The 288,358-nt window shown below is 39.0% G+C and overlaps 2 protein-coding genes and 1 pseudogene across 2 annotated transcripts; all 3 read left to right on the top strand.

Annotated features, from left to right (window-relative positions):
• The first annotated feature begins 12,134 nt into the window (after positions 1-12,134).
• LOC122476957 (protein SET-like) lies at positions 12,135-13,874 on the top strand. The gene is given in 2 exon segments (XM_043569886.1): positions 12,135-12,383; positions 12,385-13,874. Coding segments are annotated over 2 exon segments (870 nt in total). The 5' UTR covers positions 12,135-12,149; the 3' UTR covers positions 13,021-13,874.
• Positions 13,875-89,877: 76,003 nt separating this feature from the next.
• Positions 89,878-253,530, top strand: DGKK (diacylglycerol kinase kappa). Its single transcript, XM_043570257.1, has 28 exons — positions 89,878-90,468; positions 136,202-136,312; positions 138,027-138,107; positions 140,073-140,177; positions 174,646-174,781; positions 175,252-175,358; positions 175,683-175,805; positions 195,535-195,637; positions 209,265-209,448; positions 210,171-210,279; positions 211,049-211,188; positions 212,098-212,179; positions 214,115-214,206; positions 215,038-215,137; positions 231,598-231,817; positions 233,449-233,553; positions 233,992-234,088; positions 235,626-235,733; positions 240,620-240,716; positions 240,993-241,100; positions 241,731-241,844; positions 242,187-242,321; positions 243,479-243,639; positions 244,184-244,325; positions 246,260-246,346; positions 249,928-250,038; positions 251,430-251,557; positions 252,656-253,530. The coding sequence occupies exons 1-28, from the start codon at positions 89,878-89,880 to the stop codon at positions 252,726-252,728; spliced, it is 3,750 nt and encodes a 1,249-aa protein (XP_043426192.1). The 3' UTR covers positions 252,729-253,530.
• LOC122477700 lies at positions 91,795-112,349 on the top strand (annotated as a pseudogene).
• Positions 253,531-288,358: the final 34,828 nt, after the last annotated feature.

Below are 288,358 nucleotides of genomic sequence, written 5' to 3'. Positions count from 1 at the left end.
AAACAGATGGCTTCTTTTCTCACCTGGGCTCTCAGCACCACTCAGCTATCTCTTTACTTGTAAGATTTCCCTTTTATTTGTTCAGTACCTATTCAAATCTCCACCATACTCATCAAGCCCCTCCAAACCCTCTTCTTTTCAGCAATGAACTGAGAAATAACACCTTGCATATCTCCAGAGGCACTTTCTCATATAAGAATGGTCATCCTAGAATAAAACATAGAACATGGAAAAAATTATATCTCTAGTTGTGCTAGACTGCAGAGCTGAAAGGACTTTGAGTCCTACTTCAAAGGAAAATGAAGACAATGGAATGACAAGATAGGAAAATCACAGACCAATCTGTATAGCCAGTGAACATATCCTTCAGGAATGAAGCAGAAATCAAGACATTCTTGGATGAAAGAAAACTAAGAGAATGTTCCACCAGTGTATCTATGCTCTGTCTAAAGGAAGTTCTTGAAGCATAAAAGAAATGATGAGAAAGGAAACGTGAAACATCAGGAAGAAAGAACAATGAAAGAATAAAATTATAGGTAAATGCAATAGACTTTCTTTCTCTTGAGTTTTCTAAATTATGTTTCATGGTTGAAATAAAAATTATAATATTGTCTGATGTGATTCTCAATGTATATAGAGAAAATATTTGATAAAATTATATTGTAAATGGGGAAGGTGTAGGAATTTAAAAGGAAATAGTTTTCTGTAACTCATTTGAATAAAATATCTACACAACCTGTGGACTTTGATAAGTTATGTAAATATAATGTAATACCTATAGCAACCACTAAAAGTTCTATATAAAGAGATGTACTCAAAAATGCTAGATAAATCAAAATGGAATTCTAAAAAAATATTGAGATAACCCACAGGAAATCAGCAAAAATAAGACAGAAATGAAGAACAGAGGGAACAAAGAGAACACAAACACATACTCAAAATGAAGGACATCAGCCTTAACATATCAATAATTACATTAAATGTAAATGGTCTAAGGACTTTAATCCACAAGATGGCATAGGTCCATCTCTCCCTGCTTCTCCTTCCTAGCAGTTGTACTTAACTGTAACATAACACAAGAAACAACCAAAAGATGACACTGAATGGTACAGAGAAGAAAGTGGACTGGTTACAGATCCCAGTACTGAAGGAAAAATACAGCAACTGGGCAACTTACAACCCCTTACCCAGCAACAGAAAGTGGCCTAAGGCCTGGAATTTCTTGACCCTAACATATTAGATGAAGTTGACTCTGGTAGGCTCAGGCCTTCTCCAGATCCAACGGGAATCCTGCTGACAACTCCCTCTGGGCCCAGTGGAACGGCTGAGGGTGATCAAGTGAAACCTCCAGTGATAAGTGGCCAGGGAAACTACTCTTTTTTTCTGTGAGCCAGAAAGTTCCTTCCCTTACCCAGAGATGCCCAGTGGCCACAGTGGCACCAGTAGGGGGAATACCACCACAACAACATTCTAGAAAACATTCTTTGTATTCTCTGGTTGAAGACCCTTTTCAACCACCTAGAGACGCTGATAGTCCTGACAGCACTGGGAGTGGGGAATTCTACCACAAGTGGCCAAATACAGTAAGTACAGGCAGTATTTCCCTTTTTGTATAAAATATCCAGAAAGGGGCAAATTATTGGAGAAAAAAGGAGGTTGCCTGGGATTGGGGATGGGAGCAGAGAGTGACTAGAGATGGATTCAAAAACAGGTTTTGGGAGTGTTGGGAAATGTTCTAAAACTAGATTTGGTGATGGTTACGTGACTTTATAAATCTACTAAATATTATTGAAATGTATGCTTATAATAAGCAAATTTTGATGGTATATAAATTACACCTCAATAAAACTGTTTTTTAAAACTCACAGCTGAGAAGGAATTTCTTTAACCTCATAAAGTGCATCTATAGCTAAAATCATTCTTTTTTAAAATTTTTTTTAATGTTTATTTATTTTTTGAGAGAGGGAGAGAGGGAGAGATAGAGCACAAGCAGGGGAGGGGCAAAAGAGAGAGAGACAGAATCCGAAGCAGGCTTCAGGCTCTGAGCTGTCAGCACAGAGCCCGACGCAGGGCTCAAACTCACAGAGTGTGAGATCATGACCTGAGCCGAAGTCTGGCGCTTAACCAACTGAGCCACCCACGTGCCCCACTAAAATCATTCTTATAAAAAATTGAATACTTTGAACACCACAAAAAAGACAAGCATTCTTATTTTTACACTCCTATTTAACATCTTATCAGAAGTCCTAACTAGTGCAATAATGCAAGAAAAAGAAATAAAAGGCATACAGAATGTAAAGGAAGAAATAAAACTAAACTGTAATCATTAGAAAAACATCAGACAAATCTCAACTGAGGGACATTTTATAAAATATGTGACCAGTACTCCTCAAAATGGACATCATCAAAAACAAGGAAAATCTAAGAAACTATCAAAACCAGGAGGAAACTATGGAGACATGACGACTGAATAAAATGTATCCTAGATGGTATCTTGGAACCGAAGAAGACATTAGGCAAAAACTAAGGAAATCTGAATAAAGGACTTTGCTTAAAAATAATCTGTCACTTTTAAGTCATTAATTGTAACAAATGTACATTTCTAATGTAAGATGTCAATCATAGGGGAAACTAGGTGTGGGAGATATGGGAACCCTCCATATTACCTTGACAACTTTAAAAACAAATTCTTTTAATGTTTATTTATTTTTGAGAGAGAGACAGAGTGTGAGTGGGGGAGGGGCAGAGAGAAGGAGACACAGAAATTGAAGTAGGCTCCAGGCTCTGAGCTGTCAGTACAGATCCCTACAGGGTGCTCAAACTCAGGAACCAGGAGATCATGAACTGAGCTGAAGTTGGAGCCTTAACCGACTGAGCCACCCAGGTGCCCCTACCTTGGCAACCTTTCTATAAAGGTGCTCAGCAAAGTGAAAAAAAAATCTCAATACCAGTAGTCATTAGGGAAATGCAAATTAAAACCACTTTAAAATACCAACTACAGCTATTAGAATGGCTAATTTAAAAAAACTGATAATACCAAATAGTGCAAGGCTGCAGAGCAACCAGACTCTTACACATTGTTAGTGGGAATGAAAAAGTGATAGTTTTTTTAAGTTTATTTATTTACTTTGAGAGAGAGAGAGAGAGAGAGAGAGAGAGAAAGATCCCAAGCAAACTCCACACTGCCAGTGAGGAGGAACCCAATGTGGGGCTCAAAACTCCCAAACCATGAGATCATGACCTAAGCCAAAATTTAGAGTTGGACACCTAACTATCCATGCCCCCCAGGTGCCTTAAAAGTGATAGTCATTTTGAAAAACATTTTGGCAATTTCTTTTAAAGTCAAACATTCACTTACCACACAACCCAGCAATTCAACTTCTGGGTAATTGCCTAAGTGAAATGAAAGCCTATGGTCACACAAAAAACTGTATACAAGTGTGTATTGCAGATTTATTCTTAATTGCCCCAAGCTGAAAACAACCCAACTATATCTCAAGGTCTTAATGGATAAACAAACAGTGGTACATGCATATAAGGGAATATCACTCATCAATAAAAAAGAATAAACTATTAACACATAAAAGAAAACAGATTTAAAAAGCTACATACTGTACTATTCCACATATATAATGTTCTGAGAAAAGAATCATTGTAGGAATGGAGAATTGATTACTTAGTGATAGAGGTTAAATGTTGGGGAGGAAGTTGGAAATACAATAAAAGGCTCAAGGATTTTTGGGGGGTTCATGGAATTGTTCTGTATCTTCATTGTGGTGGTGGTTATACACTACACATTTGTTGAAATTCATAGAACTGTACACAATATAGTAATCTTTTATTGTATCTACATTAAAAATAACACCCACAAATCAATTAAATTTCTTTGTTTTATTTTTTTAGGTAGAGAGAGAGCAAGGAAGATGGGAAGAGGGAGAGAGAGAATCCCAAACAGCCTCCATGCTCAGCACAGAGCCCCTTGCAGGGCTCAAGCCCACGACCTTGGGATCATGACCTAAGCCAAAATCAATAGTTGGACATTAAGCCTACTGAGCCACCCAGGCACCCCTACATTTCTATATTCCATCAACAAAGAGTTAGAAAACAAAATTCTTAGAAGATACCTTTATGACAGCATCAAAAAATACTGAAAACATAGTAATCAACCTAACAAATGATATGTGGTAACACTTGAGGGAAAATTATGAAAATTAATTGGGAAGTATTGCTATGGACCTGAATGTGTTCCCCCAATATTTATATGTTGGAATCTAATCCATAGTGTGATGGTATTAGGAGGTGGGGCTTTTGGGAAATTATAAGATCATAAGGGTGGAGCCCTCATGAATGGAATTAATGCCTTATAAAAAGAAGCCCCAGAGGTCTCTCTAGCCCCTTCTGCCATGTGAGACCACAGAGAGTAGATAGCCATCTATGAACCAGGAAGTTATATCTCACTAGACACTGAATCTGCTACCACCTTGATCTTGGTCTTCCTAGACACCAGAACTATGAGAAATAAATTTCTGTTGTTTATAAGTCAAACAGCTTATGGTATTTTGTTATAGCAACCCCAATAGACCAAGACAGGAATAATAAAAACCCTTATGGGGGTGCCTGGGTGGCTCAGTCAATTAAGCATCCAACTCTTGATTTTGGCTCAGGTCAAGATCTCATGGTTTGTGACATGAAGCCCCGCATCAGGCTCCATGCTGACAGCATGGAACGTGCTTGATATTCTGTCTCCCTCTCTCTCTCTCTCTCTCTCTCTGCCGCTCTCTCTCTCTCTCAAAATAAATAAATAAACAAAAAATCATTATGAAGGAAAGATACACCATATTCATTAATTGCATCACTCGGTAAAGATGTCAATTCTCCCCAAATTGATCTATAGATGTACAGAAAATCCAATAAGAATCCCAACAGGATTCGTGGTGGGTGTGGTTGATATATTGACACCTTGATTCTAAAATATACATGGAAATGCAAAGGGACAAAAATATTCAAAGCACTCTTAACATAGAAGAGTGAAGTGGGAAGCCTTGTTTTTCCAGATACCAAGACTTGTTATAGAGCTATTGTCATTAAAGTAGTAGGTATTGACAAAGGGAGAGGAAGATGGCGGTGCAGGAGGATGCTGGGCTCACCCCGTCCTGCTGACCACTTAGATTCCACCCACATCTGCCTAAATAACCCAGAAAACTGCCAGAAGACTAGCAGAATGGACTCTGCAGAGCCAAGCATAGACGAGAGGCCCACAGAAGAGCGTAGGAAGGGCAGAGAGGCAGTGTGTGCAACATGGACTAGTGGGAGGAAGCCGGGGCAGTGGAGGGGCAGCCCGCCTGGCAATGCAGAGTCCCTGAGTCTGGCTTGCAAAAGTAGAGGGGCTGGACGGAGAGTGTTCTGACAGCCAGTGGGACTTAACATCTAGAATGTTATAAGTCACCAGCTCTGCTCCGAGAGTAGGAGGGCTAGAGGACAACGGGAGGGAGAGTTGTTGAGCCCCAGAGGACAGAGCTCAGCTTGGCAGGGAACAAAGGCACTCACCAGCACCATCTCCCTCTCACATCCCCCAGCCAAAATCCCAAAGAGAAACAGTTCCCCTCATGGAACTTGCTTGCACTGTGCAAACACCCAATGCTGTGCTTCTGCGGATCCATCCTTCCAACAGGTCTGCCTCCCTCCCAGTGCCACAGGGCCCTTCCCAAAGCAGACCACTGAAGGCAACGTGAGCTGAGCCTGCCCCTCCCACCGCTGTGCACCTTGCAGATACAACCCGGCTAATATGCCAGATCACATTGAAGCAGCACCACAAGCCTGGCAGTGTGCAATTAGCCCAGACAGGGGCCACACAACTCCACAGTGAGTCCTGCACCTGGGAGAGGGGAATATAAGGTACACACCAGTCTGACTATTGCCCCAGCGGTGGGCTGGGGGCAGACATCAAGTCTGACTGCGGCCCCACCTACTAACACAAGTTACTCCAGACAGCACAGAGGAAGAGCTCTGCCATTCCACACCACTCCAGGGACTATCCAAAATGATGAAACGGAAGAATTATCCTCAAAAGAAACTCCAGGAAGTAGTGAGAGCTAACAAACTGATCAAAAACGATTTAAGCAATGTAACAGAAAAGGAATTTAAAATAATAGTCATAAAATTAATCACTGGCTTGAAAAAAGTATAGAGAACAGCAGAGAATCTATTACTACAGAGATCAAGGGACTAAGAAACAGGAGGAGCTAAAAATGCTATAAATGAGCTGCAAAATAAAATGGAGGCCACCACAGCTCGGATTGAAGAGGCAGAGAGAATAGGTGAATTAGAAGATAAAATTATGGAAAAAGAGGAATCTGAGAAAAAGAGAGATAAAAAATCCAGTAGTATGAGGGGATAATTAGAGAAATAAGTGACACAATGTGTATGTGTAATAACATACACATAATTAGGATTCCAGAGGAGGAAGAGAGGGAAAGGTGCTGAAGGTGTACTTGAAGCAACCATGGCTGAGAACTTCCCTGATCTGGGAAAGGAAAAAGGCATTGAAATCCAAGAGGCACAGAGAACTCCCTTCAGATGTCACTTGAATCGATCTTCGGCACGACATATCATACTGAAACTGGCAAAATACAAGGATAAAGAGAAAATTCTGAAAACAGCTAGGGATAAGCGGGCCCCAACATACAAAAATAGACACATAAGGGTGGTAGCAGACCCAACTACTGAAACTTGGCAGGCCAGAAAGGAATGGCAGGAAATCTTCAATGTGTTGAACAGAAAAAATATGCAGCCTAGAATCCTTTACCCATCAAATCTGTCATTTAGGGGGCGCCTGGGTGGGGCAGTCGGTTAAGCGTCCGACTTCAGCCAGGTCACGATCTCGCGGTCTGTGAGTTCGAGCCCCACATCAGGCTCGGGGCTGATGGCTCAGAGCCTGGAGCCTGCTTCCAATTCTGTGTCTCCCTCTCTCTCTGTCCCTCCCCCGTTCATGCTCTGTCTCTCTCTGTCCCAAAAATAAATAAACGTTGAAAAAAAAATTAAAAAAAAAATCTGTCATTTAGAATAGAAGGAGAGATAAAGGTCTTCCCAAACAAACAAAAACTGAAGGAATTCATCACCACTAAACCAGCCCTACAAGAGATCCTAAGGGGAACTCTGTGAGAGAAATGTTGCAAGGACCATAAAGTACCAAAGACACCACTACAAACATGAAACCTGCAGATATCACAGTGATTCTAAACCCATATCTTTCTAAAATAACACTGAATGTAAATGGACTAAATGCTCCAACCAAAAGACATAGGGTATCAGAATGGATACAAAAACAAGACCCATCTATTTGCTGTCTACAAGAGACTCATTTTAGACCTGAGGACACCTTCAGATTAAAAGTGAGGGGATGGAGAACTATCTATCATGCTACTGGAAGTCAAAAGAAAGCTGGAGTAGCTGTACTTATACCAGACAAACCAGACTTTCAATTAAAAGTTGTAACAAGAGATGAGAAGGGCATTACATAATAATTACAGGGACTATCCATCAAGAAGAGCTACAATTATAAATGTCTATGGGCTGAATACGGGAGGCCCCAAATATATAAAACAATTAATCACAAACATAAGCAACCTTATTGATAAGAATGTGGCAATTGCAGGGGACTTTAATACTCCACTTACAACAATGGAGAGATCATCTAGACACAGGATCAATAAGGAAACAAGGGCCCTGAATAATACTTCGGATCAGATGGACTTGGCAGATATATTTAGAGCTCTGCATCCCAAAGCAACAGATTATACTTTCTTCTCGAGTGCACATGGAACATTCTCCAAGATGGATCACATTCTGGGTCACAAAACAGCCCTTAATAAGTATAAAAGAATTCAGATCATACCATGCACACTTTCAGACCACAATGCTATGAAACTTGAAATCAACCACAGGAAAAAGTCTGGAAAACCTCCAAAAGCATGGAGGTTAAAGAACACTCTATGTGTTCATAGGTGAATGGTTCAACCAAACAATTAGAGAAGAAATTTTTAAAAATATGGAAACAAATGAAAATGAAAATACAACAATCCAAACGCTTTGGGATGCAGCGAAGGCAGTCCTGAGAGGAAAATACATCGCCATCCAGGCCTATGTCAAGAAACAAGAAAAATCCCAAATACAAAATCTAACAGCACACCTAAAGGAAATAGAAGCAGAACAGCAAAGACAGCCTAAACCCAGCAGAAGAATAGAAATAATAAAGATCAGAGCAGAAATAAACAATATAGAATCTAAAAATACTGTAGAGCAGATCAATGAAACCAAGACTTGGTTTTTTGAAAAAATAAACAAAATTGATAAATCTCTAGCCAGGCTTCTGAAAAAGAATGAGATGACCCAAATAGATAAAATCATGAATGAAAATGGAATTATTACAACCAATCCCTCAGAAATACAAACAATTTTCAGGGAATACGATGAAAAATTATATGACAACACACTGGACAACCTGGAAGAAGTGGACAAATGCCTAAGCACAACACACTTTCAAAACTCAAACAGGAAGAAATAGAAAGCTTGAACAGACACATAACCAACAAAGAAATTGAATCAGTTATCAAAAGTCTCCAAACAAATAAGAATCCAGGACCAGATTGTTTCCCTGGGGAATTCCACCAGACTTTAAAGCAGAGATAATACCTATCCTTCTCAAGCTGTTCCAAGAAAATAGAAAGGGAAGAAAAACTTCCAGACTCATTCTATGAAGCCAGCATTACTTTGATTCCTAAACCAGACAAAGACCCAGTAAAAAAAGAGAGCTACAGGCCAATATCCCTGATGAATATGGATGCAAAAATTCTCAATAAGATACTAGCAAATTGAATTCAACAGCATATTAAAAGAATTATTCACCATGATCAAGTGGGATGCATGCCTGGGTTGCAGGGCTGGTTCAACATTCGCAAATCAATCAATGTGATAAATCACACTAATAAAAGTAATGATAAGAACCATATGATCCTGTCAATCGATGCAGAAAAAACATTTGACAAAACTCAGCATCCTTTCTTAATAAAAACCCTCGAGAAAGTCGGGATAGAAGCAACATACTTAAACATCATCAAAGCCATTTATGAAAAGCCCACAGCTAACATCATCCTCAACGGGGAAAAACTGAGAGCTTTTTCCTGAGATCAGGAACACGACAGGGATGCCCACTCTCACCGTTGTTGTTTCACATAGAAGTGTAAGTGCTAGCATCAGCAATCAGACAACAAAAATAAATCAAAGGCATCAAAATTGGCAAAGATGAAGTCAAGCTTTCACTTTTTGCAGATGACATGATATTATACGTGTAAAACCCGATAGACTCCACCAAAAGTCTGTTAGAAGTGATACATGAATTCAGCAAAGTAGCAGGATACAAAATCAATGTACAGAAATCAGTTGCATTCTTATACACTAATAGTGAAGCAACCAAAGACAAATAAAGAAACTGATCCCATTCACAATTGCACCAAGAAGCATAAAATACCCACTAATAAACTTAACCAAATATGTCAAAGATATGTATGCTGAAAACTATGGAAAGCTTATGAAAGAAATTGAAGAAGATATAAAGAAATGGAAAGACATTCCGTGCTCATGGATTGGAAGAATAAATATTGTTAACATGTCAACACTACCCAAAGCTATCTACACATTCAATGCAATCCCAATCAAAATTGCACCAGCATTCTTCTCAAAACTAGAACAAGCAATCCTAAAATTCATATGGAACCACAAAAGGCCCCGAATAGCCAAAGTAATTTTGAAGAAGAAGACCAAAGCGGGAGACATCACAATCCCAGACTTTAGCTGTATTACTACAAAGCTGTCATCATCAAGACAGCATGGTATTGGCACCAAAACAGACACATAGACCAATGGAATAGAATAGAAGCCCCAGAACTAGACCTACAAACATATGGCCAACTAATCTTTGACAAAGCAGGAAAGAATATCCAATGGAAAAAGACAGTCTCTTTAACAAATGGTGCTAGGAGAACTGGACACCAACATGCAGAAGGATGAAACTAGACCACTTTCTTACACCATTCACAAAAATAAACTCAAAATGGATAAAGGACCTGAATGTGAGGAAACCATCAAAACCCTAGAGGAGAAAGCAGGAAAAAACCTCTCTGACCTCAGCCGCAGCAATTTCTTACTTGACACATCCCCCAGGGCAAGGGAATTAAAAGCAAAAATGAACTATTGGGACCTCATCAAGATAAAAAGCTTCTGCTCTGCAAAGGAAACAATCAACAAAACTAAAAGGCAACCAACGGAATGGGAAAAGATATTTGCAAATGACATATCAGATAAGGGGCTAGTATCCAAAATCTATAAGGAGCTCACCAAACTCCACACCCAAAAAACAAATAATCCAGTGAAGAAATGGGCAGAAAACATGAATAGACACTTCTCTAAAGAAGACATCCGGATGGCCAACAGGCACATGAAAAGATGCTCAACATCGCTCCTCATCAGGGAAATACAAATCAAAACCACACTCAGATATCACCTCACGCCAGTCAGAGTGGCTAAAATGAACAAATCAGGAGGCTGTAGATGCTGGAGAGGATGTGGAGAAACGGGAACCCTCTTTCACTGTTGGTGGGAATGCAAACTGGTGCAGCCACTCTGGAAAACAGTGTGGAGGTTCCTCAGAAAATTAAAAATAGACCTACCCTATGACCCAGCAATAGCACTGCTAGGAATTTACCCAAGGGATACAAGGGAGTGCTGATGCATAGGGGCACTTGTACCCCAATGTTTATAGCAGCACTTTCAACAATAGCCAAATTATGGAAAGAGCCTAAATGTCCATCAACTGACAAATGGATAAAGAAATTGTGGTTTATATATACAATGGAATACTACTTGGCAATGAGAAAGAATGAAATATGGTCTTTTGTAGAAACGGGGATGAAACTGGAGAGTGTTATGCTAAGTGAAATAGGGAGAGAAAGACAGGTACCATATGTTTTCACTCCTATGTGGATCCTGAGAAGCTTAACAGAAGACCATGGGGGAGGGGAAGGAAAAGAAAAAGAAAAAAGAGGTTAGAGAGGGTGGGAGGGAAAACATAAGAGACTCTTAACAACTCAGAACAAACTGAGGTTTGATGGGGGGTGGGAGGGTGGGGAGGGTGGGTGAGTGGTATTGAGGAGGGTACCTGTTGAGATGAGCACTGGGTGTTGTATAGAAACCAATTTGACAATACTTTTCATATTAAAAAAAAATAATGAGGACAACAGGAAATCAAAAAAAGAGCAGATTAAGGAGTGTTATGTTAAGTGAAATAAGTCATACAGAGAAAGACAGATACCATATGTTTTCACTCTTATGTGGATCCTGAGAAACTTAACAGAAGTCAATGGGGGAGGGGACACAAAAAAAAGAGGTTAGAGAGGAAGAGAGCCAAAGCATAAGAGACTCTTAAAACCTTGGAACAAACTCAGGGTTGATCGGGGGTGGGAGGGAGGTGGGGGTGGTGGTTTCTCTGCTAAATTCAGGACTGGTCTCATGGGTATGAACCTTGTGCTGGTTCAGAGGGACCCATGTTTAGAAAGGCCTTGTGATTGTTTTAATTCTCTGCTGCCGCATCCTTAAAATTCTTAATAATTTTTGAACATGTGTCTTCACATTTTAATTTTGCACTACTTGCAAATTATGTAGCTAGTCCTGCCTAAGCTTCTGACATACATCCTACTGCCCATTGAACACCTCCATCTCTCTCTGTCCAAAGCTGCACTCAAATCTTTCTATCTCAATGTCCCTAATTTTCTGATATTCTATAAGAAATGGTAAGATCATGGTAAGATCTATCAGTCAATGGTAAGATCTGGTCACCCAACCCATAGCCATCCTTCATTTCACCTCCTCTCTACACTCAGGTCTGCCACCTAAACTTTCTACCATTTCCTTAAAATTATTTCCTTGAATTATTTTTTTATCTCCATTACTGTTGTTTGTTCAGATCCTCATTATCTTTTGTTTTTAATTTCACAATATTCCTCTTTAAAAGTTTGTCCTGACCTGGGGCTGCCTCAGTTCGTCAGAGCTTCTTCCAGAACGGTGTCTGCCCGGGTTTTGTGGACTTCCTTCACGGCATGGCCCCCAAATGCCAGTCTTCACTCCCACCCCAAACGAAGAAGCCGAGACCGCCTGCTGCCCCCAAGCCAGAGGAGACGTCCACCTCTCAGCACTTGCCGAAGGGAGAAAAAGAACAGCAAGAAGCAATTGAACATATTGATGAAGTACAAAATGAAATAGACAGACTTAATGAACAAGCCAGTGAGGAGATTTTGAAAGTAGAACAGAAATATAACAAACTCCGCCAACCGTTTTTTTCAGAAGAGGTCGGAATTGATCGCCAAAATCCCAAATTTTTGGGTAACAACATTTGTCAACCATCCGCAAGTGTCTGCACTGCTTGGGGAGGAGGATGAAGAGGCTCTGCATTATTTGACAAGAGTTGAAGTGACAGAATTTGAAGATATTAAATCAGGTTACAGAATAGATTTTTATTTTGATGAAAACCCTTACTTCGAAAATAAAGTTCTCTCCAAAGAATTTCATCTGAATGAGAGTGGTGATCCATCTTCAAAGTCCACTGAAATCAAATGGAAATCTGGAAAGGATTTGACGAAACGTTCAAGTCAAACGCAGAATAAAGCCAGCAGGAAGAGACAGCATGAGGAACCAGAGAGCTTTTTCACCTGGTTTACTGACCATTCTGATGCGGGTGCAGACGAGTTAGGAGAGGTCATCAAAGACGATATTTGGCCAAATCCTTTACAGTACTACTTGGTTCCTGATATGGATGATGAAGAAGGGGAAGGAGAAGAAGATGATGATGATGATGAAGAAGAAGAGGGATTGGAAGATATTGATGAAGAAGGAGATGAGGATGAAGGTGAAGAAGATGAAGATGATGATGAGGGGGAGGAAGGAGAGGAGGATGAAGGAGAAGACGACTGATGGATCCAAACCTTCCTTTTTTAATTTTCTCCAGTCCCTGGGAGCAACTTGCAGTCTTTTTTTTTTCCCCCTCCTCCTCTTGTGCTCATTCGCCCTGTTTTTTGAAGTCTCTTTTCTCTCCCTTTATACCATGGTTCTCAACTTATTTTGGGGGGAAATACCTTGAGCAGAATACAGTGGGAAAAGAATCTCTACCCCTTTCTGTTTCAAATTCATTTTTATCCCTTCCTGTCTCAACAAAAACTTTATGGAATCAACACCACCGTGCTCTGTGGGAAAAAAGAAAAACCTTCTGCTCCCTTAGCTCTGCTGGAAGCTGGAGGGTGCTAGGTCCCTGTGTAGTAGTGCATAGAATTCTAGCTTTTTTCCTCCTTTCTCTGTATATTGGGCTCAGAGATTACACTGTGTCTCTATGTGAATATGGACAGTTAGCATTTACCAACATGTATCTGTCTACTTTCTCTTGTTTAAAAAAAAGAAAAAAAACTTAAAAAAATGGGGTTATAGAAGGTCAGCAAAGGGTGGGTTTGAGATGTTTGGGTGGGTTAAGTGGGCATTTTGACAACATGGCTTCTCCTTTGGCATGTTTAATTGTGATGTTTAACGGACATCCTGGCAGTTGAAGATGACACTTTTAAAATAAAATTCTCTCCTAATGATGATTTGAGCCCTGCCACTCGATGGGAGAATCAGCAGAACCTGTAGGATCTTATCTGGAATTGACATTCTCTTGTAATTTTGTTCCTGTTTATTTTTAAATTTTCTTTTTGTTTCACTGGAAAGGAAAGATGCTCAGTTTTAAACGTTAAAAGTGTACAAGTTGCTTTGTTACAATAAAACTAAATGTGTACACACACAAAAAAAATAATAAAAAAATAAAAGTTTGTCCTCCTTCTAGTCTTACCCCTTTCAAACCCATCCTTCATAGTGGTGCAAAGCAAAGCTTCCACACTGCATAACTCCAAGTAACATTACTCCTAGGTTGCAATGTAGTGGGCTTAATAACAAGAATGATTTTTCTTAAATTCAAATATGGTTTCATGTTAATACCCTACTTAAAACTCTTCAATGGCACCCCATCATCTAAAGGATAAATTCGAAGCTCTTTATATTACATTCAAGTATGCCATGATCTAGGCCTCAACAACTCCTTTCCTTCATCTCATGTTCTATCAACAAAGACCTATGCTCAGAATTCCCTGTTCACACTATACTTTTTTCTCTGCATGTAATGTCCTCTCCTCAGCCTCTATTCCTTAATCCTTTTCATCTGTGTAATATCTATTTCTACTTCAGAACTCAGTTCAAGGAGTTGCTTCAGGAAGCTTACTCTTAACCTTGACCCTCAACCCCAGACTGGTCTAAGAATCCTTTCCTTGATTATAGCACTGATTATAACACTTTATGATCATTGTCTGTTTGCACATCAGTCTCCTCCACTAAGTACAAACTCCTTAAAGGCAGATATTCAGTGTCCTCAGCACCTAGCAAAGTGCCTGTCTGAGCTGACTTGACCTCAGCAAAGGACAAATTCTACCCTAACTTCAAGACAGGAAATGTTTTTTCAGAAATCCTCTTAAGACTGTTCATAGTACCAAACACTGTTTAATAAGTAGCACCAGCAGAGAGGAAGAAAATGATAAATATATCCAGGGCTTATATGAATCTGGCATACAGTATTGAAGCCATACTGACTGTAAAAATATTGAAACATTTTCATACCAGCCAGTAAATAGCTATTTAATATTGAAGCTCTCCTACTGCCTCCACTACCATCCTAAGGCCTCCTATATGTCTCTCCTAGACTCTGCTATGATACAGCTCAACAGGGGCTTCAGGAACCTTATTCTAGCACTAATATCTGTTCTAACTGATTAGTGCCCAGGCTAAACCAATTGTTACATATTTTGACAATTACCTCTGAATTTCCTCCTCCCCAGTTGTGCAAAATTTCCTCCAATAACATTTTCAGCTATTCTTAATGTTTCAAGGCCCTGGAGACCCAGGATGCTTGTCTTAGAACTTAAGCTGAACAACCAAACATTCACTGGGAAGAGTAAGCTAAGTCCAAATGGAGATTTAGCATCATCAGGATTGGTATTTTTCAAGATTTCTGTGGCATTGGATACCCCCGTTTTTTAAATGAAATGTTTATGTGTGTGGCAGGGTAATACTCTACTCAATGTCCTGCTACCTTGCTCATTATCTTTTCAGTAACCCCCCCCCCCCGAACTAAAACCCTAAGCCCTGAAAACCACTAAACTATTCCCAATTTCTATGATACATGATTTCTATGACACACTTCAAACATTTTAAATAACTGGAATCATACAGTATGTAACTTTGGTGGATTGGCTTTTTTTTTTCATTCAACATGATTACCTGCTGGCTTTTTTTCTATTAATATATTTTTAAGTTTTATTTAGACTCTTTTTTATAACTCTTATTTTTTTGCTGAGATTTTCTATTTTTGTCTTTTGTTTCTATCATGTTCATAATTGCTCACTGAAGCATTTTTATAATGGCTTCTTTAAAATCTTTGTCAGATAATTCACATGATTCATCTCAGTGTTGGCGTCATTTGATTGTCTTTTCCTCATTCGAGTTATTTTCCTGGTTCTTGGTATGACAGGTGATTTTTTAATGTATTCTGAATATTTTGGCTATTGTGTTAGGAAACTTTAGTTCTATATAAATCCTTTATTTTAGCAGGCAATCTTGGTTAGGTTTTGCACATAGATCCTGGCCTACTTTTATGTGTTGTGGTTTCAGTAACATTTTAATTTTCAGAGCCTTTGCTCTGCTTTGATATGCTTAGGCTATCTGGTGCTTCTGGGGATCCCACTGGTCTGTGCTGGTGGGCTGTGAAGGCAGGTGTTTCCTCAGGCTAGGTTGCGTGGTGCCTCTAGGTGGGGAAAGGGAGTTTCCATGAGAGAACCCGTTCTGCACTTGGTCACTTGTTGTGGCAGAATCCCTCCTCCCAGGGCAGCCTGGCCATTCTTGGGAGGAGGAGGAGAGAAGGGATTACTACACCATTGAACACAAAGAAACTTCCAGGATGGGTCATTTGTTCTGGAGGGATCCTACTTGCAGGACATTCCCTGGCTACCCAGTGCCTCTCAGTGGAGAACAGGGAGTCTCAAGGACCACAGGAATAAAGAGTTTCATTTCCATGATTTATACTTGTACCTAGTAAGTAGGAGTAGGGAGAATGACTCTATTCCATCTTATTTGGACCAGAAGACCTCTATATTCCCTTTTATGTTACTTAAGATGTCTTAGCATTGAACAAATCTCATGCCTCTCCTAAATTGTATATAACATTTTAGAAAATACTGTTCTTGCTTTCCAATTAAGAAACTTAATATTATCTCCAAATTCTATAGCCAGCTGGATTATTCACCAATAAGTTAACTGAGAGACACTGAGGTTTTGCTCAATATTATCATTTAAAAAAAGAAAAAAATTTTTCTTGAGGTATAACACACAGAAAAGTGAACGAATCTTAACACACCAGTAAATCATCACAAAATGAACATACTCAGACAGTATTTTGTTTGCTTAAAAAATGTGTCAGTGGGCAAGTTACCAAACCTTTCTGAGATTTAGTTTTTTCATCTGTCAAGTGGGAAAATTAATAGTACTACTTTCTATAGATCTGTAGATCTATTCCACAAAAGTGTGAATATACTTAATGGTAGTGAACTGTACACTTAAAAATGGTTAAGAAAGTAAATTTTATGTTATGTTCTTTTTACCAAATTAAAAAAAAACGTATGGGAGGAGACAAAACAACTAAATTATGAAAAATACCAACAATGCCTCCTGACTCACAGGCTAGCAGAAATCACTAGAGCAAATTCCTAGCATATAGACCCTATGTCTTTCGCTCCTTTTTCCTCCCACATACTTGGGAAAATAGTTCTTCATGGTTTTTTAGCTATAAAGAAAAAAAAAAAAAAGAAACGTGACACCCATTGTATCTTAAGTGTTGTGGAAAAAGCAAAGCATAGCTGCTCTAGTTGAATTCAAGGTAGTGTAGCAGCCCTGCCGTTTTCACTTGACTTTTCATCACACAGTCATCCTGTCATCAGGACTGTTGTGCAAATTGAGTGAAAATAAAATAGGTAAAAGTTCTGACACATAGCAGATGTTCTTTAAAAGTTTGTTGACTTTGGGATGAGCACTGGGTGTTGTATGGAAACCAATTTGACAATAAACTTCATATATTGAAAAAAAAAGTAAAAAAAGTTCGTTGAATGTGGAGATGGAATGAGAATAATACAGACCAGTTCATATTATAAACACATGCTGTTCTCTAAAGAGGAACCCAGGAAAGAACAAAGACCAGGACTTACTTTGTGTGCCAAACACCATGAAAAGTGATTTATAAATGAGATATAACAGCCATTTATGAAAATCCCACAGCTAATATCATCCTCAATGGGAAAAAACTGAGAGCTTTCCCCCTGAGATCAGGAAGATGACAGGGATGTCCACTCTCACTGCTATTGTTTCACATAGTGTTGGAAGTGTCAGCATAAGCAATCAGACAACAAAAGGAAATCAATGGCATCAAAATTGGCAAAGATGAAGTCAAGCTTTCACTTTTTGCAGATGACATGATATTATACATGGAAAACCTGATAGACTCCACCAAAAGTCTGCTAGAAGTGATACATGAATTCAGCAAAGTCGCAGGATACAAAATCATTGTACAGAAATCAGTTGCATTCTTATACACTAATAGTGAAGCAACAGAAAGACAAATAAAGAAGACGATCCCATTCAAAATTGCACCAAGAAGCATAAAATACCTACGAATAAACCTAACCAAAGATGTCAAAGATATGTATGCTGAAAACTATAGAAAGCTTATGAAGGAAATTGAAGAAGATATAAAGAAATAGAAAAACATTCCATGCTCATGGATTGGAAGAATATTGTTAACATGTCAATACTACTCAAAACAATCTACACATTCAATGCAATCCCAATCAAAATTGCACCAGTATTCTTCTTGAAGCTAGAACAAGCAATCCTAAAATTTGTATGGAACCACAAAAGGCCCCAAATAGCCAAAGTAATTTTGAAGAAGAAGACCAAAGTGGGAGGCATCACAATCCCAGACTTTAGCCTCTATTACAAAGCTGTAATCCTCAAGACAGCATAGTATTGGCACAAATAAAACAGACACATAGACAAATGGAATAGAATAGAGGCTCATATAGCCAACTAATCTTTGACAAAGCAGAAAAGAGTATCCAATGGAAAAAAGACAGCCTCTTTAACAAATGGTGCTGGGAGAACTGGACAGCAACATGCAGAAGAATGAAACAAGACCACTTTCTTACACCATTCACAAAAACAAACTCAAAATGGATAAAGGACCTGAATGTGAGACAGGAAACCATCAAAATCCTAGAGGAGAAAGCAAGGGAAAACCTGTCTGACCTCAGCTGCAGCAGTCTATTACTTGACACATCCCCAAAGGCAAGGGAATTAAAAGCAAAAATGAACTATTGGGACCTCATGAAGATAAAAGCCTTCTGCACTGCAAAGGAAACAATCAACAAATCTAAAAGGCAACGAATGGAATGGGAAAAGGTATTTGAAAGTGACATATCAGACAAAGGACTAGTATCCAAAATCTATAAAGAACTCACCAAACTCCACACCTGGAAAACAAATAATCCAGTGAAGAAATGGGCAGAAAACATGAATAGACACTCCTCTAAAGAAGACATCCAGGTGGCCAACAGGCACATGAAAAGATGCTCAAAGTCACTCCTCATCAGGGAAATACAAATCAAAACCACACTCAGATATCACTTCATGCCAGTCAGAGTGGCTAAAATGAACAAATCAGGAGGCTGTAGATGCTGGAGAGGATGTGGAGAAACGGGAACCTTCTTTCACTGTTGGTGGGAATGCAAACTGGTGCAGCCACTCTGGAAAACAGTGTGGAGGTTCCTCAAAAAAATAAAAATAGATCTACCTTATGACCCAGCAATAGCACTGCTTGGAATTTACCCAAGGGATACAGGAGTGTTGATGCATAGGGGTACTTGTACCCTAATGTTTACAGCAGCACTGTCAACAATAGCCAAATTATGGAAAGAGCCTAAATGTCCATCAGCTGATGAATGGATAAAGAAATTGTGGTTTATGTACACAATGGAATACTACTTGGCAATGAGAATGAATGAAATATGGTCTTTTGTAGAAACGTGGATGGAACTGGAGAGTGTTATGCTAAGTGAAATAAGTCATACGGAAAAAGACAGATAACCATATGCTTTCACTCTTATGTGGATCCTGAGAAACTTAACAGAACACCATGGGGGAGGGTAAGGAAAAAAAAGTTAGAGAGGGAAGTAGCCAAACCATAAGAGATTCTTAATACCTGAGAATAAATTGAGGGTTGATGGGGGGTGGGACAGAGGGAGGGTGGGCATTGAGGAGGGCACCTGTTGGGATGAGCACTGGGTGTTGTATGGAAACCAATTTGACAATAAATTTCATTTTAAAATAAATAGATAGATAGATAGATAGATATCACTTAACCTTCTACAGTTAATGATAAGAAAGTAGTACTATTAATTTTCCCACTTGACAGGTGAGAAAACTAAAGCTCAGAAAGGTTAGGTAACTTGCCCATTGACACATAGCATAAGAAAGAAAGAAAAGAAGAAAGAAAGAAAGAAAGAAAGAAAGAAAGAAAGAAAGAAAGAAGCTGAACTAGGATTTGAGTGTCTAACTTCTACCTCCCTCAACCAACCATTAGACATTTATACCCTACTGTTTCTAACATCTATGCTTTGTTCCTAGTGTCCTCAATTTGGCCCCCTCTTCCTCTCCCATTTACATGGCTAAGTCACCTCTTTTTGGAAATCTTCTCTGTCCATGTCTCCATAATCTGTGCACCCTTATGACTCCTACTTATTCCCTGTGCTTATTTATATTGAATTGTCAATGTATATTTACTTTTATGTGAACTCTTTGAAGGCAAGAACCATTTCTTATTCATCTATATTGTGACTAACATGATTCCTGGTACATACTTGTTATCCAGAAAATGCTTGTTGAATGAATAAATGATTGAGTGAATGAATGAATGATGCTAAGCAGTGTTTTTTCCTCTTCAACCATTCTCACCTCTCTTGTTCTGAATTTTAGAGACCTATTTTTGTGCCAATTGCCTTCACTGATTATTTAATATTTTTCTTTGACTCAAGTCACTTGCAATATTTTAAATCAATTTAGTCTTGTTCTAAATACTAGTCTAGTCTAGTCTAGAACTAGTCTAGTTCTATATACTATATACTATATATACTATGTATGCAATGTATACATAATATATATAATGTATACAATAATATATATGTATGTATACATACATATGTAGGTATATATGTATATAATAATATATGTATTAAGATAAATGCATAACTATTGAAATAAAAACATTCATCTGTTTACCACCTAAATAGCCTTGTGAACCTCCAGTGGTATATATACCATACATAAGGAAATAATTATCTAATGATACTGATGCTGTTGCATGAAGCCTGGATCTGATGGGCAGAGGAAGCAGGGAAGGGTGAATGGCAGTGGGATATCTTTGCGACAATTGCCACTAGAGCAGGTATTTGACTGAGACAGGAAGTCCCTAAACAGCAGCAGTTTCTCATGGTACTGCATGACCAGTCTTTGGAATATGGCATCCCAGACTTGAGCTCAGGATGCCTATGTGGTACAAGAGGCTCATCCCAAGCCACACCTGGCCCCATCACAATGCACCTGTTCTTTTAAAATTGAGTTTAACTCCAAGTCCAGAGTGCAAGCCTTTTCCTTGTGGCACCCAGTGTGTGGTACTGAATGCAAGGCAGTGTAGCCTAGTGCTGGTTCTTAACTGGGTGACCTGGTGCATATTTTCTGAACTTAATTGTTCTCATCTGTAAAATGTTTTTTATATATACCTTTCATACAGTGGTTCTCAACCCTGGTTATACATTATGATTATTTGTGGATATTAAAAAAACTTCTGCTAGAAATTCTGATTTAATTGGTACAGTGAAGGCTACACACTGATATTGTTTTTCAAGTTCCCCAATGTGTAGCTAAGTTTGAGAATTACTGAGTTCATTGGAGAATTAAATGAAAGCATGTATAAAGCACCTGGTACACAATAAATACACAAGAAATGTAAGCTATTATTAATATTATCATCATTACTATTAGACTTATTCATTGGTAACCTTTTCTAGTTGCCATTCTGGTAACCTATCCACAACCTCTTACTCTCACAAGCCCACGCATCTCTGGCCCCAAAGACCAGGCCAGCTGTCTGAATCATGTTTGCTGATAATGGTTTTGAACATCATCCTTTGCCCTCTTAGCAGAACCTCTGTGAATAGTCCCTGACACTGGGACCACACATATTCCATACACCCTGGGTTGAAACCACTCATGGTCAGGTTTGTGGGTGATTGCAAATAAGCCCTCATGCCCTGTTTCCCTCTGTGGAATCTGAGATGCAGTGGGTGGCCATGGCAATCACACGTTGCCTCTCTCCCCCTCCTTCTTATCCAGGACATCAGGTTACAAGAGAACAAGCTGTTCTTGTCTTAGTAATGGGCTGGGGGAAGGGGAAGAGACCAGCTGTATGCATATGAGTTGCATATGAGCTGCATATGAACCTCAGGTGAGTTTGTTATTATGGAGGGTGTTTTGCTTTTTATTTATACCATCAGCTACTAAAGCTGGTTTTGACCCCTTAGGCCTTCCTTAGAAGGCTGTTAATGTGGCTACTTGCTAATGATCACTCTAAAAACACTAGCTAATATTTATTGAATGTAATGTACTGTCTTAAAGCACTTATATATGGGTGATCTTGTTTAATTTCCAAAGCAACCTTTGGAGACAGGGTCTATTTTTATTATATTCATTTTTAAGGTAAGAAAACAAAGAGTCCAAGAAAGATAAAGTAACTTGTCTCAAAGTAGTAGGTAAAGGATCCTAAGAAATCTGGCTCCAGAGACTGCTTTATACCCAGATCTCTAGACTTTGTCATAGAGATGCAAAAGACCTGAGAAACCATCCATTCCAACCCTCTTATGTTATCAATGGGGGAAACTAAGACCCAGCTAAGGAAAGAAACACTTTTCTGAACCATGGGCATCTTTTAAGAAAATTCATTTAACAAATATTTATTGAGAACCTACTAATGCCAGGCCCTGTGCTAGGTGCTAGAAATATATAGTTAAAAAAAAAACAAAAATTCTTACCCTAATAAATCTTATTTTGTAGGGAAGAGATGGATTATAAACAAATTAATAAAATAAATAGAGTATACTAAACGTCAATAAGTACTCTAAGAAAAATAAAATAGATAAGAGAAAAAAAGAGTATGGGGTAGCTGCAACATTAAATAGAGAAGTCAGGGAAGATCTCACTGAAAGGGCATTATTTTTACTAATATATGAATGTGAAGGGGTTAATTATTTAAGTATTTGGGGGAAGATTTTTTCCAGGTAGAGAAAACAGCTGGTACAGAGCTCCTGTGGCAGGGGCAAGTTTGGTATGTCCAAGGACAATCAAGGAAGCCAAGATGGCTAGAACAGAGTGAGTGTGAGGCAAAATAGTAGGACTCAATGTTATAGAGCAAAAGATAATGCAGGGGTTTGTAAGCCCCTGTAAGGTCTTTGATTTTTACTCTGAATGAGATAACAAGTCATTGGAGGATTTTGAGCAGGGTGATATAATCTGACTTGAGAAATAAAAACATTCCTCTGACTACTGTAAGGAAAACAGATGGCAGAGGGGCAATGGTAGAAAGAGAGGGATGAATACAGAGGCTATAATGAGTGAACAGCAGCTTAGAACAAAGTGGTAGTAGTGAAAAGGATAAAAAAGTGATCAATTTATGAGAAAATTTGGAGGTAGAAAATTACCCAGTTGTAAGGGAAGCACAGTTGTGAGGTATGAGAGAGAGAGGAGTCAAGAATGTCTGGTTCACACTCCTCTAGCACACTCTCTGTTGGGCCCAAGAATTGTTTTGACCAAGCAACCGCCATTAATTTTCATCCTCTCTTATTGTCCCAGTTTTAATTCAATTCCATGGATCCTCTAGGGAGACTACTACCCTCTAGGGAATCATGGGAAAGAGCTAAAGCCAGTAGAATCAAGTCACTATACTGAAGGTGAGGCAACTTGGCCTCGTGTGGCCTATCCTAACCTGCATTACCAGGACCACTGCAAGAAAGGAGTATAGCCTGAAATTGGCAGCCACACATGCTCATTTGCCTCCTGGGTCAGGCAGCCATTATGGCCTGAGCAGGAAATAGTGTGGCTCTCCTGGAATCTCTTGCAGATGGTTATCAGAGACCTACCTGACAGCTTACAGACAAAATCTCAGAGGAAAGAATTCACCCTACTTCAGTTATAGGTCATCTTTAGGAAGTCCCTCAGATCCCTATGGCAGACATTTAGAACCTAGAAAAGAGAAAATATTTTGGTTTTCTATTTTAGGTGACAGCTGTACATTAAGATATTTGGAGACATGTGAAAAGTAAAAGGTTTTTCTCCTCCTCCTCTCCCTGAGTTTTGGTCCTGACTACTAGGATTTACAGTTTCAAGATTCTTGAGAATAGGACCTAATCCTAGTCATGTTTTCAATTATGAACCTCTAACAATTGCATTTCCAAGAAGATATCAGGCAGATTAACAATTTCCTTAGCAAATCCAAAAACTAAAATGACATTTCATTAGAGAGGAAAGGAGGTGTACTAGCAAATGGGGAGAAGCCAGAGTCCCAGCAAGATGCCCAGACCATGTGTTTCACAATTATTCACTGCTATCTTCCCAGAACTGGACTGATATTGATAAAAGAGACTGAGCAATGAAGACATCTCCAGAGTCTAGCAGTGAGCAATGGACCAATATCAATAAGAGAGTTAAGATATAGCCTCCTTCCCTTCTATCTGTCCTCATCCCAATGGTAGCACCCCAAAGGGATCACTACCTCTTAGGAATGGTGAGTACACATGTGGAAAAACTACCCTAACTCAAGCCAACTGAAAATCACCAGCAACCCAAGGCTATAGCATTCCCGATTGTCCACAAGCTATGAGGAGAAGAAATGATTTTTTTTATTTTTTTTATTTTTGAAAGAGAGAGCATGAGTGGGGGAGCAACCTGTTCCTCAAAGCAACTTTGCAGAATGGCACTGACATACCCATTGGAAAGGTTAGGAAATGGAGGCCACCACTGATTTTGTCCTATGTCACACCTAGAAAACTTATCTGAGGATTAACACAACAATCTGCACAACCTGAACCACAGAATTCAGCAGGTACGTGGAGCAGAGAGGTGAACTTGGGGAGAGAGAAACTGCGGAGGGCAGGGAGCCACTTTTGTGGGCAGAGAGAAGATGGAGATGGGGGACAGAATACACGCAAAGCACCCCTCCCCAAAAGCAACTGGAGAGAACATGGAAAGTTGGAAACAGCTGCAGGGACTAAACTAAAAAGGGAGAAAGGAGAAAGGAGAGGGTTTAAATTCCATTAAGACTGTAAACAAGGGGAGTGCAGAGTCTGCAACTTTGAAGCTCGATACCTGGCAGTGCTCTGGTGGGAAGGGCAAATCTTCAGGAGCAGAGTGGGGCCTGGGAGGTTCTCAGACCACACAGGGAAAAGCGGTTCCACTGCTGGAAGGACATTTGGTAGAGATTGTTGAAGCCACCTGGTCCCAGCAGACCCCAGAGAACGACCACATTTGCTGGTGCTGGAACAAAGTCATTAACGGTGAAGCCTGGTGCCAGATGCATGTTGTGATTTTCCATAATCCCTGAAACGCTGCTGCTACACTGTTTGGAGAACTTATTCTGGGGTGGGCTGGCACCTGGCCACAGTCTCAGAGCTCCGGCAGCAGCAGGGTGCAGCATTTCTCTGTGCACCCAAAATTCGGCCATTGTTCGGCCATTGCTCGGTGAGACCCTTCCACAGAGGGGCAGAACGGGTCAAAGCCACAGTCCTTTGGAAGTAATGGGCCGGGGATAACAGCCACATCTGATACAAAACTTGGGAGAGAGGTACTGCCAGGGGTCTGGTCATGGAGAGTGAAAAAGTGGGAGTGGACTAGAGCTGAAGACAGAGGACAGGTGCACGATTGCTGATCCAGAACAGACTGTAGCTAGGTGGCACCGTTTTCACCGCCCCGCACATGTACATAGGCACCTATGAGCACCACAACAATCCACTCCAGTAGGCTAGCAGCGCCATCTCGTGGAGAGCAGAGCTGTTACACTGAGCCCCACCCAACAGGGCCAACTTCACTCTTCAAAAACACAAGTCTCACCGCCGGCTTGCTTTATGGACTATAAAGAGAAACATAGACTGACTTCTAGCGGAAAACAAAGCAATTTCAGTCCTACTTCAATCTGTTAGCAGATTCATCTATTCAATTTACTTTCTTTCATTTTTCTTTTTCCTATTTCTCTTTTACAATTCTTTTCTTTTTCTTGAATACAGAAAGAGAAAAATTTATTTTTATTTTCAATTTTTATTAAAAATATCTGTTTTTAATTTTTATTACTATATTTTTTTACTTTTGTGTAAATTTTTTTCAAATTCTACTTTACTTCCAAGATTTTATTTTAGTCCTTCAGTGTACTCACCTTTTCAAATTTTCAAACAATTTCCTTTTTTTCTTTCTTTTTCTTTTTTCTCTTCTTCATTTCTTTTCTTTTTCTTGAATTCAGAAACAGAAAAACTTCATTTTTACTTTCAATTTCTATTAAAAATATTTTAATTTAATTTTTATTACTATATTTTTATGTAATTTTTCAAATTATATTCTACTTCCATCATTTTATTTTAGTCTACTACAGTGTATTCACTTTTTCAAATTTTCAAATGATTTCTTTTTTTCTTCTTTTCTTTTTTAAATCTTTTTTCTCTTTTTTGTTTCTTTTATTTTTTCCTAAATACAGAAAATGAAAAAATTCATATTTATTTTTAATTTTTATTAAAATATTTTTCTTTAATTGTTTTCTACCATATTCTTTACTTTTGCATATATTTTTTCAAATTCTATTTTGCCCCATTATCTCATTTTAGTCTACCTCAGTATATTCATTTTTTCAAATTCTCAAACGATTTCCTTTTTTTTCTCACTCCCCCTTTTTTTCTCTAATCTGTAAAGCCACTTTCAACACCCAGACCAAAACACACCTAGGATCTAGCATCATCTATTCGATTTGTGTGTGTGTGTGTGTGTGTGTTGAATTTTTAATTTTAATATTTTATTAGTTTCAATTTTTCTACCTCATTAATTCCTTTTCTCCCTTCAAAATTACAAAACGAGGAGTTGCGGCAAGATGGCGGCTTAGGAGGACACTGGGCTCACCGCACGTCCTGCTGATCACTTAGATTCCATCTACACCTGCCTAAATAACCCAGAAAACCGCCAGAGGATTAGCAGAACAGAGTCGCCGGAGCCAAACGCAGACAAGAGGCCCACGGAAGAGGGTAGGAAGGGCGGCGAGGCGGTGCGCGCTCCACGGACTGGCGGGAGGGAGCCGGGGCGGAGGGGCGGCTCGCCGGCCAAGCAGAGCCCCCGAGTCGGGCTTGCAAAAGCGGAGGGGCCGGGCGGACTGTGTTCCGACAGCAAGCGCGACTTAGCGTCTGGGAGGTCAGAAATTAACAGCTCTGCTCGGAAAGCGGGAAGGCTGGAGGACAAAGGGAGGGAGAGCTGCTGAGCCCCCTGACAACAGAGCTCAGTTTGGTGGGGAACAAAGGCGCTCGCCAGCGCCATTTCCCCCGCCCATCCCCCAGCCGAAATCCCAAAGGGAACCGGTTCCTGCCAGGGAACTTGCTCGCTCCGCCCAAACACCCAACTCTGCGCTTCTGCAGAGCCAAACCTCCGGCAGCGGATCTGACTCCCTCCCGCTGCCACAGGGCCCCTCCTGAAGTGGATCACCTAAGGAGAAGCGATCTAAGCCTGCCCCTCCTGCCCCCGAGCACCTTGCCTACCCACCCCAGCTAATACGCCAGATCCCCAGCATCACAAGCCTGGCAGGGTGCAAGTAGCCCAGACGAGCCACACCACCCCACAGTGAATCCCGCCCCTAGGAGAGGGGAAGAGAAGGCACACACCAGTCTGACTGTGGCCCCAGCGGTGGGCTGGGGGCAGACATCAGGTCTGACTGCGGCCCCGCCCACCAACTCCAGGTATACACCACAGCACAGGGGAAGTGCCCTGCAGGTCCTCACCACGCCAGGGACTATCCAAAATGACCAAGCGGAAGAACTCCCCTCAGAAGAATCTCCAGGAAATAACAACAGCTAATGAGCTGATCAAAAAGGATTTAAGTAATATAACAGAAAGTGAATTTAGAATAATAGTCATAAAATTAATCGCTGGGCTTGAAAACAGTATACAGGACAGCAGAGAATCTCTTGCTACAGAGATCAAGGGACTAAGGAACAGTCACGAGGAGCTGAAAAACGCTTTAAACGAAATGCATAACAAAATGGAAACCACCACAGCTCGGCTTGAAGAGGCAGAGGAGAGAATAGGTGAACTAGAAGATAAAGTTATGGAAAAAGAGGAAGCTGAGAAAAAGAGAGATAAAAAAATCCAGGAGTATGAGGGGAAAATTAGAGAATTAAGTGATACACTAAAAAGAAATAATATACGCATAATTGGTATCCCAGAGGAGGAAGAGAGAGGGAAAGGTGCTGAAGGGGTACTTGAAGAAATCATAGCTGAGAACTTCCCTGAACTGGGGAAGGAAAAAGGCATTGAAATCCAAGAGGCACAGAGAACTCCCTTCAGACGTAACTTGAATCGATCTTCTGCACGACATATCATAGTGAAACTGGCAAAATACAAGGATAAAGAGAAAATTCTGAAAGCAGCAAGGGGTAAACGTGCCCTCACATATAAAGGGAGACCTATAAGACTCGTGACTGATCTCTCTTTTGAAACTTGGCAGGCCAGAAAGAATTGGCACGAGATTTTCAGGGTGCTAGACAGAAAAAATATGCAGCCAAGAATCCTTTATCCAGCAAGTCTGTCATTTAGAATAGAAGGAGAGATAAAGGTCTTCCCAAACAAACAAAAACTGAAGGAATTTGTCACCACTAAACCAGCCCTACAAGAGATCCTAAGGGGGACCCTGTGAGACAAAGTCCCAGAGACATCACTATAAGCATAAAACATACAGACATCACAATGACTCTAAACCCGTATCTTTCTATAATAACACTGAATGTAAAAGGATTAAATGCGCCAACCAAAAGACATAGGGTATCAGAATGGATAAAAAAACAAGACCCATCTATTTGCTGTCTACAAGAGACTCATTTTAGACCTGAGGACACCTTTAGATTGAGAGTGAGGGGATGGAGAACTATTTATCATGCGACTGGAAGCCAAAAGAAAGCTGGAGTAGCCATACTTATATCAGACAAACTAGACTTTAAATTAAAGGCTGTAACAAGAGATGAAGAAGGACATTATATAATAGTTACAGGGTCTATCCATCAGGAAGAGCTAACAATTATAAATGTCTATGCACTGAATACCGGAGCCCCCAAATATATAAAACAATTACTCATAAACATAAGCAACCTTATTGATAAGAATGTGGTAATTGCAGGGGACTTTAATACACCACTTACAGAAATGGATAGATCATCTAGACACACGGTCAATAAAGAAACAAGGGCCCTGAATGAGACATTGGATGAGATGGACTTGACAGATCTATTTAGAACTCTGCATCCCAAAGCAACAGAATATACTTTCTTCTCGAGTGCACATGGAACATTCTCCAAGATAGATCATATACTGGGTCACAAAACAGCCCTTCATAAGTTTACAAGAATTGAAATTATACCATGCTTACTTTCAGACCACAATGCCATGAAGCTTGAAATCAACCACAGGAAAAAGTCTGGAAAACCTCCAAAAGCATGGAGGTTAAAGAACACCCTACTAACGAATGAGTGGGTCAACCAGGCAATTAGAGAAGAAATTAAAAAATATATGGAAACAAACGAAAATGAAAATACAACAATCCAAACGCTTTGGGACGCAGCAAAGGCAGTCCTGAGAGGAAAATACATTGCAATCCAGGCCTATCTCAAGAAACAAGAAAAATCCCAAATACAAAATCTAACAGCACACCTAAAGGAACTAGAAGCAGAACAGCAAAGGCAGCCTAAGCCCAGCAGAAGAAGAGAAATAATAAAGATCAGAGCAGAAATAAACAATATAGAATCTAAAAAAACTGTAGAGCAGATCAACGAAACCAAGAGTTGGTTTTTTGAAAAAATAAACAAAATTGACAAACCTCTAGCCAGGCTTCTCAAAAAGAAAAGGGAGATGACCCAAATAGATAAAATCATGAATGAAAATGGAATTATTACAACCAATCCCTCAGAGATACAAACAATTATCAGGGAATACTATGAAAACTTATATGCCAACAAATTGGACAACCTGGAAGAAATGGACGAATTCCTGAACACCCACACGCTTCCAAAACTCAATCAGGAGGAAATAGAAAGCTTGAACAGACCCATAACCAGCGAAGAAATTGAATCGGTTATCAAAAATCTCCCAACAAATAAGAGTCCAGGACCAGATGGCTTCCCAGGGGAGTTCTACCAGACGTTTAAAGCAGAGATAATACCTATCCTTCTCAAGCTATTCCAAGAAATAGAAAGGGAAGGAAAACTTCCAGACTCATTCTATGAAGCCAGTATTACTTTGATTCCTAAACCAGACAGAGACCCAGTAAAAAAAGAGAACTACAGGCCAATATCCCTGATGAATATGGATGCAAAAATTCTCAATAAGATACTAGCAAATCGAATTCAACGGCATATAAAAAGAATTATTCACCATGATCAAGTGGGATTCATTCCTGGGATGCAGGGCTGGTTCAACATTCGCAAATCAATCAACGTGATACATCACATTAACAAAAAAAGAGAGAAGAACCATATGATCCTGTCAATCGATGCAGAAAAGGCCTTCGACAAAATCCAGCACCCTTTCTTAATAAAAACCCTTGAGAAAGTCGGGATAGAAGGAACATACTTAAAGATCATAAAAGCCATTTATGAAAAGCCCACAGCTAACATCATCCTCAACGGGGAAAAACTGAGAGCTTTTTCCCTGAGATCAGGAACACGACAAGGATGCCCACTCTCACCGCTGCTGTTTAACATAGTGCTGGAAGTTCTAGCATCAGCAATCAGACAACAAAAGGAAATCAAAGGCATCAAAATTGGCAAAGATGAAGTCAAGCTTTCGCTTTTTGCAGATGACATGATATTATACATGGAAAATCCGATAGACTCCACCAAAAGTCTGCTAGAACTGATACAGGAATTCAGCAAAGTTGCAGGATACAAAATCAATGTACAGAAATCAGTTGCATTCTTATACACTAACAATGAAGCAACAGAAAGACAAATAAAGAAACTGATCCCATTCACAATTGCACCAAGAAGCATAAAATACCTAGGAATAAATCTAACCAAAGATGTAAAGGATCTGTATGCTGAAAACTATAGAAAGCTTCTGAAGGAAATTGAAGAAGATTTAAAGAAATGGAAAGACATTCCCTGCTCATGGATTGGAAAAATAAATATTGTCAAAATGTCAATACTACCCAAAGCTATCTACACATTCAATGCAATCCCAATCAAAATTGCACCAGCATTCTTCTCGAAACTAGAACAAGCAATCCTAAAATTCATATGGAACCACAAAAGGCCCCGAATAGCCAAAGGAATTTTGAAGAAGAAGACCAAAGCAGGAGGCATCACAATCCCAGACTTTAGCCTCTACTACAAAGCTGTCATCATCAAGACAGCATGGTATTGGCACCAAAACAGACACATAGACCAATGGAATAGAATAGAAACCCCAGAACTAGACCCACAAACGTATGGCCAACTCATCTTTGACAAAGCAGGAAAGAACATCCAATGGAAAAAAGACAGCCTCTTTAACAAATGGTGCTGGGAGAACTGGACAGCAACATGCAGAAGGTTGAAACTAGACCACTTTCTCACACCATTCACAAAAATAAACTCAAAATGGATAAAGGACCTAAATGTGAGACAGGAAACCATCAAAACCTTAGAGGAGAAAGCAGGAAAAGACCTCTCTGACCTCAGCCGTAGCAATCTCTTACTCGACACATCCCCAAAGGCAAGGGAATTAAAAGCAAAAGTGAATTACTGGGACCTTATGAAGATAAAAAGCTTCTGCACAGCAAAGGAAACAACCAACAAAACTAAAAGGCAACCAACGGAATGGGAAAAGATATTCGCAAATGACATATCGGACAAAGGGCTAGTATCCAAAATCTATAAAGAGCTCACCAAACTCCACACCCGAAAAACAAATAACCCAGTGAAGAAATGGGCAGAAAACATGAATAGACACTTCTCTAAAGAAGACATCCGGATGGCCAACAGGCACATGAAAAGATGTTCAGCGTCGCTCCTTATCAGGGAAATACAAATCAAAACCACACTCAGGTATCACCTCACGCCAGTCAGAGTGGCCAAAATGAACAAATCAGGAGACTATAGATGCTGGAGAGGATGTGGAGAAACGGGAACCCTCTTGCACTGTTGGTGGGAATGCAAATTGGTGCAGCCGCTCTGGAAAGCAGTGTGGAGGTTCCTCAGAAAATTAAAAATAGACCTACCCTATGACCCAGCAATAGCACTGCTAGGAATTTATCCAAGGGATACAGGAGCACTGATGCATAGGGCCACTTGTACCCCAATGTTCATAGCAGCACTCTCAACAATAGCCAAATTATGGAAAGAGCCTAAATGTCCATCAACTGATGAATGGATAAATAAATTGTGGTTTATATACACAATGGAATATTACATGGCAATGAGAAAAAATGAAATATGGCCTTTTGTAGCAACGTGGATGGAACTGGAGAGTGTGATGCTAAGTGAAATAAGCCATACAGAGAAGGACAGATACCATATGGTCTCACTCTTATGTGGATCCTGAGAAACTTAACAGGAACCCATGGGGGAGGGGAAGGAAAAAAAAAAAAAGAGGTTAGAATGGGAGAGAGCCAAAGCATAAGAGACTGTTAAAAACTGAGAACAAACTGAGGGTTGATGGGGGGTGGGAGGGAGGAGAGGGTGGGTGATGGGTATTGAGGAGGGCACCTTTTGGGATGAGCACTGGGTGTTGTATGGAAACCAATTTGTCAATAAATTTCAGGAAAAAAAAAAAGAAAGGAAAAAAAAAAAGAAAAAAAAAAAAAACAAAATTACAAAACGAAGGAATTCACCCCAAAAGAAAGAGCAGGAAGAAATGACAGCCAGGGATTTAACCAATACAGATACAAGCAAGATGTCTGAACCAGAATTTAGAATCACGATAATAAGAATACTAGCTGAAGTCAAAATTAGATTAGAATCCCTTCCTGTGGAGATAAAAGTAGTAAAAACTAGTCAGGATGAAATTTTAAAAATGTTATAATTGAGCTGCAATCACAGATGAATGCCACGGCAGCTAGGATGGATGAAGCAGAACAGAGAATCAGTGATATAGAGGACAACTTATTGAGAATAATGAAGCAGAAAAAAGAGGGAGATTAAGGCAAAAGAGCATGATTTAAGAATTAGAGAAATAAGTGACTCATTAAAAAGGAACGACATCAGAATCATAGGGGTCCCAGAAGAGGAAGAGAGAGAAATATGGGTAGAATGGTTATGTGAGCAAATCATAGCGGAAAACATTCCTAACCTGGGGAAAGACACAGACATCAACATCCAGGAAGCACAGAGGACTCCCATTAGACTCAACAAAAAAAAATAGATTCAGAGAAAGCATTTGACAAAATACAGCATCCTTTCTTGAAAAAAACCCTCAAGAAAGTAGGGGTAGAAGGAGCATACCTTGAGTTCATAAAAACCATATATGAATGACCCAACGCTAATATCATCCTCAATGGGGAAAAACTGAGAGCTTTGCCCCTAAGGTCAGGAACAAGACAGGGATGTCCACTCTTGCCACTGTTATTCCCCTTCATTTTTAAAAGATAGTTTTACTGTATATAATATTCTTGCTTGACAGTTTTTTTTTCTCCAGTCTGAAGATGCCATACCACTGCTTCCTACCTTCCATTGTTTCTGATGAGAAGCCACCTGTTAATCTATTGTGTCCCCCTTGTATATAATATGATTTTTCACTTTCTGACTTCATGATTTTCACTTTGTCTTTCAACATTTTGATATGTCTGTGTGTGGCTCTCCTTGAATTTATTCTTGGAGTTCATTGAGTATCTTGGATGTGTAGATTAATAGTTTTCATCAATTCAGGAAATTTCAGTCAGTATTTCTTTAAATACTTTTCTGCTCATTTCTCTTTCTCTTCTCTTTCTGGTATTCCTGCTATAAATATGTTGGTATACTTAATTATGTGCCATATTTATCTGAATCCCTACCCCTATATTTTATTTTTTCCTTTCTGTTCAGATTGCCTAATCTTTATTAATCTCTCTTCAAGTTCATTATTTTTTTTGCCATATCAAGCCTAGTTTTGAGTCCTTGTAGTAACTTTTTTTCCATTTTGTTTACTGTACTTTTTATCTCCAGAAATTATATTTGGTTCTTTTTATAATTGTTCTCTCTTTATTGATTATTTAATAAGATATTGTGATCATAGCTTATGTTAATTCTTTAAGCAAAGTTTCCATTACTTATTTGAACATATTTGTAATAGCTGCTTTGAAGTCTTTGTCTACTAAGTTAGGATCTGTGTTCCCTTAAAGCAGTTTCTATTGTATTTTTTCTGTATATGGGTCATAATTTTATGTTTCTTTTTACTTGTCTCAATTTTTTGTTGTTGTTGAAATGGACATTTTAGATAATATATTAAAACAACTCTGGTTACAGATTCTCCCTCTTCTAGGATTTTATTGGTTGGTTGGATGCTTGCTTGCTTGCTTATTTTGTGATTTGGCTGGACTATTTCAGTGAAGTCTATTTCCCCCTTGATGTAGAGTTTCTGTTGCTCCCCAGAGGATACAACCTTAGGCATGCACACAGTTTTCCTGACCATCATGCATGACCGTGGTTTTAGCCTGTCTCTCTTTGTGTCTTTCCTTGATGTGCTTGTTAAAATTCTGTCTGGTATGCTTCTATTAGTATTATACCTAGCTGTTAGTCTCTATTAATTGTTAGCTGATTGCTCTTTTATTTTCAACCTTGCTCTGCAGCATAAATTGCTCCACAGTCTGATCCAATTGTGGTTGGGTTCTTCAACAGGGACACAGTATTACCAGTCTTTTATGCTTTCGCATATCTGTCCTTAATAAGAATCTCTGAGTTATAAATCAGGAGCTGGAGGTTAGAGTAGGAATGGGAAATGTAAAACCCATTACTCACTAGATGTCCTATCTAGATCTCTTTGTAGCAAGTGATGTGTGTATGCACATTTGCATGTACAGGAGGCATTGATACCACTCCCAGCTTCTGACACTACTTACTATGGATCTTCTGCAGCTCATCAGTGGGAAGGATGGGATCTAAAATGTTTTCTGGCTACTGATTCTCCCTGGACTAGGTCTTATACTTTGGAAATTTTGGAAAGATGGAAACTACCACTAGACTGTAAAGTGCTTTGGAGCATTTCTCTCATAACACAGGACTGTACACAATCATGGGACTTTTTTGTTCACCAGATGCCCTGCCTGGATCCTGCCTACAAAGTAAGAGTTGAGGGGTGGAGAACAGGCACCTCCTGGCTACTGCCACCTACTCTATATAGGCCTTCTACATAACAGAGCTGTGGAAAACAGGACCTTATGATGTTTATCAACTGCCAAAAGCATACAAAATAGCTTTTCCATCCCAGGGGTCTGGGCAAATGAGATTTGCCACTTGACAGCTGAGCCTGATGAAATAGTTCTTCTGCATGGAAGATCTGTCAGGGATGGCTGCAGTCTCTAGCTCAAAGGCCATGTTTTCCTACTGTTTTTATTGAGTTTCTAAACATTTTAAAAATAAATGTATCTCAAGTCTTTTAATTCTGTTAATCAACTTCCACAGATTTTGTTAATTTTGATCAGCTTACTAGATGTTTTTCTGTGAGAGTTTTCTTGAGCTCCTTACTTGCCATTCTGGGAATTGGAACATCCTCCTTTTTCCTTTTATAGCCACTTTTGAAGAATGAGGTGTTTACACTCATTACTCATTACACTCATAGTCTCTCTACTCCTTTCTTTTATTTCTTTCTCAACCTATTGAAGTTTGGCTCCTGTCCCTACTATTCCCATGTGGTAAAACTCCTAATGACCTCTTATCTGCCAGTTCTAATTTTGTGAGAAACTCTGCAGAATTTGACATTGTGGACCAATCCCCTTTTGAAACTCTCAGTCTTGCTTTTCACGATGCCATTCTCTCCTGAGTGTCTTCCTACTTCTCAGACTATGCTTTGATATTCTATCTTTTAGACTCTTCTTTATCTACCTGCCTCTTAAATATTGGGTATTCCCAGACCTCCCTCCTTGTTGTTTCTTCCTCTATGAACTCTCCCTAGATAATCAAATTCACCCTCTTGTTGAAGTGCTATAAATATTAAAATGTCTTCCAAATTTACATCTATGTAACTTTGCCTAGAATTTGATACTTGTGTATCCAAAAGCTGCTGAAAATTTTCACACAGCTGTTTCTTGGGATTTTCAAATTTACTATCTACAAATCAGGTCTTATCATCTATACCCCCTCAATCCTGTTCCTTCTTTGTATTTTCATTTTCAATAGATTATGACAATTTCCACCTAACCCCCCAAAAGAGAAGCCTGTAAGTCATCCATAGTTGCTCTCCCTTATTACCCTCAATTCAATCGGGTCACCAAGTCCTATTGATTTTATTCCCCAACTATCTCTCAAATTCAACTTTTTATCTCTAGTCTTATTGCCCGTGCATTAACTTAGCAACCACCATGTCTGGCTTTGACCTAATGGTCTTCATGTTCTAGTCTAGCTCCATCCCCTCCCCATCCTTTACATAGCAGCCAGGATGATGTATTTATAACACACAAATGATGTTGTCATTACCTCTATGTAAACTTTATGACAGTTCCTCATCAGTAACAGAATACTATTCAAATTTCTTGTCCTTAAGGCCCTTCATGACCTGGTCCCTGACCACTTTCCTGGTTGCATTTTACCAATTTCTACCCTCCACCATCTTTTCCCTCATGTATTCAAAGCTACCCAGTACTGTTTTACTTTTTTTTCAACATATGAAGTTTATTTGTTTCCATACAACACCCAGTGCTCATCCCAAAGGGTGCCCTCCTCAATACCACTCACCCACCCTCCCACGCCCATCAACCCTCAGTTTGTTCTCAGTTTTTAAGAGTATCTTATGCTTTGGCTCTCTTCCACTCTAACCTCTTTTTTTTTCCTTCCCCTCCCCCATGGGTTCCTGATAAGTTTCTCAGGATCCACATAAGAGTGAAACCATATGGTATCTGTCCTTCTCTGTATGGCTTATATCACTTAGCATCACACTCTCCAGTTCCATCCATGTTGCTACAAAGGGCCATATTTCATTCTTTCTCAATGCCACATAGTACTCCATTGTGCATATAAACCACAATTATTTCATCCATTCATCACTTGATGGACATTTAGGCTCTTTCCATAATTTGGCTATTGTTGAGAATGCTGCTATACACATTGGGGTACAAGTGCCCCTATGCATCAGTACTCCTGTATCCCTTGGGTAAATTTCTAGCAGAGCTACTGCTATGTCATAGGGTAGGTCTATTTTTAATTTTTTGAGGAACCTCCACACTGTTTTCCAGAATGGCTGCACCAATTTGCATTCCCACCAAAAGTTCAAGAGGGTTCCCATTTCTCCACATCCTCTCCAGCATCTATAGTCTCCTGATTTGTTCATTTTGGCCATTCTGACTGGTGTGAGGTGATATCTGAGTGTGGTTTTGATTTGTATTTCCCTGATGAGGAGCGACGTTGAGCATCTTTTCATGTGCCTGTTGGCCATCTGGATGTCTTCTTTAGAGAAGTGTCTATTCATGTTTTCTGCCCATTTCTTCACTGGGTTATTTGTTTTTCGGGTGTGGAGTTTGGTGAGCTCTTTATAGATTTTGGATACTAGCCCTTTGTCCTATATGTCATTTGCAAATATCTTCTCCCATTCCGTTGGTTGCCTTTTAGTTTTGTTGGTTGTTTCCTTTGCTGTGCATAAGCTTTTTATCCTCATAAGGTCCCAGTGGTTCATTTTTGCTTTTAATTCCCTTGCCTTTGGGGATGTGTCAAGTAAGAAATTGCTGCGGCTGAGGTCAGAGAGGTCTTTTCCTGCTTTCTCCTCTAGGGTTTTGATGGTTTCCTGTCTCACATTCAGATCCTTTATCCATTTTGAGTTTATTTTTGTGAATGGTGTGAGAAAGTGGTCTAGTTCTCCCAGCACCATTTGTTAAAGAGACTTTTTTGCATTGGATATTCTTTCCGGCTTTGTCAAAGATTAGTTGGCCATATGTTTTTAGGTCTAGTTCTGGGGCTTCTATTCTATTCCATTGGTCTATGTGTCTGTTCTTGTGCCAATACCATGCTGTCTTGATGATGACAGCTTTGTAGTAGAGGCTAAAGTCTGGAATTGTGATGCCTCCTGCTTTGGTCTTCTTCTTCAAAATTACTTTGGCTATTTGGGGCCTTTTGTGGTTCCATATGAATTTTAGAATTGCTTGTTCTAGTTTCGAGAAGAATGCTGGTGCAATTTTGATTGGGATTGCATTGAATGTGTAGATAGCTTTGGGTAGTATTGGCATTTTGACAATATTCTTCCAATCCATGAGCACGGAATGTTTTTCCATTTCTTTATATCTTCTTCAATTTCCTTCATAAGCTTTCATAGTTTTCAGCACAGAGATCTTTTACATCTTTGTTTAGATTTATCCCTAGGTATTTTATGCTTCTTGGTGCAATTGTGAATGGGATCAGTTTCTTTATTTGTCTTTCTGTTGCTTCATTGTTAGTGTATAAGAATGCAACTGATTTCTGTACATTGATTTTGTATCCTGCAACTTTGCTGAAATCATGTATCAGTTCTAGCAGACTTCTGGTGGAGTCTATCGGATTTTCCATGTATAATACCATGTCATCTGCAAAAAGTGAAAGCTTAACTTCATCTTTTCCAATTTTCATGCCTTAGATTTCCTTTTGTTGTCTGATTGCTGATGCTAGAACTTCCAGCACTATGTGAAACAACAGCGGTGAGAGTGGACATCCCTGTCGTTGTTCCTGATCTCAGGGGAAAAGCTCTCAGTTTTTCCCCATTGAGGATGATGATAGCTGTGGGCTTTTCATGAATGGCTTTTATGATCTTTAAGTATGTTCCTTCTATCCCAACTTTCTCGAGGGTTTTTATTAACAAAGGTGCTGAATTTTGTCAAAGGCCTTTTCTGCATCGATTGACAGGATCATATGGTTCTTATCTCTTCTTTTATTAATGTGATGTATCATGTTGATTGATTTGCGAATGTTGAACCAGCCCTGCATCCATATTCATCAGGGATATTGGCCTGTAGTTCTCTTTTTTTACTGAGTCTCTGTCTGGTTTAGGAATCAAAGTAATACTGGCTTCATAGAATGAATCTGGAAGTTTTCCTTCCCTTTCTATTTCTTGGAATAGCTTGAGAAGGATAGGTATTATCTCTGCTTTAAACGTCTGGTAAAACTCCCCTGGGAAGCCATCTGGTTATGGGTCTGTTCAAGCTTTCTATTTCCTCCTGATTGAGTTTTGGAAGTGTGCGGGTGTTTAGGAATTTGTCCATTTCTTCCAGGTTGTCCAGTCTGTTGGCAAATAATTTTTCATAGTATTCCCTGATAACTGCTTGTATCTCTGAGGGATTGGTTGTAATAATTCCACTTTCATTCATGATTTCATCTGTTTGGGTCATCTCCCTTTTCTTTTTGAGAAGCCTGGCTAGAGGTTTATCAATTTTGTTTATTTTTTCAAAAAACCAACTCTTGGTTTTGTTGATCTGCTCTACAGTTTTTTAGATTCTATATTGTTTATTTCTGCTCTGATCTTTATTATTTCTCTTCTTCTGCTGGGTTTAGGCTGTCTTTGCTGTTCTACTTCTATTTCCTTTAGGTGTGCTGTTAGATTTTGTATTTGGGATTTTTCTTGTTTCTTGAGATAGGCCTGGATTGCAATGTATTTTCCTCTCAGGACTGCCTTCGCTGCATCCCAAAGCGTTTGGATTGTTGTATTTTCGTTTTCATTTGTTTCCATATATTTTTTAATTTCTTCTCTAATTGCCTGGTTGACCCATTCATTCTTTCGTAGGGTGTTCTTTAACCTCCATGCTTTTGGAGGTTTTCCAGACTTTTTCCTGTGGTTGATTTCAAGCTTCATAGCATTGTGGTCTGAAAGTGTGCATGGTATGATTTGAATTCTTGTATACTTATGAAGGGCTGTTTTGTGACCCAGTATGTGATCTATCTTGTAGAATGTTCCATGTGCACTCGAGAAGAAAGTATATTCTGTTGCTTTGGGATGCAGAGTTCTAAATAGATCTGTCAAGTCCATCTGATCCAATGTCTCATTCAGGGCCCTTGTTTCTTTATTGACCGTGTGTCTAGATGATCTATCCATTTCTGTATGTGGAGTGTTAAAGTCCCCTGCAATTACCACATTCTTATCAATAAGGTTGCTTATGTGTATGAGTAATTATTTTATGTATTTGGGGGCTCCTGTATTTGGTGCATAGACATTTATACTTGTTAGCTCTTCCTGATGGATAGACCCTGTGATTATTATATAATGCCCTTCTTCATCTCTTGTTACAGCCTTTAATTGAAAGTCTAGTTTGTCTGATAGAAGTATGGCTACTCCAGCTTTCTTTTGGCTTCCAGTCGCATGATAAATAGTTCTCCATCCCCTCACTCTCAATCTGAAGGTGTCCTTAGGTCTAAAATGAGTCTCTTGTAGACAGCAAATAGATGGGTCTTCTTTTTTATACATTCTGATACCCTAAGTCTTTTGGTTGGTGCACTTAGTCCATTTACATTCAGTGTTATTATAGAAAGATATGGGATTAGAGTCATTGTGATGTCTGTTTGTTTTATGCTTGTAGCGATGTCTCTGGTACTTTGTCTCACAGGATCCCCCTTAGGATCTCTTGTAAAGCTGGTTTAGTGGTGACGAATTCCTTCAGTTTTTGTTTGTTTGGGAAGACCTTTATCTCTCATTCTATTCTAAATGACAGACTTGCTGGATAAAGGATTCTCAGATGCATATGTTTTCTGTTCATCACATTGAAGATCTCCTGACATGCCTTTCTGGCCTGCCAAGTTTCAGTAGAGAGATCAGTCACGGAGTTATAGGTCTCTTTATATGTTAGAGCACCTTTATCTCTAGTTGCTTTCAGAATTTTCTCTTTATCCTAGTATTTTGCCAGTTTCACTATGATATGTCTTGCAGAAGATTGATTCAAGTTACGTCTGAAGGGAGTTCTCTGTGCCTCTTGGATTTCAATGCCTTTTTCCTTCCCCAGATCGGGGAAGTTCTCAGCTATTATTTCTTCAAGTACCCCTTCAGCACCTTTCTCTCTCTCTTCCTCCTCTGGAATACCAATTATGCGTATTTTATTTCTCTTTAGTGCATCACTTAGTTCTCTAATTTTCCCCTCATACTCCTGGATTTTTTTTATCTCTCTTTTTCTCAGCTTCCTCTTTTTCCATAATTTTATCTTCTAGTTCACCTATTCTCTCCTCTGCCTCTTCAATCCAAGCCGTCGTTGTCTCCATTTTGTTTTGCAACTCGTTGATAGCATTTTTTAGTTCCTCCTGGCTGTTCCTTATTCCCTTGATCTCTGTAGCAAGAGATTCTCTGCTGTCCTTTATACTGTTTTCACGCCCAGCAATTAATTTTATGACTATTATTCTAAATTCAATTTCTGTTATATTGTTCAAATCATTTTTGATCAGTTCGTTAGCTGTTGTTATTTCCTGGACGTTTTTCTGAGGGGAATTCTTCCATTTCGTCATTTTGGATAGTCCCTGGAGTGGTGGGGGACTGCGGGGCACTTCCCCTGTGCTGTCTTGAATAACTTGCATTGGTGGGCAAGGCCTCAGTCAGAGCTGTTGTCTGCCCCCAGCCCACCGCTGGGGCCACAGTCAGACTGGTGTGTGCCTTCTCTTCCCCTCTTCTAGGGGCGGGATTCACTGTGGGGTGGTGAGGCCCGTTTGGGCTACTTGCACACTGCCAGGCTTGTGGTGCTGGGGATCTGGCGTATTTGCTGGGGTGGATTGGCAAGGTGCACAGGGGTGGGAGGGGCAGGCTCAGCTTGCTTTTCCTTCAGAGATCCACTTCAGGAGGGGCCCTGCGGCACCAGCAGAGAGTCAGACCCGCTGGACGGATGGATCCGCAGAAGCAAAGCTTTGGGTGTTTGCACGGTGCAAGCAAGTTCCCTGGCAGGAACTGGTTCCCTTTGGGATTTTGGCTGGGGGATGGGCGAGGGAGATGGCGCTGGTGAGTGCCTTTGTTCCCTGCCAAGCTGAGCTCTGTCGTCCAGGGCTCAACAACTCTCCCTCGTGTTGTCCTCCAGCCCTCCCATTCTCTGAGCAGAGCTGTTAGCTTATAAGCTTCCAGATGTCAAGTCCCTCTTGCTGTCAGAACACACTCCCTCCAGCCCCTCTGCTTTTGCAAGCCAGACTCGGGGGCTCTGCTTGGCAGGCAGGCTGCCCCTCAGCCCCAGCTCCCTCCCACCAGTCCATGTAGAGCACGTACTGCCTTGCCGCCCTTCCTACCCTCTTCTGTGGGCCTCTCGTCTGTGCTTGGCTCCAGGGACTCCATTCTGCTAGTCTTCTGGTGGTTTTCTGGGTTATTTAGGCAGGTGTAGGTGGAATCTAAGTGATCAGCAGGATGCACAGTGAGCCCAGCTTCCTCCTAAGCCGCCATCTTCCCAGGTTCTCCATGTCTTATTTATCTTTATAGTTCCAGTGTGCCTAGTAGCATAGTGTTTGGCAAGGAATAAGTATCATAAATATCTATTTAATAAGAATCAGCTTCCAACTTAATCCACAATTTCACCTTGAAAATCAAACATAAACAGACATGAATCATGTTTATGGATGAAATTAGGCAAGGTAGTGTGGTTTGATCATGAATTCCATTAGTCATTAGTGACAGGGTGATGTCTGCATATTCTGGAACCTGAGATAAGCTTCTTTTTGTCCCCCTGTCTTTCTTTCATTACTCATTCATTCAACAAACTATAATAGAGTTAAAAGCATGCATACAGCGCTGAGGGAGCATAGAGAAAAGAACTAACTAAGGGGAGGGGTGGGCAGAGGGAGGGTGTTGGGGAAGGTTACTCAGAGAAGGTGGCATAGCCCCATTCAGCAGCGACTGCAGTACCATTTCAATAAGTGGATGCATAATAAATGGTAATAATAATACCATTACCTAAATAAATAATGGAAATGGAATAGAGTTGGCAGAGATCACTTGATTTTAGAATTCTTAGAGAAAGAAAGTTAGGGAAAGGATCTTGAGGCTTAAGGGCATGGAATTTGCCAGGGCTTAAAGCATAGGTTCTTAGTAGGTAAAAGATGGGGGTATAAAAAAAGATTCCCCAGGTATTCAATGCCTCTTAGGTACCAGATGTTTGATATATATTATTTCATTTAGTCCTCAAGTTATCATGTGAAAATGAGGTTTTCCTCCCAGTTTATTGTAACAATTCTGAAGACAGGAAGGTGAAGTGATTTATAAATGGTTAAGATCAGTTGCACTTGTTTTAGTGTTCTTTCATGAATATTGGTAACAAACTCTCATATAGAGTTTATTAATTACAAAACATGTTTTTTTTTTAATTTTTAATGTGTATTTATTTCTGAGAGAGAGAGAACAGGGGAGGGACAGAGAGAGAGAGGGAGACACAGAATCCGAAGCAGACTCCAGGCTCTGAGCTGTCAGCACAGAGCCCAACGCCGGGCTCCAGCCCAGAAAACTGTGAGATCACGACCTGGACTGAAGTTGAACGCTTAACTGACTAAGCCAATCAGGTGCCCCACAAAGCATATTTCTTAGGATATTACGTTTATTAAGTTATTTAATTCTCTCAATACTCCCAATGAGGTAGCCATTAATATTATCATATTATTTTACAGACAATGACAATGAGACACAAGGAAATTAAGCAATTTTCCCTAGATCATATAACAAAGAAAATGATGGAGCTAGAATTCAAACAAAAGTCATCTGTCTCTTAAATTATGTACATTAGGCTGCTTCCATTATGTTAGGCCTCGTTAGCTAGAATGAGGTATTTGCCTTCCCAATTCTACCAGGCCATTAGCACAAATTCTTCCTGTGAAGGTGACTGATTAGGGGAGGTGTGATAGAAAGTAGGAAAAGAGATTTGGTGTCAGCAGAAGAAATCAGCATTTCTTTCTTTCTCTTTTCTTCCTCTGCTTTACCCCAAAGTCAGAGAGGTGGGTGTGTGGCAGCCTAGGGGCATAGAGGTCACAAACCACTTCCTCACTCCTGTCCCTGAGTCTAAAAGATGGACAGAGTCAATCTTTTCAGAGATTCCCTCTGACTAAACTTCAGCCTCATCTTACAGAATTCACAATGATTGGTGTTAGAGCATTAAATTTCTTCTCAGTTTACCCTGTTTACCACCCAGGATAAGTACCATGGCAAAGAGAAATGCCAGAGCTAACTCATGATGGGGGTGTCCCCTTTAAGGAAGTCTGAACTTAGTTAGATTCCTGTTTCCTCTTTGTTAGGGGATAGAACACAGTCCAGGGGAGAGGAGGCATGACATTTTCTAGTTTTGAACTGCAGGGTTCCAAGGTAAGAAGTGTAAGAATATTCTAGACCTAAGCAAGCCCCATGAGAACTTGCTGTCCTTCCAGCAACAAACCTGTTGATTTGTCCTGTTATGGGCTGTCAAAATAAATGTTTCCCCTTACCCCTTACTGTCCAACTTACCTTTCACTTCACTTACCTTTTGTTGTCTTGTTTTTTTGACAAAGTAAGTGACTATTATGTCAACAACATTTGTCATGTCACTTTGGTGAATGAGTTTTAGTAATGTTGGTTTTAATGGATGGCCAAATAGAGCAGACAAGAATCTGTCCCAGACTCTGTCTCCTAAAGGCACTTCTATCTGACATGCCAATACCTCGCTGCATGCCACCCAAAGACATTCAACTTAAGTTCCCCACATATTTGGAACTGATTTTATCATGCCAGAGCCCCCTCTGAGCTGGCTGTGATACCTCTGCTTACATAAAGGCATATACTAATTGAATTGGGCACCCCCCCCCAGTCCTATCATGAATAAGAAATGAAACGTATACTTGATCCCCCCGCCCGAGTTTCCAATCTGCAAGACAGTACAGAGAGTGGTTTGTAACAAGCCAGAGAATTACCATTCTAAGTGTTTTCTGCAGCTTGACTTTATTGCACCTTTAATTAAGTCAATGTTTTGGCACCCACCCCCAGTAGAGATGATAAGGGGTAGTTAGCTCAGAGGATCTCTGAGGGAATAAAGGGCTTCTCCAACCAGTAGACAGAGAAAATTATTGGCTGAAACCAAGCCTGCAGCAACTGTTGTGGAAAAGAAAAGAGGGAAAAGGGAGAGGTAGAGGAAGGGAAATAAGAAGCACATAGGGAAGTATGAGAGTGAGTGGAATACTGGATAGCCAAGACCAGAGAGAAGGTGAAGGATGCAACAGCTGATGATCTAGCCCCATAGTACAGAGCTGAGATATTTGGAAAGTTTTTTTCCTCTGGGAAATAACCAGATCAGTGAGCATATTAAGAACCTCATTGAGCATAACTGTGGCTACAGCTGCTGGACCTATGGAGTGGGGGAGGGCAAGAGACAAGCTTCTGGATGTGGGAATGACTTCAAGGGGTTGGGGAAGAAGGAGGATCGAGGATGGAAGGGAAAAAATGCAACAATATGTAGAATAGGAAAAACATATTAAAGGTGGGACTCAGATTTTTACATTCTCTGTGCTGTTTAGTGTCAGAGTCTCATGGGAGAAGAAAGAATCGCACATTACTCAAGGTGAAAGGAAGACACGTGCAGAATCACTGAGGGGAAGAGAAAACATCAGTAAACCATTCAAATGATGATTTGTTGTCAGGATTAGATACCCAGTGATATAAGTAAATATTCACACAGAGACTGTGTGGTGGAAACATTAATAATTCATACATTGGGATGCTTCCCGAGGATCTATTTGCTCCTATACAAATCTGAGGCGTGACAGAATTTGATGTAAGTTGGAGGCCCCAGGGGCAGCTGCATATTGTGGGATTAGAAATAAAGCTTACAAAGGAGAGAATCAGATAAATTTTAGAACTAAGGAATCAGCTAACTGAATCCTCCCTTTGACAGGAACCTGTGCTCATCTCCATACAATTGGTCACTAGTGCCATCTGCATGGATCCAGAATTGAGGAGAATTGGGACAAAGAGACAATGGAACTAAATGCAATTCCTCACCCCACCCCCATCTCCAAGATTCACAAAGTAAATATATATTAAAATGGGTAATAAGAGAGAAAAATGCCTGTAAGAAAGTCTGGGCCATCATAGCAATAAAGAAATTGGCTCTTCATCTCATTATCTGAATTAATTAAATGGAAACAGCATCAAATAACTTGCAGCTAAAATGATGCTCTAGCATCATCTATAAATTGAAAAGTACATTTTGAGATGCTTCTATGTATTCCATAGTATGTAAGGCTGTGAGAGATTAGTGAGGATTGATTCTTAATTTTATTTCTCAAAGGAGACTTCCATTTGGGTGGAGAAAACAGCTCTAGCAAATGAATTTGGCTACCAAAAGCCCCGAATTTTTCAGGTCAGTTCTCATTTAAAATATTCAGGTCCATGATTCTCTTTGTATATTCATAGTTGTAAATCAACATCTTAAACTACTGGGTTTAGAAATTTTGGTCACTCATTCATTTAACATATACTTATTGGGTATCTACTGTGTGGCAAGCACTGCACAAGGTGTTAGGGATCCACTTATGAACAAAACACAATTGTTGGCTTCATGGAGCTCACAGACTGTTGAGAGACACAGACAACTAACTACAGTTACAGTCATGGGATAGGGTTATTATGGAGTGAAACATACAGTACTATAGGAACATAGAGGAGGGGACAATATTATGCCTCCTGGAGACTGAAAAGACTTCTGAGAGGAGGTGATGGCTAGGTAAGGATTGAAGGGCAAGTAGGAATTAACAAAGCAAAAAGAGACAGTGAGGAAGGGGACAGAAAGATATTCCTGTCAAAGGAAATAGCATGTGCAAGGTCCCCAAAGCAGGAAAACAAAACATGGAAGTTTTTTAATATCAACTATGTGTTAAATTGTGGGTTGCAAATATTAAGTATATTACAAGGTAAGAAGGGGAGGAAATTAAAGGCTTTTGTGGGGAATGGTAAGAGGGAACAAAGTCTGGAAGAAAATCCAAATACTTAAAGTATGCAAATAAAATTTTGACTTTAAAAAAAATGGAGAAAGAAGGATTCTGCAAAACTATTAGCCAGTGCGTTTGATGTTAATCCAGGTCCACATTTCAAAATGTATTGTTAAAGGACTGGTTTAAAAACACATTGTTTTAAAAAAGAAGGAAAAAACATAGCAGAACTCACCAAGTATTAGCCATGGCAGGCTATTTTTTTTTCCTATTTATGGGATTACTAACTCAGGGAAATGCTATAAGCAGGGCATGTCTGAGTGACAGGCAGTCTCTCCTGATATTTTTTCCACAACTGAAGAAATGAGGCTGGATGATAGAATTTGATGGATTTCCAACAGGGTGAATTACCATCCCCATGCATGCAAATGATAGGATATCAAATATGATGGAAAACAGAATAAGGAGCTACAAAAATCTTTTTTCTCAACCAGGTCAGAAATGCTGTCTAACAAGAATGACCACATAATTTATCCAAATTGGGACATTTTGAACAATTATGTCAGCAAACTATGCAAAATCAGGACTGTCCTGGGCAGACTAGGGTATATGGTCACTGATCTATATGTATTGAATGAATGAAATGAATGAGTGCACAGATGAATCTCCTCTAAGAACACCACTTCTCCTTAAATCCTTTTGAAGTGTGGCATAGTCACGAAACAGTATGACTGCAACAGCATAGTCATACAACAGTATCTCTAATTCTCCACTGTAGCTTCCAAAGAATCATTCCTCATGTAAAAATCCTCCTCTTCTGAGGTTCATATCTTCAGCACATGGTCAGTACCATGTAAAAACCTCTTGGTCATTCTTTCACATTCATTTGAAGACTTCAGAACCCTAACCTCTCCTTCTCTCACATAAGCCTCCCTGTCACCCTTGGAGGGCTTCAGTAGTCACTAAAGCATTCAACCTTGTGCTCTCACAGTTTCTTTCTCTCTTTAATTCTGGTTAACTTCTCTTTTCTCCTTCAACTATAACCACACCTTGGACTTTTTTAGCACTTAGAACTACTCCATTTCTGAAACTTTGAACTCAAATATCCTACTGTCTAATTATACCTTCCTATCCTTCTAAGTCTCTCACTCCCTTACTCCTAGGACATCATTTTTTAAATCTAATTGAGATATTAAGTTACTTTCTTTAACCAGCATAGATCCCCCCTAAGCAATAACTTCACCTCTTCACTATCCTGTCTCTGCACTCCCTTTCCATCTTGTCCTTCCACTGCACTCTAATAACCAAACTCTTATGTGGGTCACCTGCCCTTTTTTCACCTATCTTAGGCAAAGTATGACTAGAAAAAAAATCACAAGCATGTGCATAACTACCAGTATAATATCTTGATGTCCAACTTTAACTTGATCTTCAAGCAGTAAGATAATCCTCCTATGTGACCCTAATCAAGTTCCTTTCCCAATACACTCAGTGGCTATTTGAAATTTTCACCAAGCACCTCAAGTCCTCTACCCACCATATTTCCCAACACATACAGTAGATGAGCTTGCCTCTTATTTCATTAAGAAAGCAGAGGTCATCAGGACACAAACTCTCCCAACTTTTTATTCCTGTACCGAGAAACTTAACTGCACTGGCAACTACCCTAACCTGATCCCGCATTCCTCAGAGGAAGAGGTGTCTCCTAATAAAGGTTTATTTCTCCATCTGTGCTCTTAATCTCACACTCTTCTTCCTCAAAAACCTTGATCCATTATCTTCTCTCTCTTTCTGTACCTTTCACATCTCCCTCTCTATTAAAATGGTCCTTTTGAAGGTCTCCAATGATTACTTGGACACAGTCTTTTTTTTTTTCAAAAGTTGTTTAACTTATTTTGAAACACTTTAATTCACAGTAAATGGCAAAGATATTTCAGGAGGGACCCCATGTATCCTTCCCCCAGTTTCCCCCCAGTGGTTACAGTTTACTTAATACCAAATTAGAAAATTGACATTGGTACAGCATGTGTGGACAGTTTATTTATTTTAATGTTTTTAATTTAATTTTATTTTATTTTATTTCATTTATTTTTAATTTTATTTATTTGTAATTTACATCCAAATTAGCTTATAGTGCAACAATGATTTCAGAAGTAGATTCCTTAATGCCCCTTACCCGTTTAATCCATCCCTTGTCCCACAACCCCTCCAGTAACCCTCTGTTTGTTCTCCATATTTAAGAGTCTCTTATGTTTTGTCCCCCTCTCTGTTTTTATATTATTTTTGTTTCCCTCCCCTTATGTTCATCTGTTTTGTCTCTTAAAGTCCTCATATGAGTGAAGTCATATGATTTTTGTTTTTCTCTGGCTGACTAATTTCGCTTAGCATAATACCTTCCAGTTCCATCCATATAGTTGCAAATGGCAAGATTTCATTCTTTTTGATTGCCAAGTAATACTCCATTGTATATATATACCACATCTTCTTTATCCATTCTTCTATTGATGGACATTTGGGCTCTTTCCATACTTTGGCTATTGTTGATAGTGCTGCTATACACTTAGGATGCATATGTTCCTATGAAACAGCACACCTGTATCCCTTGGATAAATACCTAGTAGTGCAATTGCTGGGTCATAGGGTACTTCTATTTTTAATTTTTTGAGGAAACTCTAGACTGTTTTCCACAATGACCGCACCAGTTTGCATTCCCACCAGCAGTGCAAAAGAGGCCCTCTTTCTCTGCATCCTTGCCAACATCTGTTGTTGCCTGAGTTGTTAATGTTAGCCATTCTGACAGGTGTGAGGTGGTATCTCATTGTGGTCTTGATTTGTATTTCCCTGATGATGAGTGATGTTGAGCATTTTTTCATGTGTCAGTTGGTCATCTGGATGTCTTCTTTGGAGGTGTCTATTCATGTCTTTTGCCCATTTCTTCACTGGATTGTTTGTTCTTTGGGTATTGATTTTGATAACTTCTTTATAGATTTTGGATACTAACCCTTTATCTGATATGTCATTTGCAAATATCTTCTCCTATTCTGTTGGTTGCCTTTTAGTTTTGCTGATTGTTTCCTTCACTGTGCAGAAGTTTTTTATTTTGATGAGGTCCCAGTAGTTCATTTTTGCTTTTGTTTCCCTTGCCTCCAGAGACTGGTTGAGTAAGAAGTTGCTGCAGCCAAGATCAAAGAGGTTTTTGCCTGATTTCTCCTCGAGGATTTTGATGGCTTCCTGTCTTATATTCAGGCTTTCATCCATTTTGAGTTTATTTTTGTGTACAGCATAAAAAAGTGGTCCAGGTTCATTCTTCTGCATGTCACTGTCCAGTTTTTCCAGCACCACTTGCTGAAGAGACTGTCTTTATTCCATTGGATATTCTTTCCTGCTTTGTCAAAGATTAGTTGGCCATACATTTGTGGGTCCATTTCTGGGTTCTCTATTCTGTTCCATTGATCTGAATGTCTGTTCTTGTGCCAGTACCATACTGTCTTGATGATTACAGCTTTGTAGTATAGCTTAAAGTCTGGGATTGTGATGCCTCCTGCTTTGGTTTTCTTTTTCAAGATTGCTTTGGCTATTCGGGGTCTTTTCTGGTTCCATACAAGTTTTATGATTTTTTTGTTCTAGCTCTGTGAAGAATGCTGGTGTTATTTTGATAGGGACTGCGTTGAATATGTAGATTGCATTGGGTGTATCAACATTTTAACAATATTTGTTCTTCCCATCCAGGAGCAATGGAATCTTTTTCCATTTTTTTGTGTCTTCTTCAATTTCTTTCATAAGCTTTCTATAGTTTTCAGTGTATAGATTTTTCATCTTTTTGGTTAGATTTATTCCTAGGTATTTTATGATTTTGGTGCAATTGTAAATGAGATCGCTTCCTTGATTTCTCTTTCTGTTGCTTCATTGTTGGTGAATAAGAATGCTACCAATTTCTGTGCACTGATTTTATATCCTGCAACTTTGCTGAATTCATGAATCAGTTCTAGCAGTTTTCTGGTGGAATCGTTAGGGTTTTCCATATAGAGTATCATGTCATCTGCGAAGAGTAAAAGTTTGACCTCCTCCTGGCCTATTTGGATGCCTTTTATTTCTTTGTGTTGTCTGATGCAGAGGCTAAGACTTCCAATACTATATTGAATAACAGAGGTGAGAGTGGACATCCCTGTCTTGTTCCTGACCTTAGGGACAAAGCTCTCAGTTTTTCCCCATTGAGGATAGTAGTATTGGGTCGTTCATATATGGCTTTTATGAACTTGGGTATGCTCCTTCTATCCCTACTTTCTTGAGGATTTTTATCAAGAAAGGATACTGTATTTTGTCAAATGCTTTCTCTACATCTATTGAGAGGATTATATGGTTCTTGTTGTTTCTTTTATTGATGTGATGGGTCATGTTAATTGTTTTGAAGATATTGAACCAGCCCTGCATCCTGGGTATAAATCCCACTTGTTTGTGGTGAATAATTTTTTTAATGTATTGTTGGATCCAGTTGGCTAATATCTTGTTGAGGATTTTTGCATCCATGTTCATCAGGGAAATTGGTTTATAGTTCTCTTTTTTAGTGGGGTCTTTGTCTGGTTTTGGAATCAAGGTAATGCTGGCCTCATAGAAAGAGTTTGGAAGTTCTCCTTCCGTTTCTATTTTTTGGAACAGCTTCAAGAGAATAGGTGTTAACTCTTCCTTAAATGTTTGGTAGAATTCCCCTGGAAAGCCATCTGGCCCTGGACTCTTGTTTTTTGGGAGATTTTTGATTTTTAATTCAATTTATTTACTGGTTATGGGATGTATGGATAGTTTATTGTGACTTAATCATATGTGTGGATTCCTGCCATAGCCACTAGAATCAAGATATTGAACTATACCATCACCATAAGAATCTCATGCTACCCCTTTATACTCCAACCTTCCCTCCTTATCCTCATTATCCCTAATTCCTGGTAAACACTGATCTGTTTTCCATCTATATAATTTTGTGATTTTGAGAATGTTATATAAATGGAATCATACAGTATGTGACTTTTTGAGATTGACTTTTTTCACTCAACATAATTCCTTTTAGACCCATCCAAATTGTTGTATGTATCAATAGTTCATTCATTTTTATTGCTAAATATTATTTCATCATATTAATATACCACAGTTTATCCACTCACTTGTGTATGACATTTTGGTTGTTTCCAGTTTGGGGCCATGAAAAACAAAGATTTTTTTAATTAAATATAAGTTATTGTCAAATTGGTTTCCATACAATACCCAGTGTTCATCCCAACAAATGCCCTCCTCAATGCCCATCACCCACTTTCCCCTCTCCCCCCCACCCCCTATCAACCCTCAGTTTGTTCTCAGTATTTAAGAGTCTCCTATGGTTTGCCTCCCTCCCTCCCTGTAACTTTTTTTCCCCTTCCCTTCCCCCAGGTCTTCTGTTAAGTTTCTCAGTATCCACATAAGAGTGAAAACATACGGTATCTGTCTTTCTCTGCCTGACTTATTTCACTTAGCATAATACCCTCCAGTGCCATCCACGTTGCTACAGATGGCCAGATTTCATTCTTTCTCATTGCCCAGTAGTATTCCATTGTATAAAGATAAAAACAAAAATTTTTAAAAACTATTCTCGAGCCTGTGCATTTCCATATACATCTTATAAAAAATGTGTCTAATATCTAAAATCTTGCTGGGATTTTGATAGGGACTGCATTAAAATTATATAACCCTTTGGGGAGAATTGTCATTTTTACCATGTTGAATCTTCCAATCCATGAATGCCATATGTATTTCCATTTATTTAAATCTTTTTAAAATTGTTTCATTGGCAGTCTGTAAATTCAACAAACAAATCTTGTACGTGCTATGTTAGATATAAACATAAGTATTCAATTTTCATTTTTGAGTGATTTTATAAATGGTATTGTATTTTAAATTTTAGTTTCTACATGCTTATTTGCTGGTAAATGGAAATACAATTGATTTTTGTATTTAATATCATATCCTGTGTCTTCTCTGTACTTAGTCATTAGTTCCATGAGTTTTTGCAGCTTTCTTGGGATTTTATACATAGACAATCACGTCCTCTGCGAATGGAGACAGTATTATTTCTTCTTTACCTATCTGTGTGTCTTTTTTTCCTTATTGAACTGGCTAGAATTCCCAGTACTGTGTTGAATAGTCATGGTGAGAACAGATATCCTTGCCTTGTTTTAGATCTTAGGGTAACATTCAGTCATTATTTGTTAAGTATCGTGTGAGCTGTAGGTTTTTTGTATATGTTCTTTATCAATTTGAGAATGTCTTCTTCTATTCTTAGTTTCCTGAGAGTTGTTATTACTAATTAATGTTGAATTTTGTCAAATGCATTTTAGCATCACTTGATACAATCATGTGATATTTGTTATGTAAGCCAGTTAATGTGCTGGATGACATTGATTGATTTTCAACGTTTATTTATTTTTGGGACAGAGAGAGACAGAGCATGAACGGGGGAGGGGCAGAGAGAGGGAGACACAGAATCGGAAACAGGCTCCAGGCTCTGAGCCATCGGCCCAGAGCCCGACGCGGGGCTCGAACTCACGGACTGCGAGATCGCAACCTGGCTGAAGTCGGACGCTTAACCGACTGCGCCACCCAGGCGCCCCTGATTGATTTTCGAATATTAAGGCAACTTTGTACCCCTGAAATAAACACCATTTGTCTTTCTGTTAGTGATTTCTAGTTTGATTGTATTGCAATCATAGAACACATTTTGTATAATTTCACTTCTTTTAAATTTGTTGAGGTTTGCTGTATAGACCAGGCTATGGGCTGTCTTGGTATATGTTCTTTGAGCCCTTGAAAAGAATGTGTTTTGGGGTGAAGTGCTCTATAAATATCAATTAGATTCTGTTGGTTGATGGTGTGTTCAGTTCTGCTATAGTCTTACTGATGTTCTGACAAGTTGTTCTTTTGATTGCTAAGACAGGAGTATTGAAGTTTCCAACTTTATTTCTGGATTTATCTATTTCTGCTTTCAGTTTTATCAATTTTTGATTCACATTCTCCTTTCAGTTCTATCAATTTTTGCTTTCTTTTTGGTTTTTTAATGCACATTTAGTATTCTTACGTCTTCTTTGTGGATTGATCTTTTTATCATTTTGTAATATTCCTTTTTCTCTGGTGATTTTCTTTGCTCTGAAATTTACTTTATCTAAAATTAGCCACTCCTGCTTTTTTAAAATTATTGTTTGTATGGTATATATTTTTCCATACTTTTACTTTCATTATATATATGTCATTTTATTTTAAACAAGTTTCTTACAGACACCATTAATTTTGGTCATTTTTAAAAATTTACTCTGCCGGGGCACCTGAGTGGTTCAGTCAGTTAAGCGTCTGACTTCAGCTCAGGTCATGATCTCATGGCTCATGGGTGTGAGCCCCGCATCAGGTTCTTGTGTTGACAGCTTAGAGCCAGGAGCCTGCTTTGGATTCTGTGTCTTTCTCTCTCTGCTCCTCCCCTACTCACACTGTCTCTCTGTCTCTCAAAAATGAATGTTTTAAAAAATTTAAAATTTACTCTGCCAATCTGTCTCTGAATTGATGTATTTAGACAGTTTGCATTTAATACAGAGAGGGAGGCAAACCATAAGAGACTCATAAATACAGAGAACAAACTGAGGGTTAATCGAGTGGTAATGGGTGGGGGAACGGGCTAAGTGTGTGATGGAAATTAAGGAAGGCACTTGTTCGGATGAGCACTGGGTGTTATATGTAAGTGATGAATCACTAAATTCTAAATTCATTTTAAAAATGAAACCATTTTTAAAAATTGCATTAATATAATTATTGGTATGTTAGGATTTAAGCCTATGATTTTATTTTTAACAAATCTGTTTTTCTATTGTACTGGGTTGAGGGGGTGGTTTGGGGTTTTGGGTTTTGGGTTTTTTGGGGTTTTTTGTGGTTTTTGGTTTTTTGATTTGTTTGTTTTTGTTTTTTGTTTTTTGGGGTTTTTTTTGGTTTTCTGTTTTTCCCCTAGTGTCCCTCTAGGTTACTTAAACAGTTTTAGTTTAGTTTCATTTTTAATTTTGATCTTTTTGAATAGCATCTTAGTGACTGATCTTAGTACTCCACTATACATGCATAACTTAACACATTTTACTAGTGTTAACATTTTTCCAGTTACAGTTAAGTATAGAAATCTTACTTCCCATTATGTTCTTTTGTTGTCTTCTATTTACAATATAATTATCTCAAATATTTTCTCTATATACATTGAGAACAACATCAGTGCTGTTATCATTTTTCTTTAACCACCAAACATAATTTATAAATTCATAAGAAGGAAAGCATGTTACTAGGGCTGCAATAACAAAATAACACAGATTGGGTGGTTTTAACAGAAATTTATACTTTCACAATCCTGGAGGCTAAAAGTCTAAATTCACAACATTTTTAGGTTTGAGATCTTCTGAGACCTCTTTGCTTGACTTGCAGATGAACATTTTCTCACTGTGGCTTCACATGGTTTTTCATTTGTGTGCTTGCATATCTGTGTCTTAATCTCTTCTTGTAAGGACACTAGTCATATTGGATCAGTGTCCACGCATATGAGCTCATTTTACCTTAATTATCTCCTTGAAGTCTTTATCTTTAAATACAATCACATTCTTAGGACCTGGGGGTTAGGAGTTCAACATATGAATGGGGGGGGCATAATTCAGTCCATAGCAGAAAGTGTATTGTATTTCCTCATATCTTTGCTCTTTCTGCTGTTCTTTCTGATGTTCCAAGATCCCTTATTTTATAAATTCCTTTCTGTTTTGAGAAATTCTTTTGCCATTCTTTTAAGGTAAATAGGTCTACTAGCCACAAAATTTCTTAGTTTCTTTCCTCTGATTTCCTCTTGATTTCTCCATCATATCTAAAGGATATTTTCAGCAGCTATGGAATTCTGATACAACAGTTGTTTTCTTTCAGCTCTTAAATCTTGTGCCATTTCCTTCCAGCCTCCATGGTTTTTGTTTTGTTTTGTTTTGTTTTGAGAAATTCACTGTCATTCTAATTGTTTTTTTTCCCCTTTAAGAAATGCATCATTTTTCTATGGCTGTTTTCAAGATTGTTTTTATTTGTCTTTAGTTTTCAGAAGTTTTATTATGATGTGTCTTGGCATGCATTTCTTTTATTATGTTTTATGTTCACTTAGCGTCTTGAATCTATAGGTTTATAGTTTATGCCAAATTAGGGGAAATTTCACCCTTTTTGTTTTTCCAAATACTTTTCCAGTCTCACCCTTTTTTCCCCCTCTCCTTCTGGAGCTCCAATGGCATGGAAATTAGTGAGGCTCTGTTTATTTCTTTTTAGTCTATTATTCACAGTGGGAATTTTCTGTTGCTCTATTTTCAAGTCTACAGATTCTTTTCTCTTCTTTTTGATTCTGATATGGAGCCCATCCATTGAATCTTTTAATTTAGTTATTATATTTTTCAGTTCTAAAGTCTCCATTTGGTGTTTCTTTATATCTTGCATTTCTTTGCTGAGAATTTCCATTTGTTTGCTGATATTTTCTATTTTTTTATTTCTTTCAAACGTGTTTGTAATTGTTCATTGAAACACTATTATGATAGCTACTTAAAATTTTTTGATAGTTATAACATTGGTGTCATCTTGTTAGTGTTTGCTGATAGTCTTTTTTCATTCAAGTTGACATCATCCAGGTTCATGATATGATGTCACTTTTTATTGAAAACTAGACATTTGGGAATTTTGTTATGAGACTGATTCTTATTTAAATATTTTGTTTTGTAGGTCTCCTCTAATACTACTCTGGTGTGGAAGAGTGGATGCTACCTCATTACTGACATGCTGGAATTAAAGTCCAAGTTCTCCATAGTCCTCTATTGGTAATCAGGAGGAGCACAGTTGAAAGTTTCAATTGTCCACAAGACATTCTCTGACACCACTCCCCCAAGTACAGGGTAGTTTCCCTCAGTACCACGAGGTGGAAATGAAAGTCCAAGCTCTCCTTGTGATTTTCACTGACACCATGGATGAAGGTTCTTGTTACCTATTGGTGAGGATGAAAATCCCAGATCCCCACTCAGCATTCTCTGACACCTCCCTGGCAGGCAGTGGTTAAGGGTTTGATGCCTTGTTACCAGGTATAAGTCTGGACTTCCTATTTGGTCTTTGCTGACAGCGATAAGGGTGGAGCCACAGATTTTTCTGTGGTGTTTAGTTGGAGTTTTCTCTTGCTACTTTTTCCCTTTCTCAGTCTTTTGTCTGAAGACAGCAGGCCTTCCTAGTTTTTTTTAGGGGGGAGGGGGACACTCTGTGTCCATTGTTGCTGGCTTACCCAAAATCCAATCTGAGATATATGAAGAGTAAACCCAGAGGCCTCACCCTGTATCATTCATTGGGGTCCAAGGTCTCTAAGGTCTTCTCTTCACCTTGTAGCGTCTTATTTTTGTTCTATACATAATTTACTGGGGGAAATAAGGAAAAGTATGTCTACTGCATCTTACTGGAAGCAGAAGTCCCATAATCCCAAATAACCATTTTATATCTTTGATTTATTTGACCTCCCTGCAGCATTTGACTCTGTTGACTTTACCTTTCCTCTTGAAATTCTCTTTATTTGACTGTTATCTCACTCTGTGCATTTCTTCCTAATTGTTTTGCTGTTTATTCTTAGTCAACACTGTGAGCTCCTTTTCCCCTGCCTACCTGATAGATTTTGGGGTTTCCCAGGTTTCACTATCAGATTTATAATTTTTCACTCTATATCCTATCATGATTGACTGTCAGATTTAAATATCAAGCTCATGGGGCGCCTGGGTGGCACAGTCAGTTAAGCGTCCGACTTCAGCCAGGTCACCATCTCGCGGTCCGGGAGTTCGAGCCCCGCGTTGGGCTCTGGGCTGATGGCTCAGAACCTGGAGCCTGTTTCCGATTCTGTGTCTCCCTCTCTCTCTGCCCCTCCCCCGTTCATGCTCTGTCTCTCTCTGTCCCAAAAATAAATAAACATTGAAAAAAAATTTTTTTTAAATAAATATCAAGCTCATTTCTTTTTGTCACTCCCCATCCATATATCCAATTACCTACAGGACATGAGCATTGAATACCTCACAAATATCACAAACTTAACATGTCAAAAATTAAGCTTACCATTTTCACCTGAAACCTGACTTTTTGCCTGTATTCTCATAGAGGTGGTATGACGTAGTGGTTAAGCATGCACACTCTGGAGCCTAGATTTAAATCCAAGCACTACTAGCTACATGGCTATGGGCAAAGTAATTTAATTTTTCATTGCATTACCTTCATCATCTGTAAAGTGGGATACAACTACCTCATAAGTTGAAATGTAGATTATTATGACTTAAAATTCCTCAAAGACTTTTCCTCTCTTTTAAGATCCATTCCAATCCCATTACCATGGCAAACAAGGCTTAGTCCCATGTTTTGACACCCTCCCTGTCACAACCTCCCCTATCATTGGTAATACGCTGTCTATACTCTCCTTATGAATGTTGTATTCTTCAAAATGTACCATGTTCTTCCTATTCCTACTGCCTGGAAGATTTTATCTTGCCCCTTTAAAACAACTTCTCATCTTATAAGAAGTTGCTCTAATGTTCAAGCTTATGCTGCTGATGATCTTTCCTTGATTTATTTAACACTAACATAACCCCTATCATGCCCAAGAAAGTATGCTAAAAGCTCCATATGCATTAACATTTTTCCCTACAATTCAATTGGTGGATAATATTATTATTTCCATTTTATTGATAGAATAAGGCACAGTGGTACCACAGAACTAATAAGAGACTAAGTGAATCTATGACTCTAGGATCATCCCTCCCAAACCCAAGCTCAGACTGGGTACCCTTTTTATGTGTTTCTACATAACCATAAACACACTTCTAACTTAGCATTTATCTTTCAGTTGTTTTATTCTCTATTCATTTCACAATATATGAAGGTCAGGCACTGTCTGTATGATAGCATCCAGCACAAGACCTGTACACTAAATTTTTTTCTGAGTGAATGAACAGAACGATGAGTCAAATGAAACAAAATGAAATTCACCAGGAATGAATGTAAGGGACTGCCTTTGAGTTCCAAGAACCAACTGTACAGTGCAGTATGGGCATCTTTGTCTTCACACCAGCCAGTGTAAGAATTATATAGATGTGTGGTTTGACAATAACCCCTATTCCAGCCAACAGTGAGATGTAGGTGTCAAAAATCTAAAGGGATAGCAATCCTCATTAGTTCAACCCCTCACAGCTAGAGTCACTGCAGCTCAGCCCTGTCCTCATCATGAGCCATCTTGACTTAGGCAAGGCATGTAGTGCATTTCAAGTCTAAAATGGCATCAAATGGAAGTAACATCTAAATTTCAAAAACATCAAAATGAAAAATGGCTGAGGGCCATTGTAAGATGCCATTGATTGTAAGATCCATCTTGTTTACAAATAAAAGAATAGTGTGCATCTTAAAGTTGATTAAACATGAGTATCTGCAGCTTTAGCCCACCACTTGGTGGGACTTAACCTCACTAGCAACCCATTGGCAATGCTAGGGCTAAACACAAAGCTTTTGTATAACCTCTGACTTGCAGTACTTCTTTATAATTGTATTCCCCTTTTCCCACTCCTTCTTACTTCTCTGTGTTAGTACAAGCATTACAACAGGGTGCCTGTCTGTCTGTCTGTCTCCATTTCCTTCTTAAATTCTATTCTATAGCCTCATTCTAAAGGTCTTACTTCAAATCTTAGTCCATGTAGATGAGGCTGAACCCAGATCTCTGGACCTTCCAGTCCCCAAATTGAATCTACAGTTAATAAGTTAATTTTCCAGAAACCCTGGCTTTGAGGACCCCTTTACCCTTTTGGTTTCTGATTTTCAATCCACTTTTTCTGATAGCCTGAGGCTTGCCCTACCCTTTAAACACTATGCATTAGACCCACTGGGGGCCCCTCAAAGGCTGGCCTCTGCAGCTCAGTTAGTGTCTGCAGTACTGCTCTTCTCTGTTATGAAAAGCAGCCTCACAGCTGCGACAAGAACAGCTCCAAAAAAACACTCCATCATGGCTTGAAGCCTGCTGCAGTGTTTAAAGCACATTCGCCACTTTATTATCAGCCTGTGGATCATTTATTTTGTGAATTATCTGTGGTCATTTAGCCCTAGTTTGCCCCTCCTCCCAATTGCAGAGGCTGAATCCAGGCACCTCCACTCCCAACCACCAGGCTCCCCTCTCCCTTTGCCAACAATTCGTGTGTGCTCAGGAAATGCAAACTCATTCTAGTATCAGTCCAAGAAAAATAGAATTAGGAACAGAGGTAACTACAAAACAAATTCTTAAATACATCTCTAAACCAAAAGGAGAGAATTCAGAGCTTATCAGGATCAATGATAACTTCAAGTAGTGTGTATAATTAAGAGTAGGCATGGGGCGCCTGGGTGGCGCAGTCGGTTAAGCGTCCGACTTCAGCCAGGTCACGATCTCGCAGTCCCGGAGTTCGAGCCCCGCGTCGGGCTCTGGGCTGATGGCTCAGAGCCTGGAGCCTGTTTCCGATTCTGTGTCTCCCTCTCTCTCTGCCCCTCCCCCGTTCATGCTCTGTCTCTCTCTGTCCCAAAAATAAATAAACGTTGAAAAAAAATTAAAAAAAAAAAAGAGTAGGCTTGATTCTCTGAAGGCAACTCTGAGGTACATGCAAACATGTAACCTGATGAAATCCATGCTGTGAAAATAGACACTATATATATTTTAGCTGTCCAGACATAGATCACATTTGATATCTGGCTGAGAATAGACTAGAAATCAAAGAACTAGATAAAACCCCAGAGAAAAGAATATAATGGCCTGAAAGCTCATTGCCAGTGAAAAATAAAAGATTTATAGATGCTAAAGTGATGGGGGGGGAGATAAAGAACTAACAAACATGGTAGAGAGGAAGAGGGGAAGAAGAAAAAGGGATTGGAGAGGGACTTATAGACACCCTGGGAATGTTTGATAGTGACAATGATTAAATGGAGAAGAAATTAGCAGTGCTGACTTTCTGCCTGCTGCAGGACCACGGCCATGAAGGGGACTGACTCCAAGGTAGAACACAGTTGGGGCAACTGTAGCAGGCAAGGGGCAGCTCAGAGACATCTACAGGGATGAGCTGTAGATATTTGCATTCATTTTTCAACAGGGTCAAAGTAAAAAGGACAAGCAAGAGGTGGGAAAAATGGTAAAAAGAAGTGAAGAAAAGATGAAGAAAAGAAAAACCAGAAAAAGGAGGCCTGAAGAGGCTGGGACCAGTAAAAAGAGAAGCATGTGGTGAAAATTCAAGCTAAAAAGTACTCAGGGTACAGCTATTTTAAGAGGTGCCTGATGTGGAGAACCAAATGGACACAGCCTTAGTCATCATTGTGCCTTCCATGCCTAGTGCCTGGCATACTGTGAGTGTTCACAAATGTTTTATATGATTCAAGATATGTATGTGTGCACATGTGCACATACATATACATGAATACTCTTATAGAAAGTTGAGAGTGAGCTAAAAAATAAAATTCTCTTCAGAGATATGGTGAAACTAGCAGAATTTATTTTTACCTCTGTCTCTACTAACACTAGGTACTCCAGATCACATCAAGCCTTAATAATGCCCTGCTTCTTAGGACCCCAACTGCCCTGTTTATGGCATCTATCTTGCTCTGGGAGTCTGATTATATATATTGTGGCCTTTTCTGTGCACTCATTGAGGGTAAAGAGCAATTTCCCATAGCACTGCCTGGAATAGGGTTAGACACATAGCAGGTGTTCAAAAAAAAAAAAAAACAGTGGAAAATCCCACTATTCTTCAGATAAATAGCAAATTGATCTTTTTCTCCAAGGAACTGCCTTAAGGTAGAAAGGGGGAATGGCAACCTCCCAGAAATGGTGGCTGAAGGTTGCCTATATGCTGGGAGAACATGGTGGATGGGACAGTTTGCTTATTCCCTCCACCTTTTCCTTCCAGAGAGCATCCTGAGATCACGGGTAATATTGGAAATCAGAATACTCTGTATCTTGCAAACAATCTGCCTTGCTGGAAAAACCCCTTGATATACTTCTGCACAAAGTCAGTTCTGTTGCATGTAAAGTGTGACCTCACATTTTAGGACAAAGCCAATTTTAAGCATTTTTATTTTTTTTCAAACAGATAAATATCTGCATATTATGTTAAAGAGTTTATATGCATCTTGCAGGGCTGAGTTTCCTCTTACACATAATAAAAAGGGTCATTCCAAATTCATATTTCCAATGGCTTTACTGGGTGGGGTTACCCAGTTGTTTACTTTAAAATAATTTAAGTTGCACATTTATGTTTCATGCATTTTTCTGTATGTGTGTTATATTTCACAAAAAAAATTCTTAAAAAGTTCTGTTGTTTCCAATTGACACAGTGAAACGTACTTGTGGAAATTATTTGAAATCTTAGAATGTAACAAATGATTATAAGACAGTGCTTTTGAAATTTGTAAAAGTAATGGTTGTCCTTGTTATCTCTGGAACAACATATCATATGTGATAAGACCTCCATTAACTCTGAAAGCCTCATTAAAGGGTTAACTTTGCCCCTACCAAATGAAAGCAATCACCTCTAGAAGATACACAAGAATTAGTTTGGGGTTAAAATCACTGAAAAAAAAAATGTATGTTTGTGTAGTTGTCCTGTAGCATCCTGTTGACATTATCTGAAGCTAAATGACTAGATAAAATGCTGCCATGGGAGAAACAAGCACCTAAGAATGGTCATCTTACACCTCTTTCCCAACCTACCCAAGACTAGTTGGAAATACAAGAATGGTGGTAGAGTTACTTCGTTGTTTGCTATTGGATATTTTTTTGTCTTAACCAAAGATGATTCACTAAGGGTTGCTAAGTGGAAAAGAACCTGATTGCTAAGGAGCAGCTATACAAAATCTCTTGTTGCAGATTCAAATGATGGCTTACCCAATAAAATATCAGGAAATTGTTATTTTCATCCAGCCTATTCTCTCTGTCTCACTCCTTCCTTCCTTATGCGTACTTCAAAGCCTTACCACATGCTGCTTCCTCTGCCTAGAACACAGTCACCCATTCCTACCCCAGCTCTGACTCAGCTAATCTGTACTCTTCTCTCTCAGCTTACATGACACCTCCAAGAAGCACATCCAACGTTACCCAAGGCTAGAGTTGATGCCATTCCTCTGTACTGCTCTTCTCATAGCCCTGATCACACTCAATTGCAATGGCTTATTTATAGTCTTGCTCATCATGGTAGTCCCAGCATCTATCACAGTTTCTGCCACACAGTGAAAGCTCAGTGAAGGCTGTTGAATGAATAAATGAAAGAAAATTCATTTCTCTGAAGCCTTTCCCACCTCTCCCAGTCAGAAGAAATTGCTCTTTCCATGTTTCAGAACACTTTTTACAGACCTCTATTCTAGGCTGTCGCATGTTATAACTAGCTGTGTACTGGATGTCTTCCCTCACAATGTTTCATGCTTCCAGGGGCAGGGAATTAACCTTACTTATCTTTGTATTTTCCCGAGGACCTACCTTCTTCCTTATTTGTACAAAGTAGACCTCAATAAATGTTTGTTTAATTGAATTGAATTTCTCTGCCCTCTAGCCCCACTGCCACACAATTAATGATTAGTAAGGATTGGTTCATTATCTGTAAACAAAAACTTAACTGCACTAGAGAAATTGCTATTTAAAACAACAGGTTAGAGAATGTTTGGGGAAAGGGAAAAAAGGAACATGCAATGTGAATAATTATCTCCTAATTATCTGGTTAGTAAATCCAAGATTTCATAAACAGGGTTTTGGGGTTTTGTTCCTGAAAACATAAACATACTCTTGTTATTACTTTAAATTTTTCAATTTTACTGTTTTTGCTCCTTGGAATATATATTTACATATTAGGTAGAGCCAGAATTAATTTTAAGGAACTAGATGAGAAGATACTGACATCACACACACACACACACACACACATATAGAAAAGGGGTTGTAAATCAGAGAGATCTTTTTGTTCTCAGCTCTAACCTGGGAGGGTCCCAGTTAACTAAGATAAGAGGCAGCATAATGAATATAGCATGACACTTTTGCGAGCCACTAATTTAAACTCAGGGCATGCAAATTGAGTCTTTTTAATTTGTTGCTTATACTGCATACTTGTCTGGTCACAACTTTAAAAAATTAAATGGAACATTGCCAGCTCTATTCCACTGATCTCCCAGAATCTACTTTTTCCCTTGCACAGTCCATTTTGTACACAGCTTACCAGAGTGTTCTCATGAAAACATAAATTATATCATGTATGTGCACTGCTTACAACTCTGTAAAGACTTCACATGAGAACAAAAATCCACACTTTCTACCTACTAGGCCCTGGATGACTCAATCCATATCTACCACTCTTAACTAATTCTCTACCTTGCTCTGATTTTCTTTCAGTTTCTTGAACAAGCCAAACTATTCCCAGCTTAGAGACTGCAAATACTCTTCCCCATGCCTGGAATGTTCTTCCCATAGATCTTTTCAGGACCAGTGCCTTCTCATCTTTCTGGTCTCAAGTCAAATATCATTCCCTGACCATTCTATTCAACAACCCTCCATTCTGGCACCTGAGTGGCTCAGTCGGTTAAGCGTCTGGCTTTGGCTCAGGTCATGATCTCACAGTTCGTGAGTTTGAGCCCTGCATCGGGCTCTGTGCTGGCAGCTCGGAGCCTGGAGCCTGCTTCGGATTCTGTATCTCCCTCTCCCTCTGCCCTTTCCATCTCGTGCTCTGTCTCTCTCTCAAAAATAAATAAACATTAAAACAAGTTAAAAAAATTCCTATAAAGTAACTCACCAGTCCAACATTGGTCACTTCCTAAATCATTACTTTCATAGCACTTATCACCATCTAATATCATTATCTTATTTATATATTTACTTATTCTGTGTCTTCCTCTTTAAGAAAGTCAGTACTAATAACGCAAAGGCCTTATACAGCGCTGTGTCCTCAGCAGCTAGAATAGTGCCTCACACAGAGGAAGTGCTTAATAAATATTCATGAAATAAATTATTGTGAAAATCAGTTGGGATCCTTTTCAGTACCAAGTTAGTTGTTTTTTGCTCAGGGCTGAGAAATTCAGATTCGATTTAATTTTGTTCAACAAGCATTTATTTGTTTCATTCACCTCTGATTTTCCAGAACGTAGGAAACACCTGGCACATTGTAGATGCTCAACTAATAATGATCAAATGAAGGAATGGGCTGTGCACCTACTGTGTGCAATATTAAGATAAGGAGAGCCACTGGGAAGGAAGGCCACAATAATGAGGAAAGCAGACTAAGAGCCATTTGTTGACTGCCAACAGGCCATAGGCAGAGGCTGGGCCTGGTCTCCATGGTAACCTTTCAAAAGAAAGCATTGGAAGGAATCTATCTTGTATCTTCCCATCAGGCCAAATAGAAGTTATAAGGAAGATGAAAAAAAGGAGAGGTGTTTTTTTTTCTGAGGCCCACATCACCTTTCTTTTCCATTAACAGGGTGTGGATCTCTAAACTGCTTTCAGGGTAGGCTTGGGGGAGAGGCTTCTTCATCAATCTTGTTCCCACTGGAGCTCACTTATGGGAGGAGTGCAGCACAGCGCCAGCTTCCCAGGAAGGTGATCCCTTGGGGCCTACCTGAATCACTGCGGGGGCGGGGGGAGGAGTTTCCATGGAGAGGGCTGATTCCTTTAGCTCCATTAGGCCTAGGTGAAAGGTAGGGATGGCAAGTGGGAAGAGGCTTAGCCTCAATTAAAGCTGCAATTTGTTAAGCATGAGATAGGCTCTGTGCAACCTCAGGGGCTCTTCCTATAGCTGCAGCTCTCTCCTACTGCCCTAGTTACACTATTGGTGGCATCTTTACGGAAAGCACCATCTATACTACAGATTCTACAGAAAGCACCATCTATACTACAGATTCTACAGAAAGTTCTTTCTAAAAGCATCAGTTCAGCAGGGCTGAGCTGGACTACCTATTAAGAATTGGTCCAAGATATATGACCTCTATTTCTCTAAATTTTCCAAATTAAGATAATACTAGCCCCATTTTGCAAATGAGAAAACTGAGACTCAAGTTAAGTACAAGTTTAAAAGCTCAGACTCTGGAGCCAGACTACTTGAGCTGAGTTCCATCACTGTGAGATCTCTGACAACTCACTTAACCTTTCAGAGCCTCAGCTTCCTTGTCTCTAAAGTGAGGGTAAAAATAATATATATAACTCCATAGGGATTATAAACACACACACACACACACACACACACACACATACACACACACGTCTCTTGAAAATGCTTAGCACATTATCTGGTAAATAGTACATCATTGCTCAATAAATATTAGCTGTTGTCATTATCCAAGGTTACCTAGGTAGTATAGAGATCAGATTCAATCCCAGGTCTCTTAGGCCCCAAAGCACAAATTTCTTCCATTATATCAGGGGTTCTCAGGCCATAGCAGGCATCAGTACAACCTGGAGCACTTGTTAAAACAGGTTACTAGGCTTCACCCCTAGAGTTTTAGGTCTGGGTATATCCTGAGAATTTATATTTCTTACGACTTCCTGTGTGATGCTGATGCTGCTGGTCTATGGGACAATACTAAGGATCACTGCACAAAAATCCTAAACTAGAGCTTCACTCTCAAAGACCATCTAAAAGCAGCTCAAGAGATTTTAGATGATAATAAGGTATGAACAATTCCAGAGCAACTGCATTTTAAATAGGGGATTATGGTAGCTGAGAGACTGCAGCTCTGCCTATGGAAAAGCACAAAGTAGGGTTGCTTTTTTGGAACAAGAAACTTGCCCCTCCAATTATAAAAAGTTGTAAGACAGTTCTTCATCCAGAGATTATATAGCTACTGTATGCAACATGAGAAGGCCCTAGGGAAGAATCTCCTCTTCACTGTTCATCAGAGCCACAATGGCAAACAGCCAACCCTGGGGGGTGTTTTCAGTTGTTTTAATCATGTCCAAACCACACTGTTGGCACTAGTTCATGCCCAAGCTCACATCTTGGGTATTTGGGAACTAATAGGAGACATGGAGCCTATAGGTCTGTTTTAACAGTGAGTCCACTTGGCTGGGATGGACAAATGACTACAGAATATTGCCTCACCAAGAATTCATTCCAAAAAAGGATGGAACTTGGATACAGGGACCTTCTCAGTTCTCCCACTAACCAAAGTCTATGCTAAGAAATTCTGCACCCTGGAACATCCATATTGACATTCTTAAACTCCTATCTCTAGTAGCTACCATCAGAAGTAGCAATGCACCACACAGGGCTTATGTGAAGCCCCTCTCCCCACTGTTTGTTAAGGCCCTCTTCTCTATGCTTAATGCACATAGCAGGCATCCATTTCCATGGTAGACTCTCATTTAGTTCCCCCCACACCATCACAGGCATCCAAAAACAAGATTTCAATCTCGTGATAGGCAATCATTCCTTAAATTTTCCCATAAACATTAGTTTGAAATACAGTCCTTTGGCATAGGCTTCTCAAAATGCAAATATCCCTGGCAGAATAACACTTTAAAGCATAATAAGTCTTAATAATTGAATGTCAGTGGTTCTGGGAGTCCTTTCCAAGCAAGTTAGGAGAAGATGCATAAACGTCAAGCTCCTTGAGGAGGGCTAGGCCTATGACTGACACATCTGTATATTCAGCCCCCAAGAAGGCCCTGCTTTTATTCTGCCCTGTTTTGTTTCATATTTTGCTATTTCTTTGGTAAAGGCATTTGAATGTCTATATGCATTAGCTGCTAAATCTTTCAAAACACATCTGCACACTGAAAATGTAGAAATTTTACATTAATGTCCCAGGCCCCTGAGTTTGAATTTTGTAAACAATAGATAGCTTCTTTTGCAGAGTGAAGATATCCTCTCTCTCTCTCTCTCTCTCTCTCTGTCTCTAACACTCTCTCCCTCCTTCCCTCCCTCTATCTCTCATCTTGTCATGTATTGTTACAACTGGAAAGTCCTTAACAATCATCTATTGCCCATGTTTCTCTATTGGAGGTATGTGTTAGAATCAGCTAGGTCACTGTTTAAAACTTCACATACCTGGCTCTACTCTATATCTTTTGAGGCTGGGTCTCAATACAGGGGGACATAGGAATCCATATTTTGCTTCCAATGCACAAACCTAACTGATCTCATTCAACCTTTTCATTTTTAAAATGTAGAACCTGAAGTCCTGGAAGGGAAGGCACTCATCCAAGGTTACACAGCCAATTAGTGGCAGGACTGACTCCCCAGTCCAATCTTGAAATAGCCAATTAATTGTCTTAACTCACAACTTTGTCCAGAACTGCTCTTTCTCTGGGTACCTTACAAACTTAAATGTACACAACAAAACTATTTTAAAAAAATGGCACAGAAGGGATAATGGAAAAACAGAGAGAGGGAAAAAGAAAGCACAGTAGAATTTCAAACTACTCAAGGACTTAGATGGGGATAAGAACCTGTGAAGGTCTGAAATTTCCAATGCTTACTAGCTGGACAAAATCTGCACAGAAATTATTTGAGAGTCACACTACAAACACTATTGGGAATTTTATGATCCCTGAGCTCAGCAGCTGTCATCTTTGTATTGCTATTAATCACCCAGGCTTGGTCTTCCATTCCTGAGTATAATCTTTCCAATTGTCCCTATCCCTAGGCTGTGCGATGTGATACTTCCACCCCACATTGAGTCCTACCCAATTCTCTGTCTCTTTGTCTCTGTCTCTGTCTCTTTGTCTCTGTCTCTTTGGATGGGCTCCATCCATCCTTTCTGTATTAAAGCCACTTATGGAGTGGCAGAGACAATGTCTCCATGGACCTGATTTACATTATTTTGTTTTATTTTCAGATTTATTTGGGGGAGGGGCAACCTGGAAGCCTCCAAAGCTTTTTCTACCAATGCACCAATGACATCCCAATCTAGAGGAGGGATTTTTGCTGTCACAATTTTCTATTTGAAATAGGATCCTGAAACAAAATTAAGCTATTGTAAATTCAACATTAAGAAAGTGGTTAGGGGGTTTGTTAGCACCAGTTTTTCAACCACCTTAAACTTCTGCCAATGCACAAGTAACCCCTGTCTTCTGCATTTGTGATTTCTGTTATTCTAAGCCTTGATAAAAGAGGTTATAAACTGATGCTGAAGTCATTTTATACATAGCTTTTGGCTCCCTGTCACATTCACCATAGTATCTGTTATACACCTCCTCTGCTCATACAAGCCCCCTCTACTCAGTCTTACCTGCCACCTTACTGAAACCAACGTTACTCTAAGTGAGCTCCCTAGAAATCCATTCTCCCTACATTTATACCCAACATTCTATTTCCTTCTTTGCATCACTTATCTTCTCTGCAACAACTGCCTATATCCATCTACTTTCCCTTTCCTTAACCTCCAGCACTCTGGCTTCTATCCCCACCACTCTTCTATACTCCTCTACTTTCATCAGTAAACCCATGAAATGAAATAATATTGGTAGAGCAGATGGCACAGTTATTGACACATAATAAGTACCAATAACATTGTACATCTTCCCAAACATAAGCAAGCATACATGTGCACCCATGCATCTGCACATGCACACACATACACAGGGTCAATTCCAATGGCTTTTCCTCTTTCATTCTTTACTTCATTGTGGTGTTTGACACTGTTGACCACTCTCCTTCCATTCTTTTCTTTTTTAAGTTTATTTATTTTGAGAGAGAGTGTGTGTACCCATGAGTGGGGGAGGGGCAGAGAGAGGGAGAGAAAGAATCCAAAGCAGGCTCCACACAGGCAGTGCAGAGTCTCACACTGGGCTCGAACTCATGAACCATGAGATCATAACCTGAGCCAAAACCAAGATTTGGATGCTTAACCAACTGAGCCACCCAGGTGTCCCTACTCTCCTTCCATTCTTGAAAGTTTCTGACATTTGACTCCAGGGACACTATGCCTTGGTGTAGTGTCTTATTACTTCGTTCTCTTTTCTTCCTATCTTCTCCAAATGTGATCACATCCAATGACTCACAACTGAAATCCCTTATCTCTCTAGATTCTCTTTCATAGATCACATAGATCATAATCTCTTTCACAGATCAAACTATAGTCTTTGTACCAGTACCCATCAGCACTAGTTACTGGTCCACAATAAGATAAGAAGCTTATCCAGAATACAAATCACTCACATCACTAAGCACATAGATTAGTTCACTGGCATTTTTTGGTAACAAAGCTTTCTTGATGAAGGAAGCAGTGCATTGATTTACATTCTGCCACAGATGTCTCCTCTTGTCATGGCCTCGTGCTTCAAGGTTCTTTAGACTGTTATGACTTCAGTATTCATCTTTATTCAAAGGAAGTTCATACAAGTCAACATCTCTAATCCCTGATTCTTCCCAGTACTCCAAACCTGTATCTTAGCTGCCTGCCAGACCCCAACCACTACTACCAACCTGGATATTCCATTAGCTCTTTAAGCTCAACAAGTTAAAAACTAAACTCAAACCTGAAATTCTTTTTTAGACACAAATATACAAATAAACAAACCTACTCCAAATATGCCTTTTTTAATATAATTTATTGTCAAATTTGTTTCCATACAACACTCAGTGTTCATTCCAACAAGTGACCTCCTTCTTATCCATCACACACTTTTCCTTCTCCCCCACCCTCGATCTGCCCTTAGTTTGTTCTCAGTCCTTAAGAGTCTCTTATGGTTTGCCTCCCTCCCTCTCTGTAACTTTTTTCCCCTTCACCTCCCCCATGGTCTTCTGTTAAGTTTCTCAAGATCCACATATGAGTGAAAACATATGGTAGCTGTATTTCTCTGCCTGGCTTATTTCACTTAGCATAACACCCTCTAATTCCATCCATGTTGCTGAAAATGGCCTGATTTCATTCTTTCTCATTGCCAAGTAGTATTCCATTGTATATATAAACCACATCTTCTTTATCCATTTGTCAGTTGATGGACACTTAGGCTCTTTCCATATGTCTTTTTTATATACATTGTAATCATACACATAATACATGAATTAATTTTCCTTGTAAACATTTTTAAAGTTAAAAATAAAGTCCATTTTGTATACCATCAACAATCAAGGTCTACTCCTCTCCTCCTCAGGAATAACTGTTGTTGATAGTTTGGGTTTTGGTATCATTCTATATCCTTTTCTACACATTTGCATACATATACAAAATATGGACTTAAAGAAAACATAGGGCATAGTTTCGTTCTTTTTAAAAAATCTCAGTGTTAAATCATAATGTATCATTCTCAAATTATTCTTTTCAATAACAAAATATTCAGTAAATCTTTCCATGTCAGTCCACATAGATACATCTCATTCTTTTTTTTAAGTGCTGAATAGTATTCCATAGAAAAGACATCCATAGTTTACTTACCCATTTCCTGTTAATAGTGGACCTTGTGTTAGAGACACTGGTGTGCAGCAAACTACTCTATTATCTCCTGGGCACACAAAGTCACAGGTGGGCAACATGACTAGTCCTGGCCAATGGAATATGGATGGAAAGAACACATCCTATTTCTAGGCCTGGCACTAAAACCTATAACAAATTCCTCTGCTCTCTCTCCTTTCTACTGTGACCATGGGGACAATATGTGGAAGATGGTAGTACTACATGATGGGAGAAATTGGATCTCTAAATGACTGCAAGGATAATCCCTCTCCTCAGTGACCACATTATAATGCCATGTGAACAAGCAATGTATCCTTATGGTGTTAGGTCACTAAGATTTTAGGATTGTTTATGACATCTATCATTGTTTAGCCTAACCAATACAGACTTTTAGGTTGTTTCCAAGTTTTTGCTATTTCAAACAGTGCCACCGTTAATGACTTCTGTATGTGTGCAACTGTTTTCCTATGATAAATTCCTTTCTTACAACTTATCATTTTCTCTGACTCAAACCTCATGGTCACTGTTAACTACTCCCATTTTTTTGCCCTCCTTCCCATCCAATTAGTTGCAAAGTTATTAATTTTTACTTGGTAACATCTCTTGCATTTCTTCCTTTCTCACTTGTTATAATATCAACCCGGGCCAGGGCCTCAACCTCTTATCTGATCTCATGGCATCAATCCTCTACCCTTTCTAATTTATCCTCATAACAACAGCTGATCCAAGTTTCATAAGCCTCCACTTTGATCATACCACTATTATTGCTCAAGAAAAGATCACGAATTCCTTGTTCCATATCAGATAAAATATAAACTCCTTGATCTGGCACTTAAGGTCACAATTGAGCCCCATTCTACCTTTATAACTTTACCATCAGTTACTTCCCCAAAGAGACTCCATTTCAGTTGGAAGTACCTTCTCTTAAATCTGAATCTGCTGCCTATATTCACAATACTGCTTTTGTTTAGGCCCCTTCTCTATTTATTTGAGTCCTAATCATCCTTTAAGACCAAGATTATACCCTCATTGTTCTGTGAAACCATCTGTGATCATTTGACCTCAATGGAATCTCCACAAATTCTGTCAGCACTTTACTTCCTCATTTGGGTCGTGGATACTCTCTCTTCAGCCTTTAGAACAGTTTTATCATGCACATCAAGACCTCTCTGTAGAATAATAAAGCTTCCCTGCCTTAGTACGCCATATTCTCTGATACTTATCATACATCTTTTTCCTTTCCACTTAGAAGTACTGTGCTCCCTCCTTTTTGTCTCTCTTCTACCTCTCATATTTCTTCTTCTGGGATTTTTAAAATAAACATTCTCATAACCTCAACTTCAGTTACTCTTTCTCTTCTAGCTCATTTAGCTCTTTTTCAGTGACCCAGAAAGACTCCCTCATCTTCTCTTGCTTAAATTAGGGTCAAAATGGGTACAGGTGGGAAGTTACAAGTACAATTGTTGCTACTTCAAGAAAAGTGGGAGCAGCAAAGATCTTGTCATGTTGGGCAGCTCTTGGAAATTTCACAAAAGATATCAGAGGCTAGGTATCAAAATGGGTAGAAGTCACCCAAGAAGTGATGAAAAGAGATGAATGGAGAAATGAAAGAATAAGGCAGTGGGAAAAAAAATGGGAGGGGGGAAAAACTGAAGGCAGAAACTGGGGCAGATATGCAACTAAGTCCTTGGATTGAGAAAATAGGCTGGCTGGAAACTAGGGGCCAAATGTTTAAAAGGTGAAAAGTTTACCACTCCTAGGTAGCCAAGAATCTAAGGTGGCCTGAACATTTTCTTCTTTGTTCCATCTGTGTTTCAACCAAAAGCTCTAATTATGGTTGATGAATGTTAAGAGCAGTGCTGATGCAACCAAATCAAAGAACGAAGAGCCATATGCTTTAAAGTGAAACTAGACATGATAAAAAAAAAAAAAACCTGTGCAACATCCTCTAAAGTCCTTGAAAGTACCAAAAGTCTTATTCAGAATCTCTACTAAAGCCTTCATCTTACTTTATCCCACTCCTAATTAAACTAGCTTCTCTTAAAGTACCAGCACTAAAACTCATTCAATTTTATAGCTTATTTTATTTAATTATTAGTACACTATTTGTCATATAAATTTTCATAACAAATATACAGAGTTTCAGCTATGCTATGGAACAAATTGGATTTATGGATGCATCTATAAAACACCCATCTTTAGCAAGTTTCTGATATAAAATGCACTCCAAGTTCCAAGCAACTGCCTTACAACTCAGTTTTAAAGGCGCCACCTATTATTTACTTTTCTATGTGTTTATTTCTTTCCTCATCAAACAGCCCATAAGCAACTCAAGAGTTAGGGAACCTACCATTTTCATCTCTTACCCTCTTCGGTGTTTCCCCAATACTAAGTGAGGAACACAGCCTATATCTTCTTCAGGACTGGGTTCAGATAAGAATTCAGTTGAATGGCAAATTAAACCTGCATTATCCATGCCTGTTCCTTTCACTTTCTCCCTTCTTTCACTACCACACTTCTTAAGACAGTCATCTGTCAGGGCAAGTTACTCAACTTCTCTGACTTAGTTTCCACACCTGTATCTTGGGTACATGACAATTTACTTAACTGATGTAAAATGTTAAGAACAGTGGTTATTTAACAAAAGTGGTCCATCATTATTTTACTCCTTGGCTATCAATGAATAACTGTTACTAATAATGAAAGTCAGAACTCACCCACTGGGTGTGCTACAGTGAAAAAAGGATTGAGTACCACTGCCTGAGATGGTGCCTCCATGGATTTCAGAATTTAGTCTTCATAACTGCCTGAGGATCTCTGATAGACTCAGGAGCACTCCCCAGGCTTGATTTTCAGAGATGTCTTTATGCTCAGTAAAGGTACACAGAAAGAGGAGTGTTTCCAGCATGTGTAAATTCAGATGTTTCCAGGAGAGCTTCATGCACTGCACAATAACATTCCCCCTGGGCTAAGGATTGGGCTGCTTTGAGGCAGATAGGAGCTTTTCTAGAACCAAAAGTGTCAGTAGGTCTGTGGGCCCTACTCTCCGGAAGGGATATCTAAAACTATAATTGATTGCTTATCTTATCAGAAACAAAAGATACCTTCATATATATATATATATATATATGTATATATATATATAGTATAAAACAGTAAATATACAAAAAGAAATACTAAATATTAGATACAAATCAAAAGGCATCTGTTCCTAGCCATTCTGGCTCGGTGTACAACAGACCCTCAGGCAAGATTCATTGTTATTAGAATGTTTATGAGTTTGTATTTCAAAGTAAAAAGGGGGGACAATCTGTACTATTAGTCTTTACTTCCTTCCCTGCAATTTGTGTCTCAGCCCACTTGGCTTGGGTTTCTTCTGGCACCATTCTACTGAATATGTTCTCATTAAGGTCACCAATACCTCAAATACAGAAACAAGTGGGCCTTGCTCCTGTTATCTTTTTTTTTTTTTACTTCTGTGCAGTATTTGACACTGTGGACCAGACCTTCCATCTCTCCAGGTTTTCCTCCTATCTTTCTGATTATTCATTCTGCTCTTTCAACAATGTTTCTTCCTGTGTCTATCCCTTAAAGGCTGCTGTTTCTAGAGGTCCCATTCATAATGCCCTTTTCATATTTCACAAACTCTTCTAGGGAAATCTTCTCCACTCCCTTGGCTTCAACTATCACATTGATGATACATACATTTTTTATCTCCAGCTTACACATCTCTCCCCTACTCTAGACCCATTTATTCAACTATCTACTGAATCTCTTCAACTAATCTCTAAAGTCATCTAAACTAGAAATCTGGGAGTCACAAGAAAGTTTTCCTTCTCCCTAGTCCCCACATTCAATTGTCCACGAAATACTGTTATAACATTATTTGGAACTGCCTCTTAATCATATTCCCTCCTCATTATTTCCATTGTCACTGAATTTGTTCTGACCTTTATCACCTCTCACTTGGATTTTTGCAACGGTCTTCTAATTGATCTCCCAGTACCCATTCTTGCCTCCTTCCAAATTGCCCTCCATGTAGCTGTTGTAGTGAACTTTGTAAATTGCCAGTAATATATCATGCCCCTGCCCCCAAAATATTCAATGCTAAATCCAAATGCTTTAGCATGCCATAGGGAGGTCCTTCCTAATTCACTCTAATTTCCTTTTTCTAGCAAGATCATCTGACATTACTTCAATCAAACTGAACTTCCTGCAAGACCCTCACCACTCTATGCCCCTTTATATTTCTGTATCTGTGCAAATGCTGTTCCTCATGCCTACAATGACTCTTCCCTTCCTCTCCATATTTGAAACATAACTCAAATGTCACCTCCTTTATGAACACTTCCCCAGTTTCCCTGGAGCAAAGAGAAACTATCCATCTTCTGAGTTAGCATTTTGTCCAGGCATCTAATCATCACACTTATTATTCCGTATTTCAATGATTTGTGTGTGCCTTTGTCTTGAAGAAAGATCTGTGTGTAGAGCTATAAATGAAACAAAGGCAAGAAATTGTATCTTATGTATCTTCATACCTTCAATACTACTACAGTGCCTGGCATATGGTAGATGATTAATAGCAGTTTGGTGAAAGGATAAGTGTGGTTGGCTGCCTAGAAAGGCACTAAACCAATAAAATCCTAATTTAAAAAAATCTCCACAGAGTTGCATGCATGCATTGAGACCCATGGATAACTCGGATCCCAAATATCTGGGTTCATGGTCAATGACTATATGAACTCTATTCTAAAGGTGTCTAGAGCAATAATGAAAGATTCTATAGCAGCAACAAGAACTACAATAACCAATAAACTAAGTTACTTAGTTATTTATGGCACTGTGATATCCCTTTCTATTCTTTAGTACATTCATTCTTGGCACTGAAGAAGAAAAACACTAGCCCTTAGGCTAGTGATGGAGGTGGGAGTGTAGGGGGCAGTGAGGATTAGCTGACTTCTTCATTCACACGTTTTGGTTTCCATGGGAGAGAGAGAGAGCATGTGTGATGTCGTCAAGATTACAAAATCTTCCCTCCTCACTCTTGTCTCCAAAGAAGTAAAACCTCTTTTAAGAGCTCTATCCTCTGACTTATGCTCACCCACCTTCACTTGTCACAAAAAAAGAACCTTTATCAAGAGAGGGAAGTTTATGATATTTCAGTATGTAGTCAATGTAGTCACCTCTTTTATCATCATACCAGAGGGTGTCATGATGAAGTTTAATATACCACAGAAGAAAGGGATTTACAGAATAGTAGTGAAAATCCAACCCGAACTCAGCAGAAAGAAAGTAGTTAAAGGCAAAGAGTGAGTCAGCTCTACAGACACTGCCATAGCTGCCAAGCTATACACTGCCAAGGAAAACATGGATATTCATACAAATCTCATCGAGGTTTGCTGACTGATGCTGTTGTTAATGCCCTATGTTCTCACCATATTAATTAATACCGCAGAGAAAGTTTACTGAGGACCTGGCAGTGCAGTTTGATTCTCTGCTGTGGACTGATTTGTATGTCACCAAAATTCATATGTTGAAGCCCTAACCCCCAATGTGATGTTATTTGGAAGTGAGCCTCTGAGAGATCATTAGGTTTAGATGAAGTCACAAAGGTAGGGGCCTGTGATGGGATTAGTGACCATAAGAGAAGAGACACCAGAAAGCTTGTTATTTCATTTTCTTCATCATATGAAGACACAGTAAGAGGACAGCCATCTGCAAGTCAGGAAGAGTGCTCTCACCAGAACCCAATCAATCTAATCTCAGATTTTCAGCCTCCAGAACTATGAGAAATAAATTTATAATGTTTAAGCCACCCAGTCTATGGCATTTTGTTATGGCAACCCAAGCTGACTAAGACATCCTCCTAGGATTCTCCCTAAACTTAGCACCCCCAAGTGATTAGTGGTAAGTTACTTTAGTGTATACTATCTGCTCCCAGTACCTTCAACTCTTCCATTCCTCAAAAAAAGCTCTAGAAAATTTTCAAATTGCATTAAAATAACTTCTCTTCACTTCTCTTGTTTGTTCTCATCAAGGCTATGTCCAGGTGAACAATTCTAGACATTTCCATCCTTATGCCTTTTGTTTATGAGACTTCAAAGAAGCTTGCAGATTGGGCAAAGTTCTCATCTCCACTCCAAGTTTCCATTTCTCCTATGAAAAATTTCTGGAGTAGAATAAAGCTGCAGTTGGAAGAAAAGTCAGTATTCTTGGGAAAGAATGCAAGTGCAAGGGAGCATTTTGAAAGGAAATAATATTCTCAGGCAATAATGAGAGGAAGTGGTTAATGGGAGGGTAAGATAGTATTGATAAAAAGCAGATGCCTCCTACCACAGGTTTGGAGTGGACAGAAAATGAGTAGGAATGGCAATGGCTAATGTAATATGCCTTTCTATCACTTCTAGAGACCCTGACAAAATTTGTAGTGAAACTATCCTTCCCAGAACTTGATTGATTTGGAAAGCATTCACTTGTAGTATTCAATGGTGTGAACTACAGATGAGTATCTACCTCACAAGGCTATTGGGTAAATTAAATGAAATAATATATTAAAAGTGTTTAGCATGGACCCTGGCTTATGGTAATCAATCCATAAATGGAAGCTGTTATAGTTGCTGTTGTTTCTGTTGGTGGTGGTTAAATTAGGGTTTCCTTATCATGGTAACTGTGTTCCTGTCAATGTCAGGTTTTCTCTAAGTTAGTTTTGTCATAACAACAATTGTAGTGAGGGGAAACAAGAAGCTGATAGCAGTCCTGGAAATAACCTGAGAAACCGTGAATCAAGAGATAGATGAAATGCACCATCCATCCCACTACATGAACTTAAGAGTCATCAATGACATCTCTCTCTCTTTCTTTCCCCCTCACTCTCAATCTACCACCAAGCTCTATTTATTTCTTTTCTCAAATATCTATTGACTGGCTGCCTAATTGTTCTCCCAACTTTTCTTATTGCTCCCTGATAATCTATTCTTCACAAAAAGGTCAGTGTAATCATCTTAACATGCAAATTATGACATCCTACTGACCAGAACAATTTGAAGTCACACATTTACCTCCATTCTTTTGGCAAATCTCACTAAAATGATGGTAATTTCAGGAGAGATGATGTTCACAATACAATTTTTGAAGCTAGAAAATAGAAGTACAAGGGTAACTGACTTAGCAGACCTGAGGAAATTGAATCCAAGACTGATATTGGGAAAAGTTGATAAGCAACATAATTCATAACAAAAAATTTCCAAAGGTTCAGAAATTGGTTGTACCAGTATTTCTGGAAGTGGGGGATGAAATTGAGGCTGAAAAGGATAATATTGCTTAAAATTTTATTTAGTGGTTAGATCCCAAGATCCTGTCTACAACTTCACACAATTGGCTGATTGTCTTTGCCCTCTCCCCATCAAATATGTGAGGTTTATTCTCTGGAGAGAGTAAAAAGAAAGGTCTCTGGACTGGGGAAACATTGAGCACAGTTGAGGCAGAGGTACTCTATGAAAAACAAACAAGAAAATTAATAAGTTTACATACTGATTGTTGAGACTCTTAGCCCTTTACCCCACTTGGTGCTCAGAATTCTGGCAACCAGACTTACAACCTCCAGGCAGGGTATTGAAATATTCTTCTTTGGGAATATAAAAAATGATAAAAAGACCTAAATATGCTTGTAGAAGTGGTTACCCAATGAAAAACCCAACCAGATCATCTTGTAGTAAATCCCATTATAGTAGACTAAAGTGATCCTCCTGGTGTTCATGCCTTTGTGTAATTCTCTCCCCTGGAATGTTGTTGAGACCTGTGACTTGCTTCTAACCAACAGAATATGGAAAAAGTAATAGTATTTACTCCCACTATTAAGTTACATTATATAAGGTTCTGCCCTATCAGACTGTAGTCAAGGTGTCTTCTTGTGGGCTTGATGAAATAAGAAGCCATGATGAAGAATCCCACATGGCAAGGAACTGCCAGTAGCTTTAAGGAACAGTGGGTGGCCTCTAGCTAACAGCTAGCAAAAAGCCAGGGCCTTCAGTCATATGGCCACAAAAAAATAAATTCTGCCAAAATCCTGAATGGGCTTGGAAGCAAATTATTCCCCAGTTAAATCTACAGATGGGAATGCATCCTAAACAACACCGTTATTCATCCTGTGAGACCCTAAACATCCTATGCTGGGCTTAACTCCTGATACATAAAAACTATGAAATAATCAATATGTGTTGTTTTAAAGCATAAACTTTGTGGTAATTTGTTACACAACAAAATAAAACTTGCACTCATAGTCTACAAGTCTCCCTAAGCACTCTGATTTTCTAATCAACTTTTTAGGAACCTACTTAGAAATATGAGCAGAGGGGCGCCTGGGTGGCTCAGTTAAGCATCCAACTCTAATTTCAGCTCAGGTCTCATGGGTTCATGAGATGGAGCCCCATGTTAGGCTCTGTGATGACAGTGTGGAGTCTGCTTGGGATTCTCTCTCCCTTTCTCTTTCTGTCTCTCTGTGCCTCTCCCCCACTCATGCACTTGTTTGCTCTCTCTCTCTCTCTTTCTCTCTCTCAAAATAAATAAACAAACATGAAGAAAATAAAAATAAATAAATATGGGAAGATAACCAAGGATGATGAGTTATCTGAGGAATGCTTCCAATATCAAAGATAGAGATATAAACCAACAAATAAACCAAAAACTAAAAAGAAACAGAGAGATGAAAAATAACCACTATTAACATTAAAAAGATTAAAGAAGATATTGCATCCACCAAACAAGAACAAGATGATATTTTTAAAATAGGATGCTGAGAGAAGACAATTTTAGTCTTAAAAATTCCTTGAATTTCTTATAAAGAGTTGTGTAATAAAGAATTTGTCTAGTCTTCATCACAGGTTCCTGGAAGGGAGCTTCTAAACCCCAAGAATTTCTTGAGTGATAGGACTGTCTTTGAGGTTCATGTTAGGCCTCTGGGACCATGTTTGAATTTATGCTCATGAGGTGACTCATGGTGAGCACCTAGATACTTTCAGGATGGGGGCTGGCCATGCTGGAAAGACCAATCATGCAACTAGGGCTTTGAGCCAGATGGTATCAGCTCAATTTGATTTCTGAGGAGAAGAAGGGGGTTGGAGATTGAGTTCAATTACATGGTATATTAATTAATCAATTATGTCTAATAATAAAGCCCCCCACACATAAAATATCTCTGGACACCAAGGTTCAGGTGAGCTTCCTGGTTGGTGAGTACATTGATGTGGCAGAAAAGTGCATCCTGACTCCATTTGTGGGGGGGGGGGGGTGTGCAGGTAGGACATGAAGCTCAACTTTAGGTACCCTCGCAGAATTAACTCTACAGGTCTCCTCATTTGGCTAGTCTTGATTTGCATCCATTGTAATGAAAATATAATCATAGCACTTTCCTGAGTTCTATGATTTGTTCTAGAGAATAATCAAACCTGAGTCATGGGAACACCTGAATTTGTAGCCAGCAGGGAAGAAATGTGAATGTCCTGATGACCCCTGAATTTGTGACCAGCATCTAAAATGTGGGCAATCTTTTTGGGGACTACTCACTTAACCAGTGAAGTTTATGCTAACTCTGGGTAGTTAGTGTCAGAAATGCACTGCAGTATTGCAAAAGGGTTGGAGAATATAAAACTGAAGAAATATCCCAGAAATAGAGCAAACAGACAAACAGACAAAGAGAAGGGAAATAGAAGATAAAATATAAGCAAGTTACAGGATCAGTCCAGAAAGTCCAACATAAGAATGAGTTCCAGAAAAACAGGTTAGAAGAACTGAAGAGAATAACATGGAAAAAAAATAATGCAAGAAAACATCTCAGGATTAAAAGATAGTTCTAAGATTTAAAGGGCCCACAGAATTCCCAGTGCAATGGAAGAAAATAGACACATGTATGCCATGTGACGTTGCACACATAAAGGCAAAACAAAGAACCTAACAACTTATAGAGAAGAAAAATTAAAAAGATAACTTACACGAGATCAGGAAGCAAAATAACCAGTCTTCTCAAAAGTTAGGAGTCTTTAAAATTATTCAAAATTATTAGAGATATGGCAGGGTGGGAGCAGTGCCACAAATCTAAAGAACAATTAGGCCATACTGAAGCAATTCAGAAGGATGTCTCCCAGAAGATGAAATTGATAGAAGAGCCAATGCTTTCAGTACTGTCCATCTTCACACATTGGGAGAAGAGTTAGTTGGGGAATAGGTTATAGATAAAGTAATTTTAAATATATAGAAAAATAATAAATTAAATAAACAAGACAATTATCAGCTCCATAAAAACACAGATGTACAATAAAGAAAAGTCATCATAGTATGCTACATAGCTCATCTGTGAATAGGATTTCCATGTTCATAAAAATATAAACTCTGAATATTGATATAATCAAAATTGCAACGTAACTATACTGACAGAGTGGTGGAATGGGAAGTGTTTGCATGGGGGCTAATGGTGATAATGAGCTAAACTTTTCTTTTCCATAGAATATTTAACCTGAAAATTATATATTAGCTTTATAACAATGTTATTTAGCTAAAGGAGTTCAGAGTAAGTTGCTTCTGGCAAATTGATAATGGGGGAGAGGGATGACAGCTATTATAAATAACTATTTGTTTCTTTAAATTGCATACAAAATAAAAAATAATTAGAAAATAAAAACTGCTTTTAAAAGAAAATTTAAATCAAATCATGTCACCAAATTGCTTAAAACTCCTAATGGCTTACCACTGCACTTAGAATCAAATCCTAAGTCTTCCACGACTTATATAGCTCATCATGATTTAAATCCTGCCTATTTTGCTCCATCTTGCACCATTCCCCCCACCATCTCTAGGCTGCAGCCACTCTGGTCTACTTTTTCTTCCTCAAACATAATGAGCTTGTCCCAGTCTCACAGCCCTTGTGCTTGTTATTCTCTCTGTCTGGAATCACTCTCCCCAGGTCTTCTCATAGCTGAATCCTTCTTTTCATTCAGGACTCAGCTGAAAGTTTATTATTTGGAGATGTCTTCCACAATCAGACAAATCCAAATTGGGGGACAGTTCTGAAAGTAACTTACCTATACACTTCAAAAATGTCAATTTCAAGAAAAACAAAAGCTGGGGACTATTTTAATTTTATAAATGTTTATTTAATTTTAAGAGAGAGAGAGAGAGCATGAGCAGGGGAGGACCAGAGAGAGAGGGAGACACAGAATCTGAAGCAGGCTCCAGGCTCTGAGCTGTCAGCATAGAGCCTGATGCAAGGCTTGAACCCACTAACCACAAGATCATGACCTGAGCTGAAGTCAGATGCTTACCTGACACTTAACTGACTGAGCCACCCAGGCACTCCAAAGCTGAAGTCAGATGCTTACCTGACACTTAACTGACTGAGCCACCCAGGGACTCCAAAGCTGGGAACGATTTTAGATGAAAGGAGACTAAAGAGATAAGAACAATTAAACACAATCTATGATTTAATCCTCTATGTTTAAAAAAAGTTATACAGAGCATTATTGGGACAATTGGAGAAATTTTGATAATGTGTTATATATTAGATAATATTAATGCATCATTGTTAAACTTCCTGAGTATGATAATTATATTGTGTATATACAAGAATGGTTTTGTTCTTATGAGATGGATGCTGAAGTGCTTATGGGTGGAGTGTCATGATGTCTGCAACTAACTTTCAAATAGTTCAGCCAGAGAGATAGATAGAAAGACAGAGAGAGAGAGAGAGAAGAGTTATAGGTATCGTGCAAATGTAACAAAATGATAACAATTGGTTAATATTAATGAAGAACATATATGTTCACTGTATTATTCTTGCAAGTTTCTGAATGATCCAAAACTTTCCAAATCAAAAGTTGGTGGGAAAATAAATATTGAACTTTAGTAGGTTTATCAATAGCAATACTGATGAAGTAATTGCAAACTATTTTGGATATTTTATAGGATTAAGCAGATGAGTAAATATATTGACCAAAGTAGTCCTCTAGACAGTTTCTATCATATCATCCTATTTTGTTTTCTTTATCGCATTTCTCATTGTCTAAAACATTATTTTGTTTATGGACTTATTTGTCTGTTTAATGTCTGTATTTCTCCCACCTCCTATCCAATAAATGCTATTTGAGTAGAGATGGCATGTATTTATTGGTAAATTTGCAGCATGCAAACAAGTGTCCAGCACATAGTAAATGTCTAATAATTACTTGAGGAATGAATGAATGAATGAATGAAGCAATCCCAAGAAACCTTGGGTATAAACCATGGTCAGGCAGCTGAAATTTTGCCCCTAAGGTCAAGTTAAGACTCTGAAGCCCAGTTGGGAAAGGGCCTTGTTATTGCAGAGACCTGTGAAGCTGATAGAGGAAAAGTAGAGGGAAGTCAGCCTCATTCTGGCATATGGAGTGTGGTTAAAGGGAATAAGACCTATAGGAAATGGCAGTGACCCCAAAGGTTACAACTAGAGGATAGGGACTTAAAACTAAAAGGTGAATGATGATGGAGAGATCCTGGAAAGGACTGTTTAATGCTTTAATCTTCGTCCAAGAAAACCGAGTCATATGACACCTTGCCCTTGCAAGTCACTTCAGTTGTGTAGAGACTCTTCCCTGAAATTCCCTGTTATCACAGAGCCAATGAATTGTGCATTTTGAGCTAAATCTTGGTAAGAGAGAAATAGGGGAAGAGGAAAAGGGGTATCTGAGAACACAGTAGGTGAGTCTTTGGAGGAAAGGAAAGCTGCCTTTATCCCCAACTCTTTTTATCACAACAGTTCTGCCTGTCAACCTCTTTTTTAAAAATTTCTTTTCCCTGCCTGTTTCTCCCTCCTCTACCATTCCCCTTCTCCTGACCCCACCATGGGTTGGCGCCAGAGAGAAGTGTTGGTGGAGACTGGTGGGGTAGTAATTTGTGCAGGGACAATTCTTATTAAAATAACCCTTTTGTCTTTCTGGATAAGGAAACACACACATTCCAATATTGAGAATGAATATTGCAGTTGTCTGCCTGCCTCCATTATTGACATCACACCATGAGGGTTCTAAGACAGAATTTTTTCCAGTCTTTCTAAACACCATCACCTCAGGAATCCTATCAGCTCTACACACTCTCTCACCCCCACCCTAGCACCCCCCCCCACACACACACACACCTGTGACCTGTCACACCACATTCTATCACTTCTTTCTCTGTGGCCTTAAAGCAATCTGTTTTCTCTTATTAATCCAAGTTCAGTTTAGATCCTTGGAAGTTCAGAACTTGATGACTGCTTCTCATCAGCTTTCTCCCATATCTAAGCCATAGTAAGTCAAAGATTCTGCAAAGATCCATTTTCTTATCCTCCTTCAAATTGTCCTAGATCTCTTAATCTGCTTTCAGGTCCACAACCATCCCACTGCTTCCTGCCTAAGAAGACCTTCATCATCAGTTATATGATGTTCATTCATCATCAGTTAGAATTTGAAATTAGGAATTCCATCAGCATGTTGAGTCCATGGAAGCCAAATAAGCCATTATGGCCTGAATCCAAATGTATAGGCAGGTTGTTAAGCAGGTCAGGCCAGCAGCCTTGGCAATGCAGACCCAAAACTAGAGTTTGCAGCAAAAATCAGGAAAGAATCATGATTTCACAAATGACCCTGGATTAACTGGATACCAGCTCAAGGGGGACAACATAGATTTGTAGGTTTTTCTAGAACCAAGTATACCATCAAAGATAATTTTTCTCACCAGTTGGTTCTACTATATCACCCCCATATTCAAGCAGTCTTCATTGGCTCCTAATTACCTTTAAAATAAAATCTTCAAACCTTTCAGTCTGGCATCCAAGGCGTTTTACATCTCCCCTTCTTCCCACCACTCACTCTGCTCTCACCTTATCTCTCATCAATTCTTGGTATGATCTGTCTACCTCAATCAGCCTGGCATATTCTCACTATCAAGTTTCAATTCTTGCTCCTCTCTTTGCTTGTAATGTCTTTCACTTTCTCTTCCCAGACCCACATTAATTGTATCATTCAAGACCCACTTCAAGATATACTCCCTTCTAAGAAGCTTTCCCTAATTCACTCACAGTAATTAAAGCTAAAACAGACTTTAAAGCTCGTTGATCAAATTCAACTTTACCACTTCCCCCCAATTTTTAGATGAGAAAACTTGAGGCCCAACAATATTAAGTGATTTGTATAAGGTCATGCTGTCAGTTTAGTGGTAGAAACTTAATCTGAAGCCAGATTTCCTGACTCTTTGTCCACTTTCCTTTCCACACTGCCATACTTTGTCCCCACTGCCCCATCTCACACACACAAGTACAAAGTGTGGTGTCATGATCACAAACTAAGATCTGTGTTTGGATGGCTTATTCACCTGTATTTGGTTTATCTCAACCACCAAGTTCTAATAATTCTTGAGGGAAGGGATTGTGTATAATATTTCTGCCCCCTCTTTTCTTTCCCCATGGCACGTAAAAGGGCTGTATATACCTCAGACTAGTGGTAAATGCATCTTAACTGTGGAGTGCTTCACTTCAAAAAAAATATATAAAAACAGAACCAATAAAACGAGTACACTCAGGGTGGATTATTATATCACATCCATATTCAAAAAGGTCCCCCTAAACAGGGACCTCCTATAGTGAGCTTGGTTACATATCATTAACTACCATCCAGAGAGAGAGAGAGAATGAGAGCTGAGAAACCTGGAGATAAAAATGTAAGAATACTGCTCCTCTCACAGGCTTGAGCAATAGACAGGCGTTAAGGCAGACTTCCCATTTTGTGATAGAGAGGATTTACACAGCCCCTGTCTTCCAACCCCCAACTCAGCACTAGCTCTGGTCTCCCTTGGCTGGGAATTGAGTGACACAAGTTCTAAAAGTCTATTCCACCATTAACTATCTCTGTGACCTAAGACACAGCACTTAATCTCACTGGACTTGTGTTTTCTCATCTGTAAAAGGTTAGGGGGTGGGAGTGTCGGATGGAAGTCCAGACTTGCTTTGCCTCACACATTTGCTGTGAGGCTGAAGTGAGATAATATATGTGAAAGTGCTTTAAAAATCAAAAGGCATTATATGAATGCAAGGTATTAACTTTTTAATTCCCAATCATGTATCAATTAAATCTTAGGAGACTAGAGCAAACAAAGGTTTGCATGTTAATCCCATCTAAATTAATTGTCTGAATCCTCTACCTTCTCTGTAAATGCTGTTCTTCATCCCATCTCTTTATTTTATTTGGTAGAATATTATAAAGGTTGCTATTTTGGCTTTGCACATTGCCGAGGTGGCAGGAATGGAGGAGGTTGGCAGCTGCTAAGACTCAGGAGAGGCACCTATTTTTTTTTACTAAATTGTTCTAAAGGGGGAGTGGTAGGGAAATTGAAGCTGTTGGTCAAGGAAAAAAGGGCTTCCACTCTAGCTCCGTAGCGTCATTCTCTCATTCAATAATGAAATGAAAATGAAAAAAAAAAAGGAGAAATAAGAGCTTTAATTTTGCCACATTTCTCAGGTTTTCTTTCCTTTACCTCTCCAGAACTCCTAGTATGCCTGAAATCAAAGGATCTCTGTGTTGGCTTGGATGAGCTTTATTTTGGGTATAATCAGGATAAATGCTGGGCATGGGGATGAGGTAGCACATTAGATATTCAAAGATTTGAGGGGCGCCTGGGTGGCTCAGTCAGTTAAGCATCAGACTTTAGCTCAGGTCATGATCTCACAGTTCATGAGTTCGAGCCCAATGTGCTGACAGTTCAGAGCCTGGAACCTGCTTCAGATTCTGTGCCTCCCTCTCTCTTTGCCCCTTCCCTGCTTGCACTCTGTCTCTGTCTCTGTCTCTATCTCTCTCTCTCAAAAATAAATAAACATTAAAAATTTGAAAAATAAGATTTGAGCTCACTGTACTGATCCATTCTTCATCCATCACAGTTGAGTAACTTATATAATATGTGCCAGAGTCCTATGTTAAGGACCATGTCTGCCCTGGGACATCCAGAACCACGTCCACTCAAGCCTCTATGGAAATGGTCATCATTCTTATTCTTATGCAGCTCTTGGCCTTTATATCAGTATTGTTCAATTAGAAAAGAGCCTCTTAAGAGATCATAAATCATTTGAAATATCAAATACTACTAAAAAGCCATGCAGGGAGAAAAAAACACACCCTAACCAGTAACCTGCAATGAATCATCCACTTAACAGACATTTCCTGGATCCTTACTATGGCCTCAGCCCCAGGTTAGGTTTTGAGGAAAATGCACAAGCATCTCAGTAAAGCTTTCTTTGTTAAGTGACTGGGAGACTATGGTGGAGAGGAAGGTATAGATAAGAAATAGCAAAGTTGTCTCCCCAAATCAAGCACCAGTAAACTCTAAACTTCCGCTACAGTGGTCCTATATAAGCATTGTATTCAATTTTGGGCTGAGGAGAGACTAGAAAACAAAATAAAACCTCGCAATAACATAAAGCAATAAGGCAGTTTGTGATGTACTAAAAATGTCTTTAAATTAATCATACTATAATCCAGGCAGTATATAACCCACCCTAATGGAGCAAAAGCCATACACAACTATTTCAGCATTTACCCTCAAACTGACCTTGTAGCAAGAGTTTACATCATAAATTTTGGATTCCTTGTGATTGAGTACAGAATTATAGACAAGAGTATCAATGAAGATATATAAAACAATAGCTCCAAGTTGTCCCCTGGTGGTGTCCTGCTTGATGACACCTGGTCTATGCCAAACCCCACCCTGTCACTCTAACCCAAGAGGCCATCCTGCTCAGTGACTTCTCTGCCTTCAGCCCTTCTAATTATGTGCCAGGGTTTGGTTAAAATAAGATTTAAATGTGAGATACTGGTCCCTTCCAAGGACAGAGATTTCACCAAAGTCTGAAAGCCTGAGAAGTGAGTTCCAAGCATACGTGCAATGGCTGGTCAGATCTGACATCTGTGTGCTTCAGTCTGAACTCTTAAGGGTTAAAAGCAGCTTGGCTGCTTAAGTGTGGAATGGAAGAGAGGAGAAAAAGCCCAAGGAGGGTGAAGAAGATGAACCCCTTGTGTGAATTCACTGGAAGGAGGCCTGCCATCAGTGAGAGTCTTGATAGACAGTGCTCATCTCCCCAGGGTTTCCCCAGCCCCAGAGGTTAAGGATGGTCCTGGCACTAGCTTACTAGCTGCCTAGGAATGTAACCCTTCTCCAGAAGGGTGGGCTTAGACTGTGATGCTGCAGTGAGAATCTGGGAAATGCAGATCTGATCAGAGATTCTGGTCTTTGGAGGGGGCTAGGTGAGACTGTCTTTTGTCGTATTATTTACTGCTGGTACGTGATGTAGGAAACAGAAAAATGCGGCAGGTTCTAGAAAATTCCAGGTGGGTCAGTGTCATTTGGCAAAAGAAGAGGGATTAGTGGAAGATATGGTCTAGGAGGAGATGGTGAGAGGAGGGGCTGCAGAAAGAGAGCTGCCATCCACAACTGCAGTATTATGTGTGTCAGAGATAAATTAACTTGTCATATTTCAAATTAGGTTTATAGGTACTTTCCCCATCCCCCCCCCCACAGCAGTGGCTTAACGGGTGGTGTTCTCAATTTTTAATTGCAGTTTTGCAGTATATTGGCGTCTGAAGTCTAGGTCTGACTAAGATGATGGTTTGTATGTGTGTGTACGTGACTAACAGTCTAGGGATGTTCTAAAGTCTCCCGATGTAGTGGGAAGGGTGCTGCGGCAAGGACTGGCCTGACTCTTCTCAAGAGAATCTTACATCTCTAACGTCAGAGTGCTATCAGGAGGTGCAAAAGGTGTGGGTGGTGCAGTGAATTTCTCCTAGCCCAAGACACACACACACACACACACACACACACACACACAGTAACAAGTTCAGTAAAAAGTCCTGCTAATGCCTGGGAAGTCCACCTAAAAGCAAAGGGCGGTCTCCCATGGCCAGGGCGAGCCAGGCGTATTCCCAAATCACCGCGGAGACCAGGACAACCTTGGCTCCGGAGCGCGCAGCCCAGGCGCCGCTTCCCTGGGAACTCTTGCCTTGCTCTAGGCGCTACATCTGCAGGCTGCTGAAAGCCGGGGCTCCAGCCGTCTCTCATCACACACCTTTCCCGAAGCACCCCAAGCCCTGTACCCAACAGCAACCCCCTGCGATCTGGCAAAAGCTCAAAAATGCAAAAAAACTGAGGCGGAGTGCAAATTGTACTTCAAAGGACTGAACACACACACACACACACACACACCCCAACCCCGTGCCGCTTAAATTTCTTCCCCTGGTTAGAAAGGAGGATTACTTGCCCACTGAGGCTTGGAGATGGGGGACAGGAGGTTGGTCCAAGGCTAGGCTCACCTGCTGCTGAGGTGAGGGAGCAGACACAGGATGCAAGCTGTTAAGAGCAGCAGCTCACAGCTGAGTGGCTGGGGGAGGGGGCTCCAAAGACCCTCGAGTTCGCCTCCGGCTTTTTTTTTTTTTTTTTTTTTTTTTTTTGCATTCACGTCACCAAAGGGTTAAACTGCTGGGCTCCAACCCCCCCCCCCCCCGGGCCGCTCCACTCCCTCCTCCCTTTTTTTGTCTCTCCCCCCCCTCCCCTCCAGCACGTCGCTAGGAGGTCATCAAGCGCTCTGTCCAGTCCCCGTTCGCAAGCCCCTCTGCTTCCCGCCCATCGGACCCGTGGCTGCTTACGAAGAGGTGTGCGCTCACCGAGGGGCGTGTTCCAGCACTGGGAGACGCCGAGCGCCCCTGGGTTAGACCTCAGAGCGGAGCCAGCCATGGAGCGGGGCAGGGGAAAGTTTGGCATCCTGCAAGGGGTCGTCAAACTGGAGTGGGCGGGGCGACCGAGGGTACTTTAGCCCTCTGAGCTCCCGGGTGCTAGCTGCCCAGACCTGAGGAGGTGTGCGGCCATGGACAGCGGAGCTGCCGCGGCCCAGGGCACTGACCCGCCTCAGGATGGAGAGCAGCCCGCGGAGTCTCCAGAGCCGCCGCCGCCGTGGCCGCCGCCGCCGCCGCGGGCTCCTCCGCTGCTCCACGCGCCTTCGCCGGAACCGGTACCGCAGTTCTGTCCAGAGCCTGTTCCGGAGCCCTGTCCGAGAGCGACCCCAGAACCAGCCCCAGAACTCGACACTGAAACGGTCCCAGAACCAGATACAGAACCGGTCCCCAAGCCAGCTCCAGAACCAGCCTCAGAACTCGATACGGAACCGATCTTAGAACCAGCCACGGAACCGGTCCCCGAGCGGGCTCCGGAACCAGCCCCAGAACCAGCCACAGAACCGGCCTCTGAGCCGGCCCCAGTACCAGCCACAGAACCGGCCCCTGAGCCGGCCCCAGAACCAGCCCCAGAACCAGCCACAGAGTCCTGCCCTGAGCCGGCTCCAGAGTCCCGTCCGGAGCCGAGCCCAGCACCACGTCTATTGCAGTGTCCGGTGGTAGCTCCAGAGAAGGGTCCAAAGACATCATCGCCCCGAACGCCAGTGCTGTTCTCCAGTATCAAGGTAAGAAAAAGACCCCCTGGGGCGGGGGGGAAAAGAAGTAAAATGAGGCCGAAAGGCTACCGAGCTTGTGGGACTCTGTACCCGAAGCATCCCATTTGGCTGCTGCTACTGACTGGCAAAGATGCGCGGAGAGATGCAGAGGTGGGGGATCGAGGGGCAGTGGGAAATGGTTGGGAGGCGGGAAGCAACATGTGGAAGTGAGAGTGGGCTCGCTGGGGCTAAAAACAGGGGTGACTGCACGGATTGGGAGTCGGAGCAGTTTTCCCCATGGGGAGAAGTGGCAGTGCAGTGAGCGCCTGTATCTTGAAAAAGAGGAGGAAGACATCCCCGGGGAGCGCAAGAGACCTAGAGAAGTATTTCGGGCTGGCCCTGGGTACACAGCGATGGGACTGAGTGGTGGGGATGGCGGAGTGGGGGGGGGGGTGGGAGTGGGGGGGGACACACCTCTTAGCCGCGGTCACTACCGCAGAGGCCCAAGCTTCGGAGCCGCAGTCGTCAGCTTGGCCCCCTCCCTGACACTGGGGAGGGGGTCATTAGTGGGGGCGCAACTGGCGGCGCTCCAAGGAGGTGCCCTGCGCCTCTGTTGGCTGCTGGGAGCTGGTACTCCGGGTGGGGATGAGGGGATGGGCGGCGCCCACGCGCACTGCAGGGGAAGGGCAGGGTTCACTGGGGAGGAGGGGGAGAGCATGCGTGTGTCGAAGCCACCATTCCATCTGTCTGCAGGATTTCCAGGCAGGTAGGTGATATGGTGATGGGCCGCGTCACAAGGGGGCGACTGGCATCCCGCACTGGGGCCAGTTGAAATGGTACAGGAGTCCCGGCTTAGAGACACCAAAATAGAACTTGGTATTTGAGAGCGTGTGAATGGAAATCCTCATCTCTTCCAGTCTTCAGAGATGCCTTCCTAAACGTTGCACTTAGCCTGGAGAAGACGAGTGGAGGATCCTCGCGCACCCGCGGTGGTGGGGGGAGGAGGAAGGTTTTCTGTGTTCTCCTTGGACCCCCGAAACCCCGTTGGCTCTTTGGCAGGAATCTGTTTGTCTTTCTTGCTTTCTCTGTACTCCCCCTACTCTTCCTTTCCCCTAAACTTCGTTCCATGAGACTGTGAATATCATGATAACGTATAGATACACCTTGATTTAGCTTCCGCTGCAGGGAAAAAAAAAAACCACGAAACAAAATGCAGAAACATAAAACATACCACACCAACAATACCCGTCCATCCTGCTGCCTAGCAGGGCGTAGGGACACGACTCTGGAATCCTTCTGCTGTGGAGCGCACACTTGTAGAATGTAGGGGAAGGGGGCAGAACTTGGCATCGCGAAATGGAAATGGGACCGTTGGTTGCTTCCTGAATTATGAGTAGGAAGGCTTGAGTTTGCAAAATAACTGCAATGATAAATGATTGAATAAGAGGAAGCCTAAAGCGAAAAGTTTCACAGGGTGAAAAAAAAGTGCAGAGGCTTAAAAATAGATAAAATAGAACTGTAGGAGACTAAGACAAGTTGTTGTTGTTGTTGTTTTAAATCCAACAACCCGGCTCTCTCCAGGGGGGTGGCTCTCCTCCTCCCTGCAGCAATCTCAGGAAAGGAAATGGCAGTGTAGCAAGACACCGGAGATCACCCTAACCTGGGACTTGCTCTTGTCATTTTGGGAGAGTTTGCAATGAAGCCGATGGGAGGGAGACCAGCAGGGACCACCTAACCTATGGCCTTCTTAAGTGAGATTTGGGGAACCTGGCTCAACACCTGGGGACTTAATTACCGGGATGTCCAGCAAATATATGGCCTCTTTGGCCTCTGGTAGACTGACTAGAGGCCAGGAGCTCTAGGGATGTGCCCCGTGACAGGGGGAAAACATGTCCCACGAGCTTAACAGGAAAAATGTCTGTTGCCAGACAGATAAGGAGGATCAAAGTAAGGGGAATCAGGTTAGCTTCCTCTACACAGTGCCCTCTCAGATGTGCTGGGTGACTGACCCATAGGCATTTGGCAGCCCTGGCAGGGGACCAGGACCTCCCCCCCCCCCACCAAGGTTTGACTTTGTCCTCTGTAGAGTTAGTCATTTGTCCAGTCATTTATCTTTTAGGATTGGGTTAAGAACCCTGACTATCCGCTAAGAGGGCCATGTAGATGAACCTATCAGTGGCTCTAGATGATTTTGAAGGATGCAAAGGATCTGGGTATATGTTCAGGTCCCTGGAAGCCAAAGCCTCTTCAACCCCCTTGGTGTTGCTATGCAATTGCTCTCTGGCTGGAAACATCTGATCTTCAGTGATAGGACCGTTCTCTGCTGCATCCTCCTCAGGCAAATAGCACCCACAACCAGCTGACTTGCATCTTAACATTCAAGGCAAACAGGTTGCCATCTTACCTGAGGAGGTGTTGTTCTCAGACACTGCCTCCTTGAGGCAAACTTGGGGAAACACACACACACACACACACACACACACACACTCAGAGATCATAACAAAATACAGCTCTTATCATACAATGAGATCCTACCTGGCAAGGCACAGTCAGTACCAGTAGCATGGAACTAACCTGATAAGTCAAAGGATGAAATGAGCAAAACAAAGTGTTTGAATGTGACTGCAAGTTTCTCCCAGATAATTTTGCTGACTGGTATTGCAGAAGGAAAGAAAGAAGAAAGAAGAAAGAAAGAGAGAAAGAAAGAGAAAAGAAAAGAAAAAAAGAAGGAAGGAAGGAAGGAAGAAAAGTCAACATCTTCCAGTTTGGAGTCTGCTCTTTTCAGGTTTCAGAACCTGTTGGTTGCAAATCCATGCCAATCATGAGGGTAGAGACTGAGAAAAGGGGGCTCATGTGTCTTTCCAAATAGATACCAAGATAACATAATCTTATTAACCAAACCTGTCTATTTCCTTCCTTTCTAAAATGTTTTGATTTCTAGGAAATGAGCTGTAGTCTCCCACCTGGTGGCAGTAAGTGTAAGTAAGGATGTGTGAATTGGTTCTTTAACAATGTCATGACTCCTTGGGGGGGAGTGGGGCTTAAATGAAGGGTACTGTATTTGTTTCTCTCCCCTCAGTTGTGGTTGAAGAAAGATAGCTTATGTTTTTATTAATTGGGTGTAACTAGCTATGAAATTATAGCCACATCATACAGGTGATCAATGAAAATCTGAAAAGAAATACAGTTTTGTGGCCTTTATTTTTGGGGGGCAGGGGTATGTGCTAATAGATCAATTACCAGTTACCATTACACCCCAAACCATAACAGAGCAGTTTCCTGGTATTTCTTTGCACACACTTTCTTCCAAAGTAGCAAGCATTTGTTTATAGGATATCTGGTAATTCTTACCTAAATACTTTATCATTTTACTTATTTCTGAGCTTCTCAAAGGTAGATACTCTTTCCCTCTCAGTGCCTAGTATAATTCAGCCCTCCCTATTTTTGCTCAGTAAACATTTACTGAAGCTTGAAACCTATCAATTCCATTTCCAGCGAGATGTAGAGACTGTTGCTGTGAATGAATAAAAATGCATTCTCATTGATTTCAGAGTAAGAAGTAAATGATTATTTAAATAGCCTGGAATATAAAATAAATAAATAAATAGCCTGGAATATATAGCCTTTAAAGAAATGCAGTCAGTCTTGCCCTTTTCAGAATGGATGTTAGAGCCATAATTAACAAGCAAATTACCAACAATTAAAAAAACTGTTTGGAAAGTGTCCTTATCCCTTGCAGTCCCAGCAGCAGCAGACTAATGATGATGTTGTGGGTTTCAGGGGTAATATATTTTTTCCTAAGTGAATAGAATATCTGCAATGACTATAAACAGCTTTGGGATTGTAGGATCGAATGTTTAACCTGTTGAAGGTTAAGATGAAATTATTTTCTTTCCTTTTAGGCTCTTTCCCCCCTCTTTGCCAGGTTTTGATGAAACTATCTGATTTATTTGGTATATTCTGAGAGCTCCTGAGCATTTGCGGCAGTATGTTCTAGAAAAGATAATGAGATATTTGGTCAGTGGTCTTTCCTGAGAATACAATTCTTATGTGTTTATTAAAATCTCTGACTGGGGCTTCTGCACATCTGCAGCCCAAAAGGAAAGGCTGATCCATTTCCCAAAGTGCTCCCAAGGAAAAGAGGAAAATCCATAGAAGCCAGGAAGCCATTCAGGGATATTATAATAAGGATTAGATAATCCTGCTAGTATGGCCCTTTACAGTGTGCAGAATGCTTTCCTCTGCATTATTAACTCTTATTTCCCTGAAGAAGGCAGCAGGGTGGGAGAAGGGAAAGATAAAACTTGACACCTAATATAATTATTAATTTATCTAATGTGGATTTTTGAAAGTATCCAAAATAGGGCTTTCTGTGACACATAAGAGCCTCATTTGTCTAAGAAGAATCTTTAAGCTGACATTCCATCAGCCTGGAATTTGTTCAAAGCAGCAATTGCTGTTCCCAGTCTGATGCTCCCAGCGGGGGCCACCCTAGAACAGGAGCCTGAGAAGGAAGGATAAGAGGCACAAAACCCTGAACCTATTATTCCCAAAGAAGACCTTTTTCTGGAAAGAAAATAAATAGAAATTCTGCTAGGGATAGTGTGCCCAACCTTTCCAAAGACTGCTGACTGTAATTCCCTCTATGGAAAAAAAAATTATTTCAAGGATTAAAAAAAGAAAGCATCCATTCCTAAAGGGAGATGCCCCACCCTCACCAAAGCAAATAAACCTTATTCTCAAAATAGAAAAACAAATGTACGAATTAAAAAAGAAGAATAAAGGAACAGTGACCCCAGATAATGAAACTTACCCCTCCCCTAAAAATTATTTTAAGAAAAAAAAAGAAATTCTAAAGGGAGGTGTTCCTCACTCTCATCAAAACCCATGAAACTTATGTCCCCAAGAGGAAAATTAAAGAGAAAAAGAGAGAAATCACCTCAAGGTAAACAGTATTTCTAACCTTTAAAAAAATTATGAAATTTATAAACTTTATTTCCACCTCACGTCTCATGCTGAACCCCTTACAAAAGTTATGGGGGCAAAAATAAATCTCCCAAAGGGGAGGTATACCAGTCTCACCAAATCTCCCTAATGTTATTTCTTCCAATTACATGAAATGTCCAGAATAGGCAAATTCTTAGAGACTGAAAGTAGATTAGTGGTAGCCTGCGGGTTGGGGTAAGAGGAAGAGGGGAAGTGTGGGTAATGGCTAAAGGGTACAGGGTTTCTTTGGAAGGATGATAAAAATCTTCTGAAATTAGATAGCAGTGATGATTGCATGACTCTGTGAATATGCTAAAAAACACTCACTTTGTACACTTGAAAATGGTGAATTGTGTGATATGTGAATTATATATCAATTTTAAAAAATAAGTAAAAGGAAGGTCACTCCTCCAGCTGCAACATACTGGACCTACTATCTTCCCACAAATAAACAAAGGAATAAATGAATACATAAGCAAAAAAAAAAAGACATTTATCAAAAAGAACTAAAAGGAAGATCCTCTTAAAGGCAGGGCCTCCAACCTCAACAAGGAAAAGAACCTTTATTCACCCCCCCAATTTTTTCTCTTTGGGAAAAACAAACAAAAAGGAAGTCTTTTTAAGTGTTGATACTTTCAAAATCATCAAAGTCATAGATGAAACTTAACCAATCCTTCCATCCCAGAAACACACAAACATTTTAACAAACAAAAGAAATATTAAAGGACAGAGTCCCTGATCATACCAAACATCCTGAATTTTTAATTTCCAGAAAAGGAAAAAAAAAGAAAAGAAATAAATCCTTCCCCTGCCAAGGGGAGAAGCCCCATCATCACCAAAGCACATGAACCTATCTTCCAAATACAATTTTAAGATTTAAAAGAAAAATCAATAATGGAAAGGCATGTATGTTGGGGGGGGGATAATATTAATGAAATGAAAACAAAATCCTCTTAAAGAGAAGTGCTCCATCTACACAAAGACACATGAGCTTTTCTGTCAAGATACAGCAAAAAAAATGCAAATTTTTTAAAAAGAAAAATTAAAAGGAAATCCTTTTATGGATGATCTGAATGTATTCAAACTCCAAAACTTGATTGTTAATATAGGAAATTTAAAAATTGGAAGTATAAATATTTTCAAAAAGAAACCTCCATTTTAGAGAATAAGAATGCCTCAAAACCCACCAAAGTCCCTGAACATTTTTCTCCAAAAAAATTAAATAAGTAAAAAATTTAAAAAAAAAGAGAGAGAGAGAGCAAAGGAGAGACCAAAGGGGAGGTGGAAGGAGAGGGAGCGAGGGGGAGGAAAGGAAGGGGTAGAGAGTGAAGGAATGAGATGCAGAAGAAAATAAATTAAGGGATAACTTTTAAAAGAAAGAAATTTTCCTCAGGAAAGGTGCACCAGTTCTTTATTGTCCATTAAGTGTATTATTCCTGATGATCAACCCACTCTACCTCCCACAAAAAGGAGAAAAAAAGAAAACCTCACAAAATCTCTTTCTAAAGCTTATTCAAGGGGAGATGCTCCCAACCCCACCCAAACCCAGGGACCTTATTTATATTCCAGCCTTCAAGTATTTTTTAATGAAATAAAAGAAAAAGGAAGTCTTTTACAGAAAGATGCTCCCAATCTTATTTCTTCCAAATAAATTGCTCATTTTACAGAAAATGTAAAATTTTCTGTAAAAGCCCTTTAGGAGGGCTCCCAACCTCACTAAAACCAGTGGCCCTTATAGTTTCTCCCTACAAAACTTAGATTTATAAAAATGGAAATCCTCCAAACCTAAAGAGGTGTGCTCCCACAACCCAACCAAAAGCAAGGGACTTTTTTACCCGGAGATTTTTTAAAAGGAAAATCCGCCCATCATAAAAGAAGCCTTCAACTTCACTAAAATCAATAGACCTTATTCCTCTCCACATCCACAAGGAAAACAAAACCAGAAAAGAACTGTAAGAGGAAAAGAAATTCTCCTAACCTTAGGCAAGTTGGCCATAATCTCACCAACATCGTTAAATTTTATTCCCCTAAAGAGATTTTTTTAAAGAAAGAGGGGAAAAAAGAGGGGAGAGAAAAGCCTGTCTTTTAGGAAAAAGTGCTCTCCACACCTACCCCACTCTAAAGACTAGGAAAGTTATACAAAGAAAGGGTAATATCATTCTAGAACCATGCCAACGAACCTTAAATTGAGAACCTGAAGACGAAGGGTAGTAAATGTTTAATCCCCAGCTGGTTTCCCTCTGCTCCAACTCCAGCCCATTTCTGGTTACCTTCCCCATCAGCCAGTCAGGCTGTGCACTCCAGAAAGGCAAACTCTGCCCATGGAAAATAGAATTAGGAGGGAGGCAAACCATAATAGACTCTTATAGAGAAAAAACTGAGGAAGGAGTGGGGGAGAGAGGAAATTGGGTGATGGGCATTGAGGAGGGCACTTGTTGGGATGAGCACTGGGTGTTGTATGTAAGCAATGAATCATGGGGATCCACTCCCAAAGTCAAGAACACACTGTATACACTGTATGTTAGCTAACTTGACAATAATTTAAATATATATATATATACATATATATATATATATATATACACATCAGGTTCTGTGCTGACAGGGTGGAGCTTGCTTAAGATTCTCTCTCTCTCTCTCTCTCTCTCTCTTTCTCTCTCTCCCTTGCCCTCTCCCTTTCTCCCTCTCTCTGCTTCTCCCCTGCTTGTGTTCTCTTTCTCTCTCAAAAATAAATAAATAAACTTAAAAATTTTTAAAAACTTCCAAAATGTAAATAAAAATTACGCAGCACCCCACCACTCAAGATGAAGTATCAAGAGATAATTAATATTTTGTTGTTTTCCATTGATTTTCTCTGAATATATGCTTATATATCTTATAGTCTACAGTAGTAAGACTTCAGGGAAATGTACAATTGTGTCTCAGGCTCTCCTCCTCCCCCTACCTGTTACCTCCCTGACTTAATTATTAGATCATGTGCTGCGTTGTTCTACATTGTATTTAGGAAACAATTGTTAATTTTAGCTTAAAGTTTATCTAGTCAAACACCTGTATGATCTGATTGATAAACATAAGCTGAAAACATAACTGTTCAGAGACGTGATTGCAATGTAAAGCAATGAAAGTACACACTTTATGTAGACAAACCTTGTGTCTACACTAGCGAATGTTGCATATACAATTGGCAGTGTGATCTCACATTTACTTACTGCACTTTCTATGACATCCAGATTTCATTTGTCCTGATAGCTTTTGTGATTTGGACTTGAAGAAGGAGACCCTAAGCAAAATCCACCCTCTTCCCACTGTTAAATTCCCAAAAAGAAAATCTAAATTTAAATTTCTAAGACTCAGTTGGGTCACTTTTCACCATATGCAAAAATGTACTAATGGCTTTGTCTCTTTAACACACAGTTACCAACCATGCTCTTTCAGATTGCTCTTACCCAGAAGGGAAATACTTTCCTGTGAGGACATTACCAACAATTAGGAGATAGAATATTCATTCAGCTTTCATTAGCCAACTGTGGTAGAAAATTGAGCGAGTTAATAAACCATATACAATCCAACGAAGGTTGAATCAGTAATTTAACAGGCAAGTATAATGTGGTATTAAGATCAGAGTCTTCAGCCTCTTCTGTAGCACTTAGAGATTTTCATCTTCCAAAGCATTTCAGGCATTTGTTGGTTAAGCCTTTTTCCTTAAAGAGCCTTATAAAAGAGATTTCCGACCCTGAGGACAGTGATTCCCACCCTCTTGTTTTCCTCCTAGCACAGGGCATGGCACAGGTTACCAAGGGATTCTGAAAGATAAGCGTGATGCTCCAACCCAGAGTTTTGCTGAATTCTTCTGAAACAAGAGGCAGTGGGCATGAGGAATGAGCCTGCCCCTGCCTCCAGGAGTAGGAGGGCGATGGAAGCACTGCTTGCAGGCTCAACTAAGAAATTCCAGAATCCTGGATGTTCATTCATTTGCCCTCTCCTGCAGCTAATGTCTCTACCTGGAATTTTGCAGTTTGAGACAGGAAATGAAAGGTACCCACTGAGTACAAAATTGTTAATCTCCTTGGCTATGAGTAGAGACACTTGAAACCAAGAGAGTTTTTATTAACTTGGGCTCTGTCAATTGAGTCCCCCACTCTCCTGAATCCAGCTCCAGCATCACAGCACCATCCTCTGAACCCCACCTTTAACAGTAGTCCCTGCTTACTTTAATTGTTAATTTTCCTTCAATAAGTGTCATTTGCATTTATTATGTACCTTGAACATACTATTTCATGGCTTATTACATCACCATGTGTGTCCCTTCCAGTATAAAAGAGAAATGTGATGTAGCTTTATTAAAACAGCTAAGCATAAACAGCAAAGAGGAAAGTAAATCAAGCTACAAAACAAGATTATTGATTTCAGAAAATTAACAAGTTTGTGCCTTCTCACTAACCTCAATTAATGCTTACTGCGACTGTTTCCATCCTGCCAGGCTTCAGTGGAACATAACTTTTCTCTTACTCAGAATTTGGATATTGCTGTCCCTTTCTCACTCCTTCACCTTACTCTGCTTGACTGTCAAGACAATTAAAATGATAATTTTGGCATTGCCATGGTCTCTTTTGCTTTAATTTACTCAACTTGCTGACTAGACCACCAGGGCATTTTTTAAAAAATTTTTTTTTGGTTTCACGCGGAATCAAAGCACCCATTTAGTGGCTCACTTGATGGTTTTGTTAGTATATTGCTTTTCACTGGTGAGTTGTCTTTCTACAAATTCCTGGAAAAACCTTTTGTTGCCTTTCCATCGTCCCTCATCAGCACTAAATTTTTTGAGTTCCTCCATCTCATCTTCTAATGGTGAAAAAAAACATAGATACTCCCAGGCAGCTTGAAAGTTTGCTTGCTTTTGTTTGTTTTTTGTTTGTTTTGTATCCAGTACAGTAAGGCATCATTTTGAACTACACATAGACATATCTGTCAGCTCACTAAATGTTCAATAATCACGTAATTGGTATATAAAATGCTTTACAAGAGGCATCTGGGTGTGGCTCAGTCTGTTGAGCATCCTACTCTTGATTTCCGCTGAGGTTGTGATCTTGCAGTTCGTGGGTTGGAGCCAGCCCCATATGGGTCTCTATGCTGACAGGGTGGAGCCTGCTTGTGATTCTCTCTCTCCTATCTCTTTCAAAATAAATAAGTAATTTTTTAACAATTAAAAAAATGTTTTACAATATGATACATATTTGGAGGATTGTTACATGGGTATTTTAGAGTACTTTACTGATATTTGGGGAAATTAGTTGAGGGTTCCAAGATGAAATGGGAATGCATTATTATTTTTTCAATGTAGAATAATGAAATAAATTTTCCCTATCCAAAATTGACTATTCAATAAGTTTTCAGGTGTGGATTAGATTCATATATGAGGGGGACTACATGATAGAAAATTCATTTTTATTGAAGAAATTTAGGGGAAAAATAAAGAAGCTGTTTGAGGTAAGTGGGAACAATATATCTTCCTCAAGCCTAGAGAAAATCAGAATTAAATTAAGCAGTGACACTATCAAGTAGAAGTGAGGTTATCCTTAAATTGGGCAGGTGAGGTCAAGGTCTACAGACAGAAGAATGAGGCCCTGTACAGTATCTGGAGTTGGAAAAAATGGCCATTCTAATAGAATCATAAAGACTGAAATAATATGGAAAATAAAGTGGATGGCAAAGTCCTATTAAAACTTTGAAGGAAACTGACAAAATTGTGTATATTATCCTAATGATGAGATACAACCATTGGAGGGCTGTTGACTAGCAAAATAACATGGCTGAAGCAGAGGATTGGCTGATAGGTATATACTTAAAAACTAACTTCCAATTTCTTTGTATGCCAAATTCCAAATTAAACTACTAAAGCTAAAAGTGAAAGAAAAGAATTACATTATCTAGCACCCTTTTTCTATTGTTTTGGGCTTTCTTTGACCCACACTATACTTTTGTAAGCATCTGGTCCACTTTCTCTATGATATTTTTTTTTCTATTTTATATCACAGAGTTTTGTACAGCAAAAGTAAGAAGCCAGTATGGAAATCCAGTGAAATCTTTTATCTTCAGTGTTGTAGACCCATGGAAAGTTCTAAGAAGGGCAGTTGGGGATCAGCTGTCCTAGTATGTTTATTTATTTATTTTTTGGCCTAGTATGTTCAAAACCTCTTTAGCAATAGAATCTTTTTAATGTTTTTCTCAATAAAATTTTAAATGAAAGCCTAATATTTAATATAAATACAAGAAGTATTTCATTAGTCCTTTCCTTTTATGCTAAAATGGGTTTGTAACTGATGTACCTTTCCAATTATTTATTTTAAGCTAAGAGGAGGGGTGCCTGGGTGGCTCAGTTGGTTAGGCGTCTGACTTCAGCCCTGGTTATGATCCCACCCTTCATGGGTTCAAGCCCCGTGTAGGGCTCTGTACTGAGAGCCTGAAGCCTGCTTCCAATTTTGTGTCTCCCTCTCCCTCTGCCCCTCCCCTGCTTGCACTCTCTCTGTCTCCCAAAAATAAATAAATATTTTTAAAAATTTAAGCTAAGAGGAAAGCGATTTTGCATTCCCAGTTTATTATGGCTTCTTAGCAAAGCGCTGGTGATGTAGGAACACATTGAATATGAAAAAGAAGCAAGTCACAGTTTAAAATTTGGCCTAAAATATTCCAGAAATTAATAATATTCTCCTGGAAACATGGTCATTCTGGAAAGTTCCTCCCTCCCCTGACCCCAGGTAAGTGTTACAATAGGCCTCATTAAATGGGTTGTCATAATATGCATTGTCTTTGTTTATAGGAACATTTTTATTATGGGGGATTGTGTTATTGGCCAAGGACACTACACCAAGTAAATTGTAGATATAATTAAAAATATGTAGTAAAAGCTAATATATAACTATAAGCTTCTGTAATAATTTAAAACAGCAAAATTATTCCATGTCCTAAAAATAGGCATAAATGTACCATATAGGTTGATTTTGTAAGGGGTCCTAATGTACTATAAAGTGTACATGCAGCACATAAAAGATCCAAGTCTACATAAATTTAACTTATTGTTATTATTTATTTAAAATTTACACTCTGCCTGCATCCAGAAAGGGTATCAAGTAGCCTATAAAATTAAACACATATAAAACAGGACAATTAAGCACAAATAAAAACAGGACAAAACCAATTCAAAGCAGTGGTGAATGAGACTTTAAACTAATGTATGATAGTTATAATAAACCCTAATTATACATTTAATTAGCAGTACTTTTGTTAGCTGCCTTTGTTGGTTGAAGAACTTTGGGGAATGATTTGAGTTACTCAGACCTCTTAAAGTTGGTATCCAAGGAAGTTTGAGCTGATGCCTCATTTTTATGTGATACATCTTCCTGTAGCAAGCTGCAGCAACCACAGAATGAAGAACTAAAAGTTGCCAGGATTGTGTTTCAGGTGCTAATTAACTGTCCTAGAAAGCTGCGGTTTGCGTTATTTTGGTGTGCTTGCATTTTTCTAATATCATAGGCAGGTATCTGTGAGGCATGTAAGTATGGAACTTCCTCAAATAAAATAGTATTTCAAATAAAATTTCTCAAATAAATCCAAATGGTACTGTGTAGCCAGGGGTTCACTAGTTTGGACTCTTTCTTAGATTGGGAGTTACTTCACATTGGTTCTAGTCATAATTCCACTCTGCATAGCTGTGCAATATGGGGCAAATTGCTTAATCTTTTCATGGCTTAGCTTTTGTCTTTTAATATATGGTTTTTTTTAATATTTATTTATTTTTCAGGCAGAGAGAGACAGAGCATGAATGGGGAAGGGTCAGAGAGAGGGAGACACAGAATCTGAAACAGGCTCCAGGCTCTGAGCTGTCAGCACAGAGCCCGACGCGGGGCTCGAACTCACGGACCGCGAGATCATGACCTGAGCTGAAGTCGGCCCCTTAACCGACTGAGCCACCCAGGCGCCCCGCTTTTGTGTCTTTTAAATGAAGCCAATAATGTGCTGCTGACTCAGCTCAGCCATCTCCTCTAGCAAGTCTTCACTGGTATCCCATCTAGGTTAGGTGCCCTTCCTCTGTGCTCCCATAGCACCCTACACAAACATCTGCTTCTCAATTGCCATATAACATTGAGATTAACAGCTTGTGTATCCGATTAGGGCTATAAGGATAAGGCCCTCAGGGCCCAACATACAGCCTGCCACTCAATAAATTGTGGTGGAACTGCTTTATAAAAATATCATAGAGGTTCATGGAGAAATTAGATCTAAAACACATATTTTAAGTTTATTATTTTTTTGAGAGAGAGAGAGAGCATGCAAGTGGGGGAGGAGGGGAGAGAGAGAGAGAGAGAGAGAATCCAAAACAGGCCCCATACTGTCAGCATGGAGCCTGACATGGGGCTCAAACTCATGAACCACAGGATCATGACCTGAGCCGAAATAAAATCAAGTCAGATGCTTAAACAACTGAGCCACCCAGGCATCCCTAAAACATTTATTAAAAATAAAAAATATGCAAATGCTACCTTATTTAGTATCATTTGTATATGTGCCATGATATTTGCTGCCATCACTTTCTGTATTCAGGTATGCAGAGGAGTTTTGATATAGTCGCCCCTCAATAAAATGGACTTAGCTATTCAAGTGCATTACCAGTAGGTGATAGTAGGCAGGGCTGCCTCATATCCTCCCAGAGGGTTGTAATTTTTTCTAACTCATACAGAGGTACCCTACTCATTAGGAGCAGCCCTATATTGATCATGTGGTCTTGAATTATTAGTCTTTGGTCATAAACATAGTTAATTCTGGTGAAAATGAGAATGAGTTATTTAGCCAGTCATTTTAAAAATGCAAATTCCTTAAAACACTCAAGTAGAGCAACACTAAAAAATATTCTTAAGTGTAGTATATGGAGAGAAGGGTTAAACATAGCTAGATACCATTTGGTACCCTTTTCACTATCTTAACTATTAATCAGAATTTAATCTATGTACGGTATTCTTTTCACATTAATTGAAAAGTTCCTGATTCATTACCTTGGTGTCAAATTTCTCCTGTAGCTGGAACTAGAAATTGGAGCTAGGTGTCAATGTTCCAAGGCTCTCCCTTTCTTGTGAGGACTAAGAAGAAACAATTAAGCTTTGATGTCCCCTTGGCAGTCCAAATTTTCTTCCAAAATAGCTTACAGGAAAAGCCGTAACTTGTTTTACCAATACCTGTAATCAGATCAGCACCCTGATCTTGAAAATGATTTGATCAGGAAAGAGAATATGGAGTCTCTACTTAGACACAGGAAACTCTAACAGCTATCTTTTTTCCAAACAAAAGGAACAACTTTTCCCTTAAATAAGATAGACAACTTCTATCTTTTTTAAGAATAGCAACTGGGAAAGATCAGCACATAAAGTTGTACAGTCTGTACAGTATATGAGGCTGCCATCTCTAAGGGGACACATTTCACAAAGTAAGCCATAAAGATATATATATTTATTGTAACAATTTTCCTGAAGATGGCAGTCAAGTACCTTGTGCTAACAAAATTGGTATATTATGACAATTTTCTGACAAATGGAAGAAAAATACCTTTAACAAATGGTACCTTTTCCTGATGTGCCCAATAGTGTGTTATGGGCTGATCCTGCTACTAATTCCTTACATTTAAATACAATGTCCCTCTTAGCAACTCCCTAGATGCCTGTACCCTATATGCTCAGAACCAATTTCAAAAAGTACCTATTTTGGGGCGCCTGGGTGGCGTAGTCGGTTGAGCGTCCGACTTCAGCCAGGTCACGATCTCGCGGTCCGTGAGTTCGAGCCCCGCGTCGGGCTCTGGGCTGATGGCTCAGAGCCTGGAGCCTGTTTCAGATTCTGTGTCTCCCTCTCTCTCTGCCCCTCCCCCGTTCATGCTCTGTCTCTCTCTGTCCCAAAAATAAATAAACGTTGAAAAAAAAAATTAAAAAAAAAAGTACCTATTTTATTCCACATCACATTTAACCTGAACATCATTTTAAAACAGAAATCTGCAACAAGGGTTTGAAAAAGGAATTTACAGGGGTACAGGAATAGGCAGGCATACATCCATAGATGCACACTGGTACATTCACTCCCAGGAACATACCCAAGTATATATATTCCAGTAGCTGAACAGCCTGGTAGGTAGGTGTACACACACACACACACACACGCACACAAATACAGATTTAGCTGGACATTAAAGCATAAAAAGGAGGAGACTCTGGCTGCTTGCCCAGTTTTCCTATTTAACTTATTTTTAGCCTGTCTCACTCCTACAGGTCATGAGTTCCCTAAAGTTTACATGCTCTTATGAGAGTTCAAGTCATCAAACCTTTCTAAGGAGTTGTTAGTGACAAAGAACTGTGCTAAATAGATACGGCAAGCCACTCAGTCTTGGAAGGTTGTTTGAAGGTGAGATCTCAAGTGTGTCTGAAGATTAAGTAGGACTTTGATAGGCAAAAATGAAAAAAAGAGACAAAAGGCAGAGGGAATATCCTAAGCATAGGCATGGAAGAGGTAGAAAGGGCAATGCTCTAAGAATCCCACAAAGACTAAATATGGTAGAAACTTTTATTGAATCAGGAAGAAAGGCTGAAGGAACTAGGTGGGAACTAAAATGCAGAGGGCCTTGAATGCCAGGTGAAGGAATGTGTGTTCTATTCCATAAACAGTGGAGAATCATGGAAGGTTTTTGATTGGGAGTACCATGACTAGGTTTAGATTTAAGAAAACTACCAATATATAGAATGGATTAGATAGGAAGACTCTAGAGAATGGGACATCAGTCTAGGCCAGAGATGTTGAGGACCTAAGGTAATCAGTATGGGAAGAAATAGAAGAGATGCTGATAAGATTTGGTTTGAAATCGGTTGGATGTGGATGATGGGGGAGAGATGAGTAGAAGATGATTCTAAACTTTTGAGTCTGGAGTTGTTAGAATTATAGAGAAGACAGGGACAAGAGCAGGCTTAGATAGTAACTAAAGGAAGATTATGAGTTCAGTTTTGGATAATTTGAGTTAGAGGTATTGTTAAGCCCTGTGCTCAAGACAGTGATTATAGAAAGGCAAGAATTTAAGAGTTAGAGGGCTGTTCCCCTGATCCTGGATTGAAAACAATGAAATGAAATAAATAGAATCAGATAATGGAAGAGAGACAAATGGAGACAAATACTGTTAGGGAAAATAGGCAGAGAAAAGATATTAATTTAGAAGCTGAAGTATTATAAAAGAAGGGAGAAAGAAGAGAATGTGTATTTTTTTTAAAAAGTATTGTTTTTTTAAAGCAAGGATTACTTTATTTTTTAAGTTTGTTTGTTTGTTTATTTATTTATTTTTAAGTAATTTCTCTGCCCAATGTGGCACTTGAACTCATGACCCAAAGATCAAGAGTGGTATCCTCTTCTGAGCCAGCCAGATGCCCCAAATGTGTACTTTTTTTAAAGGAACATTTTTTTAAAAGTGTTGATCCTGAGTATTTTTTTTTTCAATAGCTTCTCTATCCTCTCCTTTGGCTATTTTCTCCTTGTTGATGAAAATCCTCTGAATGGCCTTGAAAGGAGATGGAATATTGTTAATGTGTTGTCCTCAGACTGAATGCAAGTAGCTCTTCTCTCATTATCCAAGTCTTTATTTGTAAGCCGAGGAATATACTGTGTTTGGGGAAACCATTAAGAAAGGTTAGTAGTTACCTTGTTATTAAGAGAGAAGCACGAGAACATTTCTCTTATGTTAATATAATAAGAAGAATATATTGTCCTCTACATCAACGATTCTATTTTAAAGCTCTTTTGCACATAATACTCACTTAATAGCTTGAAATAACAAGAGCCACACAGCAGTCTTATATGTATAATGATATTAAAAGATCTCCAAACACAGTAAACTAAGATATCTTAAGGTACTATAAGATTTGCTCTGAATATGTTGAGGGGAGATAGGGACTTTCTTAAAGAAAACTATTCTTACCAGGTAAACTTTGTTTTTTTTAATATAAAGTGTATAATAAGCCCCTTAAAATGGCTCCAGACAGTGAAGGAAGCACAGGTAAGGCCAGACAGAATAATCAGAGAAGAAAATGATAAATGTTTGAAAGTGTGAGCTGAAGTCCTAATAGGTCCCCAGCTCTTTGCTAGTTGGTGTGGAAAGAGCAAAGGTATATACGAAGTCTGCAATCTTATTTTGAAGAAAAAACATGTACTCTGGAGACAGGTACATAACAATACAAGGAAAGAAATTATTATATTACAGTATGTATAGTACAGAGAATGATGCTGTAGAATTATAAAAGAGGAACAATAAAGGGTGGATTGGTTTGGGAAGGTTTCCTGATACAGGTGAGATCAATTAAATTTAGATCTGGGGGCAACATACCCAGACTTGGAAGCAGCAGGGACTCTATTCAACTGGTATCAAAGAGGTTTTAGAGAAAGGCAGAGGGATTTGGACTCTATTCTGTACAGCAGGACATTATTTAAGATTCTTGAGTAAGAGAGTAATATAATGAAAGAAATTTTTCTAAGATATATATTGTGACAGTGAAAAGGATAGATTGGAGGAGAACAAGATAGAAGGCAGGGAGATTACTTAGGCTGTTGCAAAAATCCAGATGAAAAATGATGGTGGCCTGATTATTGCAATCGATGATGATCATTGATTCATCTAAAATCATTTATTGAATACCTATTCCATGTCAGGCACTGTGCTGATAATTGTAATTTACCTGAAGGAAATTATAGCCAAGCAAAGGAAATAACACCAAGTATACAAATAACTGCAACCCCAAGGAGAAAATGATACTCATTTTAATATAAGAGAAACTCTGAGTTCAAAGGAGTTAAGAATTGATGGGAGCCTAGCAGAACGGGGTAGACTTGGGTTCAGAGATGAGTTAAAGTACATTCCATAATTCTTCTTATTTGGGGAGAAGTACCAGAAGTGTGATAAGAAAGTAATTCTAGGTAAACAAAACAATGTGAGCAAAGGACCTGAGGTGAGAAAACACTGGGATTTCTTTTGGAGACCCCAGGATTTGAAGCCTCAAGGATATAGACAGAAATGAAGAACTGGGAGAAGATGGGGGTTTGACAACTGAATGAGTGGTAAGGAGGAAGGGAAATTGTTAAGACAGAAGCATAGGATATTAATACTTTCTAATTTTCTCTTACTTTGCAACTCCCCCTTTTCTGAAACTCTGTCTGGATTCTTTCTTGGTGCTATCCAAGTGTCCAGGTTGCTTTTGTTTGATTTCTGGACTGCCCACTTCCACATACCGTCTTTGTCTGACATGAGGCTATAGGGTTCTGACTGATGTTCAGAGATACCCTGGTCTGAGAAGGGAAATGATTCACTCATGAAGTTCATATAGGGCCTGTTTCCACAGTAAGCAGCATCTATATTCAATCTTTGGTATCCAATAGCATCTTCCAGTCTCATTTGCTATCTGTATATGTGTGTTTGTCATGCCTTTGGAAGGCCTTGTCATGCATATAAGGAACACCATTCCTAATCAGCTTTCTCTGTATGTTTATACTATTAAATTTTCAGATTGAACTTTCAGAGACCCTTCCTTCCCAATCACTCATGTTATAGTGATAAAAAGTAGGGGTCTTTCAAGACTACCACTTGATTTTTATATTATACTGTACAATATTCTGTGTTTTCCTTTTATTTAAATTTTAGTTAACATACAGTGCAATATTGGTTTCAGGAGTAGAATTCAGTGATTCATCACTTACATACAATACCCAGTGCTCATCACAAGTTCTGTCTTTAATCCCCATCACCCATCTAGCCCATCCCCCACCCACCTCCCTTCAACCCTCAGTTTGTTAAGAGTCTTTTGTGGTTTATCTCTTCCTTTTCCCCCCCTTTACCATATGTCCATCAGTTTTGTTTCTTAAACTCCACATGAGTGAAATCCTATGGTATTTGTCCTTCTCTGATTGACTTATTTTGCTTAGCATAATACATTCTAGCTTCATCCATGTTGTTGAAAATGGCAAGATTTCATTCTTTTTGATAGCTGAATAATATTCCTGTGTGTGTGTGTGTGTGTGTGTGTGTGTGTACCACATCTTCTTTATCCATTCATTAGTCGATGGACATTTGGGCTCTCTCCATAGTTTGGCTATTGTAGATAATGCTGCTATAAACATTGGCGTACATATACCCCTTCAAATCTGTATTTTTGTATCCTTTGGGTAAATCCCTTATAGTGCTATTGCTGGATCATAGAGTAGTTCTATTTGTAATTTTTTTGAAGAAACTACTATCTTCCAGAGTGGCTGCATCAGTTTGCATTCCCGCCAACAGCGCAAGAGGGTTCCCCTTTCTCCACACCCTCACCAACATCTGTTGTTTCTTGTGGTCTTAATTTTAGCCATTCTGACAGGTGCGAGGTGGTATCTCACCATGGTTTTGATTTGTATTTCCATGATGATGTGATGTGGAGCATCTTTTCATGTGTCTTTTATCCATCTGGATGTCTTCTTTGGAAAAGTGTCTATATATGTCTTCAGCACATTTCTTAACTGGGCTATTTGCTTTATTTGTGTGTTAAGTTTGATAAGTTGTTTATAGATTTTGGATACTGACCCTTTATCAGATAAGTAGTTTGCAAATATCTTCTCCCATTCCATAGATTGCCTTTAGTTTTGTTGACTGTTTGCTGTGTAGAAGTTTTTTTCATCTTGATGAGGTCCAAATAGTTCATTTTTTATTTTGTTTCCCTTGCCTCCAGCAACATTCTAGTAAGAAATTGCTACAGCTGATGTCAAAGAGTATACTCTACAATTTTCTAAAATGCTTCCACATTTCCCATGTCCTGTGTCCTTGGATTCTCACCCCAATCCTCTGTGTGTGATATTGGCTTTATTCCCATTGTGCAGATGAGAAAACTAAGGCTAAAGGATACTTGGCTACTAAGGATTGAAGTCAAGATTCAAGCCCAAAGCTCCTGACTCCAAAACCAATCCCTAATCCATGTGTGGCTAGTTAGTACAAGGTTTCCAAAGCAGCCCTCTTGAGCCCAGAAATGATATAGATTCCTCTAAACAGTGTGGGATAATGGGGGCCAATTACCTTCTTTATTTTTTTTTAATTTTTTTTTCTTTCAACGTTTTTATTTATTTTTGGGACAGAGAGAGACAGAGCATGAACGGGGGAGGGGCAGAGAGAGAGGGAGACACAGAATCTGAAACAGGCTCCAGGCTCCGAGCCATCAGCCCAGAGCCTGACGCGGGGCTCGAACTCACGGACCGCGAGATCGTGACCTGGCTGAAGTCGGACGCTTAACCGATTGCGCCACCCAGGCGCCCCATTACCTTCTTAAAGCCAACCAAATCCACAGGCTTAAGATGAGACAAGGTTTTAAGGTGGTTGTGATGGTTCTTTTTTTTTTTTTTAATGCTTTAGATGCTTATAATGATGATTCATTACATAAATAATTAGGAACTTCCTAAGATCAGAATTCTCAAAAGGTTTTTACAATTCTTAAGAGATTAAAAATGCACCAGTCTTATCATCTGGCCCCAGGATTGGTATTTAAGAGGCTGATTCTATTCCTAGCTGTGCCTTTGTGATTTGAGGTAAATCCTTTAACCTTTCACTTTTTATTTATCCATTTATAAATAAGTATATTTCCCACCATAGAATATCTGGGAGTCACTTTAAAATTCTAGGCTCAAAAGTATTTTAAAGCCTTATAAATTCTGTAAATCACTTTGCACAGATTCAAAATGACTGTCACATCGATACAAGGTGGAATTAGTTTATTAAAAACAAGTAAATTGTATGGAGACGGGGTTAAAGCACAGATTTCTGCCTTCCTACTACTGTTTTTTAATAGGTGCAGCTCAGGTCTGTGTTCCACTTTCACCTCTGCCACAATGTGGTGCGGCCACAGCTAGTTGGATCATCTTGCATCCCACCTCCTGCAATGCCATATGTCACTAAGACTAATATCCCTGGGTGGAGATTTTTCTATGATAGAAGCCTAGTGAAGAAGGGTAATTCTCTAATTTCATTTCCCCCCTTTGGAGCCTGGATTATGTAGAAGGGAAAGTATTTTATATTCTAGAATAACATTTCTCTGTTCCATGCCTTAATATCCTTCTGTATAAAATGGCATTATCAAGATATGCTCCTACCTGCAAAGGGGATGGTGTGAGACTAACTGTGGAAATTGCAGTATAATATAGTGGGCTTCAGAGTCAGACACATTTGGGTTGAAATCCCAGCTCTGTCATTTCTTAGCTCTGTGACCTTGGACAAAGACTCTCACTGACCTCTTTGAGTCTTATTTTCTTCATTTTACACGTGAGATTAATAATTCCCACCTACTAGGTTGTTCTAAGGATAAATCACATATCAAGTGTTTAGTTCAGTACCTGGCACCTAGTTGGTTTTTTAAAAAATGGTAAATGTGTTCTTCCTTGGAGATGTTCTTCCTTGGTAGCCATCTCCTACTTTACCATTGTAAAGCCCAAGATTGTTAAAAAGAGGACGAATTAGTTCATCCAGCGCCACTCAGACCAATATGTCAAAATTAAGTGTAACTGGTGGAAACCCAGAGGCATTGACAATAGGGTGTGCAGGAGATTCAAGGGCCAGATCTTGATGCCCAGCATTGGTTATAGGAACAATAAGAAAACAAAGCACATGCTGCCCAGTGGCTTCCAGAAGTTCCTAGTCCACAACAGTCAAGTGCTGCTGATGTGCAACAAATCTTACTATGCAGAGATTGCTTACAATGTCTCCTCTAAGAATCACAAACCATTGTGAAAAGAGCAGCCCAACTGGCCATCAGAGTCACCAATTCCAATGCCATGCTGCACAGCAAAGAAAATGAATAGACAGCTCGTGTGCACATTGTATTTGTGTTAATAAAACCATTAAACTAGGGGCGCCTGGGTGGCTCAGTCAGTTAAGCGTCCGACTTTGGCTCAGGTCATGATCTCGCGGTCTGTGAGTTCGAGCCCCATGTCGGGCTGTGTGCTGACAGCTCAGAGCCTGGAGCCTGTTTCTGATTCTGTGTCTCCCTCTCTCCCCGACCCTCCCCCGTACATGCTCTGTCTCTCTGTCTCAAAAACAAATAGATGTTAAAAAAATGTTTAAAAAAAACATTAAACTATTTTTAAAAAGGTAGCTGCTACCATGTGAAAGACACTGATTTTGTTTCAAGCAACTACTGTGTGTGTGTATGTGTGTGTGTGTGTGTGTGTGTGTGTATAATGTATGTATTTGCTCATTGACTGTTCTCCCCTTCTCTTTTAAAAGGGGTGGTTCTCATGCAAAGTAAAGAAAACTGAAAATAACAAGGGTGGCTACCATTGCTTCTTAGTAATGTATCTTAACATCAGAATCATGTACCCCCTTTACTTACTGCTGTTTTCTTCTGCTGCTTAGAGGGGCATGTCAATAGAAAGACTTCCAATTCTATTCAACAAGTATTTTTTTGGCTTTAAAAATTTTTTATTGGGGTATAATTGACATATATATGCATATATATATATATATTCATTTCAGGTATACAACATAATGATTCCATATTTGTATATATTGCAAAATGGTAGCCACAATAAACCTAGTTAACATCTGTCACCATACACTGTTAGAACATTTTTTTTCTCCAGTATAAGGTTTTTTTGAGCATTTTGTATGCACCTCTCTGACTTCTGTCATAAGTTCTCTCCTCTTGCCATGATTTATTGAGGGGACCAGATAGTTCATTAACATTAATTAATTATAGAATTTCCTGGGGCGCCTGGGTGGCGCAGTCGGTTAAGCGCCCGACTTCAGCCAGGTCACGATCTCGCGGTCCGTGAGTTCGAGCCCCGCGTCAGGCTCTGGGCTGATGGCTCAGGGCCTGGAGCCTGTTTCCGATTCTGTGTCTCCCTCTCTCTCTGCCCCTCCCCCGTTCATGCTCTCTCTCTCTCTCTGTCCCAAAAAATAAAATAAAAAATGTTAAAAAAAAAGAATTTCCTAAGTTTTTAGTTAATAATTATTTCAATCCATCCTGATATCTGAGGTACCAATATTTCTCAGGATTTTTCCCCAGAAAAGCAGCAATTTTAATTTGAAAGCAATTTATGTGTCAGTGAAGGAGGAGAAAAGAACCCACAAAAAGCTGGAGGGCAGAAGTGATACAGTTTCAGCACTCTCTCCACAGGCAGCCTGCAGGTTACACACACACACACACACACACACACATATACATACACATATACCCAGGGTGCATAGAATTGGCACTAATTTAATTTATGCTGGCTTCTAGCAAGAATGTCGATAACACTTGAGTGACCTTCCTTCAATTATCAAGATTGATGATGGGGGCTCCTGGGTAGCTCAGTCAGTTGAGAGTCTGACTTTGGTTTAGGTCATGATCTTGAGGTCAGTGAGTTAGAGCCCCGCGTCTGGCTCTGTGCTGACAGCTCAGAGACTGGAGCCTGTTTCCGATTCTGTGTCTCCCTCTCTCTGACCCTCCCCCGTTCATCCTCTGTCTCTGTGTCTCAAAAATAAATAAACATTAAAAAAATAAAAAAAATTATCAAGGATGATGATGAACTTTCATGATCAAAGAATGAGAACTTAGTCTAGTGTTAACTTTATTCTAACTTTTGAAGAAGTGGCTGCAGAAATTTAAGCCCTGAAAGAGGCTCTTTTCACTTGGAGGCTCTCTAGGGAGATTTTTAAAGCAGATAGTAGAGGTACTAATTCAATATCTACATAGGATTTTTCCCTTAGATGGAGGACTAGATAAATGCCATTAGATTTCAAATCCCCCTGTATCACTCTTTTTCATTTAGAAAGAGAAAAAATTTAAAAAAGAAAAATAAGAAAATGATTTTGTGTTGCCTTTCTCCTTACCCCTTTTGATAAGAACTATTCTGAAGCTGCTAGCAAAGAATATATTTTCATAGTATGGCCTTTTGATTTGATGTTGTAGCATAGCAAACATGGCAGACATGATCTCTGCCTCATGCACATGTCTGATACATATACTTCTGTCCGTGAGAAGACATGAAGGAAACAAGGCTATTCTGTTTATGCACTGATACTACAAGAGCATTTGCTACTTAAGAGACTTGAACTCTGACATCAAGTTTGGCTGCTTTGACAAGGTCTCTATATCCGAAGCCTCCTCATAGTAGATGATATCATGTATAACCAACTCTCCATCACAGATTTAGGTATTTAATTTATAGTGCCAGGTAGATAAGATTTCATAGAGGAAGTTCATGGCGGACCATGTCTCTTGGCCTCTGGGAAATTCTTAAACTCAGTAGTTTAAAAATAACCTTTGAATTTCAGAGAAAGTCATTTAGATACTGCTGTGGTTAAATGGTTGTGTTTGCTAAGCACACACCTCAGAAGACAGGCAATTGATTACAAATGGCAGTACAGAGGCAGCAATGCACTTCTGGGAAGCATAAGGCAAATCTAGCTTATGTGTCATCCTGCAACAGGATCAGGTTCTGTGCATAGATGACACTCACTGGGAAGCTGCCACTTAAATCCCACCAGTGGAACAAGGTGGGCAGTATCAAAAAGTCAGGTTAGCAGGATATAACTTTCCATCATACCTCCACTCATCAGTGTTGGCACTATGTGGATTATAAATGAAAGCTAGAACTCAACAACCAGTATACAATGAGGTGAGGTTGCCAGAAGCCTAGAGGACAAAGAGAAGCTTCCAAAACACACTGAAACATAGCATGACTTAGCCTTGGACTTCTAGAACGTGAGAATGTATGTTCCTAGTCAGGAACTCTCAGAAGCAGAATCCTTTTTACATTTTAGCCAAATCTAATCTTAGTTACAAATGTATGTAAGACACCTGGCATGAAGTGGATACTCAGTGGATAAGGCTGGCCTCAAGCATAGGGTTTATGTATAGAGCGTCTTCCCACACTAATTACTTACAGCCATGTGTACACATGAGTAGTCATCACTTGAATCTACACATTCCAGCATGAAGGACAAATCCTCCCTGTTTTTCAAGTCCATATCTCAGAAGTCCATATACACATTTTCTTTGATTTAGGGAGTGGAGGAAGAAAAAGAAAAGAAAAAACACCACACAAACCTAGTCATTCTTTCTAGGCTAAAGTCAATCCTAGGAACTGACTCTTGGTTGCCAGTGGGGAGACTTACTGGAAAAGTGATAGTAGTGTAGCTGGAGAAGTCAGGCATGAAAGCTTTAACTGCAGAAGCTGTTGACTCATCCTACATTCTGTGTGTGTTGGAACAAGGGCAGGCATCATACCAATAGCATAAATGGTAACACTGGGGTGGTTTTGAGCCAGGTCACATCTTAAGGCCAGAGTGCTTTGTTATTGGTTTTTCTTTCTAGGGAGCCTGGTAACTTGAATATGTGCATGACCGATTGCATTCTGTGCTCAGAGGCAAAGGATATCTTTTCTCTGTGTGTGGCTTCTTTTTAACTACAGGGTGGAGGGAGGAAACTCAAACAAAGTAGTAGTCAGCCTTCTCTCTCTTCAGTGTCTTTTAGTCCTATCACTGTTGAACTCTGTCTTAGCTGTTTTAATTGAGGCTTCCACTATAACAGATACTTCCTTTGTGGGATGGCTGTTGGTAGGGCATTTGGGTATTTCATCACCTTTGGGCAGGCCTTTCCCACTTCTGCTTGAGGAGGGTAAGAGTGGGAGGGGAGGAAGCTCCAAGTGAGTAAATCTCAGATGCTGTTACTTCCTCTGTCTTCCTTCTGACCACTCCCTGGGCTGACATCTTGAGGGGTACATGGTTCTTGGGTTTTGGTATCAGCATGTATTTTAGCATGCTAGTCACACTCCAGAGCTTGGACTTCCTGCCCAGAAGCAGCAGAGTAGTGGTGACCTCAAGAAGGAAGTTGATAATCTTAATGAGAAACCAAGCTACTGTTGGCAGACATTTGAGACTAGGCTGACAACAATGATCTTCACCTTACCCTGCCCCCTATCTAGAAGAAAAGCCTGAAGACTCACTATAGGTAAAGATACTGCTCAATTAATTCCAATATCCTGACAACTATTTTGCCATGGTGAATACAGAGGCAACTCCCCATTCCTTCAACTTCACAGGTTCCTGCAGTCCCCCTGGGATAGTGAAGACCATTATTCCTAGGGAATCCTAAAAGGGGAGTTCCAGGTCAGGGAGCAGGATGGATCCATTAGCTTTTGTTGGGATACAGCTTGATTCACTGTTGGGGCACCTTTCATAGAGATTCATAGTAGGTGCCTGATCTTTTGAGTCACCATTATTAAGGGATGCTGGTCATCCAGTGTTCTTTATGAGCTCTTGATAGTTATGCAGACTTTACAAACCCTAAGAAGAATAAGAAAATCTATTTTGAATCTCACCATCCCCTACTTTATCCCCTCTGTGTATCAAGTCCATTTGTGGCTCACTGTATACTTACGCATATTCATATGGATTTACCCCTGCTGACATATGTGTGTTTCTTTTCCTACCAGTGGAGTTAGTGTTTCTGTGTAGGAGTCTGGAATTGTATTTTTTTAGTCAAATCCTATAGGGGGCATTCTCAGGAGAAATAATAGAACAATTTGTTTAGAAAACACTTCCCACCTCCAGATGTCCCTAAGCAGACCAGGCTGATTATAAAAAGGACTGATTCAAATCAGAACTCTTTGGGAAGTTCTCAGAAGATCAAATAGTCCAATTTCAGATTAGACAATTGGGATCTAGGGGAAGGTATTGGGGTTAGAGCCTGCAAGATGGAGGTACTGGGGATGGGATGGTAAAAGAGAAGAGAAAGGAGGTTTGGTAAAAGGTTAAAAAGAACAACAAATAAGGACATAGCCCCTACCAGATGCCTAATTTATCTTTCAATGTTTGCAAATGCCATACAAATAGCTCTTGCATTTGAGTTGCCCAGGTGGCTGGAGATCTATTTATTTTGTATTTAACCAAGGATCAAAGGATCTTTGCGATGTTTTTGCTTAAGGGTTCCAAATAAACTTTCTACCATGTGTATTTGGGGGTAGACGGGGGTAGAGGTGGTTTATTCAGTACTTAAGTTATTTTTAGATCACCTTTAAGTCACTCTGTTGGAAGAAAGCAGCATTTATGTCCTGAAGGATTTACAAAAAGAATACAGAAAAGCTGGGTTACTGCCCCCTCATTCCTGACTCTGGGATAATTTCCCACTGGGAATTCAAACAAGTCACTTGGACTCCCTGTTTGCCCTGATCTCAAAAGGTTATTGTGCAAATAAGTGGAATTGGTCAAATAGTGGTACAAACTAAGGCAAGGTATCAGGGATTTAGCCTTACCTCAAGCCAAGTTAAGTTTTAAGGGCTGGTAATGACAAGTCAGTGGTTGGCAATGTGAACTCATGGACTCTGTTCTGCTGTGAGTTCCATTTTACTGAATTTCATTCATGTTATCTTACTAAAGGAGGTATGTCAGGCATTTGTTGTACAATGGCCTCAAGTCTCAATTTCTATAAAACTATATACTATTTCTCCTAGAAGCTGAAGAATTTTAGATTTTTTGCCTGCATATGACCACATAATTTTCAAGCTATAAAACTCACAGATTTATACAACATTGCATATATACTAGTCATGCTTCCCTATTTTGTCTAAATAGAGGACAGTATAATTTGAAAAAAAATTGCAATTTTATGAACCATTTTACCCTGTTTGCACCAGAGATGGTAAGTAAACTCCCCTAGATAATATATTTTGTAGCATTATACTCAGCACTAAGAGCTATGTTTCTATAAATTCCATAGTAGTACATATGCATTAATTCTTCTAGTTAGGTCAGTCAGTGTGTGTGTGTGTGTGTGTGTGTGTGTGTGTGTGCATACACATAAAAGCCTCCAAAAGCATGAAAGATACCAGAAGGAACTTTATGGGGAATGTTTCTCTGAAGGTGTTATATAATAGGTATATGACAATATGGTACCAAAAGCATGATTCATAAAAGTAAAAACTGAAAAACTGGATTTCATTCAAATGTAAAACTTAATTATAAACTGGGAAAAATATTTTCAAATCACATTTCCAACAAAAGACTTGTTTCTAGAATATCTAAAGAACTCTATAATCTAAATATTTAAGAAACAAAGAATATAATTAGAAAATGGACAAAAAACATAGATATTTCATCCAAGAGAATATACAGATGGCATATAAGTACATGAAAAATGTTCAATATCATTAGCCATTAGGGAAATGCAAATTAAGACCACAGTAAGATGTTACTACACACCTATTAGAATGGCTAAAATAAAGTAGTGACACCACCAAGTTCTAGAGAGGATATAAAGAAACTAGATCACTCATATATTGTTGGTGGGAATGTAAAATGGTATAGGCACTCTGTAAAATACTTTAGAAATTCCCTTTCAGACTAAAAATAGATTTGCCACATAGCTCAGCAATTGTACTCCTGGGCATAGATTCCAGAGAAGTGAAAAAATATTTTCAGGTAGAACTCTATACGCATATATTCATAGAAGCTTTATTCATAATATCCAAACACTGGAAACTACCCAGATGTCCTTCAATGGATGAACGATTAAACAAATAATGGTACATGCATACCATGGAATACAGCAATACAACTTTCATGAACTGCTAGGAAATTATCCTGAGTGTAAAAAGTTAATCTCAAAAGGATATATTTGGAATGATTCCATTTATGTAACAATTGTGAAATTACATATTATAGAAACAGAACAAATTTGTGGAGGTCAGTGGTTAGGAATGGGAGGGGGCAGAGGGAATAGATGTGGTTATAAGGAGTAGCATGAGGGAGTCTTGTAGTGATGGTACACTTCAATATCTTGATTTTCTGATGTTTACTCAAAGGTACACCTGTGATAAAATTGCACAGAGCTACACACACACACACACACACACACACTGAGTTTGTGTATAACTGCTGAAATCTGGATAAGGTCTATGGATTGTACCAATGTCAATCTCCTGCTTTTGATATTGTACTATAGTTATGCAAGATGGTAAAATGGAGGAAGATGGGTGAAGGATGCACAGGACCTCCTTGTACATTTCTTTGAAATTCCCTGTGAATTTACAATTATTTCAAAAAACTTTTTAAATGTCTACAAAACACAAGAATAACATTTTTTGGATGCTATATATTTTGTTTTCTATGTAGGATATAATTAATTTCTTCATTTTGTGTATTAAAGATAATCCTTGTGTATTAAAATATAATTTCCTGTCTTTTTGTGCCTAAACATAGCACAATATATTTTTTAAAGTACAGCCTGTAATGTAAAAAGATATTAATTCTCTGGTGTAGGGATATGATGGTGGAAATGGAAGGTACCTGAACACAGCTGAAAACAGGGTTTTGTGGCCCATTTTTAAACTGTAGTTGACAAATTTCATAGGGTTGTTTGTTTAGGATAGTGTAATAATCGGTCCTAAGTTGTGACATGACTAATCAAAATACATTTATATTTGCCTTTTAGAGTGTGTTTTATACTTTCACTTAAATATGGTTATCTAAGCCTGAGGGATTCCATATTCCAATCAGAAAATAGATGGCGTCACATCTTAGACTCAAGCAAAGTATCTAACTAAGGTAGAAAGGCTGTATTGAGACTTGAAAAATATGTATTTCACATGTATATTAGTTCTTAGTTGCTTTAGGTCGTTTATTATGTGGAGAGATGGTCTTTTGACATTTACCTTGAGAAATTAATTAAGCCTTTTGATTCAAGAAGCCTTTTTTAGGGCTATAGGTTGCCTTAGAATTCAGAACTCAAGAAGAGAATAAAGAATGTTATCAATAGAATTTTTCAAGATCCTTTGTTAAATTTTATTAGAGAGACCCTGAAAACATTTTAGCCTAGGAAAATGGTATAATTTTTACTTATTTATATCAACTTACTAAAAGGTTTATATGTAAGCTAATATATACTTACACACATATTCTGGAAAAAAAACCATGTAAGTGGCAATAATGTAAAATGAACATGATCTGTAACACACTTTGACATTCTTAGATACTATTGAGAAAATATGACATTTTACCACACTTTAAACTTGGAGAAGGAAAATCAGTGTAAGTGTACCTATTGAAACAAGGAGTTATGAAGATGGAAACCTACATCTTCATTGCCTTTGTGGGATGCTGAAAGGATAAATCAGGCAGAGCGTATAGCATATTTTGAGCTTCATGGAAAATATATGCTTGATATTTTTTTCCTCATATAGTAAAAGATTTTACAGACTGAATTCTGCCTTCCTGATACCCTTCACTGACATCTTTTCCTATCACTACAAAGAGAAAATCTTTGATTCTCCTATCTGTTCACTCCAGAACCACCTACTTTCATCCAAATATCCATATACCTACTCTCATTTCAAGCCATCAATCAATATGTCCTATTACCTCTGAACATGCATTTTGAAGGACTTGTATCTGTGGGGCTTATATAGAGAAATTGAGAATAAAGAAATAAGAAATTGAGATAGACCAAAGGGCATCTCAATGCGCCTCTAAGGCCTTGAATGAGGAGATGGTATGTGCATATACTTTGCATATTTGGGGGTCAATAAGATTGTCCTCTTTCATACTTACTCAAGGTTTAGGAGGTTTTCAGGTTACATTTCCCTTGTTATTTTTCATTATGTAAAGTGCTACTCCTGGATAAAAACCATGTGATTAAAAAAAATCAGTGAATAATGAGCCTGAAAAGAGTCTTACCATGCTTCCAGGTGATAAAGACCTGGAGAAATGTAAAAGCCTATCAGTTGGGAATGTCACGGTGGAAATTCTGCCCATCAGGAAAAGCACAGAGATTATAGGTAGACAAAGTGTTTTCTTATAGATAATTTCTCTGCAATAACCAGACAGAGTTCATTGGCACAGGCAATCTCTGCCTACTCTACACTTACTTCTGTGCATTAAAAGTGCTCTTGGTTTTCTTTCTTTTTTTTTTTTTTATTTTTTTTAAACGTCTATTCATGTTTGAGAGACACAGAGACAGCGTGTGAATGGGGGAAGGACAGAGAGAGAGGGAGACCCAGAATCCGAAGCAGGATCCAGGCTCCAAGCTGTCAGCACAGAGCCCGATGTGGGGCTCAAACCCACGAACTGTGAGATCATGACCTGAGCCGAAGCTGGACACTCAACCGACTGAGCCACCCAGGCGCCCCAAAAGTGCTCTTGGTTTTCTGCCAGTCTTATATTGGTAGAGCAAATCTTTAGTTGCTCTTGAAGAATTGAGAGCTAAGTAGAACAAGCATTTCTTTTCTCTGCATCAAGGCTAAAAGGAGGCGGAGAAATTTTTAAGAAAAGTAAGAATAGCCATTTGGAGGCGATATACTTAAGTATATAGTCATGAACAAGGATATGGATTTGTTGACCATGATGTCCATTCTAACCATCTTAAGCTTTTGAAAGGTACACAGCTAAAATGAAAAGATGCATTTGCCAGTTTTCATTGTATAACTGTACATTTAGACTTCCCTTGAAAGCCCAAGGCACATGAATGGCAAAGTGTAATAAAAGGGGTTAGAATTTTTGCTTACAAATCTACACATAGCTGTAGATTTTGGGGTTCTATCCAGTAAAGCTATAGGCCTTGCTAGCTAGTTGGTGTGATGACACTGCTCTTAGTTGTTTGTTTTGTGGGAAATAGTCTTGTGATACTTACTTTATTTCATTTAACTAGTTTTGAGTTTGCAAGGTCAGATCTCTAAAAGATAGTCATTTCCTCCTACATACATAATTGGCCTAGAATTAGAATATGCTATCAGAATAAATTGCCACCAGGTAAATGGTGATGCCTTAGTTATGGCAGATTATAGCAGCTCTTGAAACTGTATTTCCCATAGCTGTGGTTAATAGAATACAACAAAGAAAAGGATGTTTTCAACTCAGTCATCTTTTTGGTCTTTCAAAACTTCCCTTGCTGTTTTAATATAAACATTGGAGAGGATTAGATTTGAAATATCTATGTGCTAAATTTAAAGGATACAAACACTTGGGTTCACTAATCCTAACTGTTCTAACCACTTGTTTTAACACTAGTTTCTCTTCCAGACTTCAGTAGAATATTTCTCTTACCTTAAATATTCATACCTATAATCAAAAGCCCTTATGATCTAGGTTATGTTTTTTGCGGGGCAAAGTTCAAAAGTCCCGGCACTATGACTATCTTTATGGGGACAGAATCACAAATTCCTCTACAGAATAAATTTGATTTTCTATTTATAGTCTTTGTTTCCTTTCCCAGTGATCCCTGCTCCATTACTCATGGGAAGGAGAGTGTGCTCACATGGAGTAATCCATAAAAATCAAAAGCACCCTAACCTCTGGAGTAAAGATCCACTAGTTTTGGATTATTAGTATAGTACTGACAGTATACTAAACTATGATGTCAAATTTGGGGAAAAACACTGATTTCAAATTGAACCCCCCAGTATCCTGTTGCAATCAAATATATGCTTGCACTTAACAAGACTCGTGTTCCAAGTTAGGGGTCAAAAAGTATTGTCACCATATCCACAAAAGGAAAGAAGAAATAAGTATTGAATTTACACTTAGTACTAAGCACTTTCATGTATTCTCTTGGTCTTTATTAAGAGTTGAATGTCATTATATATGTTTTTGCAGATAAAAATGCTGAGGTTTGTAAGTTAAATTACTCACCCAAGGGCACATACCCAATAAGTGATGGAGCTGAGTTTCAAATCCAGGTTTATCTGACTCCAAAATCTACACTCCTTTTTACTATACTTAATTGGCTTTTGCCTAAATATATGTGCTTGGAAATACAAGAATCTTTATCATGTGTTTCCTACAACAGCAAGTGACTTTTAGGAGCCCATCAATAGAAACATTCAAGAATACCCTTTCTCATTATTCTCTCCAAGGGTGTTTTTCCTGTACTCAATTTCATTTTATATACAACCATCAAGTACCTACTATGGGTACATCTTGGCACTCTAGGCACTGTGCTGGTCACACATAACTCAGCCATGACACATAATTGTGATTTACCAAGAATTTTGTCTTTCTGGCCTGCTCGACTTTGAAATAATATTTTAATGTTTATTTATTTATTTTGAGAGATAAAGAGAATGTGTGTGAGAGAACATGAGCATGGGAGGGGCAGAGAGAGAGAGAGAGAGAATCCCAAGCAGGCTCCACACTCAGAGTGGAGCCCAACGCTGGGCTCAATCTCACCACCTGAGCTGTGAGATCATGACCTGAGCTGATATCAAGAGTTGGACCTTTAACCGACTGAGCCACCCAGGCACCCCAGTTTTGAAATAATTTCTATTCCTGAGTCCAAGACCTATCCCTGCAGTCTTTAATTTGGTGGAAGGATACTTTATGGCAACAGACTTGAACAATATTAATAGTTTTGTCTCTTACGTCTTGGTCTTCCCTTAATGAAACATATGCCAAATTTTAGCATCTTTATCTGCATTTCCCAGCAAAGAGATGGCAGCGTGGGGAAATGATGTGACTTGCTCACATAGCAGCTTACTGCTGGGTACCAAACTCCATGGAATTCAGGGTCCATTATGCCCACTGTCTCTCCCAGGTGCCATATTGCTGCCCATATTGCTCCCATGTACAAATATTTCTATGAAAACTCCAAAACTGGATCATTCAGACCACCTGTGGTTTTGGAAACTACCCTCTCCCTCACCTCAAATCAATCATACTTTCAGGGAGCCTGGGTGGCTCAATCAGTTAAGCATCTGACTTTGGCTCAGGTCGTGATCTCACAGCTTGTGAGTTCAAGCCCTGCATCAGGCTCTGTGCTGACGGCTCAGAGCCTGGAGCCTGCTTCTGATTCCATCTCCCTATCTCTCTGCTCCTCCCCTGTTCATACTCTGTCTCTACCTCTCAGAAATAAATAAATATTTTTAAAAATTTTAAAAATCATACTTTCTAGGAGAGAGAGGCTGTGTGTATAGTATAATAAATCAGACAGATTTGGGTTGACAGTCATCATCCTTTGTAACTATGTATGATGTTGGAGAATATGATTGACCATTCTGGGTTTCAGTGCCTTAGCTGTAATATTAAGGTAGTAATACTTACCTGGAAGTATTGTATTAGTAATAATGTATACAATGTGACTACAAGGATGCCATAATGGACACTTCAGAAAAGGTGTAGATATTAGAATTGTGCCTATAATAAACTTAACCAAGGAGGTAAAAGACCTGTACACAGAAAACTATAAAACACTGATGAATGTAATGGAAGGTAACACAACCAAATGGAAAGATATTCCATGCTCATGGATTGGGAAAGCAAATATTGTTAAAATACCTATACCACCCAAATCAATTTACAGATTTAATATATTACTTTTTATCATATGCATGAAAGGATGAAAGGGACAAGAGGGATTATCTGTGCTTCATATTTCTCTGTTTATCAATTTTGGTGTTTGTATATTGCTACTAGTCTGTTTCACACTGGTCTCTCTCCTCTCTCCCCAGCCACTTCTCCTGCTCCTTCCCTTTCTTAAGCAATCCTGGTTTGTTAAGCTCTGTTTCCAATTAAAGGTTAGTCCCCTCACCCTCCCAGATGACAATTTTTCTTACTGTTTATCTTTTGTGTGATCCAGATCTAGCTGTCCCCCATATCTCAGCTGATAATCCTTCTCTTCCCAGTTTAGTCAATGCTGCATTCTCCCCAGCAACTCTGAGCAGAAAGCTGCACACATTGATTAGGACACAATCTCAGAGCTAATGAAATGGTGACTGAGAGATGGTTCCAGGACCACTGGGAATCCTATGCATCACTAGTGGTAAAACAAACATCTTTTTTCATTTACAAGTCCGTGAATGATCATTGCCATCCCCAGCTGCTCCTCCAATGTAACACACTCATCTTATTCCTTTTTCTTTTCTATTCCTCTCTTCTTCCCTCTTTCCAGGCCTGTCAGCTTGAGTTATAATACACTTATCTCTCCCTTCCTCTCTCTCTTTCCCTCTCCCTTAGTGCATTTTTACTTTTCTGGATAGGTTATCAAGAGTTGAGCAGCACAAAATTCAGATGGTAACAGTCTGAAAATTCAGATGGTAAGCCCTGGCAGTGGGTGTTATAATTTGATTATTGTAGTTAGTAGTCATTGAGAATCTGAGGAGTCTTAATCCCTTAAATATAGCCTGGATAGAGATGGGGGTGTAGTTTTACCAGATGTTTGCCTGCAGGGAAAAGTTAGAAAGGGATGCAGATCTGGATGGTGTTTCAACAGGGGGAAAAAAATTGAAGGTCCAAAACTATGAAGAGGGTAGCAATAGGTCTTAGGGTAAAGCATCTGAACAGGCTGCGGCAAGTGGCTCCTGGGAGGACGAGGCAGCAGTAACAGCAACGCTGTTTTATAGTCTTTTATAGTAATATTCTTAAAGAATGCTTTTGTTCACTAGTTGCATGGCCAAGTTAATCTTTTATTATTACTACTAGAAGCTTTCCAGGTCAGAGAAAATTTTCCCTTTGGCATTACCAGCATGGCATTACCCTCATTAACCATGAAGATGTCTGCTAATGGCACACTTGATTATGCCATATTTCTTTACCAGAGGTCGTGGAAGAGAGTTATACTGCAGGATGGCAGTTCCCCCCTCAAATACACTAATTAATTAATTTCATCTTCCCTGGACCACTATTGCTGCAAGAAGCAAGCAGAACCAACTGGTTCTAGTATCAGTTTCCATCTGTCAACTTCATGATTCCTGTCAACACCACTTCATAAAGCTGAAAACAAATAAAAATGAAAACTCACACATCCCTTTTTATTATATAACCACTTCATCCCAAGAGGACCTGTTAGTAAATGTATTCTTAGGTCCTGTGCATGCCTTCAGATAGTTTGTCTGCATTCGGCCAGTTTGGCAATAAGGCAGTTTCCCCAACTCCCCAAGTACATGGGTTAGGTGATATGGGCTTGTCACACCCACATTATGAGAGACACTTGAAGCCATGCTTGGAAAGAGGTATTTTATAAAGACCAAAGCACAGAAAACATCAATTGACTCTGCATTGCTGTGCTCTTTGAGTGAATTGGAGCCGAATGAGCTATATAGTTGCATGTTTACAAGGTTCCTATGGCCCTAGGTTGCAAGCATTTAAAAATACCTCTAAAGGCTGAAGTCCCCAGGTTTAAGAGCTTGTAGGCATGGTATAGCATGTGGTTACAAAGTATAAAATTATGGAAAATTTGGGATTATGACATCTCAGGCACCTCTCCAAAGTACTGTGATTTTTTTTTCCTTCCCATGTGTGAATCATTTGCAGTATATGGTCTACTCCAGCTAAACTAGTAGGAAATCTTCAGACATTACCAGTCCATGGCTTTTTCTATTGGGTGAAATAGTGGCTACTGGGAGAAGAAAGAAGTGGACTGAAGTGATACCCAGGTTATACCTGACACCCAAGCCAGAACGTGGTGACCATCTTGTAGATGCTTGGTATTCAGAGGGGACAGGCAGTAGAGTCAAACAAACCTGGGTTTCAACCCCAGCTCTGCTACTCTGTATGACTTGGAAATAGTCACTTAAACTCTTTAAGCCTCAACTTCTCCCTTACAGGGTTGTTACTGTGGGCATTAAATGAGATAATGCATGTAAATCAAGGGCTAATAGTGGCATTTGTCAGCCAAAAACAACTCTCTTCTTTTGGAGTGGGATGTTTGAAGAGAAACTTAGAGAAGGATTTGCTGCCTTGGCTGCTTCAATGAGGACATCACCAGAGTCAGAACAGGAGCCAGTGGTCTCATAGGAGGTGGTGAGGATAGCATGTGGCTTGGTGGTGGGATCTCAGAGCTGGAAGCAGTAGGGGGAGTGTCCCCAAGAAGAAATACCCACAGAAGAACCTATCCATCCTTGGTAGCTGATGGTCAGGCAAAAGAGTGGGGAAGGAGGCAGTTGGAAGCAGGCATCCTTTGTCATTCTTTGTAAGTTGGTGGCACTAGATAATTGGTGCCTCAGTCTCTGTGATCTTGGCTAACTTGAAGAACAGCATCCAAAATTCCCTGATATCTTTCCTTTAGGGACCTTGTATGACCACAGAACTTCCTTTTCTAACTGTTAGCAACTGTGCTTTAGCAACAGGAGCCTTCCACTAAGCTCCCACTTACACCATTCCTTTCACTGAATTTTCTGCTTCTAAACTTTTGGTTCTCCCAAGGCTCAAAAACAATCCTCTTTCCTCTATTTGACACCTTTAGCCTTCCCTGCATTTGCAGAGGAAGGCCAACCTTCTGTAGGAAGCCTTACCATAAGCCACTTTTCTCTCAAACTTCCAAAGCTCTGACCCAGCCCTTCCTCTTGATTCAACCCATGGAGTCAAACTATATTCCTGCTGGTCTCCTCAAATCCCTTTACATGCTATCCTAGAGCCCCCAAAATTATACACATGTTCCAGGAAGCACTGCCAATACAGAACAAACTCAATGGCTGTGGTTATAGGGAACCTTCACTCCCACTAAAGAGTCAAAGAGGATTCCCCACACCACTAAAACAGAATGGCCTGAAACCCAGTCCTGGCTAGTCTTACCACTAATTTGCTGTTTGACTTAGGTAAATATAGTCCCTCTTAGGGCCTTATTTTCATGATCTCTAACAGTGTGAGGAGGGAGAAAATTAGTCATTGGTAAGGTCAAGGTTAGCTCTGACAATTAAAAAGCAGTTTTGTGGCACAAGCACAAACTTTGAACTACAAAGACCCCACCTTCATATCCCCACCTTAAGCCAAGTTACTAGTGGTAACTTATAGCAGTGAAATAGTGTGTTCAAGTCTGCTCAGTTCAACACAGCAAAACAAGTATTCAAATCTGTGTGTAGGTCTGGGAAGACTCAGCTGAGCTCTTCCCCCTTCCTGGCTGCTGCCGGTCCCAGGGCAATTATTGAGAGCCAGGTTACAGTTTTCTGCACTTTGTCAGCCTAGATCCAAATTTCTCACCTCCTATCCAACCCCCAAGCAATTAGTTGTCCTTACCCTTCCTAGGAAACTCCAATAAGAGAAAAAGGAAAGGGAGAGCAGAGAGATCTGAGAAGATATATGTGTTTAGGCTTTATGGTCCCAGTAGACTAGTTTTAAAGTTACCATCCCTTGATATTTATTTTATCAATATATCATACCAGTGCAAAATGACACACACACACACACACACACACACACACACATATATATATATATATGCAGAAAGTCACAGCAGCATTGTTTGTAATAGAATAAGATTTTAAATCACTGTCCATCAATAGGGGACTGTTTAAATAAATCACATTACATCCATACAGTGGAATGCTATGCAGTTGTAAAAAGAAATGAGGCAGCTCAGTATGTACCAATACTGAAAGGACTCCATGATAAATTAAGCATCAAAAGTAAGAAACAAAACTGTGCATAGAATGCTATGATTTATGTGAAGGCAACATAATATGTGTATATGTTTGTGCATGTGTATAAAATATATTTTGAATTATATGTGAGAAACTGCTTAAAGTTTTTGCCTATTCAGAAAAAAAGGAGCATTGTTCTCAAATTTATTTTATTTCACTAATAGAGAACAGGGACATGGATGATTGTCTATAATTCTTCCTTAGCACAGGAAGTAGTGGGAGGGATTTGCAGCTATAGTCCTTGTAGACCTGAGCAGTAGAAAACTCTAGCTCCTCAGTGTTAGGGTGACCAACAGATCTCGGTTTTCCCATGACTCTCATGGTTTTAGCACTGAAAGTCCTAGGAAAACTGGGACAATTGGTTACTTCTCATTCTTCTACTGTAGTCCTTGGTCAGCCAGGCTTGCTAGTGCCAAAGGAGAAGCTCCTAATAGTGGGATGAGTGGAACTGTAGCACAAGCCCCTGCTTCCACAATCCATAAGGGACTCACACTTACAGAGTCACAGGCACATGCTTTGTGAGATATCCTCATCTAACAAGACAAGGAAATTGAGTCTCAGAGAGGTTAAGTGATTTTCCCAAGGTCACACAGCTAGTCAGTGCTGGAGCCAGTCTGTCTGACTCCTGCCATGTCAACAGGACCCTGGGAATGTAAAGCTTTCAGTGAAACAGCAGGTCTGGCCTTTTTTAAAGCTTGAAGCACCCAGAGTTGCATTTTAACCAAATCAAACACTGTTGCTCTGAATCAACTTTGGCAGGCCATTTTGGGAAATGACTTTCTTCCCATCACCTCCATCCCCAAAGCAAAGAGATGTTCCAGATTTTTAGACTGAAGGAGCCATAGGCATAAAGCTGGCTTCCCCAGCTGTGCTCATAGTGGAAGTCCAGTTCTCACTTGAAGAGTGATAAGCTACTCATCCCCCAGCTTGATCCACCTCACTCTGAAAAGCAGCATGAGAAAGTAAAACAGAATAGCAGCCAGCTAATAACAGGTATTGGTGCATGTCATGATGCTTGCCTACTCTTTGGCTGGGGGTGGAATTCAATTTGGCTATGTAATACAGGCTCCTTTTGCTAGGAGAGAGTAAAAAAAAAAAAACAAAGCCTCATCCATCAAAAAAACCACTAAACCACAGAAAACATACATAGCAGATAGTTTGGGGGATTTGGGAGGAGCACAGGAAAAGGTCACAGCAACCGCTGTACTTGCCCTTTCCCAGTTAAGCAGCAGGCAGGTGTTAATTATATATAGGAAATTGGGCTGCTTTTCAGACCCTGTTGAGATATTTTATAGAAGATATTTAATACATATGGGGCAAGGGAAATGCTTACCTTCACTGCTGGCAATTAATTTGTACATGCTGAGTTGTAGAGCATCAGGGCGAGAGATCTTCTGTGCCAGGATGCCAGAGTTTCTGGGAATAACAGAGATTGGCTTATCAAAGAGGATCCAAAAGGAAACTGAAACAGAGCTTTCCAAAGCTCTGACTTTCCCTGAAAATGCTGCCATAGTTTAGGGAAAGACATTTTGTGTGAACCTGAACTACCTATGCCTTGATAAGTCCTGCATTCTTGGATTTGAGTGAAGCTGATCAATCTCTTTGGTAATTGAACTCAACACACACTCACTCCCACTACAAAAGAGCCAACCTTGAGAGTTTAAGAGTAGACACTGCAGTGTCATTTGGGTTTTAGTGTCAGAACTGGCAGGAAGGACTAGGAGGCTCGCCTGTAGTATGTCCTGGTTTGAGAAGCATTAGGTGGGTCACATGACATTTCAGTATGCACAAGGATCCTATGACTCTTCCTAACTTCTTTCTAATTGAAGCATAAAAAAAAATGCCACAGAAGTGTGGCAGCTTGGACCAAAAGGATTACAGGTGTGCTCCATTTTATGAAACCGCTGTGTGCCTGTAAAGGTGGCCACCAAGAACAATTTCCCATTTAGAAGCCTGTTCTTCATTGCCTTTCATAATAACATTAGAGATGCATTCTTCTGACAAATATTTTAGCCTCAAGACACTGCAAAATCTCAGAAATGCAAAATAAACATTGGCAATCTTATTTGAGAGGAAAATGTTCAAATATCTTGATAATGTCTTAGAAACAAAAATATATGGACAAGCCACTTAAACTGAAGTTCAGGTGATCTTTCAAAGGACAGAACTGAGATGCTTTCACTACCTACTTCAGAGGACTTCTGAAAGGATTCAATAACAAAAGTAGAAGGACTTTATCAACTGAAAATGCTGCATATATATGAATTCTCATTACTCTTCTAGTCAATCCTACGTTTACTTTAAAAAAACAGGAGAACTACCTCTTGCCCCCCATGGATTACCATTTGCCTCTTGGAGGGAAGCTCATTAACAGTTTTAGTATTGAGTATTCAGAGATATTCTCAGAACAAGTTTTAATTCTTAAATATCTATGGCCTTGTCTTTCAGGATGAAGTTTGAAGGGTAGTATGTTCACTCTGTGATGCACATACTAATTAATCAGTCTCTCCCAGTTTGCTTGTCATGGACAGAGTAGTGGAAAGAGCATAGAGCCCTCCAGCATTTTGTAATTGTGGCTCCTCAAGCAAAGCAACAGAAAATGTCGAAGCCCCAGATTTACTTTCTGGAAATTAGAGATAACACTGAATGGTTGTGGTGAAGGGCAATGAGATGATATTATCTGTAGGCAGCCAGGAACTTGGAAACACTGTGCAAATCCTCTCATGGGATAGACAAGGGCTCTTCTTCCAAAGCTTCCCTTTGCAGGGTGTGTGTGTGTGTGTGTGTGTGTCTTCTAATTTTTGTGTCACATCCTTGTTAGGTTTAGTGGACTTGAGCAGGTAAAAGTTTGTTTGCATGCACATATTTTATTGACTTGAGACTACCCATTGAGTGATTTTTAGCTTCTACTTGTTCAAACTGGCTTCCAGGAGCCACTTATTGAGTTTTTAAATAAAGAGAGGTTTATTTAAAAATAAGGATTGGGTTAGTAGGTAAGTTTCTCCCAAAAAGGAACAGAGTTGAAAAGGAAAGGAACTATAGGAACATTACCTTCTTCTACCCAGATTTGGATATTTGTAGAAGTTCAGAGTTGATGATATAGAGTCTGTGTTTAGAACTTAAACTCTTTTATGACCTTCTAACCTTCCTCCCTATTATACATAAATCACATCAACATTTATCTGCTCCCAACATGGTAATATATATCTCATATGGAGAGAATCCTCATACACAAACTCAGAACCCATACGTTGTGATCTCCTCTGACACTAGAAATACCCGCCACTTGGGGCACCTGGGTGGCTCTGTCGGTTGAATGTCCAACTTCAGCTCAGGTCATGATCTCATGGTTCATGAGTTCGAACCCTGTATTGGGCTCTGGGCTGACAGCTAAGAGCCTGGAGATTGCTTCAGATCCTGTGTCTCCCTCTCTCTTTGACCCTCCCTGACTCATGCCCTCTCTCTTTCTCAAAAATAAATAAACATTTTAAAAAATTAAAAAAAAAGAAATACCCACCAATTCATTCACTTTGTCCTCTAGAGAAAGTGACAATAGTTATAGTTCAGAAATTACAAACTGGTTCCTATGGGTAGACTTTGGCCTGCATACATGTTTTGTTTGGCACTCACAATTTTTTTTTAAAAAATTTAATTAGTTGCTAGCATTTCAATATTATAAAAATTCACACAAATTATAGCCTAGATGGCCAGCTTGTCTTGAAAAATGTAATAAGCTTGTAACACTGGTCAGCATTCAATCATTAACGATCACTTAGAACTTAGTAGCAACTTATCTTGGTCTTTCCAATTCCCCTGCTAGGTCTTGATGAGCCTTTTGTTACCAACCAACCTCCTATGGGCATTGAGTATATAGCCATATACTTAAAGCTAGTGCATTCAAAGTGACCTGTTTAATATTATGGGACAAAAAGGAGATCATTGTGATTTGGCTGGTGTGCCCAATGACAGGATATATGAGTAGACAGCCACTGTCTTGGTGGAACACCTCATTTGAACAAGAAGGTAAAAATTTAGAGCAATAAGCATGAAGCCTCCAAGGCTCTTTTAAATAATTCTCTGATCTCACATACCTTTGAGTTTCTCTACATGAAATATCAATCTCTCCTCCTCCACTCCCACTATCCTCATCTTTGAGATGGGGAATGTGCCTTCAGCTACTGCAAAGAGCCTACCCAAAGGTGGAGTCCATAGGAGGAGCTCATAAAATATGAATGAAGCATTCTATCCAATGATATATGCACCACAAAGTATTTTTTTCCTTTTTCTTGACTATGACAAATGCTAGGTTCATGGAATGAGAACTGAAGGTTTTGATGACTTGCTGTGTCCTCATATTAATAGATGAATTAATTAATTGGTTCACTGTGTCCTTGGATGGATAACAGGATGTCATTAATTAGGAAGGCACAGGTAAGAAAAGAAAAGAGAACATTTCTTAAGTACCAGGAAGTGAAATTAAAGAGTGATCATTACTAAGGGTTGATGGAAGGAAGCAGCTGGAGAGAAGAGGATGAATTCTACTTATTTCAGTGTTTCAAATCACCAGGGTCTGAGAATTTTCTGAAGGCCAGAAAGGCCAGAGTTCTGGGAATCTTCTGGAAGATTCTCATTTCTCATTACTACCTCATCCCATCATGCGCCCCCCTCCTCCAAAGGAACAGGAAGAAAAGATAATTAGGCATGGCAGAGCAGTAAGAGGAATGTTGATGTTAAGGGTGGCTTTAAAGAAGTTAAGGGAAGCTTTAAACTGAAAATGGAGGGAAGGGAAAAATATCCATCCAAAAACTATAAAATGAGCCATTACAAAGGGCACTGTATGTGACAAAATAAGAACAGTACAAGGAGCATTTAGTATTCAACAGAGTAGAATAACTTGGGAAATGGGCAGAAATAATGGGCATGGATTCAGTGGTTGAAGCAGTTAAAATTTTGAGCTTAAGTCTTTAATAGAAGGAGACAGATATGACTGCTTAGGTATCATGAAGACTTAGTGTGGAAGAATATATGGCATGGAGGTGAGAAAGTTAGGATAGAAAAAATTAAATACCATCATTGAGAGTGTATATACCATAGGCCACCAGACCAGAGAAAGGAAAGAATGATGTAATTTCAATGCTTAGAAGAGTTGTGCTCTTTTTCTGGAAGATAAATGAACATTAAAAAAAGAGAAGAGTTGTTTTCTCAATTGATGATTCAGTGTCAACAACTTAAATATAATTTCTCCCTCTCCCTGACACATTTCCCCTTCCCACAACATCTTGTTGTTCTCTTTGTCTTGCCTCCTTGGCACTATTCTTTTGTAAGCATCTCGAAAGTATTACAATAATCTTGAAACTCTCATAAGTTATCAAGAGGATTCAGGTAAACTTTGTTCATGAACTTATTTTATAATTGACAGAGGTTCTCTCTACTAGTACTACCTTGTAGCTTAAAGAATTGGACAGAGAGTGTAATAGATGTGTGTATATTTGGGAGAATGGGAGTAGCAAAGTATTGCTTAGATCAGGGTCCCAAACTCAAATGCCTGCTGGAGTCAGACACCCCAATCTGAAGGGAGCAGCTGCTACTCTGTTCCACCAGATTGTTGCTATGTAAGAATATAGGTCCACACTGTTACCAGATGTTCTGGGGTTTTTTAAGAAATAGGAAACCTTAATTTTTATACATATGAAATATTCTGCATTTTAAATATTATCAACTGGGGCACCTGGGTGGCTCAGTCGGCTGACCATCCGACTCTTGATTTCAGCTCAGGTCATGATCCCAAGGTTGTGGGATTGAGCCCCACAACCTTGTAGAGTGTTAGACTCTACACTGAGCATGGAGCCTGCTTAAGATTTTCTCTCTCCCCCTCTGCCCTTCTCCCCCATGCTCTCTCTCTCAAATAACAAATAAATAAATAAATACATAAATAAATACATAAATAAAGTAATTAAAAAACAAACAAAAAACAAAAACAAAAACAAAAACACTAGGTGGGCCAAACAAAACACGTACACAACCACTCAGTGGTGAATTCTAATTTAGATTATGGATGGAGTTCATGGTAGAGCCTTGATTTGGTGACTTAAACTAAGTCTGGCTCTTTGTCCATTCAGTATGGGTTTGGTTCCAACTTGGTGGATGTGAATACTTCTCCCAAATGGCAAACTTGTATGTTGGTTTGTATCCCATAAATGTAACTCTAAACTTTCTTGAGGTAAAAATGGTAAATAGACTCAATGCTTGGTTAGAGTCCGTCTGTTAAATAAGGAAGTGAAAAAGCAGTGACCAGACTTGAAGTACATAAAGAAAATAATCAGAAAGTATTTACTTTTTGGTGCCTTTTTGTCCTTTCTTACCAGATCATGAATCCTTTGAATTCATGATAAATACTTTGGATTTAGTTCTTAAAATTTTAGGAAACTATTGGAGTTTTGTGAGCAGGGAAGGGATATGATCCAGCTTAATATTCTAAAAGAAACGTTCTAAAGCTGATAGAACAGTATAGAGTTACAATGTGGAGACTTCCAAGAAAATCTGCCTTTTTGCCTATTAATTGTTCTGTCCTGGGAATGTTCTTTTTTTTTTAATTTTTTTTCAGTTTACTTATTCATTTTTTTAATTTTTAATGTTTATTTATTTTTGAGAGGTAGAGACAGAGCGCAAGTGGGGGAGGAGCAGAGAGAGAGGGAGACACAGAATCTGAAGCAAGCTCCAGGCTCTGAGTGGTCAGTACAGAGCTCGATGCGGGGCTGAAACTCACGAACTGTGAGATCATGACCTGAGCTGTGAGATCATGATCTGAGCCGAAGTTGGACACTCAACCAACTGAGCCACCCAGGTGCCCCGACTTATTTATTTTGTGTGTGTGTGAGAGAGAGATAGAAAGTGGAGGGAGGGACAGAGAAAGGGAGGTAGACAGAGAATCCCAAGCAGGCTCCATGCTGTCAGTGCAGAGCCTGACACAGGACTCGAACCTATGAATTCTGAGATCATGACCTGAGCCAAAACCAAGAGTCAGGTACTCAACCGACTGAGCCACCCAGGTGCCCAGGAATGTTGTTCTTATTTTTGTGTTCATGTCACTCATCCCTATCCCTGACCACCAGTGGAGATGTTCTCCATGGTTCTTGGGCCATATATCTCAAGGAACTTAGAGCCTATATAATCTTAATGTGATATCCAAAGATAACCAATTCCTTTTCAGACTGAACTAATTTCCTTGTATTTTTGTCTGTCCCTCAGGCCATTCCTCAGATATGTGACAGAGATAGAGCCTTCCAGATGTCTGATATTCTTAACTGAGAGGACAAATTATATGGTCTTACAAATTCATCTAACTACTCAACCTTATGCTTCTATTTTTCAGAAAATACTGAAGGAAGGACCTCTGTTGAAGAACTGTAATTCCTTCAAGAGATGGAAGCTTAGATATTTTCTGGTTCGAGGACAAAGACTCTGTTTTGCACACCATCCCGCCGTAAGAGAAAATATAGAATATTTATTCTATAGAATATCTATAGAATTTTGTCATTTGGGTTAATGGGTGGGGATTTCAGGAAATGTTTGTGTGGAGAAATAGGCTAATAGGTAAAGACATGTTGGCAAATATCAAGGTAGAAGTTGAAATCTATTTTTCTTTTAACTTGTTCTTTTGGGCCAAATGGGGGGATACTGTTCTTTCCTTTCCCCTTCCTCTTTCCCTTCCCTTTTACAGATTCCTCAGTTAGCTTCTACACTCAGAACCAACTACATAATTTGTGGGTCTTCGTACAAAATGAAAATGCAGGGCCCCTTATTTAAAAATCAAGGAAAAAATGTCATTAAAGATACAAAAATATAATGCAATGATTTGTCATGGCATCTTTTATTTGTTGTTCAATGTCATTCTAAGTAAAGAAAAAATAAAATGTTAAATTATGAGCATTTTTGCCATTCATCTGCACATTGTACAATGTCAGTTATAAAAACAAATATAAAAGCATTTAATTCATATGAAAAACCACAAAAATTATATAAGTTGTATTTAGTAGCTCATACACACACATATATATTTTGTTCTTAACAGTATACAAAACCAGCTAAACTGTTTTTATTTCACATCTTGATATTTACACATTCTACCAATGCCCTGACTAAAAGGAAAAGGAACTATGGGCTACCCTATCTTTCTTTCCTTCAATGTTATCATTTCAACATAAATTATTGGCTAATACAGGGAAGTAACATAAGTAAGAAAGAACACAATAGGGTTCCTTGGTTGTTCATGTTTCTTAGAACACTATTGCCTTTTTCTGTATTTGAAGCAAGTCCTGGTCTCTACAGAAATTGTGGACTCTCAGGGCTAACAGTTCCCTTACGTCCTCAATCATAGGTATAGCATGCTTACCTTATATTTGCTTTGAGTCTTACTGAACTCTTACACATCACGAGTCCACTGGAATTGTATGTTCATGGGCATCATGAATGCAAATGGAGTGACAAGGCATGGGGTGGACATGCAGATTGTGCATATCTCCCCTGCTCATGTCCATGAGCCATTGTCCCACTGGACTTCATTTACAAAATACACACTCAAGGATAAAATTATTAAAAATGTCAAGATTGCAATAGCAGAACATTAAACCAAGTGCAGGGCCCTGCTGAACATGGTGCCCTGTATGAATGCATAAGATGCATACCAGTGAAGCCAGCCCTATCTGTATTCCTAGTGCTGCTATCCTTGCTGCTGGCTGGATGTTACCTATTAGAACCAGTTTATAAGGAGATGCAGGCCTCAAACTGGATAGGACTAGCAACAAAGTCAGAGGTTGCCAGCTGATAAAATAGGAATTAATAACTTCTATCTGCTCCACTAGGCCCTTAGTTAAACCATATCCCTTTATCTTCTCCAGCATAAAACCTTAGTTTTGAATAATTCTGAACCACCTAAGCTTTCCTGTAAATCCACATAAGAGTTTTAGGAAGTGTTGTGTTTTGCTTTAGTTTGGTTTGGTTTTTGTTTGTCACATGATATATCAACAAAAAATCATGATGCTAAATAAATCCCAGCACTGAAGCCAGAGATATGATTGGTTCATGGCTGCTAAAAATGCCTATTGTGTGTGTGTGTGTCTGTGTGTGTTTACCTTTTAGTGTCTGTTGACATTATTAACCAGATGATTCTTTTCCTTCTCCCTCTTATATCTTCCTAGTTTGCACGTTTTGAAACAATTGATCTGTCTCAGGTCGCCTTGGCAGAAAGCAGCTGTAGAAATCTTTTCCATAGCTTTTGTGTAAGTAACATTGGAAATGACTCAATGGGTAGAGGTGTGAGCTAGCTGGGAAAAGGGGTTGCCATACCCATGTGTTGCCTCTTTGGAGTTCAGGTTTCCCAAGTCTCCTTTGATCCTAAAGTGTATATGGGAATCCACTTAAAGTAAGCATTGCAAATGAGTGCTGAAAATTATTCATGTAAATATTTTCTACCAGCCCACTGATAGGGGGGAAAAGTGATGTCCCTATTCTCTAATACCAGCCTGGTATAAATCTGAACTGACTTCTGGGTGGTGGGGAAGTGACTATTATGAAAAAAATCAATCCTCCTGGTGAAGGTGATTCAGAAAAGTATCATTGAGAGGCTTTCAAGAGACCGCTAATATGTTGTATAACATATCAGGAAAATCAAACTACATGACGCTCTCTCCTTTGATCTGATAGATAATAACCTAAATCCAAAGTGAAAACTACCTTGTGCTGAGATTACTGATAAGAGCACCTCAAAGAAAGCAGAGGATTTTCTATGGATGCATTCAAGGGTTTGGCACTGCTGAAATGTCATAAGTCTTTGCTTATTCAAGTGAATCCAGACCAGAAATCTCACTGAAAAATAGCAAGCCCATTGGCCCAGGAATTCTCCTAACCACCTCCTCCCAGAACTGTCTTCTTCCAGCCTCAGTGATGGGTTATGGAGACTGGGGTTCCCCTTCAGGAGAGCAGTACTTAGCAGACTAAAGAGCTACAGGCCCAATACCTCTACTTCTATCGCTGGTCCACACTTCATAATCTTTTGAAAGGAAAGCAATAGGCTATAAGAGGGAGACCCTACTATCATTTCTCTCTTATTACATCACACTGACCTAGGGTAAAGTTAAGAGTTCTGTTGGCCCAGTCCCAAAAAGCTCAACCTTTGGGTGATGAGCATACAGGCTAATGTTTTTCATTTTTATTCTACAAAGAAATCCCAAGGACTAGGATGTCCCTTAGCCTAATTAAAACACAGAGGCACTGTTCACCAGCCCCACACAAGAGTGGGTTTGGACCAAATGAGTGGCATCATCACAGTTCCCACTAGATTCTATTCCCATCTATCACAGAATCATGCTGTGCTACATGCAAAAGGAGAAAAAACAATTGCTTGTTGGCATTGTGAGCACTAGTTCCAGGATTTGGGAGGCTTGTATTAAAGACAAGTAGGGTTACTGAAGCAATCACTGATGCTATAGCCATCTGTGTCCCTCCTACCTTCTGGCAAAAAACCAAGTCCTGACTATGGTCTACCTCTGTTAGACCCTCAGCATAGCTTTCTCATTATTCCTGCTGGGGTTCTTACACCAACCAGGATTAAGAGACATAATGGTAAAATTCTCTTCAGGTTGGCTTGACCATAAGCAAGAGAGAAACTGGATTTTTAGATTCCTCACTATTTTTACTCTCTCCTCAAACAGAAAGAGGTACACCCTGCTGAAGTGTATACCATTTTTACCATTTTTTAAGTAGATAGAGCATCAGTGAGTAGGATTTTCAGACAACCTCTCTGGAGTAATAGATGGTGCATGGCTTAGTACTTAAGAGTATATATTCTGGAGCCAAAGAATCTAGATTTTAATTCTAGGTCAGCTTTCTAACTACTAGGTGGCCCTAAGCAAGTCATTAAACTTTCTTTGCCTTAGCTTTCCTGACTATGAAATGAGAAAAATAATAATGCTCATATCATGGAGTTTTAATGAAGATTGAAATAAATAGTATACATAAAGTGTAATAGAACAGTAACTGGCACATAGTAAGTGCCATTAAAGTGTTATTTATTACTATTACCATTATTATTATTTGGGGTAGGTATCTGAGAATTTGTCTTACATTTAAGAAGTGGCTTGGGTTGTGGTTGATAGTCCTGCCTAGTTCCTTAGAGAGTTCACAGGCTCTGTTTGGGGGCAAACTTGTAGAATGTGAGCCAGCTAATAATGTGACTTTTTGTTTAGGTGATCACACCACAACGAAAAGTTACCCTGGCTGCACCCAACCGGAAAGACATGGAAGAATGGATCAATGTCATAAAAACTGTTCAACAGGGAGAAATTCGCAAGGTAAGAAAAATAGTAGAGAACTCACACAACTCTCAGAAGTAAATGTTTAATGGGTTGTATTAGTTAAGCCACCTTTCAAAAAGGGAAATAGAAAATGGAAGTAGAGAGACCATCTGGTCAGGAATTATAGATGGATATCATTAGGAAACTTGTTTAGAACTATTTATAAATAGGAATAATTCACTTAGACTCAAACCATGGTAAGTATGTGGTTTAGATACCTCTTTTTTAAATGAATATAATTTATTGTCAAATTGGCTTACATACAACACCCAATGCTCATCCCAACAAGTGCCTTCCTCTTTACACATCCATTTGATATGTAGATGTCACTATATGCCCGATGGATGTAAGCAGCTAACCTCGATGTTCTTATGTTAGCAAAGCTGTAATCAGCAGTTTTGACCTGGGTCTGCTGAGTGACTACAATAACAGCTAATGAAACTCAGGCTCACAAAAGAGAAAAAAATAGACAAAGATGAAATAACTATTCAGTAGAAAAGGCAGGATTTGGACCCAGGCTGTGTGATTCTAAAACCTATGTCCTTAAACCCTATGCTAATGTAGGAGGAAGAGCAAGGAGCAGTCCTCTCCAAAGATTAGCAGATTTCTTCTTATTATTAATACCAAACCTCTGGCCACTGCTCCCTGCAACAAATGGTATACCATTCAAACTCTGGGCTATGCCCTCGTTCCACTCCTCTGAAGACCTACAATAGTTAGAAGTTTCAAAAGGGGAGGGATTTTTGTCATTTGTTTCCTTGTATCAGTGTGTGGCACATAGTAGAGGCTCAATAAATATTTTTTAAATGAATAAATGAATCTGAGGGTAATCTCAGAGCCAGGGTTTAGAAAGAGAATGATACATAGTTCATCCTAAAGCAAAAGAAGCTGATATTTTAATTAACTAGCAAAAGATAGAGGATTGTTATGGGCATTTGGGATGGACCAATGGTAATAACGGGTTTTATAAGTAAAAATAATGCCATGGAGAAAACCATGTGTCCTCATTTCCCTATGACTCCTCTGGCTCTTAAACACTGATTTTCATTGCTACACATGGCTATTAGTACATGATAAGTTGACTGAACGTGGGCCTAGGTATCTCTCCACATATCTGTAAGGCCTCTCCCAGGCTCACATTGTCTATGCATAATTGAGAGATTTTACTTATTAGTCTAGAAATGCAAATGCTTCTAGAGAAAGCCATCAGAGAATTGATGTGCTATTCCTGATTTAGTTGAATTAAACATCTAGGTATTGACTACCCAGCACAAACCAGAAAGGAAAAAAAAATAATATACCTGTTTACTCTCTTGGAAGAATTGTGAGTTTCAGGTTGCAATCACAACTTCTGTGAAGCTGCTCCAGGGACCTAAATCTATTAAAGTACACTTTTAGCTGATAGTGAAATGTCTCATCATGAGCATCTTAGCAATTCATCTTGCATGAGGCTTAAAAAGTCAAATATGCTTTCTCCCATATGTACCTTATCTCTAACGGTCTCTTTTAGTCTCTGTCACCAGCAATGCCTGATATAGGGTGAAGAAGATTAATTATTGAGTTAGTGGTCTATTAAAGTCAGTATAAAGTAATTGGATAACTTACTACAAAATAGTCAGTACACATTAAGGAATATGCCCTTAGCAGGTGCTCAGTTCTGTTCCATAGATGATCGAAAAGGTGTGTTGGGGCACCTGGGTGGCTCAGTCGGTTGGGCCTCCGACTTCAGCTCAGGTCACGATCTCGTGGTCCGTGGGCTCGAGCCCCGTGTCGGGCTCTGGGCTAATGGCTCAGAGCCTGGAGCCTGCTTCCGATTCGGTGTCTCCCTCTCTCTCTGCCCCTCCCCCGTTCATGCTCTCTCTCTCTCTCTCTCTCTCTCTGTCTCAAAAATAAATAAAACGTTAAAAAAAATTTAAAAAAAAGGTGTGACTGGCTCCCAGCCACAGTGAGCATTTTAGGTAGTTGGGAAGACAAGATACACAAAAGAAACAGTTAAATGACAGTACTCATGATAAATAATAGTTTTCAGAGATGTTACAAGACAGTGCATGATTGATTGCCAGAAGAATGAAACAGACAGTAAAGTAGTATAAGAGTTCAGGAGAGAAAGAGATAAGTATGGGCTGAAGTTTCCTGAGATAATAGAGGATAGATTTAAGACTGACCTTGAAAGATGAATGGGGTTTTATTGGTGACAGGGAACTAGGGGTAAGGGTAAGTCCTAAACAGGGGAATTGGTATAAGCAAAAGGTGAGTAACAGAAAAACAGAAACTTTTTGTAACAGAGTAAAAGGGGGACTCCATTTAACCAGAAGAGTTTGGGAAAGTGAGTTTAACTGTCTGGAGAGGTTGCCTGAAGTTGATTGTAGAGGATTATCAATGCCAGAATAAAGAGTAGGGAAGAGTTGCAATATGATCAAAGTTCAGTTTAAAGACGGATTGGAAAGAGAAGAGAGTTTATCAAAAGGATATTTTAGAAGTACAAGCTGGATTAGATGAAGGAAAGACCAGAGGACAGAAGATCATAGATGAAGCTATAGATTAATTCAGACAAGACAAAGTTAAGCCCCAGAATGAAGATAGAAAGGGAAGACAAATTGTAGATGCTGAGATGGAGGTGGGGAAAATCTAAATGTATGAAAGAGGCAAAGCAGAGAGAAAAGTGATAGGCAGATAAAAGGTATGAGTCTGGGAGACTTAAGAAAGAATAGAAAGGAGAAAATTAGAAATAAGCAATTGCTTAAAAGACTAGATTAAAAGGTTAGCTTTTTCTAATGACTTGTCATGGACCCATTGACTATGGGAATGGGAATGGACCTTAAGAGTCATCTAGACTCCAGATTCTAGATTTTAAAGCATCTTTAGATCAAGTCATGCAGCCTTTATTTGAATGCTTCCAAAGATGGGGAACTAAGATTCTTACAAAAGAGTCCATTCAGTTGTTAAAGGTCTAAATTTTAGAACGTTTTTCTAGTCTTTGGCCTAGTAGAATAACTTTCTAACATTTCAGTTTGTGCTACAAGAATGGCATCTGCTGCCCCTTGTGGTAGAAACCTTCCTGTTACTAGAAGCATTTAAAGCAAACTATTTAAGGAATTGCTTCTGAGAATGTTGTATAAAAAATTAATTTTTCATAGTGACATCAGAAAGATTGTGGATTAGGAGGTCCCAATGCTCATCCTCTCTCCCACAAAAACATCAAGAACAACAAATAAAGAGGTACATCCTAGCTAGAATAGCTCTGAAAGAGCTCCAGAATACAATAAAGAAGCTGTAGAAACTCTATGGAGCACAGAGACAGAATGACCATGTAGAAAAGCATAGCTAGTTATTTACATGCATTGCCCCAGCCTCCAGTCTGGCAGAGCTTGGGGCCAAAAAGAATCCCCTTAGTCTGACTTCCCTCCATAAGGGAAAAGGAGAGCAGGAGGATTCCAACAGTCCTCATCAATGCTGTGGACACATGCAACTTCTACCATGGAGATGCTCTACAGACTTTATTGATGCTAAAACAATCAGTTACCTGGAGCCCATGCTGCTGTGATGCTCCCCAAGAGAGCTATTGCATTAATGTCCCTGAAAAAGCTGCTACCACTGTGCCTACACTGGGGAAGTGCCACTGCATGCACCCCACTAAGCTGCCAACACTGCATCTTGATCTCCCCCCACAACCAGAATCACAACTTCCACTCCTGCAGCCGTACGCACATCATGGACTCCAGCTCCATGGCTGCTCAGCACATATCCATGCCACACACACCAGGGCATCATGATAAATACACCTACGCCCCAGTCCATAATACCAGTTTTTCTGGATGACCCTGAACTCCAACCCCAGTGCCATGGCCACTCTGCAGGTGCCCACAGCCCAGACATCAACACCATTGCCACAGCAAATGTGTTTGTGACCCTGATTCAGGCACCTACAGACACGTGTGTGCCCACACACTGAACTCAACAATAATAGGGATCTTCTTGGCAATGACTTCCTTTGTAGAGAAAAAGGAGAACAGGATAACCAAGGAGCCTTCACCACCAAGGAGCACAACAGCTCTTACCACCATTGTGGAATCCCACAGCCTTGACCAACACTGGCCTCAGCTGATGGAGCTCCACTGAAACTTTGCTGCTGTGCCCTTCCTAAAGCAGGAACTGCTGCTGCACACCTTGAAATCAGAGCCGCCATATCCAACCCAAATTGATATCCTTACACCCACCTATAGATAAGTCTTTATCCCCAAAGAGAATCTGTAAAGTCTGAAAGAGGTGACTGCTCCATCAAATGTGCAGACATCAATGCAATGGTACCAAAAATACAAAAAAAAAAAAAAAAAACAACAACAACAAGGAAACAGAGCACAACCAAAGAATTAACAATAGTTTTCTGGTAATTGACATCAAAGAAATAAAGATCTATTAATTTCCTGAAAGAGAAGTCAAAGTAATTGTTTTAAGGAAGTTCAGTGAGCTCCAAGAGAGCACAGATGGATCATTCAGTGAAACCAGGAAAATAATACATGCACAAAATGAGAACCTCAACAAAAGAAATCATTAAAAAAGAGCCAAATTTTTGAGCTGAATAATACAATAAATGAAATGAAAAATGAAGCAGGGAGCTTTAACAGCAGACTTGATCAAGCAAAAGAAAGAATCTGCAAACAGGTCATTTGAAACCAGTCAGAAGAGAAAAAAATAATGAAAAAGCATGGATAAAAGCAAAAAAATATATGCATTATGGGAATCCAAGAAAAAAAGAGAAAGGGGCAGAAAGCTATTTAAAGAAATAATGGTTGAAAACTCCCCAAATCTTGGGAGAAAGTTGGAAATACAAGTTCATGCATCTTGCATCTTGATCCCCCCCACAACCAGAATCACAACCTCCACTCCTGCAGCCGTACGCACATCCTGGACTCCAGCTCCATTGCTGCTCAAAAGACTTCACACAAGATCTCTTCACAAAGAAGACTACACCAAGACATAATCAAATTGTTAAAAGTCAAGAACAAAGAGAATTTTGAAGGCAGCAAGAGAAAAGTAACCTATTACATATAAGGGAGCCCTAATAGGACTATTAGCAGTTTTTTTCATATATATCTTCTCCACCAGGAAAGAGTGAGATGATGTAATCAAAGTGCTGAAAGAAAAAAAAAAACTTACATACAAGAATACTATACCTGGTAAAATTATCCTTTCAAATGAAGGAGAGGTAAAGTCTTTCCCAAACAAAAACTGAGGGAGTTTGTCACCACTAGACCTGCCTTAAAGATGGGTATAAGAAATGCTTAGAGGAGTTCTTCAAATTGAAATAAAAACACACTAAACAATATGAATGCTTATGAAAGCATAAATCTCACAAGTCAATGAAAATATATATCTGTAGAAGGATCAATATAACAATGGCAATTAATGTGTTAATTTATGTAGTGGATAAATTTCTTATAACCTTAAAATAAAAGTTAGTAGGTAAAAATTCGTTAATGGATACATACATAACATAAAAATAAGCAAACTCTGTCTATAAGAACACAAAGTATATGTGTTTGGTGGGGGGAGTAACAGTGTAATATTTTTGTGTGCTATTGAAGCTAAATTGTTAACAACTTAAAATAGAATGTTATAACTATGAGATATTTTATACAAGTCTTGAGCTGCCTCCCCCCAAAAAACACCTATGATAGATACATAAAAGATAGAGAAGAAAACCAAAACAAATCTCTGCAAAAAAATAATCATCAAACAATAAAAAAAGACAAGAAAAGAAAACAGAGTCAAAACAACTGAAATACATATATAAAACAAATATCAGAGTGGTAATAGTCTTCACCAACAATTACTTTAAGTGTAAATAGATTAAAGTCATCAATCAAAAGATATGGACTGTAATACTCTCTAGCTCCACCATGTCATTGCAAATTGCAAGATTTCATTTTTTTCTATGGCTGAGTAATATTCCATTGTGTGTGTGTGTGTGTGTGTGTGTGTGTGTGTGTATGTATGTATATCCATTCATTAGTTGACATACACTCGGGCTGTTTTAAAATTTTGGCTATTGTAGATAATGCTACTATAAACATGGGGTGCATGTACCCCTTTGAATCTGTAATTTTTGTATCCTTTAGGTAAATACCTAGGAGTGCAATCACTAGATCATAGGGTACTTCTATTTTTAAGCTTTCAAGCAACTGCCATACTGGTTTCCAGAGTGGCTGCACCATTTTTCATTCCCATCAACAGTGCAGTTTTCCCCATAGGTCAGTCAAAGAAAGAAAAATACCATATGATCTCACTTATATGTAGAATTTCAGAAACAAAACAAATGAGCATAGGGGGAAAAGAGAGAGAGAGAAACTAAGAAACACATTCCTAACTAAAGAGAACAAACTAATCATTACCAGAGGGGAGGTGGATGGGGGTGATGGGCTAAATAGGTGATGGGGATTAAGGAGTGCACTTGTGATGAGACCTGAATGCTGTATGGAAGTGTTGAATTACTGACCTGTACTTCTTAAACTAATATTAATCTGTATATTAACTAACTGGAATTTAAATTAAAACTTAAAAAAGACATGGAGTACCTGAATGCAAAAAAAAAAAAAAATAAGATCCAGAAATAACACTGTCTACAAGACTCACTTTAGAATTGAAGAAATTATGGGCTGAAAGGGAACAGACTAAAAAATATATTTCATGCAAATGGCAATCAAAAGAAAGCAGAGGTACTTATATCATATGCCTATATGATATATGCTTATATCAGACAAACTATACTTTAAGTCTAAAACTGTTTCTAGAGACAAAGAAGGGCATTATATAATGATAAAAGGGTCAATTCAACAGAAAAATACAGTTATAAAAATATATGTACCCAGCATCAGAGTACCTAAATAGATGAAGCAAATAATGACAGATCTGAAAGCAGAAATTGACATCAATACAATAATTATAGGGAATGTCAATACTGTACTTACAATAATGTATAAAGCCTGAAGACAGAAAATTAATAAACAGTTGACTTGTATAACACTATTGACCCAATGGACCTAACTGACATATACAGAAATTTTCACCCAACAGCAGCAAGACACATTTTTCTCAAGGGTGCATGGAACATTCTCCAGGATAGTAACAAATTGTGTCACAAAACAAGTCTTAACAAGTTTAAGAAAATAGAAATCAGTGGCATCTGGGTGGCTGTCGGTTAAATGACTCTTGATTTCAGCTTATGTCATCATCTTACAGTTGTAAGATTGAGCTCCGCATAGGGGTCCATGCTGGGTGTGGAAACTGCTTAAGATTCTTCTCTCTCTCTCTCTCTCTCTCTCTCCCTCTCTCCCTCCCTCCCTCTGCCCCTTTCCCACTCACTTCCACACACTCTGTCTCTCAATTAAAAAAAAAAAGAAAATAGAAATCACTCCAAGTATCTCTTCTGACCATAATGGAATGAGATAAATAACAGCAATAAAATGGGCAAATTCATGTATATATGGAAACTAAACAGTACACTTTTTTTATTTTTTATTTTTCCCCAAATTTTTACTTAAATTCTAGTTAGTTAACATATAGTGTAATATTGATTTCAGGAGAAGAATTTAGTGATTCATCACTTATATATAACACCCAGTGTTCATCATAATGAGTGCCCACCTTAATTCCCATCACCTATTTAGCCCATTCCCCCCCTCACCTCCCTCAATCAACTCTCAATTTGTTCTCTGTAGTTAAAAGTCTCTTAGGATTTATTTCCCTCTCTCTTTTTTTTCCCTTCCCACATGCTCATCTGTATTGTTTCCTAAATTCTACACGAGTGAAATCATATAGTATTTGTCTTTCTTTGATTAGCTTATTTTGGTTAGCATAATACCCTCTAGGTCCATCCACATCACTGAAAATAGCAAGATTTCATTATCTTTGATGGCTAAATAATATTCCATTATACATATATATATATATATATATGTTATATATATATTATATATATAGGGAACTTATATATATAATATATATATAGGGAACTTATATATATATATTATATCATCACTCTATGGACACTTGCACACTTTCAATAGCTTGGCTACTGTTGATAATGCTGCTATAAATATCAGGGGCATGTACCCTCTTTGAATCTGTATTTTTGTAGTCTTTGGGTAAATACCTATTAGTGCAATTGCTGGGTTGTAGGGTAGTTCTATTTTTAACATTTTGAGGAACCTTCATACTGTTCTCCAGAGTGGCTGCACCAGTTTGCATTCCCACCAACAGTGCAAAAGTGTTCCTCTTTCTCAGCATCCTCACCAACACCTGTTGTTACTTGTGTTGTTGATTTTAGCCATTCTGACAGGTGTGTGGTGGTATCTCATCATGCTTTTGATTTGTATTTTCCTTATGATGAGTGATGCGGAGCATCTTTTCATGTGTCTGTTGGCAATCTGGGTGTCTTCTTTGGAAAAGTGTCTATGTCTTCTGCCCATTTCTTAACTGGGTTATTTGTTTTTTGAGTGTTGAGTTTGATAAGTTCTTACATATTTTGTATATTAATCCTTTTCAGATATGTAATTTGCAAATATCTTCTCCCATTCCATAGGTTGCCTTTTAGTTTTGTTGATTGTTTCCTTCACTGTGCAGCTTTTTATTTTGATGAAGTTCCAATAGTTTCTTTTTGGTTTTGTTTCTCTTGCTTAGTAAGAACTTGCTCTAACCAAGGTCAAAGAGTTGCTGCCTGTGCTCTTCTCTTGGATTTTGGTGGTTTCCTATCTCACATTTAGGTATTTAATCCATTTTGAATTTATTTTTGGTATGGTGTAAGAAAGTAGTCCAGTTTCATTCTTTTGCATGTTCCTGTCCAGTTTTCCCAACATCATTTGTTGAAAAGAATGTCATTTTGTTTTCATTGGATATTCTTTCCTACTTTGTGGAAAATTAGTTGACCATATACTTATGGGTCCGTGTCTGGCTTTTCTATTCTGTTCCATTGATCTATGTGTCTGTGTTTTGCCCATACCATACTGTCTTGATGACTACAGCTTTATAATATAGCCTGAAGTCTGGAATCATGATGCCTCCCACTTTCCTTTTCTTTTTCAGGATTTCTGTGGCTATTCGGGGTCTTTTGTGGTTCCATACAAATTTTAGATTGTTTTTTCTGGTTTTGTGAAAAATGCTGGTGGTATTTTGATAGGGATTGCATTGAATGTGTAGATTGCTTTAGGGAGTATAGACATTTTAACAATGTTTGTTCTTCCAATCCATGAGCATGGAATATTTTCCCATTTCTTTGTGTCCTCTTCAATTTCTTTCATAACTGTTCTATAGTTTTTATAGTACAGATCTTTTACCTCTTTGGTTAAGGTTATTCCTAGGTATCTTATGGTTTTTGGTGTAAGTGTAAATGGGATCAATTCCTTGATTTCTTTTTTTTTCCCGCTTCATTATTGGGGTATAGAAATGCAACAGACTTCTATATGTTGATTTTATATCCTGAAACTTTGCTAAATTCAAGTATTAGTTCTAGCAAATTTTTGACGGAGTCTTTCAGGTTTCCTTTTCTTTTCAAAAAAATTTATTTATTATTTCTTTTGAGAAAGAGAGAGAGCATGAGTGGAGAGAGGGGGTAGAGAGAGGAGAGAGAATCCCAAGTAGGCTCCACGCTGTCAGCACTGAACCCAGTTCAGGGCTGGATCTTACAAACTGTGAGATCATGACCTGAGTCAAAACGAAGAGTTGGACACTTAACTGATGGAGCCACCAGGTTCCCCCTTTCAGGTTTTCTACATGGAGTATCATATCGTCTACAAATAGTGAAAATTTGACTTCTTCCTTGCCTAATTGGATGCCTTCTATTTCTTTTTTTTTTTTTTTGCCTGATTGCTGAAGCTAAGACTTCCACTACAATGTTAAATAGTAATGATAAAAGTGAACATCCCTGTCTTGTTCTTGACCATAGAGGAAAAGCTGTCAGTTTTTCCTATTGAGTATGATATTAGTTATAGGTCTTTTGTATATGGCCTTTATGATGTTGAGGTATGTTACATCTATCTACTTTGTTGAGAGTTTTTTTTTTTTATCAAGAATGAATGTTGTACTTTGTCACATGCTTTTAATGCATCTATTAAGAGGATCATATGGTTGTTATCCTTTCTTTTATTAATGTGGTGTATCATGTTGATTTATTTGCAAATATTGAACCACCCTGCATTTCAGGAATAAATCCCACTTGATCACGGTGAATCATTCTTTTAATGTACTATTAGATTTGATTTGCTAGTATCTTATTGAGAATTTTTGCATCTATGTTCATCAGGGATATTGGCCTGTAATTCCCCTTTTTAGTGAGGTCTTTGTCTGGAATCAAGGTCTTGGAATCAAGGTAATGCTAACCTTATAGAATGAGCTTGGAAGTTTCCTTCAATTTCTATTTTTTGGAACAGTTTGAGAAGAACGTATTAGCTTTTTAAAAAATATAATTTATTGTCAAATTGGTTTCCATAAAACACCCAGTGCTTATCCCAACAAGTGCCATCATCCCTGCCCATCACCCACTTTCCCCTCTCCCCCACCCCCCATCTACACTTAGTTTGCTCTCAGTCCTTAAGAATCCCTTATGGTTTGCCTCCCTCCCTCTCTGTAACTTTCCCCCCCCCTCCCCCTCCCCCCCATGGTCTTCTGTTAAGTTTCTCAAGATCCACATATGAGTGAAAACATATGGTATCTGTCTTTCTCTGCCTGGCTTGTTTCAGTTAGCATAATACCGTCCAGTTCCATCCACGTTGCTGCAAATGGCCAGATTTCATTATTTCTCATTGCCAAGTAGTATGCCTGGCAAAATTCCCCTGGGAAGCCATCAGGCCCAGGACTTTTGTTTGTTGGGAGATTTTTTTTTTATTAATGATTCAATTTCTTTGCTGGACAGGGGTCTGCTCATATTTTCTATATCTTTCTGTTTCTGTTTTGATAGTTTGTATGTTTCTAGGAATTTTTTCATTTCTTCCAGATTGCCCAAATTGTTGGCATATAATTTTCCCTAATATTCTCTTTTAATTGTTTGTATTTCTGTGATGTTAGCTTTGATCTCTCCTCTTTCATTCATGATTTTATTTGTGTCATTTATCTTTTTCCTTTTGGTAATTCTGGCTAGAGAGTTATCAATTTTGTTAATTCTTTCAATGAACCAGATCTTAGTTTCATTGATCTGTTCTACTGTGTGTGTGGTTTTTTTTTTCTATATGGTTTATTTCTGCTCTAATCTTTATTATTTCCCTTATTCTACTGACTTTTGGCTTTATTTGCTGTTCCTTTGGTAGCTCATTAAAGTGTAAGGTTATGTTGTATATTTGGGACTTTTCTTGCTTCTTGAGGTAGACCTGTACTGCAATATACTTCCCTTTTAGGACCGCCTTTGCTGCATCCCAAAGGTTTTGCTCTGTCATGTTTTCATTTTCATTTGCTTCCATGTACTTTTTTTTATTTCTTCTGTGATTTCCTGGTTAACCCATTCAATCTTTAGTAGGATATTCTTTAATTTCCATGTATTTGTGGTCTTTCCAATTTTTTTTCTAGTAGATGACTTCAATATTAATAGCATTGTGGTCTGAAAACATGTATGGTATGATCTCAATGTTTTTGTACTTGTTGCAGTCTGGTTTGTGACCCAGTAAGTGATGTAATCTTGAGAATAGTCCATGTGTACTCAAAAAGAATATGTATTCTGCTGCTTTAACATGAAATGTTCTGACTATATCTGTTAAGTCTATCTGGTCTAGTGTGTCATTTAAAACTATTGTTTTTTTGTTGATTTTCTTTTTTTAAATTTTTTAAATGGTTATTAATTTACTTATTTACTTAACATAATTTATTGTCAAGTTAAGTAACATACATTGTATGCAGTGTGCTCTTGGTTTTGGGGGTAGATTCCCATGATTCATCGCTTACATACAACAGTCAGTGCTCATCCCAAAAAGTGCCCTACTAAATGCCCATCACCCATTTCCCCCATCCCCCGCTCACCCCCATCAACCCTGTTTGTTCTCTGTATTCAAGAGTCTCTTATGGTTTGCTTCCCTCTCTGTTTGAAACTATTTTTCCCTTTTTCTTCCCCCATGGTCTTTGTTAACTTTCTCAAGTTTCATATATGAGTGAAAACATGATATCTTTCTCTGACTGACTTATTTTAATTAGCATAGTACCCTCCAGTTCCCTCCATATTGTTGCAAATGGCAGGACTTCATTCTTTCTTACTGCCAAGTAGTATTCCATTGTAAATATAAACCACATTGTCTTTATCCATTCATCAGTTGATGGACATTTGGGCTCATTCCATAATTTGGCTATTGTTGAAAGCATTGCTATAAACATTGGAGTACAAGTACCCGTATGAATCAGAACTCCTGTATCCTTTGGATAAATTCCTAGTAGTGCTATTTCAGGGTCTTAGGGTAGTTCTATTTTTAATTTTTTGAGGAACCTCCACACTGTTTTCCAGAGCAGCTGTACCAGTTTGTATTCCCACCAACAGTGCAAGAGGGTTCCCATTTCTCCACATCCTCACCAACATCTGTTGTTTCCTGAGTTGTTAATGTTAGCCTTTCTGACAGGTGTGAGGTGGTGTCTCAATGTGGTTTTGATTTTTATTTCCCTGATGATGAATGATGTTGGGCATCTTTTCAGATGTCTATTGGTCATCTGGATGTCTTCTTTGGAAAAGTGTCTATTCATGTCTTCTGCCCATTTCTTCACTGGATTATTTGGTTTTGGGGTGTTGAGTTTGGTAAATTCTTTATAGATTTTGGACACTAGCCTTTAATCTGATATGTCATTTGCAAATATCTTTTCCCATTCCATCGGTTGCCTTTTAGTTTTGCTGATTGTTTCCTTTGCAGTGCAGCAGCTTTTTATCTTGATGAGGTCCCAATAGTTCATTTTTCCTTTTATTTCCCTTGCCTTCAGAGACTGTTGAGAAAGAAATTGCTGCGACTGAGGTCAAAGAGGTTGTTGCCTGTTTTCTCCTCTAGAGTTTTAATTGTTTCCTGTCTCACAATTAGGTCTTTCATCCATTTTGAGTTTATTTTTGTGTATGATGTAAGAATGTGGTCCAGTTTTATTCTTCTGCATGTTGCTGTCCAATTCTTCCAGCACCATTTGCTAAAGACACTATCTTTTTTCCATTGGATGCTGTTTCCTGCTTTGGCAAAGATTAGTTGGCCATACATTTGTGGGTCCAATTCTGGGTTCTCTATTCTATTCCATTGGTCTATGTGTCTGTTTTTGTGCCAATGCCATACTGTCTTGTTGATTACAGCTTTGTAGTAGAGGCTAAAGTCTGGAATTGTAATGCCTCCAGCTTTGGTTTTCTTCTTCAATATTACTTTGGCTCTTCGGGGTCTTTTGTGGTTCCAAACAAATTTTACAATTGTTTGTTTTAGCTTTGAGAAAAATGCTGGTGCGTTTTTGATTGGGATTGCTTTTAATGTGTAGATTCCTTTGGGTAGTATAGACATTTTAAAAATATTTGGCCACCAATACATGAGCATGGAATATTTTTCCATTTCTTTGTGTCTCCATAAATTTCCTTCATAAGTTTTCTTTACTTTTCACTATGCAGATCTTTTACATCTGTGCTTGGGTTTATTCCTAGGTATTTTATGGTTCTTGGTGCAATTGTATACCGGATCAATTTCTTGATTTTCTGTTGCTTCATTATTGGTGTATAGAAGTGCAATTGATTTCTGTACATTGATTTTTTATTCTGCGACATTGCTGAATTCATATATCAGTTCTAGCAGCTTTGTGGTGGAGTCTTTCAGGTTTTCCATATAGACTATCATGTCATCTGCAAAAAGTGGAAGTTTGACTTCTTTGCCAATTTGGATGCATTTTATTTCATTTTTTGTCTGATTGTTGATGCTAGGACTTCCAGCAATATGTTAAACACCACTGGTGAGAGTGGACATCCCTGCTGAGTTCCTGATCTCAAGGGAAAGCTCTCAGTTTTTCCTAATTGAGGATGGTATTAGCTGTGGGCTTCTCATATATGATTTTTTTGATGTTAAGGTATGTTCCTTCTATCCCGACTTTCTTGAGGGTTTTTATTAAGAAAGATGCTGTATTTGTCAAATGCTTTTTCTGCATCTATTGACAGGGTTATATGGTTCTTATCTTTCATTTTATTAATGTGGTGTATCCCATTGATTGATTTTCAAATATTGAACCAGCTCTGCAGCCCAGAAATGAATCCCACTTGATCATGGTGAGTAATTATTTTGATATACTGTTGAATTTGATTTCCTAGTACTTTGTTGAGAGTTTTTGCATCCATGTTCATCAGGAATATTGGCCTGTAATTCTCCTTTTTAGTGGGGTTTCTCTCTGGTTTGGACTCAAGGTAATACGGGATTCATAGAATGAGTCCAGAAGCTTTCCGTCCACTTCTATTTTTTGGAACAGCTTGAGAAGGATAGGTATTAACTCTGTTCAAATGTCTGGTAGAATTTCCCTGGGAAGTCATCTTCTCCAAGATTTTTATACGTTGGGAGATTTTTTATAACTAATTCAATTTCTTTGCTGGTTATGGGTCTCTTGAAATTTTCTATTTCTTCCCATTTGAGTTTTGGTAGTGTGTGGGTGTCTGGGAATTTATCCATTTCCTCCAGGTTGTCCAGTTTGTTGGCATAAAATTTTCATAGTATTCTCTGATAATTTTTTGCATTTCTGTGAGGTTGGTTGTGATCCGTCCTCTTTCATTCATGATTTATCTATTTGGGTCCTCTCTCTTTTCTTCTTGAGTAGTCTGGCTAGGAGTTTATCAACTTTGCTTATTTTTTTTTTAAGCCAGCTCTTAGATTCATTGATCTGTTCTGTTTTTTTTTTTATTCTATATTGTTTATTTCTTCTCTAACCTTTATTATTTCTCTTCTTCTGCTGCTTTTGGGGTTTCTTTGATGTTTTTCTTCTAGTTCCTTTAGGTGTGTTGTTAGATTCTGTATTTGGGATTTTTCTTGTTTCTAGAGATAGGGATGAATTGCAATGTATTTTCTTCTTAGGACTGCCTTTGCTGCATCCCAAAGGATTTGGACTGTCATGTCTTCATTTTCATTTGTTTCCATATATTTTTAAATTTCTTCTTTAGTTGCCTGGTTGACCCAGTTCATTATTTAGTAGGATGTTCTTTAACACCCATGCATTTGGATGCTTTCCAAATTTTTTCTTGTGGTTGATTTCAAGTTTCGTATTGTTGTGATCAGAAAATATGCATGGCATGATCTCAGTTCTTTTATATTTATTGAGGGCTCTTTTGTGACCAAATATGTGGTCTATCATGGGGAATGTTCCATGTACACTCAAAAGAATGTGTATTCTGCTGCTTTTGGATGAAAAGTTCTGAGTATATCTGTCAAGTCCATCTGGTTCGGTTTATCATTCAAGGCCATTGTGTCTTTATTGAATTTTTGCCTAGATGATCTGTCCATTGTTGTAAGTGGAGTATTAATGTCCCTGCAATTACAGTATTCCTCTCAATAAGATTGCTTATGTTTATGATTAATTGATTTATGTATTTGGGTGTGCCAAATTGGGGGCATAAACATTTACAATTGTAGCTCTTCTTAATGTATACACCCCATAATTATTATATAATGCTCTTCTTCAGCTCTTGTTACAGCCTTTAGTTTATTTATTTTTTTTATGAAATTTATTGACAAATTGGTTTCCATACAACACCCAGTGCTCATCCCAAAAGGTGCCCTCCTCAATACCCATCACCCACCCTCTCCTCCCTCCCACCCCCCATCAACCTTCAGTTTGTTCTCAGTTTTTAACAGTCTCTTATGCTTTGGCTCTCTCGCACTCTAGCCTCTTTTTTTTTCCTTCCCCTCCCCCATGGGTTCCTGTTAAGTTTCTCAGGATCCACATAAGAGTGAAACCATATGGTATCTGTCTTTCTCTGTATGGCTTATTTCACTTAGCATCACACTCTCCAGTTCCATCCTTTAGTTTAAAATATAGTTTGTCTGATATAAGTATGGCTACTCTAGCTTTCTTTTGACTTCCAGTAGCATGAAAGATAGTTCTCCATCCCCTCACTTTCAATCTGAAGGTGTCCTCAGGTCTAAAATGGGTCTCTTGTAGACAGCATATAGATGGATCTCATTTTTTTTATCCATTCTGATACCCTATGTCTTTTGATCAGAGCATTTAGTCCATTTACATTCAGAGTTATTATTGAAAGATATGGATTAATGTCATTGTGTTATCTGTAGGTTTCATGCTTATGGTGATGTTTCTGGTCATTTCTAATCTTTGTAGTGTTCCACTCATAGTCTCCAGGACTGGTTTAGTGGTCATGAACTTCAGCTTTTGTTTGTCTGGGGAAGTCTTTATCTCTCCTTCTATTTTGAATGACAGCGTTGCTGGATAAAGGATTCTTGGCTGCATATTTTTTTTCCTATTCAGCACATTGACTATTTCCTGCCACTCCATTATGGCCTGCCAAGTTTCAATGTTTATTTATTTTTAAGAGAGAGAGAGAGAGAGTAAGTGAGCGAGCATGAGTGGGGGAGGGGAAGGGAGAGAGGGAGACACAGTATATGAAATAGGCTCCAGGCTCTGATCTCTCAGCACAGAGCCTAACGTGGGAGTTGAACTCACAAACTGTGAGATCATGACCTGAGCCAAAGTTGGATGCTTAATTGACTGAGCCACCCAGGCGCCCCTCCTTGTTGATTTTCTGCTTAAACTATCTGTCCACCGCTGTAAGTGAGGTGTTAAAGTCCCCTGCTATTATTGTATTATTGTGAGTTTATGTTTGTTATTAATTGATTTATATATTTGGGTTCTTCATGTTAGGGGCATAAATACTTAAAATTGTTAAATCTTCTGGATGGATAGACCCGTTAATTATGATATAATGCCCTTCTTTGTCTCTTCCATTTAAAATGTAATTTGTCTGATATAAGTATGACTACTCCAGCTTTCTTTTGGTGTCCATTAGCATGATAGATGATTCTCTATTTCCTTACCTTCCACCTGCAGATGTCTTTAGGTCTAAAATGAGTCTCTTGTGGAAGGATATAGATGAGTCTTGTTTTTTCATCCATTCTGATACCCTATGTCTTTTGATTGGAGAATTAATCTATTTGCATTCAGAGTGATTAGTGAAAGATAACAGTTTAGTGCCATTGTGTTACCTGTAAAGTTTGTGTTTCTGGTCGTTCTCTCTGTTCCTTTCTAGTCTTTGTTGGTTTTGGTATTTTCACCCCAAAGTGTCCACTTTAATATTTCTTAAAGTGCTGGGTTAGTAGTCCTTAATTCCTTTAGTTTTTGTTTGGGAAATGCTTTATCTCTTCTTCTATTCTTAATTACAGCCTTACTGGATAAAGTATTAGTGGCTGCATATTTTTCCCATTCATCATGTTGAATATATCACACCACTCCCTTCTGGCTTGCCAAGCTTCTGGAGCAGATCTACTGTGAACCTGACCTGTCTTCCCTTGTGGGTTAAGGACTTTTTTACCCTTGTTGCGTTCAGGGTTCTCCCCTTGTCTGTGTATTTTGTGAATTTGACTATGATGTGTTTTGGTGATGGAGGGCTTTTGTCGAATTTAATGGGAGTTCTCTGTGTTTCTTAGATTTCAATGTCTTTTTCTGTCCCCAGATTGGGAAGTTTTCAGCTTTACTTTGCTCAAATGAACCTTCTGTTCCCTTTTCTTTCTTATTCTTCTGGGACTCCTATGATACAAATGTTATTATGCTTTAAGTAGTGGCTGAGTTCCCTGATTCTATATTTGTGATCCAATACTTTTCTTTCCCTCTTTTTGTCAGCTTTATTATTTTCCATAAGTTTATTTTGTATATCACTGATTCACTCCTCTGCTCCATCCATCTCATTGTCATGGCATTTTTAAATTTTTGCCTGACTAGTTTTTTAGTTCTTTTATCTCTGCAATAAGGGAACCTCTAGTGTCTTTTGTGCTTTTCTCACATACAGCTAGTATCCTTATGATTATTGTTTTAAATCTAGTTCAGCCATATTATTTGTATCTATAATGATTAAATCCCTGGTCATGGCTTTTTCCGGTTCTTTCTTTTGGGGTGAATTTCTCCATCTTGTCATTTTGTCTGGGTCACTGGTTTTGTGTGTGTGTGTGATTGTTATGAAAGCCTGTTGTATTCTTTCTCCTTTCATGATGTGGCCATTTTTTCTATCTCTAGTTGTGCAGTTTTGCTCTCTTAGCCCTCAGATTGATTTCTTCAATGTTCAAAATGATTTGATATTTATCTAGCTATATGCAAGGGACAAAACAATCTTAGGGTCCCCCTATGCCTCCACAATCTTAACTCCTCCTAGTACACTTTTTTGGGCAAGTTTTTATTTATTCACTTAAGTGATCTCTACACCCATTGTGGGGCTCACACACACAACCCCAAAATCAAGAGTTGCATGCTCTTCCAACTAAGCTAGCCGGGTACCCCTAAATACTTTTGAACAATTGGGTCAAAGAGGAAATCCAAAGGAAATTTTGAAATATATTTAGAAAAACAAAAATGACGATAAACTATACCAAAACTTAGGCGTGTAACAAAAGCATGTGTAGGAGGGAAGTTTATAGTAAATGCCTCCATTAGAAAAAAAGGACCTAAAATAAACAACCTAACTTTACACCTCAAGGAACTAGAAAAACAACAAACTAAGCCCAAATTTAGCAGCAGTGAAGAAATAATAAAGATTAGAGAAGAACTAAATCAAATGAACAAAAATTATAAAAGTTAACAAAACAAAGTGGTGATCTTTTTGAAAGGGTGAACAGAATTTAAGAAAAAAAGGTTGAAAAAAAGTCAGAAATGAAAGAATAGACACTATAATAGATACCTCCAAAATAAAAAGGATCACAAGAAACTACTATGACAAATTAGATATCCTAAAATAAACAGATAAATTCCTAGAAACATACAAACTATTAAAAATAAATCAGGAAGAAATATAAAACATGAATAGACCAGTAACAAATAAGGAGACTGAATCAGTAATCACCAGTCTTCCAAGAAAGAAAGGTCCAGGACCTGATGGCTTTACTGATACCATGGGTGAATTCTACCAAGCATTCAAAGAAAATTAATATCAGTCCTCTCTAAATTCTTCCAAAGTTTAGATACCAAATCAGACAAAACCAGGCAAAGATACTACAAGAAAGGAAAAGCACAGGCCAGTATTCCTGACAAACATGAATGCAAAAATCCCTAGTAAAATACTAGCAAACTCAATTCAGTAGTACATTAAAAAGATCATATAACCAAGAAGTATTTACCCCAGAAATGCAAGAGTGGTTCAACATAGATAAATTGATCATTCTGATACAACACATTAACAAAGTGAAAGGAAAAACATGATCATCTCAATAGATTCAGAAAAAGTATTTCATAATGTTCAATAACCAATCAACAAAACTTTTAACAAAATAGGAACATAAGGGTCTTACCTTAAGACAATAAAGGCCATATGAAAAGTCCATAGCTAACATCATAATCAATGGCAAAAACTGAAAGTTTGCTTTCTAAAAGCTGGTACAAGGTAAAGATTCCTACTCTCACCACTTATTTTTAACATAATACTGGAAATCCTAGCCAAAGTAATTAGGCAAGAAAAAGAAATAAAAAGCATCCAAATTAGAAAGAAAAAAAGTAAAATTTTCTCTGCAGATGACATAATCATATACATAGAAAACCCTAAAGCCTCAACAATTTTTTTTATTTTTTTAATTTTAATTGCAGTGTAGCCAAAATACGGTGTTATATTAGTTTTAGGTGTAGAGTGTAGTGATTCAGCAATTACATGCATCATCTGGTGCTTATCATGACAAGTGCACTCCTTAACCCATCCCCACCTGCCTCCCCAATAGGGAGTTTGTTCTCTATAATTAAGAGTCTGTTTCTTGGTTTGTTTCTCTTTTTTCCTTGCCCATGTTTTGTTTCTTAAATTCCACATATGAGTGAAATCATAAGGTACTTATCTTTCTCTGACTGACTTATTTGGCTTAGTATTATACTGTCTAGCTCCATCCGTGTTGTTGCAAATGGCAACATTTCGTTCTTTTTTATGGATGAAAAATATTCCATTGTGTGTGTATACATACACATCTTTATCCATTCATCTATATATGGACACTTGAAGCCTCAGCAAAATTGTTAGAACTACTAAGTGAATTCTGTAAAGTTGTAGGATGTAAAATCAACATACAACAACCAATTGGGTTTCTATACATAAACAACGAACTATTTGTAAGAGAAATTAAGAAAAAAACCCATTCACAATAGCAACAACAAGAATAAAATACGTGGGAATAAGCTTAACCAAAGAGGTGAAATACTTGTACAATAAATATTATGAAACATTAATGAAGGAAATTAAATAAGACATAGATAAATTGATAGATCTCCCATGTTCATGGATTATAACAGTTAATATTATCAAATTAATATTATCAAAGCCATCTACAGTTTCAATGTAATCCTGATCAAAATACCAGTGTGACCCTTACAGAAATAGAAAAAAAAAACAATTCTAAAATTCATATGGAACCGCAAAAGATCCTAAATAGCTAAAGCGATCTAGAGCAATAAGAAAAAAGCTAGAGACATCACATTCTCTGTATCCAAATATATTACAATGTTATAGTACTAAAAACAGTACTGTAGGGACGCCTGGGTGGCTCAGTCAGTTGGGCGTCCGACTTCGGCCCAGGTCATGATCTCATGGTTTGTGGGTTTGAGCCCCACATCGGGCTCTGTGCTGACAGCTCGGAACCGGGAGCCTGCTTTGGATTCTGTGTCTCCCTCTCCCTCTGCCCCATACCCATCCTCGCTCATGTCTGTGTCTGTCTGCCTCTCTCTCTCTCACAAAAAAAATAACAAAAAACTAAATAAAAATAAAAACAGTTCTGTACTGGCATAAAAAAGGCTTATAAGTCAATGGAACAAAATAGCACATAAGTAAATCCATGCTTCTACCCCCATTTGATCTTTGGCAAGTGTGCCAAGAACACCAAATAGGAGGATAGTCTCTTCAATCAATGGCGCTGGGAAAATTGGATATCTGTAAGCTTAAAAGTGAATTTGGACTCTTACACCATATACAAAAATCAACTGAAACTGAATTAAAGACTTAAACATGAGACCTGAAAGTATAAAACTACTAGACAAAAACAGAGAAAAATTTCTGGACATTGTTTGGGGCAATAATTTCTTAGATATGACACCAAAAACACAAGCAAATAAGCAAAAATAAATAAGTGGGATTACATCAAACTAAAAAGCTTCTGCACAGCAAAGAAAACAGTCAACAGTGAAAAGGTAACCTAGGGAATGAGAGAAAATATTGCCAAACCATATATCTGATAAGGGGTTAATATCCAAAATATATAAGTAACACCTACAACTCAATACCGAAAAAAACAAACTCTGATTTTAAAATGTGGAAAGGTACTGTATAGACATTTTTCCAAAGAAGATGTAAAAATGGCTAACAAGTACATGAAAAGTTGCTCAACATAACTGATCATTAGGAAAATGCAAATCAAAAGTACAATGATATTTTACCTATTTTACCCATTCTTCCCTATGATGAGGATTAAGGATTGCACTTGTCATGGGGCGCCTGGGTGGCTCAGCTGGTGAAGTGTCCTACCCTTGATTTTGGCTCAGGTCATGATCTTACGGTTCATGAGATTGAGCTCCACATCGGGATCCATGCTTTTAGTGTGGAGCCTGCTTGGGATTTCCCTTCTCCCTGTCTCTCTCTCTCTCTCTCTCTCTCTCTCTCTCTCCCTTCCCTGCTCATTCTTCTCTCTCTCTCTCAAAAATAAATAAAATAAACTTAAAAAAAAAACGATTACACTTGTCATGATGAGCACCAGGTGATGTATGGAATTTTTAAATCACTATATTGTACACCTAAGACTACTATAACACTATATGTTAACTATACTGGAATTTAAAATAAAAAGCACAATGATATATTATCTCAACCCAGTTACAATGCCTATTATCAAAAAGACAAAAGATAACAAATTCTGGTGAGGATAGGGAGAAAAGGGAACCCTTGTTCACTGTTGGTGAGAATGTAAATTGGTGCACTATGGAAAACAGTATGGATATTCTTCAAAAAAAATTTCCCCAAGTTGTTTGTTTGCTTGCTTGTTTATTTGTTTATTTTTTTATTTTAATTTACATCCAAGTCAGTTAGCATATAGTGCAATAATGATTTCAGGAGTAGAATCCAGTGATTCATCCCCTGTATATAGCATTCAGTGTCCTCCTTAATGCTCCTTGCCCATTTAGCCCATCCCCCCACTGAAAATGCCTCCAGAAACCCTCAGATTGTTGTTTATATTTAAGAGTCTCTTATGTTTTGTCCCTCTCCCTATTTTATATTATTTTTGCTTCCCTTCCCTTATGTTCATATGTTTTGTATCTTAAATTATACATATGAGTGAAGTCATATATTTGTCTTTCATGTGACTAATTTCACTTAGCATAATACACTTTAGTTCCATCCACATTGTTGCAAATGGCAAGATTTTATTCTTTTTTGATTGCCAAGTAATACTCCATTGTACATATATACCACATCTTCTTTATCCATTCATCTGTCGATGGACATTGGGCTCTTTCCATACTTTGGCTATTGTTGAAAGCACTGCTATAAACATTGGGATGCATATGCCCCTTTGAAACAGCACACCTCTATCCTTTGGATAAATACCTAGTAGTGCAATTGCTGGCCATATGGTAGTTCTATTTTTTATTTTTTGAGGAACCTCCATACTGTTTTCCAGAGTGGCGGCACCAGTTTGCATTCCCACAAGCAATGCAAAAGTGTTCCTCTTTCTCTGCATCCTCTCCAGTATCTGTCACTGCTTGAGTTGTTAATATTATCCACTCTGACTGTTGTGAAGTCGTATCTCATTGTGGTTTTGATTTATAGTTCTCTGATAAGTGATGTTGAGCAATTTTTTATGTGTCTCTTAGCCATCTGGATGTCTTCTTTAGAAAAGTATCTATTCATGTCTTTTGCACATTCCTTCACTGGATTATTTGTTTTTTGGGTGTTGAGTTTGATAAGTTCTTTATAGATTTTGGATACTAGCTCTTTATCTGATATGTCGTTTGCAAATATCTTCTCCCATTCTGTCAGTTGCCTTTTAGTTTTGCTGATTGTTCCTTTGCCGTGCAGATTTTATCTTCATGAGGTCCCAATAATTCATTTTTGCTTTTGTTTCCCTTGCCTGTGGAGACATGTTGAGTAAGAGGTTGCTGCAGACAAGATCAAAGAGATTTTTGCCTGCTTTCTCCTCTAGGATTCTGATGGCTTCCTGTCTTACATTGAGGTCTTTCATCCATTTTGAGTTTATTTTTGCGTATAAGTAAGTGGTCCAGGTTCAATCTTCTGCATGTCTCTGTCCAGTTCTCCCAACACCATTTGCTGAAGAGACTGTCTTTATTCCATTGAATATTCTTTCCTCCTTTGTGAAAGGCCATATGTTTGTGGGTCCATTTCTGGGTTCTCTATTCTGTTCCTTTGCTCAAGATGTCTGTTTTTGTGTCAGTACCATAGTGTCTTGATGATTACAGCTTTGTAGTACATCTTGAAGTCTGGAATTGTGATTCCTCCAGCTTTGGTTTTATTTTCCAGGATTTTTTTTTTTGGTTATTCAGGGTCTTTTCTGGTTCCATACAAATTTTAGGATTGTTTGTTCTAGCTCTGTGAAGAATGCTGATGTTATTTTCATAGGGATTGCCTTGAATATGTAGATTCCTTTGGGTAGTGTCAACATTTTAACAATATTTGTTCTTCCAATTCATAAGCGTGGAATATTTTTCCATTTTTTTGTGCCTTATTCAATTCCTTTCATAACCTTTCTATAGTTTTCAGTGTATAGGTTTTTCACCTCTTTGGTTAGGTTTATTCCTAGGTATTCTATGGTTTTTGGTGCAATTGTAGATGGGATAGATTCCTTGATTTCCTTTTCTGCTGTTTCATTATTGGTGTATAGGAATGCAACAGATTTCTGTACATTTATTTTATATCCTGAGACTTTGCTGAATTCATGGATCAGTTCTAGCAGTTTTTTGTTGGAATCTTTTGGGTTTTCCATACACAGTATTAAGTCATCTGTGAAGAGTGAAGGTTTGATTTCCTTCTTGGTGATTTAGATGCCTTTTATTTCTTTGTGTTGTCTGATTACTGAGGCTAGAATTTCCAATACTATGTTGAATAACAGTGGTGAGAATGGATATCCCTGTCATGTTCCTCACCTTAGGGGGAAATTTTTGTTTTTCCCCAATGAAGATGATATTAGTGGTGGGTCTTTGGTATATGGCTTTTATGATCTTGAGGTATGATCCTTCTATCCATACTTTTTGAGGGTTTTTATCAAGAAAGAATGCTGTATTTTGTCAAATGCTTCCCCTGTGTCTGTTGAGAGGATCATGTGGTTCTTGTCCTTTCTTTTATTAATGTGATATATCACATTGATTGAACCAGCCCTGCGTGCCAGGTATAAATCCCAAGAGATCGTGATGAATAATTCTTTTAATGTATTGTTGGATGCAGTTGGCTAGTATCTTGTTGAGAATTTTTGCATCCATGTTTATCAGGGGATTTGGTCTGTACTTTGTCTTTAAGTGAGGTCTTTGTCTGATTCTGGAATCAAGGTAGTGCTGGCCTCAAAAAATGACTTTGGAAGTTTTCCTTTCATTTCTATTTTTTGGAACAACTTCAAAAGAACAGATGTTAACTATTCTTTAAATATTTGATAGAATTACCCTGAAAGCCATCCAGCACTGGAGTCTTGTTTTTTGGGAGATTTTTGATTATTAATCCAGTTTCTTTATTGATTATTGTTCTGTTCAAATTTTCTATTTCTTCCTGTTTCAGTTTTGGTAGTTTATATGTTTCTAGGAATTTGTCAATTTCTTCCAAATTGCCCAATTCATTGTCATATAATTGCTCAGAATATGCTCTTATCATTATTTGTATTTCTGTGGTGTTGGTTGTGATCTCTCCTCTTTCATTCTTGATTTTATTTATTTGGGTCCTTTCCTTTTTCTTTTTGATCGAACTGGCTAGGGGTTTATCAATTTTGTTAATTCTTTCAAAGAACCAGCTCCTGGTTTCATTGATCTGTTCTACGTTTTTTTTGTTTGTTTGTTGTTTTTTGATTTGTTTTGGATTGGTTTTGTTTTGTTTGTTGTTTTTGTTGTTTTGTTTTGGGTTTGGGTTTGGCTCTGGTTTCCATAGCATTGATTTCTGCTGTAATCTTTATTTCCCATCTTCTTCTGGTTTGGGGTTTTATTTGATGTTCTTTCTACAACTCTTTTTTTTTTTAACATTTATTCATTCTTGAGAGAGACAGACAGACAGAGCATGAGTGGGCGAGGAGCAGAGAGAGAGGGAGACAGATTCCAAAGCAGGCTCTAGGCTCTGATGCAGGGCTCGAACCCACTGACTGTGAGATCATGACCTGAGCTGAAGTTGGATGCTCAACCGACCGAGCTACCCAGGCGCCCCTCTTTTTCTGGCTCTTTAAGATGTAAGGTTAGGTTGTGTATCTGAGACCTTTTTTCCTTTTTTAGGAAGGCCTGAATTGCTATATACTTCCCTCTTATGATCGCCTTTGCTCATCCCAGAGGTTTTGGGCTGTGGTGTTATCATTTTCATTGGTTTCCATGTAGTTTTTAATTTTCTCTTTAACTTCTTGGTTAACCCATTCATTCTTTAGTAGGATATCCTTTCATCTCCAAGTATTTATTGTCTTTCTAAATTTTTTCTTGTGGTTGATTTCGAGTTTCATAGTGTTGTGGTGTGAAAATATGCATGGTATTATCTCAATTTTTTGTACTTTTTGAGACGTGACTTGTGTTCCAGTATGTGATCTATTCTGGAGAAAGTTCCATGTACACTCGAGAAGAATGTGTATTCTGGTGCTTTAGGATGAAATGTTCTGAACATATCTGTTAAGTCCATCTGGTCCAGTGTGTTATTCAAAGCCATTGTTTCCTTGTTGATTTTCTGCTTAGGTGATCTGTCCATTGCTATAAATGGGATGTGGAAGTCCCCTACTATTATGGTATTTTTGTCAGTGAGTTTCTTTACATTCGTGATTAATTGTTTGATATATTTGGGTGACACACGTTGGGGCATAAATGTTTATAATTGTTAGATCTTGGTGGATAGACACCTTAATTATGATATAATGCCCTTCTTCATCTCTTGTTATGGTCTTTATTTTGAAATACAGATTGTCAGCTATAAGTATGGTTACTCTGGCTTTCTTTTCATGACCATCCCCTTACTTTGATCTAAAGGTGTCTTTAGATCTAAAACGGGTCTCTTGTAAACAGCCAATAGATGGATCTTGCTTTCTTATCCATTCTATGGATAAGATTGGAGTCTTTAGTCCATTGACATTTAGAGTGAGTACTGAAAGATATGTATTTATTACCACTGTATTTCCTGTGGAATTGGAGTTTCTGGTGATGTTCTCTGGACCTTTCTAGTCTTTGTTGCTTTTGGTCTTTTTCGTTTTGTTTCATCTTTTCTCCCCTCAGAGAGTCCCCCTTAAAATTTCTTGCAAAGCTGGTTTAGTGGCCATGAACTCCTGTAGTTTTTGTTTCTCTGGGAATCTCTTTATCTCTCCTATTTTGAATGACAGCCTTGCTGGATAAAGAATTCTTGGCTGCATATTTTTCTGATTCAGCATGCTGAATATATCCTGCCACTCCTTTCTGGCCTGTCAAGTTTCTGTGGACAGGTCTGCTCTGGACCTGATCTGTCTTCCCTTATAGATTAAGGACTTTTTTTACCTTGCTGTTTTCACAATTCTTTCCTTGTCTGTGTATTTTGTGAATTTGAGTATGATATGCCTTGGTGATTGTCATTTTTTGTTGAATCTAATGGGAGTTCTCTACACTTCTTGGACTTTCATGTCTGTGTCTTTCCCCAGGTTAGGAAAGTTTCCACTATAATTTGCTTGCATAAACCTTCTGACCCTTGTTCTCTCTCTTCATCTTCTGGGACTCCTATGATTTGGATGTTATTCCTTTTTAATGAGTCGCTGAGTTCTCTGATTCTTAAATCGTGCTCTTTTGCCTTAGTCTCCCTCTTTTTTTTTCTGTTTCATTATTCTTCATAAGTTTGTCTTCTATATTGCTGATTCACTGCTCTGCCTCACTCATCCTTGCTGCATTTGTTCAAGACTGCATCTCAGTTATAGCATTTTTAATTTTGTCCTGAGTAGATTTTCCTTCTTTTATCTCTGCAGAAAGGGATTCTATGCTTTTTTCGACCCCAGCTTGTATTCTTAATTTCGTGATTCTAAATTTTAGTTCAGACATCTTGCTTATATATCTCTTTTGGTTAAGTCCTTGGCTGTCATTTCTTCCTGTTCTGTCTTTTGGGGTGAATTCCTTCTTTTCATCATTTTGGACGAAGAAAAAGAATGAATAAAATTTTAAAAAAGAAAATTAAAAAGATTAAAAAGAACACAAAAAAAGTCAAATAATGGAAGCTAGATCCTAGGTGTTTTGTTCTGGTTGTTGAAAGAAGCTTGCTAGAATAGAGAAAAAGGAAAAGAAAAGAATAGAAAAAGAAAAAAAGAAAGAAAATGTTTAAAAATTAAGGAAATGTATACAATTAAATAGAATGAAATGAATTAATATAGATAAAATATAGATAAAATTCCAAAAAAAATAAAGTAAAAAATTAAAACAAATTTTTGTATAGAAACATAAACTAAAAAATTTTGGGGGCGCCTGGATGGAGCAGTTGGTTAAGCGTCTGACTTCAGCCAGGTCACGATCTCACGGTCCGTGAGTTCGAGCCCCGCATCAGGCTCTGGGCTGATGGCTCGGAGCCTGGAGCCTGTTTCCGATTCTGTGTCTCCCTCTCTCTCTCTGGCCCTCCCCCGTTCATGCTCTGTCTCTCTCTGTCCCAAAAAAATCAATAAAAACGTTGAAAAAAAAATTTTTTATCTTTCCATATTCATGAAAAAAGAAAAGAAAAAAAGGAAAAGAAAATACAAAACCAACAAAAAAACCCTCAAATAGATGTACCAGTATACAGAATGAAATTTGAATAAAATTACATCCCGTTTTCCCTAGAAGTCATATATGAAGCACTTTATAGTCTGTACACTAATCAGGCAGAGAGACTTGTGGTTGTCCTCTGGGGCTTAGTTGGTGCAGTTGGACAGGGCTTGGTGTAATGGCTCCATTTTCCACTAGGTGGCACTGCTTAGCTTAATGGGGTGGATTGGTGTGGCACCCATGCATTTGTGTGTGTGTGTGTGTGTGTGTGTGTGCACACGCACGCATTCATGCACAGAAGTAAAAATGGCATCACCCAGCTTCCCAGGCTCTACCTTCTACCTTCAGAATTCTGTGCTCTCACCAACTGGCCATTACACACCCCTCCTTTGTCTCCAGCTTCCTTCCACTCCCTGCTTCTACACTGCCTGAGTCCAAGATGTCAGCCTGCCAAGTGGCACCCCCTTCCCTAATTTTATCTCAGATGGGGTTGTGTTTCCAAACCCCTCACTTCTGAGGGCACTGCAGCTTGGATCCACTCATACCCTTTGGGGGTGGGCCTCTCCAAGCAGTGGCCAGATGCTGGCTTGCCCCCTGGGAATGTTCACGTAACCATGCTGTGGCAGAGGTTCAGAGGTTGTGACTGGATGCTGGCTTGCCCCAGAATAAGTTCGTGCAATCTCATAGCTGCAGCGTTTCAGGAATTATGGTAAATCACAGCACACAACCCACATAAGGTTTCAGCATACCCTGCCATCTTTGTTCCAGTACCAGCAATTGTGTTCTCTGGGGTCCACTGGGACCTATGCCTGTGAGGAGGCCTACCAAATGCCTTCCTAGCAGGATAGCAGGGGAACCACTTCTCCTTGTGTGACCTGCAGACCCCTCAGACGTCACTGCCGGCTCCTGGGGATTTGCCCTTTCCACCAGAGCACTGCCAGGTATTGGGCTGCAGAATTTCCAAAGCTTCTCTGCCCTGTTTACATGATATTGAAACCCTCTCCTTTCTCCCTTTCTTGTTCAGGCAATTGTAGTGCTTCCACTCTTTGTTTTTCTCTCCAGCCACTTTTGGGGGGAGTGCTTTTCCTGTACTCTCCCCACTTTCTGTGTCCTGTCTTCACAAATACTGCTCCCTACTCTCCATGGCTTCTCTCTCTCCCAGTTAACCTCTCCATGCCATGTAACTGCCGAGTTCTGTGGCTCAAGTTATGCAGATTGTTGCGTTGATCCTCAAATTTTCTAGGTGTGCAAAAATGGTTTGATGCTGATCTAGCTGAATTTCAGGGACAAAAGAAGCAGAGAACTTCCATGTTACTCAGCCATCTTGGCCCCTCCTCCCTCCTCCCTGTTTTTAAATTATTTTTGCTTCCCTTACCTTATGCTCATCTGTTTTTAAAATAGAACTATTTTATGTTCCACCATTCTCACTTTTGCATATATATCCAATGGAAATGAAATCCAGATCTCAAAGAGATATCAACACTCCCATGTTTATTTCAGCATCATTTACAATAACCAAGATATGAAAACAACCTAAATGCCCCTCAATGGATGAATGGACAAAGAAAATGTGATATATATATATATACACACACACACACACACACACACGCACACATACATAATGGAATATTGTTCAGCCTTTAAACACAAGGAAATTCTTCCAGTTGCAACATGGATGAACCTAGAGTACATTATATTAAATTTAAAAAGCCAGACACGGAAAGACAAATACTGCATGACCTCACTTATATGTGGAATCTAAAATAGTCAAATTTAGAGAAGCAGAGAGTAAATGGTAGTTATCAAGTGCTAGGAGAAAGAGAAATGAGATGTTGGTTAAGGGGTACAAAGTTTCAGTTATGCAGGAAGAATAAGTTCTGGAAATCTAATGTACAATGTGTTTAAGTAACAATCATTCATTGGATACTAAAATTTGCTAAGAGGGAAGATCTTAAGTGTTCCCAACACACACAGAAACATAGAAGGAAAGAAAGTGGTAACTATCTGAGGTGATAGATATGTTAATTAGTTTGACTTTGGGTGTGTGTGTGTGTGTGTATATCAGATCATCAAATTAAATTAAAATATATAATTTTTAATTGTCAAATACACCTCAATTTTTAAAATTCAGTTTAAAGCAAAAATTAGTCTTTTTTCTGATAGGTAGACTAGATGAATTCTAACATTCATTTTAATTTCAGAACCTTATGATTCTAAGATTTAATTAAGCAGATGAGAAAACTGAACGGAGGAGTTCAGTTGTCTTGCCTAAAGTCACAGTTTACTGTTGAAGAATTGAGATTTCAGATCTCCTAACTCTTAATCCATGCTCTTGGAAGGACATCTTAAATTCTGGCTAATTATCTTCATTCTCTCTCCTAGTCCCCACCACTTGTGATTATGGGGTAGTCTGATAGACACCTTAGTGGCACTAAGCCAGACAACTAGACTGTGTAGATCAACAAATAAATTCAAGTTGACTAAATGATTGTCTAGCTCATGCATACTCAGGATGAACACAGTTTACACTTATTATCCCAGCATAATTACTAATAGCCTTCCCTTTTACTGTTAAAGTGTCCTGATTTGGATGATATGGTTATGTTACCAATGGCTAACCTGGAAGCTCTAACATTTTGTAGTTACTAATCCTTGAAATAACAAAGCAATTGAGTTCAAGTTACAGCACAAATCACAGATTCCGTTATATCTAAACATAGCTTTTCATCACATAAGCCATCCCAAACAAGATTCCTTTAAGAAAATACATCTTTAGAAGATTTTGTGTTTTATGAGATATTTCATTTGAGATTATTAAGCACTTTTCAGATAAGTAATGTTATTTGGATAGTGCTGTAGAGTTTACAAAAAGCCTGGACTAACAAGAACTTCTTTAATAGAAAAATAATTACTGTGCCTATCTGGGTTCTGGATTATGCTGAGAGAGATTCAGTAGATGGAGGAAATAGCCTTAGCTGCCCTAAAAGAGCAAAGAATATGATTGGAACGATGGTCTCTGCACAAATGTAATTCACCTAAATATTTTAGAGGGGATAAAAAAATCAAGCACAAAATCCAACACCCATGCACTGAAAGCCTTAACTTAAACTGTCCTCCTTAGAATCCAGAGATCAGTTATTTGTATACATGCCAGTTTTTCATCTGTCTTCAAAATGTATTTTTAATCTGCGTCAACTACTGGAGAAGCCTGTAATGATATACTATATTAGTTTCTTAGGACTGCCATAACAAATTACCATAAACTGGGTGAATTAAAACAACAGAAACTTATTCTCTCACAGTTCTGGAGTCTAGAAATCCAAAACCAAGGTGTCAGCAGAACCATGCTCTCTCTGAAGTCTCTAGGGGATGATCCTTCTTTGTCTCTTCTTAGCTTCTGGTTATTGCAGACATTCCTTGGATTGTTAAACATATTATTCCAATCTCTGCTTCCATCATCACATGGTTTTACCCTCTGAGTCTACATGCCCTGTATCTTCACGTGGTACTCTTTTCTATGTGCGTGGTTGTGTCCAAATTTTCCTCTTCTTATAAGGACACCAGTCATTGGATTAGGGCTATGTGTGGTCTAATCCAGTATGGCCTCTTTAAATTAACTATATCTGCAAAGACCCTATTTCCAAATAAGGTCATATTCACAGGCACTGAGAAATAGGACTTGACATATTTTGGGGGAAATACAATTCAACCATAAGAGTTTGTCCTCTTCCCTCATCCCCCCAAAACTTATATCCTTCCTATATTCAAAATACATCCACCCCCTCCTGGAATCCCCCAAAGTCTTAACCCATTCCAGCATTAACTCTTAACTCTAAACCTTACCTTCTACATAATCTAAATCACGTATGAATGAGACTTTTGGTATGGCCCAATTGGGGAAAATTTCCTATTTGTGGACTTGTAAAACCTAGAAAACAAGTTATTTCTCTCCAAAATACAATGTTAAGACAGGCATAGAATAGACATTCCCATTCTGAAAGAGAGGAAATGGAAGAAATAAAAGGGTTGCTGGTCTAGAGCAAACTGACAACCCAGCAGAGCAAATTCTGTTAGGTTTCCAGGCCTCAGAATAATTCTCTGGTGACTTGATATTCTTTCCTCTGGCCCCATTCTCTCAATCCCACAGGGGTGGCAGCCACCCTCTCTAACCAAGGAACCAACTCTCTGGGTCCAGAGGACAGTGGCCTACTTCCAGGCCAGCCTTCTCTGGATCTATGGTGGTAGGGGCAGCACCTCTGGCCTCTGAGCCACTCTCAACATCCCTGCTTACCTCTGAGCCCACGTGGAGTCTTTCTTACATTTTCTTGAAGAATAACACATATTCACAGCCAAGTAACTCTATCAGCCTATTTTCTGACTGTAGAATCCCCAAAGTCTGACAGCCTTTCTTCATTTGGTCCCATATCTGATCCTTCAGTCCAAGCTGGCAATGTTTCTGCTGAGATAGTTTATTGGATCCATGTGTCACACATCTAATCTCTCCAGCAAAAGTTTGTCTGGCCACACTCTTTGTGTTCTCTCAAGAGCACAGTTTCTTATGGTTTGCAATAAACATAGGGTAATAATTTTCCAAATCTTCAAATTCTGGTGACATTTTACTTAATAATTCTTAAATGGACTAAGCCTTGCGCATTCTAGGAGAGCTCACGTGTCACTCTGTAATGAAATGATCTGTTTAGGAAGTTGTTTGCTCTACTAGATTATGAGCTCCCTGGAGGCAAGAAGTTTAGATCATTTATCTCTGTGTCTCCAGTGTCCAGCTTCATAGATGACACAAATTTGGCTTTTAGTAATTATTGGAGAAGGGAAAGATATTGGAAGGAAGGAGCATACTGGTAGAGTTATAATTTCGTGGGAAGTAGAAAGGTGCTGGGAGCTCAGACTTCCAAAGCCAAGACTATGCCACTTCCTCAGGACTCTTAGCCATCTACTCTGATCTTCTTAGAGCCTTGTCAGGATCTAAGCATGCAAGAAACATTGCGATCACAAAGTGATCCCAGGCCAGGTAAGCCTTTAGCTCATCAAAGTAGCTTTTCCTCCCAGAAGCTTCCTGATCAATTCAACAACAGCTTAGCACATATCCAGCATACCAGAAGGGGTAAGGAGGGATCATAGAGTGCCATGTGTAGGCTATGGTTTAGATGGTTAATTCCTGTAAACTGATCAAGGCTGAATATTTAATGTGCTAGAACTCTCAATAGCGCGCGCTCTCTCTCTCTCTCTGTGTGTGTGTGTGTGTCTCTAATGGACCTCTATAAGCTGGGATAAGGGAGAGTATATATCTCTTTTACAGTCTTGTTATGCCTTTACACACCAACCCGTTATATTATATAAATGTAGTCCATTACTTATTGTCAAGAATAAAAAGCTAAATGTGTACACCTATGTCTACACTCAACAGGAGTGCAGAAAAGGAACAAATCAGACATTCAGAGGAGTGAGAAAAGTGGAAGAGTCCCATGGAATGCACACCCAGAACAAATGAGAGTGTTTGGTGCCCACCACTTCCTTTCTCCTTTTAACCCCCAAACTAGTTGCTGATATACCCTCTGCCATCCCCATAGTCATGAGAGTCAGGCTGTGATAAACAAATGCAGCATTTATAGACTGGTTAACAGCAAATGTCAAGTTTAATACCATGAGAAAGGACCCCAAACAGAATATAATTTCATGAGGGCAGGGTCTTTGTCTTGTTCTTATAGCTCCAATGCCTTTAAAGGTGCTAAGCACATAGTAGTTACTCAGTAAATATTTGTTTAATGAATTTTGAATGAATGAAATTGATTAAACAGGAAACTGCTATAGGTAGTCAGAGCGTGGCATTCAGAAAAAAAAAAATCTTGGGTAAGAAACCCCTGAGATGAAACTATTGTCCAGGTAATGCAGTGCTCTGATTACATGGCAGCAGCAAGGCCAGGAAGGAGAATGTATGTCTCCAGGAGGTAGTTAAAGCATTCCTTACCCCAGAGTCACAGAGCCCTGCCATCTCCCTTTCTTGCTTGGCAAGATGACTTGGATTATCATTGTATTTCCAGGTAACTACCTCCTTTTCCTGACTACTCAAAGAGAACCACAGCCAAGACTAACAGAACTAATTTTGCTTAGACTAAACCAATACAGTGGTTTAGATATCATTGTTCCTGTATCCAGCTCCAATTGCAGGATCTACCCCCCTATTCTTTTTCCCTTTCCAAAACTACTGAGGGAAAAAATTGGAGGTGGGAGATTTGTTAGGTATTGGCTCCAATATTTGGTTTTCCTCTTCACATGCTCTGACACCTACGTGGCCCTTTCAGCCTTAGGAGCAGATTTTCTGGCCCTCCCTAACATGTCTTCCTTAACTCTATTCTCTCTTCTCTTTGACTTATTTTAGATACCTGCAGCAGAAAACAACCCTTTCCTTGTTGGAATGCACTATTGGTACTCCAGCCACAGCCACCGGACCCAGCACTGCAATGTCTGTCGGGAGAGCATTCCTGCCTTATCTAGAAATGTTATAATCTGCGAAGGTACCTTTTCTGATTACTTTAGGAAATGGAGTCCAGTGGGTAGAGATAGGGGTAAAGGAGTTCATGCGGCTTTAGTGTCACTGACTCACACTAAGTCACTGACTCTAATGTAAGGTTAATTCTGACACTTAACAGACTAAAGAAAAGAGATGGAAAGAAGCTGGCAAAGGGGGGAATTCTCATGAACTAAAATGGAGGGTTGGATCTGACAAGATTGGACAACATGGTCACAAGAATTGGAAAAACAGAAATCACCTCATTCTTGCCATCAATTTCCATTCAAATCAGATAAGTAGAAAATTTAGTCCGTAAGAATAAAAAGGAACTAGATCATATGAGAATCAGGCCTTTGGAGGTTGGTCAGAACTATTTAGATTCACCTAGGTTCTAACTTTCAGAGAGATTAGGGAAGGGCTTTAGAATCTTCATTGTCACCAGATTCACATCCATCTTTTCTCCTTTTATCATAGTGTGCAAAGTGAAGTCTCACAAATTATGTGCTTTGAGAGCAATCAAAGATTGTAAATGGAATACTTTGTCTATCACTGATGACCTCCTCATGCCTGCAGATGAAGTAGTAAGTACCAGCCATCTTCTCTTACAGCCACTCTTTCCCATATCCCCTTTAACCAGGACACACAGGGGAACGAAGACTTCTCGTTACATACAACCCAAGTAGACTTCCTCCTTAAGCTTACAATCCAGCCAATCTAGAAGAATGAAAGCCCCCACATCCAGCTGTCATCATTTGCTAGCATTGGAGTGGGGAGGGCAAGACCATGAAGAACCTTGTTGGTGTCACTTAATGTCCCTCATGAGTAGCATAGTTACTCCAGCTGGCCTTTTCTCTCTTTTATATCTCTAACTTCTATCTCTTATCTTTTTATTTACCTTTCAGAAGACTATGCCTCATCAGTGGGTAGAAGGAAATATATCTGTCAGTTCTCAGTGTGCAGTATGTCATGAGAACTGTGGCGGTTACCAAAGACTTCAAGACTTCCGATGTCTCTGGTGTAATTCTATGGTAAGACTCTTCTCGTCTCCTTGAGAAATTGACTTCTAGAGAGGGGGTGGAGTTAAGCTATGTGCCTACACATAGAAATCTAAGAGACCCTTACCCCAAATATATTATGCAGATTACATAGTATAGAGCTCAGTAGTTAGCCTTTCCAGATCTGGCTACAGAGTCTTGAAGAGAAAGACTTGCTAGTGAGGTCTACCAGTAAATGGGAAAATCTTAACTCTGTTATGACAGGACAGGCAACTAAAAAAAAAAAAATAAGTTCTGAGTCTATCCTTAAGAAACCTCCTTTCTTCATTCACCATTTTCTGGGAACTTGTAATCTTTGTTAATTAATAATGGTTAATAATATTAACATACTACTATTGCCACTATTTACTGAGTGTTTTGTGTACCTGATCTCATTTAATCCCTACAACAACCCTAAACAGGGCCTCATTGTCCCCATTTACAGATGAGGAAAGTGAGGTTCAGAAAAATGAAGTGATTTGCTCAAGGTCATGCAGCCAGTAAGCAAAAAGAGTCTTGATTCATATATAATTCTGCAAAACCATATTCTTAACTACAACACTACCATTCCTCTATACCAATTGTTCTTAACTGGGGGTGATTTTGTCCCACTTACAGGAGACATTTGACAATGTCTGCAGGCACTTTTTATTGTTACAACTTGGGGAGTTGCTAAACCTCCCATAATGCACAAGGCAACACAAAAATCTATCTGACCCAAAATATCAATAGTGCCAATGTTGAGAAACACTTACCTAGACCGTTTAGATTTTAGATGCTCCTGTGAAACTGATTATTCTAGGCAAGAAGAAACTAATGCCTGAGCTTCTTTTTAGAAGACTCTGGATCCCTCTACCTTGCTCCAGGCCATAAGTTTCTCCTGGAAAGGAGCTTGTATCCCCATCAGGCACCCCAAGTTTTGCAGCTGTCCCCAGGGGACATCTCTAGATCACGTGGATCTGGTGACCAGTGAGTATAGGTCCCAAGAACTGTAACTAATGGAGAAAGAGTTCTTACCCAGCTACCACACCCAGGATAGAGCAAGAAGCAACAATCTGAGGATCCCAGTGTTACTGTATAAGAGGACTCTTACCATATCTTCATAATTATGGCCTGAGGAGCAGGCTTCTAATTGAACACATATCTAAGAGTGTACTGTAATACATTTTAGAGACCTAGGAGGATAAGCACCACATTGGCGCTCTCTCTCTGCCATACTCCGGAGTACCAGTATCTCCCAGGGGGGAACTTTTACATGCATCTGGTATGTTGGCTTTTCACAGCTGCTGCCCAGGTGATCCCCTTTATTTCCTGGTTCTGCTGGCCAGCAGGACTTGCATTACTGGGTCCTATAGGACTGTGACAAATGGAGAGAGGGTTCCTGGCCCACTACCATAAACAGGACACAGCACAGACAACAGACTGAAAAGAGGCCTATTTGTCCGGCTTCAGCCTCAAGGGCAGGCTTCTGGTCTGGCACACATCTAGGGGCCTACTAAGGTGTTATCTCAGGATGAAATCCAGTGGATGCTATCTTTGTGCTTTCCTTCTGACTTGCTCCAGGTTGCCACTATCACCCAAAAAGGAGCTTGTACACTTGTCTGGCACACCAATATTTGCAACTGCCATACAGGAAGCACCTCTAGGTCTCCCAGCTCTGGTGGCCATGGGCCTTATGCCTGCAGTCCCACAGGATTATATATAGTTGCATACTTTAAAAGCTGCTATTTAAGGGTCTGGCTTCCAATCACTCGAACTAGGTACTGATTAAAATCCCCCCCTTTGGGACAGTGACATGTTTTGGCACACTCTCAACTACTAGGAGCCACTAGACAACCAAAAGGTGGGCAGGGCTGAATAATAAGTTTCATCCCCTATACAAGGCCACACTCTCAAGACCGAGAGGTGGCTGTTTAATCTAATTGATATAAACCAACCCAGAGAATGAAGGAAAATAAAGAAACAGAAGAATATATTCTAAATAAAAGAAGAAGGTAACACATCAGGAAAAAAAGTCCTTCATGAAATGTAGAAGAGTTACTTACCTGATAAAGTGTTCAAAATAATGACCATAAATGCTCACCAACCTCAGGAGAATGGATGAACATAGTGAGAACTTCAACAAAGAAAATATAAAAATTAAGAAGAGACAAATGAATGGAAAAATATTCTGTGCTCATGGAATGGAATAATTAATATTGTTAAAATGTTCATACTGCCCAAAGCAATCTAAAGACCTAATGCAATCTCCATCAACATTCCAATGGCATTTTTCACAGAAATAGAACAAGCAATCTCAAAATTTGTATGGAGCCACAAAAGACCACAGATAGCCAAAACAATCTTGAGAAAGGAAGAAGTGGGAGACATCATGCTCCCTGATTTTAAATTCTATTACAAAGCTATGGTAATCAAAACAGTATGGTACTGGTAGAAAAACAGACACATAGATCAATGGAACTGAATACAGAACCAGAAAGAAACCCATGCATATATGGTCAATTAATTTATGACAAAGGAGCCAAGAATATACAACAGGGAAAGGACAGTCTTTTCAATAGTGCTGGAAAACTGATCAACATGTAAAAGAATAAAACCAGACCACTATTTTACATTATTCACAAAGAATTAACTCAAAATAGATTAAAGACTTGAACATAAGACCTGGAACCATAAAATTCCTAGAAGATAACATAAGCAATAAGATATTTGTCTTGGTGATGATTTTTTGTATTTAATAGCAAAAGCAAAGGAAACAAAAGTAAAAACAAAAAAGTGTGATTACACTTCTGGGTATTTACCCAAAGACAATTAAAACACTAACTTGAAAAAAAATCTGTGCACCAACATGTTCATTGAAGCATTATTTACAATAGTTAAGATATGGAAACAACTGAAGTATTCACTAACAGATGAATGAATAAAGAAAATGTGATATATACAATAATGGAATATTATTCAGCAATAAAAAATAAAATCTCACCATTTGCCACAATACAGACTGACTTTGAGGGCATTTTGCTAAGTGAAATAAGTCAGGGAAAGACAAATATTATATGATCTCATGTATATGCAAAATCTAAAAAAAAACCCACCAAGCTCATAGATACAAAAACAAAAAAAGGTCGTTACATAATGATAAAGGGGACAATCCAACAAAAGGAGATAACATTTGTAAATATTTATGCACCCAACATAGGTGAACCTAAGGGAGAAAAGCACAGCAATATGATATTAGAGGATTTAAATAATAGATTTGTAGTTGCCAAAGTGAGGGTTGGATGAAATGAGTGAAGGGGAGGATTATAATATACTTCTAGTTCTGAAATAAATAAGTCATGAGATGTAATGTGCAATGTGATAACTATAGTTAGTAATACTACATTGCATATTGGAAAGTTACTAAAGAGTGGATCTTAAAATTTCTCATCACAGGGAAAAGATTCTGTAACTGTGTATAGTGACAGATGTTAACTAGACTCATGGTGATGATTATATCACCATTCATTTAAATATCAAATTATTGTGCTGTACACCCAAAACTAATATAATGTTGTATGCTTATATCTCAATAACAAAAGACAGAAAATATAAGAAAATAGCAAATAAAAGTCACAGAACTTTAGAATACAATAACTGAACTGGAAAAGTACACAAGAGAGGTTCAACACAGACTAGACAAAGCAGAAGAAAAGATGAGTGAATTCGAATACAGAGGAGTGGATCACACCCAATCTGAGAAGCAAAAAGAAAAAAAAATGTGAACAAACCAGAATATAGCAAAAGAGATCATGAGACATCAAGTGGACCAACATTCTCATTATAGGGTTACAGAAGGAGAAGAGAGAGAGAAAGAGAAGGGTTATAAAACTTATTTGAAGAAATAATGGCTGAAAACTTTCCTAACTTGGAGAAGGAAACAGACCTACAGATACAAGAAGGCAAGAGAGTTGCAAATAAGATGAACCAAAGAGACCCATAAAGACCAAAGAGACACATTATAATTGAAATATCAAAAGTTAAAGACAAGAAAAGAATATTAAAAGCAAGAAGACAAAAACTTGTCATGTACAAGTGAACCCCCATAAGACTATAGCATATTTTTCAGCAGAAAATTTGCAAGCCAGAAGGGATTGGGACAATATATTCAAAATGCTGGGGGAAAAAACTTCCAAGCAAGAATACTCGACACAGCAGTGTCAATCAGAATTAAAGGAGAGAGTTTTTCAAACAAAAGCTAAATGAGTTCATTACCACTATACTGGCCATATAAAAAAAATGTTAAAGGGACTTCTTTAAGCTGAAATTAAAGGGCACTAATTAGTAAGAGGAAAGCATATGAAAAATATAAATCTCACCGGTAAGGGTAAATATATTGTAAAATTCAGAATAATCTAACAGTGTAAAGGTGGTGAATTAATGATTTATAAAGCTAGTTTGAAAGATAAAAATAGTAAAAGTAACCATAACCATAATTTTATAAGGGATACACGACATAAAAAGATTGTAAGTGGTGGAGCGCCTGGGTGGCTCAGTCAGTTGAGCGACCGACTTCAGCTCAGGTCATGATCTCACAGTTTGTGAGTTCGAGCCCCGCATTGGGCTCTGTGCTGACAGCTCAGAGCCTGGAGTCTACTTCGGATTCTGTGTCTCCCTCTCTCTCTGCCCCTCCCCCATTCATGCTCTGTCTCTGTCTCAGAAATAAATAAACATTAAAAAGAATTTTAAGATTCTAAATAGTAATATCAAAAACACAAAAGGTTTGGAGGGAGTAAAATATAGAGTTTTAGAATGCATTCAAACTTAAATTGTTATCAACTTAAAACAGACTGTTACACCTACCCCTGCTCATGCTCTGCCTCTCTCATCTTTCAAATATAAATAAGTTTTAATTTTTAAAAAAAAAATGGGGGAGCACCTGGGTGACTCTGTCGGTTGAGCCTCCAACTTCAGCTCAGGTCATGGTCTTGCAGTTCATGAGTTCGAGATCCACTTTGGGCTCTGTGCTAAAAAACAGCTCAGATCCTGGAGCTTTCTTCAGATTCTGTGTCTCCCTCTCTCTCTCCCCCTCCCCTGCTCATGCTCTGCCTCTCTTTGTCTCTCAAAAATAAATAAATGTTAAAAAATTTTTAATAAAAAGAAACCAGACTGTTACAAAAGGTGTTATACACAAGCCTCATGGTAACCACAAAGCAATAATCTTAGTAGATACACAAAATATAAAGAGAAAGGAATATAAGTATACCACTACAGAAAATCTTCAAATCACAAAGGAAGAGAGTAAGAGAAGAGCATAGGATCTACAAAACAACCAAAAAACAATGAGCAAAATGTCAATAAGTACATACCTATCAGTAATTATCTTAAATAATATACATGAACTAAATTCTCAAAACAAAAGACATAGAGTGGATGGATTTTAAAAAGACCCATTTGTATCCTGCCTATAAGATATTCACTTCAGATATAATGACACACAAAAACTGAAAATGAAGGGGTGGGAAAATATATTCCATGCAAATGGAAATCAAAAGAAAGCAGGGGTAGTTATACTAGACAAAATAGGCTTTAAAACAAAGACTGTAATTAGAGACAAGGAAGGTCATTACATAATGATAAAGAGGACAATCCAACAAGAGGATATAACATTTGTAAATATTTATGCACCTAACATAGAAGTACCTAAGGGAGAAATGCATAGCAATACAATATTAGGGAAATTAAATACTGCACTGTCATCAATAGAAAGACAGACAGAAAATTATCCAGACAGAAAATTAATACAGAAACATTGGCACTAAATGACACATTACCACAGATGGATTTAATAGATATATAGAACATTTCATCCAAAAGCCACAGAATATACATTCTTGTCAAATGCAAATAGAACATTCTCCAGGAGAGATCATATGTTAGACAACAAAACTAGTCTTAATAAATTTTAAAAGATTGACATCATATAAAGCATCTTTTCTGACCACAGTGGTATGACACTACTAATCAATTACAGGAATAAAACTGGAAAATCCACAAATATGTGGATATTAAACATGCTACTGTACAAAAATGGGCCAAAGAAGAAATCAACAGAGAAATAAAAAGATACCTTGAGACAAATGAAAATGGAAAAAAACATACCAAAACTTATGTGATGCAGAGTAGTAGGATACTGAGCTCACCTCATTCCACAGACACACTGAGATAGTAGTCACATCAATGCAACTAATTCAGAAAATGACCCAAAGACTGGCAAAAGAGACCTTCCACAGTTAATTGTAGTAAGGAGGCCACAATAAAAAGGGTAAGAAGGGCAGACATACAACTGGGAACCAAACCCTTAGTGAGACACAATTGGGAAAGAAACCACAAATGGAAGAGACACCACAGGTACAGAGAAGAGAATCAGACCCTACCAACAGGCACCTCAGGCACAGGGAACCTGAACTAGGAAGATGAGTTCCCATAACATTTGGATTTGAAAAACAGTGGGCCTTAACTCCATGAGTTTTTACAATCAACAGGGCTTAATTCTGAATACTTTAAAAACCAGTGAGCTTAGCTCCAGGAGAACCAGAGGGTGATAGGAAGCTAGGTCCTTGTTGTTAAATAGACAACATAACAACCCAGCCAAGATAGAGCATAGAAGCAGCAGTTTGAGCACCTGGGGTATAAGTGAAGATTTGTTTATTAATCCCAGAACGTGTGCTGGAAGAGATCTGTAGAAGCCTTCTCCAAGAACAAAAGAGCTACTGGGTGCCATTTCTCTCCCATCCTTCCCAGCCTAAATAGCTGCACACCTACAGGAACCAGCGAGAACACTCTCCACCCAACTTACTAACACTGTGTGCCCTACCCCCATTCTCCTATTCTCCTGCAGATCTGCCCCATTCAACCCACAGATAGTCCCTCCAAAGCAGCTCCTGGTAAACTGCATCCTGCAAGCAACCCCAGCAGGGACAAACACTACTCCAAAGTTGACTTCTACCTTGGAAGGAGTAGAAGATAACCACACACACCAGTGCACCACAGCCCTAGCATCCAAACCTTACAGTTGGCTGTGCAGAGAGGGTATCCTGCTGATCAGTGTAACTACAGCCCTGGCAGATGGATGGGTGCAGGCATCTGATCTTACTGCAGGCCTTGCCGACCAACAAAAGCCTCTCAGGAAACAATGCAGGGAGAGTGTCCTTCAGGTCAGTGTGACTGCAGCCCTGGTCAGTGAGCTTAGGACAGACATTTGGTTTGATTGCCAACACTGCCCAACTATAAGCCTACAGCCCCACACAGGTTTCTTAACAGCACAGGGATAAAACTGTGCCTACTATGCCACAAAACTCAAAGTGGACCATTGCAGCCAACTGTACTGGAGGCAGACAAGGTGCAGCCACAACAGAAAGGCACAAACAACCCACATAGGAGGCACTACTGAAGTGCCTGGTTCTGGTGAATAAGGGACATTATGCTACAGGGAACTACAAGATATCTTCTTCATAGGGCCACTATTTTCAAGATCAGAAGACATAACTGACTTATCTAATACACAGGAATAAACACAAAGACTTAGACAAAATGAGGAGACAGAGGAATATTTCAAAGAACAGGACAAAACCACAGCAAAAGAGCTAAATGAAATAAAACTAAGCAATATACCTGATAAAGAATACAAAGTAACACTCATAAAGATACTTACTGGACTTAAGAGCAGAGGATCTCATTGAGAACTTCAGCAAAGAGATAGAAAATATTAAAAAAGAACCAACCACGAATGAATAACTCAATAACTGAAATTAAAAATACACTACAGGGTCACAGACAACATGATAATTACATGGAAAACCCGGAAGACTCCACCAAAAGGCTGCTAGAACTGATTCATGAATTCAGCAAAATCTCAGATACAAAATCAATGTACAGAAATCGGTTGCATTTCTATACATCATTAATGAAGCAACAGAAAGAGAAATCAATAAATTGATCCCATTTACAATTGCACCAAGAACAATAAAATACCTAGAATAAACCTAACCAAAGACATAAAACATCTGTATGTTGAAAACTATAGAAAACTTATGAAGGAAATTGAAGAAGACAAAAAAAATGGAAAAATATTCCATGCTCATGGATTGGAAGAATAAATATTGTTAAAATGTCAATACTACACAAAGCAATTTACACATTCAGTGCATTCTCAATCAAAATTGCACTGGCATTCTTCTCAAAGCTAGAACAAACAATCCTAAAATTTGTATGGAACCACAAAAGACCCTGAATAGCCAAAGTAATATTGAAAAAAAAAAGCAGAAGTCATCACAATCCCAGACTTTAGCCTGTACTACAAAGCTATAATCATCAAGACAATATGGCATTGGCACAGAAACAGACACAGAGACCAATGGAATAGAATAGAGAACCCAGAATTGGACCCACAAATGTATGACCAACTAATCTTTGCCAAAGCAGGAAAAATGGAAAAAATACAGTCTCTTTAGCATATGGTGCTGGGAGAACTGGATGGCAACATGCAGAAGAATGAAACTAGACAACTTCTTACACCATACACAAAAATAAACTCAAAATGGATGAAAGAACTAAATGTGAGACAGGAAACCATCCAAACCCTAGAGGAGAAAACAGGCAATAGCCTCTTTGACCTCAGCCACAGCAATTTCTTACTCAACACATCTCCAAAGACAAGAAAATTAAAAGTAAAAATGAACTACAGGTACCTCATCAAAATAAAAAAGCTTCTGCACTGCAAAGGAAACAATCAACAAAACTAAAAGACAACCGATGGAATGGGAAAAGATATTTTCAAATGACATAACAGATAAAGGACTAGTATCCAAAATCTATAAAGCACTTACCAAACTCAACAACCAAAAAACCAATAATCCAGTGGAGAAATGGGCAGAAGACATGAATAGACACTTCTCCAAAGAAGACATCCAAATGGCCAACAGACACAGGAAAAGATGCTCAACGTCACTCATAATCAGGGAAATACAAATCTAAACCACACTGAGATACCACTTCACACCGGTCAGAGTGGCTAAAATGAGCAACTCAGGAAACATCAGATGCTGGTGAGGATGTGGAGAAAAGGGAACGAACCCTCTTGCACTGTTGGTGGGAATGCAAACTGGTGCAGCCACTCTGGAAAACAGTGTGGAGGTTCCTCAAAAAATTAAAAATATAACTACCCTATGACCCAGCAATAGCGCTGCTAGGAATTTACCCAAGGGATACAGGAGTGCTGATGCATAGGGGCACTTGTACCCCAATGTTTATAGCCGTGCTTTCAACAATAGCCAAATTATGGAAAGAACCTAAATGTCCATCAACTGATGAATGGATAAAGAAGATGTAGTTTATATATACAATGGAATACTACTTGGCAATGAGAAAGAATGAAATCATGCCACTTGCAGCAACGTGGATGGAACTGGACGGTATTATTCTGAATAAAATAAGTCATACAGAGAAAGACAGATATCATATGTTTTCATTCATATGTAGATCTTGAGAAACTTAACAGAAGACCATGGGGGAAGGGGAGGGGAAAAAATAGTTACAAACAGGGAGGGAGGGAGACAAACCATAAGAGACTCTTAAGTACAGAGAACAATTTGAGGGTTGATGAGGAGGTGGGGGAAAGAGGAAAATAGGTGATGGGCATTGAGGAAGGCACTTGTTGAATGAACATTGGGTGTTGTATGTAAGTGATGAACCACGGGTATCTACCCCAAAAACCAAGAGCACACTTTACACACTGTATATTAGCCAATTTGACAATAAATTATATTAAAAATACACTATAGGGAATCAATAGTAGATTAGAGGAGACAGAGGAACATGTCAGCAACCTGGAAGACAGGGTAATTGAAAGCAACCAAGCTGAAGATCAAAAAAATACAAACGAATATTTAAAAAATGGGAATAGGTTAAGGGAACTCAGCAACATCATCAAGCATAATAACATTCCAATTACAGGGATCCCAGAAGGAAAAGTGATAGAGAGGGCAGAAAATTTATTTGAAGTAATAATAGCTGAAAACATCCCTAATCTGAGGAAGGAAACAGAGATCCATTTTCAGGCAGCACAGGCAGACCCAACAAAATCAGCCCAAAGAAGTCCACACTGAGACACATAATAATTTAAATGGCAAAGCCTAATGATAAATATAGAATTTAAAAAGCAACAAAAGCAAACTGTTACATACCAGGGGAACCCCATAAGTCTATCAGCTGATTTTTCAGAAGAAAGTTTTCAGGCCACAAGGGACTGGCATAATATATTCAAACTACTGAAAGGAAAAAATCTGAAACTTGGAATACTCTACCCAGAAGGGCTATCATTTAGAACAGAAGGAGAGATAAATAGTTTCCCAGACCAAAAAAAAAAAAAAAAAGCTAAGAGTTCCTCACCATTAAACCAATCTTACAAGAAATGTTAAACAAAATTCTTTGAGTGAAAAGAAAAGGCCATAATCATGAGTAAGAAAATTATGAAAAGAAAAAACTTCACAGGTAAATGGAAGCATATAATAAAAGTATAAGATTAATCACTTAGAAAACCAGTATGCAGGTTAAAACATAAAAACAGTAAAATCAATTATACCTATAGAAATCAGTCAAGGGATTCACAAAATAAAAGGATGTAAAATATGACATCCATAAAACATGTGAAGGGAGGAGTAAAAATTTAGTGCTTTTAATAAGTTCAAACTTAAGTGACTATCAACTTAATATCAACTGCTATATGCATAAGATGTTATATACAAACCTAATGGTAACCACAAATCAAAAATCTATAGTAGATACACAAGAAATAAAGACAAAGAATCCATCCAAGCATATCACTAAACAAAGCCATCACAACACAAGGGAAGAGAGTAAGGGGAAAAAAGGAACAGAGAAGAACTACAAAAATAACCATACAATAAGTAACAAATGGCAATAAGTACATACCTAGTAATAATTACTTTCAATGTAAATGAAATAAATGCTTTATTTAAAAGACATAGAGTGACTGAATGGATAAGAAAGCAAGACCCATCTGTATGTTGCCTACAAGAGACTCACTTCAGACCTAACAACACATGCAAATTGAAAGTGAAGGGATTGGAAAACATTTATCATGCAAATGGAAGCAAAAAGAAAGCTGGGGTAGCAATACTTATATCAGAAAAAATAGACATTAAAACAAAGACTGTAACAAGAGACAAAGAAGGACACTACATAATGAGAAAGGGAACAAACCTACAGGAGGATATCACAATTATAAATATTTATGCACCCAATTTGAGAGCACCTAAATACATAGTGTTAACTATTAACAGACATAAAGGGAGAAATTGACAGTGATACAATAATAGTAGGGGACTTTAACACCCACTTACATTGATGGATACATCATCCAGACAGAAAATCAACAAAGAAATGGTGGCTTTGAATGACACATTGGACCAGATGGATCTAACAGATATATTTAGAACATTCCATCCAAAAACAGCAGAATATACATTCTTTTTAAGTGCACATGGAACATTCTCCAGAATAGATCACATGTTAGGTCACAAAACAAATCTCAATAAATTCAAAAAGATTGAAGCCATATTATGCATGTTTTCCCACCACAACAGTATGAAACTAGAAATCGATCACGAGAAAAAATGTGGAAAGAACACAAATACATGGATGCTAAATAATATGCTACTAAACAAAAAAGGGTCAATGAAGAAATTAAAAAGGAAAACACAAATACATGGACAGAAATAAAAATGAAAGCAAAATGGTCCAAAATCTTTGGGATGCAGCAAAAGCTGTTCCAAGAAGGAAGATTATAGCACTACAGGCCTTCCTCGAAAAGAAAAAAACCCTCAAATAAACAACGTAACTTTACATCTAAAGAGCTAGAAAACAAAAAACAAGCAAATCCCCGGACCAGTAGAATGAAAGACATAATAAAGATTAGGGAAGAAATAAATGAAATAAAGACTAAAAAAAAACAATGGAAGAGATCAATGAAACCGGCAGCTGTTTTTTTTTTAATAAACAAAAATGACAACCCTTTAGTGAGACTCATTAAGAAAAAAAAGAGGTTTAAAATAAATACAATCAGAGATGAAGGAGGAGAAATAACAAACAACACCACAGAAATACAAAAGATTTTAAGAGAATATTATGAAGAATTATATGCAACAAAATTGGACAACCTAAAATAAATGCATAAATTCCTAGAAACATATAACCTTCTAAAAGTGAATCAGGAAGAAACAGAAAATTTGAACAGACTGATTACTAGCAATGAAATTGAATCTTAACAAACAAAAGTCTAGGCCCAGCTGGCTTCACAGGTGAATTCTACCAAACATTTACAGAAGAGTTAAAACCTATTCTTCTTAAACTGTTCTAAATAACAGAAAAGGATGGAGAGCTTCCAAATTCATTCTATGAGGACAGAATTACCCTGATACCAAAGCTACATAAAGATACTTTTAAAAAAAACTTACAAGTCAATATCTCTGATGAAAATCCTTCACAAAATATTAGCAAACCAAATCTAAGAATACTATAAAAAATCATTTGCCACAATCAAGTGGTATTTATTCAAGGAATGCAAGAGTGGCTCAATGTTTGCAAATCAATCAACATGATACATCACATTAACAAGAGAAAGGATTTTTTAAAATGATCATTAGAAGAGATTCAGAAAAGCATTTGACAAGGTAAAACATCCATTCATGGTAAAAGCTCTCAACAAAGTAACCTTAGAGAAAACATACCTCAATATAATAAAGGCCATATATGACAAACACACACCTAACATCATGCTCAAGGGTGAAAAACTAAGAGATTTCCTGATAAGATCAAGAACAGGACAAGGAAGTCTACTTCCAACTTTTAGTCAACAAGTACTGGAAGTCCTAGCCACATCAGTCAGACAAGAAAAAGAAATAAAATGTATCCAAATTGGTAAGGAAGAAGTAAAGCTTTCATTATTTGCAAATGACATGATACTATGGATAGAAAACGCTAAGGACTCCACCAAAAAACTACTAGGACTGATAGCGGAATTCAGTAAAGTGACAGGATACAAAGTTAATAAACAAAAATCTGTTGCACTGTATACACTAATAATGAAAAAGCAGAAAGAGAAAATAAGAAAACAATCCCATTTACAATTGCAGCAACAACAAAAATTAAAATACCTAGGAATAAACTTAACCAGAGTAGTGAAAGATCTGTATTCTGAAAACTACAAAATATTGAAAGGAAGGAAATTTATAATACAAACAAATGGAAAGATATTCCATACTCATGGATTGGAAGAACCAATATTGTTCAAATGTACATTCTACCCGAAGTAATTTACAGATTTAACACATCCTAAAGAACCAACAACATTTTACACAGAATCCTAAAATTTGTATGGGACCACAAAAGACCCCAAATAGTCAAAGCAGTCTTGAGAAAAAAGAGAAAAGCTGGAGGTATCATGCTTTCTGAGTTCAAACTATACTACAAAGCTATAGTAATCAAAACAGTATGGTACTGGCAGAAAAATGACAGAGATCAATGGAACAGAACAGAGAGCTCAGAAGTAAATCCACACTTATATGACCAATTTTTCTATGACAAAGGAGTCAAGAATATATGATGGGGAAAAGACAGTCTATTCAACAAATAGTGCTGGAAAAAATGGACAGTGACATGCAAAAGAATGAAAGTGTACCACTTTCTTGCACCATAAACAAAAATAAAGTCAAAATGGATTAAAGACCTAAATGTGATACCTGAAACCATAAAACTCTTAGAACAAAAAATAGGCAGTAATTCCTTTGACATCAAACATTTTGCTAGATATGTCACCTCAGGAAAAGAAAACAAAAGTAAACTAAACTATTGTGACTACACCAAAATAAAAAGCTTTTGCACAGCAAAGGAAACCATTGACAAAACAAAACTCCACTTACTGAATGGGACAAGATATTTGCAAATGATATATCAGATAAAGAGTTAATATTCCAAAATATATAGAGAATTTATACAACTCAACATTAAAAAAAATAATAATAATCCACTTAAAAATGAGTAGAGGACCTGAATAGACATTTTTCCAAAGAAGACATACAAATGGCCAAAAGACACATGGAAAGATGCTCAGTAACACTAATCATCAGGGACATGCAAAACAAAACCACAGTGAGCTATCATCTCACACCTGTTAGAATTGCTAGTATCTAAAAAACAAAAAACAACAAGCATTTGTGAAGATGTGGAGAAAAATAAACCCTCGTGCAAAGGTGTAAGTTGGCAGGAATGCAAATTGGTGCAGCCACTGTGGAAATCTCTATAGAGGCACCTCAAAAAATTAAAAATAGAATTACCACATGATCCAGTAATTCCACTACTGAATATTTACCCACAGAATATGAAAACACTATTTTGAAAAGATATATGCACCCCTATGTTTATTGCAGAATTATTTAAAATAGCCAATATATGGAAGCAACCCAAGTGTCCATCCATAGATGAATGGATAAAGAAGTGATAAAGGAATATATATATATATATATATATATATATATTAAAAAGAATGAGGGGCGCCTGGGTGGCGCAGTCGGTTAAGCGTCCGACTTCAGCCAGGTCATGATCTCGCGGTCCGTGAGTTCGAGCCCCGCGTCAGGCTCTGGGCTGACAGCTCAGAGCCTGGAGCCTGTTTCCGATTCTGTGTCTCCCTCTCTCTCTGCCCCTCCCCCGTTCATGCTCTGTCTCTCTCTGTCCCAAAAATAAATAAACGTTGAAAAAAAATGTTTAAAAAAAAAAAGAATGAAATCTTGCCATTTGCAACAACATGGAATGATCTAGAGGGTATAATGCTAAATAAAATAAGTCAGAGAAAGACAAATATCATGTGATTTCACTCGTGTGGAATTTAAGAAAGAAAACAAATGAACAACAAAAAAAGTGACAAATAAGACTCTTAAATACAGAGAACAAACTGTTCTCTGGTTGCCAAAGCAGAGGTGGGTGGGGGTATGGGTGAAATAGGTGAAGGGGATTAAGAGTACACTTTTCCTAATGAGCACTGAATAATGTATAGAACTGCTGAATCATATTTTATACCTGAAACTAATATAACGCTATGTTAATTGTACTTTAATTTTTAAAAAGAAAAAAAAACTTATGGGATGCATCAAAAGCAGTTCTAGGAGAGAGGTTCATAGTGATAAAAACCTGAAGAAAAAAAATCTCAAATGAACAACCTAACTTTACACTTTAATGAAGTAAATAAAAAGAACAAACAAAACCCAAAGTTAGTACAAGTAAGGGAATAACTAAGATCAGAGCATCAATAAATGAAATTGAGACTAAAAGGACAATAGAATCCATGAATTTAAAAGGTGATTCTTTTAAAAGATAAAGAAAACTGACAAAACTTCAGCTAGACTCACCCTGAAAACAAAGAGAAGGCTCAAATAAATAAAATCAGAAATGAACAAGGAGATGTTACAACTGATACCACAGAAACACAAAGAATAATAAGGGACTACTATGGACAATTATACACCAACAAATTGGAAATATAGAAGAAATGGATAAATTACTAGAAACATAAAAGCACAAAGACTGAATCATAAAGAAATAGAAAATCTGAACAGATTATTAGTAGGGAGACTGAATCAGTAATCAAAAACCTCCCAAAAAACAAGTGTCTGGGACCAGACACATACACTGGTAAATTCTATCCAAAATTTTTAAAACAGAATTCATACAAATCCTTCTCAAAATCTTCAAAAAAATGTAAGAGGAAGGAACACTTCCAAACTCCTTCTATAAAGCCAGCATTACCCTGCTACCAAGACCAGATAAGGATGTCACAAGAAAAAAAAATTACAGGTCAATATCTCTGATGAACACAGATGCAAAAATCCTCAACAAAATATTAGCAAGCCAAATTCAACAGTACATTAAGGATCATACACTGTAATTGAGTACGATTCATTCCAGGGGTGCAAGTCTGGCTCAACATGCAGAAACCAATTGATGCAGTACACTACATTAACAAAGAAGAATAAAAAGTATATGATCATTTCAATAGATGCAGAAAATCATTTGGCAAAATTCAACATCCATTTATGATAAAAACTCTTAACAAAGTCGGTATAAAGGAAACATAATTCAACATAATAAAGGCCATATATGACAAACCCACAGCTAACATCATACCTAATGGTGAAAACATTTCAGCTTTTCCTTTAAGATCAGGAGCAAGACAAGAATGCCCATTCTCCCTGCTTTTATTCAGCATAGTATTAGAGGTCCTAGGCAAGAAAAAGAAATAGAAGTTATCTAGTTATAAAATAAATAAGTCACGGAGTTGAAAAGTACAGCAGAGGGAATAGAGTCAAATAATGTAGTAACATTGTATGGTGACTACACTAATCATGGTGAGCACTGAGTAATGTATAGAATTGTTGGAGCAATATGTTGTACACCTAAAACTAATATAACATTGTATGTCAATGATACTCCAATAATAAATTTTTAAGCATCCAAATCATAGAGATAGAAGTAAAACTGTCACTATTTGTGGATGACATATTATATATAGAAAACCTAAAAAGGGTTGCCTGGGTGACTCAGTCAGTTAAGCATCCAACTCTCAATTTTGGCTCAGGTCAAGCCCTATGTTGGGCTCTGTGCTGATAGTGTGGAGCCTGCTTGGTATTCTGTCTCTCCCTCTTTCTCCAGTCTCTCTCTCTCTCTCTCTCTCTCTCTCTCTCTCTCTCTCAAAATAAATAAATAAATAAACTTTTAAAAAGAAAAGAAAACCCTAAAGAGTTTACAAAAAAAAACCTGTTAGAACTAATAAATTCCAGGGGCGCCTGGGTGGCACAGTCGGTTAAGCGTCCGACTTCAGCCAGGTCACGATCTCGCGGTCCGTGAGTTCGAGCCCCACGTCGGGCTCTGGGCTGATGGCTCAGAGCCTGGAGCCTGCTTCCGATTCTGTGTCTCCCTCTCTCTCTGCGCCTCCCCCGTTCATACTCTATCTCTCTCTGTCCCAAAAATAAATAAACGTTGAAAAAAAATTAAAAAAAAAAAACTAATAAATTCCATAAAATTGCAGGATTCAAAATTAATATACAAAAATCTGTTGCATTTCTATATACTAATAAACTATCAGAAATTAAGAAAACCATCTCATTTATAACTGCAACAAAAATAATAAAATACCTAGGAATAAACTTAACCAAGGTGATGAAAGACCTGTACTCTGAAAACTACAAGATATTGATGAAAGAAATTTAATAAGATGCAAATAAATGGAAAAATATTCTGTGCTCATGGATTGGAAGAATTAATATTGTTAAAACATCTATATTTCCCAATGCAATCTACAGATTCAATGCAGTCCCTATCAAAATTCCAATGGGATTTTTCACAGAAGTAGAACAATTCCAAAATTTTTATGGAACCACAATAGTCCCCAAACAACCAATGCAACTTTGAGAAAGAAGAACAAAGCAGCAGACATCATGCTCCGTGATTTAAAACTACATTAAAAAACCATAGTAATCAAAACAGTATAGTATTGGCATAAAGACAGACACATAGGTCAATGGAACAAAATATCCCATAGATAAACTCATGCACATATGGTCAATTAATTTATGGCAAAGGAGTCAAGGATATACAATAGAGAAAAGATAGTCTCTTCAGTAAATGGTGCTGGGAAAGTTGGACACCCACCTGCAAAAAGAATGAAACTGGACCGCTATCTTATACCAGTCACAAAAATGAATTCAAATGGATTCAAGACTTGAATGTAAGACTTGAAACCATAAAACTTCTAGAAGAAAACATAGATGGTAAACTCCTTGAGATCAGACTTGTCATGGATTTTTGGATTTGACACCAAAAGTAAAGGCAACAAAAGAAAAAATAAACAGATGAGACTACTAAACAGCTTCTGCACAGCAAAGGAGCCATCAACAAAAGGAAAAAGGCAACCAACTAAATGAGAGAAAATATTTTTAAATCATATATCTGATAAGACGTAAATATCCAAAATATATAAAGAAGTCATACAACTCCATAGCACAAAGCAAGCAACAATCCAATTAAAAAATGGACAGAGGATCTACATAGATATTTTTCTAAAGACATACAGACGGCAAACAGATTTATGAAAAGGTATTCAATATCGCTAATCATCAGGCAAATGCAAATCAAAATGTCAATGAGATATCACCTCACACCTGTCAGAGTAGCTGTTACCGAAAAGACAAGAAATAAACGTTGACAAGGATATGGAGAAAAGAGAACCCTTGTGTACTGTTGGTATAAATGTGAATTGGTGCAGCCACTGTGGAAAACAGTAAAGAGTTTCCTTTAAAAATTAAAAATATAACTACCATATGACCTAGCAATTTCACTTCTGAAGAGAATGAAAACACTAACTCAAAAAGATATAGGCACTCTTATGTTCACAGCAACATTATTTATGATAGTCAAGATATGGTAAGAACCTAAGTGTCTAGTGATGGATGCATGGATAAAGAAAATGTGGTAGATGTATATGCAATGGAATATTATTCAGCCCTAAAAGTGAAGGAAATCATGGCATTTGCAGCAACATGGATGGACCTCAGGGCATTATGCTATATAAAATGAGTCAGAGAATGAGAAATACTATATGATCTCAATTACGTGTAGAATCTAAAAAAAATGAGCTCACAGATATGGGGATGGGGGTTAGGATATGGGCAAAATAGGTGAAGGTGGTCAAAAGGTACAAACTTCCAGTTCTAAAATAAATGAGACATCAGGATATAACGGACAGCATGGTGACTGTAGTTAATAATACTGTTTTGCCTACTTGTAATTTGCTAAGAATGTAGACCTTAAAAGTTATCATCACAAGAAAAGAAATGTAATTATATATGGTGACACATGTTAACTACACTTACTGTAGTGATCATTTTGCAATATATACAAATACCAAATCATTAGGTTGTACCCCTGGAGCTGATATAATGTTATATGTCAATTATATCTCAATAAAAAAAAAGAAAACTGTGGTTGTCCTTTGGCTTTCTTTTTAATTGCTCTTGCATAATCAGGCCAGATTCATGTCCACTAGGAACTATGTCATTTTCCAGGAAGTGGTACTTAAAAATATCAGAAATTTGGGAAATATGACCACTTGTGGAGAAGGCAGCAGAATCTCAGCTCTGCCAATTCCCAGGTATTTGACCATGAGCAAGACTCTTCACCTCTCTGACCTTTGGTATCCTCATTTCTAAAATGAACCTAATAATGTATTCCCTACTATACATGATTGATGTAAGGATTGGAGTGTAATAGTATATTATCAGGATTAGCATTCTTAAATTGCAAGTAAGCTCCCTATTGTGTAGGCCACTAAGATTGTGCCCTAGAACTTGTGTCTTCTTAATGCCTGTGATGGGTGTCTTCTAAAAGCTACCTTTAAAAGGAACAGAGCTCAGAGGCCATCTTCAGGGATGGTTCAAGCTCTGAGTGGAAAGTGGGTGTCCAGGTTAAGTCAGGGGAAAGTGTATGGCACCAAATCTCAGAAAGGGAGATTTTTAATACTGGGGACTGAAACCTTGGAATTTGACCTCAAGACTGATCAATTGTATCTTTTTCTCTCCCCCTTCCTTTTTTTCTCTCTGTTCTCTTGTCGTTTCAGGTGCATGATGACTGTCGTAGACGGTTTTCCAAGGAATGCTGGCTTGGAAGTCATCGAACATCAGTCATTCCTCCCACTGCTCTCAGCGACCCTAAAGGAGATGGTGAGTACCTAAACTTTAATCTCAGAATGTATTTCATTGGGACAGGAGGGAAGGTGCTAAGACTGGGGAAATTTTTTTTAATATGAAATTTATTGTCAAATTGGTTTCCATACAACACCCAGTGCTCATCCCAACAGCTGCCCTCCTCAATGCCCATCATCCACCCTCCCCTCCCTCCCACCCCCCATCAACCCTCAGTTTATTCTCAGTTTTTAAGAGTCTCTTATGCTTTGGCTCTCTCCCTCTCTAACTTTTTTTTTCCTTCCCCTCCCCCATGGTCTTCTGTTAAGTTTCTCAGGATCCACATAAGAGTGAAAACATATGGTATCTGTCTTTCTCTGTATGACTTATTTCACTTAGCAGAACACTCTCCAGTTCCATCCACGTTACTACAAAAGACCATATTTCATTCTTTCTCATTGCCAAGTAGTATTCCATTGTGTATATAAACCACAATCTCTTTATCCATTCATCAGTTGATGGACATTTAGGCTGGAAATGTTTTAATTAAATTATTATTCTCAACCAGTCAAACATTTTTGGGGAGTAGGAATGTGCATATATGTAAAGACAGCTCATGTTTCTTTTTAGACCTTTGGGATAATTAATGTTGGTATTTATGGTGTATATGTATGTGGGCATATTCTCTGTAGGCTCTTTCCCAGTTGCTTCTAAATTATCAGAATTGATTTCAGGTTTTTCATGATTTTCAGCCACTAGATAATCCATAAAAGAAGTTTGCTTTCATGCAGGTGGGCAAGGAAGAACTACATGAAGGCCCAGGTTATGTTACTCTTAGAATGGACACTAATACCAAGGTTGTCTCCAAATCTGAAATTAGCATGATTATTGTCCCAGCATGCTCTGCTCATGCTTTGTCAATTCCTAAACACTAGTGTTTTATTGAGAATTCTATTCATAAGGTGTTGGAAGGCTACAAAGAGATCCAAGATAAGAGCATAGCTAGAGTTTATGGTTATTGTCGACCCAGGATATGGATATGACAATTGATATGACATATGGATATAATATGACAAAAGGTAGCATATGCTAAGCTCCAAAGGAGTGACACTTGGAGGCACTTGGAGATCAGAAAATGTTACCACTGTCAACTAATTATAGGAGGTTTCACAGAATGGAGTTAGTAATGAAATCAAAGCAGCAAGACTAAACTTTCTATAGGGTCTCCTATCAGAGGGTTGGAGATGTTAGAACAGATAAAACAGGGGCCAAGGGGAGGGACGTTTTGTTTAGTTTTGTGTTTGCTTTCTAAAGTATGATATGACATAGAAGCAACATGGTATAAAGGATAAAATAAAGGCCAGGCAACCATGAGTTTTAGTTACTTACTAGCTAGGTGACCTTGGGTAAGTCACTTACATTCTCTGAGCTTCACTTTCCACATCTGTAAATGGAATGATACTGTATATTGTGAGGATAAGTAATAATATGTAAAGGGCCTGAATATGAAGGAACATAGCCCAAAGGACAACAAAATTAAATCACTAGTCTTGTAGCCTAATGAAAAATGTAGACTCCCACAGGAATACTTCACTTTTTAGCAATTGCTAACAATGAATGCTTTTTTGAGTATACCTCTACTTCCCCACTTTTTCTTTGCTTTTGAGAGACTCTCCTTTGTGCCATCGAGTTGTTCATTTGCTTCTCCCATTATTCATTACTAAATAATGGGAGCTGTCAATATCAAAATCACATATCACAGCTAAAAAGAGCTGACCTATTTTACTAACACTAAGGAATTTAGAAATCTAATATATTTACCAACTGACACGCTACTGTTTCACTAAACCAGCAAAGAGATACACTACCCATCAATTTCAGTTTGTGTATGGTTAACTTCACTCTATATATGGTCAATTTCACTTACTGGAGGGGAAAGTTCAAATCTTTCATGAAATGTTTTCATTTATATTTCACTAATATGCTAATTTATCCAACTCTAACATGTGGTGGTCTACTCACCCAGGAGTGGTTAGTGAACCAGAATTTCATTGACTTAAAAATTATCCCCATATTGATGCTTACTGCACATTTTGTTGCCAAGGAAGAGCCAACATTAGCTGACAGCAAAGAAAAGAAAGAAAAGTATATAGGTTCCTTAGTCAGAGAACAGAAGTGGGCAAGGATTCTGCAGCCGGTACAGCAGAGTTTTAGAACTGGACATAGCACATGTGCACATGTGTACATACACATCTGCACACACTCAGAGCCACTCTAGTCTTTTCCAGTAATTTTCTAACCCTAACACAGATACATCCAGATAGACATTGGTACAGGGAATGAGCCATTCACACAGGTTTCTTCAGGTTTCTGTCGTGTTTCCTTAATGACATGCACAGACACAAAGCTAAATTCACTCAGGGATGCATACATATATTATTCTAAAATCTACTCAAATATTTACACACATAAAGTCACCTACCAGATAGTTAACTAGAGAGGTGATGAGGTGGATGACTTGGTAAATTAAAGATGCTTGACTGGACAGGAAAAGGAAGGGAGTAGGAGGAAAATAGGATTGATAGAAGAGAAAAAGTAACAAACTAGTCAACCAAGCAAACTGAAGCTGGTATGAAAGTCAATTTAGTCTTGAATCTGAGATTTTGCTCACCCCAACAGGGGGACCTGGGGAAGATGTCTAAGCAGACTGAAGGATGCCCTCCTCAGCATCCCTCCTATCACCCTAAATAGGTATTAAGGGGCTGCAACCTATTTGTAATTAGCCCAACAGGTTATGTGTTTCCTGTCCTTAGGGAAGTTGGAGTTTCTTAGTTTTTTCCTATCCTATCACTTCTTACTCTTGTTATAGACAATCAACTAATGGCATTGCTTCTTTCTTTTGTTTTCCACCAATGACATAGTATTATTGCTTAGAAGCACATGAGCTAAGCCATTCTTTTTGTGTAGTATTTCATCTAATGCCCCATGAGCTAGGTTTTAGCCTTTCCTTTCACTCATCTGCAGTATTGATCCAATTGAATCTCACTCTTGAGAAGCTTTCTTTCAATAACAGTTATACTCAGGTGCATTGTGAGGGTTAGGTGAACTAACATCTGTTAGAGATCATTTTAAAATATAGGAAGGGGATAAGTAAGCTGTCTTTATGCTAATTTAACATCCTTCTGTGGTACAAACTGAACAAATTTGAGAGGGACTATAGGCTTCCTGGTTTGGAGAACTGTGGTTGTATTAAGGCAGCTCAAAGAAGCATGAGCTTTTATTTGTTTGTTTTTTGAAAGGCTCTTTCAGGCTGTTGAGTTATCTAAAGTCAACTAAGTTCTCTAAGCCCTTTTCACACTTGATCCTGCCAAACCAAGTTCCTATTGTCCAATTCTGGTACAATTTATGTCCTCAGGTGTAAAATCCAAGCTTCACATTTATCCCTTTTTCATCTTGTTGACTTTGATCTACCTGCCCATTAGGTCATTTTTCTTTTTTTTAATATGAAATTTATTGACAAATTGGTTTCCATACAACACCCAGTGCTCATCCCAAAAGGTGCCCTCCTCAATACCCATCACCCACCCTCCCCTCCCTCCCACCCCCCATCAACCCTCAGTTTGTTCTCAGTTTTTAACAGTCTCTTATACTTTGGCTCTCTCGCACTCTAACCTCTTTTTTTTTTTTTCCTTCCCCTCCTCCATGGGTTCCTGTTAAGTTTCTCAGGATCCACATAAGAGTGAAACCATATGGTATCTGTCTTTCTCTGTATGGTTTATTTCACTTAGCATCACACTCTCCAGTTCCATCCACGTTGCTACAAAGGGCCATATTTCATTTTTTCTCATTGCCACGTAGAATTCCATTGTGTATATAAACCACAATTTCTTTATCCATTCATCAGTTGATGGACAGTTAGGCTCTTTCCATAATTTGGCTATTGTTGAGAGTGCTGCTATGAACATTGGGGTACAAGTGGCCCTATGCATCAGTACTCCTGTATCCCTTGGATAAATTCCTAGCAGTGCTATCGCTGGGTCATAGGGTAGGTCTATTTTTAATTTTCTGAGGAACCTCCACACTGCTTTCCAGAACGGCTGCACCAATTTGCATTCCCACCAACAGTGCAAGAGGGTTCCCGTTTCTCCACATCCTCTCCAGCATCTATAGTCTCCTGATTTGTTCATTTTGGCCACTCTGACTGGCGTGAGGTGATATCTGAGTGTGGTTTTGATTTGTATTTCCGTGACGAGGAGCGACGTTGAGCATCTTTTCATGTGCCTGTTGGCCATCCGGATGTCTTCTTTAGAGAAGTGTCTATTCATGTTTTCTGCCCATTTCTTCACTGGGTTATTTGTTTTTCGGGTGTGGAGTTTGGTGAGCTCTTTATAGATTTGGGATACTAGCCCTTTGTCCGATATGTCATTTGCAAATATCTTTTCCCATTCCGTTGGTTGCCTTTTAGTTTTGTTGGTTGTTTCCTTTGCTGTGCAGAAGGTCCCAGTAATTCACTTTTGCTTTTAATTCCCTTGCGTTTGGGGATGTGTTGAGTAAGAGATTGCTACAGCTGAGGTCAGAGAGGTCTTTTCCTGCTTTCTTCTCTAAGGTTTTGATGGTTTTCTGTCTCACATTTAGGTCCTTTATCCATTTTGAGTTTATTTTTGTGAATGGTGTGAGAAAGTGGTCTAGTTTCAACCTTCGGCATGTTGCTGTCCAGTTCTCCCTGCACCATTTTTTAAGAGGCTGTCTTTTTTCCATTGGATGTTCTTTCCTGCTTTGTCAAAGATGAGTTGGCCATACGTTTGTGGGTCTAGTTCTGGGGTTTCTATTCTATTCCATTGGTCTATATGTCTGTTTTTGTGCCAATACCATGCTGTCTTGATGATGACACCTTTGTAGTAGAGGCTAAAGTCTGGGATTGTGATGCCTCCTGCTTTGGTCTTCTTCTTCAAAATTCCTTGGCTATTCGGGGCCTTTTGTGGTTCCATATGAATTTTAGGATTGCTTGTTCTAGTTTCAAGAAGAATGCTGGTGCAATTTTGATTGGGATTGCATTGAATGTGTAGATAGCTTTGGGTAGTATTGACATTTTGACAATATTTATTCTTCCAATCCATGAGCAGGGAATGTCTTTCCATTTCTTTAAATCTTCTTCAATTACCTTCATAAGCTTTCTATAGTTTTCAGCATACAGATCCTTTACATCTTTCATTAGATTTATTCCTAGGTATTTTATGCTTCTTGGTGCAATTGTGAATGGGATCAGTTTCTTTATTTGTCTTTCTGTTGCTTCATTGTTAGTGTATAAGAATGCAACTGATTTCTGTACATTGATTTTGTATCCTGCAACTTTGCTGAATTCATGTATCAGTTCTAGCAGACTTTTGGTGGAGTCTATCTGATTTTCCATGTATAATATCATGTCATCTGCAAAAAGCGAAAGCTTGACTTCATCTTTGCCAATTTTGATGCCTTTGATTTCCTTTTGTTGTCTGATTGCTGATGCTAGAACTTCCAGCACTATGTTAAACAACAGTGGTGAGAGTGGGCATCCCTGTCGTGTTCCTGATCTCAGGGAAAAAGCTCTCAGTTTTTCCCCGTTGAGGATGATGTTAGCTGTGGGCTTTTCATAAATGGCTTTTATGATCTTTAAGTATGTTCCTTCTCTCCCGACTTTCTCAAGGGTTTTTATTAAGAAAGGGTGCTGGATTTTGTCAAAGGCCTTTTCTGCATCGATTGACAGGATCATATGGTTCTTCTCTTTTTTTGTTGTTAATGTGATGTATCACGTTGATTGATTTGTGAATGTTGAACCAGCCCTGCATCCCAGGAATGAATCCCACTTGATCATGGTGAATAATTCTTTTTATATGCCGTTGAATTCGATTTGCTAGTATCTTATTGAGAATTTTTGCATCCATATTCATCAGGGATATGAATGAATCTCTTTTTTTACTAGGTCTCTGTCTGGTTTAGGAATCAAAGTAATACTGGCTTCATAGAATGAGTCTGGAAGTTTTCCTTCCCCTTCTATTTCTTGGAATAGCTTGAGAAGGATAGGTATCATCTCTGCTTGAAACGTCTGGTAGAACTCCCCTGGGAAGCCATCTGGTCCTGGACTCTTATTTGTTGGGAGATTTTTGATAACCGATTCAATTTCTTCGCTGGTTATGGGTCTGTTCAAGCTTTCTATTTCCTCCTGATTGAGTTTTGGAAGTGTGTGGGTGTTCAGGAATTTGTCCATTTCTTCCAGGTTGCCCAATTTGTTGGCATATAATTTTTCATAGTATTCCCTGATAATTTTTTGTATCTCTGAGGGATTGGTTGTAATAATTCCATTTTCATTTATGATTTTATCTATTTGGGTCATCTCCCTTTTCTTTTTGAGAAGCCTGGCTAGAGGTTTGTCAATTTTGTTTATTTTTTCAAAAAACCAACTCTTGGTTTCGTTGATCTGCTCTACAGTTTTTTTAGATTCTATATTGTTTATTTCTGCTCTGATCTTTATTATTTCTCTTCTTCTGCTGGGTTTAGGCTGCCTTTGCTGTTCTGCTTCTAGTTCCTTTAGGTGTGCTGTTAGATTTTGTATTTGGGATTTTTCTTGTTTCTTGAGATAGGCCTGGATTGCAATGTATTTTCCTCTCAGAACTGCCTTCGCTGCATCCCAAAGCATTTGGATTGTTGTATTTTCATTTTCGTTTGTTTCCACATATTTTTTAATTTCTTCTCTAATTGCCTGGTTGACCCACTCATTCGTTAGTAGGGTGTTCTTTAACCTCCATGGTTTTGGAGGTTTTCCAGACTTTTTTCTGTGGTTGATTTCAAGCTTCATAGCATTGTGGTCTGAAAGTATGCATGGTATAATTTCAATTCTTGTAAACTTATGAAGGGCTGTTTTGTGACCCAGTATATGATCTATCTTGGAGAATGTTCCATGTGCACTCGAGAGGAAAGTATATTCTGTTGCTTTGGGATGCAGAGTTCTAAATATATCTGTCAAGTCCATCTGTTCCAATGTCTCATTCAAGGCCCTTGTTTCTTTATTGACCGTGTGTCTAGATGATCTATCCATTTCTGTAAGTGGGGTGTTAAAGTCCCCTGCAATTACCACATTCTTCTCAATAAGGTTGCTTATGTTTATGAGTAATTGTTTTATATATTTGGGGGCTCCGGTATTCGGCGCATAGACATTTATAATTGTTAGCTCTTCCTGATGGATAGACCCTGTAACTATTATATAATGTCCTTCTTCATCTCTTGTTACAGCCTTTAATTTAAAATCTAGTTTGTCTGATATAAGTGTGGCTACTCCAGCTTTCTTTTCGCTTCCATCGTATGATAAATAGTTCTCCATCCCCTCACTCTCAATCTAAAGGTGTCCTCAGGTCTAAAATGAGTCTCTTGTAGACAGCAAATAGATGGGTCTTGTTTTTTTATACATTCTGATACCCTATGTCTTTTGGTTGGCGCATTTAATCCATTTACATTCAGTGTTATAGAAAGATACGGGTTTAGAGTCATTGTGATGTCTGTATGATTTATGCTTGTACTGATGCCTGTGGTACATTGTCTCACAGGGTCCCCCTTAGGATCTCTTGTAGGGCTGGTTTAGTGGTGACAAATTCCTTCAGTTTTTGTTTGTTTGGGAAGACCTTTATCTCTCCTAAATTCTAAATGACAGACTTGCTGGATAAAGGATTCTCGGCTGCATATTTTTTCTGTCTAGCACCCTGAAAATCTCGTGCCAATTCTTTCTGGCCTGCCAATTTTCAAAAGAGAGATCAGTCACGAGTCTTATAGGTCTCCCTTTATATGTGAGGGCACGTTTACCCCTTGCTGCTTTCAGAATTTTCTCTTTATCCTTGTATTTTGCCAGTTTCACTATGATATGTCATGCAGAAGATCGATTCAAGTTACGTCTGAAGGGAGTTCTCTGTGCCTCTTGGATTTCAATGCCTTTTTCCTTCCCCAGTTCAGGGAAGTTCTCAGCTATGATTTCTTCAAGTACAGCTTCAGCACCTTTCCCTCTCTCTTCCTCCTCTGGGATACCAATTATGCGTATATTATTTCTTTTTAGTGTATCACTTAGTTCTCTAATTTTCCCCTCATACTCCTGGATTTTTTTATCTCTCTTTTTCTCAGCTTCCTCTTTTTCCATAACTTTATCTTCTAGTTCACCTATTCTCTCCTCTGCCTCTTCCATCCGAGCCGTGGTGGTTTCCATTTTGTTTTGCATTTCATTTAAAGTGTTTTTCAGCTCCTCGTGACTGTTCCTTAGTCCCTTGATCTCTGTAGCAAGAGATTCTCTGCTATCCTCTATACTGTTTTCAAGCCCAGCGATTAATTTTATGACTATTATTCTAAATTCATTTTCTGTTATATTACTTAAATCATTTTTGATCAGCTCATTAGCTGTTGTTATTTCCTGGAGATTCTTCTGAGGGGAATTCTTCTGCTTGGTCATTTTGGATAGTCCCTGGCGTGGTGAGGACCTGCAGGGCACTTCCCCTGTGCTGTGGTGTATAACTGGAGTTGGTGGGCGGGGCTGCAGTCAGACCTGATGTCTGCCCCCAGCCCACCGCTGGGGCCACAGTCAGACAGGTGTGTGCCTTCTCTTCCCCTCTCCTAGGGGTGGGAATCACTGTGGGGTGGCATGGCCCATCTGGGCTACTTGCACACTGCCAGGCTAGTGGTGCTGGGGATCTGGTGTATTAGCTGGGGTGGGTAGGCAAGGTGCACGGGGGCAGGAGGGGGAGGCTTAGCTCGCTTCTCCTTAGGTGATCCACTTCAGGAGGGGCCCTGTGGCAGCGGGAGGGAGTCAGATCTGCTGCTGGAGGTTTGGCTCCGCAGAAGCACAGAGTTGGGTGTTTGCGTGGAGCGAGCAAGTTCCCTGGCAGGAACTGGTTCCCTTTGGGATTTTGGCTGGGGGATAGGCGGGGGAGATGGCGCTGGCCAGCGCCTTTGTTCCCCGCCAAACTGAGCTCTGTCGTCCGGGGGCTCAGCAGCTCTCCCTCCCTTTGTCCTCCAGCCTTCCCGCTTTCCAAGCAGAGCTGCTAACTTATGTCCTCCCAGATGCTAAGTCGCGCTTGCTGTCGGAACACAGTCCGCCCAGCCCCTCCGCTTTTGCAAGCCAGACTCAGGGGCTCTGCTTGGCCGGCGAGCCGCCCCTCCACCCCGGCTCCCTCCCTTAGTCCGTGGAGCACGCACCGCCTCGCCGCCCTTCTTACCCTCTTCCGTGGGCCTCTGGTCTACGCTTGGCTCTGGCGACTCCATTCTGCTAATCCTCTGGCGTTTTTCTGGGTTATTTAGGCAGGTGTAGGTGGAATCTAAGTGATCAGCAGGATGCGCAGTGAGCCCAGCGTCCTACGCCGCCATCTTGACTAGAATCTCCTAATTCCCATTAGGTCATTTTTCAATCCCATTCTGTCATCCAATAGCTTTCCCTCCAGCTTTGAGTACTTCAAATTTGAGAAGCCAGACTTCTATGTTTTCATTTGAATTGTTGATTAAAATTGCTGAACAGTACAGGACACTCCATTACAATTAACATCAGCCTATTCAAAAGCAGCCTTGTGGGCACCATTACTTACCTGGTTATGAATCTGCCTAACATTGCTATATTCCAGTCCATGATGCCACACAATTTTCTCACCTTGTTCACAGATTCTCTTGACAAACTTGGCCTTGCTCAAATTCAGATATTCTCTGACTCTAGGAGAAATGCTAGATGGGTCTGCCCTTGTCTTTTCCAAAGAATAGCTTTCTGCCAACACTGCTTCCCTTTGTCTTCCCATCTGTAACCAAATTAGGTTTGACACTGAAGCATGAGTTGCCTTAATTATAGAAATTTCTCCTTATCTCACAGTTTTCCATCCCCATCCTGGATTATTTTTATTAATCATTGCAACATGATGCTATTGTACATATGGAGAAATGAATACCCAGAGAAGTTAAGATGTTTGCTCTAGTTTAGTGAATAAATCTAGAGGGCAACCAGCTGTGGCACACAGCTGCATTATGTTGTAGAATTACATTGCAGAAGGCAACCCATGATCCAAGCTGCCAAATGGATCTACAAATGATTTCAGCTACACCCTTGTGGCTATTTAACTTATTGATAACATTAGCATAATTCTTTCTTCCTATTTCTTAATTTAATCCTTAAATAGTTGATATATTCACATGGTTAAAGTTTTTCTAAAAAATAGAAACACACATATGCACATATTTAGTTTAAAAATATTACTATCCTTTCTCTCAATCTTCTCAGTCTCCTGTAGTCCCATCCCATGACCACTCACAAAAAGTTGACTACTGCCATTGGTTTATTCAATAGCTTCAAGTATGTCTTCCAGTATATACTAGTAAATATAAACATATATTCTTATCCCTCCCCTTTTTAACACTGTACACATTGCTCTAAACCTTGCTTTTATTTTATCCTTCATAGTATATTTAGGAGGTCATTTTGTATCAAAATATTGCCTCCTTGTTCTTTTTTTACAGCTATAAGATAACCCATTATATGGATATACCATAATTTACTTAACTAGTTCTCTATTGGTAGATAACTTGGTGGTTTTCACTCTTTTGCTATTACAACAATGTTGCAATGAACAATCTCATACAGGTCATTTTACATATACATCTATAGGAAAAATTCCCCGAAGTGTAATTACTGGGTCATAATGAATAGGCCTTTGTAATTTTCATAGATGCTGTCAAATTACCCTCCATAGGGCTTGTTGTCACTTTGCACTTCCACCCTCAGTGATAGTGCATATTTTTCCATGTCTTCCTCAATCAACTGTATCATCTATTTTTTTTTATTTTTGCCAATCTTCTGGATAAGAAAAAAAATGGTACCATGGCCAGTTTTAACTAGTCTCTTACTATAGCGAGTTTGTTCATCTTTCACATTTAAGAAACAATTCATATTTCCTTTTCTCCTCAATGTAACACCTAGTTTATTTTCATCTCAACACTGGGAAACAAGTTAGTTTTTGGAATGGGCCACTTTGCAGATAAGGAAACTGAGGCCCAAATAGTTCATAGCAGTTGGTATCAGTGCTACTGCTGCCTCATCTTTAAAAAGGGACTAACCCATTGGACCTTTGGCACTGTTAAAAATCATTGAGCATAGAAAGATCTATTCCATAACCTCTGGCAGAGGTAGTCCTTGCTTCTAAGCATAGCTCACAGTTCCATTAGATGTTGGCAGGAGGCTGTTTCCATAAATCCTTTCATTGAAGTGCATACTCAAAGTCATATGCTCACCTAGAGGGTGTTGGTGAGAGGTTGCTGAATAAAAGGAACCACAGAGCAGAATCAGATTCTCAAAGCAGAGGTAAGCCTGAGACCAGGTGGTGAGTTGGGGCTTGATTGTTGTTTGGTAAAGGAGCAAGCGCATAAAAAGATACTACTTTTTTTTTTTTATTTTCTTCATGTATCTTATGACTTGACCCTAATGTTTCATACAATACTAGCCACACCCTTATTTTTGAACTGCGTCCTCTAACATCTTGTTATCATTTTATATGGTCCCTGTCGTCTCTCTGACCTCATTTCTGCCACTCCCCCCCCCCACTCACTCCACAACAGTCATGCCTTTCTGTTTACTGGTCTTCAGACACCCCAGACAGTCTCCCTTCTCTGGGTCCTAGCACTTACTCTTTCTTCTGCCCCAGAAACTTTTCCCCCTAATATCTGCATTGCTCAGTTCTTTATTTCATTTAAGTCTCATCTCACATGTCACCTCCCCAGAGAAGCTGTCTCTGACTACTCTGTCTAAAATTACACCCCCTTCAGTCACCATCCCCTTACCCTGACTTCTTTTTCTTCAAATTATATTATTTTCTTTTTTTAATAATGTTTATTTATTTTTGAGAGAGAGAGAGAGAGAGAGAGAGAGTCAGAGAAGGGCAGAGAGGGAGACACAGAATCTGAATCAGGGTCCAAGCTGAACTATCAGCACAGAGTTTGATGCCAGGCTCAAACCCACGAACTGGGAGATCATGACCTGAACTGAAGTTGGACACTCAACCAGGCGACCTGATATTATTTTCTATATTTCTTTGTTGTGGTGTGTCTCCCACCATTAGAATATAAGCTCCACAAGAACAGAGACTATTTCTATCTTGTCCACCATTTATTCTCAGAACACAAGAAGGACAATCACAGAGAATGCCCTCAATACATATTTGTTGAATGAATGTCTTAACTACCATTGTGTCAACATATTACCTTTTGTAAAACAAATGTTGAAAAGGGCACTATTTTTGGATAATGTGTTCAGGGAGAGCAACTACTTCTAAGCTATGCTATTGAAGGGATATAGCAGACTTCCCTTATAGCTGTGAGTCCTAGCAAGCCTTGAAAATTTGGTGCATGACTGGCTAGCTGGGTTAGGATCCCTTTGAGTTCTACTGGCCATTGAGTAGGAATTGGCCCATAGAGGAAGCCTGCTTTAGCTTTTCCAGGAAGCAAAGGAGCAAAGGAAGCAAAGGAAGCCTTTGCTTTTCCAGGCAAAACAGCCATGAAATCTGCTCAAGTCAGCAGAATTCCTCCAGGCTCCCTTTCACTCAGGTTACAACAAATGGGATATCTCACCTCCCTCCCCATGCCCCGCATCATTCAGGAGTGAGCCACATACCTTTTTCCCTTTGCATTTATTTTTGCTGGGGTATCCCTGGCAAGTCATAAGCTCAGAGGTTTGGGGGCTCACGATTTGTCTACCATCTCCTAGGGGGCCATTGCTCACTACCTGTCTCCCTGCCCACAGGCTCTAAGACAGCACAAGCTGACAGGCTTTGGCAATTTAGACTGCTATAACTCCACTTCACTGTAGGGAACTTCAGAGTTAGGGATTATTAAAAGCATCTCTCTTATTCAGACAATTTCCCTATAGTCTTGTTTCCCCTGGAAGTTGGTGTGATAACTTGGATTGCTCTGCCAGAGCCTCAAAGGAGTGATTAAAGCTCCCTGCTTCATCCCACTTTGATATGTTCTGTAATTAGCTCCTAGCTAAAAGACAGCTTTTCCTCCCCCTCGCTCTTTACCTGGTACCTTCTCACTGTGAGAATTGAGCTATCCCAGAGAGAGGACTAGTTGGTATGCTGATCCTCCCCCTGGGCTCCCAACACTCTCCTTCAGATTCCCCACAGTGTTTTATTAACCCTTCATTATGGCACCAATTTCCTTAATCTTTGTGTTTGAACATATTATTGTGTATGAGTCTGTTCCTCCAGCTTGAGGGCAGAGGCTATACCCCTAGCAGTATCTAGCATGATGATTGGCATGTAGTAGTTGCTTAACAAATGTTTGCCTGGCAACAGCTGGGCAAACATTAAATAAAAGCCCCTTTGGGTTGTGTTCTGAATTCCCCTCTAGTTCTCATTCTCAGGGGTCTGGGCATAAGGAAAATCTGGGAGGCTTTGGATATGTGTTTGGCTTTGTTTGTGGTGATTGTATCATGGGTGTTTACATGTATCTAAACTCATTAAATTGCACACATTAAATATGTACAATTATTTGTATATCAATTATACCTCAATAAAGCTGTTTTTAAAAAGTCTTTCCAAAATGTGATGTTAAGTCATGTCTTGTTTCCATCTCAATGGCCCTGTTATTTGTTCTCCTTTTTCTTTTTGTTGTGTGCATATATCAGGCCAATTAGTAGTATCTTCAGACTTCTGGAACCTTGATTGGTCATCAGCCTGTTCATGTCCCCTTCTCATCTTCATCAACTCCAAAAGTGGCGATCACCAAGGGATCATCTTCCTCCGAAAATTCAAGCAATACCTTAATCCTTCTCAAGTTTTTGACCTGTCGAAGGGTGGACCTGAAGCTGGGTAAGCATGGGGTAAGGGATATAGTTGGGTATATATATGGAACTTTTCACTCTATATATTCTAGACTAGGATAGGTTTCCTGAAATCAGTTCTAGTACCTGGGTAGGAAAGATATATTTTCTCAAGTCAGGACACAAACATATAACTTCAGAACATTTCAGGTTGGGTAGTTGGAGAACTTTTAGCCCTCTCCCAGAAATACCTTCAGGACCATGTCCTGGTCTCAGATTTGCTTTACTTTTCCTGTTTGGAAGAAGTCTAACTATATCTCCTGACCTCAGAGGAGAAGACAAATGGATATTACTGCTCACCTTTCCTGTCCCTCATTCCTTCCAGGGACCAAATAGATATATCTCTACTATAGGCCTGTTTTATTTAGGGACCATCTGACTGTTCAGCTCTGGTTTTTGTGAGGCCACTGGCCAATGTGCAAGGCATTCTTCTTGGGCTCAACAAGGAGTTTAGCTATGTTATTGTAGCTTCTAAAGTATGATTATGCATCGAAGATGGTAGGCTGAAGCAAGGCCTCATCTCCAGGATTGCCTATGGGAGAATTGCCTGTGATGTTAGGAATACAGAGATATAGGAGCTAAGTGAAAGAAGGAAGGTAGCCTGTTAGCAGGATGCAGAAGCAGCAGTCCTTAGCTCTTGGCACAGTATAGAAAAGAGTTGTGAACCCTAACCATTCATGAAATTACTTTTTTTCTCCCTCTTTCTTTTAGGCTGTCCATGTTCAAGAATTTTGCTCGTTTTCGCATTGTGGTTTGTGGTGGAGATGGCAGTGTGAGCTGGGTCTTATCTCTGATTGATGCCTTTGGATTACATGAAAGGGTGAGTTCCTGGCTGACTCAGTTTAGCCATTGCTAAAGAGATTGGGAGTATGGAGCTGCTCATCCCAAAAAGTCCCTGGTCTTCATGCTCCTTATGTATATAACATGTTTTCCACTGGTTTCATAGCCAACCTGGCTGACAGATTCCCAATCTAAGCTTCATCACCTAAACCATTTTCTGGTTATCTGTGAGAAGGAGAAATGAGGGAGTTATCAGAAAGAATGAGCAATACTATATTCTCCAGGCCACAAAGTGAAGAATCTAAGGGGAGGAGAGCAAACAGAAAAGAAGTGGCTTCAGGCAACATTCAGCCCCCAATTTTCTTACCCTCCTGAGGCCACTGATTTTCTTCCCCAAGTCTCAAGAGTAAGAAACTTTCCTCTAACTTTCCCTTCTCTCCCTAGATAGCTCCATCCCCTTCTGACTCTTATAGCTTTGTCTCCCAAGTCACCTTATCTCCTTGGCCAACCCTTGATAGAAATTTATGGCTATACTTCTCTTTCATAAGCATGGCTATAAATACTGGCATATTCTAGCAATATTTTCTTTCACTGAGTAGGTTCTATATTGCCAAGAGCAGGGGCCCAACCCCTTAGGAAAAAGTTCACTCAACATCAGACATCTTCCTATTACACTTCCTAAAATCAGAAGTCTCCTATTGCCACTGGTTTTGAGACCACAATCTTTCCCAAGGAGCACCTTCTGGGTTTGTTTATGGGTGGATCTTGGTAGGATTGTCTGAAAGGGGTGCCTGTTTTTGTTCTTGCAGTGTCAGTTGGCAGTCATACCACTTGGAACCGGCAATGATCTGGCCCGTGTCCTAGGCTGGGGCGCATTCTGGAACAAAAACAAGTCGCCTGTCAACATCCTCAACAGAGTGGAGCAGGCTAGTGTGAGAATTCTAGACAGGTGAGTGGCTGAAAGATCAGGTCATTGTGCCTATTCCAGTCCCACATCAGTTATTCTGTTACATCATCTCAACCATGAATGTTGTAACCTCCCTCATAGTGCCTCATTTCCTGTCTAGCTTCAATGCAGGGCAGTTTGTGTGGGGCAACACTTATCTATTAGGAAGTCAGGGTCCACTATGTATCCTTTAGACATCACTAAAGCCCTTCTCCAAACTCAAAAGATCCTAAATCAGGAGCCCCATGGGTAAATTTTAAGGGTTCTGTCAACCTCCTTCAAGTTGCATAGCTAATAGTCTATGTAAGCATATTTTTTCCTTGGGAGCATTTCTATCTTTCTGTTCTATTCTAGAATAGTATAGAAACTATTCTATAGCTCCGTCAGTTTTTCAAAGAAACTCATAAAAATGAGGGTTCAGAAACAAATGGCCTAGATTGTCTCTGCTCTAGAGAGGAATGAGTATTGCCGTCCTAAGTCCTGAGAAGAAAGACTTTAAATGCTGGGTCATAGTATTTGATTTCTGGCTGCCTTTAAGGATATTCTGAGAAGCTTTTTCAAGATTCCAAACTAAGCTACCACAAAGACTCTTATTCAGTAGGTCTTGGGTAGGGCCCTGGTATATGTATTTTACAAAATCACCTTAGGTGATCTTGATAGTTACCTCTCTATCTGTTCTCTGAGAACCCTATGATGGACTTCTTTCCATCACATTGGCCTTAAGAAGTCCTGAGGCAGAGGCTCTACTTGTGGTATATCTTGAGATCAGGTGACCTGGAATAATGCGGGCATCCCTACAACTTATCTTCACCCATCACATAAACATTTTGACCTTTTTATTGATATGTGAAGCATTGATGCCAGCTTTTGATGAAACAGAGTCTAAATATCTTTCTTTGACCTTCATTTCAGATGGAGTGTGATGATACGTGAGACTCCTAGACAAACTCCATTGCTAAGAGGACAGGTTGAAATGGATGTACCCCGATTTGAGGTAACTACTGCCCAGCTGTAATTCAGGCCAACACCTTTGTTACACAGTGAAATAATAGGCAAAACCCAGAGAGAAGCTTTTGTATTATCCATGGGCTCAATGTGGATGAGATCATTGAGGATTGGAGACATATCAATCAGCAGCTTTTCTAAGAACTGTGTTAGGCACTAAGAATATAATTCATTCATCCATTTACTTATTCATTCACTCAAAGTATCTATGGAAAATTTTATGGATTACCTACTATGTGTGAGATACTGTTATAGGAGCTGTTCTCATGTGCTAGTGGGTAAAAAAGAATGAAACAGTTCATGCTGTCATGGAGTTCAGAGCCCAGTTAAAGTGATAGAAGCAATACTTTTAATAAAGTAGTAGGAGTGTTAGTATGTAAGGAAGTAGAGAGGGGTGGGAACACCCAGAAGGTGTACCAAACCCTTCCCCCTTTCTGGGGGAAATCAAGGAAAGTTTCTCAGAAATGACATTTCAGAAGAGATCAAAGGACCAGAGGGAGTTAACCAGGATACTAAGAAAGAGGTGGCCTGTTTCAGAAAGATGGAATAGTGTATCTTGTTCCGATGGCAAGAGAGAGCATAGAATATTCACTGAACGGAACAGAATATTCACATACATTTGTAATGGCTAAGGCATAGGGGACAGGGAGGAGATATGCTGGGAGAATGACTAAAGATGAGACTAGAGAAGCAATCAAGGACCAGGCCAGGAAGAACCTAGTAATCCATGGTATAAAATTTGGGCTCTTATCTTAATAAGAATTATAGAAGTGGGTTATTTTTTCTTATTTTATTATGAGAATTTTCAAACATACTAGCTTCTTGAGCTAAATAGTAGAACTAGTTACAACTCTAGCCTACAAGATATAACTCTCAAAGACATCAAAATGCTGATTTCAATATCACAGTACATATCATTAGGCATTATATTAAAGTTTGAGACATATAATGCCAATAAGTATACAGAATCCTAACATAGAAACTATCAAAACTTTGTGTGTGTTTATCATAAATTTAAAAAATAAAAATAAAATAAAATGGTAGAGTCTACCATTAACATTTCATTATACTTGCCTTATCACATATATGTCCATCTATCCATTCTGCTAATAGAAGGGTTTTAAGCAGAAGTGCTCCATGGTACGTGGAGAAACATTTGAAGGAATAAAGACTAGAGGCAAAGTGAAAAGATAGGAGATGCTGCAATTGTCTAGGCAAAAGATGATGGTGATTTGGACTGGTGAAGTTGTAACAGGGACAAGGAGAAGTGACATATTTAAGACATATGAGGAAGATAGAATCATCAGGACCTGGTAGTTGTTTGAATGTAGGGGGTAACAGAGAGGGTGAAGTAGAAGCAGTAGTTGAGAATATAGACTCAAGAGCCAGACTACTTAGAATCAAATCCAGGCTCTACTACTTATCAGCTTCCCATTTCCTGTGCCTCAGTTTGCTGTTCTGTGAAATGGAGTTGTTATAAGGATAAGAAAGTATTTATGTATACCTTAGAACAGAGTCTGGTACAGAGTAAATATAAGTGAATACTTTTATTATTACTAATATTATTATAGAAGAGCTGCACTCTGGCATTGGGAAGATGTGGGTTCAAATCCCAGATCTATTATTTACTAGCTATGCAATATGAGATTGGTTGTTCATTTGAAACATGGACCAAAAAGTACCTCCATGAGTTTTTGAGAATTATTTAAATGAGAGCAAACAATATACGTCTCTTATTTTTAGAATGACCACAGAGCTAAGATTATATATGGGGATCTTCAACAAGAATTCTTTGATTATGGTTATTTTCAGAGAGGCAGTTGAGTTGTTGGCAGTCAGTAGAAAATAATGAGGGGATAAGGATGGGCAGCAGACTATGTCCCAGTGCTAAGATTCCAGGGCTGAACACTCCTTTTCCCCCTAGGCTGCTGCCATCCAACATCTAGAATCTGCAACCATTGAGTTGAACAAAATCCTGAAGGCCAAGTACCCCACAGAGATAATTATCGCAACCAGGTCAGTCTTCCTTTCGCTCTCAAACTGGGGTGTATTTTTGCCCTCATGGGCTGTTCCTCAGTCAGACAAGGAGCTCATTTTGATAGCTTGGGGCCTAGGAAAGTATCAAATTACTGCCAACTGAAACCTGCTGATTGGAAAGTTTAGGAAAAAAATAGACGAGATTAGGGTGAGTGCTCCTGCTATTCCAAAAAGACAAAATTTCAAGCCACAGATTTAGAAGAAGGGTTACAGAAGGGAAACACAACATTCCATACTATTCAAGAGCATAGCCTAACTCCTACAGCAGGGACACATTGATTTCCATCTGACAATGGAAGAAGTCTCTGTAGAACCTACAGAGTTGTTTTCTCATAGCCTGAGCAATACATTCTCCCCTTCCAAGTAGGTGGGTCATTCATTCCTCCTGGGATTCGTTGGAGGTTTCCTGCCAAGTCTGCCACATTCTCCTTTGATAAACACTCCGCACCCAGGAACAGTCCTCCCAAAGTCATTATCTTTGTATTAAATTATATGGGCCCTTGAACCATAGCTGATTTGACCCAGGATGAAAACCTGACCTAAGTTGGATCAATTTAATTTTCTTTTCTGAAAATTCTGAATTTATGCTACAAAATTCCAGTTAAATTCTCATAGGTACTCACGCATATGACCATATGTACATGAAAAAATGGGAAAACAAAGGGAGAGGAGAGAGGAAGGACAGGGAGAGAAGGGAGATCAGGAAACAGAGACAGAAAGAACGAGAAGGAGGAAGATGTACTTTATAATAAAAAAGGGCTCTGGATATTATGGTCCATGTCACATTGCCCATCTATCTTATCTTTGCAGATTCCTGTGCTCAGCAGTGGAAGATTTTGTGGTGGATATTGTAAAGGCCTGGAGTCAGATAAAACAGAACAATACAGCAATAGAATCTGTGATTTTGAAAGTAAGTTTCCATTCCTTTTATCTAGTACTTTTAGTGGAGCCAGGGCCTTTTGATTTGTTATCTTTTAATTTATTATTTTAAGTCCAGTATAATTAATGTACACCATTATATTAGTTTCAGATGTACAATATAGTGAATCAACTACTCTATACATTACTCAGTGCTCATCATGATAAGTTTAATCCCCTTCATCTATTACACCCACCCTCGCATCCACCTCCCCTCTGGTAACCATCAGTTCGATCTCTATATTCAAGAGTATATTTTTGGTTTGTTTCTTTTTTCTTTGCTCATTTCTTTTGTTTCTTAAATTCCACATATGAGTGATCATATGCTATTTGGCTTTTTCTGACTGACTTATTTTGCTTAGCATAATGCTCTCTAGCTCCATCCATGTTGTTGCAAATGGCAAGATTTCATTCTGTATTATGACTAATATTCCATTGAATATATATACCAATTTTTTTCAATTCTCATTATTTTTATTTTTTAAATATACTTTATTGTCAGAATGGCTTTCATACAACACCCAGTGCTCATCCCAACAAGTGCCCTACTAAATGCCCATCACCCATTTTCCCTCTCCCCCACTCCCCATCCACCCTCAGTTTATTCTCTGTATTTAAGAGTCTCTTGTGGTTTGCCTCCCTCCCTCTCCGTTTGTAACTATTTTCCCCCTTCCCTTCCTCCATGGTCTTCTGTTAAGTTTTTTAAGATCCACATATGAGTGAAAACATATCTGTCTTTCTCTGACTGACTTATTTCACTAGGCATAATACCTTCCACTTCCATTCACATAGCTGCAAATGGCAAGATTTCATTCTTTCTCATTGCCAAGTAGTATTCCATTGTATATATAAACTATATCTTCTTTATCCATTGATCTGTTGATGGACATTTAGATTCTTTCCATAATTTGGCTATTGTTGAAAGTGCTGCTATAAACATTGGGGTACATGTGCCCCTATGCATCAGCACTCCCATATCCCTTGGGTAAATTCCTAGCAGTGCTATTTCTGGGTCATAGGGTAGTTCCATTTTTAATTTTTTGAGGAACCTCCATACTGTTTTCCAGAGCAGCTGCATCAGTTTACATTCCCACCAACAGTGCAACAGAGTTCCCGTTTCTCCACATCCTCACCAGTATCTGTAGTTTCCTGATTTGTTCATTTTAGCCACCCTGACAGGTGTGGGATAATATCTCAGTGTGGTTTTGATTTGTATTTTTCTAATAATGAGTGATGTTGGGCATCTTTTCATGTGTCTGTTGGCCGCCTGAATGTCTTCTTTGGAGAAGTGTCTATTCATGTCTTCTGCCCATTTCTTCACTGGATTATTTGTTTTTCAGGTGTTGAATTTGGTACGTGCTTTATAGATTTTGGATACTAACCCTTTATCCAATATGTAATTTGAAAATATCTTTTCCCATTCCATCAGTTGTCTTTTAGTTTTGTTGATTGTTACCTTTGCAGTGCTGGGTTCTCTTCATGAGGTCCCAATAGTTCATTTTCGCTTTTAATTCCCTTGCCTTTGGAGATGTGTCAAGCAAGAAATTGTTGCAGCTGAGGTGAAAGAGGTCATTGCCTACTTTCTCCTCTAGAGTTTTGATGGTTTCCTGTCTCACATTTATGTATTTCATCCATTTTGACTTTATTTCTGTGAATGGTGTAAGAAATTGGTCTAGTTTCATTCTTCTGCATGTTGCTGTCCAGTTCTCCCAGCACCATTTGCTAAAGAGACTGTCTTTCTTCCATTGGATGCTCTTTCCTGCTTTGGAAAAGATTAGTTGGCCATACATTGATGGGTCCAGTGCTGGGTTCTGTATTCTATTCCATTGGTCTCTGTGTCTGTTTTTGTGCCAATACCATGCTGTCTTGAGGATTACAGCTTTGTAGTAGAGGCTAAAGTCTGGGATTGTGATGCCTCCCACTTTGGTTTTCTTCTTCAATATTACTTTGGCTATTCGGGGTCTTTTGTGATTCCATACAAATTTTAGGATTGTTTGTTTTAACTTTGAGAAGTATGCCAGTGCAATTTTGATTGGGATTGCATTGAATGTGTAGATTCCTTTGGGTAATATTTTCATTTTAAAAATATTTATTCTTCCAACCCATGAGCATGGAATATTTTTCCATTTCTTTGCATCTCCATAAATTTCCTTTATAAGTTTTCTTTACTTTTCAGTATGCAGATATTTTACATCTTTGGTTGGGTTTATACCTAGGTATTTTATGGCTCTTGGTGCAATTGAAAATGGAGTCAGTTTCTTTACTACTCTTTCTGTTGCTTCATTATTGGTGTATAAAAATGCAACCGATTTCTGTACATTGATTTGTATCTGAGACTTTGCTGAATTCATGGATCTGTTCTAACAGACCATTGGTGGAATCTTTCAGGCTTTCCATGTAGAGTCTCATGTTGTCTGCTAAAAGTGAAAGTTTGACTTCTTCTTTGCCAATTTGGATGCCTTTTATTTCATTTCATTGTCTGGTCGCTGATGCTAGGACTTCCAACACTATGTTAAACAACAATGGTGAGAGTGAGCATCCCTGTCGTGTTCCTGATCTCAGGGGGAACGTTCTCAGTTTTTCCCCATTGAGGATGATATTAGCTGTGGGCTTTTCTTATATGGCTTTTATATTGTTTAAGTATGTTCCTTCTATCCCGACTTTCTTGAGGGTTTTTATTTAAGAAAGGATGCTAAATTTTGTCAAATGCTTTTCTGCATTGATTGACAGGATCATATGGTTCTTTTCTTTTCTTTTATTAATGTGATATATCACATTGATTGATTTACAACTATTGAACCAGCCCTACAGTTCAGGAATGAATCCCACTTGATCATGGTGAGTAATTCTTTTTATATGCTGTTGAATTCAATTTGCTAGTATCTTGTTGAGAATTTTCGCATCCATGCTCATCAGGGATATTGGCCTGTAATTCTCCTTTTTTGTGGTGTATCTGTCTGGTTTAGGAATCAAGGTAATGCTGGCATCATAGAATGAGTCTGGAAGTTTTCCTTCCACTTCTATTTTTTGGAAAAACTTGAGAAGGATAGGTATTAGCTGCTAGAATTCCCCAGGGAAGCCATCTGGTCCAGGACTCTTATTTTTGGGGAGATTTTTGATAACTGATTCAATTTCTTCACTAGTTATGGGTCTGTACAAATTTTCTATTTCTTCCTGTTTGAGTTTTGGTAGTGTATAGGTGTCTAAGAATATAGGTGTCCTTTTCTTGCAGATTATACAGTTTTTGGCATATAATTTTTCATACTATTCTCTTTTAATTGTTTGTATCTCTGTGATGTTGGTTGTGATCTCTCCTCTTTCATTTGTGATTTTATCTGTTTGGGTCCTTTTTCTCTTCGTTTTGAGAAGCCTGGCTAGAAGTTTATCAATTTTCTTTATTTTTCATAAAACCTACTCTTAGTTTTATTGATCTGTTCTACTGTTTTTTAAAATTCTATATTGTTTATTTCTGCTGTGATCTTTATTATTTCTTTTCTTCTGTTGATTTGGGGTTTCTTTGTTGTTCTGCCTCTAGTTCCTTTAGGTGTGCTGTTAGATTTTGTATTTGAGGTTGTTCTTGTTTCTTGAGATAGGCCTGGATTGCAATGTATTTTCCTCTTAGGACTGCCTTTGCTGCATCACAAAGGGTTTATATTGTTATGTTTCATTTTCATTTGTTTCCATATATTTTTTAATTTCTTCTCTAATTGCCTGGTTGACCCATTCATTCTTTAGTAGGATGTTCTTTAACCTCCATGCATTTGGAGGTTTTCCAAACTTTCTCCTGTGGTTGATTTCACGTTTCATAGCATTATGATCTGAAAATGTGCATGGTATGATCTCAATTCTTTTACATTTATTGAAGGCTGTTTTGTGACCCAGTATGTGATCCATCTTGGAGAATGTTCCATGTGAACTCGAGGAGAATGTGTATTCTGCTGCTTTAGGACACAAAGTTCTGAATATATATGTCAAGTCCATCTAGGCTAGTTTATTGATTATTGTTTATTGGCCATTGTTTATTGATTTTCTGTCTAGATGATCTGTCCGTTGTTGTAAGTGAAGTATTAAAGTCCCCTGCAATTACCACATTCTTACCAATGAGATTGCTTATGTTTATGATTAATTGTTTTATGTATTTGGATGCTATCGAATTGGGTGCACAAACATTTATAATTGTTAGCTCTTCTTGATGGATAGACCCCATAATTATGAAATAGTGTCCTTCTTCATCTCTTGTTACAGCCTTTAGTTTAAAATCTAGTTTGTCTGATAGAAGTATGGCTACTCCAGCTTTCTTTTGGCTTCTAGTAGCATGATAGATGGTTCTCCATCCCCTCATTTTCAATTTGAAGGTGTCTTCAGGTCTAAAATAAGTCTCTTGTAGACAGAAAATACATGGGTCTTGTTTTTTTTTATCCATTCTGATACCCTATGTCTTTTGATTGGAGCATTTAGTCCATTCATATTCAGTGTTATTACTGAAACATATGGGTTTAGAGTCATTGGGTTATCTGTAGGTTTCATGCTTGTAGTGATGTCTCTCGTACTTTGTGGTCTTTGCAACATTCCACTCACAGAGTTCCCATTAGGATCTCTTGTAGGGTTGGTTTAGTGGTGATGAATTCCTTCAATTTTTTGTTTGGGAAAACCTTTATCTCTCCTTCTATTCTTAATGACAGGCTTGCTGGATAAAGGATTCTTGGCTGCATATTTCTTCCTATTCAGCATATTGAAAATTTCCTGCCACTCCTTTATGGCCTGCCACATTTCAGTAGGTAGGTCTGTTACTACACTTACATGTCTAACCTTGTAGGTTAAGGCCCATTTATACCTAGCTGCTTTCAGAATTCTCTCTTTATCTTTGTATTTTGCCAGTCTCACTATGATATGTTGTGCAGAAGATCGACTCAAGTTACGTCTGAAGGGAGTTCTCTGCGCCTCCTTGATTTCAATGTCTGTTTTCATTCCCCAGGTTGGGGAAGTTCTCAGCTATGATTTGTTCAAGTACATCTTCAGCCCCTTTCTCTCTATCTTCTTCTTCTGGAACTCGTATGATACAGATATTGTTCCATTTCATTGAATCACTTAGTTCTCTAATTCTCCCCTCATGGTCCAGAATTTTTTTCTCTCTTTTTCTCAGCTTCATCTTTTTCCATAATTTTATCTTCTATTTCACTTAATCTCCCCTCTGCCTCTTCAATAGTCTCTGTCACCACCTCTAGTTTATTTTGCACCTCACTGACAGCATTTTTGAATTCATCCTGACTATTTTTTAGTTCCTTGACCTCTACAGCAATAGATTCTCTGCTGACTTCTATGCTTTTTTTCAAGCCCAGCAATTAATCTTATGACTATTATTCTAAATTCTTGTTCAGTTATATCGTTATATATCTGTTTTGATCAATTCTTTAGCTGTCATTTCTTCCTGGTATTTCTTTTGGGTAGAATTCTTCCATTTCATCATCTTGGCTAGTTTTCTGTCCCTTCTGCATTTTAAAGACTTGTTATGTGCCCTGTGAGCACTACTATATTAAAGAGACATCACACACTGTCCAGGGCCTGGCCCTGCAGGAGGTGTTTTTTTGGAGAGTGTTACTTGCTCTCTGTTGTGACTTTGGTTACTTTATCTCCCTCCTCGTAGTGATGTTTTGGACCCTCCACCAGGTGTGCTTTGATTTGTTCATTGAAATAGACCTGGAAAGGAAAGCAAGCAAACAAACAAACAAAAAGCAAAGACACAAAACAAAAACACACAAACACACACAGAAACAAACCAAAAAAACCCCACAAACAACCAGAAACACCAGCTACAAGTAAACAACAGGGTGGAGGCATGCTGATGGAAGAGGCCTTATCCCATACAAAGAGAGAAATGACAGGGATGGGGAAAAATAAAAAATAAACATTGACCAGATAGAGAAGCTCTATGGCTTAATCCAGAGAGAGAGAAAGGAAAATAAAGGAGGTGGGGAGAAAGAAAAGAAAAGAAAATTGACCAAAGAAACTCTACAGCTTAATCCAGAGAGAGTAAGGAAAGTAAAGAAGGAGGCAGGGAAAAAGAAAAGAAAAGAAAATTGACCAGACAGAAAAACTATTCAGCTTAATACAGACAGAGAGAGAGAAAATAAAATAAAGAAGGTGTAGAACATGTATCAAGAGAACAGATTAAATATTTCTGCTTAAAAAAAAACAACAACAACCAAAGTAACCAGACTAGAGGAGGGAGGAGATAAGAAGGAAAAAAAGAAGAATATATCTATATAATAAGAATTGTCCAAGAGTTACATCAGACAAGGCAATAGCGTTGGTCTGGAGGAGGGGATGTCTGGTTTGTCAGTGTCAATCCCACTCTAGTAGATATGCAGTTAACAGGCGAGGAGGAGCGTGGTTTGGTGAGGCGGATCCCGCCTCCACTGTGGGCCCTCTGTCCATTCTCTGAAGCCCCACTTATGGCCCATCAGGTTGTCTTGGTGGGTCCCTGGACACAACTGTTTCCTGCCTCCCAGATTCTTGGAGTTCAAAGTCCTTTGGATTCAACACTGCTTTGTTTGAGAGAGGAGGGAACTTTGGATCCCCCTACTTCTCCACCATGTTGGCCCCTCCTTCCATCTCCTCACTTCTGAAGGACTTCAGCTTTGACCCGCTCAGATCCTTTGGGGGTGGTCGTGCTGAGCAATGGCTAGGTGCTGGCCCACCCCCAGGAACATGCACGAGACTGCATTGCTGCCGATGCCCAGAGACTGTGGTTGGGTGCCAGCCCTCCCCAGGAAAATTTCACATGATCTTGTAGCAGCAGCACTTCAGGGATTATGAAAAATCATAACACACATCTAGTGCCAGGCTTCACCCTTAACATTCTTGTTCCAACACCAGTAAATGTGGTTGTTCTCCAGGGTCCGCTGGGACCTTTGCCTGGGGGGTGGCCGCACAGCCTCTACCAACCAAATACCCCAGCAGGGGAACCGCTGCTCCCCATATGGACTGAGGACCCCTCGGACCTCACTCTCTGCTCCCAGGGATTCGCCCTTCCCACAAGAGCACCGCCAGGTACCAGGCTGTGGAATTTCAGACTCTGCACTCCCCTGTTTGTAGAGTCCTAATGGAATTTAAACCCTCTCCTTTCTCCTTTCTCCCTTTTTTGTTCAGTACCTGCGGCTATTTCCACTTTTCCCCTTTCTCTCCAGCTTATTTTTGTGGGGGTTGGTTTTCCCGTACTCTCCCCCCATCTCTGTCCTCTCTCTGCAAGCAAAAACAGCTCCCTGCCCTCCACAGCTTCTCTCTCCCCTCGTTCACCTCTCTGCACTGTGTACCTGCCAAGTTCTGTGGTTCAGGTTGTGCAGATTGTTGTGTTAATCCTCAAATCAGTTTTCTTCATGTGTAGGATAGTTTAGTGTTGATTTGGCTGCATTTCAGGGACAAAAGATACAAAAAACTTACATGCTGTTCTGCCATTTTGGCCCCTCCTATACCACTTCTTTATCCATTCATCAGTCGATGGACACTTGGGCTGCTTCCATATCTTGGCTATTGTAAATAATGCTACAATAAACATACGGTTACATGTATTTTTTGAATTAGTGTTTTCATTTTCTTTGGGTAAATAGCCAGTAATGGAATTACTGGATCTCATGGTAATTCTATTTTAATGTTTTGAGGCGTTTCAATACTGTTTCAGTTGTTGCTCCACCAGTTTGCATTCTCACCAACAGTGAACGATGGTTCCATTTTCTCCACGTCCTTGCCAACACTTTTTTCTTGTGTTTCTGATGTTTGCCATTCTGACAGTTGTGAGGTGATATCTCATTGATGTTTTGATTTCCATGTCCCTGATGCTTAGTGATGTTGAGCATCTTTTCATGTGTCTGTTGGCCATCTAGATGTCTTCTTAAAGCACTTTTAATTTTTTTTTTCAACGTTTATTTATCCTTGGGACAGAGAGAGACAGAGCATGAACGGGGGAGGGGCAGAGAGAGAGGGAGACACAGAATCGGAAACAGGCTCCAGGCTCCGAGCCATCAGCCCAGAGCCCGACGCGGGGCTCGAACTCACAGACCGCGAGATCGTGACCTGGCTGAAGTCGGACGCTTAACCGACTGCGCCACCCAGGCGCCCCTAGATGTCTTCTTTGGAGAAATGTCTGTCCATGCCTTCTGCCCATTTTTTAATTGGGTTATTTGTTTTGTGGGTGTTGAGTTTGATAAGTTCTTTATATATTTTGGATACTAACTTTTTATTGGATATGTCATTTGCAAATATTTTCTCCCATTCCATAGGTTGCCTTTTAGTTTTGTTGATTATTTCCTTCTCTGTGCAGAAGCTTTTTATTTTGATATAGTCAGAATATTTTTTTCCCTTGCCTAAGGGAACCTATCTAGAAAAAGTTGCTATGGTTGATGTCAGAGAAGTTACTGCCTGTGCTCTCTTCTAGGATTTTTATGGTTTCATGTCTCACATTTAGGTCTTTAGTCCATTTTGAGTTTGTGTGTGTGTGTGTGTGTGTGTGTGTATCGTGTAAGAAAGTGCTCCAGTTTCTTTCTTTTGCATGTTGCTGTCCAGTTTTCCTAACACTATTTGTTTAAGGAACTGTCTTTTTCCCAGTGGATATTCTTTCCTGCTTTGTCAAAGATTAATTGACCATATAATTATGGATTTATTTCTAGGTTTTCTATTCTGTTCTATTAATCTCTGTGCCTATTTTTTGTGCCAGTACCATACTGTTTTGATCACTACAGCTTTGTAATATAACTTGAAGTCTGGAATTTTGATGCCTCCAGCTTCACTTTTCTTTTTCAAGATTGCTTTGCCTATTCAGGGTCTTTTGTGGTTCCATATAAATTTTAGGATTGTTTCTTCTATTTTTTTGAAAAATGCTGGTGGTATTTTGATAAGGATTGTATTAAATGTGTAGATTGCTTTGGGTAGTATAGACATTTTAATAATATTTGTTCTTCCATACCATGAGCATGGAATGTCTTTCCATTTCTTTGTGTCATCTTCAGTTTCTTTCATCAGTGTTTTACAGTTTTCAGAGTACAGGTCTTTTACCTCCTTGGCTGGGTTTATTCCTAGGTATCTTAATGTTTTGGTTGCAATTGTAAGTGGGAATGTTTTCTTAATTTCTTTTTCTGCTACTTCATTATTGGTGCATAGAAATGCAACAAATTTCTATACATTGATTTTGTATCATGAGACTTTACTGAATTCATTTACCATTTCTATCAATTTTTTGGTGGAGACTTTTTGGGTTTCTATGTACATGTAGTATCATGTCATCTGCAAAAAAAAAAGTGAAAGTTTGACTTCTTCCTTGCTCATTTGGATGCCTTTTATTTCTTTTTGTTGTTTGCTGTGGCTAGGACTTCCAGTACTGTGTTGAATAAAAGTGGTGAGATGGGACATCCGTGTCGTGTTCCCAACCATAGAGGAAAAGCTCTCAGTTTTTCTCCATAAGGATGATATTAGCTATGGGTTTTTCACCAATGGCTTTTATTATGTTGAGTTATGTTTGTAAGTTTATTTCTGGGCTCTCTATTCTGTTCTATTGATCTATGTGTCTGTTTTTGTGCCAGTACCTTACATCTTGAAGTACATCTTTGTAGTACATCTTGAAATCTGGGACTGTAATACCTCCTATTTTGTTCTTCTTTCTCAAGATTGCTTTGACTATTTGGGGTCTTTTGTGGTTCCATACAAATTTAAGGATTATTTGTTCTAGTTCTGTAAAAGCTGCTGTTGATAATATGATAGGTATTGCATTAAATGTGTATTGCTTTGGGTAGTATGGACATTTTAACAAATTTTTTTTTCCCAGTCCATGAACATGGAATATCATTCCATTTGTTTGTGTCATCTTTAATTTCTTTCATCAGTGTTTTCTGGTATTCAGGGTACAGATCTTTCACCACCTTGGTTAAATTTATTCTGAGATATTTTATTATTTTTGGTGCAATTGTAAAAGGGATTGTTTTCTTAATTTCTCTTTATGCTACTTCATTATCAGTGTATAGGTTTCTGTATATAAATTCTGTATCCTGTGACTTTACTGAATTCATTTATCAGCTCCAGTAGTGTGTGTGTGTGTGTGTGTGTGTGTGTAGTCTTTAGGGTTTTCTATATACAGTATGATGTCATCTGCAAATAGTGAAAGTTTACTGCTTCCTTACCAATTTGGATGCTTTTTATTTTTGTTATCTGATTGCTGTTGCTAGGATTTCCACTACAATGTTGAATAAAAGTGGTAACAGTTGGCATCCTTGTCTTGTTCCTGATCTTAGGGGAAAAGCTCTGAGTTTTTCACCATTTACTATGATGTTCACTGTGGGCTTTCATATGTGATCTTTATTATATTGAGGCATGTTCCCTCTAAACATACTTTATTGAGGATTTTTATCATAAATGGATGTTTTACTTTGTCAGATGCTTTTTCTACATCTGTAGAAATAATCACATGGTCTTTATCCTTTCTCTGGTTGATGTGATGTATCACACTGATAAATTTGCAAATACTGAACCATGTTGCATCCCAGGAATTAATCCCATTTGATCATGGTTAATGATTTTTTAATGTATTGTTGGGTTTGATTTGCTAGTGTTTTCTTGAGGATATTTGCATTTATGTTAATCAGAGATATTGGCCTATAGTTTTCTTTTTTTTTTTTTTGTATTGTTTTTATCTGGTTTTGTTATCATGGTAATGCTGACCTGATATAATGAATTTGGAAGCTTTCCTTGCTCTTTTGTTTTTTTGGAATAGTTTCAGAAGAATGGGTTTTACCTCTTCTGTAAATATTTGGTAGAATTCACCTGTGAATCCAGATGGTTCTGGACTTTTGTTTATTCAGAGTTTTTTTTGATTGCTGATTCAATTTCATTGCTGGTAATCAGTCTGTTCAAATTTTCTATTTCTTCCTAATTCAGTTAAGGAAAGTGACTTGTTGCTAAAAATTTATCCATTTCCTCTAGGTTGTCCAATTTGTTGGCATATAATTTTCATAATATTCTCTCAATCTTTTACCATTCTGTGTTATCATTTTTTATTTCTCTTCTTTCATTTCTGATTTTGTTTATTTGAGTCCTCTTTTTTTTTCTATTGTTTTGGGGTTTTGTTCTTTTCTTTTTCTATCTCCTTTAGGTGTAAGGTTAGGTTGTTTATTTGAAAATTTTCTTGCTTCTTGAGGTAGACCTGTATTACTATTAATTTCCCTCTTAGAACAACTTTCCTGCACTGCAAAGATTTTGGACTTTGTGTGTTCATTTTCATTTTTCTGCATATATTTTTTGGTTTCCCTTTTATTTTTGGTTGACCTATTCATGTTTAGTAGCATGCTATTTAACCTCCATGTATTCGTTTTCTTTCCTGATTTTGTCTGGTGGTTGATTTCTAGTTTCATTGTATCAGAAAAGATGCATGATATGACTTCAATCTTTTTTAATTTGTTGAGACTATTTTATGGCCAAACATGTGATCTAACCAGGGAATATTCCATGTGCACTTGAAGAGAGTGTGTATTCCACCGTTTTAGGATAGAATATTCTCAATATATCTATTAGATCCATCTGGTCAACAGTATCATTTAAAGCCACAGTTTCCTTATTGATTTTCTGTTGGATGATTTACCCATTGATGTAAGTGAGGTGTTAAAATCCCCTGATATTATTGTATTACTATCAGTTACTTCCTGTATGGTTTTTAATAGCTGCTTTATGTATTTGGGTGTATCCATGTTGGGTGCATAAATATTTATAATTATTATATCTTCCTGTTGGATTGGTCCCTTTATGATTATATAGTGTCTTTCTTTGGCACTTGTTAGGGTCTTTGTTTTTTTTTTATTTTAAATTTTTTTTTTGTTTTAACGTTTTATTTATTTTTGAGACAGAGAGAGACAGAGCATGAACGGGGGAGGGGCAGAGAGAGAGGGAGACACAGAATCGGAAGCAGGCTCCAGGCTCCGAGCCATCAGCCCAGAGCCTGACGCGGGGCTCGAACTCACGGACCGCGAGATCGCGACTTGGCTGAAGTCGGATGCTCAACCGACTGCGCCACCCAGGCGCCCCAGGGTCTTTGTTTTAAAGTCTATTTTGTCTGATATAAGAATTGCTACCCTAGATTTCTTTTCACTTCTATTGGCATGATAAATGTTTTTTCTATCCCTTAACTTTCAGTCTGCATGTGTCTATAGGTCTGAAATGAGTCTCTTGTATGCAACATATAGATGGTCTTTTTTCTGTATAAATTTTTAAGTTTATTTGAGAGTGAGCATGAGTGTGGTAGGGGCAGAGAGAGAGGGGAGAGAAAGAATCCCAAGAAGGCTCTGCACTGTCAGCACAGAGCTCAATGCGGGATTCAAACTCATGAACCATGAGATCTTGACCTGAACCAAAAGCAGTAGTCGGATGCTTAACCAACTGAGCTACCCAGGCACCCCAGTGTATAGATGGGTGTTACTTTTTTAGCCATTATATCACCCTATGACTTTTGAGTCCATTTGCATTCAAGGTAATTATTGAAAAGTATGTACATATTACCATTTTGTTACTTGTTTCGTGATTGTTTTTATAGTTCTTCTGTGTTCCTTACTTCTCTTGCTCTCTTCTCTCATGGCTTGCTGGCTTTCTTTAGTGACATACTTGAATTCCTTTATCTTTATTTTTTTGGATATCCACTAGTTTTATTTGTGGTTACCATTAGGTTTGGATATAACATCTTCTGCATATAGCAGTCTATATTAAGTTGATGGCCATTTAAGTTTGAACCCATTCTAAAAGCAGTAAATTTTAACCTCTCTCCAACTTCACGTTTTAGGTATATGGTGTCATTGTTTTATTTTGTGACTCCCTTAACTGATTTTATAGATATACTTAATTTTACTGCTTTTGTGCTTCCTACTTGTCTTCTGCCTATGGTTTTTCTTTCCACTCAAAGAATCTCCTTTAACATTTATTGTAAGATTGGTTTAGTAGTGATGAATTCCTTTAACTTTTGTTTGGGAAGCGATCTTTCCTACTATTCTGAACTATAGCTTTGCTGGATCGAGTATTCTTGGCTACAAGTTTTTTTCTTTCAGCACTTTGAATATATTATGCCACCCCTTCTGGCCTGCAAAGTTTCTGCTGAAAAATCAGCTGATAGCCTTTTGTGGTTTTTCTTGTAAGTAGTTATCTCTTTTTCTCCTGCTGCTTTTAAAATTCTCTCTTTATCACTATTTTTTGCCATTTTAATTACCATGTGTCTTGGTATGGACCTCCTTGGGTTGATTTTGTCAGGAATCTCTGTGCTTCCTGGATCTGGAAATTTTTTCCTTAGATTAGGGAATATTTTCAGCTATTATTTCTTCAAATAAATATTCTGCAATCTTTTCTCTCTCTTCTCCCTCTAGGATCCCCACAATGTGGATGGTGTTATGCTCGATGGTGTCACTGAGCTCCCTTAATCTATTCTCATTTTTTATTATTCTGTTTTCTTTCTCTTGTTCACCCTGCTTGATTTTCATTACTCTATCCTCCAGGTCACTCATCTGTTCTTCGGCTTCTGTATATTTAATTTCAATTTTTGATTTTTTTCATCTCTGATTGGTTCTTTTTTATGTGTTCTGTTTCTTTGTTGAGGGTCTCACTAAGGTCCTCCACTCTTTTCTCAAATTCAGTGACTATATTTATGGCCATTACTTTAAATTCTCTATCAAGCATATTAGTTATATCCATTTTGTTTAGCTCTCCTGCTGTGATTTTGCCCTGTTCTTTAATTTGGGACACATTCCTCTGTGTCATTTTTTTATAACTCTTTATACTTGTTTCTATGTGTTATAAAAGTCAGCTATGCCTCCTGTTCTTGAAAGTAGTAGCCTTATTAAAAAAAAAAAAAAAAAAAAAAAAAAAAAAAAAAAGAGGCCCTGCAGTGCAGTGTCCTCTGCTTACCAGAACCTGGCACTTCAAGAGTGTCTCCTGTGTGTTGTGTGTACCCTGGTCTTGTGGCTGAGCTGTTTTTGTCTTTAGTCGAGTCATCTGAAATGGTTCTCTTTGCCTATTGTGGGTAGTGTTTCATCCTTGTGTGGTTAATGGGCCAGTTTGGAGCCACATTAGGCTTGAGGTGGGTCATACCAGGCATTTGTCAGATCTGCCGAGACCAAACTGCAGGATGCTCTCCCTGTGTTGCCCCCTGAGAGGCTTTTGTTGGTAGGCAGGGCACTCTCCCTGTGTTGTACCCTGAGAAGCTTTCATTGGTGGTTGAGGGCTGCAGTCAAACCATATGTCTGCCCCCAGCCCACTGCTTGAGCTGCAGTAGAACTGATGTGTGTGGTTATCTTCCCCTCTCCCCAGAGCAGAAGTCACTTTGGAGTGGTGCTGGCCCCTGTCCTGGCTGCTTGCACAATGCCATGCTTGTGTCCTCACTTTGGATGGACTCCTGCCAAGGGCATGTTTGATGGGGTGGGTCCACAGAATTCAGGGAGTGGGGTGCCCAGTATTAGCAAGGTGTGTGCCTGTCTCTGTGGGAGAGGACGTGCAGCTTCTTTGGAGAACTGCTGAGGATGGGTTGAAGGGGGCAGGTCCACAGAAGTGCACAGGGGTGGGGTGTGCTGTTAGCAAGCTAGGTAGAAAGTGTTCCTCTTGGTTCCCACAGGTGTCTGTGTTTCTAGGCTGGGAGCGGGGGAAGGAAATGGCACCTGCCAGTTCTTTTATTCTTGGAGAAGTTTCCTAAGGATCCCTGTCCTTCCAGCACACGTTCTGAGATTAGTAAATAAATCTCCTTCCCATATGCCCCCAAGTGTTTATCAAACTGCTGCTTCTATGCTGTATCTCAGTGGGGTTGTTTTGTTGTGTCTTTAAGGGTAGAAACTCAGTTTCCTCTCACCTTCCAGCTCTTCCATAACTGAGCCCACTGATTTTTAAAGTTCCTGGTGTTGAGCCCCACTGATTATAGGAACTCACAAAGCCCCTCTGGTTTTCAAAGCCAAATGTTATGGGGGTTTGTCTTCTCAGTGTGTGTCCCCTGTACCTGGGGTGCCTTGTGTGGTGTCTTCTCTCCCTTCTCTGTACTTTGGTGTCCTTCCAACCTGCATAGTCTCACAGGTCATTTTGGTTCCCAACCATGTCTCTGCCCTTCCTCCAACTGTCAATGTGGCCTCTTCTCTATGATTAGCTGTGGATAATCTGTTCTGCTGGTCTTTGGGTCATCTTCTGCATTATTTACACTGATGTGGCTGTTATGTAGGTGTATCCATGGGATGAGGTGATCTTAGGATCCTCCTACTCTGCCATCTCCCTGGAAGTCCCAGGGCCCCCTTTTTAATGACAAACAAATGTGAAGGCACCTGAGTGGCTCAGTCAATTAAGTGTCCAACTCTAGATTTCGGCTCAAGTCATGAGCTCACAGGTTTGTGAGTTCAAGACCCGTATGGTGCTCTGAGTGTGGAGTCTGCTTGGGATCCTTTCCCTCTCTCTCTCCTCTCCCTTGTGCTCTCTCTCTCTCTCAAAATAAATAAATAAACTTAAGAAAAGGAAATGTGCCTTTCACTGGGTATTGTAAAAGAAAGGGAACGAGAAGAGGCTGGTATGCCTCCATTATGGGAGAAGTCTGACCTCATCAAACTTCCATCTCACCAAATGAAGAGTGGCATTATGCATGCTAATACATGTACCATGTACCTAAGCATATGCCAAGCATCTGCTTACACATAGACACAAGTGTACACCAAGCATGTATGCACATGGTTGTATACTAGAACATACATGAAAATATGTACAAATACATGCTAGAAATACACCCACATTAACCTCTATAATAACCTCTAAATAATAACCTCTGTATAACAGCCTCTCTATAATAACAACAGCACCAATAGTTAACTTATATAACACTTACACTATGCCAGGAAATGTTTAAGGATTTTTAATGCATTAATTTATTTAATCTTCACAACTGCCCTAGAATATAAAAGCACATAGAGGTTAAGTAACTTGCCTCAGGTCACAAACTATTAAGTGATGGAGCTGGAAATCAAGCCATAATCACTGAATGCAGTCCCCAAACATATGTATATACCAAGGCAGACACTAGACACCCATGCAGAGGTACACCCACATCCATAGGAGCATGCCCATAGAAACGCCAATCCAGTAATTTTTCTCTTTCCTCAAGTTTGCCACATTACATATCATTTTACAGGCCAGTCTGACATGAGAAAAACTTGGCAATATACATTGATGCCTGTAGCTGCTCAAAAGCAAACGATATCTGTTTGATACCCTAGCACCCTTTGGCTATCTCATCACATCTACCAAGTACTTCTTTCCTCAAACTTTTATCTCCTCACATTCAACTTTCTATGCTCAGGGTTCCTGGGCAACTACTATCTCTCCCCACCTCTCACATACCACCCAGTTCCTTATTCTGTCCTTTCAAGCACTAACCTCTCATAACAATGCCCTGTCCCCTTCATCATTACACAGAGCGACATAATGTATGACAAGCTCAGTGCCCTGATTGATATCCTGGCTGAGGAGGCAGCAGTTGAGAAAAGTGCTACAGTATGTGCAGACAGTGGAAAGGCAGATGGAAAGCCCTTCATCCCTCAAATAGACCACATAGCCAAGTGCAAGTTGGAGCTGGCCACAAAGGCCCAGAATCTCCAGAAATCCTTGAAGCTCATCATATTCCAAGTTGAACAAGGTAAGGGTCCCAGAGTTGTAGCAATTGAGGTAAAGAGAAGGCTCCAGTGGATGGTTTACTGGTCTCCCTCACTCTGGGCACTCCGGGTCTTCTATTTGACTCCACTGCCAAAACTTGACTAGATTCTGTATTCATATAGTATTCAAAGTCAGTCTTCAGACTGATAATTTGAAAAACCTCAGTCCTAATAAGCTGTCTCTTTGGCTCCTCCTACCTCCCAGACACTCAATCCTTGCAACTCATTTATTTTTGGAACTAACACTCATCCTAAACAATTACAGCTCCCAAGAGGTCTGGCTCAAAGCTCTGTCAGCTTCCACCACCAGCCATGGAATTTTTTTCCACCTATTCCTGTTTCCTTCCAATCCATAAGCCTGTGACTATTTTAAAAAGAAAATAGTGTTCATCTCTGCATGTCTTATATAGTATTAATCAGGCACAAGGGCCCTGAGAGTGGTCCTGGGATCTCTGGCATTGACTGCCATTTCCCACAACTCATGACATCTGTAAGCTTCCAACTCAGTATGAAAACTCTTGAAACTCCTCCAACTTCTTAATTTAACATTTTGGCTCCCACTTCTACCCACAATGCTTCCTTGAAAAACATATCAGAAAATGGTATAAGACCATGTGTTCTTGAACTGGTGGAGTTGAGAAGTCCACATAGCAATGAAGTCCCTTGGATGGCCTCTGACTTTTAGCCATGGCACTTTCTCCTGCCTTGGTTCCTTTAGTTACAGCCTCAGCAAGTTTCCAAAAAAGAAGGAAAATCTCCATTATGCACTGGGAATGAAGTAAACAGCTTGTTTGCCTCTATTTCTGTAGTTAAGTTTCCAAGTGGGGATGTACCCATAATCTTATCACAACTAACTCTCAGTCTCCTCCATGAACATATAAGTCAGATTTAGAGGTGCAGCTTGTGGCCATGGGACAGAGAAAGGCACATCTAGTAGAATAGGGATTGAACCTATGAGGTTTGGCACAGGCTGAGCATCTGAGCCATACAACATATACGCTGGTGAAAGGAAGGAGGCTTCTCAAATATTCTTGTAATGGGTGAAACATTTGGATGAAAGAATGGCATGGTCCTAGAGGCTCAAGTCTGGAAAACAGTCCTGTGAGTAAATGTATTAACAAAGATGATAATGGAGGTAGAAGAGCAGAGGGTTTTCCACCTTTCTCCCTCTGCCCCTGGCTCTGAGCTTCTACTCACACCACATTTACTGAGTGGCAGAAAAAGAGTAACCAGTAAAATAGAGAAAGCTCAAGTATGGATATGAAGAGACATGGGGGCAACACTGTAAGAAAGCTAAGACTACAAACAGCATTATGGAGGAGAGGAGATGGTCAGATGGGGGTCTCTACTGGCATTAACTAAACGAAAGAAATGCTTAAGAAAAGTTCAACAAATGTGACCAATCCTCCTTCCTTTATTTCTTCCTCCTTCCTTCCCTCCTTCTCTCCTTCTCTCCCTCCCTCGTTCTCTCCTTTTCTCTCTCCCTCCTTTCCTACCTTGCTCTCTCCCTCCCTTCCTACCTTGATCTCTCCCTCCCTCCCTCTCATCTTTCCTTCCTACCTTGCTTCCTCCCTCTCTCCTTCCTTCCTTTTTTCCTTCCACTTTTTCTCTGTAGTTCTTGATGAGCAAAGCCGTCAGACAATATCGGTTAAGAACTTTACTTCAACTTTCTTCCTAGAAGATGACTTAAAAGACATTAGCCTGATGAGCCCAAGACACCGTAAGGATCTTTCTCTCCTTCTCTTATTCTATCCTTTATCACTGTTTTCTAGTTCCCATGGAATTAAGATGTGTTTTCATGCATCTTTCTTTAGCCATAATCCTACTCTGTGGTAGATATCTCTCCCTATGTCCTAGAAACTTCACAGTATAAGATCCCATGCCAATGTCCAGAAGTAATGACCTCTTTAAGTACTTTGAAAAGGCTGGCCTGATGAAACCCAAGATTTGAAGCAAGCAACCCAACCTTACTGTTCTCTCAGAGGAAGTCCCTGTTCATCTAAGATGATCCCTCTTTGGAATGAGAACCTTGATTATAATCTAAGAGAAAGTCATTGAGTTTGACCATGGTTCCACAGAGAAAATAGGGTGAAATGCAAGTGGGGGGAAGGGCTTCCTTGTTTGTATCTGACACCAAGGTGACATCTTTTGTGTCTAGGTTCCCATCATGGCACTTTGTCTTCTATATCTTCTCTCAAAAGTGAAGACCTAGACAACCTCAATTTGGAGCACTTATATTTCACACCTGAAACTATGTAAGTATTTAGCCCTACCACCATTTTATGACTTTTCCTTTCTCTGGTTAAGAGTAGCCTAAGGATATTGAGTCAAATCCTGACTCTACTTACTAGTTGTGTGACCTTACACAAGTAATTCAACCAATCTGAACCTAAATTTTCTCATGTATAAGATGAAGATAATTGTAGAACTAGCCACATAGGCTTCTTGTGTTTATTCAGTTTATATACACATAGTACTTGCATTGAACAGTGCTTAGCATCCACAGTTAAGTACTATATGTGTTAACATAATTATTGTTATTCTTATTGTAAATACTTGATAAATATTAGCTGTTGTTATTGCAAAGGACCTGTTTTTCCATTGTTGCCTTTAACAATAAATAATTGGAGACACTAAAAAATAAGTGATCATTTAGGGGGCTAGATAGGAAATCTAAAAACATCTGTATTACTAGCCCTACCTCTTTAAAATATTCCCAGGAGCCTAGTTCCACCACATTTACTCATTTTGAGTTTCACTAAGAACAGTTTGGACATCACTTGGAGAAACTCCAATCTATGGACTGCAGCTGAGGGAGGCAAATCTCATGTGAGAGATGTGGGGTCAGTTTAGTATCAAATAAAAATGTATCTATGAGTAACTAAACTGTATTCATTTTCAGTTGCTCAAAAGAAGGACACAGTTGGCAGTTATTTAAGTTAACTGCAGCTTCTCATTTGTTCCTATCTCCAACCCCCACTCCCCTCTATTTCATTATTGGCTTATGCTCATGTCTGAGGTCTCATGGACCTACCTTATGAGCTTTGATCAGTGGTATGCTGCCAAATGTTTAACAACTAGCTCTCTGGGGGGGAAATCCTGATTTATTCCTGGTGCAAACCCTCCCACCATGGCCTATTTCAAGCTACTGATATAATTCCATTGAATGCAGAGTTGGGACATAATAGGCACAATCAGCTTATATGAGCTGGTACTAACTGGCTTTAGCACATTACTGGTTTTGATGTTGACACCCAAGGTGGTTGCAGAAGAATCAAGAAACTGGTTGGCTTTGGTTGTATATATATCTACCCTCTTTCATCAGTCTTTTCCCTCAAATGTGTGGTCACTTTGACCTTTGATGTGAAAGTGGTACAAAGGAGTTCAGACATCTCTGAAAACGGTAGTACAGACTTTACTTTCATCATACATTTTTATCTGAGATACTTATTCTTTATGGGAATAAGTCAATGACTATTTCCCTTTATTATATGTGAATAAAATATTGGCCACTCATATCTAAGGGCCTCCAAGGATGATTTCTTTATTATGAGTTTCAATCCCACTGAATCCTCCCAACTTCTGGGTTCCCTCTCTTAAAGCTAACAAGCTAATTGTTAACATAATAGGGTATTTGTATATGCCTGTCAAGAGCATAAAGTCTTGTGCCCAATGTAAGGGAGGCCTCCCTCAGTGGTTTTCAGTTATATAGATGAAGCCTCCAGCCTAATGATAATGGCACTTCTTTCCTGCACCAATGTCTGTCCTCTTCTTCCCTTTGGTGAATTTAAGACGCTTCAAAGAAAGGTGTGTCATGAACAACTATTTTGGAATTGGACTGGATGCTAAAATTTCTCTGGAATTCAACACCAGAAGAGATGAACACCCAGAACAATACAAGTAAGGAAAAGAAACTCCCCTCCCTATATCCAAACACACAATCATAATATACACATATCCTCCTACATCCCCTAACTTCCAGACAAGAAAGAGAAAGAAAGAGGTTCTTTGGAAGTAAAACACATTGGTCCCAACGTTGGCCTAGTGTGATGGCTTGCCCCAAATGTTGACCTGGTTTGTGATGACTCTGCACTGGTATCCTGAACTTGGAGCTGCCTACAGAGTTTAGACCTATAGATTGCTGTGTAACACAGCTCATGGTGTTACTATTATTGAAAGCAGATTACATTGACTATTCAGCAAATTTCCTACCTTTGTTCTGTATGTGAGAGCTTCACCAGGTCCTAGGAATGGCTTAAGTCTGTTTTTGCTTGGCAAGGCTGCAAATTATCAAAGATTTCCCTACTAGTTCTTGGTGTCCCTAATCTGGTCCCCCTGGACCCACTGATTTTACCTTATCTGGTGTTAGCTTACTTGTCACCTTTTGGTACTTTTGTACTACAGACATACCTAAATGCAGCTTCAGAGTTTTTGTAAATTGAAACCTCAAGTAAAAAAAAAGCATGCCTCCTCCCACCACCCCTGCCATCTGCCACCAGAACCTCTTTCTCAGAGCAGACATGGGCTGAGGAACAAGCACTTTATCAGATACGTGCTTTGCAAATAGTGTTTTCCAGTTGCTTGTCTTTTTTATGACTCATTTTATAGTAAACATTTTTAAATAGGTATGCATAGATGTATATAGGAAAAGATTTATAATTATAAGACAATGTTACCAGTGATTATTTCATAGAGATTCAGTTGCAGGGTAATTTTGCTTTCTACTTTATATATTTCTTTTTTAATTATTGAAATATAATTGACATGCAATGTTATATTAGTTTCAGGTGTACAACATATTGATTCAACAATTCTATAATTTGCTCAATGCTCACCAGGATAAATGTAGTTACCATTTGTCACTACACAATGTTATTAAAATATTACTGACTCTATTGCCTATGTTGTACACTTCATCTCTGTGACTTATTTGTTTTATAATTAGAAGTTTGTACCTCTTAATCCCCTTTATCTGTTTTGCTCATCTTCCCACCCACATCTGCCTCTGTAAACCACCAGTTTATGTTCTGTATTTGTGAATCTTTTTTGGCTTTGTTTTGTTTTTATTTTTTAAATATTTATTTATTTATTTATTTATTTATTTATTTATTTATTTATTTTTGAGAGAGAGAGAGAGAGAGAGAGAGAGAGAGAAAGCAAAAGCCAGGAAGAGGCAGAGAGAGAAGGAGACACAGAATCTGAAGCAGACTCCAGGCTCTGAGCTGTCAGTGCAGAACCTGATGTGGGGCTTGAACCTACAAACCATGAGATCATTACCCAAGCTGAAGTCAGAAACTTAACCAATGAGCCACCCAAGCACCCCTATTTTGTTTTTATATTCCACATACAAGTGAAATTATACAGTATTTGTCTTTCTCCGTCTGACTTATTTCACTTAGCATAATACCCTCTGAGTCCATCCATGTGGTTGCAAATGGCAAGATTTAATTCTGTTGCTTGTCTTTTTTTGTTGTTTATCTTTTAATTTTCTCAGTAGTATCGTTTGAAATACAAACGTTTAAAATTTGATGAGTTCCAACTGATCAAGTTTTTTCTTTTATGGACCATGCTTTTGATGCCACATCTAAAAAAGTTTTGCCTAACCTAAAGTATCAAAAATTTGCTCCTAAGTTTTTCCCAAAATTTGTGTTGTTTTTGCTCTTACATTTAAGTCTATGATCTTATTTCAGTTAGTTTTTGTGTATGGTGTGAGGTAAGGGTCTAGGTTCATCTTTTTGCACATGAATATCCAATTACCATATCACCAGTTTTGAAGCTATCCTTTCCCCCAAGGAATTGCGTTAGCACATTTGTCAAAAATAAATTGATCATAAATGTAAGGTATTTTTCCCCTAAACTCTCACTTCTGTTCCAATATTCTATATGTCTAGCTTCACACGATCTTTATAACTGTAGCTTTATAATAAGTTTTGGAATTGGGAGATGAAAGTCCTCCAACTTTGTTCTTCTTCAGAATTGTTTTGGTTGTTCTAGGTATTTTGAATTTCCATATGACTGAACTCCGATTTTTATAAATGAGAAAACTAGATTGCCCAGAGAACTTATGGTTTCAAAGAGAGCCCAAGTAATTTTGTGCTAGCTTTCTTGCATTTCAAGACTCATGCTTTGTAGTGACTCATCGTGGCTCTACTTTAAAAGCTCATAGTAGGGCACCTGAGTGGCTCAGTCAATTGAGTGTCCAACTCTTGATTTCAGCTCAGGTCATGATCCCAGGGTCATGGGATCAAGCCCCATGTCAGGCTCTGCACTGAGCATGGAACCTGTTTAAGATTCTCTCTCTCTCTCTCTCTCTCTCTCTCTGTGTGTGTGTGTGTGTGTGTGTGTGTGTGTCTCCTCTGCCCCTCTCCCTCACTCATGCTCTCTTTCTCTCTCTAAAATTAAAAAAAATAAAAAGAAAAGTTTATAGTAAACTCTATCCAACATTTATAGTGATTGTAAGTCCCCTGCCCGTTTTTATCAGATATCCTATAGTCAGTAGAACCCTGTCTTTCCCACCTCCTCCCCAAGTCTCCCAATATCCTTTGGCTGTCCCACATTCTCTCCACTGGCTCCTCCTTTATAATCTGCCTAGTAAGCTTAGCCCTATTCTATAGCACTGAATTAAGGGCTTGATATACAGGTCTTGGAAATCCCTCCATTTTCCCAGAAAGGTTACGCTTCAAATATATGGCAGTATAAGAGTCACATGTTTATAATGAAATTGATCCCAAGCAGCTGAAATTTTATGCTCCTGGAATGGCACTTTCCAGGCTAGCTGGTGTGTATAAACCAGTTACGCTCATGGCTTTTTATGAGTATTGCTTTCTGAATATAGCCTATCTCTTCCAAGTCTGAGCTAATATCAACATCAAGGAAAATCAGCAAATTGGGGGGATGCTGGGGCTTCCAGGGTGCCCAAGAACCCGTTTCAGCAGGTGTTTGCATAGGGATACCCTTTATATTATCCTAGCATCCCCTCTTGTGTTCAGTTACCATTTGACATGACTCCTCTCTATAAGAAGGCACTTGAAGGGGCGCCTGGGTGGCGCAGTCGGTTAAGCGTCCGACTTCAGCCAGGTCACGATCTCGCGGTCCGTGAGTTCCAGCCCCGCATCGGGCTCTGTGCTGACAGCTCAGAGCCTGGAGCCTGTTTCAGATTCTGTGTCTCCCTCTCTCTCTGCCCCTCACCCGTTCATGCTCTGTCTCTCTCTGTCCCAAAAATAAACGTTGAGAAGGCACTTGAAGATGGTTCTGGCACAAATATAGACACATAGATCAATGGAACAGAATAGAGAGCCCAGAAATAAACCCACAATTATATGGTCAATTAATCTACAACCAAGGAGGTGTGAATATGCAATAGGAAAAATTCTCTTCAACAAATTATTCTGGGAAAACTGTACAACTACATGCAAATGAATGAAACTGGACCGTTTTCTTACAGCATACAAAACAATAAACTAAAAATGGATTAAAGACCTAAATGTGAGACTTGAAACCATAAAAATCCTAAAAGAGAGCACAGGACAATAATTTCTCTGACATAGTCTATAGCAACATCTTTATAGATATGTCTCCTCTGGCAAGGAAAACAAAAGGAAAAATAAACTATTGGGACTACATCAAAATAAAAGCTTTTGCACAGCAAGGGAAAAAATCAACAAAACAAAAAAGACAACCTACTCAATGGGAGAAGATATTTGCCAATGATATACCCAATAAGGGGTCAGTATCCAAAATATATAAATAATTTATGCAGCTCAACACAAGAAAAACAAATAATCCAGTTAAAATGGGCAGAAGATGTGAATAGACATTTCTGCAAAGAACACATCCAGATGTCCAACAGACACATGAAAAGACGTTCAATATTATTAATCATCAGGGAAATGCAAATCAAAACATCATCACCACCTCATACCTATCAGAATGGCTAAAATGAACTACACAAGAAACAGGTGTTGGCAAGGAAGTGGAAAGAAAGGAACGCTCTTTCACTTTTGGTGGAATGCAAACTGGTTCAACCACTTGGAAAACAGTTTGGAGGTACCTCAAAAAATTAAATAGAATTACCATATGATCCATTAAGTCCACTATTGTATATTTACCCAAAGAAAATGAAAACACTAATCCAAAAAGATATATGCACTCCTATGTTTATTACAGCATTATTTACAACAGCCAAAATATGGAAGCAACCCAAGTGTCCATCCATAGACGAATGGATAGAGAAGATGTGTATGGGGTGTGTGTGTGTGTGTGTGTGTGTGTGTGTGTGTGTGTATGTGTGTGTAATGGAATATTAGCTATAAAAAAGAATGAAATCTTGACATTTGCAATAACATGGATGGATCTAGAGAGTATAATACGAAGTGAAATAAGTCAGAGAAAGACAAATACCATATTATTTCACTCATACGTGGAATTTAAGAAATTTAAGAAAACAAATGAACAAAGAAAAAAGAGACAAACCAAAAAAACAGATTCTTAGGTATAGAGAACATACTGATGGCTACCAAAGGGGAGGTTGGGGGGTCAGGATGGATGTAATAGGTGATGGGGATTGAAGATGAGACCTGAGTAATGTATAGAATTGTTGAATCACTATATTGTACACCTGAAACTAATATAACACTGTATGTTAATTATACTTCAATTTTTAAAAACTTTTTTAAAAAGGAAGGCACTTGAAGAATAAGATGGTGTCTCCTCTTGCTTTTGTTCATTCATTTATCTTTATATTATTCAACCTCTGACTATCTTTCTCTACCTTTATCTCTCCATAGTAGCCGCCTAAAGAACAAGATGTGGTATGGCCTTCTGGGAAGCAAGGAACTTTTGCAGCGCTCTTATAGGAAACTAGAAGAACGAATACACCTGGAGGTGAGTGCAAAAAGAGGGCAATACTTCCTGGACATGGAGAAAGGAAATCTCATTACTTTGGGAACCAACTTTCCACTATATCTTTTGTTCTTCCCAAGCTTTAACTCTGATCCTCCCTCGCAACTCAAGGGAGGAAGGCATGAGGATAGATTTCCATTTTATGGATTAGAAAATGATAGCATGAAGAGAAAACAGAGCCCTCCCCCCATATCTGTAAATGTCCCTTCATACTGGTATCTGAAGGGCCAACCAATGAGAACTACTCTTTTCTTTCAGTGTGATGGAGAAGCCATCTCCTTGCCAAACCTGCAAGGCATCGTAGTGCTCAACATTACCAGCTATGCTGGGGGTGTCAACTTTTGGGGCAGCAGCACAGCAACCACAGTGAGTATGGAACAAGGATCAGGGAAGGAAAAGGCTTAACCTCTCTAAGGTCTCTCATAAAGGGTAGCTGCACTGACTGGTGTAGGAAGTAGATACTGAGGAAATAGGAGGTAGACTGGGAACATTTATTAGCCCAGATATATGATCAGGGCCTTTGTAAAAGGCAATTACCATTCCAGAATCAACCAAAGACCTCAGGATCAAACCAATTCTTAATTTTGCCCAGACTTCAAATTTTCTACTCCTAGGCCTGCCTGAAAGATCTTTGAAAGATTTCTCTCTTTTCCAAGGAGTTCTGTCAATAAAACCTCCTGGGAAATTTGCCATGGCCCCTTTTCTCTGAGCTCACCCAAGGTTATCAGGACAGTGGGACTCGCCTTGGGGATTTATGATGCTAGATTGGACATCGAGGAACCAGCTAAGAGTTGTGATCTCAAAAGGGGCTAAAAATTATGATCTTAGTGCCCTTTTCCCAGATTGGCTTCCTGACCTCATCTCTCCCCTTTTAATATGTAGTTTTTCTACTCTTCATGAGCTAGAAAAATTCTCACCAGGATCCTTAAAAGCATATGTGCTTGTGATAGGTAAGGGGTCTCTCAAGGGTGGAATGACACAGTTTTTCCTCCTCAGGAATATGAGGCTCCTGCAATAGATGATGGGAAGCTGGAGGTAGTGGCTATCTTTGGCTCCGTACAAATGGCAATGTCCCGTATCATTAACCTGCATCATCATCGTATTGCCCAGGTAGGCAGGGGCTGGGTAGGCATCAGAAAAAGGCTGGGCTTTGTGGCTACAACTTAGAATGTGGAGTACTCCCACGAATTAACTAGGTGTAAGAGTGCCAGGGTAGAGGGAAATTATTTGGTGGGTGGGAAGGTGCTGGCTAAGATTGGAAACAGAGTTTGTGGGGACCAAAAGGAGCAAAAAGCCCATAGGAAACAGATGTTTTTCCCTGAGATAATCTGATTCACATCCTTGCCAGTCCTGCTTCAGATACACATTAAGGCCATTACTGTGGGATTATCAGATTGGTCTGTAGCGGTTACCTCATTTTTCTCCCCCATTCTCCCTCATCTTCTCTGGCAGTGCCGTGAGGTGATGATAACTATTGATGGTGAAGAAGGTATCCCAGTTCAGGTGGATGGGGAGGCCTGGGTTCAGAGGCCAGGACTTATCAAGATCAGATACAAGAATGCCGCCCAAATGTTGACAAGAGATCGGGTAAGAAAGAAAGTCTCATCTTTCTCCTACATTGTCTCATCTACAGCTATCACTTGAGTATTGAATACTTCCATCAAGCAGAATTCCTCAAAGGGAGGTCTGCATGCCAATTATATCAGAGTCACCTTGGGTGCTTATTAGAAATGCACATTCCTGGGTCCCACACCAAACCCACTGAATCAGAATGGGGGTGGGTAGTTCCTGGGAACTGCATTTTTAAACAAGCTCTCTGAGACATTCTGCTATATACTGACATTTGCAAACCACTATCCAAAAGAACAGAGTGAGACAAGGAGCTCCCTCCTTTGGTTTTGGACAGTTATTCTGCTCCCTCTACTGCACAGAGTGCTAAAGTTAAAGTGCTAAAGAAATCTTCAACAAGAGATTCTTCATTGAATATGGTCTTTAGGTTCCTCTAAGTTTCAAAATGCTGCATTCACAAACGTCACCCATTTAAGTCAAAGCATCTAAAGCTAGAAAGAAGACATTAATGATCAGATATTCAGTACTTAGAGGCTTTCTTCCACTCTAACCTGTGAACAGCCCATAGAAACAGTAATAGAGAGGGGAGGGGATGTCTAGTTTACAAACTGCCTATTTTGTGCTAGTCACATGTAGTCTCTCAGGTACTCCCAACAATCCTATGAGGTAGATACTCTTATTTCCATTTTACAGGTGATGAAAATGAAAACCAGAAATGTTAAGTAATATGTGCTGAAGGTCACATAACCAGTAAATGATGAAGCATAATTCAAAATTAAACTAGATATGTCTGGCTCTAAAATCCGTCACAACATGTGGGGCCTAGATTTGGCAAAGAAGGGAGCATGAAAGGTGTTCCACTGTCTTATGATTGTGATGCCCTCATATAAGAGCTTCTGGAAGGTTAACATCTATCTGACTGAAGCATGTTGTCTCAAGATGCAGCACAGTAACAACAACAACAACAAAATTTAATAGTGCCTAGTAGGAAAAAGTAAAATGAAGTAAAATGAAGGATAGATGTGGATGTGTGTAGATGAGTGTATAGCAGAATGGATGGGGTCATCTTTCTCCTTTACCCACCATACCCACAAATATAAGACTCACAACCAGATCTGCCATGTACCCTCTTAGCTATAGCAATCACCAGGATATGCCACCATCTTCATTTCCAGGACTTTGAGAACTCAATGAAAATGTGGGAGTACAAACATAGTGAAATTCAAGCTGCCTCTCAACCCCAACTGGACTCCCAGGAATCTCAGGATAGCCTCTCTGATGAAGAGTATGCCCAGATGCAGCACTTAGTTCAGCTTGCAGAAAACCTCATCAGCAAGTAAGTAGACTGACCCAAATACAGGGCTGGGAATCCCAAGAACAGATAGGGACACTTGTCTGTGTTGGCTACTAGAGAGCCTGGCCTAAGAAAGGAGTCTTTTCCAGAGCCCTGAAGATTGAAAAGGACCCTGACAATCTAGGCAGAAAATAGTCTTTGGCTTAGCAATAAGCCAGCTTGAACCTCTCCCTTTAGCCCCAGAGATGAGCTTTGATCTCCTGCTACCTCAGGCCCAATAAGACTAAGAATACTTATCCTTGCCCTTAAATATCAGGAGGGCCCCAGAGTTCTTGGAGTCAGCTACCCTTCTCTAGCCTGGTCTCCCACTCGCCCAAAGCATCCAGCACCTAATTCAGGTGAGACAAGGATCAAAAAAGACAAATACCTAGAGAAGAACAGAAACATTTTCTGGCATAGTTGCCTACCCAACTCGAATACCCAGGGCTCTCATTTCTATCCTCAGCTCACCTCTCACCAGCACCCCACGTCAGAAGTTTGTTTTTAGAATTTCCAGACCCATTTATCTGTTTTTGCTTTATTACAGACTTACTGACCTGAGCAAGGTCCACCAGCATGTGTCTGTCCTCATGGATTCTGTGAATGCCAGTACTAACATCCTGAATGACATATTTTACAGCCAAGACAGTGGCAATGAGGCAGGTGCAGCTTCCTGCATTCCCAATGAGGTAAGAAAGGAAGGGGCAGATGAAGAAAAGGAGTCAAACCAAATAGGTAAGAAGGTGAAAGTGAAGGAAAGTGAGCCAGAGGCTGGGTGGAGAAACTGGGCAAATGATATGGCAGGAAACTGGTCTATAGAGTGGAAGGGAGGGCAGGTATTCCTTGGCTTGTTACAGGTCCAGAATGGCTGGGCGGGGAGGGAGAGGAATCCCATAGCAGATTTCATCAGCCTGAGAACTAGCCCTCTTCCTGATAGCTATCAACCACACTGGCCTCAGGGAAGAAATAGCCAATAGATAGAGAGAAACTTGGCATTGGCACTTCCTCATCTCTGGTGGATCCCTGTATAACCTGTTAAGGCAATGCCTGTCGTTGAAACCTGAGCTCCAGGCTGCCCTTGGTTTCCCTCTTGAAGGTAAGGTCCAGATTAGGATACTTGGTGTTAAATGTACCATCCCACGACTTTACCCATTACTGGGAGATTTAAGTGATTCTTTTAAAAAGTAACTTTAATGCTAGACAATATAAAAGGGCCATATATAGGATCAGGGCCTCTTGAAATGTGGATTACCTATTTATTTTAGGCCATATCTTAGTTGGTGGAGGCCTGGAACTCAAAGCCTGGAGTTTCTTTTATTTATTTTTTTCCTAATGAGCAAGTGATTTGTTTGAAAAGTTTATTTGATTTAAGCTACTAGAGAATTCTCCAATTATTCTGATTTTTACTTTATACTACATCTTTCATTTTAAAAAGACATGATCAGTAAATTTAGGTTTTTTGTTTTGTTTTGGTTTTACATTTCAGTAATTTGGCCACATTAAAATTTAAAGTAGGTTTTATAATTTGTTTTTGAGTGTATCTGTTTTCTTAGACATAATGTAAATTCTTGGTAGAGATTTTTCTTATGCTTATTTTAATTTACCACCACTTCTTTACACTCAAGAAGTCAAAGAATCACTTGCATACAATAAATTTGGACCCTTAAGTGATGCTACTATTAAGCTGAATATTTTTCACACTCATGAAGCTATAATGAATGAATTGGGAAATCTACCACCCTTCTCTTCTGATTTAAAGAATGCTATAAATTATCATTAGTTGATAGAATTTCAAGTGAATCTTCAGGTGCCTATATATTTGAAAAATTAAAACAATTGGTGGAAAACATTAATTAACAAAAATTTAATTGTCAAAAGTAATACAGATTATGTAATATTTCAGTACATATTTATATCAGAAGTAAATTTATATTCAGGCAGCTTAATTTAAAATTTTAAAATAATTATGTTATTTTGCATTTTTATAATCTACAGGAAGTGATGCATTTATTTTTCAATTCCAAAAGTAAAATAAACCTGAACTTGAAATATTCTAAGTTAATCTCCTTTTGATAGGCTTCTGTATTTTTTTGTAGAAACACAAAAGTGGACTTTTCAGACAGCAGAATGTTTTAGTACCACATTTTATACTATGCGTATAAAGTAATAAATAGCTAGCTTTTGCATATCCTGTGAAGAGAATAAGCCTGGAGTTTCAAAAAGGAATGGTTGGAAACAACCGCACCTACCATGGGGAAGGTGATTGTAGTATATCAGCAACAAGTAGCATCAGATTTACTCTCTGGTTTACATACTTCCTATTTACTATATCCACAGCACTTGATCAATGGTGCCAAATGCCAAGGTGTGCTGCACCACTTCGTAGGACATACCAATAAAGCTGTACCAGTGGTTGACACCTCTGGTTCTGTCAGTTCTGATTGGTTGATGCCCATGCTATACTAGTTGTACTATATTTTGAAAATTACTTTTTCACCTACAGCCACATCCTACTAGCTAGCCTTCTCCTACTTTCCTACAGAGAAGCCAGCTGCATGCTTACTAACCAACTCCCCTGTCTTTGTCCTTTCCCTTCCGTTCTTTTCCTTTCTCTTCCTCTCAGACTCTAAGCAGAAACGATGCAGTAGATGTTACATTTAGTCTTAAAGGGCTCTACAATGACACCAAAGCTTTCCTGGATGAAAACTTGGTGAGTGGAGGGGGTTGGAATAAGGGAGGGCAAAGTATCCCATCTGAAGATGGTCATGTTCTATGCTTGGTTCCAGAGTATTGGAAGAAATGTAGGAACATTTTGGCCAGATGCTTACCCTGGAAGTCCCTGATGTGTCATCCTCACCCAGGATTGTCATTGATTGTATCAGTTCACAGGTTATGCTAAACGATAGGGACTACCATATCCTTGAAAAAAAAAAGTCTCTCCTTCTCTGACACGTCTCCTGGGTCCAGACCAAGCCAATCAAAAGTAGGGTGTTCTCATCATACATAACACAGCTTCAGTAGAAAAGGGTGAGCTCTTTTGAGTTGCTTTAAATCTTCCAAGTTTCCAAATACATTTGTCACCATGTGGGAAATTCAAGGTTCAAATCCAAAATCTGCCACTTACTAACTGTATTAGTTTCCTAAGGCTGATGTACCAAAGTACTGAAACCTGGGTAACTTAAAACAACAGAAATTTATTGTCTAATAGTTTTGGAGACAATCAAGGTGTCAGCAGGGCCATATTCCCTCTGAAAACTGTAGGCAAATCCTTCCTTGCCCTTTCCTACCTTCTGGTGACTGGCTGGCAATCTTTGATGTTCCTTGGCTTGTAGATGCATTACAATCCTTCATCTTTATATGGTATTTTCCCTGTGTCTCTGTCTTCACATGACCATCTTCTTATAAGGACACCAGTCACACTGGATCAGGGCCTACCCCACTCCAGTGTGACCTCACTGCAATGACCCTATTTCCAAATAAGGTCATATTCTGAGGTACTGGGGGCTAGGATTTCAACACATCTTTCTTGCGGGGAGGGAGACACAGTTGAATACATAACACTAGCTGTGTGAAGTAACATCACATCTCTGGGTCTCAGTTTCCCTACCTATAAAATAGTAATTGTAATCTCTACCTCTCCAGGTTGTGAAAATTAAATTAACTGTTGTATATTAAGTACATAGCTAGCCTGGAACCTAGTACCAGCCTGATAGATGGTACATTTTTATTAGTGTTAGGAAAAATGGACTGACACTCAGTTTTTGAGCTATAAGAATAGTTGAATGTTTCTTATAATGCAAAGCCCATAGGCTTTGAGTGTGCTCACGAGTGTGCTCTGATGAGTCAACTGATCGTGACCACCCCATTTTTGGGTTGGCTGCTAAAGCCCTGAGGCAGGTGCTGTTCTTGCTTCTTATCTAATTAAGGTTTATTTGAAGAGAGGCTTCTGAGTTGATATTGAAAGAAGTGCATCCACTTCCCCTTTTCCATTTGCACATCTAATTGGCACACTGCACAGGTGGCAGTGTGGCTAAGGCAATCAGGCCAGGCTGTCCTAGCATCTGAGCCCAAGCTAGAATCTTTCAGCCTTAAGCAACAGCAACAGAAGTGCATTCTATACATAGGCAGAGCTCAATGGCCTTTCCAGTCTGAGCAGCAGGAAATATGAGAGCTTGGCCTCTCATTGCCACTCAGGCTTTCTTGAAGCTCATGGCATGAAAATTGGTTTGTGCCAGCCAATAACCCAAATTGAGAATATACCACACTTAACACAGGTTAAAGGCCTGATAATGACCACACACACATTACACACATCTAAATGAGACCAGGGGACAGGCAGCAGCTAAGAATGTCCACATATCTCCAGAAAGACTATGTCAGAGGTGGCATGGAAATAAAGCTTATTTCATTTTGGTGTTGTTATTCTTCCCCTTGAAGAAAGAGGGCAGTAAGGAGCTCAGTGTTGGCAGAGTGATGTAGACTTATGATGAAGTAAATCCCACCCAGTAACTCCCACTTTCTTTATTTGGCAACCTCACTTATGCTATGTATGGCCAGTGATGTGTTAGAATAGGAACTAAGAAATAAGCAACAAAGTCCTCTGAGTCACTTTGCACATTTACCTCAGAGAAAATTCCTGGACAATGTCTCCAATACAGCCAGACGGATAGGAAAATAGAGCATGAGATTCAGTCCCACCAACCTACAATATTTTGAGCCTGAGTCTCTGGATGCTAAATAGGAAGTCATTAGGAAGCCATTTTATTATTCTCCTGTTAAGATTAGAAATCATTTTCCAAGGTCCCAAATCCCTATTTCTTCTCTGTGGCTTTGGGTTGACTACCAAACCCCTTTTGAGCATTGCTGGTAAGTATGCCCCTATGGACTCCCTGCCCCTTCTCCCTTACCTTGAAGTGATAGCCATTTCTACCTGACACCTCCTATCCCCCATCCCACTGCCATCTGCATACACATGTCCCATGCATCTGGGCTACTCTGTACTGTCCTAAATCATTACTTGTAAAGCAAACACAAAAGATTATTTGTTATCACTGACTTGTTTCTCTCTCATATCCCATCCTGATGGACCATAATCTCCAACCCCATCCCCCACCTATTCACCTGCCCCTCATTTGTGACAGTGGGCAAGGCTCTGTTTGTGGCTGGAGGATCAAGTGGCCCATGCACAGCTAGAACCCACATAAATGCCAGATTGAAAGTAAAGTATATGACAGGGAGGAGAGGTGAGGCCAAGTTAGGTGGGCTGGAAAGCATGTCCGGGCTGATGATAGTAACATGCATCTATTCTCCGAGCTCACTAAGGGAAATTATTTCAACTATGTTGCTAGTCTATGACTTGGTTCTTCTAAATTGGAGATGGTCCCAGAAGAATTTGTTTTAACTCTCCATAGACTCTAAAGTGTTCATCCAGTGGGTTCTGTGGGTTGTTAGGGAATGCTTAAGCTTTGTTTGCTGAACCTATGGGAAAAGCCATCTGGATCTCATTTCTTAATTACGAACAGTGACTAGCTGGGGGCTAAAGCACAGCTTGGGGAGGCAGACCTTCTCCGCCAGAAAGGGAAAATTTGAGCCAGTCTCTCTCTAGCCTTCTCCTTGCTTCACAAAGTAGCCTTTAAATTGCGGTGACTGTGTAATAAAGATTCCCCTCAGCATCTGACCACCCCACATATCCTTTCTGGAAGTGTGGTGTATAGGGTGGGCTACAGAGTTAAACATATCTGAGTTTCTGTCTAGCTATGTGATCTTGATCACCAAACTTCTTTGAGTCTGCTTTCTTGCCTATAAAATAAGAATAGTACCTTGTAAGGTATTATAAAGTTATTGGAAAGATAGAATATCATGTAGGCATAATGCCTGACATACAGCATGTGTTAGAAATTGGTAGCTGTTATTTAGGGGGACACTTTGATGTCTCCAGGGATTTGAGGGTCAGGGATAAGACCTTTGTTCTGGATCCTAAGCTGTAGGAGTATAATTCAAATGTTCATTGGTACTGATCAAAGGACCTCTCTGCTTGCCAGACTGTGAGCAAGCCCAGACCCAAGGAAATCACCACAATATGGTTGTTTCCTGGATCTCCCTATTGAGAAAGTAAAGAGCTAGCTACACTTTCTATTGACCCCATGACCAAAGGATATACAAGTGCTACCCAAAGAAATACCCTGTGGTCTCATGGCCACTAGCAGGGACTGGGAGTGTGGGAGACAGCCAGAGTTTATGAATACAGGGTGTTAGGAGTTGGACACCCACTCATTTTCCTGTCTTTGCCAGCTGAGAAGTGCTGAGGATGAAACCACACTGCAAACTACCCTGGATACCATGAATAAGGAGTTTCAAAAGCTATCTGAGATCAACTGGATGAATCCAATCCTTGTTTCAGAGGTGTGTTAACTGGGGATTAGGAAATAATGAGGAAGAGGGATTCTTCCTTGGTTCCCTCCTTTCCAGTGTGGACCAGGAGGACATGGTGACTGATGTAGCAAAAGGCGTCCAAGTAGTGGCTTTCAGCTTGAGCTTAAAGGAGCCTCCTCCACCCATCTCCTCATCATAAGCATACAGGACATAGTGGAAAGCACACTGAAAACTAGATGACCTTGTGTAAATAACCAAAAAGAAGAACTATTCTGTGGCAGGGGGTTATTGGGAAAGAATAAGCAAGATTGTTTTTTTCTATGCTGTTCTCTGGTCATAATTCCCCCTCCCTGCCCAATACCTGCTACTAGGAATTAGATTTCATCTGGCACATACAATTATGACTAATACCAGTTGTGTGCATCCAACATTTGTTCTAAGTGGTTGGTGCCCAGGCTATATGGTGGTTAAAACACCTCTCTCTCTGCTACTTCCTGTCCCTCCCACTCAGGGAGCATAGCAGGCTCTCTCAGTGCCTTCCCTTAGCAGGTGTATGGCTTGAAAGAAAATCAAGCATGGCAGCAGTGGCTACAATATAGCTGTGAGGATGCTGTCATTTTTAGAGAGATCAGGAAAAAGAGGAAGACAGGTTTATACTCTTCTTCTAATGGAGAGGATTGGAGGTATAAATATCTTGAGAAGAAAATCCCAAAGTTTCTTGGAATGTGTTTGGCTGAACTTTCTGGCAACAAAGTTAACCTGGGAATTATGCTTTATTACAACTAGTAGTAAAATAAGTACACTTTAGCAGGAGTGAGAGGACTAGGAGGCTAGGCTGGAATTAAAGATGATCTGTACAGCAGAGAATCCACATTCATAATTAAGAGCTATGTGTGGAGAACACTCTTTGCATTCCAGACAAGGAAGCAGGTGGCCTGTGAGGCAGGTTCTTCCATATATGAAGGTATTTGGCCAAGAAGTATGTTGCAGCTCACCAAACCATATGTATGGAAGAAGGGGTGCCTTTTTCTAATTCATGCAGAGGTGCCATATGAGCTCGCAGTTCTCCTAGCAAGCTCACCCTTCCAATCCCTATCCAAATGACCTCAGGCAAAATATTTTACCTCTCTGAGCCATTGCTTCCTCATTTCTAAAATAGTGATGAAAATATCCACCTTGAAGGTTGTTTGGGGACTTAGAGTATTTATTAAAGCACTTAGCAAGGCACCTGGCATAGAGTAGGATCTTGGTAAAGATCATTTGCCTTCTTAGGGGATGGGACTAGTTTCCAATGCCTGGATAGATAGCAAATCCGTCTGCTTTCTGCAGTCATCCTTGTTCAGCAACTTGCCAGGTCTCTAGGAATTGTTTCTGAATGTTAGGCAACTAATGTTGACCTTCCTCTTGCTGTGGTTTCCCAGGAAAAATCTTCAGACACTGACAGCAGAAGCATCAAGTTGAAAGTTAAGTTCCCCACATTGGGGAAGAAGAAGGTAGAAGAGGGAGACAAGCCTAAATCAGGCCAAGGAGTCCAGGGTTTTATTGGTAAGTGCCCCCCACAGGCATAGGGGTCATGAAGACTTTCCCAGAAGCTTGGGAACCTCCCAGGGACCTAAATCTCCCATTAGAAATATTCACGGGTATGGTGGTAATGGAGGAGGAGACGGACTGGGAGCCAACCTTAGGCAATGCCAAGCAGCCTCTTAGACAAAGTGTGAGTTAAAAAGTGATATTGACACTGGCAGTGGGACAACCTGAGAAGTAACCATGCTGTGGTCTCTGTGATACAGACAGCTGAAGAGAAAGATGGGAACAGGCAGTTACTTTTCTCCTTGACCCATTCCTGTGCTTGGTCAATAAAGTATGGCAAAATAGTCATACTGAGATCGCTCTCACAGTCAAATACAGCTACAAGCTTTTGGTTGTGCTCCAGAAAGCAGTATTGTTTGATATGGTTTGGGGGTGTCAGTGCTGGGCACCTACAAGGTGAAGAGTAGTTTCTGTGACCAATCTAAACCTATTCATCTGTAAATCCCTGGAAATGCAAGTTTACTATATTTTATCATTTGAATTTTGGTTTCACCCCTTCTTCAGAGTTGGACTTAAGTGTTATTGATATGTCAGTGGGGCTCAAAAGAAGGTTCTAGAGTTGTCAGTTATGCCAATTCTGATGTCAGTGGTCTTTCCTAAATTTGGAGCCTAGACAACCTGAAAGCTTGAAAGATATACCAATAATGGACATGAAAGGGTGGCTGTTTGTTTGTTTTTGAGGAAATGAGAGTCTGCACAGATGCCAAGAGAGAATTTCTTGGATCAAGCTATGTTTTCTCAGGTTTGGTCTAACTGGGTTGATTTCCTAAGAATCTGCCAGTTGGAGCCCATGGTGTTTGAGAGTCTTTCTGAAAACTCTGAAGGGGTCAATAGCAGTTCCATGGATTATCAGGTTCTGAGAACGCATCCCATTTGTGTTTGCCACACATGGTTTCAGCTAGTATTTTTAGATGGTTCAGAGCCAGTTGGTACAATAGGAACAAACCAGTCTGTCTCCTAACAGACTCTTGTTGGGCCTCTTTAGGGTCCACACATTTGGGTATCTGGCAATGTGCTAACCTCATTATTTGTATACTTGTTTTTTCTCTAAAGGAAGTTTGTGGCATCGCAGAAATCATGAAGATGAAGCAAAAGATGATGATCCTCCAACATCAAGATTTCAACTGTAGTCCTTAAAATCTGGAAGGAGAACTCACAATGTTTAGAATTCTACAAAACTCTCAAAACCTCAATACAGGCTAGACTAAATTATTTCGGAACAAACATGAGCACCACCAAGAAAGAGTCTCCAATTCTTTACACCAATGCTTTTCCTGGACTCAATCAGGTCTCCTTAGAGGTTTACATTTTCTTATTGGCCAAAGATTCTTGTTCCGAGTTGTCTTGTTCAGTTCTCCTCTGTGCATCTTGAGCAACTACAGTGTTTAATTGGGATAAGCTCATTATGAATGGCCTGGGATCTACAAAGGATTCAAGAAAGTTCACTTGTTCAGGGAATTTGGGAATGGTCTTCTCTGATGAGCAGAGAAACTGTTGATACCAGGGAATGAGTGAAAGAAAGAAATACTCTCAGGGAGATAAGGAGAGGGGTGAGGCCAGCCAGGCTTGGTTGTTTCTCCCCTAGTTCCTGCCAGTTGCAATTTGTAACTTTAGGAGGCATCTTCTAGTTGGCTTATTAAGATGAGCCTACTAGGTCCTGGGGGCTTGTCCACTTGCCTGTTACAATTACCATGTGAAATCTTTTCTTGTAGACATGGTGACTGCATTCTCTGAAAACTCTTTGTGTTTTTCCATGTGTGCATGTACGTCTTTGCACATGTCCAGGTGGTGCTCTGGTGGCTGGGTGGGCCCACTGGTTGGAACTCACCTCAATGGCAACCATACAGGATCCCCTGCTACTGCCTTGATCCTAGCCTGCATGCCTCCATGGAGTGTTTGCCTGCATTCTTGCTGGGTTTTTTAACTAAATGTTTTGCCGCTGTGCTGCAGTATAGATTATGTACAGAGACATAAAGATGTATATATATATATTTTAAAGAACTGAAAGTACAACTCGACCTCTAAGTGACCCTATACTTTACTGTGCTAACCCAGGAATCCTTCCCCACCTTGATCCCACCCGAATTCCCATAACCATACACCCATATACACGCCTCTACCAACTTCCCTAGTTCTTGGTGGAGCTTCTAATATTTTGGTGCATTTTCAGCATCTTAGAAGTGGCTGGGATCTATAGTCCAGCTGATTCTGATGACCCCCTTCCATAAAATTCTGAGCCAGGCCACAGAAGGGGGAACAAAAACATCAATGCCCTAGAGAAGGGGCTAAGCTGGCATGCTGCCTTGTTTGCTCTATTTGTCCTGGACTCTACATCAGCAACTGCCCCAAACTGTACTGTCCCCTTCCCCAGTAAAGACTATATGGAGCAACCAGGCCTTGAGCTCTGTGACTTAGATGCCTAAGCTAGGGACTTCCTGACAAGTCACAGCCTAGGCCTTCCCCACAAGCTCCATCTTGGCCTGAGTCTTCTGGACAGGCTGTTGGGTCAGTCCCCAAATCACCTTCAAATCTCCCATCTTGCTCCTTTCCCTTGAGTACAAATGGACATTCAGAGTGATCAGAAACAACACGGGCCTGGGAAAATGGAGGCTAAAAGCCTCTGCTTCTCCCATGGTTCCTCCAAATTTCTCATGGGAACAAACTAGGCAAAAGTTGCTCCAAATCCCAATTAGCATTTTTTGAATGCCTGCACCCGGTCAGGCAAATCTAATCAAACTCATTGTCCAGAGAGGTTCTCTCTGGTCTTCCTTGTATTCCCATCCCCATCCCCTTCAACTCATACTTTTGGTAAGTGTCCCTTCCCACTTATAAAGAGAAAGCCAGAAAACTGGCCTTTCCCCACTTCTCAAACAGCGTGCTCAATTACCTGACTCAGTTCATTGGCTGGTTCATCGAGGTGCACAATCCAGACTCCAAGCACTGGTTCTCAACTCTGGAACTCCACCAGCCTAGCCCACTTAAACCAGCCACCTGTGTTCCACCTCTACAGGGGTGAGGAGAAAAATACTAACAAGGGGATAGTCCCCAGACGTCTGATTGCTGTGCCAAACAACAAAAAAAAAGTCCTAGCTCTACAACTGGAGAAGAAAGTTAATGGAAAAAGATGAGAGAAAACATTTACAACTTATTTGAGCATCAGAATAGGTTAACTTACTGTATGTATTTGAGTGGGGACTGTGCTGTTGCTGTGTCTTTGGCTTTCTCTGCATCACTCTTTCTTCCCAGAAGGAGGTATTAGATCAAATCAGCAAGGTCACCATTGCAGCCCGACTTGGCTTCTCTGTGGCTTACGCAGTCTTGCATACAGTCACTCACAGAGTTGGGTACCAAGTTACATTTTTTTTCTCAGAAGAGCCTTTTTCAAAATGGAAAATTTCCAAATGAGCAAATTTTGGGAATCAGAAGGAAGTCCTAGGAGAGGCTAGCCTTATCTTGGCAGTGCCTAAGCAGGGCTGTGTCTTATAATTATTTTCATCACCGATGATAGTAAACTGTAATAGGGCTCCATCTCTTGTGCCTACTTTGCTGACTTACTATATGTCTTTGTACATTGTAAGGCTACTGTTGCTCTATGGTACCATCTGGATTCCCTTTCACCCATCCTGTCCTCCCACAGAGTCAAAATGATATTGAATGAAACCACTAGGATTTAAGGTTGAAGTCAACTCATAGAGCAGAATCAATAGCTGATGAGACCCAGGAGCAGGTGTGGCTTGCTAAATCATTTGCTTACCTCCTAAATTGCCTAGTTACCAGCTGATTGCCATAAAGGAAGACAGCTTGCTGAGCACCTGTTCTTGCATGTCCTGTCTTGGAAGCAAAGCAAGAAGTGGTGATCTCTTTCTCAAGGGGAGCTGGCTAAGCCTCTAGAAGAATAAGATCCTTTCAGAACTTCATTGTTAAATACTTGCAGTAATACAGTCGCTCAGGTGGTGGAATCAGACACCAAATATCCATCTTAATTATGTTCAGAGATGCCATTAAGAGCTAACGTTCTGGGGTTTGGTTGCATTTTTGGTAGTACTTTCTGAGGGATTGATTCAGTGGGCAATTCTTGGCCGGAAGAATAGTGGGGAAAGAGAATATCAATAGCTTTGGACTGCCATCAACTGCCTCTGGTGTCAATACTACAGAAGGTCAGCAGCTTTCAGTCCCCACTCCAAAAAGGGCCTATGCTGTGTCCAAATGTGCAAGGAAAGAATAAGGAAGACATTTTCACCTTAAAAACTTAGGTTTCAGGTTCATAAGAAGAAACAGTTTGGGTCAACATCATCTTCCCTCAGGACAGAGGTAGAAGAACTGTAGCTTCATAAGAGGTAGAAACTAATACCAAAACAACCAAACCCATGAGCACCATTCCATCCTGTAAAGAACCTTGACTGGCTATATGGTTTATGGAATTGGATTTGTCTATATTTCTGCTAATCTGTAAACCACGTTGTTTCCTGTTTTGTGTTTTTTGCTTCCTCAGAGGTCCCTGCAAATAAGTAGCAGGGCCAGGGTCTGGTTGGGGGAGGAAACTAGTGTAATTAGGGATAGTAGCAAATATCAGAAAGAAAATGTCCAAAAAGTGTGCCTATTCCTCCTCCCCCCCCCAAATGGAACACCAGTCCTCAAAGTTAATAAAGTTTTGCTTCTTAAAATATTTTAATAAATGGATAAATGTAATCAACACCAGTGTCTCATCATTTACCTTGGCATGGGGGGAATTGGACAGTAATGGAAATGGGGGGTGAGCTTGGGTAGTCATCCAAATTCTAAACAAGCCACATTGTGAGGGGATGGCAGGTGAGGAGGACATAGGGATGGCAGGTGAGGAGGACAGCAGCAGCACAAGGCAAGAATCTCCATCAGGATGATCATAACACTAAAAGGGCTGCCACAAAAAGTTCTAAAACCTAGCTACAACTCAGGATAATCCTGTGGGGAAATACCTGCCACTGTAATTATTCTAGAGGCCAATTCTCCTCAGGATCCAGATTTCAATGAAATGAATTAGTTACCGGAGAGGTAAAATGAGGTAGAATAGTACAGCCCAGACTGTTAAATAGATGCATAAATGCAAAAAGCACCTTGAAAACTTTTGATAATATAATCTGCCCCCCTAAGACATGCATCATGTAACTCCTCTCCCTTCCACAAAGGTTTTCAGTGAGGAGGAGTGTGTTTTGTTCTGATGACAAAATTCGTTAAGTCCAAGATCAAAAATGGTTCAATTTCTGTCCTAACAATGACCGGGGGGTGGGCAGTTATTAGTCACATTTCATAGGTAGGCCATTGAGGCTTATGTAATAGACAAGATTCCACAAAATGCGACACCTGAGTGAGAACTCAGATCTAAATCTTTGACTTTCCAATATTAAAAACTGTCTCTTAGTCAAAGACAAAAAAGTTGTGACTTTCAGGACCATATTTCAGTCTACCCACATAAAAACTACATTCTTGGGCTTTATGAGGGAAAAAGCCCTGTTGCTGAAGAACTACCACCAGAATGGGGCCTGTAATTCATGTTAAGAAGTTTAAGACTAATCCTGTAGGCTGGTGAATTACCATCAGAATTCAATTTGTCTCAGTTTTTAAAAAATTATTATACAATAAAATTGTTTTTCTTTTGGTGTATAATTCAGTGAATTTTGACACATGTAGACATTCGTGTAACTACTACCACTATCAGGATACAGAACAGTTTCCACTGTCCCAATAACTCTCTTGTATGATTCTTGATTTAAAGACTTATTTCTGGGGTGCCTGGGTCACTCACTTGGTTAAAGCCACGACTCTTGACTTCGACACAGGTCAGTCATGATCTCACAGTTTGTGGGATCAAGCCCCATGTTGGGCTCTTTGCTGAGCATGGAGCCTGAATGGGATGCTCTCCCTTTCTCTCTCGGCCCCTCCCCCACTCATGCTCGTCTCTCAAAATAAACATTTATTTTCTTTCAATATATGAAATTTATTGTCAAAATGGTTTCCATACAACACCCAGTGCTCATCCCAAAAGGTGTCCTCCTCAATACCCATCACTCACCCTCCCCTCCCTCCCACCCCTCATCAATCCTCAGTCTGTTCTCAGATTTTAAGAGTCTCTTATGCTTTGAATCTCTCCCACGCTAACCTCTTTTTTTTTCCTTCCCCTCCCCCACGGGTTTCTGTTAAGTTTCTCAGGATCCACATAAAGGTGAAAACATATGGTATCTGTCTTTCTCTGTATGCCTTATTTCACTTAGCATCACACTCTCCAGTTCCATCCACATTGCTACAAAGGGCCATATTTTGTTCTTTCTCATTACCCTGTAGTACTCCATTGTGTATATAAACCACAATTTCTTTATCCATTCATCAGTTGATGGACATATAGGCTTTCCATAATTTGGCTATGGTTGAGAGTGCTGCTATAAACATTGCGGTACAATTGCCCCTATGCATCAGTACTCCTGTATCCCTTGGGGAAATTCCTAGCAGTGCGATGGCTGGGTCATAGGGTAGGTCTATTTTTAATTTTCTGAGGAACCTCCACACTGTTTTCCAGAGTGGCTGCACCAATTTGCATTCCCACCAACAGTGCAAGAGGGTTCCCGTTTCTCCACATCCTCTCCAGCATCTATAGTCTTCCAATTTGTTCATTTTGGCCACTCTGACTGGCATGAGGTGATATCTGAGTGTGGTTTAGATTTGTATTTGCCTGATGAGGAGAGACATTGAGCATCATTTCATGTGCCTGTTGGCCATCCGGATGTCTTCTTTAGAGAAGTGTCTATTCATGTTTTCTGCCCATTTCTTCACTGGGTTATTTGTTTTTCGGGTGTGGAGTTTGGTGAGCTCTTTATAGATTTTGGATACTAGCCCTTTGTCCGATATGTCATTTGCAAATATCTTTTCCGATTCCATTGGTTGCCTTTTAGTTTTGTTGGTTGTTTCCTTTGCTGTGCAGAAGCTTTTTACCTTCATAAGGTCCCAGTAGTTCATTTTTGTTTTTAATTCCCTTGCCTTTGGGGATGTGTCGAGTAAGAGATTGCTGCGGCTGAGGTCAGAGAGGTCTTTTCCTGCTTTCTCCTCTAGGGTTTTGATGGTTTCCTGTCTCACATTCAGGTCCTTTATCCATTTTGAGTTTATTTTTGTGAATGGTGTGAGAAAGTGGTCTAGTTTCAACCTTCTGCATGTTGCTGTCCAGTTCTCCCAGCACCATTTGTTAAAGAGACTGTCTTTTTTCCATTGGATGTTCTTTCCTGCTTTGTCAAAGATTAGTTGGCCATACATTTCTGGGTCTAGTTCTGGGGTTTCTATTCTATTCCATTGGTCTACATGTCTGTTTCTGTGCCAATATCATGCTGCCTTGAGGATTACAGCTTTGTAGTAAAGGCTAAAGTCTGGGATTGTGATGCCTCCTGCTTTGGTCTTCTTTTTCAAAATTACTTTGGCTATTCGGGGCCTTTTGTGGTTCCATATGAATTTTAGGATTGCTTGTTCTAGTTTCGAGAAGAATGCTGGTGCAATTTTGATTGGGATTGCATTGAATGTGTAGATAGCTTTGGGTAGTATTGACATTTTGACAATATTTATTCTTCCAATCCATGAGCAGGGAATGTCTTTCCATTTCTTTAAATCTTCTTCAATTACCTTCATAAGCTTTCTATAGTTTTCAGCATACAGATCTTTTACATCTTTGGTTAGATTGATTCCTAGGTATTTTATGCTTCTTGGTGCAATTGTGAATGGGATCAGTTTCTTTATTTGTCTTTCTGTTGCTTCATTGTTAGTGTATAAGAATGCAACTGATTTCTGTACATTGATTTTGTATCCTGCAACTTTGCTGAATTCACGTGTCAGTTCTAGCAGACTTTTGGTGGAGTCTATCGGATTTTCCATGTATAATATCATGTCATCTGCAAAAAGCAAAAGCTTGACTTCATCTTTGCCAATTTTGATGCCTTTGATTTCCTTTTGTTGTCTGATTGCTGATGCTAGCACTTCCAACACTATGTTAAACAACAGCAGTGAGAGGGGGCATCCCTGTCGTGTTCCTGATCTCAGGGAAAAAGCTCTCAGTTTTTCCCCATTGAGGATGATGTTAGCTGTGGGCTTTTCATAAATGGCTTTTATGATCTTTAAGTATGTTCCTTCTATCCCGACTTTCTCGAGGGTTTTTATTAAGAAAGGGTGCTGGATTTTGTCAAAGGCCTTTTCTGCATCGATTGACAGGATCATATGGTTCTTATCTTTTCTTTTACTAATGTGATGTATCATGTTGATTGATTTGCGAATGTTGAACCAGCCCTGCATCCCAGGAATGAATCCCACTTGATCATGGTGAATAATTCTTTTTATATGCCATTGAATTCGATTTGCTAGTATCTTATTGAGAATTTTTGCATCCATATTCATCAGGGATATTGGCCTGTAGTTCTCTTTTTTTACTGGGTCTCTGTCTGGTTTAGGAATCAAAGTAATACTGGCTTCATAGAATGAGTCTGGAAGTTTTCCTTCCCTTTCTATTTCTTGGAATAGCTTGAGAAGGATAGGTATTATCTCTGCTTGAAATGTCTGGTAGAACTCCCCTGGGAAGCCATCTGGTCCTGGACTCTTATTTGTTGGGAGATTTTTGATAACCGATTCAATTTCTTTGCTGGTTATGGGTCTGTTCAAGCTTTCTATTTCCTCCTGATTGAGTTTTGGAAGTGTGTGGGTGTTCAGGAATTTGTCCATTTCTTCCAGGTTGTCCAATTTGTTGGCATATAATTTTTCATAGTATTCCCTGATAATTTTTTGTATCTCTGAGGGATTGGTTGTAATAATTCCATTTTCATTCATGATTTTATCTATTTGGGTCATCTCCCTTTTCTTTTTGAGAAGCCTGGCTCGAGGTTTGTCAATTTTGTTTATTTTTTCAAAAAACCAACTCTTGGTTTCGTTGATCTGCTCTACAGTTTTTTTAGATTCTATATTGTTTATTTCTGCTCTGATCTTTATTATTTCTCTTCTTCTGCTGGGTTTAGGCTGCCTTTGCTGTTCTGCTTCTAGTTCCTTTAGGTGTGCTGTTAGATTTTGTATTTGGGATTTTTCTTGTTTCTTGAGATAGGCCTGGATTGCAATGTATTTTCCTCTCAGGACTGCCTTCGCTGCATCCCAAAGCGTTTGGATTGTTGTATTTTCATTTTCGTTTGTTTCCATATATTTTTTAATTTCTTCTCTAATTGCCTGGTTGACCCACTCATTCTTTAGTAGGGTGTTCTTTAACCTCCATGCTTTTGGAGGTTTTCCAGACTTTTTCCTGTGGTTGATTTCAAGCTTCATAGCATTGTGGTCTGAAAGTATGCATGGTATAATTTCAATTCTTGTATACTTATGAAGGGCTGTTTTGTGACCCAGTATATGATCTATCTTGGAGAATGTTCCATGTGCACTCGAGAAGAAAGTATATTCTGTTGCTTTGGGATGCAGAGTTCTAAATAGATCTGTCAAGTCCATCTGATCCAATGTATCATTCAGGGCCCTTGTTTCTTTATTGACCGTGTGTCTAGATGATCTATCCATTTCTGTAAGTGGAGTGTTAAAGTCCCCTGCAATTACCACATTCTTATCAATAAGGTTGCTTATGTTTATGAGTAATTGTTTTATATATTTGGGGGCTCCCGGATTTGGCACACAGACATTTATAACTTGTTAGCTCTTCCTGATGGATAGACCCTGTAATTATTATATAATGCCCTTCTTCATCTCTTGTTACAGCCTTTAATTTAAAGTCTAGTTTGTCTGATATAAGTATGGCTACTCCAGCTTTCTTTTGACTTCCAGTCGCATGATAAATAGTTCTCCATCCCCTCACTCTCAATCTGAATGTGTCCTCAGGTCTAAAATAAGTCTCTTGTAGACAGCAAATAGATGGGTCTTGTTTTTTTATCCATTCTGATACCCTATGTCTTTGGTTGGCGCTTTTAAACCATTTACATTCAGTGTTATTATAGAAAGATACAGGGTTTAGAGTCATTGTGATGTCTGTATGTTTTATGCTTGTAGCGATGTCTCTGGTACTTTGTCTCACAGGATTCCCCTTAGGATCTCTTGTAGGGCTGGTTTAGTGGTGACGAATTCCTTCAGTTTTTGTTTGTTTGGGAAGACCTTTATCTCTCCTTCTATTCTAAATGACAGACTTGCTGGATAAAGGATTCTCGGCTGCATATTTTTTTCTGTTCAGCACATTGAAGATCTCCTGCCATGCCTTTCTGGCCTGCCAAGTTTCAAAAGAGAGATCAGTCACGAGTCTTATAGGTCTCCCTTTATATGTTAGGACACGTTTATCCCTTGCTGCTTTCAGAATTTTCTCTTTATCCTTGTATTTTGCCAGTTTCACTATGATATGTCATGCAGATCGATTCAAGTTACGTCTGAAGGGAGTTCTCTGTGCCTCTTGGATTTCAATGCCTTTTTCCTTCCCCAGTTCAGGGAAGTTCTCAGCTATGATTTCTTCAAGTACAGCTTCAGCACCTTTCCCTCTCTCTTCCTCCTCTGGGATACCAATTATGCGTATATTATTTCTTTTTAGTGTATCACTTAGTTCTCTAATTTTCCCCTCATACTCCTGGATTTTTTTATCTCTCTTTTTCTCAGCTTCCTCTTTTTCCATTTTATCTTCTAGTTCACCTATTCTCTCCTCTGCCTCTTCAATCCGAGCTGTCGTCGTTTCCATTTTATTTTCCATCTTGTTTAAAGCATTTTTCAGCTCCTCGTGACTGTTCCTTAGTCCCTTGATCTCTGTAGCAATAGATTCTCTGCTGTCCTTTATACTGTTTTCAAGCCCAGCGATTAATTTTATGACTATTATTCTAAATTCACTTTCTGTTATATTATTTAAATCCTTTTTGATCAGTTCATTAGCTGTTGTTATTTCCTGGAGATTCTTCTGAGGGGAATTCTTCCGTTTGGTCATTTTGGATAGTCCCTGGAGTGGTGCAGAACTGCAGGGCACTTCCCCTGTGCTGTGGTGTATAACTGGAGTTGGTGGGCGAAGCCACAGTCAGACCTGATGTCTGCCCCCAGCCCACCGCTGGGGCCACAGTCAGACTGGTGTGTGCCTTCTCTTCCCCTCTCCTAGGGGCGGGATTCACTGTGGGGTGGCGTGGCCCATCTGGGCTACTTGCACACTGCCAGGCTAGTGGTGCTGGGGATCTGGTGTATTAGCTGGGGTGGGTAGGCAAGGTGCACGGGGGCAGGAGGGGGAGGCTTAGCTCGCTTCTCCTTAGGTGATCCACTTCAGGAGGGGCCCTGTGGCAGCGGGAGGGAGTCAGACCCACTGCTGGAGGGGTGGCTCCGCAGAAGCACAGCGTTGGGTGTTTGCGCGGAGCAAGCAAGTTCCTTGGCAGGAACTGGTTCCCTTTGGTATTTTGGCTAGGGGATGGGTGAGGGAGATGGCACTGGCGAGCACCTTTGTTCCCCACCAAACTGAGCTCTGTCGTCCTGGGGCTCAGCAACTCTCCCTCTCGTTGTCCTCCAGCCTTCCCGCTTTCCGAGCAGAGCTGTTAACTTATCACCTCCCAGATGCTAAGTCCTGCTTGCTGTCAGAACACACTCCATCCGGCCCCTCCACTTTTGCCAGCCAGACTTGGGGGCTCTGCTTGGCCCTGCAGGCCGCCCCTCCGCCCCGGCTCCCTCCCGCCAGTCCGTGGAGTGCGCACCGCCTCGCCGCCCTTCCTACCCTCTTCCGTGGGCCTCTCTCTGCGCTTGGCTCCAGAGACTCCATTCTGCTAATCCTCTGGCAGTTTTCTGGGTTATTTAGGCAGGTATAGGTGTAATCTAAGTGATCAGCAGGACGCGCGGTGAGCCCAGCGTCCTCCTATGCCTCCATCTTCCTAGTCCTATAAATAAACATTTAAAAAGTGAACATCCTTGCCTTGTTCCCAGTTTTAGGGGGAACATATTCATAGTCTTTCACCATTAAATACATTACCTGTAGATTTTTGGAGACAATCTTTATCAGGCTGAGAGAGTTTCCATCTATTCTTTGTTGATCATTTTTATCACGGATGTTAAATTTTGTCAAATATCTTTTCCATATCAATTGACATGTGATTTTTCTTTTTTTCTTTTGTGTTTATCTTTTTAATGAATATAATTTATTGTCAGATTGGCTTACATACAACACCTAGAGCTAATCACAACAAGTGCCCTCCTCAATGCCCATCACCCATATTCCCCCCTTTCTCACCCCCTTCCACCCTCAGTTTGTTCTCTGTATTTAAGAGTTTCTTGTGGTTTGCCTCCCTCCCTCTCTGTAATTAATTTTTACCCTTCCCTTCCCCCTTGGCCTTCTGTTAAGTTTCTCAAGATCCACATATGAGTGAAAACATGATATCTGTCCTTCTCTGACTTATTTCACTCAGCATAATAACCTTCCAGTTCCATCCACATTGCTGCAAATGGCATGATGTCATTCTTTCTCACTGCCAAGTAGTATTCCATTGTATATATAAATCATATCTTCTTTATCCATTCATCCGTTGATGGACATTTAGGTTCTTTCCATAATTTGGCTACTGTTGAGAGCTCTGCTGTAAACTTTGGGGTACATGTGCCCCTATTCATCAGCGGTCCTGTATCCCTTGGGTATCCTAGTAATGCTATTGCTGGGTCATAGGGTAGTTCTATTTTCAAATTTTTGAGGAATCTCCACACTGTTTTCCAGAGCAGCTTCACCAGTTTGCATTCCCACCAACAGTGCAACAGAGTTTCCATTTCTCCACATCCTCGCCATCATCTGTAGTTTCCTATTTGTTCAGTTTAACCACTCTTATTGTTTTGAGGTGGTATCTCAGTGGGACTTTGATTTGTATTTACCTGATGATGAGTGACATTGAGCATCTTTTCATGTGTCTGTTGGCCATCTAAATGTCTTCTTTGGAGAAGTGTCTATTCATGTCTTCTGCCCATTTCTTCACTGGATTATTGGTTTTTTGGGTGTTGAGTTTGGTAAGTTCTTTATAGGTTTTGGATACCAGCCCTTTATCCGATATATCATTTGAAAATATCTTTTCCCATTCCATCGGTTGCCGTTTAGTTTTGTTGATTGTTTCCTTTGCAATGCAGAAGACCTTTATCTTGATGATGTCCCAATAGTTCATTTTTGCTTTTAACTCCCTTACCTTTGGAGATTTGTCAAGCAAGAAATTGCTGTGGCTAAGGTCAAAGTGGTTATTGCCTGCTTTCTCCTCTAGGGCTTGGTTTCCTGTCTCCCATTTAGGTCCTTCATCCATTTTGACTTTATTTTTGTGCATGGTGTAAGCAGGTGGTCTGGTTTCATTCTTCTGCATGTTGCTGTCCAGTTCTCCCAGCACCATTTGCTAAAAAGACTGTCTTTCTTCCATTGGATGCTCTCTCCTGCTTTGGCAAAGATTAGTTGGCCATACATTTGTGGGTCCAATTCTGGGTTCTCTATTCTATTCCATTGTCTCTGTGCCTGGTTTTCACCGATACCATACTGTATTTATGATTACAGCTTTGTAGTAGAGGCTAAAGTCTGGGATTGTGATGCCTCCCGCTTTGGTTTTCTTCTTCAATATTACTTTGGCTATTCGTGGTCTTTTGTGGTTCCATAAAAATTTTCAGATTGTATGGAAAAACATTCCATGCTCATGGAGTGGAAGAATAAATACTGTTAAAATGTCAATACTACCCCAAACAATCCACACATTCAATGCAATCCCAATCGAAATTGCACCGGCATTCTTCTGATTTTTCTTCTTTAAACCTTTGATATTGTTGATTACACTGTTTGATTTTCAAATATTAAAACAGCCTTATATTCCCAGAATGAACATCACTTGTTTGTGGTATATTATTTCTGGGTTGGATTTGTTAAAGATCTTTGAGTCTATGCTTATGAGGATATTTGTCTGTAATTTTCATTTTTTATACTGCTTTTGGTTTTGGTATCAGAGTAGAGTTAGCCTCATAAAATGAGTTGAAAGTATTTCCTTTTCTATATTCTGTAAGAGGTTGTGTAGAATGTATACGTTAATTCTTCTCTAAATGTTTGGTAGAATTTCCCAATGAAAACACTTGGTAATGGAGATTTCTTTCGGAGGTTTTTAACTATGAATTCAATTTCTACATTAGCTATAGAACTACTTAGATTATCTATTTTATCTTGGATGATATTGGTAGTTTGTGCTTTTCAGGAAATCGGTTCATTTCATCTAAATTGTCAATTTATGTTCATAATAGTTGTTTTTAGTATTCCTTTAATAGGCTTTTAATGAAGGTAAGGTTTACAGTGATTTCCCCTATTTCATTCTTGATACCAGCAATTTGAATCTTCTCTCGTTTTGCTTTATTTAGCCTAACTAGAAACTCATTCCTTTTACTGATCTTTTAAAAGAACAAGTTTTGGGGGTGCCTGGGTATCTCAGTAGGTTAAGCATCCAACTCTCGATTTCAGCTCAGGTCATGATCTCACGATTGTGAGATCAAGCCCTGTGTCAGTCTCTGTACAGAGCATGGAAACTGCTTGGGATTCTCTCCCTCTCTCTCTGCCCCTCCCCAAACTTCAAAATTAAAAAAAACATTAAAAAAATAAATAAACAGTTTTGGGTTTCATTGATTTCCTCCATCTTTTTTAATTTTCAATTTCATTGATTGTTATTCTTTCTATATGATTTAGTTTGTTCTTTTTCTAGTTTAATATGAAAGTTTAAGTTATTGGTTATAATATGACCATTTAGTTCTATACATTTCCCTCAAGTCACTTTCTTACTGTATTCAACTAATTTTGATATACACTATATTTTAATTTTCATTGTGTATAAACTATTTCTAATTACTCTCAGGACATCTCTTTGACTCATGAATTATTTAGAACTGTATTATTTAATTTCAAATCATTTGAAGACTTTACTATTATTTTTTTGTTACTGATTTCTAGTTTAATTTCACTGTGGTTAGATAACACACTTTGTATGATTTCCATTATTTTTAATTGCATAAGGCCTCTTTTCCAGATGCAAGAGACCAGAGAACTCCCATCAAAATCATCAAGAGCAGAACCATACAAAGACATATTAAAATTATATTTGCACAATATAGTGATAAAAAAATCTTGGGAAAGGAGGGTTAAGATGGCAGAAAGTAGTGTGACCCTAAGCTTACCTTTTCCTCTGAACAGCTAGATAGATAGCAGCTCATTCTGAATACCCAATAAATTGATCAGAGGTCTTAGAGAACAAACATGTCTGCATGTCTACAAACAGAAAAAGTGACCTGTGGAAGGTAGGAACTGTGGAGAGTTGATTTGTGGGAGAAAAGAGCCATGGGCAGTGCGGTGGGGAGGGATCCTTGAATGTGGAGAGGCGAACTAAGAAGAAAAAAGAGTTAAAATACACACAGGGGACTGCATAAGAAAACCTTTTCTCAAAACCATTGACAAGGAAAAAGGAGAGGACTTCAAGAGTGCCAGGTTTTTTTTATAAACAGTGGAGTAGAGTCTGAAGTTTTGGAGGTCAGCACCTGGTGAGCTCTGGTGAGGAGGTAAGGCAGAGCCCTGGGAATGGACAGCTCAGTCTGAGGATCCCACAGATCACACAGGGAAAAGCAGTTCTCCTGCTTGAAGTGCATTTGGTAGAGGTGATAAGGCCTCTCTGGGGACAAAAGACCCAATACATGCCATAGGGCTGCCCCTTTCACCAGTGTAGGAACAAAGACACCAGCAAACCCTGGTGCTGGTGGTGTGTTGTGATTTACCATAAATCCAAATTGCTGCCACTGTGCAGTTCACCCAACTGCTTTCTGGGACAAGCAGGTACCAGCTGCACTGCAGCAAGACCCTCCCCCAGAGGATCAGCACAGGTCCAAACCGTGGGGGTCTCTGAAGCATGGGGTTTTTAAATACAATCATGTCTGTGATAAAACCCAGGAAAGCAGCATGGCATGGTAGGTGGAAAGCTCAGATACAGACAGGGTGAAGGCAGGGATCTGACAGAAGCCAGAGACACAGGAGGGGTGAGTGACTGCACACCTGTGAAGGGGGAACTTCCTGCTCCAGAGACTAGAGAACAAGGTGAAGCCATTTTCACCCCTAGCCCACCGGTACTGATCAACCTCAGTGAGCTAAACAGTGTCACTAAATGAAGCCATTACACAAAGCCCTGTCCCACTCCAAGCACATCTCCACTAGGGCAAGTCATCCTAAGAATCAGAGCAGCACTGCCCTCCCCTAGAAGACTAGCACAAACCCATTCTGTGCACTAAGTCTACGCTCATAGAGTGTGGCAAGGCTTCAGCTCTAAGGGAAACAGGATCTAGCTTTCTTTGGGTTTTACTTGGTTTTTTTTTCTTAGATAAAGAAAGAGCAAATGTTTTATTTATTTTATTTTTTAATTAAAATTTTTAAATATTTTTGAGAGAGAGCAAGCATGTGAGTGGGGAAGGGCAGAGAGAGAGGGAGACACAGAATTCAAAGAAGGATCCAGGCTCTGAGCTGTCAGAACCCAGCCTAATGCAGGGCTCAAACTCATGGACCTGAGCCAAAGTCAGATACTTAACTGAGCTACCCAGGTGCTACTATTTTTTTTTCTTTTTAATTTTTTCTTTTTTTTTTTTTCTATCATGCTTCTCTTAACAAGCAGACCAAAATACACCCTAGGATCTAGCTTCCTTTATTACATTTTTTAAATTTGTAAATTTTTATTTTTTTTGCCTCCAAAATGACAAGATGGAAGAATTCACCCCAAAAGAAAGAACAGGAAGAAATGACAGTCATGGATTTGAACAATACACATATAAATAAGATGTCTGAACTACAACTTTTGTCAAGTTTATTTATTTTGAGGGGGGAGAGAACCAGTGGGGGAGGGGCAGGGAGAGAGAGGCGGGGACAGAGGATCTGAAGCAGGCTCTGTGCTGACAATAGAGAACCTGATGCAGGGCTCAAACTCACCAACCATGAGACCAAGACCTGAGCCTATGTCAGACGCTTAACCAACTGAGCCACCCAGGTGCCCCTGAACTACAATTTAAAACAACAATTATAAAGATTCTATCAGGGCTAGAAAAAAGCATGGAATATTCTACAGAATCCCTTATGCAGAGATAAAAGAGCTAAAATCTAGTCACACTGAAATTAAAAATGTTATAACTGAGATGCAAACTCGAATGGATTCCATAATAACACGGATGGACAAATCAGCAGAATGAATTAGTGATACAGAAGCCAAAATTATGGAAAATAATGAAGCTGAAAAGAAGAGAGAAACAAAGGTAATGGATTACTAAGGTAGACTTAGGGAACTCAGCAAATTATTAAAGTAAAATAAAATTCTGAGGTGCTTCGGAGGATCAGTCAGTTGAGCATCTGATGTCAGCTCAGGTCATGATCTCATGTTTCATGAGTTTGTGCTCCACATAGAGCTCTGTGCTGACAGCTCAGTCTGGAGCCTGCTTCAGATTCTCTGTCTCCCTCTCTCTGCCCCTCTTCCCCACTTGTGTGTTTTCTCTCTCCCCCTCCCTCCCTCAAAAATAAAGCATTAAAAAAATTTAAGTACAAAATTCATATCATAGGAATCCCAGAAGATGAAGAGAGAGAAAAAGTAGAAAGTTTATTTGAGCAAATTATATCTGAAAACTTCCCTAATCTGGGGAAGGACATAGATATCAAATTCCAATAAACACAGAGAACTCCAATTAAATTCAACAAAAGCCAGCCATTGCCAAGGCATTTGTAGTCAAATTCACAAAACATACAGACAAGAAGGAAAGAATCATGAAAGTAGCAAGGGAAAAAGAATCCTTAACCTACAAGAGAAGACAGATCAGGTTATCAGCAGATCTGTCCACAGAAAGTTGGCAGGCCAGAAGGGAATGGCAGGATATATTCAACGTGCTGAATGGGAAAAATATGCAGCCAAAATATGCAGTCTTGCTTTATCCAGCAAGACTGTCATTTACAATAGAAGGAGAGATAAAGAGTTTTACAGACAAAAACAACAACAACAACAAAAAAACTAAAGGAGTTTGTGACCATTAAACCAGCCCTGCAAGAAATATTAAGAGGGATTCTTTGAGTGGGGAAAAAAAGACCAAAAGCAGCAAAGACTAGGAAGTAACAGAGAATATCACCAGAAACACCAGCTTTACAGGTAACATAATGGCACTAAACTCATACCTTCCAATAACCACCCTGAATGTAAACAGACTGAATGCTCCACTCAAAAGACATAGCATATCCAAATGGATAAAAAACCAAGAATCATCTATGTGCTGCCCACCAGAAACTAATTTTACACCTAAAGACACCTGCATATGAAAAGTGAGGGCATGTAGAACCATCTATCATGCTAATGGATGTCAAGTGAAACCCAGAGTAGCCATATTCATGTGAGACAAACAGGATTTTAAAACAGACTGTTAACTAGAGATGAAGAATGGCATTATATCATAATGAAGGGGTCTATCCACCAAGAATATCTAACAATTATAAATATTTGTGCACCCCACTTGAGCACCCAAATATATAAATCAATTATAACAAACATAAAAAACTCATTGATAATAAGGCAATAATAGTAGGGGACTGTAACACCCCTCTTGCAGCAATGGACAGATCATCTAAGCAGAAAATCAACAAGGAAACAATGGCTTTGAATGACACACTGGACCAGATGGACTTAACAGATATAGTCAGAGCATTCCTCCTAAAGCAGCAGAATACACATTCTTTTCAAGTGCACATGGAACATTCTCCAGAATAGATCACATACTGGGTCACAAACCAGCCCTCAACAAGTACAAAAAAACTGAGATCATACCATGCATATTTTCAGACCACAGTGCTATTAATCTTGAAGTCAACTACAGTAAAAAAAAAAAAAAACTGGAAACACCACAAATACTTGGAGGTTAAAGAACACCCTACTAAGGAATGAATGGTTCAACCAAGAAGTTAAAGAATAAATAAAAAAATACATGGAAGTAAATTAAAATGAAAACATGATAGTACAAAACCTTTGGGATGCAGCAAAGGTCATCCTAAGAGGGAAGTAAATTACAATACAGGCCTACCTCAAGAAGCAAGAAAGATCTCAAGTACACAACCTAAATGTACACCTAAAGGAGCTCAAGAAGGAACAGCAAATAAAGCCTAAAGCCAGCAGAAGAAGGGAAATGATAAAGATTACAACAGAAATAAATGATAAGAAACAAAAAAAACATCCCAATAGATCAGATCAACAAAACTAAGAGCTGGTTGTTCAAAAGAATTAACAAAATTGACAAACTCCTAACAAGAGTTATCAAAAAGAGAAAGGACCCGAATAAATAAAATCACAAATGAAAGAGGAAAGATCACAACCAACACCACAGAAATACAAACAATTATAAGATAAAATTATATGTCAACAAACTGGGTAATCTGGAAGAAATAAATTTCTAGAAACTTGCAAACTATCAAGACTGAAACAGAAAGAAATAGAAAATTTGAACAGACCCATAACCAGAAAAGAAATTGAAACAGTAATAAAAAATCTCCAGGGGCGCCTGGGTGGCGCAGTCGGTTAAGTGTCCGACTTCAGCCAGGTCACGATCTCGCGGTCCGTGAGTTCGAGCCCGCGTCGGGCTCTGGGCTGATGGCTCAGAGCCTGGAGCCTGTTTCCGATTCTGTGTCTCCCTCTCTCTCTGCCCATCCCCCGTTCATGCTCTGTCTCTCTCTGTCCCAAAAATAAATAAACGTTGAAAAAAAATTTAAAAAAAAATCTCCAAACAAACTAAAGTCCAGGGCCAGATTGCTTCCAGGGGAATTCTACCAGACCTTTAAAGAAGAGTTAATACCTATTCTTCTCAAACTGTTCCAAAAAATAGAAATGGGAGGAAATCCCCCAAACTCATTCTATGAGGCCAGCATTACCTTGATTCCAAAACCAGACAAAGGCCTGACTAAAAAGAATTATAGGTCAATATCCCTGATGAACATGAATGCAAAAATTCTCAAAAAGATACTAGCAAACTGAATCCAATGGTACATTAAAAGAATTATTCACCATAATCAAGTGAGATTTATTCCTGGGATGCAGGGCTGGTTCAATATTCACAAATCAATCAACGTGATACACCACATTAATAAAGGAAAGGATAAGATGTAGGAAATAGATGTAGGAAAAGAATTTAACAAAATATATGTAGGAAAAGCATCTGACAAAATACAACATACTTTCTTGATAAAAAGCCCTCAACAAAGTAAGGATTAGTTGAACATACCTCAAGATCATAAAGGACATACACAAAAAACCCACAGCTAATATCATCCTCAATGGGGAAAAACTGAGAGCCTTTTCCTTACTGTCAGGAACAAGACAAGAATGTCCACTCTCACCATTACTATTTAACATAGGACTGGAAGTCTTAGCCTCAAGAATCAGAAAACAAAAAGAAATGAAAGGCATCCAAATTGGCCAGAAAGATGTCAAACCTTCACTATTTGCAGATGACATGATACTCTATATAGAAAACTGGAAAGGCTCCACCAAAATTGCTAAAACTACAACATGAATTTAGCAAGCGTGCAGGATATAAAGTTAATGTCCAGAAATCTGTTGCATTTCTATAATGAAGCAGCAGAAAAAGAAATGAAGGAGTTGATCCCATTTGCAATTGCACCAAAAACAATTAGATACATAGGAATAAACCTAACACCAAAGAGGTAAAAGATCTGTACTCTGAAAACTATAGAACACTTATGAAAGAAATTGAAGAGGACCCAAAGGAATGGAGAAGCATTCCATGCTCATGGATTGGAAGAACAAACATTATTAAAATGTCTATATGACCCAAAGCAATCTACACATTTAATGCATACCCATAAAATACCACCAGCATTTGTCACAGAACTAGAAGAAACAATCATAAAATTTGTATGCAACCATAAAAGACTCCAAATAACCAAAGCAGTCTTGAAAAAGAAAAACAAAACTGGAGGCATCACAGTTTCAGATGTCAAAATATACTATAAAGCTGTAGTCAAGACAGCATGGTGCCAGCAGAAAAACAGACACATAGATTAAAGCTACAGAATAGAAAACTCAGAAATGGACCCACTATTATATGGTCAACTAATCTTCAATAAAGCAGGAAAGAATATCCAATAGAAGAAAGTCTCTTCAACAAATGGCGCTGGGAAAACTGGACAGCAATATTCAGAATTAAACTGGACCACTTTCTGACTCCATACACAAAAATAAATTCAAAATGGATGAATGTGAGACAGAAAACCATCAAACTCCTAGAGAAGAACACAGGCAACAACCTCTCTGACCGCAGCCATAGCAACTTCTTACTAGACATGTTGCCGGAGATGAGGGAAACAAAAGCAAAAATGAACTGTTGGGACTTCCTCAAGATAAAAAATGTCTGCTCAGCAAAGGAAACAATCAACAAAATTAAAAGGCAACCTATGGAATGAGAGAAGATACTTACAAATGACATATCTGATAAAGGGTTAGTATCCAAAATATATAAAGAACTTCTAAAACTCAACATACAAAAAATGATCCAATTATAAAATGAGGAGAAGACATCCAGATGGCCAATAGACACATGAAGAAATACTCAACATCACTTAGCATCAGGGAAATGCAAATCAAAACTATAATGAGATATCACCTCACTCCCGTCAGAATGGCTAAAATTAACAACTCTGGAAACAATAGGTATTGGTGAGGATGTGGTGAAAAAAGGAACCCTTTTGCACTGTTGATTGAAATGCAAACAGGTGCAGCCACTCTGAAAAACAGTATGGAGTTTCCTCAAAAAGTTAAAAATATTTTTTCTCCTTCCCTTCCCCCATTGTCTTCTGTTAAGTTTCTCAACTTTCTTTTTTATTTTATTTTTTAATATGAAATTTATTGTCAGAGAGGGAGGGAGACAAACCATAAGAAACTCTTAAATACAGAGAACAAACTGTGGGTGGATGGAGATGTGGGGGAGAGGGGAAAGTGGGTGATGGGCATTTAGGAGGGCGCTTGTTGGGATGAGCACTGGGTGTTGTATATAAGTGATGAACCATGGGAATATACCCCCAAAACCAAGAGCACACTGTACACACTGTATGTTAGCCAATCTGACAATAAATTATATTATAAATTTTAAAAAGTTAAAAATAGAACTACTCTATGATCCAGCAACTACACTCCTAGGTATTTATCCAAAGCGTACAAAAATACTAATTCAGGGGCGCCTGGGTGGCGCAGTCGGTTAAGCGTCCGACTTCAGCCAGGTCACGATCTCGCGGTCCGTGAGTTGAGCCCCGCGTCGGGCTCTGGGCTGATGGCTCAGAGCCTGGAGCCTGTTTCCGATTCTGTGTCTCCCTCTCTCTCTGCCCCTCCCCCATTCATGCTCTGTCTCTCTGTCCCCAAAATAAATAAACGTTGAAAAAAAAAATTAAAAAAAAAATACTAATTCAAAGGGATACATGCACCCTGATGTTCACCAGCAGCAATATCTACAATAGCCAAATTATGGAAACAGCCCAACTGTCCAGCAACTGATGAATGGATAAAGAAGATATGAGATATAGATAGATGATATATAGACATATATCTCATACACACAAGAATATTACTCATAGATAAAAGAATGAAATGTTACCATTTGCAATAAAATGGATGGAGATAGAATATTATGCTAAGTAAAATAGATCAGTCAGGAAAGACAAATATCATATGATTTCACACCTATGTGGAATTTAAGAAACAAAAGAAACAAGCAAAGGGGAAAAAAAGAGAGAGGCAAACCAAAAACAGCTTCTTAACTATAGAGAACTGGTGGTTACCAGAAGGAAGGTGCGTGGGTAGATGGGTTAAATAGGTGATGGGGATTAAGCAGCACACTTGTTATGAGCACCAGGGGATGTGTGGAATTGTTGAATCACTATATTGTACACCTGAAACTACTATTACACTGTATGTTGATCAACTGGGATTTAAATAAAAACTTGGGGGGGAAAGGCTTCTTTTATGACCTACTAAATAGTCTGTCTTGGTGAATGTCCCACATGCACTTGAGAAGAATGTGTATTCCAGCTGTCATTGGGTGTAGTATTCTATAAATGTCAGTTGGAGTCAGTTGATGGTGCTGTTCAAATATCCTTTCTGGGGCACTTGGGTGACTCAGTTAAGTGTCAGACTTCAGCTCAGGTCATGATCTCATGGTCCGCGTGTTTGAGCCCTGTGTCAGGTTCTGTGCTGACAGCTCATAGCCTAGAACCTGCTTCAGATTCTGTCTCACTCTCTCTCTGCCCCTCCCCCACTCATGCTCTGTGTCTCTCAAAAATAAAACATTAAAAAAATTTAACCTATAAAAAAATCCTTTTTTATTTTGTCTGCTACTTTCCATCAATTACTGAAACTATAATTGTAGATTTGTTTCTTCTTTCAACTATGTCGATTTTTGCCTCTTGTATTTTAAACTTGTTATTAGGAGTAAACATAATTTGGATCATTATGTCTTCTTGGTGAATTGGCATTTTTATCAATATATAATATCCCTCTTCATCCTTGGCAATTTCTTTGTTCTGAAGTCACCTTTGATGTTAACAAAACACTCCGACTTTCTTTTGATTAGTTTTTTGAATGCCATCTGTTTTCATCCTTTTGCTTTTAACCTATCCATGTAATTAACTATTTTTGAAGTGAGTTTCTGTAGGTACCATATGGTTGGGTCTTGTTTTTTAATCCATTCTGACAATCTATTAATTGATGTGTTTACCATTTAATATAATTATTGATATGACTGGATTAAGATTTGCCATTTTACTTTTTGTTTTGTTTGGTCTCTCTTATTTTTAATCCTGTTTCCCTTTTCATGCTTTCTTTTAGATTATTTGAATATTTTTGTATCTCATTTTAATATATTTATTGTAACTTTGACATCTCTTTTTATAATTTTTAGTAGTTGCTCTAAGGATTACAAAATACAAACCTTTCACAGTTTACTTAGAATCAATATTTTACCACTTCAATTACAATGTAAAATCCTTATCAGCATATTGGGTCCTTTACCTTCTCCATTTTATATACTGTCATTGTCTTACATACTACATCTACATACACTGAATATCCTATCAGAAAATGTTGATAAGTTTTACTTTCAATCAAAACTCAAGAGAAAAAAAATAGTTGATTACATTTACCTAGGTATTTACTACGTCTGTTGCTCCTCAATTCCCAATATTCCAATTTCCCTTTTGGTATCATTTCATTTCTGTATGAAGAAATTCCTTTAACAATTCTTTTTCAGCAGGTCTGTTTATTACAAATTTTCTTAGTGTTTCTTCATCTGAAATTTGTTTTACATTTAATATTCATTCCTAAAAAATATTTTTTCTGGATGTTGAATTCTGGGATGACAAATTTTTCAATACTTGAAATATTTTGTGTTGTTTCCTTCTGATCTAGAGTTTCTGATGAGAAATCTGCAGCCATTCAAATCACCATTCCCCTATACATAAAGCATCATTTCTCTCTTGATGTTTTCAAGATTTTTCTGTCTTTATTTTTCAGCAAGTTAATTATGATGTATCTATCTATGAATTTCTTTTAGTTTATCCTGGTTGGAATTTACTCATTTTCTTGAATCTATAAATTGGTGTCTTTCACCAAAGTTGGCAATTTTTCAGACACTATTTCTTCAAAGATTTTTTTCAGCACTTCTTTCTCTCTTTCTGGGACTCCAGTGCTACAACTGATATATTTTTTATTAAACAGTCCCATATGTCCCTGAGACTACTCTTTTTTCACTCTGTTGTTTATATTGCATAATTTTTATCTACCTTCAAGTTTACTCTTTCCTCTGACATCTCATTTTTTAATTTTTTTAATTCTTATTTACATACAAATTAGTTAGCATATACTGCAACAATGATTTCAGGAGTAGATTCCTTAGTGCCCCTTACTCATTTATCCCATCCCCCCTCCCACAACCCCTCCCGTAACCCTCAGTTTGCTCTCCATATTTATGAGTCTCTTGTTTTGTCCCCCTCCCTGTTTTTATATTATTTTTGTTTCCCTTCCCTTATGTTCATCTGTTTTGTCTCTTAAAGTCCTCATATGAGTGAAGTCATATGATTTTTGTCTTTCTCTGACTAATTTCACTTAGCATAATACCCTCCAGTGCCATCCACGTAGTTGCAAATGGCAAGATTTCATTCTTTTTGATTGCCGAGTAATACTCCATCGTGTGTGTATACACACACACACACACACACACATATATATATATATATATATATATATATATGCCACATCTTCTTTATCCATTCATCCATCGAGGACCATTTGGGCTCTTTCCATACTTTGGCTATTGTTGATAGTGCTGCTATAAACATGGGGGTGCATGTGTCCCTTCAAAACAGCACACCTGTATCCCTTGGATAAATGCCTAGTAGTGCAATTGCTGGATCATAGGGTAGTTCTATTTTTAGTTTTTTGAGGACCTCCATACTGTTTTCCAGAATGGCTGCACCAGCTTGCATTCCCACCAACAATGTAAAAGAGATCCTCTTTATCCGCATCCTTGCCAACATCTATTGTTTCCTGAGTTGCTAATGTTAGCCATTATGACAGGTGGAAGGTGGTATCTACTTGTGGTTTTGATTTGTATTTCCCTGATGATGAGTGATATTGAGCATTTTTTCATGTGTCGGTTGGCCATCTGGATGTCTTCTTTGGAGAAGTGTCTATTCATTCTTTTGCCCATTTCTTCACTGGATTGTTTTTTGGGTGTTGAGTTTGATAAGTTCTCTATAGATTTTGGATACTAACCCTTTATCTGATATGTCATTTGCAAATATCTTCTCCCATTCTGTCGGTTGCCTTTTAGTTTTGCTGATTGTTTCCTTCGCTGTGCAGAAGCTTTTCCTTTTGATGAGGTCCCAGTAGTTCATTTTTGCTTTTGTTTCCCTTGCCTCCAGAGATGTGTTGAGTAAGAAGTTGCTGCGGCCAAGATCAAAGAGGTTTTTGCCTACTTTCTCCTCGAGGATTTTGATGGCTTCCTGTCTTACATTGAGGTCTTTCATCCACTTTGAGTTCATTTTTGGGTATGGTGTAAGAAAGTGTTCCAGGTTCATTCTTCTGCGTGTCGCTGTCCAGTTTTCCAAGCACCATTTGCTGAAGAGGCTGTCTTTATTCCATTGGATATTCTTTCCTTCTTTGTCAAAGATTAGTTGGCCATTCGTGTGTGGGTCCATTTCTGGGTTCTCTATTCTGTTCCATTGACCTGAGTGTCTGTTCTTGTGCCAGTATCATACTGTCTTGATGATTACAGCTTTGTGGTATAGCTTGACATCTGTGATGGTGATGCTTCCTGCTTTGGTTTTCTTTTTCAAGATCACTTTGACTATTTGGGGTCCTTTCTGGTTCCATAAAAATTTTAGGATTACTTGTTCTAGCTCTGTGAAGAAGGCTGGTGTTATTTTGATAGGGATTACATTGAATATGTAGATTGCTTTGGGTAGTATCAACATTTTATCAATATTTGTTCTTTCTATCCAGGAGCATGGGATCTTTTTCCATTTCTTTGTGTCTTCTTCAATTTCTTTCATAAGCTTTCTATAATTTTCAGCGTATAGATTTTTCACCTCTTTGGTTAGATTTATTCCTAGGTATTTTATGGGTTTTGGTGCAACTGTAAATGGGATCAATCCCTTGATTTCTCTTTCTGTCACTTCATTTTTGGTGTGTATGAATGCAACTGATTTCTGTGTGTTGATTTTATATCCTGCCACTTTGCTGAATTCATGAATCAATTCTAGCAGTTTTTTGGTAGAATCTTTTGGGTTTTCCATATGGAGTATCATGTCATCTGCGAAGAGTGAAAGTTTGACCTCCTTCTGTCTGATTTGGAGGCCTTTTATTTCTTTGTGTTGTCTGATTGCAGAGGCTAAAACTTCCAATACTATGTTGATTAACAGTGGCAACAGTGGACATCCCTGTCTCATTCCTGACCTTAGGGGGAAAGCTTTCAGTTTTTACCCATTGAGGATGATATTAGCATTGGGTCATACATATATGGCTTTTATGATCTCGAGGTATGCTCCTTCTATCCCTACTTTCTTGAAGGTTTTTATCTAGAAAGGATGCTGTATTTTGCCAAATGCTTTCTCTGCATCTATTGAGAGGATCATATGATTCTTGTCCTTTCTTTTATTGATGTGATGAATCACATTAATTGTTTTCCGGATACTGAACCAGCCCTGCATCCCAGGTATAAATCCCACTTGGTCGTGGTGAATAATTTTTTTAATGTATTGTTGGAGCCAGTTGGCTAATATCTTGTTGAGGATTTTTGCATCCATGTTTGTCAGGGAAATTGGTCTACAGTTCTCCTTTTTAGTGGGGTCTCTGTCTGGTTTTGGAATCAAGGTAATGCTGGCTTCATAGAATGAGTTTGGAAGTTTTCTTTCCATTTCTATTTTTTTGAACAGCTTCAAGAGAATCGGTGTTAACTCTTCCTTAAATGTTTGGTAGAATTCCCCTGGAAAGCCATCTGCCCTGGACTTTTGTATTTTGGCAGATTTTTTATTACGAATTTGATTTCCTTACTGGTTATGGGACTGTTCCCATAGAAATTTTCTATTTCTTCCTGTTTCAGTTTTGGTAGTGTCTATTTTTCTAGGAATTTGTCCATTTCTTCCAGATTGACCATTTTATTGGCATATAATTGCTCATAATATTCTCTTATTATTGTTTTTATTTATGCTGTGTTGGTTGTGATCTCTCTTCTTTCATTCTTGATTTTATTTATTTGGGTCCCTTCCTTTTTCTTTTTGATCTAAGTGGCTAGTGGTTTATCAATTTTGTTAATTCTTTCAAAGAACCAGCTTCTGGTTTCATTGATCTGTTCTGTTTTTTTGGTTTCGATAGCATGAATTTCTGCTCTAATCTTTATTATTTCCTGTCTTCTGCTGGTTTTGGGTTTTATTTGCTGTTCTTTTTCCAGCTCCTTAAGGCGTAAGGTTAGGTTGTGTATCTGGAATCTTTCTTCCTTCTTTAGGAAGGCCTGGATTGCTATATACTTTCCTCTTATGACCGCCTTTGCTACCTCCCAGAGGTTTTGGGTTGTGGTGTTATCATTTTCATTGACTTCCATATACTTTTTAATTTCCTCTTTAACTTCTTGGTTAGCCCACTCATTCATTCTTAGTATGTTAGTTTCCAAGTATTTGTTACCCTTCCAGATTTTTTCTTGTGGTTGATTTTGAGTTTCATAGCATTGTGGTCTGAAAATATGCACGGTATGATCTCGATCTTTTTGTACTTACTTAGAGATGATTTGTGTTCCAGTATATGGTCTATTCTGGAGAACATTCCATGTGCACTGGAGAAAAATGTATATTCTGGTGCTTTAGGATGAAATGTTCTGAATCTATCTGTTAAGTCCATCTGGTCCAGCGTGTCATTCAAAGCCATTATTTCCTTGTTGATTTTTTGATTAGATGATCTGTCCATTGCTGTGAGTGGGGTGTTGAAGTCTCCTACTATTATGGTATTACTATCGATGAGTTTCTTTATGTTTGTGATTAACTGATTTATATATTTGGGTGCTATCACATTTGGCGTATAAATGTTTACAATTGTTAGGTCTTCTTGGTGGATAGACCCCTTGATTATGATATAATGCCCTTCTGCATCTCTTGTTACACTCTTTATTTTAAAGTCTATATTGTCTAAGTATGGCTACTACGGCTTTCTTTTGTTGACCATTAGCATGATAGATGGTTCTCCATCCCCTTATTTTCAATCTGAAGGTGTCTTTAGGTCTAAAGTGGGTCTCTTGTAAACAGCATATAGATGCATCTTGTTTTCTTATCCATTCTGTTACCCTATGTCTTTTGATTGGAGCATTGAGTCCATTGATGTTTAGAGTGAGTACTGAAAGATATGAATTTATTGCCATTATGATGCTTGTAGAGTTGGAGTTTCTGGTGGTGTTCTCTGGTCCTTTCTAATCTTTGTTTCTTTTGGTATTTATTTATTATTTATTTCTATATACATATATATATATATTTTTTTTTCATCTTTTCTCCCCTCAGAGAGTCCCTGTTAAAATTTCTTGCAGGGCTGGTTTAGTGATCACAAACTCCTTTAATTTTTGTTTGTCTGGGAAACTTTTTATCTCTCCTTCTATGTTGAATGACAGCCTTGCTGGGTAAAGAATTCTTGGCTGCATATTTTTCTGATTCAGCACACTGAATATATCCTGCCACTCCTTTCTGGCCTGCCAAGTTTCTGTAGATAGGTCTGCTGCAAACTTGATCTATCTTCCCTTGTAGGTTAGGGACTTTTTTTCCTTTGGCTTTCATGATTCTCTCCTTGCCTGAGTATTTTGTGAATTTGACTAGGGTATGCCTTGTTGATTGTCAGTTTTTATTGAATCTAATGGGGGTCCTCTGTGCTTCCTGGATTTTGATGTCTCTGTTTTTCCCCAGGTTAGGAAAGTTTTCCACTATGATTTGCTCACATAACCCTTCTACCCCTATTTCTCTCTCTTCCTCTTCTGGGACCCCTATGATTCTGATGTTGTTCCTTTTTAATGAGTCACTAATTTCTTTAACTCTTAAATCATGCTCTTTTCCCTTAATCTCCCTCTTTTTTTCTGCTTCATTATTGTCTATAAGTTTGTCCTCTATATCACTGATTCTCTGTTCTGCCTTGTCCATCCTTGCCGCCACTGCATCCATCCATGATTGCAGCTCAGTTATAGCATTTTTAATTTCATTCTATTTTTCACTTCTTTTATCTCTGCAGAAAGGGATTCTAATCTATTTTTGACTCCAGCTGGTATTCTTATTATCATGATTCTAAATTCTGGTTCAGACATCTTGCTTGTATCTGTATTGGCTAAATCCCTGGCTGTTGTTTCTTCCTCTTTCTTTTGGGGTGAATTCCTTGGTTTTGTCATTTTGAAGGGAGAAAAGGAATTAATGAGGTAGAAAAATTAAAATTAAAAAATAAAATTAAAGAAATTTTAAAATTAAAAACACACACACACACAAATTGAATAAATGATGCTAGATTCTAGGTGTGTTTTGTCTGGGTGTTGAAAGTGGTTTGACAGATTAGAGAAATAAAGGGGGGGAAGAAAAAAAGTAAATCATTTGAGAATTTGAAAAAATGAAAACACTGAAGTAAACTAAAATGAGATGATGGGAATAAAATAGAATTCAAAAAAATATACACAAAAGTAAAGAATAAAATAGAAATAAATTTTAAAATTTAATAAAAATAAAAAATAAATATGAATCTTTTCCTGTATTCAAAAAGGAAAGAAATGAAAAAGAGAAAAAAAGATTAAAAAAAAGAAAAAAAAGGAAATCGTTTGAAAATTTGCAAAAGTGAATACACTGTATTAGACTAAAATAAAATGATGGAAGTAAATAGAATTTTAAAAATTTACATAAGAAAAATATAGTCAAAAAAATAAAAATATTTTTAATAGAAATTGAAAGTAAAAATGAAGTTTTTCTCTTTCTGCATTCAAGAAAAAGAAATGAAAAAGAGAAAAAAAAAGAAAAAGAAAGGAAAAAAAAAGGAAATTGAAAATTTGAAAAGATGAATACACTGAAGCAGACTAAAATAAAATGATGGAAGTAAAATAGAATTTGAAAAAACTTACACAAAAGTAAAAATTATAGTAATAAAAATTAAAGAAAAATATTTTTTAATAAAAATAGAAAATAAAAATGTTTTTTCTCTTTCTGTATTCAAGAAAAAGAAAAGTGTAAAAGAGTAAAAAAAGAAAGAAAATTGAATAGATGGACCTGCTAACACATTGAAGTAGGACTGAAATTATTTCGTTTTCCCCTAGAAGTCAGTCTATGTAGCGCTTTATAGTCCATAAACTAAGCCGGTGGTGAGACTTCTGTTCTTGAGAGCGAAGTTTGCCCAGTTGGGCGGGGCTCGTGTATCGTCTCTGTTCTCCACTAGATGGAGCTGCTAGCCTACTGGGGTGGATTGTTGCAGCGCTAGAGGTGCATATGCACATGCGCGGTGATAATGATGACACCCAGTTACCTGACACCCAGCTACCCAGTCTGTTCTCCCAGATCAGCAATCGCGCACCTGTCCTCTATCTTCAGCTTTTGTCCACTCCCTGCTTTTTCACTCTCTGTGACCAGGCCCCAGGCAGTACCTCTCTTCTGAGTTTTGTCTCAGATGTGGCTGTCTTCCCCGGCCCCTGACTTGTGAAGGACTGCGGCTTTGACCTTTTCCACCCCTCTGCAGAAGGGTCTCACCGAGCAATGCCTGAATGAGCAATGACCAAATGTCAGCTGCACCCAGGAATGCTTTCTGGACCCTCCTGCTGCCGGTGCGCCAAGACTGCGGCCAGGTGGCAGCCCGCCCCGGAAAATGTCCGCAAGATAGTGTAGCAGCAGCGTTTCAGGGATTATGGAAAATCACAACACACACCTGGCACCAGGCTTCACCCTTAACGACCCTGTTCCAGCACCAGCGAATGTGGCCATTTTCCGGGGTCTGCTGGGACCAGGTGGCTTCAACAGCCTCTACCAAATGTCCTTCTAGCAGTGGAACTGCTTTTCCCCTTGTGGCCCGAGAACCTCCTGGACCCCACTCTGCTCCTGGGGATTCGCTCTTCCCACCAGAGCACCGCCAGGTATCGAGCTGCAGAGTTGCAGACTCTGCGCTCCCCTTGTTTACAGTCTTAATGGAATTTAAACCCTCCTTTTTCCTTTCTCCCTTTTTAGTTTAGTCCCTGCAACTGTTTCCAATTTTCCACTTTGTCTCCAGCTGCTTTGGGGGAGGGGTGCTTTTTCCATATTCTCCCCCCCCACCAGTCTCCGTCCTCCCTCCACTTGCAAAAGCACCTCCCTTCCTGTGCCTTCTCACTCCCCAAGTTTACTTCTCCATGCCTTGTACCTGCTGAATTCTGTGGTTCAGGTTGTGCAGATTGTTGTGTTAATCCTCAAATCAGTTTTCTAGGTGTGCAGGATGGTTTAGTGTTGATCTGGCTGTATTTCATGGACGCAAGACGCACAAAAAACTTCCATGCTCTTCTGCCATCTTGGCTCCTCCTATGACATCTCACTTCTGCTATTAAGTCTATCCATGATGGGATTTTTTAATGTTATTTTTAAAGTTTATTTAAGTTTGAGAGACAGACCACAAACAGGGGAGGGGCAGAGAGAGAGGGAGACACAGAATTAGAAGCACGCTGCAGGCTGCAGGCTCCAGGCCAGCACAGAACATCACATGGGGCTTGAACACACAAACCATGAGATGACCTGAGCCGAAATTGGACGCTTAACTGGCCGAGCCACCCAGGTGCCCCCATGAGGTGTTTTTAAATTTCAGTTATTGTATTCTTCAATTCTGAAATTTCCATTTAATTTCTACTTCCTTATATATTCTATTTATTGGATGAAACTTTGTATTTTAACATTTGTTCCAGGAGCATTTGCAATTGTTTTTTAATAGTAGCTGATTTAAAGTCTTTGTCACATAATTGCTATATCCATATCCTCTTGTAATTGATATCTTTTGTCCTTTTCCATACAAGTTCAGACGTTCATGGTTCTTTGTATGCCTGTTAATTCTGGAGTATCTCCTGGATATTTTGAGTGTAACATTATAAAACTCTAAGTCTTGCCTCAATTGTATGGAAAACACATTTTTGTTTTAACAATTTGACTACGTTCAGGCCATATGCTTCCACCAGCCTTCTGTGGGCTGATGGTCCAATGTCAATTCAGTTTTCAATTGCAGTATTCTTCAGATCTGTCTAGTGTGCATCAGTCTGGAACCTAGATGGATGTCCATTAACTCAGTTCTCAAATTCTTTGGTATGCTAATTAGGACCTAATCAACACATACACAGGTTAGTGTTGCATAGCCAGAAGCACATAAAAAAAAAAAAAAAAACTTTGAGGTCACTTTCCTTAGTTCCAATCTCTCCATGTTCTCCCCAATACTATCTAATTCCTGGGACTTCCTTTCAGTCCTGTGGTTGGAAACTGTTCATTTCTGCAATTGTGTCACCTCTGAAGACAAACAGTGGAAGGACAGAGATATAAAAAAGCACCAGTGTTTGTGGCTCTATTCACTGTGGCCACAGATCCATCAAATAAAAATGAAAGGTCCTTTGTCTAAGAGTATTGGTTCCAGAAAGTTCCCATTGCCACTGCATAATTGCCTGGGGATCGAGATGTGAGGGAAGAGACAAATAAAGAAAAAATGGGGAATTTTTGTCCCCCTCACTTTTCTAACCAGAACTAGAGCACTCTCCTGGAGTTCTCCGTGTCTGTACTCACTTCCAGGTTTTAAGCTGCATTAAGTTCAGGATGGAGCTTTTGAGAGGGGGTAAGAGTAGGAAACTCTCCACTGGTTTGCTGGTTCCTCACATTTTGGTGTTCTCCAATCTGCCTTAAGCTGTTTACTTTTCAGAATTCTCAAATAGCTGGGCCATGTACTCTGTCCAGATCTTATGATTGTGTTCAGTGAGAGACAAAGAGTGGCAGGCACTTAACGGTTTTAACCAGAACTGTACTCAAGAAGTGAATTTAAAAAAAATCATTCTGGTCATTGTATGGAGGGTAAATTTGAAGGGAACAAAATTTAAGATAGGGAGACCAGTTAGGAAAGTCTCATAAGTAATCCACAGAAAAGACAAGATCTCAAGCCTGGGCGGTGGTAGCAGATATTATGATGAAAATGTCAATTCAAGAAATAGTTGGGAGGTGAAATTGGCAAGACTTAATGAGGTCATCCTTTTATAAGGCCATAATCAAAATATGTAAGCAAGAAATTCAAAGTGATCAGGACTGATGGATCCATTAAAAAAATACTTAGTAATGGGGCACCTGGGTGGCTCAGTCGGTTGAGCATCCGACTTCAGCTTAGGTCAAGATCTCACAGTCTGTTAGTTTGAGCCTCACGTCAGGCTCTGTGCTGACAGCTCAGAGCCTGGATTCTGCTTTGAATTCTGTATCTCCTTCTCTCTCTACCCCTCCCCTGCTCACACTGTCTCTCAAAAACAAAGATTTTTTAAAATTTAAAAAATACTTAGGAATAGAATAGAAATTAAAAAAACTTATACTTTGATAACTATAAAACATTGTTGAAAAGAATTAAAGTCCTAAATAAAAGACATACCATGTTGTAATGCAATCCCTAACAGTTGGGTTGTTGTTTTGTTTTTCATAATGCAAGTGCCTGACTTAAGCACACTGCTAGTCCCACCCCCTCACCTCTCAATGGTTGATTTTGATAACTGATCATTTCAGCCAATTGTTTTTCTTTTTTTTAATCTTTTTTTGATGTTTATTTATTATTATTGAGACACCAGGAGAGACAGAGCATGAGCATGGGAGGGGCAGAGAGAGGAGAAGACACATAATCTGAAGCAGGCTCCAGGCTCTGAGCTGTCAGCATAGAGCCCAGTGTGGGGCTCAAACTCACAAACTGCAAGATCATGACCTGAGCCAAAGTTGGACGCTTAACCGACTGAGCCACCAAGGCACCCCAGCCAAATGTTTTTCTCTTTCCATAATTTAAATTCTTACTCTTAGGTTTTAAAGTCACCAATAAAGAATGAGCTCACAAAACCCTAAGTTCCCACCCTGACCCCATCAATCTAAATAGAAGCAGAACCCTAGTCCTGTGCACACAAGTGCTCTCCCTTTGCCTCTCCCTCTTTCCCCAGCATCCCTAGACCTTGCTGTGTGACTTTACATGTGCTGTGTAATTTCCAAGTAATAAACCTTGTCTCTTTTGGAGTTTCTTGATGGTTACTGCTAAGGGTGTCTTGTAATCATAATAAGAACCACAAGGATCAGAGCAGGTCCAAACACAACACTGGTTATCAAAAGGCTGAGACTGGCACAAAATACACATTCATAGATTAGAAGATGTAATATGGATAAGATGGAAATACTAAATTGGCCCACAAATTCAATGCAATCTTTATCAAAATCCCAGCTTTCTTTTCAGAAATTGACAAACTGATGCTAAAATTCATTTAGAAATGCATAGCCAAAACAATACTGAAAAAGAGGAGCAAAGTGTGAGAACTCACAATTTCCCGATTCCAAAACTTATTAGAAAGCTACAATAATCAAGATGGTATGGTACTGGTATAAGGATAAAGATATAGGTAAACAGGATAGAATCAAGAGCCCAGAAAAAAGTGGAGAAAATATTAGTCTTTTAAAGAAATGGTGCTAGAACAACTGAATATCCACATGTAAGAAAATGAAGTTGGCCACCTACATTACACCATATAGAAAAATTAATTCAAAATAGATTTAAGAATTAAATGTAAGAGTAAAAAACTGTAAAACTCCTAGAAGAAAACATGGGAATAAATCTTCATGATCTTGGACTAGGCAATGGTTTCTGAGATGTGACACAAAAGCCAAAATATAAAAAAAAAAAAAGGATAAATTTGACTTCATCAAAATAAAAAACTTTTATGTTTCATTTTTTAAATTTTTTAATGTTCATTTTTTTGAGAGAGACAGAGTACAAGCCAGGGGAGGGAGAGAGAGACAGGGAGACAGATTCTGAAGCAGGCTCTAGGGCCTGAGCTCTCAGCACAGAGCCCGACGCAGGGCTCAAACTCACCAGCTGCGAGATCATGACCTGAGCCAAAGTCAGACGCTTAACTGACTGAGCCACCCAGGTGCCCCGAAAACTTTTACGTTTCAAATAGAACTCTCAAGACTGTCTTGATAATGACAATATCAAGACAATATCGATTGTGAAAAGACAATCCACAGAATCAGAGAAAATATTTGCAAATCATCTATATGATCCAGAATATATAAAGAATTCTTACTACTCAGTAATAGACAAATAACCCAAGTAAAGATCGGTGAAGAATTTGAATAGACATCTCTCCAAAGAAGATAAACAAATGGCAAATAAGCACATGAAAAAAAATGCTCAACATCATTAGCCATCAGGGAAATGCAAATCAAAACCATAATCACATACCACTTTACACCCAGTAGGATAGCTATAATTAAAAAGACAAACAACAAGTGTTCAAAAGAATGTAGAGAAATTGAAACCCTCATATACCGCTCATGGGGATGTGAAATAGTGCATAATCCAGCAATTCCACTTCTAAGTATATTGACAAGAGAAATGAAAACGTATGTCCACACAAAAACTTGTTCATGAGTGGTCATAGCAGAATTACTCATAATAGCCAAAAGTGTGGGACGAGATAAAACAAAATGTGGTATATTCATACAATGGAATATCACTCAGCAATACAAAGAAGTGAAATACTAACACCTGCTGCAACACAGATGAACTTTGAAAACATTATGCTAAGAGAAAGAAGCCAGACACAAAGGGCTACACATTGTATTTAGTTTATATGAAATGTCCAGAATAGGCAAATCAATAGAGACAGAAAAATTAGTGGTTGCTTGGTGCTGGGAGTGGGGGAGTCGGGCGGGGGGGGGGACTGGGATTAACTCCAAGTGGGTATGGGTTATTTTTGGGGGGGTGATGAAAGTGTTCCAAAATTAGATTATGGCTATAGATGTACAACTCTGTGAATATGCTGAAAACTATTGAATTGCATACTTTAAATGGGTGAATTGTGCAGCATGTGAATTGTATCTCAATAAAACTTTTACAAATACCTAAGGTTACAAAGAAAACTAGTTACACGGATCTAGGTTCATCAAAATTAAAAACAAAATTCTTGGGGCGCCTGGGTGGCTCAGTTGGTTGAGCGTCTG

Source organism: Prionailurus bengalensis, chromosome X (assembly GCF_016509475.1).
Source record: "Prionailurus bengalensis isolate Pbe53 chromosome X, Fcat_Pben_1.1_paternal_pri, whole genome shotgun sequence".
Classification (NCBI taxonomy): Eukaryota; Metazoa; Chordata; class Mammalia; order Carnivora; family Felidae; genus Prionailurus; species Prionailurus bengalensis.
This window is presented reverse-complemented; position numbering and strand designations above follow the sequence as displayed.

Coding starts and splice junctions, on each gene's coding strand:
- DGKK (XM_043570257.1), top strand. CDS start 89,878: ATGGACAGCGGAGCTGCCGCGGCCCAGGGCACTGACCCGCCTCAGGAT. Junction 234,089..235,625: donor TATTTCACACCTGAAACTAT/GTAAGTATTTAG, acceptor GGTGAATTTAAG/ACGCTTCAAAGAAAGGTGTG. Junction 250,039..251,429: donor ATCCAATCCTTGTTTCAGAG/GTGTGTTAACTG, acceptor GTGGTTTCCCAG/GAAAAATCTTCAGACACTGA.